The 288,358-nt window shown below is 42.5% G+C and overlaps 3 protein-coding genes, 1 long non-coding RNA gene and 1 pseudogene across 57 annotated transcripts; 2 read left to right on the top strand and 3 right to left on the bottom strand.

Moving 5' to 3' along the window:
* Positions 1–29,096: 29,096 nt before the first annotated feature.
* Positions 29,097–38,045, bottom strand: SLC35C1 (solute carrier family 35 member C1). Of its 5 annotated transcripts, none has more exons than XM_055281813.2 (3): positions 37,928–38,045; positions 35,746–36,272; positions 29,097–31,290 (listed from the first exon to the last, which is right to left on the bottom strand). In XM_055281813.2, exons 2-3 carry the CDS (start codon positions 36,239–36,241, stop codon positions 30,731–30,733), a joined length of 1,056 nt encoding a protein of 351 aa, XP_055137788.1. In that variant the 5' UTR covers positions 36,242–36,272; positions 37,928–38,045; the 3' UTR covers positions 29,097–30,730. The 5 variants fall into 5 exon arrangements, with proteins under 5 accessions (XP_055137788.1, XP_055137787.1, XP_055137785.1 ...); XM_055281812.2 differs by lacking the exon at positions 37,928–38,045 and adding an exon at positions 37,660–37,885; XM_055281810.2 differs by lacking the exon at positions 37,928–38,045 and adding an exon at positions 36,767–37,342 and having other exon boundaries at positions 35,746–36,500.
* A 31,132-nt stretch (positions 38,046–69,177) lies between these two features.
* LOC134736864 (uncharacterized) lies at positions 69,178–72,964 on the top strand. Its single transcript, XR_010121269.1, has 3 exons — positions 69,178–70,379; positions 71,710–71,764; positions 72,016–72,964. It is a non-coding gene; the product is annotated as an uncharacterized lncRNA (long non-coding RNA).
* Positions 72,965–81,325: 8,361 nt separating this feature from the next.
* Positions 81,326–82,247, bottom strand: LOC129484186 (DNA damage-regulated autophagy modulator protein 1-like; annotated as a pseudogene).
* Positions 82,248–85,298: 3,051 nt separating this feature from the next.
* LARGE2 (LARGE xylosyl- and glucuronyltransferase 2) lies at positions 85,299–91,152 on the top strand. 2 transcript variants are annotated; one of them, XM_055281803.2, is made up of 14 exons: positions 85,299–85,550; positions 85,644–85,756; positions 86,064–86,146; positions 86,417–86,540; positions 86,766–86,937; positions 87,045–87,149; positions 88,262–88,374; positions 88,445–88,570; positions 88,664–88,819; positions 88,930–89,090; positions 89,534–89,812; positions 90,138–90,287; positions 90,395–90,590; positions 90,848–91,152. In XM_055281803.2, the coding sequence occupies exons 1-14, from the start codon at positions 85,463–85,465 to the stop codon at positions 91,055–91,057; spliced, it is 2,076 nt and encodes a 691-aa protein (XP_055137778.1). In that variant the 5' UTR covers positions 85,299–85,462; the 3' UTR covers positions 91,058–91,152. The 2 variants fall into 2 exon arrangements, with proteins under 2 accessions (XP_055137778.1, XP_055137777.1); XM_055281802.2 differs by having other exon boundaries at positions 85,299–85,756.
* A 375-nt stretch (positions 91,153–91,527) lies between these two features.
* Positions 91,528–287,868, bottom strand: PHF21A (PHD finger protein 21A). 49 transcript variants are annotated; one of them, XM_063640870.1, is made up of 22 exons: positions 286,104–286,269; positions 285,106–285,164; positions 284,286–284,478; positions 283,492–283,554; positions 257,821–257,861; positions 256,079–256,190; positions 249,803–249,939; positions 244,501–244,533; positions 241,822–241,887; positions 141,970–142,176; positions 133,496–133,747; positions 132,195–132,284; positions 127,706–127,999; positions 115,597–115,695; positions 112,259–112,310; positions 111,451–111,530; positions 110,936–110,996; positions 107,906–108,069; positions 100,281–100,436; positions 98,625–98,700; positions 97,768–97,871; positions 91,528–96,359 (listed from the first exon to the last, which is right to left on the bottom strand). In XM_063640870.1, the coding sequence occupies exons 7-22, from the start codon at positions 249,854–249,856 to the stop codon at positions 96,102–96,104; spliced, it is 2,046 nt and encodes a 681-aa protein (XP_063496940.1). In that variant the 5' UTR covers positions 249,857–249,939; positions 256,079–256,190; positions 257,821–257,861; positions 283,492–283,554; positions 284,286–284,478; positions 285,106–285,164; positions 286,104–286,269; the 3' UTR covers positions 91,528–96,101. The 49 variants fall into 49 exon arrangements, with proteins under 49 accessions (XP_063496940.1, XP_063496942.1, XP_055137759.1 ...); XM_063640872.1 differs by lacking the exon at positions 256,079–256,190; XM_055281784.2 differs by lacking the exon at positions 283,492–283,554.
* Between the last annotated feature and the right edge of the window lie 490 nt (positions 287,869–288,358).

The following is a 288,358-nucleotide window of genomic DNA, read 5'->3' as shown; positions in this document are numbered from 1 at the left end:
GCCAAATACCTTACAAATCATGAACGATATATTCTATGACCCAGCGGTTTCACTCCTAGCATATACTTAACAGAAATCCATGCACATGTGCACCAAAAGACATGTGCAAGAATGTTCATAGCAGTATTATTAGTAATAATAATAAATCAGGGATAACTCAAATGTCCATTAGACAAAGAATAGCTAAAAAATTGTGCTGTATTCAAACTTAGGAATGCCATACAAAAAACCTACAGTTACAGGCAGCAGTAACATGGGTGATTCTCACAAACTTAATATCAGGTGAAAGAAGTCAGAAACCAAAGAAAATATTTATATAAGTGATATGGTTTGGCTCTGTGTCCCCACTCAAATCTCTTTTTTTTTTTTTTTTTTTTTTTGAGAGGGAGTCTTGCTCTGTCGCCCAGGCTGGAGTGCAGTGGCGCAATCTCGGCTCACTGCAAGCTCCGCCTCCCGGGTTCACACCATTCTCCTGCCTCAGCCTCTCCGAGTAGCTGGGACTACAGGCGCCCGCCACCACGCCCGGCTAATTTTTTGTATTTTTTTTTTTTTTTTTTTTTTTTAGTAGAGACAGGGTTTCACCGTGGTCTCGATCTCCTGACCTCGTGATCTGCCCGCCTCGGCCTCCCAAAGTGCTGGGATTACAAGCGTGAGCCACCGTACCTGGCCCCACTCAAGTCTCGTGTTGAATTATTATCTTCAGTGTTGGAGGGACCTGGTGGGAGGTGATTGGATCACGGGGGCGGATTTCCCCCTTGCGGTTCTCGTGATGGTGAGTTCTCACAAGATCTGGGTTTTTTTTTTTTTTTTTTTAACTGAGACGGAGTCTCGCTTTGCTGCCCAGGCTGGAGTGCAGTGGTGCAATCTCGGCTCACTGCAAGCTCCGCCTCCCAGGTTCACTCACGCCATCCTCCTGCCTCGGGACTATAGGTGCCCACCACCACGCCCACCTAATTTTTTGTGTTTTTAGTGGAAACGGGGTTTCACCGTGTTAACCAGGATGGTCTCGATCTCCTGACCTCGTGATCCACCCGCCTCAGCCTCCCAAAGTGCTGGTATTACAGGCGTGAGCCGCCGTGCCTGGCCCAAGATCTGGTTGTTTAAAAGTGTGTAGCACTTCCTCCTTCGTTCTCTCTCTCTCCTGCACCCAAGTGAAAATGTACTTGCTTCCCATCCGCCATGACTGTTAAGTTTCCTGAGGCTTCCCCAGCCCTGCCTCCTGTACAGCATGTGGAACTGTGAGTCAGTTAAACCTCTTTTCTTTATAAATTACCCACTCCCAGGCAGTTCTTTATAGTGGTGTTGAGGACAGACAAACACAATATGTATATATGCACTACATAAAGTTCGCAATCAGACAAAACTAATGTGTGAATAGCCAAAGAAGTAGAAACAACCCAAATGACTATCTTCTGATGAATGGGTAAATAAAATGTTGTCTCTCCATGCTATGGAATATCATTTGGCAATAAAAAGGGAGGGTTGGCCGAGCGTGGTGGCTCACGCCTGTAATCCCAGCACTTTGGGAGGCCGAGGTGGGCAGATCGCCAGGTCAGAATTTCGAGACCAGCCTGGCCAACATGGCGAAACCCAGCCTCTACTAAAAATACAAAACTTAGCCGGGCATGGTGGCGGGCGCCTGTAATCCCAGCTATTGGGGAGGCTGAGTCAGGAGAATTGCTTGAACCCAGGAGGTGGAGGCTGCAGTGAGCCGAGATTGTGCCATTATACTCCAGCCTGGGCAACAAAAGCAAGACCCTATCTCAAAAAAAAAAAAAAAAAGGGGGGGGTGGTGGTGTGTTGATACACATACCAACACTGATGAACCTTGAAAACATTATGTTAAGTGATAGAAGCCAGTTACAAAATACCACATATTGTATTATAGAATTCCATTTATATGAAATGTCCAGAATAGGCAAATCCATAGACAGAAATTGATTTTCTAGGGCTAGTAGGGCTGAGGGTGAGGAAAATGAGGAGTAAACACGAATGGGATGATGAAAATGTTCTAAAATTGATTGTGATGATGGTTGTACAACTCTGTGAACATACTAAAAACCACTGAAGTGTGCTTACTTTTAATAGGTGAATTGTATGTTATGCGAATTATTTTAACAAAGATATTATTTAAAAACGTATAGACTGTTATTAATATAAATAAAAAATAAAATAAGCCTCAGAACCAGAACAGGACTTTTATTATTATTATTATTATTTTTTTTTTTTTTTGAGACGGAGTCTCGCTGTCACCCAGGCTGGAGTGCAGTGGCGCAATCTCAGCTCACTGCAGGCTCCGCCCCCCGGGGTTCACGCCATTCTCCTGCCTCAGCCTTCCGAGTAGCTGGGACTACAGGCGCCCGCCACCTCGCCCGGCTAATTTTTTGTATTTTTAGTAGAGACGGGGTTTCACCGTGTTAACCAGGATGGTCTCGATCTCCTGACCTCGTGATCCGCCCGCCTCGGCCTCCCAAAGTGCTGAGATTAGAGGCGTGAGCCACCGCGCCCGGCCTTATTATTATTTTTTTAAGACAAGGTCTCAGGCCAGGTGCAGTGGCTCATGCCTGTAATCCCAGCACTTTGGGAGGCTGAGGCGGGTGGATCACCTGAGGTCAGGAGTTCGAGACCAGCCTGGCCAAAATGGTGAAACCCCCGTCTCTACAAAAAAACCAAAATTAGCCAGGCGTGATGGCTCATGCCTGTAGTCTTAGCTACTCAGGAGGCTGAGGCATGAGAATCACTTGCACCCAAGAGGCAGAGGTTGCAGTGAGCCAAGATCACACCACTGCACTCCAGCCTGGGCAACAAAGTGAGACTTGGTCTCAAAAACAAACAAATAAACTAAAAAAAGGCAAGGTCTTGCTCTGTCGCCCAGGCTGGAGTATACCTGTCATGGCTCACCACAGCCTCAACCTTCCACGCTCAAGCCATCCACCCTCCTCAGCCTCGCAAGTAGCTAGGCCTGCAGGCACGTACCACCACACCCTGCTAGTGTTTGCATTTTTTCATAGAGATGGGATTTCTCCATGCTGTCCAGGCTGTTCTCAAACTCCAGAGCTCAAGTGAAATGCCCACTTCGGCCTCTCAAAGTGCTAGGATTACAGGCATGAGCCACCATCTCAGCCAGGACTTTTAAAAGACAAGTATTCCACTCAGAAATTCTATTTTTTTTTATTATACTTTAAGTTCTGGGGTACATGTGCAGAACGTGCAGGTTTGTTACATAGGTATACATGTGCCATGGTGGTTTGCTGCACCCATCAACTTGTCATCTACATTAGGTATTTCTCCTAATGGTACCCCTCCCCTAGCCCCCACTCCCTGACAGGCCCTGGTTGTGATGTTCCCCTCCCCGTGTCCATGTGTTCTCATTGTTCAACTCCCACTTGTGAGTGAGAACATGTGGTGTTTGGTTTTCTGTTCTTGTGTTAGTTTGCTGAGAATGATGGTTTCCAGCTTCATCCATGTCCCTGCAAAGGACATGAACTCATCCTTTTTTATGGCTGCATTGTGTTCCTGGTGTATATGTGCCACATTTTTTTTATCCAGTCTATCTTTGATGGGCATTTGGGATGGTTCCAAGTCTTTGCTATTGTGAAAAATGCCGCAATAAACATATTCGTGCGTGTGTCTTTATAGTAGCATGGTTTATAATCCTTTGGGTATATACCCAGTAATGGGATGGCTGGGTCAAATGATATTTCTAGTTCTAGATCCTTGAGGAATCGCCACACTGTCTTCCACAACGGTTGAACTAATTTACACTCCCACCAACAGTGTAAAAGCGTTCCTATTTCTCCACATCCTCTCCAGCATCTGTTGCTTCCTTTTTAAAGATCGCCATTCTAACTGGCGTGAGATGGTGTCTCAATGTGGTTTTGATTTCCCTTTCTCTAATGACCAGTGATGATGAGCTTTTTTTTCATATGTTTGTTGGCTGCATAAATGTCTTTTTTTTTTTTGAGAAGTGTCTGTTCATATCCTTCACCCAATTTTTAATGGGGTTGTTTATTTTTTTTTTTGTAAATTTGTTTAAGCTCTTTGTAGCTTCTGGATATTAGCCCTTTGTCAGATAGATAGATTGCAAAAATTTTCTCCCATACTGTAGGTTGCCTGTTCACTCTGATGATAATTTATCGTGCTGTGCAGAAGCTCTTTAGTTTAATTAGATCCCATTTGTCTATTTTGGCTTTTGTTGCCATTGCTGTTGGTGTTTTGGTCATGAAGTCTTTGTCCATGCCTATGTCCTGAATGGTATTGCCTAGATTTTCTTCTAGGGTTTTTATAGTTTTATGTCTTACATTTAAGTCTTTAATCCATCTTGAGTTAATTTTTGTATAAGGAAGGGATCCAGTTTCAGCTTTCTGCATATGGCTAGCCAGTTTTCCCATTACCATTTATTAAATAGGGAATTCTTTCCCCATTGCTTGTTTTTGTCAGGTTTGTCAAAGATCAGATGGTTGTAGATGTGTGGTGTTATTTCTGAGGACTCTGTTCTGTTCAGTGGGTCCATATATCTGTTTTGGTACCAGTCCCATGCTGTTTTTTTTTACTATAGCCTTGTCGTATAGTTTGCAGTCAGGTAGCATGATGCCTCCAGCTTTGTTCTTTTTGTTTAGGATTGTCTTGGCTATGCAGGCTCTTTTTTGGTTCCATATGAAATTTAAAGTAGTTTTTTCCAATTCTGTGAAGAAAGTCAATGGAAGCTTGATGGGGATAGCATTGAATCTATAAATTGCTTTGGGCAGTATGGCCATTTTCACGATATTGATTCTTCCTATCCATGAGCATGGAATGTTTTTCCATTTGTTTGTGTCCTCTCTTATTTCCTTGAGCAGTGGTTTGTAGTTCTCCTTGAAGAGGTCCTTCACATCCCTTGTAAGTTGTAATCCTAGGTATTTTATTCTCTTTGTAGCAATTGTGAATGGGAGTTCACTCATGATTTGGCTCTCTGTTTGTTATTGGTATATAGGAATGCTTGTGATTTTTGCACATTGATTTTGTATCCTGAGACTTTGCTGAAGTTGCTTATCAGCTTCAGGAGATTCTGGGCTGAGATGATGGGGTTTTCTAAATATACAATCATGTCATCTGCAAACAGAGATAATTTTACTTCCTCTTTTCCTAATTGAATACCTTTTATTTCTTTCTCTTGCCTGATTGCCCTGGCCAGAACTTCCAATACTATGTTGAATAGGAGTGATGAGAGAGGGCATGCTTGCCTTGTGCCGGTTTTCAAAGGGAATGCTTCCAGTTTTTGCACATTCAGTATGATATTGGCTGTGGATTTGTCATAAATAGCGGTTATTATTTTGAGATACGTTCCATCAATACCTAGTTTATTGAGAGTTTTTAGCATGAAGGGCTGTTGAATTTTGTCAAAGGCCTTTTCTGCATCTATTGAGATAATCATGTGGTTTTTGTCATTGGTTCTGTTTATGATGGATTATCTTTATTGATTAGCCTATGTTGAACCAGCCTTGCAACCCAGGAATGAAGCTGACTTGATTGTAGTTGATAAGCATTTTGATGTGCTGCTGGATTCGGTTTGCCAGTATTTTTTTGAGGATAAATGTTCGCATCGATGTTTGTCAGGGATATTGGCCTGAAATTTTCTTTTTTTTTGTTATGTCTCTGCCAGGTTTTGGTATCAGGATGATGCTGGCCTCATAAAATGTCTTAGGGAGAATTCCCTCTTCTTCTACTGTTTGTAATAGTTTCAGAAGGAATGGTACCAGCTCCTCTTTGTACCTCTGGTAGAATTTGGCTATAAATCCATCCGGTCCTGGAGTTTTTTTGTTGGTAGGCTATTAATTACTGCCTCAATTTCAGAACTTGTTATTGGTCTATTCAGGGATTCAACTTCTTTCTGGTTTAGTCTTGGGAGGGTGTATGTGTCGAGGAATTTATCCATTTCTTCTAGATTTTCTAGTTTATTTGCGTAGAGGTGTTTATAGTATTCTCTAATGGTAGTTTGTATTTCTGTGGGATCGGTGGTGATATCCCCTTTATCATTTTCTATTGAGTCTACTTGATTCTTCTCTCTTTTCTTCTTTATTAGTCTGGCTAGTGGTCTATTTTGTTGATCTTTTCAAAAAACCAGCTACTGGATTCATTGATTTTTTGAAGGATTTGTTGTGTCTCTATTTCCTTCAGTTCTGCTCTGATCTTAGTTATTTCTTGTCTTCTGCTAGCTTTTGAATGTGTTTCCTCTTGCTTCTGTAGTTCTTTTAATTGTGATGTTAGGGTGTTGATTTTATATCTTTCCTGCTTTCTTTTGTGTGCATTTAGTGCTATGAATTTCCCTCTACACACTGCTTTAAATGTGTCCCAGAGATTCTTGTACGTTGTGTCTTTGTTCTCATTGGTTTCAAAGAACATCTTTGTTTCTTCCTTAATTTCGTTATCTACCCAGTAGTCATTTGGGAGCAGGTTGTTCAGTTTCCATGTAGTTGTATGGGTTTGTCTACTCAGAAATCCTAAAGTCTAAATATATCATTTACATCAACTTTGAATGAGGTTTTTCACTGATGTTATGGGGTCTTTTATTTACCTGAATTATGTACCTTGGTTTAGTGTGTACAATGTTTTAAATAAATTAACCTGGCCAGGCGGGGTGGCTCACGCCTCTAATCTTAGCACTTTGGGAGGCAGAGGTGGTCGGATCACCTGAGGTCAGCAGTTCGAGACCAGCCTGACCAACATGGCGAAACCCCGTCTCTACTAAAAATACAAAAATTAGCTGAGCATGGTGGTGCACACCTGTAATCCCAGATACTCAGGAGGCTGTGGCAGGAGAATCACTTGAAACTGCCAGGGGCGGAGGTTGCAGTGAGCAGCGTCGTGCCACTTCACTCCAGCCTGAGTGAAAGGGCGAAGCTCCGTTTCAAAAAAAAAATAAAATTTAGTCTATTGGTGTCCATATTTAAAATATTCTGAGCTCATAAATTAAAAACAGCAACAACAATCAATAAAAACTAATCTATGGTATTAGACATCGGACATCAGGATTGTGGTTACCATTGAATAGGAAGGATGGGATAGTGTGGAGGCTCCCAGGGGAGATTTTAGGGTGTTGATAATGTTCTGTGTGATGTGTTAATTTTATGGTAACCCACTGAGCTGTATTTTTTTTTTTTTTTTTTTGAGACAGAGTCTTGCTCTGTCGCCCAGGCTGGAGTCCAATGGTGCAATCTCGGCTCACCGCAACCTCTGCCTCCTGGGTTCAAGCCATTCTCCTGCCTCAGCCTCCCGAGTAGCTGGGATTACAGGCACCTGCCACCACGCCTGGCTAAATTTTTTTTTTTTTTTTTTTTTTTTAGTAGATACGGGGTTTCACTATTTTGGCCAGGCTGGTCTCAAACTCCTGACCTTGTGATCCACCCACCTTGGCCTCCCAAAGTGCTGGGATTACAGACATGAGCCACCGTGCCTGACCAGGCTGTATTCTTTTATAGTTCATTCTTTTGTTTGTATATATGCTACACTTTAATTTAGAAGTTTAAGAAGAAAAGGTGGTGGCTCTGGGTGGATCTGGCATGGTGAGCTCAGAATCCCCCCATTTGTTTCTGCCCTTTCTGGCTGTGTTAGCTCCAGAGAGTGGCCCCCAAGGGTTTCCCTGTAGTGCCCTGGTTTCTGCACAGAGACAGCCGCTGGCTACCCAGCTCCTGTGAAGAATAGTGGTTCTCTGGAGGTTGCCCTAGAAGCCTTCTGAGAATGTTCTGCTGGTTCTAGGAATTGAGGAAGCTGGACCTGTGGGACCTAAGCTCTTAAAGCCACACACAGGTTTTCGCTGGAGGCAGGAAGTAGTTAGTAGCATCCTTTTGTTAAGTCTTACTGGGGCTTGCACTATTTGTCCAACAGCACGGGAGGAGGAGACATTGAGTAAAGTTGGGCCTGGCCTCCTGCCTGGCAACCTGACCTGGTAACCTCAAACAAAGGGCCAAATAAATGGGCATGTGAGTGCTTTCTTATCTTCGCCACAGCTGACTGTGAGTAGATGGGATGTTTCTTTCCAGCTGTGGCCATCAGATCATGGAGTCAAGGGCTGGTGGGAGGGAACGGGAGGTGTGAAAGAAAAATATACTGGGCCCCCAAAATCACTGAGCAAAACTCCAGCTGGAAACCTGCCTCCCATTCTATTCAAAGTCACCCCTCTGCTCACTGAGATAGATGCATATCTGATTGTCCCCTTTGGAAAGGCTAATCAGAAACTCAAAAGAATGTAATAATTTGTGTGTCACCTATCTGTGACCTGGAAGCCCCCTCCCCTGCTTCAAGTCTTCCTGTCTTTCCAGACTGAACCCATGTACTTCTTACATATATTGATTGATGTCTCATGTCTCCCTAAAATGTATAAAACCAAGCTGTGCCCTGCCCACGTTGGGCATCTGTCGTCAAGACTTCCTGAGGCTGTGTCACGGGCATGTCTTCAATCTTGACAAAGTAAACTTTCCAAATTAACTGAGACCGGTCTCAGATTTTCTGGGTTCACAGGAGACTATGCTTAGATCACCTGGGACTGAGCCCTTACTCACTTCCACCATTCAGAAAAGCTGCCCTTAGTTTCTCCTTGAGAGACAAGGTGCCAGCCTACATAGTGGAGTCTATATTAATAAAGTACAAACAGGCTGGGTGTGGTGGCTTGTGCCTGTAATCCTGGCACTTTGGGAGGCTGAGGCGGGAGGATCACTTGAGGCCAGGAGTTTGAGGCTATAACGAGCTATGATGGTGCCACTGCACTCCAACCTGGGCGACAGAACAAGACTCTGTCTCAAATAAATAAATAAATAAATAAATAAATAAATAAATAAATAAAGCAAACACAAGAAAGCAAAACCAAGAGGAGGGTCTCCAACCAACAGAACAGGGGCATGTAACCTTGTTTAATTTCAAAACAGAAATTTCACAGGTTGTTGCTCAAGAAAACAGTAACCATTCTTAAAGCTCAAGGGGAGGAAGAGGGGTGTGTGTATGTTTGAGGGCCCCTTAGGGGCTTTTAATGGGATTTGGAGTCAGATAGACCTGGATTCAAATTCCAGCTCAGATATTTGCTGTGTGGCCGTGGACAAGTTACTTACCTTCTCTGAGCTGCAGTTTCCTTATCTATAAAATGGAAATAGTAATCTTACCTTCCTCTGAAGGCTGTTGCCAGGATTCTGATTCCTAAATTGTGTAATGCACACCGCACAGTGCCTTGCACATAGAAGGTTCTTGTTGAATGGCGGTCAGGATGATCACGTTATTATCGTTACTGGCTCAGGTATGTTTTTCTCAATCTTGTTATTTTGGACCAGATAGTCCTTTGCTGTGGCGGCTGTCCTGAGCACTGTAGGATGTTTAGCAGCATTCCTGGCCCCTACCCACCAGATTCCATAGCAACTCTCCAGCTGTAACAGCCACATGTCTCCAGAGAGTGCCAAATCGCCCCTAGTTGAGAACTACTGAGCTGGAGGTAAATGCCTCGGAGATTGAGGGAGCGATCATGTGGGTTGATCCAAAAAATCTAACCCAGACAGGAGGACCTGATGTGGTGGGGGATGGAAATGGAGGAACAGGATGGGCCAAGGGTTAAGGGGCCAAGTCAAACCAGCAGATCCCAAATGAGCAGACAGGGCGGGAGTAGGCTTTGAGCAGAAATGGACCCAAGAATCCCGAAAAGAGTAGGTCCAACAGTTTCATCTGGGTTTCTGTTTATTTGTGTAATGGAATTTGTTTTTCCAGTTGTAAAAGTAGTGTAAGTTCATTTTAAACAAGTGGGAAGTCTACAGAAAAGCCGATCACAAAATAAAAATCTTGGCTGGACGCAGTGGCTCATGCCTGTAATCCCAGCACTTTGGGAGGCCGAGGTGGACAGATCACCTGAGGTCAGGAGTTCCAGACTAGCCTGATCAACATGGTGAAACCCCGTCTCTACTAAAAATACAAAATTAGCTGGATGTGGTGGCGCATGCCTGTAATCCCAGCTGCTAGGGAGGCTGAGGCAAGAGAATCACTTGAACCCGGGAGGTGGAGGTTGCTGTGAGCTGAGATTGTGCCATTGCCCTCCAGCCTGGGCAACAAGAGTGAAACTCCGTCTCAAAATTAAATAATAATGATAGTAATAATTAAAAAAGAAAAATCTTAAGTAATCTCAGCACAATTACACAATAGAGTGAGATGTGCTCATTTGCTCTTTTTGTTCTTGTTGTTTAAGAAACAAACATTTCTTGGTGCTCACTGTGTGCAGGCCCTGCTGGATGCTGGGGTGTCTGTGTGGGGGGGGTGGGTGGGACTGTTCACATACTCTGGACAAGACAGCGTGGGGGACAGCCTTGACTGCAGGTAGGCACAGTAGGGGTGGTATGGTGGGGATGCTGCTGGTCATTTTTGTCCTCTTCTACTGTCCTCCTCATTTGAGGACCCATGCAGTGTCCTGGTCCTGGCTCCCTGATCTGGATCTTTTTGGAATCTGCCCATTCCTTTCCATCCATGCGGCCTTACATAAGCTGCCTCCATCCACCTTGTTAGTTTCCTCCTGCCGTGCTCCACTTTGCTTTCTGTGTGCATCAGCCACCCTGATGTTCTGCCCCTGCCTCACCTCCATCCTGTTTCATTTTCTTCAGTTTTTAAAAATTGTGGTAAAATACACACATAGCATAAAATTTACCATTTTAATCTTTTTTATTTTTGACAGGGTCTTGCTCTGTCACACAGGCTGGAGTACAGCAGTGTGATCATGGCTCACTGCAGCCTCAACTTCTTGGGCCCAAGCCATCCTCCTGCCTCAGCCTCCTGTTTTAAAAGTAGTGTAGCTGGGTCACAGCTGTGCAGCTGGGACCACAAGTGTGTGCCACCATGCCTGGCTAGTTTTTGTATTTTTTTTTCTTTTGGAGAGATGGGGCTTCACTGTGTTGCTCAGGCTGGTCTCAAACTCCTGGACTCAAGCAATCCTCCCATCTCAGCCTCCCGAAGTGTTGAGATTACAGCCACCGCACCTGGCCTGACCATTTTTAAGTATACAATGCAGAGGCATTAAGTACATTCAATGTTATGCAAAAATCACCACTATCCATTTCCAGAACTTGTACGTTATCCCAAATAGAAACTCTGTACCCATGAAACAATAACTCCCCATTCCCCCTGCCCCAAGATCTCAGTTACCTCTATTCTATTTTCGTCTTTATCAATTTTCCTATTCTGGGAACCTCATATAAGTGGAATCACACAATATCAATCCTTCTGTGTCTGGCCTCTTTCATTTTGGCCCATGTTTTCAAGGATCATCCGTGCTGTAGCCTTTATCAATACTTCATTCCACTGTATGCTGAATAATATTCCATTGTATGTCTACATCACGTTTCGTTTATCCATTCATCCATTGACAGATACTTGTTTCCACCTTTTGGCTGTTGTGAATAGGGCTGCTATGAACATCGGTATACTCTTCTTTTTAAACAGCTTTATTGAGATATCATTTACGTACCAAAAAAATGCATCCAGTTAAGTGTACAATTCAATGCTTTTTATTATAGTCACAGAGTTGTGCAACCACCACCACCATCTAATTTTAGAAGATTTTCCCTCACCTCCCACCCCCAGCTCTAGGCAGCCAGGGATCTATTTTCTGTCTATAGAGATTTGCCAATTCTGGACATTTCCTGTAAATGGAATCAGACAATATGTGGTCTTTTGAACCTGCCTTCTTCATTCAGCATAATACTTACAAGGTTCATCCATCATCACCTGTTTTATAAGAGAAATTGTATTAGAACACAGCCCTGCTCATTTGTTTACATCTCATCTAAGGCTTTGAGCTTCAAAGACAGAGTTGCGACTTATAAAGTTGCACAGCTCACAGAATCAAAAGCAGCTACTATCTACCCTTTCACAGAAAAAGTTTGCTGACTCCTGGTTTATGCCCTTCAAGTTGAGCTCTCTGGAGTCTAAACTGATAAAGGCACCAAAAGATAAAAAGTGAAAAGAGGCAAAACTGATGCCAAGAACCCCAGGCCTATAAAAGCTACCATTATTGGGCCCCCACCGTAGTGTAAGCATCCCAGGCAGCCAGGCAAAGAAACAGCAGAGGCCGAGCCCGCCCCACCTGGGAGGAGGAAGGACACCTGTTCGACACCAGAGACAACTTTTTCTAGCAGGCTCTGATCACTCAGGGCACCTTACAGAAAGTGCATTGGCCTTCCCCGGGAAGAGTGAGCGAAGATGCCATCAGAGGAAGGGGGTTCAGCAGGCTGGATGCATGGCCCATGGTGACTCTGGCAAGCTGGTTCAATGTACAGCAAAGCTTGGCAGATCCTGAGGTATCAAAGAATTCCCCAAGGCTCTCACCAAACTGTTGCGGGCTAAAATGGTTCTTACTCTTTTTTTTATTTTTTATTTTTATTTTTTTTGAGACAGAGTTTCACTCTTGTTGCCCTGGCTGGAGTGCAGTGGCACGACCTCAGGTTGCAGTAGCTCACTGCAACCTCTGCCTCCTGGGTTCAAGAGATTATCCCACCTCAGCCCTCCCGGGTAGCTGGGATTACAGGCGCCCGCCACCATGCCTGGCTAATTTTTGTATTTTTAGTAGAGATGGGTTTTCACCATGTTGGCCAGGCTGGTCTCGAACTCCTGACCTCAAGGGATCCACCGGCCTTGGCCTCCCAAAATGCCGGGATTACAGGCGTGAGCCACTGCCTCCAGCCTGTTGTTATTGTTATTAAGTATTATTATTATAACAGAAGGCTTGTTATTATAACTATTATTAACAGCAGTGGTAAAAGCAACCGTCACACAACTCCTCTAGTTCTCTCCTGCTTCTCTGCCTTGTTCATTAGCAACAACACAGCAGAGAAGGGCGGTAAAACCTTTCACACACTCAGAGAGCCTGCAAATGTTTTTTATTACGCTAATTGCTGCTGGAAAATCGTAGAAGCGGCCAGACCGATCCCCTATGGGAAGCTTCTCTTCTGTGGAGGTGGAAAAAGAAAGGCATTTGAACTGGGACAGAAAACAGGGACAATCCATTAGCTCTGGTTGGTAGAGATGCTGCCACCTTTGCCCTGTGGGTTCTGTGCCCTACTCGACCCCTCACTGATGTGATAAGCTTCCAAAGAATTTATCCTCTAAGAGGCTGTGAAATGATGGCCTGATGCTGAATTTGGTCCACATATGTGCCACACAGCCCACACGCACAGTCTTTTATAAATTTGAATCTTCTTTTAAACTCGGGAAATTGCATATAAACTTTCAGATTTCCGGCTTCTCTTGCAAAATTAGAAATTCCAGCCTTTGAGGCCCACATTCCCAAATGGCAAAAAATGATGAGAGCTGAGGAGTGGCTGCCCCATGCAGAACTGTCTAGTTTACCATCGTCTCCATCCAGCTTGCTTTCCTCCTTTATGTAACTAGTTGTCCCCATTGGGCTTTTCATTAGGAATTCACTCTTGTGATAGTAAGTTTCATCTTCCCTGAGACTGCAGCAGCAGGGCAGGAGCGGAGATCCATTTAGGGGATGAGGGCATCAGGGATGGATGCAGCACTAAGGTTCAGGCAACTCTAGTTCCTGCCAGCACAGCCCTCTCCCACCCAGCAGCCTAGAAGGCTGTTCTGGGAGGCCTCAGAGCTGAATCCATGAGCCCACATAGCAGAGGGGAAAAGGCCCTGCCATTCTTTCTCCTGGAAGCTTCCATCTAATAATCACACTTGCTGTTTGTGTGCCAATGTGCTAAGCAATACAACATGCATTATCTCATCCAATCATTGCACTGCCCTCTAGAATAGAAATTATTATGATCCTCACTCTACAGATGAGACAACCAAGCCTTAGAGACATCAAGTCATTTGCCTGTGGTCACACAGCTAGGAAGTGGCTGGGAAACTGAGGCTGTAGAGATGTTACCTTGCTCTTGCAAAGTCCCATAGCCAACAGATGGCAGAGCGGGGATTCCATTTCAGGGCCAACTGACTCCAAAGCCTAGAAGCCGAAAAACTGGAGGCCAGTGGGGCAAACTAGTTTAGCTGGTGGTATTTTTGAAAATTTGGACTTTTGGCGTTTTGCTGGTCTCACTGGTCCCCACTTTCTCACAGGTCCCACCAATACTGTTGCCTCACACCCTGGCTTCTTTCCCCATGCATGTTGCCTGCCTGGCCTCAGGAGGGGTGACACCCTTCACATCCTCTGCACGTTCTCTCACCTCCCAGAGTTCAACTCTGATGGGCTTGAGCTCTCAGTTCTAGGACAGAGATGACGGTCGGTGTTTTTCTCTGTTGATCCTACCCCAGTAGGTTTTGGGAGTTGGGAGCAGAGACAAATGGAATATAGTTTGGTTCATGTTCAGTTCCATGACTATGATGCCATTCCAGAGCCCAAGATTTAGAGGATCGATAGGGTTGGTTCCAGGACCCACTGATTCACTGGGGTGGTGGTCGAATTGATTGTATTGTTCTAAATCATTTCTCTCCCTTTGAGATTCCATCCAAAGTAAGTGTGCTTTAAATCAGGGCTTTTCAAATACATGTTGTTTCAGGTGTGGGTTGTGTGTCTCATTTACTTTTCTGGGAGGAGGTTAAGCAGGAAAACCAATGGGCAGGCATTATGGCAGGAGTTTGGGATCAGGCTGAATGGGGCTGAACTGTTACCCAGATTAACCAGAAGGTCCAAGGAATGGATGAAAGTCCAGGAGTGGAGCCTAGGTTGGTTCAAGGGGAAGCAGGGAAGCCATAGAACTGATGAAAGGCTGGGAATAGGTTGAGAAGCACAGTGTAGAGTAAAAGGAAAAGAAGAGGATTGGTTGGAGGTTGAGAACCCAGGCAGGTGCCCAGGAGCTTGCTCTGACAGGTGCTGTTGGGTGAATAGTTTCAATTCAAGCCCTGCTGGGCTGCATCATCCAATTGTTCTAGTCGTGGGTTCTTAAGGCTTAGAACAGGACCGTGTTAACCACACAACAGAAATGCCGAGCTAAGCCAGCTAAGACACTTTAGCAGCATGGGAGGGAAAACATATTAAAAGAAGCATAAATGGTGCCTAAATTGGTTAGTTCCAAAGTTCAGTGATGTCACCGAAGACTCGGGTGTCCTAAAGTGATTGCCCTCATGGTCCCAAATGGCTGCCACAGCTCCAGCCATCATGATGAACATACCTCCAGAGACCAGAGAGGGAACGTTCCTGTTTTGTGTCTCTTTTGAAGAGTTAGAAAACCTTTCCAGAAGCCACTAGTAGACTTCTCATGCCTCAATGGCCAATCCTGCTTAAACTAATAACTGACAAGGAGGCTGGGATGATCAGAATTCATTCTCATGAATCGAGATTTAGTGCCACCTCTTCCTTCTCCAAGTCTTCTCAGAACAGAAAGGAACAAAACTGTGGCTATGTCAGCAAGGATAAAAGATCAGAGATTGGTCCACAGGGACTTCTACCCACTCCCCTCACTGAAATCCCATGGCCAATGTGTGCAAGGCTCACCCCACCCCTGTTAGTCTAACTACGTCTAAAGCATATCTTCCAAGTGTGAAGGGACACACCCAAAGCTGCCCTGCTTGAAGCAGGAGTGAAGGCCAGGAGCCCACTTGGCTCCCCGAGCTTCCTGGAGGCACTGATCTTGTCCAGCATCTTTATTTTATTTATTTTGAGATGGAATCTCACTCTGTCGCCCAGGCTGGAGTGCAATGGCTCAATCTCGGCTCACTGCAATCTCAACACAGGAAACCTCACCCAGCCTGGACACGGACAGGATTGACAGATTGATAGCTTTCTCAATTCTGTGGGTGGTGCTGCATGGCCATTCTTTGTCTGGTTAATTCCGATAACAAACGAGACTTTGAAATGCTAACTAGTAGAGACGGGGTTTCACCATGTTGGCCAGGCTAGTCTCAAACTTCTGACCTCAAGTGATCCGCCCGCCTCAGCCTCCCAACATGCTGGGATTACAGGCGTGAGCCTCCGCGCCCAGCCCCTCCCTCTATTTTGTAGACATGGAAACGGAGGTATGGGGGAAGTTAAGTGACTTTGGATACACTGCTAAAAACCAGTGTATCTCAAATGCAGTGGAAACATGGCCTTGCCTCAGAGGGTTAGGACTAACTGAGGTGAAGGATGCAAAGAGGCTAGCTCAGGCCCAGCACATATTAGGCACTCAAGAAGGGCGGGTCCTCCCTCCTTCTGGCATAGGGGAATGAAAGATGAGGTGAGGCAGGGACCCAAGGTACAGTGACCTGGGGAGGCAGCAGGGCTGGACTCATTGGCTGGCTGGAAAATCAGATAACCCTTCTGTGGCTACAGAGCAAGGTGTGTGGGTGCCGGACCCCTGGCCTGGTAGAAATGACAGCTGGCCTTACCCCCAGCCCACAGGCACCCTCCACCTGCCTGAAAATCCTCTGAGAATGAATTCTGTCTTCCTCCCGAGCCAGCCTGTACCTGGACAGAAAGCTGATGGGCAGTAGAGGGTGTAGAAATAAACAATGACCAGGCGGGGTATGGTGGCTCACACCTGTAATTCCAGCACTTTGGGAGACCGAGGTGGGTGGATCACCTGGGGTCAGGAGTTCGAGACCAGCCTGGCCAACATGGTGAAACTCCGTCTCTGCTAAAAATACAAAAAAATTACCTGGGTGTGGTGGTGCATGCCTGTAATCCCAGCTACTTGGGAGGCTGAAGCAGGAGAATTACTTGAACCCAGGAGGCAGAGGTTACAGTGAGCTGAGATCATACCACTGCACTCCAGCCTGAGTGTCAGAGTAAGATTCTATCTCAAAAAAAAAAGAAAGACAAGAAATAAACAATGACCACACAAGTAAGACCACACAAAGGCTTTTTATTCAGAGCCATAGCAAGGGAGTCAGCCACCACTACATATATTTGGCAAAGACTCAGAGTCAGGCAGAGTGAGAAAGATTTGCAGTGAGAAAAAGGGAAGGCTTCAGGTGTGCCCTCACTGGAGGCTGTTGGCATGGGGGTGCTGGAGGCAGCTAACTAGAAGCCCGACATCCTACATGATTGATTGGTCCTGAGTTGGATGTGGTGGTTGTACTGGTGGGGATGGTGTCAGGGGACATAAGGAAACTGGCAGTCCCTGGCAATCATTGACCAAGTCCTGATCCTTCTGGGCCAATCGCTGCAGAGGTGGTGGTTTGGCTTCCAGGGGTGATCGTGATGGAGGCTGTAGGGCAGAGTTCTATTATCATATACGGTTTGGCCATTGTCTGTTTGTCTATTTGGTCTCTCGGTGTGCAGAGAGAGAGGCCTTTCTATGGGATTTGGGGCACGTTGCTAACTTCTCTGTGCCATGGTTTCCTTACCTGTAAATGGGATGTTAATAGTACCTGTTTCAGATGTGAATATATAACAAGGTCTTAGAACAGCAACTGGCATGTGGCGAGTACCCAACACAATATTAGTTATTATTTTAAAAATTATGAGTGTGCTTGGTGTGGTTCACACCTGTGTAATCCCAGCACTTTGGGAAGCTGAGATAGAAGGATTGCTTAAGGCCAGGAGTTCGAGACCAGCCCTGAGCAACACAGCAAGATCTCATCTCTTCAAAAGATAAAAAAATTAGCTGGGCATAATAGCAGGCACCTGTAGTCCCAGCAACTAAGGAAGCTGAGGCAGGAGGATTGCTTGAGCCCAGGAGTTCGAGGTTACAGTGAGCTATGATTGTGCCCCTGCACTCTAGCCTGGGTGGCAGAGCAAATTTTTGTTTTTTTTTTTTTTTTTTTTTTTGAGGTGGAGTCTCACACTATTGTCTGGGCTGGAATGCAGTGGTGTGATCTCGGCTCACTGCAACCTCCAGCTCCCGGGTTCAAGTGATTCTCCTGCCTCAGTCTCCCGAGTAGCTGGGATTATAGGCACCCACCACCATGCCCAGCTAATTTTATTTTGTATTTTTAGTAGAGACGGGGTTTCACTATGTTGGCCGGGCTGGTCTCAAACTTCTGACCTTGTGATCTGCCCGCCTCGGCCTCCCAAAGTGCTGGGATTCCAGGCATGAGCCACCGCACCGGGCTGACAGAGCAATTTTTAAAAAGTATTAGTGTTATTACACTCAGTGGAAAGGGCACTGGCCTGGGAGGAGGGCTCTGGGTAGCTCTGGTCCTGGTTCTGCCCCATCACACTGTGACCTCAGCCTTCTTGAGACTCCTCTGAGTCTCAGCCTTGTCAGCAGAGCAGGGGGCTGAGCTCTGACTTCCAAACTGGTTCCCAGCTCTAATGTTATCAGTTCCCCATTGGGCTAATCACCTCTCCTTCCCCCATACCCACACTCCATCTACGCTCCCAGCACACCTGGATGGGCAGCTGCAGCGCAGCAGGCTCTGCTGTCCTCATTTCAGCTGGTTTCAGGCCCTAAATTTAGTCCTTTCACAGAAGCCACGGTGTGTGGGAGGTCTGGTCCTGGGTAGGTCTGGTCCTGGTTCTGCCTGTCACACTGTGGGTGAGGGCTGTATGCAGTGGGGGCAGCTCTTCCACCCGTGTGGTGCGCTCTGAAGCGAATCAGGCAGGAGGCCAGGAGGGCTGAGCACTGCATTGCATTTTGTCTTCAATGCACTTGTTGCAGGACAATCAAAGACTGGAGAGACCGAAAAGAAGGTTCAGGAGAGTTTATTAAGATGATCACCGGCCCAGCCAGACATATGTCCAGAAAGTCTGAGCCCCAAATAAAGGGCTTTTCCTACTTTTAAACATCTTAAGGAGGGAACTATGTGAGGCGGGAAGCGAGTTACAGAAGCAAGAAACAAAGGCAGCATTACAACATTTCTTACATCTTGAGAGAAACATGTCTTGCAACCTAAACTTATCAGTCTTGTGACCCTGCAGCTGTGTAGGAACTCGCTGGGCCTGCAATAAACTTTGAGGAATGTGGAGTTGGGGAATATAGATAAGGTTCACTGTCCACAGAGAGAAGACAGGCTGTTAATATTCCCTTTAACTTGAATGTAAGGGAGAAGGGGTCACACTTTGCTGCAACTTTAAGAGGATTTTAAAATTCGATTACTACTACTATTAGGTTATAGTTGATTTCATTAATTTCTTCTTCACACTGGGCGAGTCCTTTGACCCTTTGGGGCCTCAATTTTCATCTGAAAACTAATTTTTTTTTTTTGAGATAGTCTTGCTCTGTCACCCAGGCTGGAGTGCAGTGGTACGATCTCGGCTCACTGCAACCTCCACCTCCCTGGTTCAAGTGATTCTCCTGCTTCAGCCTCCTAAGTAGCTGGGATTACAGGCACGCACCACCAGGCCCAGCTAATTTTTGTATTTTTTGTAGGGATGGGGTCTTGCCATGTTGCCCAGGCTGGTGTCTAACTCCTGACCTCAAGCGATCTGTCCACCTTGGTCTCCCAAAGTTGGGATTATAGGTGTGAGCAATTGCGTCAGGCCTGGCAATTAAATTTTATATATGTTGACACCTTAAGCCATCACGTTATCTTTTTTTGTTGTTGTTGTTTTTTTGAGACGAAGTCTCGCTTTGTTGCCAGGCTGGAGTGCAGTGATGTGATCTCAGCTCCCTGCAACCTCTGCCTCCCGGGTTCAAAGGATTCTCCTGCCTCAGCCTCCCGAGTAGCTGGGACTACAGCCATGTGCCACCACGCCCAGATAATTTTTGTATTTTTAGTAGAGATGGGGTTTCAGCAGGTTGGCCAGGATGGTCTCAATCTCTTGACCTTGTGATCTGCCCGCCTCGGACTCCCAAAGTGCTGGATTACAGGCGTGAGTCACCACGCCCGGCCCATGTTATCTTTTAAAGTGGAACAACTTTCCTTTCTTTCGGAGGAGGAAAAAAATCAGAGAGAGGTTAAGTGAGTTGGCTAAGCCCACACAGCTAGCACATGGCTTCCGTCTAGATCTTTAGACCCTAAGACCTAGTCTTTTTTTACCTTTAGATAATCTCACCTTTACTTCCATTATGGGATTATCATGATGATAACATGAAAATAATAAATATTATACTAGGGAAGCAACATGGTTTTACGGTTGAGAGCCAGACTGCCTAAGTTTGATTTCTAGTTCTGGTACTTATTAGCTATGTGACCTCAGATAAATTACTTAACCTCTCTGTGCCTCAGTTCTTATCTGTGAGATGGAAGATAATAATTGTACCCACATAGGGTTGTTATGAGGATTAAGTGAATTAATATTTGCGAAACACTTTCAACCATGCCTGACATCCAGTAAAGTTTATTTAAATGTTTGCTTAATTTAAAAAATAGCTCTCTTGCCAATCAGCATGTGACCTTAAGCAGGAAGAAAGTGTCTGCAATTAGGATCAGGAGACTCATGGTCTACTTTGGGCACAGCCACTACTTTGCTCTGTGGCCTCAGAAACTTTTTTTAACTTTTTTGTGCCTCAGTTTCCTCAGCTGCAAAGTAAGGAGCTTGGGCAAGTTCAGTGATGAACAGCATTTTATGAACAAAGATCAAGTCAGAAAAAAATTAAAACTTTTTTTGCCACATTAATTTTACCTATTAGAGTCGACTGCGAGGAATATTCCAGTGTAGTGGGTGCAGCCTTGACTATTGTCCCAGCATGCTGTGGGGCTCATCCATGGGCCCTCTAGCAACGCTCTGGGTGATCTATGTGTCCTTGCTTGGGGGTGAGGGTGTCTGACCCAATCACACCCTCCTCCCAGGAAGTGGAGAGTCGGATCTGAATGTTAGACTGGGATGCATCAACAGGTGCTCTGGCTGGAAGGCTGTAAACTCCTGCTGCTGATGACTACAGAATTCTGGTTCCTTCTCTTTTTGAGGTTTGGCTTTTCTGATCTTGAAATTCCATAAGAAACCCCAGTTTCCTTCAAACAACCCCCGCCCTATTTATTTAGGCTACTGTATCAGTTATTTATTGCTGTGTAATAAGTCACCCCAAAATTTAGAGGATTAAAATAACAATTTACTATTTCTCTAGAATCTGTGGGTGGACTGGGTGGTTCTTCTGCAGGTTTGACCTAGGGGCGCTTGTGTGGCTGTGTTCATCTGGTGGGGTTGAGAGCAGGGGCTGTTGACTGTGGTGCCTTGATTCTCTTCCAGGTGGCCTCTCCATACGGCTTGCTTGGGCTTCCTGATAGTATGGTGGTCTCAGGATTGACAGGGGAGAGGCACAAGCTCCCACTCCACTTAAGGCCTGGCCTCTGAAGCCCCAGCACATTACTTTTTCTGTTTTCTTTTCTTTTTTTTTTTTTTTTTGAGACGGAGTCTCATGCTGTTGCCCAGGCTGGAGTGCAGCAGCGCGATCTCAGCTCACTGCACGCTCCGCCTCCCAGGTTCATGCCATTCTCCTGCCTCAGCCTCCCCAGCAGCTGGGACTACAGGCGCCTGCCACCACGCCCGGCTAATTTTTGTATTTTTAGTAGAGACGGGGTTTCACCATGTCAGCCAGGATGGTCTCGATCTCCTGACCTTGTGATCCGCCCACCTTGGCCTCCCAAAGTGTTGGGATTACAGGCGTGAGCCACCGCGCCCGGCCTACTTTTTCTGTTTTCTGTTGGTTAGAGTAAGTTACACGATCAGCCCTGACTTAAAGATTCAACAGAATCCACCTCTTGATGGGAGATGAAGAATGCGCGTATGGGGCTGGAAGGAACGGAAAGTGACCAGGTGTGCATGCAACTACTGTGACTAGTTTCAGTTGATCTCTTAGTTGCAGGCAAAAGAAATTTAACTAGTTTATCCTATGACTTAGGAACTCCCACCTCCCATGCTGTGATCTCATCTCTTAGCATCTCTTGACCACCCTGGCCTTGCCTTTCCTTACGCAAGCTGGCCATACTCCCACCCCAGGGCCTTTGTACCTGCTGATCCCTCTTCCTGGCACGTTCTGACCCCAGATCTTCTCCTGACTGCTCCTTTGCCACATTTCAATCTTTACTCACATCTTTACACAGAGAGGTCTTTGATCCTCTGATCTAAAGTCATCCCTCAATACCATCAGTCCCTTAACTAGGCCTTATCTTCTTTGTGGCACTTGCTGTGTATTGTTTATATTCTGTCTTTTTGTTGACTGTTCTTCTTCTCTCGCTAACCTCCAAGAACGTAGGAACTGTGCTCTGTCTCAGTCTCTGAGGTATGCCTAGCATATGGTAAGTACTCAAAAAATATTTACTGAAAGAATGAATTTTAATGCTTTGTAGATACGATAATATTAATATTCAAAAAGTCCTGATTAGAGGCAGCTTAATGGAAGTCATAGATGATTCCATGAAAGGAGGCAGGCTCATATCTAGGCTGGATAATCTCAATGGTCCTGATCCTTTCTGATTCTGAGAGTCCATGACTCTAAGTGAGAAAGTGCTGGGAAAATTTAAAGGCACAGTATAAACCTCTAGCTATTACTACTGAGAGGGCACACTGGGAGTTCTGTGAAGAACCGGGCTTAAACTTTCATTATACTTCAGATCTAATGTGGCTCCTGGCTGAGCTACACAAAATAACACAGACATGTCCCATTTGTTTTTCCTACATATCATGGGCTACAGAGGGGCTGCTATCAATGCACAACCATAGAAAGATTATGCTATGGTCTGAATGCTTGTGTTCGCCTAAAATAAATATGTTGAAACCTAAGCCCCAGTGCAATAGCATCGAGAGATGGGACCTTTAGGAGGTGATTAAATCATGAGGGTGGCACCCCCATAAATAGGATTAGTGCCCTTATAAAAGAGGCCAGAGCCAGCTTGTTTGCCTCTTCTGGCATGTTAGGATACAGCAACTAGACACCGTCTATGAAACAGAGAATGAGCCCTACTAGACAATGAATCTGCTGGCATCTTGATCTTCGACTTCCCAGCCTCCAGAAATGTGAGCGATACATTTCTATTGTCTATAAATTACGCAGTATAAGGTATCTTGTTAGAGCAGCTCAAGTGGACTAAAACAGGCTGTGTGGTGGTCTTAATACATAGCCTCATTATCCTTTGAGCCTCCTCCCATGAGAGGTGGGGTTTCTGTCCTCTATTCTTGATTCTGGGCTGGCTTCTGATTGCTTCAACCAGTAGAGAAGGGCAGAAGTGAAACTATGTGACTCCAAAGTTGGGGCAGAAAAGTGCAGGTAGCTTCTACCTGTTCCTCTTGGGACACTCAGTCTGGGGGAAGCCAACAGCTTGTAAGAAGTCTGACCACTCTGAGCCTCCCATACTGAAAAGGCCACATGTAGATGCTCCAGTTGACAGCCCCAGCTAAGTTTCTAGCTGACATCAGTTGCCAGCCATGTGATGAGTGGTCTTGGACGTTTAGCCCAGTTGAGCTTTCAGACAACTGCAGCCCAGGCCAACCTCTGACTACAACCACATGACTTGAAGCAAGAACTGCTCAGCTGTGCCCTTCCCCAAATCATGAGCAAAATGAAATGGCTGTTTTCAGCTGCCAAATTTTGGGGTAATATGTCAGGCATCCATAGTACGTGGAATAGGCCATTTCTTTAGTGCTTTCTCCTTCACAAAGACCTCCATAGTCCTAACGTCTCAGAGTCGACTTGACGTCCCCACTGGATCATGTCCCATCCCAGCCTGCAGACATCTCAAGCTTAACATGTCCAAAAATAAACTCTTGGTCCCAGGCCTGTCTCTCACTGCTTAGTCTTCCCTGTCCAATAAATGGCACCTCCATTCCCAGTTGTGTAAGGCAGAAGTCTGGGCATTGTCCTTGAATTCTTTCTTCCCGTCAACCCCACAGGCAATCTCTCTGAAAGGTCTCTTGACTTTGCTTCTAAAATGCAGCTCAGGCCGGGTGCAGTGGCTCACACCTGTAATCCCAGCACTCTGGGAGACCGAGGCGGACGGATCACCTGAGGTCAGGAGTTCAAGACCAGCCTGGCCAACATCATGAAACCCCATCTCTATTAAAAAAAAAAAATTAGCTGGGCATGGTGGCACACGCCTGTAATCCCAGCTACTCAGGAGGTTGGAGCTAGACAATCACTTGAACCCGGGAGGCAGAGGTTGCAGTGAGCCAAGATCGCGCCACTCCAGCTTGGGCAACAAGAGCGAAACTCAGTGTCAAAAAATAAATAAATACACAAATAAAATAATAAAATGCATCTCAAAGCTGTTCTATCTCTGCAGCCACCACCCTAGTCTAAGCCACCATTGTTTCTCTCCTGGCCACACTGTAACCTCTTGACTGGTCACCCTACTTGTGCCCTTGCCACCCTTGCCTTTGTTGTCAATTCATTCTCCTCACAAGGGCCAGAGAGATCTTCGTAAATTATAAATCAAATCATGGCACTCCCAGTGGCTGCCCGTGGCACTGGGAATAAATCTAAACTCCTTGCTGTGGTGCTTAATTTGGTACTCCCTGCCTGCGCCCAGGCCTCTAACCCCTGTTTCCACTCTTCCCCATGGTGAGTGGAATCAAAAGGAAACGGCATTTTGAAGGAATGTCAGAAAGCTGCCAAATTTATCTCTACCTCCTTTCCTATTTCTGTAATTTGTCCTCCCCTGTGAGGTTGGACCCCAGTGGAGACAGCCAATCAGCTTCCTCAAGTCTGCTCCTGCCACCCTGGCCTTCTTTCTGGTCCTTGACCACCTTCAACTCTTTTCCTTTTGCAGGGCCTGTGCATGAGCTGTGACCTCTGCCTGGAATGCCCTTACTTCACTCCTCCTATGGCTGGCTCCCTCCCACCATTTGGGCCTGAGATTAAATGTTACGCTCAGAGAGGCCTGTGAATATTCCATCTGGAGAAGGTTCCCCCCGATCATCTACACTTTGCCTTTTTGTTTTGCATTTATTTGATTGTTTATTTGTTTTTAGTGTCTCGTCCACTGCTTCTTCGCTAGTGCTTGGGCATAGTTAGCACTCAATGAAGAGACTGTTTGTTGATGTGCACAGTAACCGTAGCTTGCTACAGTCCCGTACTATGCTGAGCACTCTACAGGCTTCATTCACAATCATTTTGTGTGGGAGGATGGGCAAGGATTATCCCCATATCTCAGGTAGGAAAAGTGAGGCCCAGAAAGGTTAGGGGACTTGCCTGAGACCATGTAGCTTCTAAGGAGTGGAACCTAGGTCTCCTGACCCCGATCAGGTGCTCTTCAAAAGCAGAAGTGAAAGGGCGACGCAGGAGAGGCGTGTGGTAGGTCACCGTTCCTAAATTCTCCATGTCTTTCGTTGTTTTTTGGTCTCTTTGTCACCCAGGCTGGAGTGCAGCGGTGTGATCTCGGCTCACTGCAACCTCGGCCTCCCGTGCTCAAGCGATTCTCGTGCCTCAGCCTCCCAAGTAGCTAGGATTACAGGTGGGAGCCACCACGCCCAGCTAATTTTTTGTAGTGACGGGGGTCTCACTGTTGTCCAGGCTGGTCTCAAACTCCTAGCTCAAGGGATCTGCCTACATCGGCCTCCCGAAGTGCTGGGATTATGGGCGTGAGCTACCGTATTTGGCCCACTATTTTTTTAAATTGGGCGGCTCAGTATCTACATTCCCGCCTTCTGAAAGGGACAAGAGAGAAGGGGAGACAGTCTGGGCTCTGGCCAGGGGTGGGTGGGGGAAGTGCCACTCTTCTTTCTTGCCAGAGAAACATCATTCCTGGTGGTGGTCTTGGCCCCTTTAAATATCGCAGAGATGAGCTGCGGGGCAGTGCTGACAGTGGAACCTGGCTGGGATGCTGGCCAGCTGGCTCAGGCTATCCCTGGGCTTCATTTGCATGAGAATTGGGGTCTGTGGCACTGTGTGGATCCAAACCCATCTACCTACACTGTGTTTCTTTGTATGTGTGTGTGGAGTCCTGCACAGTGGGTGAGGGCTGTTCAATTGTGTCCTAAGAGTTGGGCCCTCTCTCAACTACTTTAACTCATGGATTTGTTTATATTTGAGAAGCCCGAAGCCATGCATCCTTTTGTCTGCATTTAAGCATTGTTGGTAAAAAGTTGAAATTTGGGTCTCTCTTTCTCTCTTTTTTTACTTTTAGTTTTTTTTAGAGACAGGGTCTGTTCTGTCACCCAGGCTGGGGTGTAGTGATGCAATCAACTGCAACCTCCACCTCCTGGGCTCAAGTGATCCTCCTGTTTTAGCCTCCCTAGTAGCTGGGACTACAGGCAGACACCACCATGCCCAGTTGATTTTTAAATTTTTTGTAGCAGCAGAGTCCTGCTTTGTTGCCCAGACTAGTTTTGAACTCCTGGGCTCAAGCAATCCTCCTGCCTGGGCCTCCCAAAGCGCTGGTATTACAGGCATGAGCCATCACACCCAGCTTAGATTTATCTCAAAAAAGTGCAAATAGCATTAAGAAAATAGCCCCAATTTTCTGAGTGTACAAAGGGTGCAGAAATGATCATGTCCATTCTGTTTTAGGGACCTGGCAATGGCATAGCTATCAATCCGATCATGTCGATTGACCACTGCATTCAAGGCCTTCACCCCACATCCCACCCTGCCTTTCTGGTTTCCTCTCCAGCTCCAACCGCCAAACCTCTCACCACTCCCACTTGTGCTATTTCCTGAGCTTAACCTTCTCCCTGTTCTTCTCCAATTCTCCTCTTGGAGGCCTCTGCTCACTCAGTAAGCCTGTTCAAATATCCCGGCCCTTGTGAGGACCTGGCTGACTCCAGACTTGGTCTGTCCACCTTCTGCTTGCTCATGGCAATATGTTCAGATCTCCAATGTGGCTTCTGTTATGGGGCCGGCATGCATGTTTATGTGCGATTCCCTGGAAGCAGATCCGGGTCTTCATATTAATACAACTGCTATAGTGTGGATGTTTATTACCAAACCTCATGTTGAAATTTGATCTCAATGTTGGAGGTGGGGGCCTAATGGGAGGGTCACAGGGGCAGACGCCACATGAATAATCTATATTATTCATGAATTAATAATATATCAATTATTATATAATTAATGATACTATATCAATTATATATTATCAATATATCAATCACAATCATTAATATTAATTATCATGGTATTAATACATTAACTATTGTGTATTAATATACTAGTATATATTACTAATATATTAACTATTATATATTATTACTAATAATATATTAATCATACAATATTAACAATATTAAATATTAATATAGATTAATAATTACTTGTTAATATTCTTTTTTTTTTTGAGACAGAGTCTCGCTCTGTTTCCCCGGGCTGGAGTGCAGTGGCACGATCTTGGCTCACTGCAAGCTCTGCCTCCTGGGTTCATGCCGTTCTCCTTCCTCAGCTTCCTGAGCAGCTGGGACCACAGGTGCCCACCACCACACCCAGCTAATTTTTTGTATTTTTAGTAAAGACGAGGTTTCACCGTGGTAGCCAGGACAGTCTCGATCTCCTGACTGCGTGATCCGCCTGCCTTGGCCTCCCAAAGTGCTGGGATTACAGGCGTGAGCCACCACGCCCAGCCTGTTAATATTCTTAATATAAATTTATTATTATTATTATAATATAGGTTATTTCTTAATTATTAAGATTATAATATAGATTATTCTTAATTAATCTATAGTAATATCCTCCCTGAGTGGGTGCTGAGTTCTTGCTCTGTTAGTCTCATGAGAACTAGTTGTTAAAAAGAGCCTGGCGGCCAGCGTGGTAGCTCACGCCTGAAATCTCAGCACTTTGGGAGGCTGAGGTAGGAGGATCGCTGGAGACCAGGAGTTCAAAGCCAGCCTGGGCAACATAAAGAGACCCTGTCTTTACCAAAAATACAAACAAAAAAATCCACCAGGGCATAGTGTGCACGTCTGTAGTCCTGGCTACTTGGAGGCTGAAGTGGGAGGACTGCCAATTGTGCCACTGCACTCCAGCCTGGGTGACAGAGTGAGACCCTGCCTTTAAAAAAAAGAGCCGGGGCATCTCCCCTTTCCTGTGTCTTGCTTCACCCCCTCAACACATGATCCCTGCACAGCTGGCTCTCCCAGAGTGAAAGCAGCCTGAGGCCTTCAGCAGATGCCCAACCTTGAACTTTTCCCGACATCAGAATCATCAGCCAAATAAGCCTTTTTTTTTTTGAGACTGAGTCTCACTTTGTCACCCAGGCTGGAGTGCAATGGCACGATCTTGACTCACTGCAACCTCCGCCTCCCAGGTTCAAGCGATTCTCCTGCCTCAGCCTCCTGAGTAGCTGGGACTACAGGTGCGTGCCACCACGCCTGGCTGATTTTTGTATTTTTCATAGAGATGGGGTCTCACTATGTTGGCCAGGCTGGTCTCAAACTCCTAACCTCGTGATCCTTCTGCCTTGGCCTCCCAAAGTGCTGGGATTAGAGGCTAGAGCCACCGTGCCCGACCAATAAGTCTTTTTTAATTTATCAATTACCCAGCCACAGATATTCCCTTATAGCAACACTAAGGGGACCAAGACAACCTACCACAGTGCCTGGCATATAACAGGTGCTCAGAAAAGTGCTGGGTAGGCCAGGTATGGTGGCTCATGCCTGTAATCCCAGCACTTTGGGAGGCTGAGGTGGGTGGATCATCTGAGGTCGGGAGTTTGAGACCAGCCTGGTCCACATGGCAAAACCCCGTCTCTACTAAAAATACGAAAAATTAGCCAGGTGTGTTGGCAGGCACCTGTAATCCCAGCTAATTGGGAGAGTGAGGCAGGAGAATCGCTTGAACTCGGGAGATGGAGGTTGCAGTGAGCCAAGACCGCACCATTGCACTCCAGCCTGAGTGACACAGCAAGACTCTGTTTAAAAAAAAAAAAAAGGGCTGGGTATTGGACTCAGAATGCTGGGGTAGAGTTAAGTACCAAGCTCTGAAGGCACAGAACTCTGAATCCTCCTCCTGCCTCTTCCTTCCTGGGGCCCTCTCTGAGCCTGAGTGTCCTCGTGTAAAAAAAGGAGACCAGTGACGGCTCCCACCTAAGGGGCACGGGGAGTTGTGAAGATGAACTTCACAACTTCTCAACTTAACAAGGGTGGATGTACAACACTCAGCACAGCCTATGGCCCCCAGTAGGCATCCAGTAAATGGCAATTACAACTAATAGGAAACTTTGGTCACCTACCTTCCAGGAAGGAGCCTGGTATCCTTAGAAAGAACCAGCTCCTAGAAAGGCTGCCTGCTGGTGGGTGGGCTTGGTGACAGCAGGGATGAGCCCTCCTTCCTGACAGGTCCCCAGCTCCCCTCCACCCCAGGGCCCTGTTCACAAACCTTCTCCAGCCCTGCTGCCTCTTCCCTCAGGCCACACACACAGGATCTTACGGATTCTTTATTGAATCACCAACAACTCAGAGCGTCAGGCCCCAGCAACTGCATTAGAACCCATCTGGGATTGTGAGGGGACTGGAGAGGGTGGGGGGAGAAGACCTACTCTCCCCAGCTTTTCACTATAGAGAGTAAAAACATCAGAAATCACCCCAAGAGAAAGGACGTACCAAATGCCCACCAGAAGGGCCGGGGAGTGCAAGTCACCCTGAGCACAGGAGGGTGCGGTGAAGGGTGCTATGGCCCCGACATTTGTGTGTCCCCCCTCCCCCTGCAAATTCACATTGGAATTCTCACCCCCAAGGTGACAGTATTAGGTGGTGGGGCCTTTGGAGCTGATTGGGTCACGGGGGAGGAGCCCTCATGAACGAGGTTGGAGTCCTTATGAAAGACGCAGGAAGGAGCTTGCTTGTTTGTGCTTCTACCATTGAGGATACAGCGAGAAGGCACCATCTATGGATCGGGAAACAGCCCTCAGCGGAGTCCGAATCTGCCCGCCTCTTGATCTTGGACGTCCCAGCCCCCCAGGGCTGTGAGCAATACGTTTCTGTTGTTTGTAAGCCACCCGGCCTACGGCATTTTGATATAGGAGCTCGCTGGACTAAGAGTGGGGCCAAGCAGACTCTGTCAGCCACAACCTCAGGGAAGAATGTAAAGGTTGGTGTCTCACCATCACAAGGCAAGCGTCTCAGAACCAGCTATAACACCTCCTTTGCACAGATCTAGGGGCGCCAGATACAGCTGGGGTGGAAGGCTCTTAGTCTGGACCCTTGCTCCATCAGCCCCACCTGGGGAGGAAGGCTTTTGGGGAGGTAGAACTGGGAGAAGAGAGAAGCAGCTCCCTGGCTCTGCTTTCAGAAGGCTGTTACCTGGCCAGGTGCCGGGAGACCAGAGGGACAGGTGCCACTCGGGGCCAGAGGAGCCACGCAGGACAATGTGGTGTTAGGGACTGGGGGAGGATGTTAATGACCCTGCTTAACCTCTAAGAGAAGCATGGTTCCCTCGTGTTCGAAAGCTGGACATACAGGGTATAGATGGTGGGCACTTTCTCACAATCACCCCATTCCCAGGCCACTGTCCAGCAGCCCCTCGGGATCTGCTGGTGTCAGAGGGAACTCGCTCATTTCCTCCCTCAGTCCAGCCCACACTTTCCTCCAAAGGAAGGCTGGTCTGTGGGCCAGGGTGAGGCTGCCTGCCCACCGCAGACGGAAGGTTTCCCAACCCTCTCCAGGTGGCTGTGGTAGGGCCATCTCCCCTGAGTACAGTGAAGCCATCGTGGCTTTGCCATTGCTGTCCCTTCGAGGTTGTTGCCTGTCCCTGTCCTCAGTGATGTGGAGGCAGACAGGCTCTGGAGGCGGAAGGAAGGGGTTCAACTCTCACTACGGTGCTCCCTTGGGTAGGACAAAAACTCAGAAATACGAGAGGATAGAGACGGGTTTGGCAACTTTCTGATATTACTTGTAAACACTGGTTCCTTCTTAACCACCGTATTCTGACTGGGTCTGTAAGTAGCACCCAGTCCACACCACAGCACCCTCTGGGGTCTGGGAGACCACCTTCACTGCTGTGCTGGCCCCGCCTGCGTACGGGCTCCGGGGCCGGGCCATCCAGGGTGCCTGTGGCGCTCACACCCCCATGGCGCTCTTCTCGCCCTCTTTGGGGCTGGGCTCCTCCTGAGTCTTCTTCATCTCCCAGCCCCTGACCCAGGTGTAGGCGGAGGAGCCGCCCAGCACCATCATGTTGCTCGTCCACCAGAGGAAGCTCTTGGTCTCCTCGTAGTAGAGCACGGCCAGCACTGTCTGGGCACAGGCCTTGGCCGTGCCCGACACATTGTGGGTCAGGGGACTGGTGAACTTGATCTGCAGTCCTGTCACGTAGCCGATGGCGAAGCCAAACAGGCCGCCCAGCGTCATCATCCCCCAGAAGTGGGCACTGCCCAGCTGGGCAAAGTCATGCAGGGCCTGCAGCTCCCCAAGTAGCAGGAGCAGGGGCAGGAAGAGGACGCAGGCATTGACGTTGTTGTAGAAGGTCAGGCGCCAGATGCTGCCGTCCACCGCCGGGAGCACCTTCTTGGTGTAGATGGCGTTGAGCGAGACACAGAGGCTGGCCAGCACGCCGAAGACAGTGCCCAGCCACGACAGGGTGCCTTCTGCCCCCTCCTGGTCCACACCAAGCCAGAAGCCCCCTGCAGTGGGGAGAGGAGGAGTGGGGGAAGGGCGGGGAAGAGGGATGAGGACGAGGAGGAAGAAGGACAGAGGATCAGACACCAAATTTCACAGGCTGAGTATTACGGCCCTCCCCATTCCTCCCCAGGCCTCCCTCCAATAAGCACAGCCAGTCTCCACCGCAGGCAAAGCACTCTACGTGACCTACGGGAGCGGCCCAGGGCAAGAACACTTCCTCTGGCAGCTTATCTGCTAGCAGAGGAGAAAGACATTAAAACAAATCTTCCCAGTTACTCCTTTAATTACAATTGTAAGAATTGTAATGAGGTCCATAAAGTAGTACAAGGTGCCGTGAGAGCCTGTAAGTGGGCGACTGTGCTGGCCTGGGGCATCTGAAAATAACATTTGAACTGAGTTCTGAAGAATGAGTGCCACTTAGTGGTTAATGTGATTTAAGGTGACCCTGAGTAAATGACTCCCAGTGTCTAAGCCTTGGCTGCTTCTTGCAATGGAATGGGAGCTCATGATGTCATCATGGGGTGCGTTAAGTTAGAATCTCTTGTGTCATTTGGGGCAGTGACTCTGAGACTCTCATCTTGTGTCACCTCCTGCTCAAAGAGCTTCCGTGGCTCCCCACTTCTGCCATCAGGACTATACTCCTTGGCGTGGCAGGCGGGGGTGCCTGCACCCTTGCCAGCCCTTCCTCTGTCCTATGGTCGCCCCAGCCTCCCTGCTCCTCACCCTGGGCCTCAGTGTCCTTGTTCATGTCCTGTGCCAGAAACACCCTCCTCCTTTCTGGGGGATTCTACTCATCTGTCAAGGTCCAAGTTGGCGTGTCCTGGGGAATCCTTTCCTGACAGCCCCACGACCTGGACTCTTACTGCCTCGCTTTCCTTCAAAGCCCCTTGCCTGTTCTGGGCTGCTGGGCCCCTGCCCAGGTGACAGTCTGGTCTTTTTAGCCAGATCCCATGCTCCCAGAAGGCAGGGGCTGAACAATGCACGTTATACTTCCTGCCACAGCATCCGGCAACACGGGGCAGTGGGGAAAGCTTTGGGGTCAGAGGGATTTAGCCTCCAATCAGGCTCTGCAATTTAGAAGCTGAGTGGCCTGGGAGAAGTTACTTAACCACTCTGAGCTCTCTGGGTCACCTCCCTGTCCTCCACTCCAGCCAATCTACTCTCCACCTTGCAACCGGAATGATCATCCTGAAGTCCAGATCAGTCCAGGCTGTGCCCTGGTGTGAAGCCTCTCTGTGGCTCTCTGCTGCCTTCAGGAGAAATTCCACTCACTCACCACAGCTCTTAGGACCTGCACCACATGGAGTCGGCCTGACTGGGCAGCCTCGTGTCTGGTGAGTCTCGCTGTGGCCCAGCCATGAAGAAGTGCACGTGCTCTTCCTTCTGTCTAGAATGTTCTGTCCCTACTTCTTCCTCTAAACCCAGTTTCTAAACTTCCCCCAGAGGGCCTGCTTAGACTGCCCTGCCCGCGGGTCCCCTCCCTTGCCCAGAGCTCCCACAGCCCCTTTTATGCATGCCCCATCGCAGCCCTTACTATGCTAGCATAACTGTCACCACCATGCCCTCCAGGAGTGTAGGAGCTGAGGTTACCTTTTCCAAATTTGTATCCCCAAAGCCTGGCATGGTGCTTGACATGTGTTTAGCCACCAATTACTAGTTGTGGAATGAATGAATGAAAGTTGTTATGGAGGTGGTTGTGAGTATTAAAGGAGACAGGATACCTCCTACGTCATAGGCACTCAACACATAGCACTCTTCTCTTTTTCTCTTTGTTTTTTGAGACAGAGTCTCGCTGTGTCACCCTGGCTGGAGTACAGTGGTGCGATCTTGGCTCACTGCAACCTCCGCCTCCTGGGTTCAAGTGGTTCTCGTGCCTCAGCCTCTTGAGTAGCTGGGATTACAGGGACACGCCACTATGCCTGGCTAATTTTTGTATTTTTAGTAGAGAGGGGGCTTCACCATGTTGGTCAGGCTGGTCTCGAACTCCTGACCTCAGGTGATCCGCCCGCCTCGGCCTCCCCAAGTGCTGGGATTACAGGCATGAGCCACCATGCCCAGCCCAACCACAGAGCCCGACCCTCCTCTTTCTTGACAGAACCTTTGCACAAGGGGTACCCACAGACCTGCTGGGGGCAGGATGAGGGGGGCAGAGGGCTGTACCACCCACTCACCTGCTTGGCTAGAGCACCCCCAGCCCTCCCGGTGGTTACCTTCTGAGTCCAGAAGCAACTGCAACATCAATGTTCTAGAGTGACTCTTGCCCAGAAGGAACATTTTTTTTTTTTTTTTTTTTTTTGAGACTGTGTCTTGCTCTGTTGCCCAGGCTGGAATGCAGTGGTGCGATCTTGGCTCAATGCAACTTCTGCCTCCCGGGTTCAAGCAATTATCCTGCCTCAGCTTCCCGAGTAGCTGGGATTACAGGCACATGCCACCACGCCCAGCTGATTTTTTGTATTTTTAGTAGAGACAGGGTTTCACCATGTTGGCCAGGCTGGTCTCGAACTCTTGATCTTAGGTGATCCACCTGCCTCAGCCTCCCAAAGTGCTGGGATTACAGGCATGAGCCACTGTGTCTGGCCCAGAAGGAGCTTTGAAAGGTACTGTGTGACATGGGGGGCTAGGAGGGGAGGCCTAGAATAGTTGCCTGAGACTCGTCTTCCCCCACAAGGAGGAAGAAAGAGGAAACACTGCAGAAAGGGGGCCAGGTCCTGGGCCGGCAGAGAGCGCCCAACTCCCTGGCCCCTGGCCCAGTCAGGCAGGCTGGTGAATGCACCATTCTCAGAACCTCACCATTGGTTACTTGGATTACCTTTGGGATTTGGGCCCAGTTACCCTAGTGTCTTCACCTTCCTGCAAGCAAATTCTCCAACTAGGAGCCTCTACCCCTGAGGCCATTCCTGGCAGGGTCAGCAGGAATGAAGTAGAGAGCCCTGGGGCATCTGAGGAGGACAGGGAGGAGGGGAGGTACACCTGTTCCCCTGAGAGGGAAATGGAAGCAGGCTGGGAGAGTTCTGGCAGGGGGGGTCTTGCAGCTTCTCCTACTCTAACCATGACCTTCTCCCCTCTCCCCTCTTGGACTTAGACCCAGCAGCCCTAGATCCAGCACTTGCTCAACAAGGGGAAACATTTTCTAGGACAGGTGGCATGGGATGGGTCCCTTCCCCCACCAACCGGTGCATCTAGCCTGGGACTCTGAGCCATCAGCAAAGAATATGATATGTAGGCCAAATAAGATAAACTTTATAGCACCAGGAAAAACCTGCATAGGTTCAAATGAAGATCTCATTCCTCGATGACGCAGCCCTGGGAAGGCTCGGAGGGAACGGGATGCTGAAGGCCCTCTAACACAGCATGGGGCCCAGTAAAATATGGGCCCATCTAACCTGTGCTGTCCCATACCATAGCCCTCAGCCACATATGGCTATTGAGCCCTTGAAACGTGGCTAGAAAATCAGGTTAACGTCTGCAAATGAGGAAGTGAATGTTTAACATTTTGCTTAATTTTAACTAATTTAAATAAGTGGCCAATGGCTACTGTATTGAATACTGCAGTTCTAACCTCCAAGACGAGCAGAGGGGATAGAAGCACAGGCCTGGGAGTCCGGCCAATCTGGGTTTGCATCCCAGCCTGGCTGCTTGCTAGCTGTGTGGCCGTAGGCAAGTAACGTAACATCTCTGAGCCTCAGTTTCCTTGTTTGTATAGAGATGACCGCTGGTAGTGATGTCACAACCCAGGGGATCTCTGGGAGAACAAAGGAGAAGCTGTATGTGAAATAATTAGCATAATTTCCCCATCAATAATTATTATTTTCTGAGGGTCAAGTCCAGGAAGACAGCTGAGGCCTCTCAAAGCATATTGCTTGCTACTGTCTCAGGTGCTATCCTGGGCTGGCAGAGTGATGGTATATTTATTAAAAGATGCATTGTCCTACTAAGAGCACTCGATGGGAAATCAAGACACCTGAGCTCTTGAGAAACTAAATAAAATACAGTGGTTGGGCATATGGACTGTGAAGCCAGATTGCTTGAGTTCAGATTCCAGCTATGCCACTTATTAGCTGAGTGATCTTGGACAAGTTACTTAACTTCTCTGTGCCTTGGTTTTTCCCTCTGTAAAATGTGGATTATAATCCCATCTTATTATGAAGATTAGCTGAGTTAATATGGCTTAAGATCTATGTGCCTGGCACATTTTAATCACTCAACAAATGTCAGTTGCTTTTGCTGCTGTTGTTACTATTATTATTACTATTGTTCTTGCCCTGGCTGGGCTCCTAACTTGCTGGGTGACCTTTAGTAAGTTACTTGCTCTCTCTGTGCCCCCAGGCTCTTTCTCCTATGACTGCTGCACCAAAGGAGCTGGGACAGATGAAGTCCCAGGATGCCTAGAAGGGTTGTTCTTCATGGTTTCAGTCCCCATGACCACTCTATCCCCCGTGGCCCCAGCTGCCACTCACCGATGATGATGCCGCAGGTGAGCAGGGCATAGAAGGAGGTGGTCTGCTTGAGCAGCAGGTAGGACAGCAGCACGTTGAAGACGGTGGTGAGCGAGCGGCCCACATTGTAGAAGGCCACACCGACGTACTTGAGGCAGAGGTTATTGAAGGTGATCATGCCTATGAAGACCACCGACAGGGGCAGGACGCTGCGGGCCACCCTGAGGTCCAGGCGCAAGCTGGGGAAGTCCACAGCACCAGGGCAGCAGGCGGCCAGAGCGCTGAGGCCTTTGCACAGCAGCGTGGTCACCAGGCACTGGTAGAAGGTGACGAAGATGGGGGTGTCCAGCCGCAGGGAGGGGCTGTCCAGCAGGTACTTATTAAGGAACACCATGGAGATGGAGGTGACCCAGTAGAGGGAGACCACCAGCGCGATCTGCAATGCCCGCAGCAGAAAGGGCTTCTCCCCATTGGCCTCTGCCTCTGCAGAGGGGTCTGAGGCCCCGGTCAGCGCCATGTGCAGGATCCTGGATCGCTTCAGAGGGGCCCTATTCATGGTAGCAGAGGAGCTGGGTCACCCCGCGGCCAGAACTCTGATTCCCTGGAGTCCAGGGCAGTGAGCTCACTTGTGCTCTCCGCAAGCAAGCCGCAGCCCTCGATTGTCACATGTGCGCTGGCCTAAAGGCCTCCCCAGTGTCCTCATGGATAGAGAAGTTCTGCTGTGGGGTGAGCCCAGCTGTGCTGCTCCACAACCTGCTCCCACCCCGAGGGGGCTCCTGAGACAAGACACAGGGCAAGGGGGAGGAATAGGATAAGGCAGTGAGGCCAGGACAGAGAAGACCTGTGAGGGGAGAAGAGGCTGGGGCCTAACAGGGAGGGCTCGCAGAGAGAAGGGAGGGGAGAGGAATGGCCGAGCGGGGCAGGAGTAGGTACGTGGGGCGAAGGTGCAGGAAAAGGACGCGTGGCAGAGTGGGAAGAGGTGCCGAGAGGGCGGCATGGGCGGCTGCGGGAGGGAGGGGTGGGCAGGGGGAGGGAGGCGTACAGGGAGCTGCCGGAGGCCGGGCGCGGCTGGACGGAGGGCTGCGGAAGGGTCAGAGGGGCTCGGGGCTTGGGGCTGAAGGACGCGGGAGGAGGCTGGGCCAGCGCCCACGTCTCGCTGCCTTCCCGGGCTCTGTCGCCGGCTCAGCCCAGGAGCCTCCGGACATCCGAGGCCGACTCCCCGCGAGGCGGGCCCGGGACTCACTTCCTGACACGCCCCCACGTGGTCTTAAAGGGCCCGCACGCCCCGCCTTGCCCTTAAAGCGACAGCCCCAGAGAGGCGGCGTTCGCCAGTCCCCAGCCCCGCCCCTGCGCTCCGCTGCCCGCTGCTGGCGGGAGACCTCTGCAGCCACAGGTTTTTCTGGGTGCTTGAGCCTCGCCCTGCTTCCTGGAAGGGCTCCATCACTCTCGCCTGCCCACCCTCAGCTCCGTCCGCCCCGGAGCCTCCGTCCCCCGACTTGGTTAGGCTTGGCTCGCAGGTCCACCTCCCGGAACCCCGACCCGGGACCCGGGCGGCGCTCCATCAGCCTGGACCCCTCCACCTCCAGAGACTCGCGTTGCAGCCCCGCGTCCGTCTGCCAACCCGAGCTCACTCTTCCATAACAATGTTGTGGTCCCCTCCTTTCCCCCCATTTTCACCGCCCCCAGGCCCTCTCCCAAGCCCGAGACCCCAGGCAGCGCTCCCCGAGGCCGGAGGCCACGCCGCCTCTCTCGGACCTCAGTCTGTCCTCCCTGTGCTCCTATCGAGGTCCTCTGGGCGGCCCGGATCCGAGATTCCAAAGGCTCAAGGCAGCATCTCTTACTCCCAGAAAATACTGTTTCCCCGCCCGGTCCAGCCGCATCAGCTCCCGCGCCCTGGCCTGTGTCCCCGGGCCGCGAAGGCGACCTGGCGCTCACCTCCTCCGGTGCACTGGGCGCCCGCCCCGCCACCCCGTGCTGCACCTGCAGCGCCGCACCCTGGGCCGCGCCCGCGGGGTCGACTTCCTGCTTTCCGCCCGGGGTCCGGGCACCCTGCCAGCCTCGCCGGCCTGTTCGCGGCATGGGGCCTGGGGGTGCCGGCGGAGAGGCGGCGATCCCGACGGTCGTGGGAGGAGGCCCTCTCCTCTTTCCAAGGCTACTCCTGTCCCTGGTACCCCCCGCCCGCCCGGGACCCGGCTTCAGTTACCGCAGCTGGCACGTCCGGGACCTGTCTGTATCCCTGGCCCGCCGCGCTCCCGGCTTGCACTTCCAGAAATGCGTGCGGGGACCGCCCGGATTCTTCCAGCCGGCAGTGAGGGGAGCGTTCCCCGCCCCTTCCAGGGCCGGGGCCTGGGAAGTCTAGCCTGTGGTCTGCCACTCACCAGGCAGCCGGGGAGACCCGGAGGATCGACTTCTCTGGTTCGCGCTCTAGCACCTGCGTTGGGCAGGCCACTTTCTCCGACGGCCTGAGTTATCTTCATGGTAAAACTAAGATGCTAAGCTTGACCTGTGGGTCCCAACCTTCTTGCCCAGATCTCTAGGTGGTATGTTCGAACATAGATGTTTGTAATATTTCAAGCACCATTTAATTAGTGCCATTTAATTAACGGGTAAGATGATGTCATGGCTGGGATTTGTTTTAAAATACTAAGAATACTTACCAAAAATTTATTTTTATTTTTATTTATTTATTCTTTTTGGGACGGAGTCTCGCTCTGTCGCCCAGGCTGGAGTGCAGTGGTGCTATTTCAGCTCACTGCAACCTCTGTCTCCCGGGTTCAAGCGATTCTCCTGCCTCAGCCTCCCGAATAGCTGGAATTACAGGCGTCCACCACCACGCCTGGTTATTTTTTGTATTTTTAGTAGAGACGGGGTTTCGCCGTGTTGGCCAGGCTGTTCGCTAACTCCTGACCTCAGGTGATCCGCCGGCCTCGGCCTCCCAAAGTGCTGGGATTACAAGCGTGAGCCACTGCGCCTGACCTCAAAAAGATTTTTTTTAAAAGGTTGATAGATTAAATAAGATAAGCCATTGATAGTTGTTGTAGCTAGGCATAGATACACAGGGATCCATTATAAGAGTTTCCTTCCTTTTGTGTACATTTGCAAATTTCAAGAATAAAAAGGTAAAATCTATATAGTACGTTTAAACTCTCAGATCCTAACTGCACAAACCTTCACTGGAGCTGAGCGCAGCCCTGGGTGGGCTGTAGGGAAATGGGAGGGCTGCAGGCTGCAGTGAAGTAAACAGCTGCCCCAGAACGAGCCGGGCCCACACCCTACCCTCTTCCACCAGCCCCAGGTACTAGCACTCCCCCTTCCTCCTCAAGGAATGAGACTCTGCTTCCTCATTATGGGCTGTTCTCCACCTGGAGGATACCATCTGGTTACCTTGTCACTTTTGGAACTAAAATATCCCTTTGGGGAAGGAAAGGCTTAAGAGGGACCGAGCTGGTCTCCTGAACCCCACCTGGAGAGTCTACCTGTGGGATTTTCCTTTGAAGGTGTGGGTTTTGGTTTATTAAGGGCAATGCATATCTGTTCCAGTCTCTCTTATGCCTGAGAGTTCACCATGACAAATAATTTAGTGACAGACAAGGCAAACTTGTCTCTGAGAGGCCCTGGTGACCTGGAAGGGCCTTCTCCTTAGCACATTAGCAGGAACTTGTCTGATGACTGCTGCCACCTTGAACTGGAGTGAAGAGATATATCTTGTATATAGGCCAGATGCACTTCGCTGAGAGAAACCCAGGGGCAGTCAGTGCTGTGTGTGTGGGGGACAGTGTGGGCTCTCTATGGAGGCCAAAGTACACCCCTGTCTCCAATCTCTCACCTTACATCATACCCAAAATTCTGTCATTAGTGTCAATCCCTTGTATTAAGGTTGTAACAGGCCAGTACAGCAAGTTTCCTGGATTCTAATCCTTTTTATCCCTTATGAGGGAAAGGAGAGGTGGGGATGTTTCTTAGGGGGTCTAAGGCCCCCGGGAATTGTGTACCTTGCATAAACAGTTTGTTTTTGAATTTTCTTTAAGGAATGTTAATTGTTTAAACCATTCACAAAGGGTGAAATTTTAGGTCTTGCCAAGAGTGATTATCCAGGGTGTGAATTTGGTGTGAGGTGGAGCATAAGATCATCAACGTGGCAGCTGAAGGGCTGTAATAGTCCCTTTATGGGTGTAGTCTCGTTTTCTTGCCTTGGCTGGGAGCCACTAATAATGTCAGCAGGAAATTATTTCTGCCAGTCGCAGTGAACAGAACTAACTTCCTAGGTTCAGGGGTCAGTGGATCTATACTTATGTGGCTTGAGAACTTCTGGGAACACACAGATGTCGACTGTCTCACTCTTTGAGTTCAACAAGGACTCATGAGCCTACCCTATGTGATAGACACTCCTAGTTGTCTCCCAAAATTCACTCCCCCATTCATCCAAAATAATTGGATTGTAGCTAGTCTCATGGTTGCCCAGCCAAAGACTACATTTCCCAGCCTTCCTTCTAAGTAGATGAACCACGTGACTTAGTGGATGGTGAAGGGAAGTGTCTTGGTGAGTTCAGCCTGCTATAACAAAAATACCATAGATTGAGTGACTTAAACAGTTAAGTATTATTTCTCACAGTCTGGAGGCTGGGAGGTCCAAGATCAAGGCCCAGGTGGATCTGGTGTCTGGCAAGCGGCTGCTTCCTGCTTGTAGAAGGCTGCTTTCTCCTTCTGTTTTCACCTGGCACATAGATGGGGGTGGAGTGGGGGGAGGATCTCATGTCTTTTATTCTGAGAGCACTAATCCCACCATGAGGGTTCCACTCGCATGACCTAATTACCTTCCAAAGACCCATCCCCAAATACCATCATATTGGGGCTTAGGGGTCCATTTGAGTGTATAAATTTTGGAGGGATACCTCCAGTGTATAGCAACAGGTGAGGTATGCTACTTTCTAGGTCTTTAAAACTTTAGGAGTGTGTTCCTGCATGCTTTTTCTTCCTCTTCCCATAACCTGGAAACCAAACACATCTATAACCCAGTCTTGACCATGAGGACAAGGACGTCTTAGAGGCTGTGGAGGAATGTGATGGAAAAGCCAAGGTCCCTGATTCTGTGGATCAGAGACACCTGCCATTGTGGACTGCAGGAAATCAACTTATGTCCCTGAATACCTACACAGTTCTAAAGGGGTCTCTGCTACAGCAACAAGGCCTTTACCCACATGCCTACTGGAATGGCACTTCCTCCTCACACACATATTTTCTAGGCAAAATTGAGAAGTCATGAAATTGGTTAGTCTAATTTCTCTGTTCCTGTCTCTCTCTTTTGCTTTCTCTCTCAGTTTCCCATCCATCCATCCATCCATCCATCCGTCCGTCCGTCCATCCATCCGTCTGTCCATCCTGTCCTTATCCAGGACCTAGCACAATGCCTGCCACAGTAGGTGCCTAGTGCCTCATTGTGGAATGAATGGAAGTCAGACCATGGGTAGGAATGCCTGGAAATCAGGGCCAATTTAAGAACTGTATTGACCCTAATCCCTGAAGTTTATAAGGCTTCTCATTCATCCCACATGTAATTCAAAGTAAAAATTAACACTAAACTACAAAATACATGTAAGCAGAGCAAAAATCTTTTTTTTTTCTCATTATTACTGGAATGCTCATTTGAAAATAATAAGCTATTTCCAGAAAAAAATTATGTCTTCCTTTTCTAGTACTTGTGGCAGATGCTACAATCATCTGTTTCAGGAGTTGGCAACTTTTTTTTGTAAAAGGCCAGAGAGTAAATGTTTCAGATTCTGTGGGCCACATAGTCTCTGTCGAAACTACTCAACCCTGCTATTGTAGTATTGTAAACAAATGGTTGCAGCTGCATTTCAATAAAACTTTATTTATAAAAATGGAGGAATGGAGAGAAGTTGGTTAATGGGTACAAAAATACAGTTTTAGATAGAAGGACTAAGTTCTAGTATTCGATAGTACAGTAGAAGAATTATAGTTAACAATAATTTATTGTATATTTCAAAATAGCTAGAAGAGAAGAACTGTAACGCTCCTAACACAAAAGATAAATGTTTGAGGTAGTGAGTATCCCAGTTACTCTGATTTAATCATTACACATTATATACATGTATCAAAATATCGCGTGTACTCAAAAAATACAATGATGATAGATCAATATTATTTTTTAAACGTTAAACAAGTAGTGGGCCAGATTTGGTTCACTGGTTGTAGTTTGCAGATCTCTGGTTTACTCTATATTAAATTATTCTTCGTGGCCGGGCATGGTGGCTCACGCCTGTAATCCCAGCACTTTGGGAGGCTGAGGTGGGCAGATCACTTGAGGCCAGGAGTTTGAGACCAGCCTGGCCAACATGGTGAAATCCAGTCTCTATTAAAAATACAAAAATTAGCTCAGCGTGGTGGTGCACGTCTGTACTCCCAGCTACTCGGGGCTGAGATATGAGAATTACTTGAGCCTAGGAGGCAGAGGTTGTAGTGAGCTGAGATTGTGCCACTGTACTCCAGCTTGGGCAACAGAGTGAGACTGTCTCAAAATACATAAATAAATAAATAAATTCTTCTTTCTTACTAACATTACCCATATTTTGTTTGTAAGTCAACATGTCAACATGTTTCACCTCAAACTGGTTACTTGCAGCTAGAGGTGACCATGTGACATAATTTTGGCCAATGAGTAGTAAGCTGAGGATTTCTGGGAAAGTTTTTGCTTTTGCCATAGGTATAGACTTATTTGCTTTTTTTTTTCCCCCTCCTTTGTTCTGCCTATAATGAGGGACTGATGTCTGGAAAGGTGGCAGCCATCTTGTGGCCATGAGGCAAAAACTATGAAAAGGAAAACTAAGGGTGGCAGAACTAAGGATGGCAGGACAGCTTGGAGCTGTCCTGAGTCCTTTAGAGCTTGGCTAAGCTGCCCTCTCAGCTCTGGGCTGCCTAAGCCTTATTGTAGGAGATGAATAACCCCTATCAGTTTAAACCTCTCCAGGATGGTATTCTGGTTTTGGCTGTAGAGGAAAGTCCTAATGTAAACAGTGCTCTGTTGAGCAATTCAGTGTTGCTAGAACTCATGTTGAAGGTTCCAGGAAGGCTCAGGACTGGGTGGTTTCTGGGTCTGGGGCAGCAATGTGAAGGATTCACTTGTCAGGGAGTGAAGCCATGCTGACAAGCTGAAGGTGGGGTGGAGAATTCCAAAGGCAGGGCCCACCTGCCAGACAAGGATTGGGAGTGGGAGAGCCAGAATGAGGGCAAACAAATCCCAAAGCATGAGATGTGTGGCCACAAATGGGGGGAGGGGATTCTTCAGGCAAGAACGGGAAATAGGCAGGGGATGGGCACAGACCTGGCTCCCCTTTCACAATGACACTTACGAGGGACCACCTTGCATTCCTGGTCTGGCTCCTGGGCAGTGGCGGACTTTGGATGGTGTTGGCCTTTTTGGTTATGTTGAGATGTAGAGTAGTGATATGGTTTGGCTCTGTGTCCCCACCCAAATCCTGTGTTGAATTGTAATCCCCAGTGTTGGAGGTGGGGCCCGGAGGGAGGTGATTGGATCACAGGGATGGTTTCAGATGGTTTAGCATTATCCCCCTAGTGCTGTCTCATGACAGAGTTCTCCCAAGATCTGGTTGTTTAAAAGTGCGTAGCACCTCCTGCTTTGCTCTCTTCTTCCCTCTCCGGCCACGTGAGACATGACTGATTTCTCTTTACCTTCTGCCATGATTGTAAATTTCCTGAGGCCTCCCTAGCCATGCTTCTGGTACAGCCTGCAGAACTGTGAGTCAGTTAAACCTCTATTTTAAATAAATTACCCAGTCTCAGGTAGTTCTTTGTAGAAGTGTGAGAATGGACTAATACAAGTAGTAAAAGGCATTGCTTCACAAAACTCCTGAAATATGCATCTGATTAATCTCTGAGCAGGAGTGATGTTTCCCCAATCCTAATCCATTGGGAGTAATGGTGTCTGCCCCTCTTGGTGGAGGGTTTGTTACCAGAAGCTAACATTTACTGGAGATTGGCTTCATACCAGGTGTTTTATATACAACATGTTAGTCCTCACAACAATGCTGTGAGGTAGAGTCCACCATCACATTCTGATTTTCCAGAGGGGGAAATTGAGACACAGAGATGTTAAGTCTTTGGTTCAAGGCCACCCAGTGAGGAGGTAAGAGCTGGATTTGAACCCGGGCTAGTTTGACTTCTGAGCAGAAGTTTATCCTGTTGCATGAGCTCACCTCACTCCCAGAGAGTTTTCCAATTGGTCTTCTAGGTCCTTGGGCCTATAGAGTGACCCTGGCCTTGCTGCTCTCCGTTCTGCTGTTGAAGGGCAGATATGTGCCTAGGGTTGGATTGCACCAGTCCCAGGGTTCTCCCCACGCTAGTACTTGAGAACCCTCTGACTGATCCATTATCTGGTCTTTGTCTGTAGCTTTTCCACCCATTAGTCTTATCTCCCACCTAACTGTAAGCTCCATGGTAGTAGAGAGGATGTCTAGGGATCATGATGGCTAATAGTTATTGGGCACTTGCTGTGTGCTCTGCCCTGGCCTCAACACTGTGTGGATTAATTCCTCTAATCCCCATGATACCTCTGTGAATTGGGCATTCTTATTCTGTTTTACAGAAGAGGAAACTGAGGTCTGGAGAGGTAAAGTTAACTTGCCTAAGGTCATAGGGGCTGATAAGTGGCAGAGCTGGGATTTGAACCCTAGGCTGACTGATTTACTCCCTTAACTATTCATGTTATTCTGCCTCTCCTTGTGTATATAGCACTTTGTGGTTTACAAAGCATTTTCACCCACATTAAAAAAGGCTTTCAGAACATCAGAGCTTCAAAATACCTTAGAGATTGCCCACTCCTCCTCATGGTACAGAGAATGAATAGGTCAAGAGAGGAATGAGTTGCTCAGGGTCACACAGTTTATGAAAGGGTGAGACAGAACTGGAACCCCACTCTCCTAACTGTTCATAGATAGCCCTGCCAGACCCCAGGCTCCTTCCCTGCCCTGTGAGCTCTCTAAGCACTGGGCCTGTGTCATAGGCATCCTTAGGCCTCTGGCCCCTAGCACAGTGCCTTGCACTCAATAGGTGCTCAGGAAGTGTGCATCGAATGGATGTGAGCCCAGAGCTCATGTCATTGTTAGACACACCACTCCATTCCAGTACATCTTTGGTATGTCTCAGGGCATGGGGCTCGGTGGCCGGCATATAGTCGGTGTACTGGGTTGAATAGTATCCCCCCCAAATTCATACCCAGAACTCCAGAATACATGACCTCACTTGGAAATAGGATTATTGCAGCTGTATTGAGTTAAAATGGGTTCATACTGGATTAAGGTGGGCCCTCAGTCCTATGACTTGTGTCCTTGCAAGGAGAGGGAGATTTGGTGACACAGAGACGCAGAGTGGGCACACATGGCTGAAAGGCCTTGTTAAGATGGAGGCAGAAGGTAGAAATAGGACTGGTGCAGCGCCAGGCCGAGAATCTCCAAGGATTGTTGGCAAGCTCCTGAAACTTGGGGAGAGGCACAGAACAGATTCCTCCAGGAGGAACCAGCGCAACTGACACCTGCTGATTTCTGCCTTCTGACCTCCTGAACTGTGAGAGAAGACATTTTTGTTGTTTTTGGCTACAAGTCTGTGTTAATTTGTTACAGCAGGTCTAGGAAACTAATGCAGTAGGTCTGTGAAAAACAAAACCAGAAACTGTTGCTTCACTGATAAATCCCAGGGGGACCACAAAAGCAACAGCTTTTGGCCAGGCACAGTGGCTCACTCTCTGTCACATTGGGAGGCCAAGGCAGGCAGATCACCTGAGGTCAGGAGTTCGAGACCAGCCTGGCCAACATGGTGAAACCCCATCTCTACTAAATATACAAAAATTAGCCGGGCGTAGTGGTGAGCACCTGTAATCCCAGCTACTCGGGAGGCTGATGCAGGAGTATCACTTGAATCTGGGAGGTGGAGGTTGCAGTGAGCCAAGATTGTGTCATTGCACTCCAGCCTGGGCGACAAAGAAAACTCCATCTCAAAAAAAAAAAAAAAGCAACATCTTTGTCTCAGTCTTGGCTGGGGATGAGGGGAGAGAGGGTTCAGCAGCTGAATTAACCCTTCACTCTATGAGTCCGTGGCGCAGATCCACCTGGAGAGACATCGAGGCATGGCGGAAACCTCCCCAGACTTTTAGTTCTTGGCCTGGTGGCTACAATCTTGAGATATTTAGATAATTTCTCCATCACTCTAGACCTCAGTTTTCCCATCAGTAAGATGGAAGAGGAGCCAGGCTTTTTTTTTTTTTTTTTTTTGAGATGGAGTCTCTCACTCTGTCGCCCAGGCTGGAATGCAGTGGCACGATCTCAGCTCACTGCAAGCTCTGCCTCCTGGTTCACGCCATTCTCCTGCTTCAGCCTCCTGAGTAGCTGGGACTACAGGTGCCCACCACCACACCTGGCTAATTTTTTGTATTTTTAGTAGAGACGGGGTTTCACCATGTTGGCCAGGATGGTCTCGATCTCCTGACCTCGTGATCCGCCCACCTCGGCCTCCCAAGGTGCTGGGATTACAGGCGTGAGCCACTGCACCCAGCCCAGGGAGCCAGGCTTAATAGCTTCTAAGGTAAAAGATTCTGATTCTCATCCCAGTTGTAGGGAAGTAAGTGGGTTGTAGGGAAGGGCCTGTTGAAGCCAAGTGGAACTTATTGGCTCATGTCACTGGGAAGTCTCAGAGATCTACTAGCTTTAGGTGCAGCTTGACCCAGTTATTACAGATCCTGGTCTAGGCTCTTATCTAAGTATTGGTTTTGTTCTGAGGCTCCATGTGATGGCAAAATGGCTTCAACCATTCCACACCTCACACCATCTGGTTGAAGTCCAGTGGGGAAAAAATCACTGTTCTTCCAAAGTCTTGAGGTACACTCTGATTAGTCTGGCTCAGGTCACATGACCACCCTGACCAATCACAGTGGCCAAGCAGATAAGATCAGCGCTCTGGTTTAAGCCCTGTGTCACAAGCTCCACTCCCTGGGAACTGGGGGTTCCTAGCCAAAGGGCCAGACAAGGCGGGCTGAGAGTTGGGGAGGGCTCTGCAAGTGAATTTTGGGAGGTGTTATCACAAGGGGATGAATGCTGGATGGCAAGCTACCAGGGTCCACACGAGGAGCCTGCCTTGGAAGCGGGGAAGGCAATCTGGAAGGTTCCCACTTTGTTCAGTGCTCTCCCACACTCATCCCTACGCCCGGCTAATGTAGCTTTCAGGGCTCAGTGCAGAGGTCCCGTTCTTGGGGAGGCCTTCCCATTAGATTCGGTCTTCTCAAAGGCCACTCTGAGCTGCTCGTATCCATTCCTTTTGTGATGAGATGTGAAGGAGGTATGCGCAGGAGGCATCTAGTAAGAACGTCCTTTTTTTTTTTTTTGAGATGGAGTCTCTCTCTGTCACCCAGGCTGGAGTGCATTGGCGTGATCTTGGCTCATTGCAACCTCTGCCTCCCAGGTTCAAGCGATTCTCCTACTTCAGCCTTCCGAGTAGTTGGGATTGCAGGCAGATGCCACCATGCCTAGCTCATTTTATTTTTATTTTTTATTTTCAGTAGAGACGGGGTTTCGCCATGTTGGCCAGGCTGGTCTCGAACTCCTGACCTCAAGTGATCCGCCTATCTCGTCCTCCCAAAGTGCTGGGATTACAGATGTGAGCCACTGCGCCCGGGCCCCATTTCTTGTTGGTAGTGTCCCACCTCAGCTGTTTTAGTATTCTGGGGCCATCAACCAAGACACCTGCTCTCCTCTAGCCAAAGGGCATGACCTAGCCAAAGGTACATAACCCAGGCAAGGCTAATAAGCCAATTATTTACTTTTTCTCTCTCTGAAATGGAATCCAGAGCAGATGCAACAACAATAAAGCCTGAAATTGGTTATAGCTGATTCACAGTTGCAGAAGCATCCAGAGAGACCATTCATGGTTCCTGCAACTAAGATTTCCAGAGCTGCCCTGCTTGTGGTTTCATCCCCGCCTGATTCTTCAGTTTTTTCCTCAGTTCTGTGAGCTTCCCTGGACTCTTTCATTAACCATTTCTTTGCATAACTTGGCTGGAGTCTGTATCTGTTGCTTGCAATCAGAGAACCCTAGAAAACATTGTGGGCATTTATCCCTGTCCAAGGAGAGAGGTTAGGGCAGGAACTGACCAGTGCCAGGGAGTGTGTCTGGACATCACAGCCCCACCTTCTTCTCAAGTGGTGGGGTTCCAACAGTAGGGGCAGGGAGAAAGGAAAAGAGCAGCACAGCAGGAAGTGCAGATCAGGATGTATACATACTGCTGTGTTTGCAGAAGGGCTGCCAGCAGGTGGGTGCAGGTTAAGGTTGGCTTCTTTCTCTCAGTCCCTGCTGTAAACCTAGCAGGTGCAATGAGGTGGTGGTGAGGTGGGCTGCTGTGGATATCTGGGAATTTGAACTCAGTTTAATTTAACAAACATCTTCCGAATGCTCTTTCTGTTTTCCCCATCCCTAGGTTTACTGTTCAGTTCAGATGATTTAGGGACACCTCACCCTGGCATGCTGATAGCACTTTTAACCTTTCATGGGTTTTGAATGGTCTGAAATGAACATCAAGAACCCAGGTTTAACATACAGATTATATAAATGAATGAATGATGACATAAATCAACTGAGTTAAGCAATTTCAATTTTGGAGCCACAGAATCCACAATAAGAATCCTGTCACTAATTTTTTTTTCTTTTTTCCCATCTCTTGTGGTACAGCAGAGCAATGGAAACCTTACTTTTTAAAATGACATGGATCTAGGTTCAAGTCTTGGGTTCACTACTTTATAAGCTAAGCTGTATTTGTTTGTTTGTTTGTTTGCTTGTTTGTTTTGAGACAGGGTTTTTGCTGTTACCCAGGCAGTACAGTGAGGCGATCATGGTTCACTGCAGCCTCCACCTCCTGGGCTCAAGAGATCCTCTCACCTCAGCCTCCCAAGTAGCTGGGACTACAGGTATGTGGCTAATTTTTTTAAATTTTTTTTTTGTAGAGACGAGGTTTCACTATGTTGCCCAAGCTTCTCTTCAACTCCTGGGCTTAAGGGATCTGCCCACCTGGGCCTCTCAAAGGATTACAGGCCTACTGCACCCGGCCTGAAAGCTGTATTTGTAGACAGAGTTTCCCTGTCACCCAGGCTGGAGTGCAATGGCATGATCTTGGCACACTGCAACCTCTGCCTCCCGGGTTTAAGTGATTCTTGTGCCTCAGCCTCCTTAGTAGGTGGGATTACAGGCATATGCCACCATGCACTACTAAATTTTGCATCATCATTAGAGACGGGGTTTTTCCTTTTTGGCCAGGCTGGTCTTGAACTTGAAAGCTGTATGTTTTTCTTTTTGTTTTTTGAGAGGGAGTCTCTCTTTTTTACCCAGGCTGGAGTGCAGTGGTGTGATAGCTCACTGCAGCCTCCGCCTCCCGGCTTGAAGCAATTCTCCTGCCTCAGCCTCCTGAGTAGCTGGGATTACAGGCACCTGCCACCATGTTCGGCTAATTTTTATATTTTTAGTAGAGACGGGGTTTCACCATGTTGTTCAGGCTGGTCTCAAACTCCTCACCTCAGGTGATCTGCCCATCTCAGCCTCCCAAAGTGCTAGGATTACAGGTGAGAGCCACCGCTCCCAGCTGAATGCTGTATTTTAAAATAGGGAATGGTGATAATTTATTACTTAGCATAGTGTCTGTCATTTAGTTACCTATTATTAGTTTTCCTTGTGTTTTTTTTTTCCCTGTGCTGGGTTTTCAACAGTTCCTAAGAATCCTCTTGGCACCGGGCACATTCTTTATCACTGCACTAACACTCTATCAGTTAGCTATTGCTGTGTAACAAGGCTTTTCAAAATTTAGCTCATGAATCTATGGGTGAATTGGGCAGTTCTGCTGATCTTGGCTGGGCTGACATGTTTGGTGGTCAGCTGGCTATAGATTGGTCTAGGATCATCTCAGTTGGGATAACTGGGCTCCCCTTCATGGGGTCTTTCATCCTTCAAGAGGCTAGCCTGGGATTGTTCTTTATTATTCTTATTTTTTGAGATGGAGTCTCGCTCCGTTGCCCATGCTAGAGTGCAGTGGCACGATCTTGGCTCACTGCAACCTCCACCTCCTGGGTTCAAGTAATTCTCCTGTCTCAGCCTCCTGAGTAGCTGGGACTACAGGCACGTGCCACCATTCATGGCTAATTTATATCTATATATATCTCTATATATGTATATATATATATATATATATATATTTTTTTTTTAGTAGAGATGGGGTTTCACCATGTTGGCCAGGCTGTTCTCGAACTCCTGACCTCAGGTGATCTGCCTGCCTTGGCCTCCCAAAGTGCTGGGATTACAGGCATGAGCCGCTGCACCCGGCCGGCTTGTTCTTATGGTGATCAGAGATCTGAGAGAGAGCAAAAGCGGCAGGGCCTCTTGAAACTTACGCTCAGAATTGGTACAACATCACTTCTGCCTTATCTATTCTGCTGGCCAAAGCACACCCCTAGGCAGAGCAGAGTCAGCGTGTGAGGAAGGTACAAAGTTGCAGGACAGCATATTTACCGGTATTGAATACAGGTAGGACAGTTGTTGGGACTATTAATGCATTGAAATCTATCTGACACACTATAGTCTACTAATCGTTTACTTCTCTCTCTCCAGCCAGACTCTGTTTTTCCTTACTGCTGGATTCTTTGTGCCTAGCACCAAGCTTGGCACATAGTAGGTGTTCAATGAACATTTGTTGACTGAGTCAATGAAGAGCTGGACTGTGGAGCTGTCCCCGGCTGGGGAGCTAGTTGCCTGATCACTCCTAATCTAGATGAGAACCATTGTGAGTCAGTAGGCATTGAAGTTCGGTTTCAGCCTTCCAACTCAGCCAAATTCTTCTATTTCACCTGGATTTTGGCCTTTGGAAGGTGAATAATTGAATGCTTATTTTGGTGTCATTCTGACATCTCTGAAATTTTGCAAATCAATGTTCTTGTGATTGAGAAAGGAACATAATATTTAACCAGTGTAATTACATCAGGAATACAAAAAAGGCAGGTCATTTGGGTTTATCATTAATATCTGGACATTCATTTTCAGACATAGGTAAATATTTTAAAAGTCACTTGAACTGAAAAATCTCCTTTCGTGCTTTATATGTTGAAATTATTTCTATCAGTTGGTGAATATACATATATTATTCCAGGATAAAATAGTACAATAATTAATGATAATTGAAAGATGTGAATTTTATTTGCAAACGTAATTGTTAAGTTTCAAATATTTAAATAAATAGAAAATAAACTGATAGTTCATATTAATATTAAAAGAGTGTGTTAGCTAGATAACTTTAGGAAGAACATTTTATTCTTTAGGAGCCAACAAATGTTTATACAAATTTAAATAAGAATACCTAGGCAGAATAATGGAGATTCAATTATCTTTTATAATTCCAATCTTTATAGAATTATTTGGCAGAATAGCAGTTTAAACATTAAATCAAATAATTTTTAAGAATTATATTTAACTTGTTATTTAATTCGACTTAGACCATTAATCTCTTAAGAAAATGCCTACTTGAGAATTAGTCGTATCTTGTGGGATCAATTAAAAGTAAAATGTCTGTTTTGCTACTTTAAAATTTTATAAGGAAGAAAAATTCTGATATCAAGTGCAAGATCCATGATAGATTAACTTCCATCCAAATTCATTCAAATATGATAAAGAATATAAAAAATATGAAAGAAAAAGGAAAGTGGTTAAAAATAAAGAAGTATCTCCCTTTTTTTTTTTTTTTTTTTTAAAAGTACAAAGATCTTGTTTTGGGCCAGGCACGGTGGCTCACGTCTGTAATCCTAGCACTTTGAGAGGCCAGGCAGGCAGATCGCCTGAGGTCAGGAGTTCGAGACCACCCTGGCCGTCTCTACTAAAACTACAAAAACTAGCCAGGCATCGTGGCAGTCCCCTCTAATTCCAGCTACTTGGGAGGCTGAGGCAGGAGAATCACTTGAACCCAAGAGATGGAGGTTGCAGTGAGCTGAGATCGTGCCACTGCACTCCAGCCTGGGTGACAGAGTGAGACTCTATCTCAAAAACAAGTAAACAAAACATCTTGTTTTTTTCACTAACTTCAGTTGAAAATGAGAGACTACTTAGTATGACAAATGTGCAGTGTGTGATTTTGAGAGCAATGGAATCTTTTAAGGTACAGAGAAGGTAGCATTCATTTTTTTTTTTGAGACAGAGTCTTGCTCTGTCTCCCAGGCTGGAGTGCAGTGGCGCTATCTCGGCTCACTGCAACCTCCACCTCCTGGGTTCAAGCGATTCTCCTGCCTCAGCCTCCTGAGTAGCTGAGATTACAGGCACACGCCACCACACCCAGCTACTTTTTGTATTTTTAGTAGAGACAGGGTTTCATCATGTTGCCCAGGCTGGTCTCGAATTCCTGATCTCAAGTGATCCACCCACCTCGGCCTCCCAAAGTGCTGGGATTACAGTTGTGAGCCACCGTGCCTTGCTGAAACTAACATTCCTGCATGTAATTTCAAATTTCTTTAAAGTTAGGTTTATTGAGTTTTGTGTTACATACAGGAAAATTTATCATTCTTAGGGTGTGCAGTTTTATGAGTTTTAACAAATGTCTACTTGGGTAATCACCATAAAATCAAGATAAGGAATAGTTCTATCACCCTTAAAAGTTCCCTCTGGTCATCAGGAAACTCATTTCCCTACCTAGTTTTGGCTTTTCCATAATGTCATACAAATGGAATCATATATAGCCTTTAGTGTCTGACTTCTTTCACTTAACATGGTGCTTTTAAGGTTCATCCATGTTGTTGCATGTGTCAGTCATTTGTTCCTTTTATCATGTACCACAGTATGTTTGTCCAGTCACCAGTTGATGGACTGTTATAACAAAATACCACAGACTGGGTGGCTTAAACAACATACATTCATTTCTCAAAGTTCTAGAGGCTGGGAAGTCCAAGATCAAGGTGACTTCAAAGTAAGTTTCATTCTTTTTTTTTTTTTTTTGAGACAGAGTCTTGCTTTGTCGCCCAGGCTGAAGTAAAGTGGCGTGATCCTGGCTCACTGCAACCTCTGCCTCCCAGGTTCAAGCGATTCTCCTGCCTCAGCCTCCTGAGTAGCTGGGATTACAGGCACGTGCCACCATGCCACACTATTTTTTGTATTTTTAGTAGAGACACCTTCACCATGTTGGCCAGGCTGGTCTCGAACTCCTGACCTCAGATGATCTGCCCGCCTTGGCCTCCCAAAGTGCTAGGATTACAGGCATGAGCCACTGTGCCCAGTCCAAAGTTGGTTTCTAAGGCTTTTTCTCTTGGCTTGTAGGCAGTTGCCATCTCACTGTGTACTTACACGACCACTTCTTTGTGCATGTGCAGAGAGAGAGAGAGAGAGAAAGAGAGAGAGAGAGAGGGAGATCACTGTTGGGTTTCTCTTCTTATAAGTATGTTGATCCCGCTGGATCAGGGCTCCACCTTTATGACATCACTTAACCTTAATTACTTCCTTAGAGGTCCTGTCTCCTAATACAGCCATAATAGGTGTTAGGACTTCAACATACAAATCTTGGGAAGACACAAACATTCAGTTTGTACATAGGTCCTACAACAATTGCTGGAGACTGCAATATCCAGCTTTCAATAATGAACAGAGCAACTAGAACAACAATATATATAAACTAGACATAACTGACTTATATAGAACACTCCAAGTCCAGGCGCGGTGGCTCGCAGTTGTAATCTCAGCACTTTGGGAGGCTGAGGTGGGTGGATTGCTTGAGGCCAGGAGTTCGAGACCAGCCTGGACAGCTTGGCAAAATCTGGTCTATATTAAAAATACAACAATTAGCCCAGCATGGTGGTGCATGCCTGTAATCCCAGCTATTCAGGAGGCTGAGGCAAGAGAATTGCTTGAACTCAGGAAGTGGAGGTTGCAATGAGCCGAGACTGTGCTACTGGTCTCCAGCCTGGGCAATGGAACCATACTCTGTCTCAAAAAACAAACAAACAAACAAACAAAACCAACAAAAAAACCCCAACATCAAAATGCCCTCCTCCCCCAACAAAAAAGCAGTGGCTTTAGATCCCAAATTTGTACTACCCATTGTGATTTTTTTTCTTTTAAAAAAAAATTATGAAGAAAAAGAACACTCCATCCAGCAACCACAGAATACATAGTCTACTCAAGTGCACATGGAACATTTTCCTGGATAGACCGTATGTTAGGCCACAAAACAAGTCTCAATAAAATTTAGAACAGGAAGGGGAACATCACACACTGGGGCCTGTTGTGGGGTGGGGAGAGGTGGGAGGGATAGCATTAGGAGATATACCTAATGTTAAATGACGAGTTGATGGGTGCAGCACACCAACATGGCACATGTATACATATGTAACTAACCTGCATGTTGTGCACATGTACCCTAAAACTTAAAGTATAATAAAAAAAAGAAATTGTACAAAGTATCTTTTCCAATCAACGTGAAATAAAACTAGAAAGCAATAACAGAAAAAAACCTGGAAAATTCACAAATATGTGGAAATGAAGCAATATATTCTTCTTTTTCTTTTTTTTTTGAAATGGAGTCTCACTCTGTTGCCCAGGCTGGAGTAGAGTGGCACAATCTTGGCTCACTGCAACCTCCGCCTCCCAGGTTCAAGAGATTCTCCTGCCTCAGCCTCCTGAATAGCTGGGATTACAGGAGCATGCCACCATGCCCAGCTAATTTTTGTATTTTTAGTAGAGACGGGGCTTCGCCATGTTGGCCAGGCTGGTCTCGAACTCCTGCCCTTGTGATCCACCCACCTTGGCCTCTCAAAGTGCTAGGATTACAGGCATGAGTCACCACACCTGGCCTAAGCAATATATTCTTAAATAACCAGTGGGCCAGAGAAGAAATTACAAGTGAAATAAAAAAACACTCTGAGATGAATGAAAATGAAATAACAACATACCACAACTTATAGGATGCAGCAAAAGCAGTGCTCAGAGGGAAAGTCATAGTTATAAATGCCTACTTTAAAAAAGAAGAAAGATCTCAAATAAATAACCTAACTTTACAATGTATGTCAGAGTCCCCAATCCTTGGGCCGTGGACTGGTACTGGTCTGTGGCCTGTTAGGAACTGGGCCACACAGCAGGAGGTGAGCAGAGGGTGAAGCTTCATCTGTATTTACAACTGTTCCCCACTGCTTGCATTACCACCTGAGCTCTGCCTCCTGTCACATCAGTGGTGGTATTGGATTCTCATAGGAGCACAAACCCTATTGTGAACTGTGCATTCAAGAAATCTAGGTTGTGTGCTCCTTAAGAGACTCTAATGCTTGATGAGCTGTTATTGTCTCCTATCACTTCCAGGTGGGACTGTCTAGTTGCAGGGAACAAGCTCAGGACTCCCACTGATTCTTTGTTATGGTGAGTTCATTATATATTACAATGTAATAATAATAGGAACAAAGTGCACAATAAATGTATTGTGCTTGAATCATCCTGAAACCATCCTCTCTCCAACAGTCTGTGGAAAAATTGTCTTCCACAAAACTGGTCCCTGGTGCTAAAAGGGTAGGGGACTGCTGCCTTAAGCTACTAGAAAAAGAATACAATTTAAACCCAAAGTTAGCAGAGGGAAGAAAACAATAAAGATTATAGTGGAAAAAGTAGAGAATAGAAAAACAGTAGAGAAAATCAAGGAAACCAAAAGTTGGTTATTGATCTTAAAAGATCATCAAACTTGGCAAACCATTAGCTAGACTGACAAAGAGAAAAGGGAGAAGATTCAAATTCCTAACATCAGAAGTGAAAGTGGGGATATTACAAAAGAGTTTACAGAAAAAAAAAAAGAAATTGTAACAGAATACTATGAACAATTGAAAGTTAACAAACTAGATAGTCTAGATGAAATAGACAAATTCCTAGAAACACAAACTACCAAAACTGACTCAAGAGGAACTAGAAATCTGAACAGCCCATTAGTAAATAAAGAGAATGAATAAGTAATCAAAAACCTCCCAATAAAAACACGCTCACAACCAGATGGCTTCACTGGTGAATTTTACCAAACATCTGACGAAGAATTAACACTGATCTTTATCAGACTCATTCAAAAAATGGAAAGGGAGAATATTTCTTACCCCATTCTAGGAATTCAGCATTACTTTGATATCAAAGACAGATAAAGACATCACAAGAAAAGAAAACCACAGACGAATATCCCTTATGAATGTAGACGCAAAAATCTTCAACAATATACTAGCAAACCAAATCCATCAACATGTTAAGAGGATTATACATCATTACCAAGTGGGAGTCATCCCAGGAATGCAATGTTGGTTCAACATAAAAATTAATCAGTGTAATATACTGCCTTAATGGGATGAAGAAAAATCCCCATATGAGCATTCCAAATTGATGCAGAAAAAATATTTAACAAAATCCAACACCTTTCGAGATTAAAAGTCTCAGAAAACTAGGAATGGAAAAGAACTTCCTCACCATGATAAAGGACATTTATGAAAAACTCAACGGTGAAAGTGTGAAATCTTTCCCCTAAGATCAGGAATAAGATAAGGATGCCTACTTTTGCCACTGCTATTCAACATTGTACTGGAAGTTCTAGCCAGAGCAATTAAGCAACAAAAAGAAATGAAACATCCAAGTTAGAAAGGAAGAAGTAAAATTATATTTATTCACAGATGACATAATTTATATTTAAGAAATTGTAACAAATCTCTATCAGAGCCAACTATCAAATTTAGAAAAATGACAGGATACAAAATCAACACACAAAAACTAGTGGCATTTCTATACAGGAGTAATGAACAACACAGAAAGGAAGTGAAGAAAACAATTCCATTTACAATAGCATCAAAAAGAATAAAACACTTAGGAATAAATTTAACTAAGGAGGTACATGATTTGTACACTGAAAACTACAAAACATTACTGAACAAAATTAAAGAAGACCTAAATACCTTGAAAGAAATCCTGTACAAGAATGGCAGTATACCCCAAAACAACCTACAGATTCAAGGCAATCCTTATCAAAATCCCAAAAGCCTTTTTGTGGAAATGAAAAAATTGATTCTAAAGTTCATATGTACCTTCAAGGGACTCAGAATAGCCAAAACAACCTTGAAAAAGAACAAATTTGGGGGACTCACACTTCCCAATTTCAAAACTTCTTATAAGGCTACAGTGACTAAAACAGTATATAAGGATAGACATGTAGATCAATAGAATGGAACAGAGAGTCCTGAAAAACATCATCAATGTAGATGTCAGTGGTTATTTGATTTTCAAAAGGAGTGCCAAGACTACTCAATGAGGAAAGAGTAGTTTCTTCAACAAATGATGCTTGGACAAATGGATATCTACATTCAAAAGAATGAAGTTGGAGCCTTATCTCACATCATCTATAAAAATTAACTCAAAATGTATCAAAGACCAGAAAAAAAAAGTGTCAAAGACCTAAAAATGAGTTAAAACTGTAAAAATTTGGCCGGGCGCGGTGGCTTATGCCTGTAATCTGTAATCCCAGTACTTTGGGAGGCTGAGGATGGTGGACCACCTGAGGTCAGGAGTTCGAGACCAGCCTGGCCAACATGGTGAAACCCCATCTCTACTAAAAATACAAAATTAGCCATTTATGGTGGTGCGTGCTTGTAATCCCAGCTACTTGGGAGGCTGAGGCAGGGGAATCGCTTGAACCTGGGAGGCAGAGGTTGCAGTGAGCTGAGATCACGCCACTGCACTCCAGCCTGAGCAACAGAGCAAGACTTCATCTCAAAAATAAACAAACAAACAAAAAACTACCAAACATTGAAGAAACAAAGACTTAAATAAATCAAAAGATACGTGATGTTCATGGATCAAAAGACTTTAAATTGTTAAGACGTCAATGCTCCCTAGATTGTATTGTATTATAATAATACAATTGACTGTTTTTCCATAAGTTCTGTTAATTTTGCTTCATATATTTTGGGGTTATGTTGCATGGTGGATATACATTTATAATTGTCATATCTTCACATCCATAAAGACCCTAACTACAATACAGTCAAAATGGCAGGGGATGTTAGGGCTTCAACATATGAATTTGTTGGCAGACAGCAGGGATGCAAGTCAGCCCATAGCACTGAATAATATTCCACTGTATGGATATCCTACACTTTATCCATTTGCCTATTTTTTTTTTTTTTTTGAGACAGAGTCTCGCTCTATTGCCCAGGCTGGAGTGCAGTGGCACAATCTCAGCTCACTGCAAGCTCCACCTCCCAAGTTCAAGTGATTCTCTCACCTCAGTCTCCCAAGTAGCTGGGATTACAGGCGTCTGCCACCATGCCCAGGTAACTTTTGTATTTTTAGTAGAGATCAGGTTTCACCGTATTGGCCAGGCTGGTCTCAAATTCCCACTCTCAGGTGATCTGCCTGCCTCAGCCTCCCAAAGTGCAGGGATTGCAGGCATGAGCCACCGTGCCTGGCCCTGTTCGCCTTTTGAAGAACATCTTGGTTACTTACTTCCAGGTTTTGTCAGTTATGAATAAAGCTGCTATAAACACTTGTGTGCAAGTTTTTCTGTGGATATGTTTTCAACTCATTTGGGTAAATAACAATGCAATTGCTGAATCGTGTAGTATGACTATACTTGGCTTTGGAAGAAGCTGCCAAACTGTCTTCCAAAGTGGCTGTACCGCTTTGCATTGCCACCGGCATGTATGAGAATTTCTGTTGCTCCACATCCTCAACAGCATTGGTTACTGTTGGTTTTTTGGGCGTAGCCATTCAAATAGGTGTGTAGTGGTTATCTAATTGCGGTTTTAATTGACAGTTGCCTAATGACATGTGATGGTGAGCATCTTTTCATTAGCTTCTTTCCTATCTGTGTGTCTTCTTTGGTGGAGTGTCTGTTCAGATGTTTTGCCCACTTTTAGTTCGTTTATTTTCTTAATAGTGAGTTTTAAGAGTTATTTGTATAGTTTGGATAACAGTCCTTTATCAGACATGTGTTTTGAAAATATTTTCTCCTAGTCTGTGGCTTGCTTTTTTTTTATTCTAATAACAGTCTCTTTTGCAGAGCAGAAGTTTTTATTTTTTATTTTATTTTTTTTGAGACAAGGGCTCACTCTGTCACCCAGGTTGGTGTGCATTGGTCCAGTCAAGGCTCACTGCAGCCTCCACCTCCTGGGCTCAGGTGATCCTCCCACCTCAGCCTCTCTAGTACCTGGGACTCTGGTGCGTGCCACCACACGTGGCTAATTTTTGTATTTTTTTTGTAGAGACAGGGTTTTGCCATGTTGTCCAGGCTGGTCTCTAACTCGCACTCAAGCGATGCTCTCGCCTTGGCCTTCCAAAGTGCTGGGATTATAGGCATGAGCCACTGTGCCCGGCTGAAGTTTTTAATTTTAATTAAGTCCAAATTATCAATTTCTTTCATAGATTATGTTTTTGGTGTTTTGATCTTAGTGGGCTGGATTATTGTCCACATTTGATTGTTGGAAAAGCAGGTCTGAAGTGAACTGCTCAGGGTCAACCAGTTCCTGTGCAGAGGTTCAACCTCATTGAGGGTGTTCTTCACCACATGGGGAGCAGCAGGAGGGGCCCAGGTGTATGCGTGTGTTTGTGTGTATGCACACAGACACATTTTTGTGCATGAATGCAAATAGGTAGGGCATACACATTTGGTGTTGAGAAGCCAGCAGATTGTTGCATAAAAAGCAACGTGGTTGGCTGGGCGCTGTGGCTCACGCCTGTAATCCCAGCACTTTGGGAGGCCGAGGCAGGCGGATCATGAGGTCAAGAGATCAAGAACATCCTGGCCAACATAGTGAAACCCCGTCTCTACTAAAAATAGAAAAAAATTAGCTGGGCATGGTGTTGTGTGCCTATAGTCCCAGCTACTCGGAAGGCTGAGGCAGGAGAATTGCTTGAACCTGGGAGACAGAGGTTGCGGTGAGCTAAGATCGGGCCACTGCACTCCAGCCTGGGTGACAGAGTGAGACTCTGTCTAAAAAAAAAAAGCAATGTGGTTGAACAAAGAAATACAATTTCTTACCTCTTAGAATTAAAAAAGACATTAAAAGCTGTCATTTGTTTGTCAGAATGGGGAGCAGCTGGAATCCTCACATACTGCGGTGATGAAATAGTGGTGATAAAATGGTAAAGTCACTTTGGAAAACAGCTTGGCAGTTTTTTTGTTTTTGTTTTTTTTTTTTTCTGAGATGGAGTCTCACTCTGTTGCCCAGGCTGGAGTGCAGTGGTGCGATCTCGGCTCACTGCAAGCTCTGCCTCCCAGGTCCAAGCGATTCTCCTGCCTCAGCCTCCCGAGTAGCTGGGACTACAGGCACCCGCCACCACGTCCGGCTAATTTTTGTATTTTTGGTAGAGACGGGTTTCACCGTGTTAGCCAGGATGGTCTTGATTTCCTGACCTCATGATCTGCCCACCTTGGCCTGAGCCACTGCGCCCAGCTGGCAGTTTTTTATATAGTGACACATTTTCCATATGACCCTGCACTCTCATTGTTAGGTATTTACTCAAGAGAAATGAAAAGTTATGTTCACCTTAAAACCTATGCAAAAATCTTCATAGCAGTTTTATTCCTAATACCAAAAAATCAGAGAAAATCCAAACGTCCATCAACAGGTGAATGGATAAACACACTATGATATTTGCATACAGTGGAACACTACTTGATAAAATGGGTAGAATACTACTCAGGGAAATGAAAGAACTGCTTGATTGTAACAACAAAGTGTATGAATCTCGGCCGGGCACGGTGGCTCACACTTGTAATCCCAGCACTTTGAAAGGCTGAGGTGGGCAGGTCACTTGAGGACAGTTCTAGACCAGCCTGGCCAACATGGTGAAAACCCAGTCTCTACAAAAAGTACAAAAATTACCCAGGTGTGGCCGGGCGCGGTGGCTCACGCTTGTAATCCCAGCACTTTGGGAGGCCGAGGTGGTCGGATCACGAGGTCAGGAGATCGAGACCACGGTGAAACCCTGTCTCTACTAAAAAATACAAAAAAATTAGCCGGGCGTGGTGGCGGGCGCCTGTAGTCCCAGCTACTCGGAGAGGCTGAGGCAGGGGAATGGCGTGAACCCGGGAGGCGGAGCTTGCAGTGAGCCGAGATTGCGCCACTGCACTCCAGCCTGGGTGACAGAGCGAGACTCCGTCTCAAAAAAAAAAAAAAAAAAAAAAAAAAAAAAATTACCCAGGTGTGGTGGTGTGTATCTGTAGTCCCAGCTACTTGGGAGGCTGAGGCATAAGAATCGCTTGAACCGGGGAGGCAGAGGTTGCAGTGAGCTGAGATTGCACCACTGCACTCCAGCCTGGGTGACAGAGTAAAGACTGTCTCAAAATAAATAAATAAATACAATGTATGATTCTCAAAGACATTTTACTGAGTGAAGGAAGATAGACACAAAGGAGTATGTACTATATGAATCCATTTATATGAAATTCTAGAACAGACAAATATAAGATCTGGTTATAGAGAACTGATCATTGGTTGACTGGTGATGGGGTGGATTGATTACAAAGAGGCACAAGAAAACTTCCTGGGGTGATGGAAATGTTTAATATCTTGTCATTGTCAGTATCAGTCAGGCCAGGTGTGGTGGCTTATGCCTGTAATCCCAGCACTTTGGGAGGCTGAGGTAAGAAGATTGCTTGAGGCCAGGAGTTCAAGACCAGTGTGGGCCACACAGCGAGACCCTCTCTCTACAAGTTAAAAAAAATGAGCCCAGCGTGGTGGCACACGCCTGTAGTCCTAGATACTGGGAGGCTGAAGCAGGAGGATCGCTTGATGCCAGGAGTGCAAGTTTACAGTGAGCTATGATCACACCCATGCACTCCAGCCTGGGCAACAGAGTGAAACTTTGTCTCTAAAACAAACAAAAGCCGTCAATCAATATCTTGATTATATGGTTGTTATAACGCTACGCTTACAAATCTTTGCATTTTGTTGTATCTAGTTATGCTTCAATAAAACTGACACCAAAAAAAGTTGGTTGAAACAGTATTTCTGGCCCCTGTTTTATCAAGTATTATTAATTTTTATGTACAATGAGGATACCTTCTAAAGTGCATTTTAGCTCTATACGCCAACCCCAACTTCAGACTTCTGGGCTTTTAATTGCTAAATAATTTCCCAGCAATTATGCATTCATCTGATGAAGCTATTACAAATTTTAAAGCTTTTCTGGGTTCCAAGTGAATCAACGGAAAGAAATTCGGTTGGAAATGAATGTTTACAGCCATTAGTTCCTGTCTTGATAAGGTCATTGCACTCTGGGGAGATTTTGCAATTTTTGCATGCATTTTGAAAGCAATTTTGTCTTCTTTCTAGGTTGTTTCATTTAAAAAAATTCATTTTCAGTCATCCATGTCCACTTTACCTATTTGGCTATGTTTTCACAAATTCCATGAATATTTCTTTTTTTTTTTTTTTTTGAGACGGAGTCTCGCTCTGTCGCCCAGGCTGGAGTGCAGTGGCGCAATCTCGGCTCACTGCAAGCTGCGCCTCCCGGGTTCACGCCATTCTCCTGCCTCAGCCTCTCCGAGTAGCTGGGACTACAGGCGCCCGCCACCACGCCCGGCTAATTTTTTGTATTTTTAGTAGAGACGGGGTTTCACCGTGGTCTCGATCTCCTGACCTCGTGATCCGCCCGCCTCGGCCTCCCAAAGTGCTGGGATTACAAGCGTGAGCCACCGCGCCCGGCCGAATATTTCTAGTCTCTTAGAGAGGAAGACGAGATTGACAGTTCACAGAAACATTGCCACACAAACATGGCAGGCGTAATGAACTGAAAATAGATTAGGACATGAAATTAAAAAAAAAAAATGTCAAAGTCTGAAAGAGGACGACAAGAATGGAAAAATATTGTACACAATGGATAAAGAATGTTTTTATAAAGTCCCCAAATTCTGTTACCAGCTTGCTACCTGGGGCAAGTTTAACCTCTTTACGCCTCATTTCCAGGTCTGAAGGGTAGGGGCTAATGATGGAAGTCCCTTATGGATTTACTGTGAGGGTTAAATGAAGTCGTTCACATCAAAGCCTCAAGCCCAGTACCGGGCGGGCCACTGCACTCCAGCCTGGGCGACAGACTAAGACTCTGTCTCAAAAAATAAAATAAAATAAATGAAATAAAATGAATGTTTGCTGCTATTATTATTACCTCCATAGTGCATAATAATTACTAGTCACAATTTTTAAAAAACCCAGTGACTGGATGTACTGTCAACCTTTTGGGTCATTTCACCTGGGTCATATTGGGGGTATGACTGGCTGGCTGGTGGTTTAGAAGGTGCTTTGGTTACCGGACTGGTATAAGGAAAAGGAAGGATAGTTGCAGGGTTAAGGAGGCTAAGAGGCTTAACTTTGAGGGAGCGTTAGATCTTGGAATCCCCAAATTCTGAATTTATTGATTTAGTCACTCGACAAACATACCAATTCCTCGGCATCCATGAATAAGTCAGGGATATGGGGTGACGGCACCCAGGCTGGGGAGGGGTTAGCCTAAACGGCCTCTAAGCTCACATCCATCCTTCAGGGAGGAGACCCAGAGGCTGAAAGTGGCTTGACAGATATTTGAGCAAAGTCAGGGCTGGGACCTACTACGTGCCCTCCCTCCCACTGCTGAGCAATTCTCCTGGCACCTGTGATCACAGGCCAGGGTAGGAAGTGCTTGGGTCCTAACAGGGGGGTAGTCACTTGCATCTGGGAAATAACATGCAAGCCTGGCACTGACAGACTGGGGGCATTTGGACACCTGCGGAGAAAGGGCTGTCTAGGTGGTGGGCGCGATTCAGGAGAAAAAGAGGTGGATCTGGGAAACATCAGACACTGTTTCTTGTATCTTAGACTTTCCCTCCCAGTCCAGAAGGGCTTCCTGGAGGAAGAAGAATTTCAGGCTGACACTAGGACCTGGGTTTGATGAAACTGAGTATAGCAATTCTTCAGTATTATCAGGCAACATAAATCTCTACTCCCAGCTATCTGTCCTCTCCCCATGCACACTTATTGGCATCTGGCACCTTTCGTGACTCACATGATAAAGATTTTTAGAAATGTAACTCAAGGTAGGAAGGACATAGACACTCTTGTAGTATTATTGGATATGAAAATTATGCAGGTGGGTGATTTCCCCTAGGAGACGATTCTATGTGAGTTTTAGACACGTTGCCGGAAGCCAGGCCCTGATAAGGATCCCATCTCCTTTCCCCTGTCCTTATGATCAAAAGCCCCTGCTTCCCCATATTTTTTCTCATTCTAAAGCAGAGTCAGAAAGAGCCAGAAATGACTGAGTCTCCAGGTGGGAGGCTGGAGGCAAGCGGAAGAGGGGCTTGGGGGAGAGGGGAAGGGAGGTGGAGAGGGGAGGGAAGCGTGGGCCTGAGGTAGAGTCCTTTCTTTTATTTTTGTAGACTTAGGTTATTCACTGTACGGTCCTTTCTTTTTGCTTTGTTTTTTGAGAGAGATTCTTGCTCTGTCACCCAAGCTGGAGTGCAGTGTCACGATCTCGGGTCACTGCAACTTACACCTCCGGGGTTCAAGTGATTCTCCTGCCTCAGCCTCCCGAGTAGCTGGGACTACAAGTGCCTGCCACCATGCCCAGCTAATTTTTGTATTTTTAGTAGAGAGGGGCTTTTGCCATGTTGGCCAGGCTGGTCTTGAACTCCTGGCCTCAAGTGATCCACCTGCCTCGGCCTCTCAAAGTGCTGGGATTATAGGCCTGAGCCACTGTGCCCAGTGAGAATCCTGTTCTGACTGCATGGTTCGGCCCTGAGTGGACACTTGGAATTCAGGCTACAGGCCGGGAAAAGATTACCATCCTTGCACCTGCTGGGTGGGCGCCCATTCTGTCCGACCAGGAAACAGGTCCCAGCACCCAGGTGCTAGGGATACAGCGAGGATAGGCTGGGGGTCTCCTGCCCTCAGGACCACCTTGTCTGGTGGGAGACATGCATGTGTAGAAACATGGGAACCTTGCAGAAGAGGCAGGAATGGAGCTGGGAGCTTTGGACCTAGGGCAGGCATGGCCCAGCTAGGCCATTTCATTCTCTCCTCCTGAAGAATGGCCCCCTTCCTTCTGCTATTGTTCTGTGGAGTCCTTCTCCGGTGCTTGGGAGCCCAGCCAGCAGTAGTCTCAGTGACCCCCAGGGACAGGCACCCACAGCAGCAGAGGAGAGAGAGAGGGACCGGGGTGTTGGCAGCAAGGCTGGTGTGGAGATAGGGAGATGAATGTCTTAGCTGGAGGAGCTGGAGAAGTCCAGGCTGCCCATTTTTCAGAGGGGAAAGCTGAGGCCCTCGTAGAGCAACGGATTGTCCAGGGAAAGGAACGTGAGTACCGAGGAAGAAAAACCTGGGGGCAGAGGCCCAGAAGAGAAGGCAGATCCCTCTCCGCCCCACCCCAGGCAGGAAGCCCAGGCCCCAACCACCGCCTTTGGGCCAGGCACCTCTCCTGTCCTCTGAAGGGGCAAGGAGGACGAGTGTGGCTTCTGGCCGGCTGGACATGCTTGCAAGGCACATTTGCAGATTTGCTGCTGCAAGGGGAGGGGTGGGCTGGTGGGGAGGTGCCGGCCTGATGGGGCACCTGGAGGGTGGAGAGACCCCTAGGCGCCTGTTCACTCCCACTTAAGTCTCAGAGGCAGCCCAGAGGCAGAAGGAGACTTGATGGACACTTGCACAAAGTCAGGGCTGGACAGGGCAATTCCACATGCAGCTCCCCTGGCTGGTGAATTCTTGAATTAGTGGGAGGGCAGGTTCACTCTCCAAAGTTGGACCATACATTCTCCGAGGGGCAGGATCGCCTCACCCGGACACTGGCGCTCATACATCCCAGGGTTCCAGTAAATGTACGCCCCATCCAGCCGCTTTTCTAACTGCAACAAGAGCTGAGGAACATTTATTGGGCACTTAACTCTGTTCTAGGCACTATCACAGCAGGGACTGCTTTTCATTCTGGCACCAATTCTGGGAAGTAGATGCTATTATTATCCCCATTCGACAGAGGTGGAAACTGAGGCCTAGAGAGGTGAAGTGCCTCGCATAGAGAATTGCTCAAGGTCACATGCAAACAGGGCAGGAATCCCAGTGGGTTCAGAGCCTGCCCTGAATGCCCCACTTTTCCTCCTTCCTAGGGCCCCTGGCACTCTTTCTGGGACCAGGCTCAGGCCAAGCTGAAGGAGCCATTCTGGAAGCAATTCTGGGCAGACGAAGGCCAAGAAGCCAATTCACAGCGGTTGTGCTGACGAGTTTCTTGGCAATGTGGAAAGTCTGACGATCTTACAAATGTGTGAAACTGAGACTCAATTTTCCCTCATCCTACCTCCCCTTTCTACCCACCCTCCAACATGGATCTAAATATGGATCCTATATTGGGGGTGTAGCCCCCCTCTCTAGACTGCAAGAGAAGATGACATTGGGGCGGAGGTGGGGCCAGCCACACTGGGCAAGAGCAGCCTCGGATGATGCTGCCTCCAAAAAGGTCCCTGTGTAAGTATGAGGTGGGTGGCTGAAATTTCTGAAATCCACATCTGAGATGACTGGGTGGAGTCATACATTTCCATCCTTCTGGGGTTAAGGACACAGCAAGGAAGACCATTTAGGGTGAAGTCACCGTTTATGGGAGTCTAAACTGTGACTTTGGCAAGGTGCAACATAAAAATGCTAATACGTGTTTATGCACTAAGCTGGAAATAATGCCAAGCCCCTCAGTTAAAAAAAACTGTCAAGAATTGCAGTTTCCTCGAGTCGGAGGAACTAAGTGAGCTGTTAACTGAGGACTGTAAACCTGCCACATGGCGACGTTGCTTTGGTTATTAAATAGAAATACCTGCTTTCTGTATGCATGCACTGTTGTTTACATGCCACTGAATTTCTAATTTCTGCAGGAGATTCTGGTGACTAGTGTGCCGTTTTCTCAATGTTCACAGTTATTATAACTTTAAATATTTTACCCATATCCTGTAACAATGTCATCCAAGTGTTCTTTAAGTGGTGGTGCTGAAAAACGCACCTGAAAATCGATAACATTGGAAAGGAAGTGAGATGTGATAAAACGTTATGAAGAAGGCCAAGCCACCGGCAGGAAATGCTGCACTGTTAATTTAGCAGAGAGTGCGTTATGAAATATTAGCGATAATGCCGGGAAAATAAAAAGCAGCATTAAGGCAAAAATATGCCACAATTGGAGTAATTTATGCAACCCATCCTTTCTACTTTGCATTCATTTCTCTGGCAAAATTAGTCAGGAATTATGCACGCTTTGAATTATGCAAGGTGTTCAGGACCACATGCTTTGCATAAAACGCAACTGCCCTGAGGTTCTCGGTGGGTGGAAGAATGAGTGACCGTATTCTAGGGTTATCTTAGGCCAGGCAGTTGTACCCTCCTGTCCTAGGTGGGGATGCAGTGACCTCATCTGTAAAATGGGGCCGTTGGACTGGCTTGTCTTTCTTTCCGTATTAGACTATGTCAAGACAGGCACCATTATATTTCTGCCCCAAAGGTGTCTTTTTCTGGACGGATCCCGCAGCTGATACCAAACTTGTCTTTATTAACTGTGAGGCTGGCCATTCAAACACCAGGTGCCAGAGAGGGTCTCTCACTCATCGGAATCCAGGTGGGATGAATCCTCGGAGGCAAGGTCTCTCCACCTTCACCCTAGAGTCACACAGACTTGCCCTGGGGGCCGGTGACAGGTGGGTGGGAGAAGAAAAGGCCCCCCGGGAGCAGGAGAAAGCCAGGTGCCATGGGGACCCAGCGCCACTGGAGGGCAGCACCAGCACACGGCTGAGGCTGCCTCTCCCGGAGCCCGGAAGGAGCTGGGTTCCGGGCGCCAGCGGTGCCCGGGTGAGCAGTTCACCCTCACGTCCCTGCTCTTATGAAGTTCCCATTCTCCTGGAGGAGACAAAATAAACGTGAACAAATGAACAAGTGTGCATTGTCAGGCAGCAAGTGTTGGGACACACAAGATAGTGATGGGGGTGGGGACACCGTTAAATAGGGGCCAGGGAGGCCTAACCCGGGAGGGGACAGCTGAGATGTCACTTGAGTGGGGAAAACAGCCCGAGATCTGAAGGTGTTCATGGAGAGGGGAAGGGGCCCCTAGAGGAGTCGGGGAAGCCTGGGTCCGGGAAGACGAGAACACTGAGGAACAGAGAAGCCGCGTAACTTAACCAGGGTCACAGAGCCGGTGAGCTGGGGACAGCGCCTGACAACGCCCGAGAGCCTTCCACGGCCCTGGTTTCTCCGACCTTCCTCTCTAAACAGGACCGTGACAGTGACAGTTCTGCCCCACTCCCCATTTCTGACCGCAGTCCCCATAAGGAAACAGGGCAGGGATCACTGGCTGTGAGCCCAGCAAGTCCCCTCCCGTGGCTTTCTCAGTTATTAAATAGAAGGGTGGGTCCCCCCACAACGCCGAAGCTCCCCTCTCTAAGCGTCCGCGGGCCGGGAACGCCTGAATTCTGGCTCCCGAGCACCTTCTTGTGGACAGTTTTGGAATCACACGCTCAGCGAGAAAGGGTCGTGGGAAAATGGTCTGTGCCAATTTCGGAGAGGCCAGTGGATTGGAAGGTATCACTGAGGGTGGGTGCACGGGTGTGTGTGTGCGTGTGTGTGTGTGTGTGTGTGTGTGTGTGTGTGTGCGTGCTGCTGTCTCCGAGCGGAGGGGCGTCTCCCACCGCGCCCGCGCCCCTCCCGACTGCTGCGGCGGAGTGTCCGCTCCCGCCCGCCCCGGAGCCCGCGGGGCCCGGCCAATACCTGGTCGGGGGCGCGCCGGGAGCAGCTGCAGCGCCCAGCGCCGGCTCCATCCTCGGGTCTGGAGTCAGGGTCGCCCGGGGCCCGCGGGTGGCGGCGGCGGCAGCAGCGGCGGCGGCGGCATCCTCCGCCTCCCGCGCCCTCCTCCTCGGCCTCCCTCCTCCCTCCTCTTCCTCCGACTCCGCGCGCGCCTCACGGGCCCCTCTTCATGGCCCGGGGGCGCGAGCCCGGGGCGGCTCGAGCAGCTGAGTGCGTTCTCTCCGGCCGGACGCGGGACCCGGGGCCGGGGCTCAGGGACCCGAGAGACGCCGGGACAGGGGCCGGGACCCGGAGCGCCGCAGCCCCGGGCGCCGGAGGAGAGCAGCAGCCGCAGGCACCAGAGCCTCTCGGAGCGCCCGCCCGCGTCCCCGAGCCAAGAGCAGCGGCGGCAGCGGCGGCTACAGCGCCGAGCGAGCGGCAGGCGCTGCGGTCCCGGCTCCACCCCCGAGCCGCCCGCCCCTTCTCCTCCCCACCCCTTCGGCGCGCGCCTTCCCGCCCCCCGCGCCGCTCCAGCCGCGAGCGCCCCGGACACCCACTCCGCAGCCAGGCTCCGGAGCCCGCCCCCACCCACCCGCCGGGGGCAGCCACGCCCACCACCTGGGCTTCGGGCGGCCGGCGGGCAAGGGCACCGGCTGTCTCTGGCACCTCTCCGCGTAACCTCCCTTCCCCTTACCCCCGAGGGCGCTGCTGGCCGGGCCGCCGAAGCCTTTCGTCCCCGAGCGCCCCCCGTCGCGGAAGTCCGGTTGGAGTCCCAGCCTGGCCCGTGGCCCAGCTGTCCTTTACCTCTTCCCCAGCCAGCGGCACAGAGGGACTTCAGAACCCAGAACTGAAGCCAACCACCTCTGTGTGCAATACCCTGACACACACCCCTAGCCCTTCCTCCTTCCCCGCCCCTCTGCTTCTCAAGTGTGGGGATGAATCATTTGTCCCCGCTGCAGTTGTCCCTCTTGGGCAGGGTCAGGGGGTGTCTTAATGGGACCTTAGAGTGGGTTTGCTGGCTGACCGTCTTCTAGGCCGCTCCTCCACCCTGCCCACCTTCTTCCTACCAGACTGCCCTGGCTTTCTAGGCGGCATTCTGGAGCCACCACTGCTTTTATGGGTGAGGGATGGGGACAGAGCTGGCCAGCCGAGCACCTTGGTCCTTTATCCTCTGCACAAATATTGACTGAGCATCCTCCACAGGCCTGGCCTGCGTGGGCACCGGGGACTGGTTGGTGAACCTCTCAGAGTGGAGTGGAGGAGAAGCAGGGTGCACGAGCAGAGCAGTATCATGTGATCAGTGGCCCCTGGGCTGGAGAGGACGGCCAGGAATCCCAGCTCTGCCACCACATCTGACATAACTGAGGCTGCCCACCCCAGTGGCCTGTTTCCTCATCCAGAGACTGGGAAGGTGCTTCGTCTGGCTGAACCTCTGATGCTCCTCAGTTCTGACCAAATGGTTATTTCTGAAGCAGAGGAGCAGTCAGCCTCCCTCTCCACCCGGAATCTCTGATTCCCGACTATAGCTCTCCATCACTCCTGGACTGGGGGGCAGAGAGCAGTGGATGGCTTGAAAACTCCAGGCATTCTGGGAAAGCCTCGTCCCCGATGTATGGACAAGCAGCTGCTGCCTCCATCCCACACAGCAGAATGGTTAGCACAGCAGTTTCCTGGGTCAGAGGAACCTGCTGTGTGTTTGCTGGGTGACTTTGTGTGAGTGATTCAGCCTCTCTGCGGCTCAGTTTCCTCATCCAGAAGACAGAGGTACTGGTCCTCACCCTGTAGGGCTGCTGGGAACACTGGATGGTAACGTGTGTAGAGCACTCAGCAGTGTCTGGCACGGGGGTGAGTACTTAATAATTGCACATTGTTGCGTTCAGGGTAGCCAGGAACAAACATTCACTCACTCGCCAAGAGGAGAACATGACAGCTGCACTTCCCTGGAGGACTGGGGTCTCAGGTCATCAAGAAAGTCTCCCTCTCTCCACCCAGAGCAGATGGTATGAAGGCCCTTGCCCCAAGGGTCCCACTAGACCAAATGGTCATTTATCTTGGTCACAATTGCAAACTCATAACTATAAACTCCTCTCCCCCATATCCACCCCCATCAAGCTGGAGGGGCTAATAGCACCTTCCAGTGCGCATTCCTGTAGCCATAGCACCTGGGATGGCAGAGTCAGTCCTCAGTCCCGACTCCAAGGCTACCAAGTCTGTTTCTCCACCTGCCTTGCCCCTCCCCACCCCCGCCCAGGGAGTGGCAGCGTACTGGGATGCCTAACAAGAGTGGTGCTGACCTTCCAAAAGCTAAGACTTCATGTTTCCAAATCGCGACTGTCCCTCTATAAAAAACCAAGCTCTAATAGCCTTGGGCTGAGCCATCAGAACCTTCCTTTTCACCCAGAGCTAATCCCTCCCCAAGTTTTCGGGCTGACAAGAATAGTCAGGGTTTAGAGAAATCTTTCTCTATCTTGCACTACCAGATCCAGCGCCTCATTTTTCAAATTCTGTTGTATTTCGGGTAGAGAGGAGGGAAAGTACATCGGGCTGACATGAAAAGATTGGTGTGGTTGTAATGTAAAGACAGGGAATTTGGGAAGTTTTTGAAGAACATTTAAACTCTAAAAATAGACAAAAGACCCGCTCTCAGAAACACTAGGATTCTGTCTCCAGTTTCCTGGAATCCCCCACTTGACAAACATGGGTGTTTTAGGAGCACCTATGGTGTGGATTGCACTGTGACAGGTGCCGTGAGGAAAAGGGGGAGGGGGAAACAGAAGCAAAGGGCTTGTGCTCAGGGAGTTTGAATCCTACACAATGAAGCAGCAAAGAAAAGTCACTGCAAATATAATCAAATACAAAAAAAATTTAGCCTTGGAAGTCAGAGGGAGGTGGAGCCTTGGAGGGTCATTCAGGGAGGGCTTCCTGGAGGAGGAGGGAGTTGAACTGAGGCTTAAGAGATGGTTGGAATGTAAAAAGGCAGAAGAGCAGGATAGCCTGTGAAAGGAAACAGCAGCTGGGTGGGCTCATTTATGGGACAGGAGGGAGATTAATATTAGTGGCTAATGTTTGAGGTCTCAAGATGGGCCAGGCACTGTGCTGTTTGCTTTGTGTGGATTATTTTATTTAACTCTCAAAACAACCCCTTGAAGTAACCAATGTCATTCCCGTTTTACAGATGAGGAAACTGAGAGCCGAAAAGGTTAAGCAACTTTCCCAAATTTACAGAGCGGGTGAGCAACAGCGCGCCATAGCAGTCTGGCTCCACGTTCCTGGGCACTCTGCTCTGCCACTCTGGCCAGCCTGACTCTAGTGGGGGCACCTGCAGGGAGGAGCTGGAGGTCAGGCAGTCTAGGGAGGCCAATGGCAGGTGGCAGGGCCTTCAGAAGTCCTCAGACAGAGGCGTTTCCTGAAATGCAGCCCCCTGGCCTTCCTAGGGAACTCTAAAAAATGAGATATTCCCTCTTCTCTCGTCCGCATGCAGGTCCCTGAGGTATTTGGAAATTTGTTAAGGAATTTGGGGGCTCAAGATTCTGGTTTTTAAATATCTTTCGACTGTCCATGTGGCGGCGATCTGTGCCACCCACCTTGTTATTTCAGTCTGTTCTGGGAGATGGATGGCCCAGGCTCTGATTTAAGATCTGCCGCGGCAATCCTCAATTTCCCATGTCTCATGGGGGACAGTGACAAGGCAGCAAGCACACGGAAGACGGCTTAGCTGTGCCCAGACTCCAGGCCCAAGAGCCCACAGCACTTGCAGAAAAAGTTCCAACCAGAAAAACCTGGGCAAAAACAGACAGGCCCAGCAGACCTTTCCCGCAGGTGATGTGGAAACCCATTCATCATAGAGCCGGAGGGGCCCCAGAGGTGAGCTGAACCAACTCCCTCATCTCACAGCTGGGCACACTGAGGCCCAGAGAAGTTGCATGACTTACCCAAGGCCATGCAGAAGTGAACTGAGCCTCCAACTGCATCTCCTTTTTCAGGAAAAGCCCTCTTACTTGCCTCCTATCCCCCAGTTCTGCCCTGTTCTGGATGAATTCCTCTTCTGGATGAATCAACCTCTCTGTTGTTGAAATAAAACAAAAAGGTGGGGGCCTTGCTTCTGCCAGCCACTGTACATATGATCCCATTTCCTCCTCTTACCATCCCCGTGGGTCAATGGGTCCGAGGTTGCCAGGCTTTGCCAGCTCATGGATTCGGAACACCGCATCTCACTGAAACCCCTCTCCTGCCCCACCAGGTCCTCCAGCCAAAGCCCCTTGAAAAGCTACTTCACCTACAAGGGTTTCTATAAATCCCTCAAAGGGACATTAAGTTACTCCCAGACCAACCTGTCACCTGCATTCACCTCTAGCATGTTCTCTGCTCCTGCTCTAAGAAACTGCCAGAGGCAAAGCAGCTACTTGAAGGAGTGCCTCATCCTAGCCTCACCAGGCTTCCCTCGTTATGTCCCTTGTTGGGGAGCTAATGTCCAGGCCAAGGGACAAGCCCTGATGCTCCCATAGCTCCAGGCTGAGGCCACCAGAAGCAGGGAGAATGGCATCTTCCCCAACACAGAGGCCCTTGGGCACCAGGGCCCCCAAAACATTGCCACAGTGTCCCAAGGCGTCTCTGCAAACAGCCTATCTGGCTTTGGCTGCAACCTCTAACCCCGGCCTCAAATCCAGGCCGAGAGGCCAGGGAGAAGGGCACCCTTCCCTGTTTATTCTTGGAGCCACAGAAAGTGCTCCTCCTTTCCCAGTTACAGAACCAAATCCCCCAGATAAATTAGAGGATGCCAGCAAATCCCGGCGGGGGAAAACAGAAACTAAGGGCTTGGAAGTAGCCATGCCAGGATTTGAACCCCTATCTTGTGACCCCGCCCCCTGCACAATACACCTGCTGCCCAAACTGCCCCAGCCACCCCAGGGTTCTTGGCCCTCCTGGGACTGGGAGGTGGGAAGGCAGGGAGTGGTCTGTGCTGGGGGAGATTTGGTCCTCGGCCCTCCTGGGACTGGTAGGTGGGAAGGCAGTGCGTGGTCTGTGCTGGGGGAGATTTGATCCTGGGCTCATCAAAGGAGGCTCCACACTCTGGGAGTTTCGTCTTCCTTCCTTTGGCCTCATGGGTCCAGTCCAGAGCTTGCCAAGGTGAGTCTCTTCCAAGCCCAAAGGTCTCGGGAGGAAGAAAAGATCAGAGGAAGCCAGGTGCCCCTTCCTTCTGAAGAAGGAGCCTGCTCCAGCTAGCCTTTGAGGAAGGGATTCAGCTTAGGAAGGCCCCCACCTCCCACTGCCCACCCGAACACACCTGGCACCAGGCTACATCCTGAGACACCCAGCCACAGGGCCATGAGGAGACAGACTGACCAAAAGCAAACAAGGCCAAAGACAGGCCCCCGACCCTGAATCTGATCTAAAAATATGACACAGTGAATATCTCACAGGGCCTGGGGTTGGGGAGGTGATGGGAGTTGGGGGCGGACTGCAGAACAGGATCGTGGGCTGCAATTAAAATTCCCATCCTGGGTAATTCCCGGGCCTCCGTGGGGCTGTTTCTATGGCAAGGGAGGCTGGCCCAGGGAAGGCAGGCTCCGTGCAGGGCTGAGCTCCCTCCTCTGCCCCTGCCCACAAAAGCCTCAGCCCTGGACCGGGCAGTCCCAAGCCAGATCTGTGAGCCAGCTCAGAATGGGGCAAGGTGCAGGCAGAGGCCCAGGAGACGGCCCCTGCTCCCAAACTCTGTGGGCAGGTGCCCAAACTGGCAGGGAAGGAAAGGAGGGACAGTGTCTGTGCCCAGGGAGCCACTCCGTGACATGTCCTAAAACAGTATGAAGCCACTAGGGCCCTGGCCCTGGAGCAGCCAGGTAGCAGGAAGGAAAAGTCAGGAAGAAACCTTCCATCCTCAGGAAGCGTGCTCCTTGTCTGATAAACCCTTCCCACCACCAAGCCCTTCAGTACCCCCACTGGCCTCCAGGCAAGGCTCCCCCTATCCTGCCTCCCGCCCACTCACCTCTCACACACCGTCACCCCTAGTCCTCACTCCCTCTTGCCCACGCGGGCTCACCACCTGCTGGACCCCAAGGCAGCCCTTTCTGCAGCCCTGGCTACTGCCAAGAAGGCTGGAGGCCCTTCTGGCGTGTTCCCTGCTGGCAGGTGGGGATGAGCAGGGCAGAGTGGGCACACATCTCCACAGGCAAACATCGGAGGTGGTAAGGTCAAGAGAGAGATGCCAGGGCTGTCCCTGAGGCCTCACCTCTCAGGAATCCTGCAGAAGCTCAGTGGGCTGGACAGATAACGTGTGATACCAGTACACAGAACTCCCGCATCTGGAGAGTCTGGCCTGCAGAGGTCACCACAGGTCCTGCCTCCTGGGGAGTGGTTCTGGAGCCTGGGTTCCCTGGGAGGGGGGCCTGCTTCCAGGTGGTTCCCCTGCAGGCTGCTTCCATGGGGCCCTCGGGCTGCCCATACTCATTCATCCTAGGAGGGGAGAGAAGGGGAGATAAGTGCATCTGATTTCACTTCCTTTCTCTCACCTAGTCCCCATTCCTGCTCTGCCCCCAGCCTCTCTGCTCCAAGTGCACCATCTGCAGGCGGTCCCAGCCCCTGGCATTCAGGAGCCAGTGGACAGCTTGGAGAATGGGAGGTGTCCTCAGGCACCCTGCCCAGCCCCAGCCTCAACTGGTGCTCTTTCCCTCCTCCCTCTGTGGAAGGAGGGGGAGTGGGTGTCCCCGCCAGGTGTGGTCAGCCCTTGGTCAGGAGCCCATGGGCACCTCCCACTAGACAGCCCAGCCCTGGTCAATGCCACACGGGCGGCTCTGGGAACTCAGCCCAGGAACAATGGGGCCATTCACTCAGCCTGGGCTTCACACAATGGCCCTCTTGGTCAATCTCCGTGGCTAGACGGTGTGTGAGTGAGAGTGAGTGTGTGTGTGTGTGTGTGTGTGTGTGTGTGTAAGAGACAGAGGGGAACTGGAGGTAACTAGAGAGCCCAAACAGAGGCAGGAGAAAGAGTAGCAACCAGGGATTTCATGATATTCATGCAGGTATCTATCCTATGTGCCAGGCACTGTACTGGGTACTTGCATTATCCTCACAACAGCCCTGTGAGTCAGTCCCAATGGAAGCCCCATTTTCAAGCTAAGGAAACCGAGGTAGGGTCATAGAAGTCAGGATAATAGGAACATCTTGGCGGTGGTATCCTCTAGTTTTATTTGGGTGGTGGTCCCATGGGTGCATACTTATGCAAACGTTCATTGTGCTGTCCACTGAAGAGTTGTCCATTTTGTTGTCTGTAAATTGCATTTCAGTAAAAAATAAAATAAAAATGATGTTGTATCAATTGAATTAAATATTACCCAGCCCTGGTTAATGAGGAAGCTCTTTGTATGCTAATATGCATCTCCAAGATACACTATTTAATGAAAAAGAGCAATGTGCAAAACATTGTTTTGCAGGTAGTATGCAAACACATATTTTATTTATTTACTTATTTATTTATTTATTTATTTTGAGACAGGGTCTGTCTGTCACCCGGGCTGGAATGCAGTCGTGAGATCACGGCTCACTGAAGCCTCAACATCCCGGGATCAAGTTATTCAAGTTACTCCTCCCATTCCTCCCATTTCAGCCTCCCGAATAGCTGAGCTCTTTTGTTTGTTTGTTTTTCTTTTTTGTTTTTGGTGAGATGTGGCTTTGCCATGTTGCCCAGGCTGGTCTCAAACTCTTGAGCTCAAGCAATCCTCCCACCTCAGCCGCCCAAAATGCTGTGATTACAGGCATGAACCACCATGCCCAGCCCTGCAAACGCATATTTTAAAATACCGTCTATATATACCTGCTTGTGCATGTAGATTATCTCCAGACAGACACGGAGAAACCACGCTTCCTCTGGAAGAGCAGCCACTGGCTGAGACAGAGGCAGGAGGAAGACTTTCCACGATATACCCTTTTTCTTAACCCATGGGAGTGTATTACTTATTCAAAAATTAAGTGAAATTAAAACATACAATAAAACAGTGCCTGAGTTGCCGATTCCAAAGCCGTTATATCAATTGCTTCAATGCACTTAATTCCAAAGCAAATGGCCTCTCCACTCGTCCCACTCCTTTCCAGCCCATCTCCCTTCCTCAGACCCAACCAAACTGCACCTGGTTGTGGCTGTCCAGCTGGGAAAGTTCATGGCTGGTCTCCACCATGGACCCTCCAGAACCCACTGCTGTCTGAGAGCCAGGCGGCTGGGCCAGAGCTAGAGCCCTCAAGAAGCTGTTAACCTCGAGAGCCAAGTGCCCCACTGGCTCCTGAATGCAGTGAGTGCCACAGGGTGGCTGACAACTCACTGGGACCTTCCAGCTTAGGGTGACTCCCCGGGTCCCCATGCAGCCCAGTGGTCTCCACCTTACTGTCACTGCCTCCCAGGCTCCCTCCATGGGTCAGCAGCCAAACCCAGCCCAGGCCCTGTCGTGAGGAAGATCCCAGGTCCAGAGGCATACAGAAAGTCAACTGTCAGGCAGTGAGTGCAGCGAGAGGCAGCCTACTAGAGGAATCCAAGGCTTTAGCTGACCACAGCTGAGCCTGTGGCTTCTCAAAAAGAGCCAGCTTGGTTTACAGTCCTGGGTTCAAATCCCAGTTCTGCCATTTCCTGGCCACCAGACCTCAGACAAGTAACTTCGTCTCATTGTGCCTCCATTTTCTCATCTACAAAATGAAAACAGTGACACCCACCTGTTGGGATTATTGTGCCAGGGAATGAGATGCTGATGACCCTAAGTCCTGAGCCTGTAGCAGAGTAGGTGAATCTGAAAGAGAAACACTCACCACCACTAAGAACCATGATCTAAGCAGAGTTTTAGAGCAGTTTACAAAGTGCTGCTTGGGCACAGCCTTCCAGAAGGAGGTGATCGAGAGGAAGGCCCTGCCCCAGCTGGGGCCCCAGGTCCCTCCTGGGCTCCTCCCTGCCTGTGAGTTGTCAAGAAGGGTGTTGACAGGCCAAGGGGGGCCCAGGATGTTGAAGGATTTGGGAATTCTATTGCGGGTCTTAGGGCTGAGGGGCTGTAAAGCTCCTGGCGCCAAGGGGCCATCTCCAGGTATCCAAGAGTTACCATGAAAATAATAATAATAATAACGGGAGTTTGGGAGGGCCGGGGTTCAGTGCAGTGCATCACCATCACCTACCTGGCTTTCCTTATCACACCAGAATTCCCTGGGGTGAAACTGAGCTGCTTTGAGCAAATCACCGAACCTCTGAGCCGTATCTGTGCAGACCCTGTGGACATCCACGCCTGCACTCTCTGTGGACTCTGTGGTGGCAGCAGTACCTGCCTCCCTCGCTCCCGGGGGTGGTGTCTCATTGCCCTCTGCAGCCCCCGCTCGGCCAACATGAAGGGTCACCTCTGTGTCTGGGTCTCATGGTGGATGTGGGAGAGGTGACGATACACAAGCAGCTGCCCCTGCCATGAAGGAGCTCCCAGGCCAGTGCGATGGGGGTGGGCAGGGGTGGGGCAGACAGGCCAGAAAGTAAGGAACCAGGCCACACGACAAATGCCAGAACCAAGGAGGAACCAAATACCCGGAGACCTAGAGGAAGGGATTTGTTCTACTCACAAAGGGAATCCCCTGCAGACCCCAAGTCCCCTGGCACTGGTCCACTTTGAGTGTCACATCAACTGCTCCTGTCACCCACAGGGCAGTCAGGGAGGAGGCAGGGAGGTGAGATAGACAGTAACATCTCTGTTCTGCAGGTGAGCACACCGAGGCTCAGAGAAGGCAGCTGGCTCAGAGCTAGAATGGAAGCCCAGAGTCCCAATGCCTGGGACCGGCTGCTCTTCAGCAGTCCTTTGGCCACTTAATACGTCCCCACCCCACAGCACACCTTTCCAGGTCACTGGCTGCACCTGGCCAGGCCCAGCTCCTTTTGTTTAGGTAAGAAACTCCTCACCACCCAGGGTCCTTCCATGGCAGGTGCAAACTATAAACAGGCCCTTGTCTGGGATGACTAGAGTCTCCACATACCCTAAAATAGCCCTGTCCCTCACCCCTACCCATGCCCCCACTCAAATCTGAACCAGAAATGCTGCCTCCAAAACGCCCCTGTAATGACTCATCCATCCAACAAGCACCACTGAGTGCCCCACCTCTGCCAGGTTCTCACTGGACCTGAGCATCCTGCAGAGCCTGCGAAGAACATGAGGACTCTGGAAGGTTGGGGGACACCAAACAGCCCATCCCCTAGGCATTCCAGAAAAGTTTTCCCTGGGGGCGAGTTCTCTCTGCCTATCTCCAAAATCATTCAACTATTATTACTCAACTATTTTCCAAGCGGTCCCAGAACACATCTGTCCTACAGGGTCTCTTCACATTAATGATAAACTCTTTTTCACTCTCTAACAGAAAGACATCTTTTTAAAGGGCAAAGCCTTCCAACCGCAGCCTGAAGAGGCCTGGGCCAGGCTGTGGAAACAGCAAAGAGGCACATTCCAGGGTGGCTGGGTGCCTCACTGGCTTCCTGCCCCACTTCTCGGGCAATAGTGGTAAGGACAGTCAAAGAGTGGCGACTGCTGGCCGGCCGGCAAGTGAGGGTGGAGGGAGGGATGGAGAGCCCCTGGCCTGGGGTCTAGCTCCCGGGGCAGAGGGAGAATGTCAGGGGCCTAAGACCCAAAGGAAGAGTATTTAAATAAGAGAGATCTTTGTGTTGCAGACACCTTCTTCAACCCACTGAACAGGTGGGGACCTAAGTCAATGACCCAATAACAGAGAAAATGCTGCCCCCCACCCCACCCTCCACTGCCCAAGTTCAAGAGAGCAGGCATGACTGACATTCCCTCTAATCCAGGGATATGTTGGGGGTAGGAAGCTGTGATGGTTAATATTGAGTGTCAACTTGATTGGATTGAAGGATGCAAAGTATTGTTCCTGGGCGTGTCTGTGACGGTGTTGCCAAACACCCTTTAACATTTGAGTCACTGGGAGAGGCAGACACACCCTCAGTCCGGGTGGGCACAATCTAATCAGCTGCCAGCGAGGCTAGAATAAAAGCAGACAGAAGACCGTGGAAAGACTAGACTGGCTAAGTCTTCCGGCCTCCATCTTTCTCCTGTGCTGAATGCTTCCTGTCCTCAAACATTAGACTCCAAGCTCCTCAGCTCTTGCACTCTTGGACTTACACCAGCGCTTTGCCAGCGCCTCTCAGGCCTTCGACCACAGACTGAAGGCTGCACTATCGGCTTCCCTACTTTTGAGGGTTTGGGACTTGGACTGGCTTCCTTGCTCCTCAGCTTGCAGATGGCCTATTACGGGACTTCACCCTCTGATTGTGTGAGTCAACCCTCCTAATAAACTCCTCTTGATATATGCATCTGTCCTATTAGTTCTGTCCCTCTAGAGAACCCTAATACAGAAGGGTTTCAGTTAGACCACAGGAGCAACCTTCTGACTGTGACCTAGAGAAAGGTACCCAGTGCCTTCCGAAGGAGGAGCAGCTTTTACCCAAGGCCTGGGCCTGCTACATGGATTTCCAAGTCAATCTGGCTGGAGGCAGAGGGGCACCCTAGCTCACCTTTAGAGTCCCTCCCCTTGGGGAAGAGGAGCCCCTAACAAGGAAGAGGGAAGCAACTGGCTCTTCTCACCCCCGCTCTGGGCCTGGTTTAAATGGGGGTGATATGGGGGAGGTAATAGCACGTACTTCAGAGGAGCAAGGGAGATAAATGTGTAAATAAAGCCTCTAAGAAAGTAACACGCACGTGGCAGATACTAAATAAACACTAGCTATTATTTTATTTTGTTTTATTTATTTTTTAATTTTTTTAGACGGAGTTTTGCTCTGTTGCCCAGGCGAGAGTGCAATGGCACCATCTCGGCTCACTGCAACCTCCGCCTCCTGGGTTCAAGCGATTCTCCTTCCTCAGCCTCCTGAATAGCTGGGATTACAGGTGTATACCACCACACCCAGCTAACTTTTGTATTTTTAGTAAAGACAGGGTTTCACCATGTTGGCCAGGCTGGTCTCGAACTTCTGACCTCAAATGATCCACCCATCTTGGCCTCCCAAAGTGCTGGGATTACAGGCGTGAGCCACCGCACCCCACCACTAGCTATTATTTTATTATTATGGTTTCAAGATCACCTGTGAAGGGTCCCTCTGCCAGCTCCTGCCCCTGTTCCCACAATTATTGACTCCCTCTGCCAACCAGTGATACCTCTGCTCAAACTTGGAAAACAAAAAAAACAAAAAAGAAACAGAAAAATCCTGGGTTCCTGGAAGGGCACTCCAGGTCTTGCTTGGAGATGTGCAAAGCCTTTGGAGCCAGAGGTGGAGACTGGAGGACACTGGCGGAGAGAGGAGACTTTGGCCTCCAGGGAGAGCTGCAGGCAGCAGATGAGGGATAGGGTTGGCCTCAGCAGGAGTGAGCAGAGAGAGGGGGTGCTCAGACAGGCTGGAAAGAAATCAGAGGGCTCATCAAAGCCAGGGGTGGACACAAACACATCCTACAGCCCCACAAGTACAGGCCCTTGTTTCAAATGTGTCTGGGATGTGAGGAGCAGCCTGGCAGAGGCACTCCTCACTTCCCAGACGGGGCGGCCGGGGAGAGATGCTCCTCACTTCCTAGATGGGGCGGCCGGGCAGAGGAGCTCCTCACTTCCCAGACAGGGCGGCCGGGCAGAGACGCTCCTCACTTCCCAGACAGGGTGGCCGGGCAGAGACGCTCCTCACTTTCCAGACGGGGTGGCCAGGCAGAGGTGCTCCTCACTTTCCAGACGATGGGCGGCTGGGCCGGAAGGAAGGAAGGAAGGAAGGAAGACTATTAGGAACTCTTAACGAAATTCAAGTCCTGGATGTGCTGCAGATGCATCCCAATAATCAGGGTGGCCTCAAAACCCTGTCTGTCCTCTGTTGCACTTTTAGAAATGGCCTGCGACATTCACTGAGTGAGATGGAATTCTTCTTCAAATATCCTCATTGATTTCTGCGGATACCCTTTGGGTGACACTCTGGAAATCTTGGATGAAATTTTGGAAGTAGAAAATAAAACCGAAGGCCACTGTCCATTCACAGATCGCACTCACTAGGTGATACACACAATCCTTTTCTCTTGTATTCCACTCCAGCTTGGTTATGGAAATTCGTGAAGCACAGACAATCATGGGGATGACAGCTGCGCAAGAAACGGCAGCGATGAACATCCGTACGTGGCATGTCGAGAGACTGTTCCACTCGGGATATTACTTGTAAGATAGGATGGACTGTAGAAGCGTGTACACGACACCACAGACAAAGGCCAAAAGAGCGCCCGCGTCATGAACCACTGGCACAGCTAACTCCTCAAAATCGGCGGCAAGGCACATTCCGAAACATGCCACCAATCCAAGCACTAAAGACACCAAGTTAAAAACAGGAGTGCTGAAAGAGCAGGTTTGATTTTGCTTCCCTACTATTTTATATCTTGTGTACACCGTGGCTGCACCAAGAAATGCAGAGAAGTTTATCATCAATCCAAAAATACCACTCTCTGGAGGTGGTGTTCCTGTATCACGGATGTAGGGGAGGAAGGGGTTGACGTGCCCGGACAGCACGGCGACCATGTAGGAGATAATGAAGGCTGCTGACGACCAGGTCATCAAGAGGCAGGGGACGAAAGCCATTCCCCTCAGGAAGCACAGCATCGCGCCGCCGACGGAGTGCTGCGTCCAGCGGGGCCGGGCGCCGGGTTGCTCTGGGCTGCCTGGAGGCGGCGGCCGGGCACTGACGGTCACGGACGGTGGGAGGGGAGGCTGGCTGTCCAGCCAGATTTGAGATTCTGTCTCAAAAAAAAAAAAAAAAAAAGAAAGAAAGAAAGTTGTTAGAACAGTCCTGGATAAAAAGGATGCTGCCTTAGTCCATTCCTGCTGCTATAAACAAAATACTTTAGACCAGATAATTTGTAAATTACAGAAATGTATTTCTTGCAGTTCTGGAGGTCAAGGTGCCGGTAGATTTGGTGTCTGGTGAGGGCTTGCTCTCTCCTTCCAAGATGACACCTCGTTCCTATACCCTCCAGAGGGGATGCAAGCTATGTCTTCACATGGCAGAAGGATGAGAAGGGCCAGGCAGCTCTCTGAAGCCTCTTTTTTTGAGACGGAGTTTTGCTCATGTTGCCCAGGCTGGAGTGCAATGGCACGATCTAGGCTCACTGCAACCTCCGCGTCCTAGGTTCAAGTGATTCTCCTGCCTCAGCCTCCTGAGTAGCTAGGATTACAGGCGTGAGCCACCATGCCCAGCTAATTTTTGTATTTTGAGTAGAGACGGGGTTTCACCATGTTGGCCAGGCTGGTCTTGAACTCTTGACCTCATGTGATCCGCCCACCTCAGCCTCCCAAAGTGCCGAGATTTCAGGCGTGAGCCACCACACCCAGCCTCTGAAGCCTCTTTTACAAGACCATTAATCCCATTCCCAAGGGAAGAACCCTCAGGACTTAATCAGTTCCCAAAAGGCCCCACCTGTTAATACCACCACAATGGGGATTAAGTTTCAGCGTGAATTTGGAGGGACACAAACATTCAAGCCTTAACAGATAGGTATTCATCTAACTGTATACTTTCATGGATGTAGTTTGCTATTTGTAATTTATACCTCAATAAAGTCGGATTAAAACAAAAAATAAATGATGGGAATCTGAGCAAAGACTGTGAAGGTTGAGGACCAAAGGAGGGGAAGAAAGAACTACCCAGGTGCTGTGATCACTCAGCCCGTAAACTGTCACGGGATAACCCAGGCTCCACCGAGGAGCTGGGATCACTCAGCTCATAAACTGTCACGGGATAACCCAGGCTCCGCCGAGGAGCTGGGATCACTCGGTCTGTAAACTGTCACGGGATAACCCAGGCTCCGGCGCCTCAGAGTCAGCCAGGTCGTTGCATCGTCCCCTCACGAACGTGTCAGACTTCAGAGTTGGAAAGGGCCTTCAGAGAATACATCAGTGTCCCAACAGGAAACAGAACTCTCTCAAATAGTTCAACTGAAGAGACCTTACTGAGGAAGTACTATTTACAGAAGGCCGGATTAAAGAAACCAAGAAGAATATTGAGAAACCCAGAGACTGCAAACTGCTGTGTATTAGTGTGTTGTCGCATTGCTATAAAGAAATACCTGAGACTGGGTTATTTATAAAGAAAAGATGCCCTGGGCGTGGTGGTTTATGCCTGTAATCCCAGCACTTTGAGAGGCCGAGGCAGGCAGATCACTTGAGGTCAGGAGTTTGAGACCAGCCTGGCCAACATGGTGAAACCCCATCTCTACTAAAAATATAGATATAGACATAGATATCTATATATAGATAGAGATATAGATATATATAAATTAGCCAGGAATGGTGGCAAGTGCCTGTCTCACTCAACAGATGGAGACTCCATCTAAGAGAAAAAAAAAACAAACTCTTGCCTCGGCGCCTGGGTGGCTTGCCGCCCACAGGGGTCTAAGGCTGGGCTGCTTTCCACAGCTTCTTTTGAGTTTGCCTCACTTTTTGCAGCCAGAAGTTGGGCAAAGGACACAGCCTGAGCCGGCTTTCCAGGTCATGGGAGGGAAGATTCTCATTCCAATCCACTTTCAACAGGTATTGAGCACTTGGTTTGTGCAGGCCCTGGCTGGGCACTGGGAACTGGACAGACAAGGTTCCAGTCCGGTGAGCAGCTTACATTCTGGGAGGGAGACCGGCAATAAACAAGCAGACAACTTCAACTTTCCATGAGTGCTAGCCAGCCCTGGGAGGCTCTGCTGCCAGAAGGAACGTCAAGGGCAAGTCCTGGGGCGGGAGACCCTTCTGGAGGAGGAGCAAGAAATCTGCTTCTGCAGCGCAGAGCCTGGGGAACGGCGAGGAGTGGCGCCGCTTGAGACGGGAGGGGCCGGAGGGTGTTCTTAACAGGTCACTTAAACTCTCTGGGGGAGAATCAGCCCGCATCATGGGATTATTCGAGGGTGGTTCAACCCTTAGCGCAGGGCCTGGCACGCTGTTCCGGTTTAGGGTCCAGAGCGCCCCCCACCCCTTCCCTGGCCTGCTATGGGGTGCGCGGGGGAGAGGGAGGAAAGACGAGCTCCAGGCCTGGGCGCCCCGGCACAATCATGACGATCTGGACAAGAGTGGGGATCCCCGGCTCTGCCCAGGCGGCCTAGGCAGCCCGCGTCTGGGGCCCCTCGCCAGCCCCGGGGCGGGAGGCGGCCTTCACAAGGGCGCTTTGTCCTGGCGGCGCCGGCAGGGCCGGGTCGGGCCACCTGGACTGAGAGTGGGGGAGTTGGGCGAAGGCTTCAGGTGCTCCGCGGCTCTGGGGCAGGTGTCGGCCGGCTCCGCCCCTATCCCCGGAGCAGGTGTCCCAGACCCCTGCGGCCGGCATTCCGGCCCCCTCCCCCTCCCTCGTGTCGAACTCCGGCCGCGCCTTTGATCCCGGGCCCGGGGACACGGGCCCCTCCCCTTGGGGAGTGAGGGGAGGAGACGCGGCCCCAGAGCGGGGGCAGGGCAGGGGGTCAGGGCAGGTAGCGGGGCCTGGGCCTTCGCGGGTGGCTGCTCCCGCTCCCCCAGCCCTCCCCGCGTCCTGGTGGGAAACTCAGCCCAGGAGGGGGCTTCGGGGGCTCCTCGCGGGCTGGGGAACCGTCGGATGCCGGGGCAGGGGGAGGGGCCAGGACCCCGGGGGGGTCACCCCGCCCCTTCACGCTCAGCCCGGCTGAAGTGAAACCTGAGCCCAGGTCGGGGGCGGGACCGGCCCGCGCCTCTCACCGGATCCCCGCACCCTGGCCGGCGGCTGCGAGCGCAGGGCCCAGCCCAGGAGCCGCTGGAGCAGGTGAGGGAGGCGGCTCGGCGCGAGCCGCACAACCCGGCCGTCGGGCCCCGCCGCCCAGGGCTGAGTCTCCCGTCTCGCCCCTCGGTCCGCAGGGCCTGCGATGGAGCCTGCAGCCCCGGGTCGCGCCCCTCCCTGAGCGCCCCCGTCGGCGGCCATGTTGCCCCGAGGGCGCCCCCGGGCGCTGGGGGCCGCCGCGCTGTTGCTGCTGCTGCTGCTGCTGCTGCTCGGATTCCTCGTGTTCGGTGGGGACCTGGGGTGTGAGCGCCGCGAGCCTGGCGGGCGAGCGGGGGCCCCGGGATGCTTCCCCGGCCCGCTCATGCCACGTGTCCCCGCAGACGGGAGGCTGCGGAGAGCCGCCGCCCTCGACGGAGACCCGGGGGCCGGCCCCGGGGACCACAACCGCTCCGGCTGCGGCCCAAAGCCGCCGCCGCCGCCGCCCAAGTGCGAGGTAGGTGCGCCCGGCCCTGGCGGCGGGAGTCCCGGGGGCGCCGCCCCCGAGCCCGGCCTCTTGGACGTCTGCGGGAATCACAGCAATTGGCGTCTGTCCGGCACTGGCCAGCCGGCTGGGGCGCACCTCGAACATGCAGCTCCTCTGCTCCCGACCTCAGTTTCCCCATTTGAAATGAAGGGTTGGCTCCTGCTGCGCCCTCCGCACACGGTTCCGGGCTCTGCTGCGGGGTGGGGCAGCTCAACGTGGGTCCTTACCGCCTCGCGGAGAGGGGGGGCCTGCTGCCGACCTGGGCGTCCCTCCCCAGCTCTTGCATGTGGCCATCGTGTGTGCGGGGCATAACTCCAGCCGAGACGTCATCACCCTGGTGAAGTCCATGCTCTTCTACAGGTACAGCCAGGTGTCCGTGGAGGAGGGTCAGGAGTGGGGAAGGGACAAAGCCCGGGACAGGCTGCTGGTCTCACAGCTTCAGCTTCCTCATCTGTGACTCGGGGACAGTGTCTCCTTCCTTCCTTGAAGGGCAGTTGTAAGAACATCCTGAGCTGGGCGTGGAAAAGCTCTTTGCAGATGGCGCTTCCATCTCGGCGCCCCTCGGGGTGGGGGCTGTCCCGTGTTGCTCCTGCTGGGGCCTCTCAGGCTTCCTCTCTGCCCACCCAAAAGGAAAAATCCACTGCACCTCCACTTGGTGACTGACGCCGTGGCCAGAAACATCCTGGAGACGCTCTTCCACACATGGATGGTGCCTGCCGTCCGTGTCAGCTTTTACCATGCCGATGAGCTCAAGGCAGGGGCCCAGCCCTTCCCCCTTCCCCTCAGCTGTGTCCACCTCTCTCCTCTCTCCAGGACCTGGTGGGGTTGGAGAAGAGAATCCTCAGTCCCATCCACCTACTGAAGCGCAAACCCCTCTCTTTTGGGGGTTTACCCCCCTCCTCTGTGTCACTCCAAGCATGTGTTCTGGTGCTCACAGGCCCCTCTCTGCCATCTCATCCCCTGCCTTTCCCCCACACAGCCCCAGGTCTCCTGGATTCCCAACAAGCACTACTCCGGCCTCTATGGGCTAATGAAGCTGGTGCTGCCCAGTGCCTTGCCCGCTGAGCTGGCCCGCGTCATTGTCCTGGACACGGATGTCACCTTCGCCTCTGACATCTCGGAGCTCTGGGCACTCTTTGCTCACTTTTCTGGTGAGAGGCCAGGGAGCCTGCCTGGCCTGCCCAGGACCCCTGCGTCTAGCCCTGAGCCCAGGTCCTGTGGCAGCCTCAGACAGCTCCCTTATGCCCTCCCCTCCCAGACACGCAGGCGATCGGTCTCGTGGAGAACCAGAGTGACTGGTACCTGGGCAACCTCTGGAAGAACCACAGGCCCTGGCCTGCCTTGGGCCGGGGATTTAACACAGGTGGGGATAGTGGCGAGGGGAGGCAGGCAGGGTGGTCTGCTGGTCCTTGGGCCCCTGGGGCTGGGTGGGGCAAAAAGTGCTAGGAAGTCCCCCAGGAAGAACATTGCTGTGAAAAGAACCCTGGATGAAGAGACAGGCAGCAGTTCCAACAGTCCTGTGTGTGCTGGATGACTTTGGCCAGCTCTCGTGCTCCCTCTGAGCCTGTTTTCTCATCCATTAAATGGGGGATAATTTTAGCAGCCCTGGGATCACCAAGTGTGAGAAGGCCACATGTGCTCTGTAAACTGGACGGCGCCTCCTCTTCACCCCGAAGATTGACTATTGACAGAAGTAGTCTACCAGCAAGCTGGGTGCAGTGGCTCAGGCTTGTAATTCCCGCACTTTGGGAGGCTAAGGTGGGAGAATCGCTTGAGCCCAGGAGTTCGAGAACAGCCTTGGCAACATAGTGAGACTCTTGTCTCTACAAACATTAAAAAATTGGCCGGGCGCGGTGGCTCACGCCTGTAATCCCAGCACTTTGGGAGGCTGAGGCGGGCGGATTACTTGAGGTCAGGAGTTCGAGACCAACCTGGCCAACATGGTAAAACCCCGTCTACACTAAAAATACAAAACTTAGCCAGGGGTGGTATCACGTACCTGTGATCCCAGCTACTTGGGAGGCTGAGGAGGGAGAATCACTTGAACCCAGGAGGCGGAGGTTGCAGTGAGCCGAGTTCACACCACTGTACTCCAGCCTTGGCAATAGAGCGAGACTCTATCTCATACATAAATAAGTAAATAAATAAAAAGAATAGGTGTGGTGCCTGCAGTCCCAGCTACTCGGTGGGGGTTGTGGTGGGGTGCTGAGGTGGGAGGTTTGCTTGAGCCTGGGAAGTCGAGGCTGCAGTGAGCCATGATTGTGCCACTGCACCACTGGGTGACAGAGCAAGACCCTGTCTCTAAAAAAACAAAACAAAACAAACAACAACAACAAAAAGCAAGTAGTAGTCTATGATCGTGTCTGAACAGTCAGAAAATACCAGTAAGTCACAAAACAAAGGACCTGCGTGACCCCCATGTCCCCCAGGAGCTGGCCGTCCCAGGTGGGCATGACAGCATCTCTTCATCAGCAGGTGTGATCCTGCTGCGGCTGGACCGGCTCCGACAGGCTGGCTGGGAGCAGATGTGGAGGCTGACGGCCAGGCGGGAGCTCCTTACCCTGCCTGCCACCTCACTGGCTGACCAGGTCTGAGGAAGCCTTGCCGGGTGGGGTGTGGCAGGCTGGGGGCTGGGATGTGATGGGTGTCTCTGCTCAGGACATCTTCAACGCTGTGATCAAGGAGCACCCGGGGCTAGTGCAGCGTCTGCCTTGTGTCTGGAATGTGCAGCTGTCAGATCACACACTGGCCGAGCGCTGCTACTCTGAGGCGTCTGACCTCAAGGTGAGTGGGACACGAGGCTGCGTGGTGGTGCGGGGCCATGGATGGGGACTCCTGCTCCCTGCTGCCATGGCCCCAACACCCTCCCGGGTCCAGGTGATCCACTGGAACTCACCAAAGAAGCTTCGGGTGAAGAACAAGCACGTGGAATTCTTCCGCAATTTCTACCTGACCTTCCTGGGGTACGATGGGAACCTACTGCGGAGAGAGCTCTTTGTGTGCCCCAGCCAGCCCCCGCCTGGTGCTGAGCAGGTGAGGAGCCACCTTCCCCTGCCCCTGTCTGCTTTGGTGGGACCCAGCCTTGTCTGGGGGATGCGTCGTTCTGCCCTATCCCCAGTCCTTCTCACCCCTTGCCCCCTCAGTTGCAGCAGGCCCTGGCACAACTGGATGAGGAAGACCCTTGCTTTGAGTTCCGGCAGCAGCAGCTCACTGTGCACCGTGTGCACGTCACTTTCCTGCCCCATGAACCGCCACCCCCCCGGCCTCACGACGTCACCCTTGTGGCCCAGCTGTCCATGGACCGGTGAGGGTGCAGAGGGCAGCCCAGGGGGTATGGCATGGGCTGGGGTTGGACACTTCTGAGAGGAGGTTCCATCTGGCAGCCTGATGCTGTGGTAGTGAGCTGCCTGTCCCTCAGGGAGTTCCAGAAGTTGGAGACATTGGATATAGTGGAAGGAGCTTGGGCTCTGGAGTCATTCAGATGCCCGGAGCTGCCCCTCAGTCGCTGTGGGACCATGGGCAAGTCTTCATATCTCTGGCCCCTAGTTTTCTCTCTCAAATGAGAAAGTACCCGCCTGGTGGGGGTAGTTGTGAAGATTCAATCAGACTGGCTGTAAAAGTATTTGAAGGGTGCTCAGTAAGTCACTTGAGGAGATAGCAGCAGCAGCTAACTGGGGAGGTTTTCCAGGCCTCCCTGAGCTCCTGTGCAAGAGGGGCAGAGCTGTGCTGACCTCCCTCTCCCCACAGGCTGCAGATGTTGGAAGCCCTGTGCAGGCACTGGCCTGGCCCCATGAGCCTGGCCTTGTACCTGACCGACGCAGAAGCTCAGCAGTTCCTGCATTTCGTCGAGGCCTCCCCAGTGCTTGCTGCCCGGCAGGACGTGGCTTACCACGTGGTGTACCGTGAGGGGCCCCTATACCCTGTCAACCAGCTTCGCAACGTGGCCTTGGCCCAGGCCCTCACGCCTTACGTCTTCCTCAGTGACATTGACTTCCTGCCTGCCTATTCGCTCTACGACTACCTCAGGTGGACCTGAGGGCAGGGAGGGGAACCGTATATGGGGTGGATGTGGACGGGGCACGTGTGGGACCCCAGGCTTCCATGTCCCTGCTCCTTTCTGGGCCTCAGTGGCCTCTGTCAAGTGGGGTTTGTATTAGGCTGTTTCTCTGGGCTGTCAACAGGGAGGCCAGGCCTGCCTCAGCAGCAGCTCCACCTGTGGTTGTGTCCACCCGTCGCATCGGGCAAGATGGCCCATGGTGGTCTGGTCCTATGGCTGATGCCCTGATGAGGGTCACTGGCCCAGTCCTAGAGGCCCCGCTCTTCTCCCCTGCTCATGGGTGCTCCTCCTCAGGGCCTCCATTGAGCAGCTGGGGCTGGGCAGCTGGCGCAAGGCAGCGCTGGTGGTGCCGGCATTCGAGACCCTGCACTACCGCTTCAGCTTCCCCCATTCCAAGGTGGAGCTGCTGGCCTCGCTGGATGTGGGCGCCCTCTACACCTTCAGGTAGGAGAGGCTACTTCTCTGCCCACTCCACTCACTTGCCCACACCGGCCCCCACTACCCACGAGCTCCTAGCCTCAGCCTGGCTCCCACCCGACCCTGCTGCACAGGTACCACGAGTGGCCCCGGGGCCACGCACCCACAGACTATGCCCGCTGGCGGGGAGCCCAGGCCCCGTACCGTGTGCAGTGGGCGCCCGACTATGAACCCTACGTGGTGGTGCCACGAGACTGTCCCCGCTATGACCCTCGCTTTGTGGGCTTCGGCTGGAACAAGGTGGCCCACACTGTGGAGCTGGATGCCCAGGTGAGGAGGGCACCTCGCTGCCACCACCTTTGACTGGAGCACCTCCAGGTCCAGGGAACTCATGACACCTGCATGGGAGACCACACCACTAGGTGACACTGTTAGAAATGTCCCCCTTCTGTAGAATTAAAATCATCTGCCCTTTGGCCCTCGCTTTAGCTCTCAGGGGCTACAGGGTAAGCCTGTTCTCTGGAGCTGCACCTTCCCCGCAGGCCAGGCAAGCCAGGCAGCCACTGCTCCTCTGCCCCACCCTGCAGGAGTATGAGCTGCTGGTGCTGCCTGAGGCCTTCACCATCCATCTGCCCCACGCTCCAAGCCTGGACATCTCCCGCTTCCGCTCCAGCCCCGCCTATCGTGACTGCCTCCAGGCCCTCAAGGACGAATTCCACCAGGACTTGTCCCGCCACCATGGGGCTGCTGCCCTCAAATACCTCCCGGCCCTGCGGCAGCCCCAGAGCCCTGCCTGAGGCTGAGGCTGGGCCGGCGCTGCCCCTCGTCTTAGCATTGGGCAGACACCAGGGCAACCTGCCCTCCGCCATCCCTCCTATTTAAATTAAAGGTCTCTGGGAAGGGCTGGGGCGGAGCATCTGTGGGGTGGGGTCTTCCCCTTGCTGCTATTGTATGGCTGGGGACTGGTCTCCCTCTGCCCCAGCCAGTTTGGGGCTGGTTCCCCCATCTTGAATTGTTCATCCCTTTTTCATAATTAAAGTTTTAAAACATCTTTTTTGTGTTCCTGGTTTAGGGGAGCAAGGGCACTCCGGGGCTAGGCCGCCAGTACACAAAGGAGGTGCTACAACCAGCTGGGGTCACAGGAGGGCCTGGGCCCTTAAGGGCAAGCACCCCCCTGACCCCCAACCAGCCAGTCAGGGAGGCCAGAGGCTGGGACTGGAATGTGTCCTGCCCACCCTCCCCTGCCCCAAACCCAACACCATGAGGCTGAGAGGCTTTATTTGGCTTTATTTAGTAAAATGTTAAAATAAATAAATACAAATTGATCAGCTGCTCTGTATCCCCCCCACCCCCTCAAAACAAAAACCAAACAAACAAAAACAAAAACTTTGAAGCACAAAACTCCAAATACAAGTCTACCAAGACTGAAATCACAAAGGGCATGGACAAGAGACAGGGTTGGGGTCTGGCTGGCTCTTCTCTGCTAGGAGCTGGCTGACCTCTGGCCTGCCCGTCCCATCCCACCTGACTGCAGCTCACCCTGGGCTGACGACCCACGGACACCTGAGAGAGGTGAGGGTCCAAAGGCTGCTGGGGAGGGGGTAGGGGGCTGGGGTCCTCACGGGGGAAGGGCCTTGTGGGAGGGGGCGCCAAGTGGAACTGGGGAGCCCTGCTTCCGTTTAGAGGAGCTATTTTTCAGAGTTCCTACCCCGGCTTTCTGGAGGGCAGCCCCAGCTTCCTGCCCCTCACTTTGGCAAGGGGCCAGAAGACTGCCGAGGGCTGACCACTCCTGTCTTGGAGAGGAGCTGACTCAGAGGACAGTCTAAGTCAGGGTGAGGATGGGAGTCCTGCTTCCTGCCAGGGGTGCCCGGCAGAGGGACAGGGGCGAGGTTCACACAAAGTTGCCTCCACTCAACAGAAGCCACGGGATCTGGAGAACCTGGGCCCTGGAAATTGCACCTGGGCCACCATCCATTCATTACCCTAAGAGCCTTTTGCCCCTGGGTAAAAAGTCTCCTAAATTCAGCCCTTTAGATAAATAAGAAGGACCACGCCCTATAAGAGAATGAAGGGAGAAAACCACTGAAGAGTGTGTGTGAGCTGGGAGGTGACAGCCCAAGGGAGGCTCTGATGGCCCCAAGAGAGAAGTATCAGAGGTGGCTAGAGAGGCAGCGGTGCATGGGGAGGCGGAACACGGTCACCCTCACGGAAACAGCTGTATGCAACCACCCCCATGCACGCTGCCTGTTGGGCCTGAGCCAAGCAGCAGCAGGGACAGAGAGGCAGGTGTTGCAGGGAAACCAGGCACACGATGGTGCCAGCTGGAGGCTGCCAGGGCGGCCCCACCAGGGACTGCCCCTAACTGCCTCCCTATGTCAGGTACAACCAGCAGGCTTACCCCAAAGGGCCTGATAAGGAAGGCAGAAATCAAAACCCCAGATGAGCTCAGCACAGGTGAGACAAGACCCAGCAGGCTCCATGAAAGAAAAAGGACCCGCAGGCAGCAAGAATGCAGAGGTGGAGATGACAGCAACATGGCCTCAGTGTCACCAGGGTGCAGTGCCTGATCAGGAGCTGGCACGGGACTCCCAGTCAGGGCCCAGTGGGCAGCCGCTCCAGCTCTCTGAAGTGACTGCAAAGCCAGCTGGTCTCAAAAGTGGCTGTCAGAGCAGCTAAATTCTGGGCCATGGGGAAAGAGCAGTGGAGGGAAGGAGGAGGAAGCAAGTGGAGGTGGCTGGGGTGGGGCAGTGTCACGAACATATGTCTCAGGTGGTCACAGGTCCCCCCCCACAGGTCTGAGGGGACAGTGAAGGACAGGGAGATTGAGTATCAGGGGCCTCTTCTTTACAGTAAAACAGTGTTTTGGAACTTGAGTGCAGAATGTAGGTTTGGGGGCTGGGTTGCATCTCGTACTCCATACTAGCTGACTCCCAAAACAGCTCACATCTGAATGTCAGGAAGAATCCACAGCCCAGCTGCAGGCGAGGTCAGAATGTACCCGACACTGCTGAGGGCGGCAGGCAAAGCCCTGGTCAATTCCTAGCCCCGTCCCCCCACCCGAGACTCCTCAGGCAGCCCCTCTCTGAGCAAAGGCCTCTAGTGATGATGGCTTCCCAACTTCTTTCAGGAAATGGTAAGTTAGGTGTTGTGTGGCAACCCCCAGATGGGCCCAGACAAGTTGAAGGAAGAGCTCTAGACAGGGCAGACAGCCTGCTGCTGGTCTCTGATCCTCTGCCAGCGATTCCTCCAACTAGTCCAGGCATCTCCAAGACTCCCTGACTAGACACAGCACCTTGGTTTCTGAATGAGAACAGGGAACTCTTTCCCCCTCAGCCAGTCAAGCAGCCAGGGCCTAACTCTGAGGCCTGTTCGGCCAAACTTAATTCCTTCTTCTGAGGCCCTTGGGAAGATGAATGGCGATGGCTGATAGGGATGAGACACATTGTACTTTAAGAAGCGTCTCTTCTCTGTTGCATTTGCTTTCAGATCTGTCTTTGTCTCTCTGGGCCTAACTGGGTGGGAGAGAAGCTGACAGGATCGTTTCTACCTCTCCTAGACTCTGGCCTTTCCCAGGGCCTGGAGTGGGCTTGGGGGAGATGCTTCAGCAGGGCCAGGGTACAGAGCCTCCACCGCCCTCCCATCGGCCAGGGGCACGCAAGGGGCAAAGTTCTCCAGCGAGGGCACGCATCTGACACAATTTACTTCCGACAAGGCAAGATGAGAGAATGGTCTGAGCCTTTCACAACCCTGGTTTTCTCAAGAACGAGAGGCCACAACGGGCCAAGCCGAGGCAAGCGCAGCAATTCTAGCCCAGGGTCACCCAGGAGGCTTGTGGGTGGGTGGGGTGGAGTAAATTTCTGGTGCCTGGAGCCAACAGGCAGAGAAAGGAGTGGGAGCTTCAGACCTCCCCAAAGGCAAGACAGAGCGAAGGCCACACTGGGGCTCTGTCTCAGAGACGTACCCTCAAAACATGTCACTCCTCCTCTGTTCTTTCTCAGCACCAAGGGCTGATGCAGCCAGCCTGCACTCCCGCACCCTCCTGTCACGGCCAGGGTGCGTGCGCACCACTGAGCTCCGCTGGCCAGTTCCCTCGGAGGTGTCCCCCAGGCACTCATAATGCTGGTGGCTGAAAGACCAAAAGCAGCACCAAAGGAAGGGATCTTATTTAGGCACCAGCCTTTTGCTCTAGCAGAATCTGAGAAGACCACGGGTAGGGCCCTGATACCATCCACACTTCCATTTGGGCTTCACAACAGGAGACAAGATCCCTGCACCAAGAAGAGAGCACGGTCTTTTCTGAGGAGAGAAGGGTGGGGAGCTCTGCCTCTGTCCTTCAAGGAGACTGGCCCACCAGTCTAGGGACACACACACGGCAAAATGTCATCGTGATCAGCAGGGTCTGTGCTAAAAAATTATAACTACACGGCATTTTCTCCAGTTCTGACACCTTTTTAATAGAAATCACTGTTTTTAGGAAACAAATAGCACTTTTGTAATTTTTTTTTTTACAATGTTTCTTACCTTGATCTTAATTTAAGTAACACTAGGAAGACCTCAATATCTTTTATTTTCCTTTTTAATTTAAAAAAAAGTTTTTTTTTTTCCCCAGATACAAAGATTTTTGCCCTTGCATAAAAAAACAGTGCCCGAACGATGACACAAGGACTCACAAAGACTCACGGGACCTCACTGACACTAGGATTCCTACTCTACCATGCAAGGTCTCGGCTACCCTTAATTGGACTGTCAGCCTGAAAAACAGCTTTTCTATTCCTTACTTTAGTTTTTGTTACCAAGAAAGTAAAATGAACAGTAAAATAAAACTTTCCTTAAAGAAAAAAAGAACAAAAACAAAAATTAAAAAAAAGAGAAAAGAAACGTCTCCATTCAATTCACACACACCTGGGTCGCGTGCTGCTTCACTCAAGATCTTCTCTTCTTATAAATATAGAAAAGGGATGGAGCTTGTTTTCAAGTAAAATCACTGATCCACCTTTTTTTCCTTCCTGGACACACACATCCTTCTTCCCTGCCTTGGGCAAGGGCCAGCGGCCCGGGCTCTGCTTGTTCTTGGAGAGGAGACAGCGGGATAACCACGGAGATGCGCGATTCACCAAGCAGGGAAGGAAGGAGACTGGGCAGGCTTCAGGAGTGGTGGGGTTACCGCGCAGGGAGCAGAGCGCAGGGGACAAGAGCCTACTGGCTGTTCTTGGTGTCGGTCTCCCCTTGCACGCGGCCCCCGCCAGACGTGATTAAATACTGCTTATTTGATACACTGTCCCACCCCCTGCTCCCTCCAGCCACTCCCCTTCCCTCTTCTGGGCACTGGGGTTGGTTAAATCTCAATTCCTTTTTTTGGTTTTATAGTAGCGAAAGTTTAGAAACAGGAAAGCCCACACACTCTTTGGACTTGTCTTCTCTACCTAAACAAACGGCTCGGCAAGTAAGGATCTGAAACCTGCTCTCCTCCCTCCGCCCGTCCCTGCTCCCCACCCGAGAAAACAGAAACAAACCCATCGTGGCTGTGGAGGCTGCTGCAGGCACACACTGGTGTATAATAGAGAGAGTAAATATATTATTTCACTTGGCATGGTGCTGGCAAAGAACCTCCAGCTGGCACTATTTCATGTAACATGGTCCAATCTCTGCATGTACACACAGAATAAGAAGGATCAATTGGCAAACTCTGGTGCCACCTGGCACAAGCATCTTCTCTCTCTCTGGAACCAAAGAACCAAAAGAATTCTGCACTTCCCAGAAATCCGGCTTTGCTTTCTAGAGTCTTCAGTGTTCTGCTCTCCTTGCCGCCGGGATCCCGTAGCTTCTCCTAGAGGGGCTCTGTTATTTAGTCTCTTCCCCCTGGTTACAGTTCGCTGTGCAACTCTGGGAGGAGGGGGAAGGGGCCGGCGTGGAGGTGGCGGCATTGGCAGGGGGGGTGCAGTCTGGGCCGTTAGAGATGGCCCCCACAGTGGCCTCAGAGTCTACAGGTTTGGAGAGGTCAATGCCGTGGATGAGGCGAATCAGCTGTTTTACCTTCTCCAGGGAGCTGTGCATCTCCTTCTGCCGGGCCAGGATGGCGTTCTTCATGTCCATGCATTTCTGCAGCAAATGACAAGGGCAGTGGCACTGAGCCGCCTCGTTTCTAACAGGCCTGGCAGCCCCTGAGAGCAGAGCGCCTTCTCTCTGCCCAGGGAGAAGAAGCTCTGCTGGCTGCTGTGCAGCCCCTGGGCCTTGCTGTGCTCCTTCCTTAGTGGAGTGGGCGGCTACCACCTAAGGAACAGGGCGGGTGGAGTGGGTAGGCTGGGGGGGTCCAAGAGGCAACAGAGGGAGAAAGAGCATGCAGGCACCAACACACGGGAGTACTAACACTTAAAGATAAACCGGCAGAGCCGCCATCAGACTTCCAAACAAAGGCTGTTTTTTTAAAAAAAAAAAAGTTCCCACAGCTGCCCTGCAGCCTGTTTCGGCAGGTTTTGATACGCTTCTGTCATGCTAACTGGGGAGCTTCAGCACTGGACTGAGCTCTCCAGGGTGGAAAACACACAGTGCTATCTGGATTCCATCTGAGGGCAGCAGGAAGTGAGAGGACAGGCCAGCAGCATTGAGGAGGATGGAAGCCCCAGGGACAAAGGCCTGCAGCCAGTACACCTTCTGCTCAGCCGGGGACTTAGAGTCTTTTGCCCTTTGGCCCTCAGCTTCCCACACCTGCTGGCTTCTATTTTAGGCAGGGAAAGAGATGAAAGAGGTGTTAAATCTGCATGCCACGGGGAGGTATGGTGAGGAGGAGAAAGCAGGTAGGCAGGACAGTTCAACTGCCACCAAGTACAAGGCACCACCTGGTATCCGTGAGGGCTGAGGTCACTTCGCTCCAACAAGGGTGACCTACTCAATGGAAAAGAAGACTGGCTCCTTGCCTGGGAGGAGCCTCTGTCCCCCTGCTGCAAATACAACCCTCTTTCCCACTTGGACAGGCCGGGCTGGGCAGTACTTACTTCCAATACTTGTCTCTAGAAAGCCCGCTTCCTCACACTGGTCAGGAAAACCGGGAAATGCAATCAGCATGGTGTGGAAGAAAGAGCGAGGGAGGGCCGTGTGGAGGGGCCCACTCGCTCAGGTGACTAGGAAGAATCACACGAGGGGACCTGGTCTGTGTCTGCTCAGTGTCAGGTGAGGCGCTACGCTCCCCCCACACACTGTCAGGAATACGCAGGGCCGTGGCTACGCTGTTGTAGCTGTTACTTATTCAGCCTGAAGACTGAAAATCCTCTCTCTGATTAAAGCCAAGAGGATGTTACAGAGCTTGGGTAAGGCACCACCTACCAACTGGCCGCCTGTACCTGAGGTCTGAACTCTTAACTGGATGGCAAACTGCATTTGCCCAAGTTAATCACGTTGATAAACAGAAGGACCCAAAGCAGCCTGGGGCCCACACATACTGTTACGTATATGGAAAGGCCTAGGTCTCTGCACCTATGTATCGACTGCTGAAGGCATGAGGTTTACTTACACTTATGGAATTGCTGAGCTGTTTCACCTTTTGCTCTAGTTGTTCTCGTTCTTGTTTTAAATCTGAACTCCATTTAAGTAACTTCTGTTTCTCTTCTTCTTTTGCTAAAAAAAAAAAAAAAAAAAAAAGGAACAGTTTTTGACAATTAATTCTTTGAAAAGGCCACTGTGCTCAGAATGCCTGCCAAAGAAGGTATTTTCCCCAGAGCTCCCATGAGTCCTATAACCAGTGCAGAGAATCTGCCCACCTGGACTTCTCCTTTTTCTGTGTACAGTATGCTAAGAAAACTGTCGGTGGCTTGGGTCTGGCTTTACATAAATGAGATATCACATCTCATTTTTTTTCCCTAAGAAGTGCTACAGGCCAGGCATGGTGGCTCATGCCTGTACTCCTAGGACTTTGGGAGGCCAAGGCAGGTGAATCACTTGAGCCCAGGAATTTGAGACCAGCCTGGGTGACATGGCGAAACCTGTCTCCACCAAAAAATACTAAAGTTAGCTGGTTATGGTAGTACACACCTATAGCCTCAGCTATGTGGGAGGCTGAGGTAGGAGGATCGACTGGGCCCAGGAGGAGGAAGCTGCAGTGGGCTGTGATCACGCCACAACACCCGAGCCTGGGTGAGACAGTGAGACCTTGTCTCAAAAAATAAATGAATAATAATAATAAAAAATGCCACAGAAGTTTTCCACTTTATCCAGTAAAAGGTTTTCATTTGCTTTGTTTCCTCCAATAGTTAAGGGCAAAAGGTTTTCATTTTTAAATTTAAATTCCCTTTGGAGAATAAAACAAATACTACCAGGATTTTTTCAAACAAGGGGAAGCTTACAAAAAAGTGAGTATGGATAACCCCTTACCTGCTTTGTAGGCAATATAGGAATGAACAATTGCTAAAGTTCCAGGCCATGGAATTGCTTCTTCCTTCTTCAGCATCTGAAAAGATTTTTAGAATTTTACCTTGAGAAGGAGGTTTAAACACACATCCTCTATGTAACAGCTAGCAATGGTATCTGTGGCTACTGGCAGATAAAATCCAGGAAGGATTTATGATAGCAGTGTTGCAAAACTCTGGTCTATAGTTTCTGGACTAAAAAGTTCCAAATATCAGCTTAGGAGAATCAAGTTCAAGGCAGGAAGAGCCAGGACACTTGAGCCCAGGCTTAGAAGGAGCTGGGACTTGGCTGAGCATTCCTATCTTTTCACGCACGCCACATGACGCCCAACCACTCCCGACAGCTAGAACCACCAACACAAAAGCTGCACATCAGCATGATGGCAGCAGCCACTGGCAGTTCCGTCCTTGACCTGACATGGGCTGCCTATCTCAATTTTAGATTTCTATGTCCCTCAAAGACAGCCTGACCAAGGTAATTAAATATTAGTTCCAAATACTAAAGTATAATCTAGACCCTATGTCAAAAATCATCAGAAGGTCACAAAGCAGCATCAGGAGGAGGACAGTGAGAGAAGTGTTCCACTGAACCACAGGCTGCAGGATGAGGACACTATTACAAGGGAAAACCAGAATTTGTTCAAAGCAGGATTCCAAAGAACTGAGCAGAATCCCAGTACTTGCTGAGCTATTGGGCTTGCTTATTTATTATTTATACTTTGCCCACCTCTACAGAAGACTTGAGACAGCTTATAATAAAATCATAGAGACATAAATATACATGCATAGTTGAGAAAAGGTGACCAGAAACCAAAGAGAGAAGGATGGAGGCTAGGACAGTGACTAATATGTTTGCCTTTTAAGTCTATAAAATATCAACAGCACTTTACACTTAGTTCTCTGAGCCTGATGTAACAAAATAGGTTAAAAGTGAAATGGGTGTTGTTTTATTATTATTATTTTGAGACAGGGTCTTGCTCTGTCCCCCAGGCTGGAGTGCAGTGGTGTGACCTCCGCTCACTGCAACCTCCGCCTCCTGGGTTCAAGCGATTCTCCTGCCTCAGCTTCCCAAGTAGCTGGGATTACAGGCGCCCGCCACTACGCTCGGCTAATTTTTGTATTTTTAGTAGAGATGGGGTTTCGCCATGTTGGCCAGGCTGGTCTTGAACTCCTGACCTTAGGTGACCTGCCCGCCTTGGCCTCCCAAAGTGCTGAGATTACAGGCGTGAGTCACTGCACCTGGCCCAGGGTGTTATTTTAATTAATCAACTGGGCAATTTCTCTTAATTTTATTTCCAAAGAAGAGTTTTAAAACCATATACTTGGTCTGGACCATTCCTAGAGAATGAGGCACACTGGACTTTTAAGGGTCTTGACTTTTAAAGAGAAGATAAGTCATTTCAAATACAAGGAAGCGTCTATCCAGCTCAGTAATATGGCAGAGGGCTTCTGAGGGAATGAAGGCCGTGCGCCTGCGTGCTGTGTCATGAACAGGGAAGATGCAGCCTGGAGACGGACTGGGAGAGAGGAGAGACTGCCATTTCCCCGGGAAAGGAATTCCTCCTGATGGCCGTGTCTTTGTCCTCCTTGGCCCCTCCCCTGTTGGACCCACCCACAGTACCTGGTCCTGACATCTGGGACAGATCCACATGCCCTTGGGAATTGTTTTCAGAGGGGGGTCTAAGCAGTCCAAATGATATACACGGGAACACGTGTCGCACATCAGTAACTGGCCACTTTTTCTGCAAACGCTGCAAAAATCCTCATGAATATCACCCTATAAAGTTGAGAGGAAAGGTAAGAAAAAGGACAAAAAAGGTAAAATTTTAATGTTTAACACATTCTAGATGCATATAAATGTTTTAGGACAATCAGCTGCCTCGTTCCAGGAGTACTCAAGAGAAGTAGGAATCACCAATAGCACAGGCCCCTACTCACTCCGCACAGCTAAGGCTCCCTGGGTGGGGACAGTACAATAGTCCCCCCTTATCCATGGGGAATATGCTCCAGGACCCCTAGTGGATGCCTGAAATCTCCGTACTGAACCCTGTATACATGTTTTTCTATACATGCAGACCCACGATAAAGTTTAATTTATAAATTAGGCACAATAAGAGATTAACAACAGTGACTAAGAAAACAGAACAATTATAACGATACACTGTAATAAAAGATGTGAATGAGGTCTGTCTCTTTTCTTTCTCAAAACATCTTAATATTTTCAGACTGCAGTTGACTATGGGTAACTGAAACAGTAAGAAATGAAACCTCAGATATAAGGAGGGGACTAGTGTATTCTTTTTTTTTTTTTGAGACTGAGTCTCGCTCTGTCATCCAGGCTGGAGTGTAGTGGCGCAATCTCGGCTCACTGCAAGCTCCGCCTCCCAGGTTCACGCCATTCTCCTGCCTCAGCCTCCAGAGTAGCTGGGAATACAGGCGCCTGCCACCACGCCCGGCTAATTTTTTTGTATTTTTAGTAGAGACGGGGTTTCACGTATTAGCCAGGATGGTCTCAATCTCCTCACCTGGCGATCTGCCTGCCTCAGCCTCCCAAAGTGCTGGGATTACAGGCGTGAGCCACTGCGGCCGGCTGGGACTAACGTATTCTTAGAGTTTACAGGAGAGGTCTATAGTCGCCTAGGCCAAAATTAACATTATAGGCGATACCTAAGAGTTTCTTATGTTTTGGTAGAGGACAACCTACATATCATAAATCTTACAGGTACGGAAATCCATTCATCAAAGTGTTTCACAATATGATACAAACAATTCTCATCACCTATCGATTCTGGGGGGAGTTTAGAAGGACTGGGAGAGAAGACAGACAAAAATTGGAGTTTTCCTGAATTTGCTTGCTCAAGAAGAAAAAAATACAGTGAAAGTTCAAATGGGAAAATATTAAGTCAGAGACAAATTAAATTCATATGTGAGTTCTTTCTAAAATGAAGAATTTAAAAAGCCAAAGCAACAGCTGACAATGTTCTCCTAAAACCAGTATTTTGTGTTTGCTGTTCAATGGGCCATTCTATTCTGGGAGGCTTTATCCCTATAAAAACTTCACCAGCTGGAAAAAGACGAGCAGCCCCAGTCTGTTCTGCTGGTCCTGTCTCTCCACCACCCCCATCACAGTGATAGTTTTAGGACTCAGGTAAGTCTGCTGGAGCTTCTGAACAGAAGGCACCATCAGAATAAAGCAGATCTACTTAAAATTGGAAGAGGAGAACATAGCCAAAAAAAAAAAAAAAAAAAAGAGCTATTAAAGAGGTCTTTTCCAGCGAGTCAATCCCTAGCTCATTCTCTGGATGGGATTAAATCCACTGATAAGAACACCAGGGAAGGGAAGACTGAAGGGAAGTGCCAGAGGCGACCCAGCAAGTCAAGCCAATGTGCTGCTGTGGATTTCCTGGCTATTCTGCCAGAAGGTCTAATACAGAAATTGTGCACAGGAAGCAGTAATAGAGAGCAATGTGAGTCCCTCCTTTCTATGATGTAATCCCTCCACCACCACCAGTGAAGGAACGCATCGTCATGGACCTACAATTTCACTCCAAGGGAAACTTGCTCTGTAATCCACTAGGGTATCTGGCAGCCCAGAAAAGAGGCTGCAAAAGTTTTAAGATACATCATAGTGTGGATGGATTTTAATCTTTTTCTTTTTTTTTTTTTTAGACGGAGTCTCTTGCTCTGTTGCCCAGGCTGGAGTGCAGTGGAACGGTCTCGGCTCACTGCAACCTCTGCCTCCTGGATTCAAGCGATTCTCCTGCCTCAGACTCCTGAGTAGCTGGGATTAGAGGCATGAGCCACCACGCCTGGCTAACTTTTATATTTTTAGTAGAGACAGGGTTTCACCATGTTGGTCAGGCTGGTCTCGAACTCCTGACTTCATGATCTGCCCACCTCGGCCTCCCAAAGTGCTGGGATTACAGGCGTGAGCCACTGTGCCCGGCAGATTTTAATGTTTCTTAGTAGGAAAATGTGACCACTGGACAGTAAAAAAGATAACATATGTTCTAAAATATTACACGTGAATGTAGCCTAATAGTTTAACTTCTAGGCACCAAAAGAGGTAAGGTTTCATCCCTAGATTAACTATGATTTTCTTCCTTCATTATTAAAATCAGGCTGAGGGCTACTCTTCTCCTCTAGAGGGTCAGCCTTTCTTGAACCTTATCCCTAAGTGGTGAGTCTGCGTCTTTAGAAAGTTTATTTAAAATGTGTGATTTTAGAGACTGTTTTATGTGAACTACAGAAAAATTATCAGTGATGGAGTGAATGAGACAAACCGGGCATCTTATTCAGAGGGACTTGGGATAAACGAAGAGGTGCTCACTTTCCTTTACTCCTGAGCAAGGAGCACATCAAGAAACAGAAGGCAGAAAGGCAGAAAATAAAAATTAAACAATTTATTTAAGTTCCCAAAGGAAACTTCCTATCTTGTTTATATACCCTATAATTTTTGGTGTTAAGATCCCTTTTCATTTTTAAAGTTACTGAGGATCCCAGAGAGCTTTTATATGAGTTATAGCTATTAATATTTACTGTTAATAACAGTTAAAAAACAATTTTTTTTGAGACAGGGTCTGGCTCTGTCACCCAGGCTGGAGTGCAGTGCTGTGATCTTGGCTTACTGCAGCCTCGACCTCCCAGGCTCAGGTAATCCTCCCACCTCAGCCTCCCGAGTAGCTGGGACTACAAGCGCATACCACCATGCCCGGCTAATTTTTTTATTTTTTGTAGAGATGGGGGTCTCACTTTATTACCCAGGCTGGTAAAAACTTTCAATTCTGAATTACAGAACCATGAAAAATTACAAACAAAGTATATTAAAACATTTTTAAACTCCAAAACACAGAGGTACACATTCCATTAGCTGCCACAGTGACATCATCACACATCATGAAATATCTGCTAAACTCCACTGTTCGGTCTTGAGAGAATGAGAATGAAAATGGAAAATGACGGTTTAGTATCATTATGAAAATAGTTTTGATTTTATGACTCCCTGAAAGAGTCTTGGGGACTCCCAGACTACACTTTGAGAACTGCTGCCCATAGAAATGAATATAAAATGCCAAAACATTTTACACATACAGAACCGGTTCTTTGCCTTAAAAGAGCAGAGGAAGTCCTACGCACCATGCCAGGTCAAAATGCTTGGGCTCTGATGACTGACCAAATTATTACTATAAACCAGATGGCAGGTGAGTTGAAGGACAGCTGGCCCATGATGCTTTGCTAGGCGCTGAGGACGTATGTTTCTAGGAAGCACTCTGGCAATACCAACTGCAATTCCATCAGTGCTAAACAATTTTTATAATTATGTTAATATATCTTCCCTTCTTATAAAAATGATGATAGTGGCAACAAGGTACATCCAGAGGATTAGTGTCTGGTAGGTTTTGTATCACACCAAGTCCCTCAAAATGGTTATTGATCCCTAGAAATGCCTGCCTCTCAAGTGTTATTGTTTAATTAATGTTGTTGGAACTTATGCTACCCAGCAGCAAACATACAGAGACCTGTGTGTTGATTTTAATCACTGCCACTACTGGGATACTGTAAAAGGAGAAGTCAATTATCTTAAAAATACCTTCTGCTGAGTTTAACTTAAGGAGTTCTTTAGAAAAGCTTTCTTTTACCTTTAGATTTCTGAAAAGAAAAATGTTTCAATTTTAAGACAAAACCTGGCAGAAGCTCTTAGTTTGTGAGTTGATGAGTGGATCCTTTGGGTTCAATCTTTCAAAGAAAACCATAATCCCATTTGACCCAAAAAATACAACAAAAACAACACTGTTTAGGAGAGAGACTCACATGCAGAACCACAAAATCATCTGTCCCCTAGCATTTGTGTACCATCCTAGAGGGAGAGCTCTACCATGAAGCCAATGAGCTGGTGATCCTTTGGCAATACTTCAACTGAGAAGAAGTTGGGACAATCTTTGGCGCTAGCAAACAAGATTTCTGAGAGAGACCCTGCTGCTCATTAACAGGACAGTTAGAAAACCTGTGTCAATTATTAATGCCAAAAGTCAGGAAAGCTAGACAAAATGCTGAATCTTTAGAAAATGATGAATCTGTAACCACCAGCGACGTCTAAGGAAGGAAACAAGGAAACCTGTCAGAGAACAGAATTCTTCTATGACCCTAGTCCTCCAAAGATAACACTTTCTTTGTTGCCTCTGGAATTTTAACTCAGAATATTCATATGGTATTCTGCTGCTCCTTGGAAAGGGGTGTGCCACTAGTAGGTTCTGAGAATCTTCAAGTTCAAGGGATATTTTATCTTAGGATGGTCAATGACAAGCTCTGTAATTCACCAAATAACTGGGACATGTGTGAAATGAAACTCTTTATTTCCCTCCTCAGATCTGCTCCTCTCTTAATCTTTAGTAAACGGAAGCTTCATTTTTCTAGTCATTTAAGCCAAAAACTTTGGTTTTCTCCTTGACCATTCTTTTTCTCATAACCTATATTCAATCCTGATGGCTCTTCAAAATATACGCAGACGTGATCACTTTTCTCCATCTCTGCTTCTTCCAAGCTATCATCATCATCTTTCCTTCCTTTTTTTTTTTTTTTTTTTTGAGACAGGGTCTTGTTCTGTCACCCAGGCCAGAGTGCAGTGGCGCAATCATGGCTCACTGCAGCCTCAACCTCCCATGCTCAAGTGATCCTCCCACCTCAGCCTTGCAAGCAGCTGTGCCTAAAGGGGCACACCAGTATGCCCGGCTAATTTTTGTATCTTTAGTAGAGACGGGGTTTGAGTATGTTGCCATCACACCTGGCTAATTTTTTGTTTTCTAGAGATAGGGGTCTTGCCATGTTGTCCAGGCTGGTCTTGAACTCCTGGGCTCAAGCAATCCGCCCACCTCAGCCTCCCAAAGTGTTGGGATTTACAGGCGTGAGCCACCGTGCCTGCCCATCATCATCTCTTGCCTGGACAACTGCAAAAGCCTCCTAACTGGTCTTCCTGCTTCCATCCTATTTTCCCTATGGGCCCTTTCCTCCTGCATATTTTAGACACAGTGATCCTTTTTAAAATCCTAGTTGATTTTGCATACACCTTAAAAATAATAAATGCAAGCAAGAATCATTAAAGGATGCTAAAATCATTAGATAACAGTTTGTTGGGAAACTGGATATTTATACAGACTCAAAGCTATCTCCACCACAGGAAAAAGGCACATTTACAGGTGGAAAAATCTGATAGAAACTATCTTAGGAGATGAAAGTTAACATCACCAACAACAGAAGAGACTGACAACATGTGCCTCCTGCTGTGATGCCCTGATAACGACCCATCGTCACTTATTAGTGCTCCTGCAAAAATGCATACCCTGAATCTACTGCTGAGAAAAAAAATCAGACAATCCAAACAGAGAGGCATTCTACAGAAGAACTGGCTCTTTTTAAAAACATCAATGTTATGAAAGACAAAGACTGAGAAACTCTTCCAGAATAAAGGATTACCAAACAGACAATATCATGACAATAAATGTCAAGAGTAATCTTGAATTGGAACCTGGGAGCAGGAAAAACAAAGTGTCACAAAAGCCAGTAAGGGACAAATGGAGCAATCTGAATATGGACTGTATATTTTATATAGTAATATTTTATTAGTGTTAAATTTCCTCAATTTGATAAATGCATTGTACCTACATAAGAGAGTATCTTTGCTCTTAGGAGATGTATAGTGAAATATTTTAGGGTGAAGATTCATGAAGTCTGCAACTTCTTGTTACCTGGTTCCCCTAAAATAAGTGGGTATGGTAGGTGAGAAGCAGGGGCAAAATGTTAACAACCGGTGAATCAACGTGAAGGATATACATTGCTTCTTTGTACCATTATTGTAACTCTTCTGTAGGTTTGAACATTTTCAAAATAAATACTGAAAAATTATGTCACTCCTCTGCCCAAAACCCTCTAATGGTCTCCCATTTTACTGAGAACGAAAGCCACAAAGCCCTGCGCAACTGGCCCGGCCACTTCTGAGGCCTCATTTCCCACCACCCTGGCCAGCTTGCTCTCCCCCGCTATCCTGGCCCTCTTGCTTTTCTTTCAAGATGCCATGCACACTCCCACCGCAGGGCTTTGCACTGCTGTTCCCTCTGCCTGGCAGGCTCTTCCCCCAGATCCTCCCGAGGCTTCACCACTCTTCATAAACATCAGCCTCCTGCCAGTATGCTATATGCCCTTAATCCATTCCATTTCTGTTTTCTTTTTAGAGATGGGGTCTCACTCTTGTCACCCAGGCTGGAGTGCAGTGGCACAATCTCTGCTCACGCAACCTCCACCTCCTGGGTTCCAGGGATTCTCCTGCCTCAGCCTCCTGAGTAGCTGGGATTACAGAAGCGCGCTATGCCCGGCTAATTTTTGTGTTTCTGTAGAGACCGGGTTTCGCCATGTTGGCCAGGCTGGTCTTGAACTCCTGACTTCAGATGATCTGTCTGCCTCGGCCTTCCAAAGTGTTGGGATTACAGGCATAAGCCACCATGCCCGGCCCCATTTTTCTTCATAGCACTTATCATTACCTGACATTATATATTCACTTTCTTATTATCTGCCTCTTCAGATGAGCTCCTTGAGGACAGGGAGTTGGTTTTGTTCCCTGCTGTGTCCCCAGCCTCAAGAATAGCACTTGCTCAGCAGAGTAGCACTCAGTGAGTATCTGCTGAGTGAATTCGGAGCTTTGTTGAGGTTCATTTAAACATTTAGAGCACTAGTTCACATTCCTGCAGTTTGTGGGTGAAGGGCTACTAAGTATTTGACAGTTTTTCGGGAACCTGTTTCTGATCAACTCTGCTGAATACAGTTCCTCTAAAGAAAACTGTCCACTTTTGGAATTGTATTTGAAGCAGCAAACAAGGGCTGCTGGGGGACTGTATGTCTTCTTCATTTTCCCCACTCCCAAAACACTGATGATAGAAACTTGCACACCTCTCAATTGTATGAGCTGATCTCCCCACCCCATCTGTTTTCTGAGAACTCATTCACAGTAGATCAAATTCAGACTCGGAAGGCTGGCTGAGTTCCATGAGGTTATATTTAACATGTTTCTCAAGGACATGGAAGGCCTGGAAACTCAGAAGAAAGCTGCCTTACATGGCATAAAAAGCATTCTATAGTGTTTAATTGCTGTTCCAGGGTTAATTAAGAAGGTGCAAGTCGATAAGGAGACAACATATGATAACGCTTTTCCCAATTTCAGCTCTCAGAAAGACAGTGTGCTTTTCCCAGGTTACTTACGTCTGTGGAGGTGGGGCTGGGCAGGGACACAGGCTGAACAGGTGCAGGGAAAGTGAATGTGGTCTCTGTCTTTTCATTTTCAGGGGAGTCAGGATGACTGGATTGGGGGGATGTTGGGGTAAGGGCTCCAAACCCCAGCACTGCATTGTATTTTGGAGGACGACCTATATACCAAGAGAAGGGAACAAAAGGGAAAAAGGGGGAGGGAAAGAGAGGGGGAAAATGATCTTACATACCTTTGGCCAGTGTTCCTCATTGGCTAGCATGGAAAAGGAAGTGAGGTAGCAGACAGAAGGTTAATTCAACAGTCCCAAAGGAAGGAAGAGAAGCAAAGATTTAAATGTCATTAGAAACAACTACGACTCTCAAGAGAAGGGAGGATAAGAGAGCTCTGGAGAATGACAGAAGGTGCTGGCTTATGTACAAAGACCTCACCTTGGGCAGATTGTGGTGAAGTTCCTTGGACTACTGCAATTTGAGATTTCTAGTGCAAAAACCAAGATGTCAAAGCCCAGTGGGAGCCAGGGCCAGGAATGAGTTTATGTTATTTATTTTTTTTGAGACGGAATCTCGCTCTGTCACCCAGGCTAGAGTTCTGTGGCACCATCTCGGCTCACTGCAACCTCCGCCTCCCAGGTTCAAGCCATTCTCCTGACTCAGCCTCCCGCGTAGCTGGGACTACAGGCACGTGCCCAGCTAATCTTTTGTATTTTTAGCAGGGACGGGGTTTCATCGTGTTAGCCAGGATGGTCTCGATCTCCTGACCTCATGATCTGCCCATCTTGGCCTCCCAAAGTGCTGGGATTACAGGTGTGAGCCACCGTGCCCGGCCGAGTTTATTATTTTTTCATATCTTGCATACTGTTCTCTAAGGTTTCTCTGCAATCAGCATTCTCACAAGACTATTAATGATTCTCAGTTCCCACAAACTGATTTATTTAGGATTTCTGCTTTTCCTTTTCTCTTCTGTCTGCATTTTATGAGGGTGGAGACAGGCAAAGCAAGGTGGCAAAATTCAAGTTAACTATTCTTATCCCTTGCTGTTAGAGCTATTGAGAGGTATGTTCTGGGAGTAGCTGAAACCTAAGAGCTTAAAAGATGCTCTGGGCTTAGCAATTAATTTTTAAGTATTTCTGTCCCTGGATACCCTCCCCAGTTGACTGGCAGCTGTCTCCCCACTTTACATGACAAACATCCTGATAAACGACATCTCTAAAAATTGGGGCTGTTTAAAAGTCTCAGGAAAGGCCCTCCCATCAGCACTCCTGAGAGACCTGATTTGTGTAAGAGCATTTTGACTCAAACCTCAAGGCTACAAAGGAACTTAAATGAGCCCTGTGGGTACAGAAAGTCTAGGTCAGCCACTCTTGCCTTACCACCTATCTAAGTCAGGGTCCTTGTCTTCTAAGGGCCAAGGTCATTGCTTCTAAGCTATGAGTGATCAAAAGTATATGCCCAACACACCAAAGGAAAAAAAAGGGCCAGAGAGGTACGAAACTGCCTATAAGCATTGGTAAATGGTATGTAGGATCATGACTTTGCCAACAGTTATCATTTATATTAGGATTATGCACTAGAGTCATGATTCTGTCAGATGTTACAGAAATATTACCTCTCTGTGTTAAACTGGTGATGCCTGTAGTACAAAGACAGATCGTACTGGTTTGTCTCTTCTAGGGAGTTCAGTGCTGCTGGAAGGGGAAGAACAAGATGAATGCTCTCGTTTACCCACAAAAGGCATATCCTAGGCACTGTGGATGCAGGCTTTTATCCTCTGACCTTAGCAAGAGATGCCCAGGTCTTTCTGGCTCATTTAACCCCTGTCCTCTTAGCAGATACTGCCCACTATCAGGCCAATTATTGTGCATTCTGGCTGGGGGGCTCCTTTCCGAGAACTGCATTGGGGTCACTAAAAAAATCACCAAACACAAAACAAAACAAAAATAACTTAGAGTACTGGTTACTGTGGCCCAGGAATCAATAAAAAGCCATGACTTAGGGTTCCCCATCTAAATATTTTTGAGTACTTGAAGGACAGGACTGATGAAACATTAGAATGGGTTACTAAGGGTGGGTATGATATCTCTTTTGTGGAGAGGGAATGGTAATAGTGTAGTCCTGCCGAAGGCAGACAAAGGGTCAGGATGACCTCCTGAGCTTCCAGTGGCTCTGAGACTGTGTGTGCACATGCACAAATTAGTATGCTACTCCACTCACTCTGCAACCTTTCTAGCCTGGAACTAGAATTCAGGGACACATTACCATGTGGAGAAAAGGACCTTGGGATGTATTACTGACATCAAAGAACAATTTCAGTACCTTGTTTATGAGCTCAAACCTTGAGCTGTTAAGACCTATTTAGACCTGCATGGTGAGAGATGCTGCTGCTGCTGCTGCTGTTTTTTCTGCTCTGCCTAAGAGTAAGATTCTGGAATGTCCATGGGAAGGTCTGAAATACGGGATTGGAGCTCTTTAGGAATCTGTTCTTTAGGGAGCCTGTTTTGACAGTGACCTTTTCTTCCTTAGTTGGAGATGTCCTCTTCTCAAAGATTCTAAGTTCTCAAGTGTGGCTACCTCTTTCCTTCCTGGAAAGTCTGCAGCTCCAAGAAACTCAGCGTCACACTCTGGCCTTGATGGCAGCAGGACAACCAAGACACTCTTAGGAGCACCTTGGCAACGTCAGTGCTCTGTTCTGCTTAATGACGCTCAAATGCTTCCTTTTACATGGGGTTCTGTTCACTGTGCTATTCATGGATGGCCTGGCAGGCTTGGGGCAGAAGTGCTACATTAAGCCGTTCCCCTGAGTCAGCTTTGCCAGAATCCTGGTAAAGTCAGCTTTTGATTCAGTATACAGAACTCTAATAAGAAATCTCATTCTCTTTTCTCTCCCATTCTCAGAGAACAACAACAAAACTATTTTCAAAGGATAGAGGAGTTAGGTCCTATAATGATGGGAGGAGGGAAGGAGAAGAAACACACACAGAAAGCAAAAGCAACAGCAGCAAGGGAGAGATACAAAAAGGTCCTCACCTCTCTTCCGGGTCCCAGGGTGCATTGTGCTGTTTAGGTATGTGACTGCACTCTTCTTACGCTTTGAGGATTGAAGAAGGAAAGGTGACTGTTGAGTAGTGTGGTTATTACTAATACTGGCACAAGCTAAAGACCAAGCATGGCATGACTGTCAACATGCCGACTAGTTAGTGCTAATCATCCTAAGGTCTCAATGCTCAAGGGTTTTATTGTATGTACTTGGCTCTCAGAGACTATCTCAGAGAAGTCTGCCTCTGCTGCCGATGACAGTTGTACTGAAGTCAGGATGAATTAAAATTTTAAGGTAGGCATGTATCTGCTGAAACTTAGGAAAAAAACCTAAGGGGTAAGCAGTGACTAATAAAAATGATAAGTCAAAAAAAATCTACCACTTCACAGAACTGGCCAAGTACAATCAGGGTGCTGCTCTTCAGCAGGTTTTCAGAGGGGAGGCACTGAACAGCTCACAATAAAACTGGAACATGAGGGAAGGGCCAGGTGCTGGCCAGTAATACCTCTGGCTCAAAGACTGCTCCGCTGTAGACCGGATTTGCTGTTGTTCTTCTTTTTCGCTCCTGCCTCTTGCTTTGGATTTCTTGAGAGAAGAAAAGGTTTCGATTAGCAGAGAGGCATGGAGAACCTAAAAAACTTAACTTCATTGTTTTATCTATTGGTTTTCCCAGAAGAAATCAGAATCAGGGACAAGTCTCTGTTTCACTGAAGCCTCAGCAGAGGCAAGCACACTACTGGAAGCAAATATGTAGGACCATCTACTCTCACCTGCAAGACCACACTGTCCTACATGTGGTTCTCTGTTGAGAGTTTAACAATAGACAACACTTGTAAACAAGTTGTCCTGATTTTTAGACCGCTGTATATATAGGTCTGGATGAGCTTTATCCATAAGACTTAAACTGAGTAACCAAAGTTCATCATTCTTGAATTAAATAATCAGGACAGGTACAGCTTTGTAACTGTTCTCAACGTTCTGATAACCTGGAGTGACCAGAAAATACAAAGGCTTGTCAGAAGAGCACTTGCTACTTTGTGCTGTTCAGAAAAAGAAGAGCTCCCCTAAATGAACAGAAGTCACCTTAATTTAGGCAACTGGGGAGGTTTTCCCAGGACAGTAGTGTGGATAATGATAGGAACATTAGACAGAGGGAAGGCAATTTTCCCACTAAAGGAAATAAAGTCCACACTGGCTGAATCACACTCTATTTGTGTTCCAATGTTCTATTCTAGGAATTCAATCAAACATCATTTTCAGGAACAAAGCTGTGGGCCAGGAAAAAAGGCAGTGCCAAGAATATCTTCTCTTACCTTCTAGATGGTCATGTGTTACCAACCCTAGAGACACCATGAAGGCGAGTTTCTGTGCCAGAGAAACAAAAGAAGAATATACTTCAGTCTGGGTTCTCACAAAGCCAACTGCCAGCTCCTAGTAGGACATTAGGGAAAGCCGGCCCCATGGGCGGGTCTCATGAATGCACAAGAGCAGGCATTCGCTGAGGAGCCGTGGAGATCCTCTACAGCAGGGGTGTCCAAGCTCTTGGCTTCCTTCAGTGTGGGCCACATTGGAAGAAGAAGAATTGTCTCGAGCCACACATAAAATACACTAACACTAATGACAGCTGATGAGCTTCAAAAAAAAAAATCGCAAAAAAAACTCATGATGTTTTAAGGAAGTTTACAAATTTGTGTGGGGCCGCATTCAAAGCCATCCTGGGCCACAGGTTGGAAAGTTTGCTCTAGAGACTCTCTGGTCTAACAGGGCCAAGAGAGAAGGACAGGGGTCTACATCTTCTTTCTCAATGACAGAAATCAGTATCTTGTGTGATCTGACTTCCCAACCCCACAGAAAAATCCTCTTAAAAAGAAGAGGATTTTATACTCACAAAACATGCAGAGTTTTAAAAAGCCTCCCATTTAACAAGCTCCAAATCCTGTGCGTTTCACTTGTCACGACTAGGTCAGTTTCTCACATTTATACTGCCACAACACTAACTCACAGCTAAATGATTTTTAGGACAATGCTAACTCACAGCTAAATGATTTTCAGGAATGACAGCAGGTGTTTCTGCTGAATACTATGATTTTTCAATCACACATGAACCTAAAAATTATGGAGCAATTTCTCTCTGAAGACCACTCTTAGGGCTCCATCAGAAACTAAGCTGGTCAAAATACTGGGCTCCGAAGATGGAACGTTAAGACTCTTCAAGCCGGTGAGGGAAACAAATTGATTTCTATTCTTTTCTTTGCTTGCATGTGGTCTGAAAAGTGTGTCTTCATTTTCTGTTATACTACTGCATGCAGTTTCTAAATATGCCAAATAATACATTATCAATTTATTTCTCTGATGAATAAAGAACATCTTCAATTGTAAAAGACATACTCCTGTAGAGTTATTTATACCACAATTTGATCTTTAAAAGTCCTGACATCTTATCCTTGATATTATGCTACTTTGGCCTGAAGTGATAGGTTCAGCCTATTTGAAAATAAACTTCTTCAGCAAGCCACTTGAGAACATAGAAATGTCCTTTACTGGTAACTTCAGAGTCCTGAAGAAATGTTTTTATATTATTTCTTATTTCAAAAACCGAGATGGGCACCTATCCCCTTGACAGCCAGATTAGTCTGGTAAGAAAAAGCAGTCTTGGACTTTCCTGTTTTCTAAACTGTATGTTGAAATGACATACACTTTGTGGTTGCCAACTGACTACATTCCTAATTTTCACTATTCCTTAGAAATATAATCAAGATCAAGCGGCTTTCCCCTAACTGTTGTTCTTTTGATGAAGCAGTGTGTGGACTGATATTCAGATGCACCCTCTTTTTAGCAAGTAACAGCACCCTTCTTGGCCACTCACACCCAAATCATCTTTGCCAGTTTAGATCAAGCTCACAAAATAATTAAGTGAAAAAAAATTTCCTCTCTTGTGGAATAAATTTTTTTTTTTTTTGAGATGGAGTCTCACTCTGTCACCCAGGCTGCAGTGCAGTGACACGATCTCGGCTCACTGCGACCTCTGCCTCCCGGGTTCAAGCGATTCTCCAGCCTCAGCCTCCCGAGTACCTGGGACTATAGGTACGCGCCACCGCGTCCAGCTAATTTTTGTATTTTTAGTAGAGACAGAGTTTTGCCATGTTGGCCAGGCTGGTCTCAAACTCCTGACCTCAGGTGATCTGCCCACCTCAGCTTCCCAAAGTGCTGGGATTACAGGCGTGACCCACCGTGCCCAGCCTAAATTTTTGATATAGAATAAAAAGCTGTCAAGAACTTTTACCTCATATGTGTATCCCACATATGCCAAGAGCTAATTGACTTTGTTTATGGCAGTGATTCTGTCCAACTAGAAAGTGAACTATCTGCTACTACACATGATGGTACTTGCTTGCCCACACTGGGTCTCGCTCCATCACCCAGGCTGGAGTGCAGTGGCACCATCTCAGCTCGCTGCAGCCTAGACCTCCCAGGCTCAAGTGATCCTCCCACCTCAGCCTCCTGGGTAGCTGGGACTACAGATATGCGCTACCACACCTGGCTAATTTTGTTTATTCTTTGCAGAGACAAGGTCTCACTATGTTTGCCCAGGCAGGGTCCTTCAGTTTCCTTTGATAGAGAAATTTTGCTCAATTTTTCCTTCTCAGAGCATAATACTTGTCATTAATTCTGTGGATGGTTTCACAAGTTCCTCAGCAATTTCTGTGACTAGTACTTCTTTTTGGCTCAAGTTTTGGTCCTCAATTAAAAATTCATTTATTTCATATCAGAAAGAATTACATTTCGTACTTGTTTTAGGAAACCTGAACTGGCTCAATAAATCACTGCTTTAAAAAAATGGCATGAAGCTTTGATGGCTTTATGCCACTATTTCATATGGTTTCATTATGAAGAATGCACTAAGGATAGGGGCAAGTGAATTACTGGTCAAATGAAATCTAATTGTCAGATATACATCATCATATTACCTGTCTACATTTTCCGTTTATAGCTGCTTATGCAAAAACATCAAACTGAAAAAATTTGCTTGTCTAAGGACATACAGATTCACATTCTACATTTTTATCAGGGTCTTCTTTGCTATTTATGTTTATAACTCTATCCTAAATTGTAGTATAGATGTTACTATTTTCATCCCTACTTTTAGGCTTCAATGGATTACTTCTGAGCTACTGATTCATTTGGGGTTTGGGGTTCTAATGTAATACAATGGTTGTAACAAAAACGCACACTTAATAACTGCAATTGATAATATAAATACACATTAGCTGAGTGAACTGGTTGTCTTATAAATGTTGGCTGAGACAAACAGAACACAGTAATGATTAGGAATGTCACTAATGGGACAGCTGGGAAAATCATCGTTCATCTTAACATTTCGAATTTGTAACATGCATATGAAGAATAACATTTCAAAAAACTTTTCCTCTGATACAATCAAAATGCCTATGTACTAGTGCATGGACCCTCAAGACTACAGTCTAAGAATTCCACCAATCTGACTTGGCAGTAACATTGTTGAATCATAAAAGTGCATAAGAAAATGAACATCAAGTTCATTTCATCATTCAGAGAGCAGGTGCCCCTCCTGGTACATGAGAATAAACCACACACCATAGACTGACACCTGCCTTTGGAGACATAGGCCTACCTGAGGGTTCTCCTCCCGTTTTGGTTTGGGTGCAGCAGGTGGGGTGATGGTGCGGCTCTCTGTTTGTTTCTCATCTGTTTCTGTGTGAGATTTAACTGTCTAGGAGAGAAAAATTAAATAAAAATTCAGAATTCATTTTTTATTAAAAGGATGAAGCAATCAGAAGTTTAATGGTAGTAGTCAAGAAGAAAGAAGACAACATATTCAAACGTGGAACATATTAATAAAAAAGTTAGTATTACAGATTTCATTGGGAGAGGGGAAACTAAAATGTAAAGCCCCAGTTGAAGTTATTAAATTGCATGGCTAGAGTAAATATGAATCTATAAATACAAGTCTAAATAAGGTATATGAAAAGAAAAATATGGTTTAATTCCTAAGTATAAAAATATGGTACAGGTTGTCCTTTCCGATTTCCATGTATTTTAGGATGTGGGGGTAGTTGCCCAGAAGCAAGCCTGCTGTTGCTGTTGTTGTTGTTGTTGTTGTTGTTGTTTTGAGATGGAGTTTTGCTCTTGTTGCCCAGGCTGGAGTGCAATGGAACGATCTCAGTTCACTGCAACCTCCGCCTCCTGGGTTCAAGCAATTCTCCTGCCTCAGCCTCCCTAGTACCTGGGATTACAGGCACCCACTATCACACCCAGCTAGTTTTTGTATTTGTAGTAGAGACGGGGTTTCACCATGTTGGTCAGGCTGGTCTTGAACTCCCGACCTCAGGTGATCCACCCACCTCAGCCTCCCAAAGTGCTGGGATTACAGGCGTGAGCCACCATGCCCAGCCCACTGTTTTTATATTATAGGTCAAGCTCCAGCCCACAACCTGCTTAAGATTAGTATTAAATATTAATGATATTAAAAAATCTTACATACACAGTCTCCTATTTCGGAACAATTCCAGTCATAATCTCAGAGAGACTGCAGAACTACCCTTACATGGAATATTAAAAATCTGTCTATATAATCCATCAGAGGAGAGATGCAATTGCTAAGAGTAGGCCATCTTGCAAGAGGCTGACTTCCTAATTTTTCCAATCTTCTTCTTCCAGAAGCCTCTTCTCAAGCAGAAGAAACACCAGTTGATTACCATCTTCAAACACAAAAGGTAGCTAGCATACCGGTAGACTGGGCTTGCATTACTATTCTTACCATGACCAATGGCTAACTCATTTTATGAAGCTCTCCATAAATACTGAAATAATTTTAAAACAGAAAATATCAAACTGTAAACACAAACCTAATTTACTTTTTCAAAATTAGAAAAAATGTGGAAGTAATGCTCCTTTCGTATGGCAACAATAATAAGTGAGAATAAAACTGATTATTGATGGGCAGGGGCTACATGAGACTTTAGTCCTACAAACAAGACATCTAAAGCGCTCAAAAATCATTATGCTGGAAATACTTTACTAGATCTGAAAAACTAACACAAGCACAAAGATCTTTGATTTTCTTTCCTGGCCACTTCCATATTTTCCTTCTGCTTTTATATGATTACATAAAGAAAGCGTAAGCATCTGCCTTATCAATACTGTGGCAACCAGTGCTCTAGGGCACAAATGAGGCTTTGTATTTTTCCCCCACTGGTGTTCTCTCATATTTCCCCCTTTATACTAAACACTACGTAAGAGTGGAAATTGTTTTATGCACCTCTTGTTTTTGCACCCCTTTGCGCCTATTATGGTACTTCATGCAGAGCAGGTGTACAGTAAAGAGCTGATTGGTCTTCTGAGTGAAGAGTATGATCTAAGGGAGAATCACTCAAGTCTTTCTCTCTCTCTCCATCACACACACACACACACACAGTTTTTAATCAAAAAGGACACATTTCCTCCATAAAACAAACCACCAATGGGAAAGTAGTTTACAGTGACATTTTAAAAGTCCTGGATGCCCAGAAATCTTATTTTCATGTCTCTTTGCATAGGAGGGACAGAAGTATGATGGAGGAGGGAGAAAAGAAGGTCAACTATAAGGGTGTGCTGTTCCATTCCAAGGCTGTGTGAAGTCTCTTGGAGTCTCTTACTTCCATTTCTAAGGCCGAGTAAAGCAATTAGCAGCAGTGCTTTTAAGGAAGGGCAAATCATTCCTTTCCACTAAAAAATTACCCATGGTTCAAATTTCTCTCTCTCATGCAAGAAAAAGTACGATTATCTCAGTGTTACATAAATAATATCAAAAGGATCCAAAAAAATACAAATAAAACAATCAAAACATTGGTGGTGGTGAAGGGTGTCTTTCCTTCGTGGATCTCTTGCTCTGGGGGAAGCCAGCTGCCATGTTGTGAGCGGCACAATGGAGAGGCCCAGGTGTGAGGAACGGAACCTCCAGCCAACAGTGAAGAAGTGAGGTCTGCCAACAACCATGTGATGGGCTCAGATGTGAATTATTAAGCTGTAGCACAGCCTTAAAATTACTGCAGCTCCAGCCAACTAGTTTGACTGCAAACTTGTGAGGGACTATCAGCCAGAATTAAGTTGCAGACCAGAAGGAAATGGGTTAATATATTTAAAGTGCTGAGCAAAAAAACCCCTATCAACCAAGAATTCTGTATCCTGCAAAACTATTCTCCAAAAATGGAGAAATTAAGACATTCCCAGATAAACAAAACCAGAGGACATTCACTGCTAGTATACCAGTTCTAAAAGATATGTTAAAGGGAGTCCCTTCAGGATGAAATGAAAGGACACTAGACAGTAACTCGAAGCCATATAAAGAAATAAGAACTCCAATAAAGCTAACTAGATGAATAAATATAAAAGCCAGTGTTATTTTTTTTTATTTTTAACTTCTCTTTTTGTTTCCTATATGACTTAAAAGACAAATGCACAAAGTAATTATGTATCTATATTAGTGGGCACACAATGTATAAGATATAATTTGTGACAGTAACAACATAAAGGGGGGGCAGAGCTATATAGGAGCAGAGCTTCTTTTTCCTTTATTGTCACTGGCAAAGCTTTTATTATTTATTTATTATTTTTATTTTAGATTTGAGGGTACAGTGCAGGTTTGTTACATGGATATATTGCATGATGCTGAGATTGGGGCTTCAACTGAAACCATACAAGCAAGGCTTTAAAAATCTAAGCTGGGGTTAATTCAAACTAGATTGTTAAAAATGTATGAATGTTAACTGTAATCCCCATGGTAACCACTAAGAAAATAATTATATACAGAAACAGAAATGAGGAAAGCATGAAAATGACATACTAATAAAAAAAATCAAACAAAAAAGGCAGTATTAGAGGAAATGAAGAACAAAAAACGTAAGATATACAGAAAACAAATAGCGAAATGGCGTAAGTCCTTCCTTATCAGTAATCACTTAAATGTAACTGGATTAAACTCACCAATTAAAAGACAGACTGGCGGAATGAACAAAATACATGATCTAATGATACGCTGTAAGAGAGACTCATTTTAGAGAAAAAGACACAAAAAGGTTGAAAGTGAAAGGATGTTTATAATGAATGGCTATAGTACTATCAGACAAAAGTGACTTAAAGTCAACAACTGTTACAAGAGACAAAGAAGCTCATTATATACTGACAAAAGGGTCGATTCAAAAAGATGATATAACAGTTATAATCATATATGTACCAGACAACAGAGCCCCAAAATATATGAAGAAAATATTGAAAGAATTGAGGACAGAAATAAACAGTTCTACAATAATAAATGGAGACTTCAATATCCCTCTTTAAGTAATGGATAAAACTTGTGCAGAGATTAAAAAGGACATAGGGAACTTGAACAACACTATACACCAGTTAGACCTGTCAGGCATATGAAGAACACTCCACTCCACAAGAGCAGCATGCATATTTTTATCAAGTATACATGAAACATTCTCCAGGACAGATTATATGTTAGGCCACAAAACAAATATTAATAAATTTAGAAAGACTAGAATCACATAAAATATCTTCACCAACCACAATGGAAAAAAGCTAGAAATTAATGACAGCAGAAAAACTGGAAAAGTCACAAGTGTATGGAAATTAAACAACACATTCTTAAACAAACAATGAGTAAAAGAAGAAATCACTAGAGAAATTAGAAAATACTTTGAGAGAAATGAAAACAAGGCCACAACATACCAAAACTTATGCGATGCTGTGAAAGCAGTACTCAGAGGGAAACTTACAGCTGCTAACAGTCTATATTAAAAAAGAAGAAAGAGCTCAAATCAATAACCTAACTTTACACCTTAAGAAACAGAAAAAGAACTAAATTCAAAGCAAAAAAAAAAAAAAAAAACAAAAAACAAACAAGAAAAAAGAAAATAAAGACTAGGATGAAGATAAATGAAATAGAGAAGAACAACAGACTCAACAAAACCAAAAAGTGATTCTTCAAAAAGAATAACAAAATTGACAAACCTCTGGTTTAGACTAAGAAAATAAGAAGATACAAATAACTAAAACCAAAAATGAAACTGAGGACATTACATCTCACAGAATTCAAAAGGATTATAGGAGAATATACCGAAAAACTGTACACCAACAAACTAGACAACATAGGTGCAATGGAAAACTCCTAAAAACACACACATTACCAAAATGGACTCAAGATACAGACAATCTCAACAGACCTGTAACAACTAGAGATTGAAACAGTAACCAAAATTCACCCCCGAAAAGAAAAAGTACAGGATCAGATGGTTTTATTAGTGAATTCTACCAAACATTTAAAGAATTAGCACCAATCTGTCTCAAATTCCAGAAAATACACTCTTAAATCACTCTATGAGGCCAGCACTACTCTGATACCAAAGCCAAAGACACCAAAGAATAGAAAATGGGCTGGGCGTGGTGGCTCATGCCTGTAACCCCAGCACTTTGGGAGGCTAAGGCAGGCGGATAGCTTGAGCTCAGGTGTTCAACACCAGCCTGAGCAACATGACAAAACCTGGTCTCAAAAAAAAAAAAAAATATATATATATATATATATGTATACATATATATTAGCCAGGCATGGTGGTGAGCAACTGTAGTCCCAGCTACTTGGGAAGCTGAGGCGGGAGGATCACTTGAGCCGAAATCATGCCACTGTACTCCAGCCTGGGTGACAAAGGAAGATTCTGCCCTGTCTCCAAAAAATAAAGAAAAAAATTAAATTATAGATCAGGCTTGGTGCTCATGCCTTTAATCCCAACACTTTGGGAAGCCAAGGTCGGGGGATCACTTGAGTCCAGGAGTTTGAGACCAGCCTGGGCAAGAAAGTGAGACCCCATCTCTACAAAAAATTTAACAAAATTAGCCAGGGATGGTGGTGCATGCCTGTAGTCCTAGCTACTTGGGAGGCTGAAATGGGAGGGTCACTTGAGCCTGGGAGGTTCAGGCTGCAGTGAGCTGCAATTGCGCCACTACACTCCAGTCTGGGTAAAAGAGCGAGACCCTGCCTCCAAAAAAACAAAAACCAAAAGAATAGAAAATTACAGACCGGTATCTCTTATGAATATAGATGCAAAAACCCTCAACAACAAAAAAAATTCCTCAACAAAATACCAGCAAACTGAATCCAAGAGCATATTAAAAGGATGATACACTATGACAAAGCCAGATTTATCCCAAGAATGGAAGGGTGGTTCAACGTAAGAAAATCAATATAATATACCACATTAACAGAACCAAGGGGGAAAAAAAACATGGTATCTCAATTGGTGTAGAAAAGGCATTTGTCAAAATCTAGCACCCCACTACACACACAAAAAAGGTTAACTTTGTGAGGAGATAGATATGTTAATTAACTTGATTATAGTAATCATTTCACTACATATACGTATATCAAACCATCATATTGTATACCTTATACATATACAGTTTTTATTTTAAAAATTCCAGTTATCTATTTATAAAAACACTCAGAAAGCTTGGAATAAAAGAGAATTTCCTTGACTTTATAAAAAACATTTATGAAAACACAGCTAACATCATACTCAATGGTGAAAGCTTTCCACTTGAGATCAGCAACAAGACAAGAATGTTTGCTTTCACCATTGCTATTTGATATTCTACTGGAAGTTTAGGCCAGAGCAATTAGGCAAGAAAAAGAAAAGGCACCCAAATTGGAAAGGAAGATGCAAATCTGTATTTGCAGATGACATGACCCTACACAGAAAAAAACTCAAAGAATCTATAAAACAAATACTAGAGCTAATAAACAAATTCAGCAAAGTTGTAGGGTATCAAGACAAAAATCAGCTGTGTATCAAAGAACCGTATTAAGAAAGCAAAAAGGCAAACTACAGAATAGGAGAAAATATTTGCAAATCATGTAACTGGTAAGGGTCTAGTATCCAGATTATATAAAGAACTCTTACAACTCAACAACAGAAAAATAACCCAATTTAAAAATTGGCAAAGGATTTGAATAGACCTTTTTCCATGGATGTACAAATGGCCAACAAGCACATGAAAAGATGCTCAGCATCATTAGTCATTAGGGAAATGCACATCAACACTACTTCGCACCCACTGAAATGGCTATAAATAAAACAAAAAGGAAAGTAATAGGTGCGGTAAGGATGCGGAGACAATGGAATGCTCATGTACTGCTGCTGGGAATGAAAAATGACTCAGCTGCTGTGGAAAACAGTTTGGCAGTTCTTCAAATAGTTGAGCAGAATTACTGCATGACCCAGCAATTTCTACTCCTAGGTATATACCCCAAAGAACTGAAAACAAGTAGTCATACAAATGCTTGCACATGAATGTTCACAACAGAACTATGCACAATAGCCAAAAAGTGGAACAAACCAATGTCTTACGATTTCCTAGGTCTATCAAGAGATGGAATAAACACACTGTGGTATATACATGTCATGGAATATTATTCAGCCATTTAAAATAGAAGGGGGCACTGATACGTATTACCATATGGATGACTCTCAAAAACATGCTAAGTGAAAGCAGCCAGATGTAAGAGATCACATATTGTATGATTCTATGTATATGAAGTATCCAGAACAGGTAAATCTATAGAGACAGAAAGCAGATTGGTGATTGCCAGCGGCAGGGTGGAGGGCAAAAGTTAAATAATTGCTTAATGGATACTGGGTTTTATTTTGGGGTAATGAAAATGTTGTGGAACTTAATAGAAGTGGTGGTTGCACAATACTGTGAATATACTAAATGCCACTGAACTGTTATTTTAAAATGATTAATTTTATGTGATTTCACCTCAATTAAAAAAAACATTGGATTTAGAAAACAAAAAAGAATTCCTGGATTATCTCTTCGATGAATCTAAAGTTTGGTCTCTATCTGAGATTATAAACCATTATGCAGACTCGAAGTTGTCTTGCAGATGTTATTTTCTGCCTATATGGTGTTTAAACAGTTACCAGTATTTTAACAACTAGGCAACTTTTAAAAACATCTGGATTTCAGGCTTTTCTTGAAAAAGTCTCCATGTGATAAAAGTTTGTTATTGCCAAGAAGCAGCTGCTTCCTTGAGATGAAGCACATTACTGTGCAGTTTGCCACAGTTTCTTCCATTTTCTATTGTCAATTATTATCATGCTTGTCTTACTATTTTAAAGGGGAATTAAGAATAAAAGCGGGATATCTCTTATACTCATGTTCCCACTGAAAGTGGAAAAATAAATAAAAAGTCCGGTTGTTTACTCCTAGCCTGTTTCACTCACTTACATCTCCTCTTCGAACCCACAGTTGTTAGAATTTGCAACTCCTGTTCTTTTTGGTATAATAAAAGAATCCAAAAACTCTGCACAAACCTAGAATGAAGTTAATCAAGTATACTTTATATACTTGTCTGCATGAAAAATCAAAGTTAGGCAGGTGCAAGTAAATGTCCAAATAATTTCGTTAGTCAAGGTTAAATAGATTGGGACTGAAGGCAAAGCAAAATCCATGGTTTGGTCACTTGGAACTATTTTCTCTACTATAGCACCAGTATTAAAATGGGGTAAGGGGAGGCATCAGCTCGGGTTTACTAACAGGGAAAACAGAAATTTGAAGATAATACACTGGATAATATTATCTTGTAAGTACTCCTCTTTAAAAGATACTGTGCAGATTCCTATGAAAAATATTTATGGTAACGTGGCAATTTTTTTCCCCACAGAACCTTGGATTTTTTTCAGTAGCTCTGAATTGACGACATACATAGAAGTCTTTGTTGCAGGGTGTGCAGTGGGGTGGAGAAGAAAGAAACAATTCCTGAGAACTCCATCAGGCATAGTCTAATAAACATTAAATACCTTATTTCATTTCATCACCAACAGGTGTTAGCCCCACTTCAGAGCGCTGAAAAGGACAAGGACAGGGGAGGCGACGTGAAGGCTATATCGTAAGTCTTCTGGCTTCGTCTACTTTTCTGTCTAAAACGAGTCTTCAGCTTCAAAGATTTTTAAACCCTATCACTTGTTTTCTCCGAGACACAATGTAATGTAGTTTCTAATAAGGGAGAAGATCTCTTATCTGGGGTGGATAAGGAAGTTGGTTATGTCTGACAGGGGAAGGACACGTGAGACCACTGCTGTTATAACTGGCATTGCCTTCTCCCATTCCTGTGTCAATGTGGGAGGCCATGCTTCCTTCCCTGGAGACACAGCCTCAGCACCTGCTCCAAACACACTAGAAACTGAGTTCCGTGAGGGTACAGGCTTTAGTTTATCCACCTTATATATAGACGTCGCATGCAGCATAGCAACTGGCACTTAACACATTTTTATTAAATGAATGATGTTATCATCTAAAGGGAATAGCAGAAAGCAAAAGGGAACCTACTTAGCCTGGTCATAGAGAGAACGTTGGATACGAGTTTGGTAACTCTGTGAACACGTGTGAACAGGTTCTTCCATGGCTACATACATTACATTGTTTTACCTTTAGCTCTATAATCTATGAGATCTCTTACTGGCTATAAATGTGATACTGGAAATGAAAGATAAATAGAAAAGAAGGATAGTTGAAAGATATGAAGTAAGAGAATCCTGAGAATGCAATCTAGTCTAAAGAGAGTCTCTGCTGGTCGGGCTTGGTAACGTCTAAGACTATTATGCCAGGCTGCCCAGCAAACTAAGATAACAATGACTGAATTCCTTTATTAGAACAAAAAGAAGAGAGAACATCGGCCGGGCGCGGTGGCTCATGCCTGTAATCCCAGCACTTTGGGAGGCCGAGGCGGGAGGATCACGAGGTCAGGAGATCGAGACCATCCTGGCTAACACAGTGAAACCCTGTCTCTACTAAAAATACAAAAAATTAGGCCGGGCGCGGTGGCTCACGCTTGTAATCCCAGCACTTTGGGAGGCCGAGGCGGGTGGATCACGAGGTCAGGAGATTGAGACCACAGTGAAACCCCGTCTCCACTAAAAAAATACAAAAAATTAGCCGGGCGTGGTGGCGGGCGCCTGTAGTCCCAGCTACTCGGAGAGGCTGAGGCAGGAGAATGGCGTGAACCCGGGAGGCGGAGCTTGCAGTGAGCCGAGATTGCGCCACTGCACTCCAGCCTGGGCGACAGAGCAAGACTCCGCCTCAAAAAAAAAAAAAAAAAATTAGCCAGGCATGGTGGCAGGCGACTGTAGTCCCAGCTACTTGGGAGGCTGAGGCAGGAGAATGGCATGAACCCGGGAGGCGGAGCTTGCAGTGAGCCGAGATCGCACCACTGCACTCCAGCCTGGCCGACAGAGGAAGACTCTGTCTCAAAAAAAAAGAGAGAGAGAGAACATGAAATTTACTGCTACAAATCTTAAGAAATTATTTTAATTCTTAAGATTTCAAGGATATCTTTTTATAATATTATAATTAAAATAAAAAGCTCTATCAACATGGAGGCCACAACAGGAAAAGATGTTTAAGATCTATTAAAGTAGGGAAAAAAACAAATTACAAAATATACAGTTTGATTTTGGTTTTTGCTTTAAAAATGTTTTACACGTACATAGAAAATATCTGGGGGCCGGGTATGGTGGCTCACACCTGTAATCCCACCACTTTGGGAGGCCAAGGCAGGTGGGTCACCTGAGGTCAGGAGTTTGAGGCCAGCCTGGCCAACATGGTGAAACCCTGTCTCTACTAAAAATACAAAAATTACCGGGTGAGATGGCGGGCACCTGTAATCTCAGCTACTTGGGAGGCTGAGGCAGGAGAATTGTTTGAATCCGGGAGGTGGAGGTTGCAGTGAGCTGAGATCCCACCATTGCACTCCAGCCTGGGTGACAAGAGTAAAACTTTGTGTCAAAAACAGAAAAAAATATATCTGTAAGAATATAATCTAAACTGTTAATAGTAATTAACTCTTGGGGGTAAAATTATGATAAAAGTTAACTCCCTCTTTAAATTATGGGGAAAAGCACTTTCTACAATTTATATTTTTGTAATGTTTGAATCTGTTTTAAAAATGAACTTGTATTATCTTTGTAATCATAAATGTAAAAATAAAATGAAACCAAAACAATTTGTCTCCTAAAAATATCTTTATCAAAAAAAGAGGTAAAGAGAAATAATATTTAATAACCTAAAATAGTGTTGTGAAACCAGGTTCTGTGGAACACTGAGGCTCCTCAGAGGTTCTTTGAGAGCCAGCGCAAAACAACAGGTCCCCACCCAAACTCCTAAGCTTGAGCGTCTGACTCTCAGTAGTTTAATACCAAAGTTCTGCTGTCAATAAGTTTAAAATTTTCTGTTTTAAAATATGTGTAAATAATTTATTTCTGGGCTGGGCGTGGTGGCTCATGCCTATAATCCCACCACTTTGGGAGGCTGAGGCAGGCAGGTCACCTGAGGTTGGGAATTTGAGATCAGCTGACCAACATGGAGAAACCCTGTCTCTACTAAAAATACAAAATTAGCCAGGCGTGGTGGCTCACGCCTGTAATCCCAGCTACTCAGGAGGCTAAGGCAAGGAGAATCGCTTGAACTTGGGAGGCGGAGGTTGCGGTGAGCTGAGATCGTGCCATTGCACTCCAGTCTGGGCAACAAGAGTGAAACTCCATCTCAAAATACTACTACTACTACTACTACTACTACTACTACTACTAATAATAATAATAATAATTTATTTCTGAATGTTTCTCAAAGCACTTCCTGGGGTTTGAATAGGTTCCCCAGGAATTGAGATGTGTTCTTGTGTTTCCTAAGCACAGTTTGATACCTAGCTTCTTGAGTGCAAGGTCTGCCGCATTTGTGAGCTGCCTGGGTTTAAGGCCTAGTACCCTATGCATAGGTTCCTCTGCTCAAGAAGACTAAGGCAGCAGGCAGCATCTGAACAGCCTCTCTGAATCATGGTCCATCCAGAAGCAGAAGATTCAGGATCACCACAGACTATTTTCAGATAAATGAGAAGTCAAGACTGAATAATTAGAAATAGGTCGATGACTTTTTAAAGCAACTTTCTTGAGAGAGAATGCTTTTCTTTGCCAAATTCTTCTTTCTCATCACTAGTCGTTTTTCAAATAGGATACGGTGACTGCCTATAAATCCTTCTTGTTGTTTTCAGAGGTCTTTCTGCTACAGAACCTTCATGTATTTTTGCAGGTTACTTGTATGTCTCTAGCCTCGCTTTTTAAGATAAAATCTGACTTCAGGAAATATAAATGAAATGTTTCAATATTTGAGCTAAAATATCTGCATCCTCTAAAGTTAAAAGAATGCTTTTTGGAAATTTTAATTTTTTTTTGTTTGGCTCCCCATTATCTGTAGCAATCAAAGAAAAGTCTTTGAAATGAAATCCCTTTCCCTGTTTTGTTTATTCTTCCTGACTTTCACAGTCCTATCTTCACCTGGATTCTTACTGGGCCGAAACTAACATGGCGTTTTCTGTTTACTACCTCATCTGTGCTTACTGACGGAGGGCAGCACAGCCTGTCTGTGAATTTCCACATCAGAACCACCAGGGGGAGCTCACTCACACAGGAATCCCAGCCCATCTACGAGGGGATGGTGGGAAAAGCAAACCAATTTTCTTCAGTAAGAACGACCCTTCTGCACGTGGATGAATTATCGCACATAAGCGACAGCTTACTGACAATGGTGGTGAGATGAAGAGCCCTTGAGAAAATGTATTTAGAGAAAGCCCAGCAGCCATATGCCTCAATGGCAAGGCTACAGCCCAGAGCAGGTACATACTCTGCCTGTACCTGTTTTTCAAGACTTGGCTTGCTAAGCTGTACAGTTTGAGGTCCAGCGAGTCTGGTCCCTGGAGTAGCTATCACAATGCTGGTGAGCTGGGCCATGGGGAACGTTTTGGCTATGGTTGCAGTCTGCCCATTGACGACACGGACGGGGTGGATGGAATTCTGGGATGTGGGAAGGGTTGTGGGGGTGAACTTGGTCAGCATGACGGGCCTCTGGATAAGCTGAGGAGCTGCGAGCATGGGAGGTGGTGCTGGGGCAATAGGAATGTTATTCTGGGCCACAGGCTTGGGTCGAACCTATAGGGGAAAGAGAGAATAATTATTGTATTACTTAAGCTGCTCAAGTCCTATAAAAGCAAATCTTCCACACTCTATGTACGAAATGGTATTTAATACACTTATTAATGTTCATTTTGGTATATTAATTCTATAGACCTCAGGGCATATAATCTTATACAAGACTCATCAGCTCTTGAGGTCAAAACCTCACCCTAGAACATAGCTTTTGATTCTAAATCCTGAGCTCCCTCTTCTACACCATGCCACCTCTTCCAGCTGAGGTCAAAGGCCTAATCCAGAGACTGGTCCCACCCAGAACTTGTGCACAGTATAGTCATAATGTTGCCAATAGCCTTAACTCACATTTGAAATTTCTTCCTATCCACAGCTTCAGTGCACCCCCATTTCTGGCCCTCTAACTCCCTGTTCTTGGCCACTCCTCCTCTTAGTCTCCTTTGTGGGCTTACTCTTCCTCTGCCTCATCCTAAATGTGAGTATTTCTTAGGATTTTTTTCCCTGGCACCCCTTTTCTTCCCAATGTTCTCATTATTCTTAGGAGCTTTTGCCCATCTCATGGCTTCAATTACCATCTATGTACTGAAGACTTTCACACTTTTACCTCAGAACCTGAGACACTTCCTGAACTTCAGAGTTATATTCAACTTGAATATCTCAAAAGTTCAAAATCAACATGTCTAAGACTCATTAATTTCTTCTTCCAATCTTCTCTTCCTCCTATAATTGCCTCAGTAAGTGCCCTTTTCTTGACAAATTTTGGAATCACTCTTGATGATTCCTACCCCACCCTCTACTCTCTAAATACTTCTCAAATCTGTCTACTTCTATCCTCACTCCACTATCTACTATCCTAGCTTATGTTTGGCTCACTAAAAATAGTGAAAAAAAGTTACAGTTAAAAACATGAGGTCAGCCTTGCTTGGGTTCAAATCCTGGTTCTACCACTCACTGGCCGTGTAACCTGAGGTAACATACTTGATTTTTAATAGCCAGGTTTTTTTGTTTGTTTGTTTTTGTTGTTGTTGTTGTTTGAGATGGAGTCTTGCTCTGTTGCCAGGCTGGAGTGCAGTGGCGCGATCTCGGCTCACAGCAGCCTCCGCCTCCCAGGTTCAAGTGATTCTCCTGCCCCAGCCTCCCGAGTAGCTGGGGCTACAGGCACATGCCACCACGCCCAGCTAATTTTGTATTTTTAGTAGAGGCAGTTTCATCATGTTGGCCAGGATGGTATCAATCTTCTGACCTCAGGATCCACCCGCCTCGGCCTCCCAGTGTGCTGGGATTACAGGTGTGAGCCACCGCACCCAACCATAAGCCAGTATTTTTCAAACTTTTAAAACTGTGACCCTGTGGGCAAAACACTTTCCCCTTATGCATGAAGCTTGACCTTCAATTAACTCTTTAGCTCTGCTCTCCTGGAAATAAGAATGTCAACTATATTACCAGGCAACACTGCTTATGATAAAAATGACCCTTTACTAGCCGGGCACAGTGGCTCACACCTGTAATCCCAACACTTCGGGAGGCTGAGGCTGGTGGACCACTTGAGGCCAGGAGTTTGAGACCAGCCTGGCCAACATGGTGAAACCCTGTCTCTACTAAAAATACAAAAATTAGCCAGGTATGGTGGCACACACTTGTAATCCCAGCTACTTGAGAGCCTACATAAGGATTGCTTGAACCTGGGACGCGGAGGTTGCAGTGAGCTGAGATAGCGCCACTGCACTCCAGCCTGGGTGATAGAGTGAGGCCCTGTCTTAAAAAAAAAAAAATCCCTTACTGCTAAATCAAATCTGGATGGGCTTGAGGGGACCCCATGATTTGGGCTTCCCTAAGTGGGGTGACTCTCATAACTTGGGCACATCCATTGTGGGGACCTTGAAGCCATGCCTATGTAGTTTTTATAAGATACATTGGCTCCTGTGGGCATAAGGCTTCTATGCCAAGGTGGCTTTCCCACAGTCTTAGATAAGAAGCTTATTTCCTTACACCTGAGCTATCCTTGGACAGCTGTAGGGACTGCTGTATGGACTCACTGAAGACAAATGTCTGATGCTATCTTGCTCACAAGCTGTGGTTTCTGTCCTGTATCGTTCCAAGTAGACTGGTGCCAAGTGTGGCCCATGAAAGTCTTGTCGGTATGAATGTCTGACTGAACTTAAAACAACCCTATGGTGGGTGCTACTGACTAACAGTAAGAAATATATTTTACTCTGTAATCAGCATGCACCTATAGACATGTACCTCTAAAAACAAAAACTTTCTGAAATAGAGAAGACAGTATGTGCTATGTACTCTTAATAGTTCATATTCTATTCTATTCTATTCATTTTATTTAAACACTCTGGTTACAATCCACTAAATTGCTTTCACAACAAGTGGGCCATGATCCACTGTTTGAAAAACATGGACTAAACCTTAGATTCCTTACCCTAAAAAGAGTAATACCTATTTGCATAGGGTTGCTGTAACAATTAAAATGGATACTCCACGTAAAGTGCCTAGCATAGTACCTAATATGTAGCAAGACTCTCTAAACATTGGCTATTACCATTACTGACAATGTCTTAACTGTTCTTCCTGCCCACAGTCTTGACCGTCCCCAATTTATTCTCTGCACAGAGGCAAGAAGGAACTTTCTAAAACCTAAATCTGACCACATCAAGTGCTTGCTTGAAAATGCTTTAACGAATGCCTGCTGCTCCTAGGATAAGGCCCAGGTTCTTGCATAGCCTACAAGGTTCCACCAGCTCTGGCCCTAGTGGACTTCTCCAACCTCAACTCTAACTCACTCTAGCCTGCATGAGCCACATGGCCCTCTGTGCTCAGCCACAGCAAACCTCCTTTGGTTCTTTAAACTTAATGCATTTCTCCACCCTGGAACTACATACATGTTCTGTCCTCTGCCTGGGACATTTTTATTCTTCTTTCAAAGTTTTATCAGGCTAACTCAGCTAGGATTTTAGGTCAGACTGAATGTCAACTCATCAAAGAAAGCTTGAAGGAACCTTCTCTAATACTCTTAAAAATAGGCAGGTAGGCCAGGCGCAGTGGCTCAGGCCTGTAATCCCAGCACTTTGGGAGGCCGAGGCAGGTGGATCACCCTGAAGTCAGGAGTTTGAGACAGGCCTGACCAACATGACAAAACCCCGTCTCTACTAAAAATACAAAAATTAGCTGGGCGTGGTGGTGCATGCATGTAATCCCCAACTACTTGGAAGGCTGAGGAAGGAGAATCACTTGAACCCAGGAGGTGGAGATTGCAGTGAGCCTAGATTGTGCCACTGCACTCCAGCCTGTGCGATGGGAGTGAGACTCCATTGAAAAAAAAAAAAAAAAGGCTGGTATCCCTCCCATGTGCTCTCAGACTACCCTCTGAGGTATTTATTAAGGTATTTATTAAGGATTTATCTGATAAACAAGTGAAATCATCTTATCTCATATTAGCACTGCCCATCCTCTCCCCAGAGGCTATTTGGAAATCATTTACACTACTGACCACAAAACTCCTTCTTCTCCCTTTGTCTGAAAACTAGGGCCTCAGATAGGAACTCTCAGCCTTTCTACCAAGGAAGTCAACACTCCTCAAGGTCCAGAATGGGGAAATCTTGACATTTTGCATTGGGAATGGTGAAAGTTAGCCTAATTGCTGGAAGAACACTCTCAGGAGAATATGGTCATGCAGAGCTGCTCGGGCCTAGGGAGAAGGTCCTCTGTACAGACCCCTAGCCTAAGCCTTTAGAAGCAAGGCTTTGCCTTTAAGCATGATGATCAAAACCATCACTTTCCAGGGTAGAACTGAAGAATGGTTTCTACTAGTTGGTTTAGCTGTTGTTTCCTTCCCTACTCTTTCTGGCATGTAGGAAAGAAATAAGTGTTAATTGCATTCTTTCCCCACTGCCAGGCAGACTTTGGCTAAATTCTTCTAGTAAGTTTAAGGTTTATAATGGTTTTAATTATTTTAAATTTAGAAAATGTCCCTCTCCTTTACTACCCCCTGTTACTGCCTTTGGTCATTGCTAATAAACCATGATGACAAAATAAGCTTCTTCATGGTACAGAAATCAACAGTCAGAATGTTTAGCTAAGCGGGATAGACAGCTGGGCTGACAAGCCCCATTACAGGCTACTTAGAAAGAGCCCATGAGGATTTTTGTCCCATCTAACCTATCATTGAGCTTGTCATTGGTTTACTCACCTGTGGAAGAAAGTTTGGACGTGGAGTGAGTCTAGGAGGGGGGATAAACTGTGGTACTTTGATGGGCTGAGGAGGTGTTGCCTGAACCTGCTAAAAAATGAGGAAGATAAATAAACCAGAGAGAACAATTACTCTTCAATATCAAAGCTAGTATTTTTAGCATCACTATTCTTTGGATCAGACAATATTTTCTACAAGCTTTCATCGTAAGTTAATCATCTGAATTAACACTGCACTAGGAAACTTTTTAACTCTCCCACCTGCGTGCTTTACCCTATAAAATGAACCAACCACGCTTCTGTTTCCTCCTACACCTAATGGAGAACATAGCAGGCTCAGTAAATCTTAGACAATTCTCTTTGACACTCAAGAACTTTTGCATTAACATATTTTAAAAGTCAAGACTGGATCCAAAGTAAAATCAAACTTGCTGCTTAGCCAAGTAGGCTTTTTCCTGATATAAGCTTATAGTGAATGGCTTTATTCCTATAGAAAATTTTCTAACTCTCAGTATTTGGTTGAGTGACCTGGTTGCTTCTCTAAGGATTCCTGGGTAGGTGGTGAAGCTTCATTTTATTGCTCTCTAGTTTCACTCACCACTGGTATTATTCAAAAGCCACCAAGAGCTCTTAGGTGCCATTTTAAGGGAATTTTACATCAAAATTTAGATATATTTCTCCCAAGCTTCTGAGAATATCAGTTTTCTAAATGGCTCGATCCTAGAACTCTCATGAAAATTCTTGTTCAAGTACTTCCTCCTTAACGGGATTTTTTTTTTTTCCTGAACAAAACTTGGGCACTGACACGGTTAATTTGTGAGTTTCTTGAATATTTTTAAAGTGCCTCAACTAACTCCAGTACTTTCTGGGTACAATCAATTTTAAGAGCTATTAAAACTAAAAGAATCATCAGGGAGTTTTCACCAAGGCAGTAATACAGCACAAGAGAGTTTAAGCACTCAAGTTTCACAGGAAAACACTGTACAGAGAGGGAAGGGAGAGGCAGAGATAAATGAAACAGTGTGTATGCCTCTGTGAAGGAGACCTTTCCCCTAAAATCAAGTCATACTTGGACCTCAGCTAATGCACTGAATTTGGTCCTTGGTGTCAGGACGCTTCTGTAGTGATTTGAGCAGACAGCAGAAATGCCATATTCCCTTGTCGGCCCCAAAGGGGAATTTGGTATGCTAGAAGAATGATGGAAACTGAGAAGTCCAGCAGGAGCCGAGAAGGGATATACTATACAAATGCATAGCCTAACCTTCTCATGTGATCACACACGAGGAGCAGCTGCTGGCTTACCAGAGTGACTGTGTTTTTTGCCACAATTTGGACAGCCTCTGCCCCAGGCCCAGTGACCTTACTAGACGTCTGGAGGTTGACTGGTGTGTTCTGCACATCAGTGCTGAGCACAGCCTTCTGACTGTTGATGGCGGTCACCATAGCAATGGTAGGTCTCTGGCCCACCACAGAGGCAGGCATGGTCGCAGTTGCTGCTTTCAAGACGAGAGGTAGTGTCTTTGTGGTAATCATAGAAGCTGTAGTTACAGTCTTCTAGGAGACAGGGAAAACAGATATTAGGATACTAAATCTAAACTAAATAATAAACTAAATCCCACTAAACAATATGCTGCTAAACCTTGGAAGAAAACAAAATAATAATTCTCATAATCAAGTTTCTCTGTAGAACGACATTTCTTTTGTGTACATACAGCACACTCCTCACTACAGAGAAAGGCAATCTCTAGTTTTCAAGAGTTCTCATATTGGTGTCACTTGTAAATGGGTAAGTTCATAGTAATAACTGCAGACTAATTCAGGCACAGGGTTTTCAACAACAAATGGGGTAGGTGTACAGATACAGAATGTGAGTATACTTATTTCTTTTAGTTTTTCTAATTCTTTGCTTGCTGTCAATTAATTTAAACTTTGTACTAGTTGCAAATCAATGAGGTACATATCGTCTCTATCCTAACTGCTACAACCTCACCAATATGAAGAAAGCCACCATATAATTCTGGATATCTGCTTCCTGAGACACAAAGGCTGGGGTAAAAGGACAGTGTCTTTTTCTTTCTTTCTTTCTTTTTTATGGTGTCACCCTGGAGAGAAGGAAGGGAAACTCACATAAGGATTAGCATGTCGCCTCTGAGGCAGCTACCCTGGAGGCAATGAGTCCCAAGCTCCAGATAATGAAACATATTAGCCAACGAGTATATGGTAAATACCAGTTCTTGATACCAAAGGGATATTATGAGTTACTACCTATAATCTTTTCTCTGGAGAACTGCTGCAAAAGTGATCAAAGATGCAATGAAACATGACAAGGTGAAAACAAACATCTGAGTTTTAAAAGCCTGAGAGATCAGAAGATGAACTGAGGTGAGAGGACTCGACTGATGCTCCTTACGTGCTATTGCGGCATTGAAGCTGTACTTTTCTAGACTTTTTACTAGAATAATTAAAGGAATCAGTTACAAAACAAACAAAAAAATATAAACAAACTCATTACACGGCCTAAACATCCATCTGGAGATAGATCGACATTTCAGGAACATGGAAATTTATCTGGTCAAACTCATCGATTCTGATTTTGATACTACTTCACCTTTACTGCATATTTGCACTGTCTGATTTGGCAGCCAATAGCCACAAGTTGCTATTTAAAAGGAAATTAATTGGCCAGGCGCAGTGGCTCACACATGTAATCCCAGCACTTTGGGAAACCGAGGCGGGTGGATCACCTGAGGTCAGGAGTTCGAGACCAGCCTGGTCAACATGGCGAAACCCCATCTCTACTAAGAATATAAAAAGTAGACCAGGTGCGGTGGCTCATGCCTGTAATCCCAGCACTTTGGGAGGCCGATGCGGGCGGATCGCCTGAGGTCAGGAGTTCGAGACCAGACTGGCCAACATAGCGAAACCCCATCTCTACTAAAAATACAAAAATCAGCCAGGCCTGGTGGCAGGCACCTGTAATCCCAGCTACTCGGGAGGCTGAGGCAAGAGAATTGCTTGAACCTGGGAGGCGGAGGTTGCAGTGAGCAGAGATCGTGCCACTGCCCTCAGCCAGGTGAGAGAGTGAGTCTCTGTCTCAAAAAGAAAAAAAAAAAAATTAGACAGGTGTGGTGGCAGGCGCCTGTAATCCCAGCTACTCGGGAGGCTGAGGCAGGGGAATCACTTGAACCCGTGAGGCAGAGGCTGCAGTGAGCCGAGATCGCACCATTGCACTGCAGCCTGGGTGACAAGAGTGAGACTTCGTCTCAAAAAAAATAAATAAATAAAAATAAAAACTAAATTAATTAAATTAATTAAAACAAAAACAAAATTAAAACATCAGCTCCTCAGTTGCACTAGCAACATTTCAAATGTCAAAAGTCACATGTGGTTAGTAGTGACCGAACTGAACAGTGAAGATAGACAGCATTCCCAACATCACAGAAAGTTCTATCACTGTGCAAGACCAGTGACAAGTACCTCCATTCTCTCGGAAACACATCTGGACAACTTCTCTTATGAATTTCTATTTCAGTGTCTATGCTTTCCTACTTTGGGGTATTAAGTTGTTTGCTTCTGGGGAATTACTTATCTCTATTTTTCTGCCTTATGCGCATATACACATATTATCTAATCTTTTAAGATCACCATCCAAATCTTTGTTTCCTCTTCGCTAAGTGGCTTATTCTGTTTGCCATTGCCTCCTTAAATGTGAAATCAGGGGGAACATTGATATTTATTTTGGGGTACAGTGGATCATCATCTATCTTCGAATCAGTGATGAAAACCAAATAAAAGCCAAATGCTATTTATTATTAGAAATGGAATAACAGCAAGGACTGACTGCATTATCAGCAATTTGCAGCAAGCGTTTTTACCACAGTGTATTAGCCCTTGTTTTCCATTTAAAACATGTCGATTTAAAGAACTTCTGAAGTGGTGATCCAGTCACACCAGATGGCGTTCAATCCAGTGCTACCGTGGATTGTGGGAGTAAAGCTCTAGTCAGAACTCACTGACATGGATTTTAAAGACACGCATGTTGTTACTGCTTTAAGAGAAGTCAATGTACTTTTGTTTAAGTAAATCATCAATATTTTGAATAACTCTAAACTGATGATTCTACAAAATACTGACTAAAGCCTCAAACTCACCTGAATTATACACTTACCATTAATCCAACACTTTAAAAACACTGAAACCTAACAAGTTTGTTCACATCTTAGGTTAGAAGTTTTCTTTTATTTTACAACTACGGTTATGGCTGATTCCACTACATGATTTCTAGCATCTACATACCTGTTTGTCTAGTATACAGGCACAAGACCTAGTACTGTAAGCTTCAGTGAAAACTTTTTGAAGAATATATTTACTGTTTATTGACACCAAGACCCAGGTAGTGCTTAGATCTTTACCCCTAGTCTGGTGGTGCTTCTTTCCCAAGTATTAGGGAACACAAACCAAACTCCTGGGTTTAGATGACAAAAGGAATTTAGAACTTTGAAATCCAAGTCTAACGAAAATGTCTGAACTGTTCTGCAAGGAGGAAGAAGAGACATAGAGAAGAAAGGTGTCCAACAACAAATTCTTATTATTGTTGTTGTTTATTTATTTTTGAGACAGGGTCTCACTCTGTCACCCAGGCTAGAGTGCAGTGGCGCAATCACAGCTCACTGCAGCCTTGACCTCCTGGGCTCAAGTAATCCTCCCACCTCAGTCTCCTGAGTACCTTGGACTAAAGGCAGGTGCCACCACACCTGGCTAATTTTTTTTATTTTTAGTAGAGACGTGATCTTGCTATGTTGCCCGGGCTGGTCTAGAACTCCTGCCCTCATGTAATCCTCTCACATCGGCCTCCCAAAGTGTTGGGATTACAGGCGTGAGCCACTACACCCAACCAAGAGATTTATTTATATGAAAGCTGTGATTTGTTTTTAGCTAGTTAACAGTGTCTAAGTATGATCATCTTTAAGAGAAGGTAGCTATTTCTCCACAGTTTCATGAAAGGGGTCCTTTATTTTGACAAAACCCAAATTGCATGAGCTAGAAGTTAATGCAGAAATACATGGCATGGCAAATACTGCCAATAGCAAAATCCTTTTTATTTATTTATTTATTTATTTGCTAAGTTATTGTTGTTTGCCAAATATGAGTATTGATTTAAAACAGATGGACTCAGGCTGGACATAGTGGGTCGTACCTATAATCCCAGCACTTTGGGAGGCTAAGGTGGCGGATCACTTAAGCCTAGGAGTTTGAGACCAGCCTTGGCAACATAGTGAAACCCGGCCTCCACAAAAAATATAAAAATTAGTTGGGCATGGTGACACACCTGTAGTCCCAACTACTTGAGAGGCTGAGGTGGAAGGATCACCTAAGCCTGGGAGGTCAAGGCTGAGGTGAGCCATAATTGCACCATTGCACTCCAGCCTAGGTGATACAGTGAGAACCTGTCTCAAAGAAAAAAAATAAAATAAAACAGATGAACTCCAATATACAAATTAGAATTTAAGGGATTATTACTATGGGATCTAAGTAACCTCCATATCTATTTTATATTATTTTGCTGGTTTAATTTTGAATGCAGTCATGTTGTATACTCAAAACAACCACAAATAGAACCCTTTTCCCTTTTTTGTCTCCAAAGGTTTGTTTTCCATTTGGTTTTATTAACGGCTTTCTTCTTTACATTTGCATTATGCCATTAAAAATTAGAGGGCTGTGAATATAGGTTGGAGAGTACAACTGTATTTAACTGTTCTATTCTTTCACTTTTTCTGTAGATTGGAAAACTTTTAAAATATACATATAAGCATGAGTTGACGTTAACTAAGTAAAGCAAACTGTTCCCATTCCCTCTCCCAAAAAGAATTCCTCATTGCTTCCTCTATGCCTTGGTATATGCCAATCACCCGACTTAGAATAAAAAGCTTTCTCCTCTTAGCATCTCCTCCTGGCCCCTGATTGCTACTTAATATTTAATTCTTTCTGAAGTTGTGTATTTAATATATGCCATATATAACCTCCCATTTGTCCTCGCCCTCACGAACCTTTAGACTTCCCTATGACTGTTAAAAAACCCAGAAGTTTTGGCATGCTTTGGAGGGCTTGGCCTTATCTCCTGTCCATCGTTTCGTGGATGACACACTCCAACCACACCAGCCTACTTACGATTCCCAGGGCATGCATTTACTTTTTTGACTCCATCATTTTGTTCATACCACTCTCTATACCTGTGAAGCTCTTTCCCCTATGCTCTATCACTGAAATCCCATTCATCTGACAGGGCCCTGCTCAGATGCAACCCTCCTTGACAAGTACTTTCTGATCCCTCTAGTCAAAATTACTCTGTCCTCAAAATTTCTCTACATCTTAAATTTTTTAAATTCTGGAAAATAGAAACTCTCTGATTTGTGAATTTAGTCTCCACATTACCTAGAACAGTGCTAGCACACAGTAGGAACTCCACAAATATTTACAGAATGAATAAAAATTATTAATAACGATATACCAGACTTTTGGCAGGGACCATTGCTCTTTGTACACCAGAATCTACCACATAGATTGGTAGTACCAATAAATAGGTTAGTAGTGCCAAGCACAGCAGCTCATGTCTGTAATCCCAATACTGTGGGAGACCGAGGTGGGTGGATCACTTGAGCTCGGGAGTTTGAGACCAGCCTGGCAAACATGGTGAAACCCTGTTTCTACAAAAAAATACAAAAATTAGCTGGGCATGGTGGCCTGTGCCTGTAGTCCCAGCTACCCCGGAGGCTGAGGTGGGAGGATGGCTTGGGGCGGGGGTTTCAGTGAGCTGAGATTGTGCCACTGCACTCCAGCCTGGGTGAAAGAGCCAGATCTTGTCTCAAAAACAAACAAACAAAAACCAAAAACCAGATTTGTAGTTTACCTGTAAGCTCAAAAACCAAAAACTCGGAGGATCTTTTTGGTTTTTAACATTAAACATTTGCATTAAATAAAACAATATTTAAAAAAGGTTGGCCAAATCAATTAAACATATCAGGTGGGCTACCGGATGGAGAGGTGCTGTGCAACACTGTTTTGGAGGTAGCCCTGGGCCTCTTACCATCCACCATCCCAAAGCAACACAGACTACCAGGGAAAGGAAAAGCTATTATATTTTGGAAATGCTTCCTTTGATTTTTTTCTTTTTTTTTTTTTTGAGATAGAGTCTTGCTCTGTCGCCTAGCGTGGAGTGCAGTGGTATGATCTCGGCTCACTGGAACCTCTGTTGCCCGGGTTCAAGTGATTCTCATGCCTCAGCCTCCTGAGGAGCTGGGATTACAGGTATATGTTACCACGCGTGGCTAATTTTTGTATTTTTAGTAGAGATGGAGTTTTGCCATGTTGGCCAGGCTGGTCTCAAACTCCTGACCTCAAGTGATCCAACCACCTCAGCCTCCCAAAGTGTTGGGATTACAGGTATGTGCCACTGTGCCTAGCCTCCTTTGATTTTTATAACATAAAATGTTACTTGAACAGGATGTTTCCATGGGTTAAGACAGAAAACTCCTATGTAACAGGAAACAATGAATTCTACCACACTCCTTTCAGGTAAACATTTTCTGATCAACCTGTACTTTGGAAAGAGAACAACCTAATCCAATTCTGTTTAAAACTTAAACTTAAAATTATCCTCTAAACATTCTTTCAGAACTAATACAAGTGCTGGTAAGGAGATTTTTAAAGTCAGTTTTGAATGCCTAATTTCCAAATAGCCTTGGGGTGGTGATTAGGGTAAAATGTATGTAGGCTGTCCTAGCTATCTGATTGACAACAGGGATTTTTCTTTTTCCTTCTTTGGTTTTATATAGTATTAGCATTGCTTTTTTCTTTTTTTTCTTTTTTTTTTTTTTGTATTGAATGGCAGTACAGAAGAGTAGTTGAATGGACATATTTTTCAGCCAGAACATCTAGGTTCAAATCTTAGCTCCACCACATACCACCCTCCATGATCTTAGGTAAATTATGTAACCTCTCTGTGCCTTAGTTTTCTCTTCTAAAAAACAGAGATGGTGGGCAGGTTGCGGTGGCTCACGCCTGTAATCCCAGCACTTTGGGAGGCTGAGGCGGGCAGACCACAAGGTCAGGAGTTCGAGACCAGCCTGGCCAATATGGTAAAACCCTGTCTCTACTAAAAATACAAAAATTAGCCGGGCATGGTGGCATGCACCTGTAGTCCCAGCTACTTGGGAGGCTGAGGCAGAAGAATTGTTTGAACCCACGAGGGCGGAGGTTGCAGTGAGCCGAGACTGCGCCACTGCACTCCAGCCTGGGTGACACAGTGAGACTCCATCTCAAAACAACAACAACAACAACAAAAAACAAAAACAAACAGAGACGGTAATAATAATAACTTACTCTTAGGGTTAGGGTGAGGAGTATGTCCGTTACATAAAAACACTTAGGAGACTGCCAGTACACAGTAATCTCTATTAAATGTTAACTCATCTTTAGTGTTCTTATAAAAAATTCATTCTTTACTTGCAAAATGTTGCACATGAACCAGTCCAATGTCCATAAACAGTGAACAGCCAAGTGAACTATACTCTTTTTCTCTCTATATAAAGACACAGCAAAGACCTGGTGTTGGTTGTAAGAGGTATCCACACTTGGGTTTCAGAGGATCCCAAAGTCCTTGAAGTGTGCAAAAATGAGTGTATTAAGTGTGAATGTATATTCTTCTGGAGAGGGATCTATAGCCTTCAACAGAGTCATAAAGCGATCTGTGACCTTCAAGGATCCAAGTATCATTTGGAATATCATTTCCAAATACGCCCTTTTTGTGTATCTTGATTGCCTCACTATTCTTAAATTGTATGCTTGTTTAAATGCCCTTTTCAGTAAAAACATTTGTACAGCTACACCAAGTTAGAATTTTATTAAGCTCCCACTTCTTTAGTTTTGACCTGTGGCTTTCACTTCAGATTCCCATCAGTGTATTAGAACAAATTCATTTTCTCATAAATATGGGCTTAAAAATGAGTGTTTCTATGAATAGTGCAAATACAGCACTCTTCTTTTTTTTTTTGAGACGGAGTTTTGCTCTGTTGCCCAGGCTGGAGTGCAGTGGTGTGATCTCAGCCCACTGCAGCCTCTGCCTCCTGGGTTCAAGTGATTCTTCTGCCTCAGCCTGCCGAGTAGCTGAGATTACAGGTGCCTGCTACCAGGCCTGGCTAATTTTTTCGTATTTTTAGTAGAAATGAGGTTTCACCACGTTGGCCAGGCTGGTCTCAAACTACTGACCTCAAGTGATCTGCCCACCTCAGCCTCCCAAAGTGCTGGGATTACAGGCATGAGCTACTGAGCCCAGCCATAGCATCCTTCCAAATGCTTCTTTCTATCTGGTCCCAAGAGCACTGATCCTGGAATAGCTCTATGCCTAGTTGCTAAGAATTCCGGAAGAGGTCAAGTCACAAACTTTTAGAACAAGTATAAATAAATACCTCCAAAAATTCAAAATAAGATTTTAATTCTGCTGTAAAGCAGATAATTGATTTTTGTTATTGACTACCTTTCTCCCCTTCTTCAGACAGGTGGGAAACCATTTAATTTTTGCTTCTTAGTAATGTTATTTCCTTCTGCCAATGATTACAAAAGTGATACTTATCTGGGTTATACTGTAAAAAAGCAATCAAAATAACTTTTGTTTAGTCCTAGCTGAGCTTAGTATAGTCTGAGACAGGACCCAGTTCTATATGACCAATAACAAATCAGTCTACAATCTGCAGCCTGCAATGTTCCATCCACACGTTTACCTGTGAAGCAGTCAGGTTGGGAGAGGCTGCAGCTGACTGCTGGGCGTGGTGGTGGTGGTACTGCTGCTGCTGTTGTAGTTGCTGTAGTGGTTGCTGCTGTGCTGTTTGTAGTTTGTTTTCAGATTGTGGCAATGGCTGTATTTGGAACTTGTCCGGTTGTTCTTGCTTTACTATCAGGTTCTTCCGTAGCTGTTCAACTACTCTTTTCTACCAAATGAAGACAAAAGAAATAAAATATATTAGAATACTGCTCTATCAGCTGCATAGAAATATGCTGACATCTTTCCTATAAATAGCTTCATCTAAAACTTATTACATCTAAATTTACACAGGTTCTACATATGAAGAGCTTAAAGCATTTAATATACATTATTGGTAATATGAAACTGATGGTGTAAGAAATGTTTTATATATAAAGGGCAACTGAGGCACACAAATGAAAAATCTGAAGGAGATCACACAGCAGAGCTCAGATGTCCTATTATTAACTTAGCATGCTGAGGGCAGAGTATATAACACAGCCGTAAAAAGCAGGACTCTGGAACCATCCTACTTCAACTCCAATTTCAGTTTTGCTACTCACAGCTCTAAGATGTTGGGTAAGTTTATGAACCTACCTGTCTTGCTCTTTAAAATGAGGTGGTTAACAGTACCCTTGAGGTTCTTGTGAGCACCAAATGACTTGTTATATGGAAAGTACTCAGAACTGCGATTGGCACATTGTTGGTCATTATTATTATTATTAGAGACAGTGTCTGTCTATACTGCCCAGGTTGGAGTACAGTAGCTATTCATAGGTGTAGTCATAGTGAATGCACTACAGCCTTGAACTCCTGGCATCAAGCAATTTTCTCACTTCAGCATCCCAAGTAGCTGGAACTACAAGCACACACCACTGGGCCCAACTTATTATTTTTTTCATATGATAACAGATACCAGCCATAGTAATTTTTATTAAGCAAACATCATGTATCTGTCCCAGCTGAAAACATTAAACAGACTGTTAAACAAAGAAACCTTGATCCCAGTAATATGCCATATAAACAACAGACATTCTAAATTACTGAAATGTGTAACTCATGAGCAGGACTTCTTTGCTGGGACAGGTTCTGTGGAGGTACACACGTTTGTTTAGGCAGAGTAGGGATTTAACTGCGTGGAGTGAAAAATTAAAGTCAAAGTTCTTCAAACTTTCTAGGCCTTGCTCAAATCCAAGAGAAATGTGTTTCTGGATACCTTCATTATTATAATACATTTCAACAGCATGTAAGCCCCATGAGTGCAGGGGCTTATTTGGTTCACAACTATACTCTGCACTTAGAAATATATTGCTGGCCGGGCGCGGTGGCTCACGCCTGTAATCCCAGCACTTTAGGAGGCCAAGGTGAGTGGATCACTTGAGGTCAGGAGTTCAAGACCAGCCTGGCCAACATGGTGAAACCCCATCTCCACTAAAAATACAAAAATTAGCTGAGCATGGTGGCACACACCTGTAATCCCAGGTACTCAGCAGGCTGAGGCAGGAGAATTGCTTGAACCTAGGAGGTGGAGGTTGTAGTGAGCCGAGATCATGCCATTGTACTCTGCACTCCAGCCTGGGCGACAGAGTGAAACTCTATCTCAAAAAAAAAAAAAAAAAAAAAACTATATTGCTGAGTAAATGTCCTTGTTCTCTTTACATGATGTGTAAAGTGGTGGGACCAAAGACCAACAAATGGCTCATAAAGCATATAATAACTATTTGGGGCCATATTTGGGCTCTGACTCTCCTGCCCTAATGGCAAGAAGAAGGTATAAGCAGCATTCCTCTCATATCTCATACACTTTCAAGTTAGTTCATTAGTGGAGATGTGCTATTTCTGATAAAAATAGATTGTGATTTTCTAATATAGATTATCAATGAAGAAAAGGAAGTGAACGAAGAGCTTTAAATAGTTAGATGAAACCATAAGAGCCAGGTTAATTCTCAAATGCCTGCTTATGGCTCTAACCAACTTCATCCCCCATATTCTCTAAAGAATCCAAATCTGTGGATTACTAGTTTAACATATTTGAACATTAAAATATGTATAAAATGAATTTCTAAAACCTGTAAGTAAAAAAAAAATGTTTTCTTGAGAGTTGTTTTTATTTTTTGATTTTTTCTCTCTTTTTTTTTTTTGTTTTTTTTGAAACAGGGTCTGGCTCTGTCACCCAGGCTGGAGTGCTGTGGCACAATCTTGGCTCATTGCCACTTCCACGGCCCAGGCTCAAGCGATCCTCTCACCTCAACCTACTGAGTAGCTGGGACTACAAGAGCGTGCTACCATGCCCAGTTATTTTTTTTATTTTTTGTAGAGATAGGGTTTCACCATGTTGCCCAGGCTGGTCTCAAACTCCTGAGGTCATGCAATCTGCCCACCTTGGCCTCCCAAAGTGCTGGGATTATAGGCATAAGCCACCACGCTCGGCCAAGAGGTTTTTAGAAAAATATTTTTATTATTGATTCTTTTCAGACAACTAAAATATCACATAAAGGCCAATTTTGGGGGGAAAAAATTCTGCTATGCATTGTATTCTGCTAGCACTGCCTCTCTGAGTAAATATTTTTTTTTAAATGATGCAGAGTTTAAAGTCTTTGCAGAAACTATCTGTAGAATAATAAAAATGCAAATTAATAAAATATCAAATGCTTACAAAAATTAACTTTCAAGTCTTCAAAATTCTATTTCTCCAATATAAAAGGCAGAATAATTAAACTGCTGTAGTTTAGGAGAAGGCAAAGTAATAGCAGTGGTGCTGCAGATAATGCTGAGAATCTCATGTAAATTTTATTGCTTGGTGACTGCTAGAACATTTAGACATTTAAAAATTAAATAATTATTTAGAGTTGCTTTCAGTCCTCCTCCCCATCAGACATCAAACATATTAACGAACTAGCTAACGTGCAGCATCAGCAGCCAGAGAAAGGAACCCTAAGAGCTCTTTCAAAACAAAAACAATGAAAAACCCAAAACAGATCAAATCAGAGGAAGGAGATAAATCAGGAGGAAATAATACAATGTAAACATGACACCTGCCAAAAAATAAACTTTGGACAAAAACAGCACAGGAAACTAATTACTATACCAGTCACAAAAGGAAAGGGTGTTTTTTTCTCCTCTATAGCCATCCTTAGGAAACACAGTGTGCTCTCCTACTCACTGCCTAGCTAAAGTACACTAGAAGCAAGAAACAAAGCCCAGAACCCGTTTCCAATGTCATGTACAACAGAAGGGAACAGTAGGGAAAGCAGGAGCAAGGGATGCGGGCTAGAGTACTACTCTTCAGCCATATGGCTAGAGCAAGGTGACGACCAATCAGAACCAGAATCAGGAGCGTGGGAGTCAAGTGAGTCACACTGCATTCACAACTGCTCCTCCCCCAGGACCTGAAACAAAGCCGTGGAAGCTTGGGGTGGGGGCTGGTGGGGGGACACGATCAAAATACTTGCAAACTTACATCAGTCCTTGAGAGGAGGGAAAAAAAAAAGGAAAAAGAAAGAGAAAGAGCTCTGCATTACAGGTCAGATCATATGAGCTGGGTAAAGCTTTCTTTAAAAGATAGCTTTGGTATGTCAAACTGCCACTCAGAAATGAATTGTCCCTTACTCCTTGCTGTGTTCACCAGATTAGAATACCGCGTGTGTGGTTATACATGTCTGTCACTATCTGCGAAAAAAAAAATTTTTTTTAAATCAAGATTTGGAGGAAGCACTGATGCCCTCTGTCACTTAAATATAGATGACTGCACTTAGAAACCAGTAACTGAAAGCCAGGTGAGCTCTGCAGCAGAGGTGCTCTTAGGTGTGGAGGCCCTGCAGGCTCTTCCAAGGACTGGGAGTAAAGGAGAGTTGCTGTGCATATGAGCTGGCTTTTCTAAGTCTCACAATCCAGTCTCATTCTAGTTCAGTCTTGCAGCTCTGGCAAACAGCACTCAAATGACTTCAGAGGGACCCCGGATTTAGGTCAGTACCACTTCTGGGTGGCAGCAAGAGAATACGGTGAAAATATGTCAAAAATCCTAGCTGTGTGGTATCATCCAAGGTTCTCACTGCCCCCTATACAAAGGATATCCTCTCATCTCCACAGGAGATGAGCCTATATTTTTACTACTACGTGTTTTAAACGAAGAAGTCATGACTGCTGCTGGTCATTGATGAAGGTTATACTGGCACACATGATTTGATATTTTCAAAGGTATTCACATATAATGGAGATCTTTAAATGTTACTAACTTTATTGGAACATTATCCTGAAGCTTAAGAGAAAGGGCTAAATTTCACAAACTGGCCATTCATCATTCACTGATAAGTTAATGAGAGTTGAAAGAGAGGGAAAAAATCAGGGAAATGAAAAAAGAAAGCTGGAAAGAACAAAGGCGGAAGGGAGAGAGGGAGAAAAAATTAATAACTTATCATCTTTTCTTAATATATTTCTATGAACAATAAGCCAATGTGCCAGGCCTCCAGAACTGCTAGTACCGCCCCCTTCAATCCATCTGTCAAGAACTGCTCCATAAACCCAGCATGTAACACGGAGCCTTAGATTCCCTTGACATTTGCATCACTGGGTTTCATCAGGGCTTGTTCAGGCAGAAGAGTTCACAGAGCCTCTGACACTTCAAGTCACAGTTTCCAAGACAGGTAGTCACGGTGATCAATATTGTGACATTCAGCGATACTATCAACGTGTTCACATGACAGCAAGACAGGTCCTGAAGAAAAATACGGAATTTTATAGGTCTAATACAACAGAAAATCAGGTTAGTTTTTCCACCATTTAAGTCAATCGTTCCATGTTCCATGGCTTTTGTCAACAGAGAAGGGAGACAGAGAGATGGGGGGACTGCCCCCACCCCTCCAATCAACCCACCAGTTTATTCCTATCAAAAATTGCTCCCACAAATTTTAGAAAGCTTCTCTCAAAAGAAACTCCAAGACCTTGCCCTCCACAACTGGATGTCAGTGCTTCAGGTCTCTGCTTTTTCACACATTCAGTCACTCAACTGGTTTGTGCTCTACATGGCAGTTATCTGTTGCGTATCAATTATTAGAGGGCCACACCCACACAAGACATCTTCTTACACAGTATTGCCTTAAAGATGCATCCTTTTATTCCTTCCATGAATCAACATGCAATCTAAAAAATACAACCTTCACTCTTTACACCAGAGGCTGATAGACTTGTAACTTTTCACAAATCCAGAAAGTTATCAAATCTTACTCAAAATCTTTCTAGGTCTTCGGACACACCAATTGCTCAAAATGAAACCAAGGATACTAAATTTTACACGTATGGAAAAACTAACCTGGAGAAATGTTTATTTGTTGATGAGATCAGAACTTAAAGAGAAAAAAAAGACTTTCTACTGTCTAACTAAAACTCAGCCACTGCATTGATAAGTCATCAATATTCATCAACGCTGAGGATGCAGGAAGGAGACAGGGCAGTCTTCAGAATGTGCCACAAAATTATCCTCTAAAGAAGAGGGGATGTGTGACTGCCGTAACATTAGAGACAGAATTACAATCTAGAGTAAAAGGTATGTATTGTTTAATGGAAACAGAAACTAAGTGAAGATTTCACCATCTTATGAGCAAAAACACAGAATGCCATTTTATGGACAAACACACAGAAGAGAAACTCAAGATAAACTCCCTCCTTAATGCAAGTAAAATTCAATAAGAGAATCTGCACTCGAGTTATTGGAGGAGATAGTCCAGGGGAGACACAGGATAGAATTCTAACAGAGGACGACGGGGAGGAATACTGGTGGCAGAAGCTATAAAAATATACTTAGCTAAAATAATTGCACTTTCTTAATTTTGTAAGATACTAGCAAGTTTTCCCCAGACTCTCTGAGATTCACAAAGAATTAGACGAATAGTTTCTTTCCCTTTTTAACCTCTTTTAAAAAGTACATATCCTTTTAAAATACCACCTGTTTGACAGAAACAGCATCTACAACCTCATCTTACACAATGAACTGGATACAATGTCTACAAAAGAAGGTCTCTTTCCTAGTTTTGAGATTTGGGGACATAATTATTTTAGAGTTCTCAAGTTGTCATGGAATTTATATAGTACAAATAAATTAACAACAGCAGCAGTTGTAATTATCAGAGATTTTTTTCAGTAAGGCTTAAAATTCTCTGCATGGATGTTTAACAGATGGCAAAGAATGCATATATCATGGTATTGATTAGACTTCGGCTTACTTTTTTAATTAAAAAAATATTCTTTGGGGTTTATTCTTCCTTCAAAACACACACACGCACACACACACGCACACACACAGAGGTATTTACATCAATGGATTTTACATCCCATCTCCACAGGAGATGAGACCCTTTATTAGTATCATTAGGATTTACAGTCTGTCTGTCTAAAAATTTAGACCTTAGACCTTTTATTTGCTAGCCTGATTGAAATGCAGTTTCTTATTTAATTCACTCATGCTCTAATAGGTAAACTCAACCCCATCTTCCCCCTAACTTGATATGTATGACTATAAAAGACTAATATTGGTATAGTCAGACTTTGCCTAAATTTAGGGACCCTTCTAAAAACCTGGGACTGCCTTTAATTTGTGTCAAACAAGAGAGAGTGTGGCTGTTGTACTCAAGAGAGATGTGACCCCTAGAGAGTTACAGATTCTAATATGTAACATATGACGATGCTGTGGCGAAACAGTATAAACACATAAGCTGCAATAGAACAATGCATACTAGGAACGGTAGTTGTAATATATTTATGTGTGATAAAAGACCTAAAAGTCCAGACGGCTTACATTCAAGTTTTCTACATTTCTTTGAAGCACTAAACTATACCGTCCTCCCTCCTTCAGAAAAATATTGGGAATCAAATTAATTAATGGTGGGGAATGCTTAGGAAACTGTCAGGGGCGATGTGAAAAAAGGGATAGTAACCAATGAATAACACAATTTGTCTAGTATGAATTTTTAACTCAGAGCAACAGCTAATTAAATGTGACTTTCATTTCCAATGTCAATTATATTTCAATCACTTGATTTTTAACATCTAATCATTTTAATGCTAGTTCAAACTGTTTGGCTATTTTTTTTTTTTTTATGAGAACTGCCAAAAAGGAAGTACAGTATCAAAGCGAATGCTACCTGTTGCCTTTTAATCTCAGAAATCAAATATATTAGGGTATATATCCCTGTGGAAATCTAGGTACATCCCAGATTTCTTATACCTCTATGGCGGTTCAGGGCCATAATTATGAATGCATAAAATAGATGCCCAATTTAAATGTAACCTGGGCCAAGCACAGTGGCTCATGCCTGTAGTCCCAGCTACTTGGGAGGCTGAGACAGGAGGATCCCTTAAGCCCCGGAGTTTGAAGCTTCAGTGAGCTATAATCATGCCACTACACTCCAGCCTGGGCAACAGAGCGAGACTGTATCATAAATAAATGTATGTATGTATGTATGTATGTAACCTGTATGTATGTATGTAGGTAGGTAGGTATGTATGTAACCTGACCCATCAAAGACCCTAGACACAGTAATGAGGACTATAGGGAAAAAAAAGTAAGAACCATTTATAGTCTGCACAATTTAGCTGTTTGTTACCATAAAAAAGCACCTGAGGCTGGGCATGGTGACTCACGCCTGTAATCCCGGCACTTTGGGAGGCCGGGGCGGGCGAATCACGAGGTCAGGAGTTCGAGACCATCCTGGCAAACATGGTGAAACTCTGTCTCTACTAAAAATACAAAAAATTAGCCAGGCGTAGTGGTAGGCGCCTGTAATCCCAGCTACTCGGGAGGCTGAGGCAGGAGAATTGCTTTAACCCAGGAGGCGGAAGTTGCAGTGAGCCAAGATCGCGCCACCGTACTCCAGCCTGGGTGACAGAGCAAGACCCCGTCTCAAAAAAAAAAAAAAAAAAAAAAAAGCACCTGAATCATTGTGTTTGTACCACAATAAGATATATCATAGAGGCTATTAATTTGTAAATTAAGCTCCAATAGAGCAAAACGTCTGTCCCTCTCTGTCTGGTTACAGAACACCGCTGCACATACCATCAGCTTGTCATTCATCATTACATGGCTGTATCCCACAACCTAAAGGCAGCACTGCCTTGTTAATATCAGAATTGTCTTGGACACTACAGAAATTCTCCCATTCCTCTGCACTGAAGCTGCTGTGGTTTTCCTCACAAAAGAATGCTGACTGGAGATGGCTGCACAGTAGCTGTCCCTGACAAGTTGGATATGAAAATACAATTTAAGTACAGTGATGATGCTAAATTGGAGGAGGGGAAAGAGGAACAAAACCAAAGCCCCTATCATTTTACAGAACACTGCTCAGATAAAACAAATTGTTTTACCTACTCCAAGCCCTAGGTACCATTTGAGATAATGTAGGAAGTCACATTTTCACAGAAACTCAAGACAGAATCAGATGCTAGAAGAGGTAAATATAACAGATTATTTAACCAAATTCTATGCAGAATACATCCACTAAGAAATAGATCCATTATTTTCAAAGATGAGGATACCTTTTAAGAATCCTCAATTCTGTAAGTTTTCTTAAAGGACAGAAAAAGACAATAATATTGGAAAAATATATTGTAGCAGGCAGTATATATCATGTAGAAAATATTATATGATGAAATGTAATATTTGCCTTACATTTAAACAAAAGTAACGCTTGTAAATAACTAAACACTGGCATTTTTAATTGGGAAGTATTTTAACAAAAGTACATTCTTAATATCACACTCTTGATGCTTAAAATCATAATTTTAAAAATCATCTACAGTAATAGCACAGACACATAAATTTTAAAAGATTCTAAAGCTGCTAGGCCAGGCGTGGTGGCTCACCCCTGTAATCCCAGCACTTTGGGAGGCTGAGGCTGGAAGAACACGTGAGGCCAGGAGTTCGAGACCAGCCTGGCCAACATGGCAAAAATCCCGTCTCTACGGAAAATACAAAAATTAGCCAGGCATGGTGGTGGCACAATTGTAGTCCCTGCTACTCGGGAAGCTGAGGCATGAGAACTGCTTGAACTCAGGAGGTGGAGGTTGCAGAGAGCCATGATCCTGCCATTGTACTTCAGCCTGGGCGACAGAGCGAGACTCTGTCTTTAAAAAAAGAAAGAAAAGATTCTAAAGCTGCTGAATGTTACCCTCTTAATTTCACAAAGTATTCCTAATTTCAGTAGTTAAATTTACCATCAAATATTTGTTACAATCACTTAAAGAAAAAAATGAACAACGTCACAAATTTACTTTCTGACAAGACCCCCTCATCAAACAACAGAGAGGGTGCAAGTTCCTCACAAGTGTAGCCTGCCAAAATGATGGCTGATTAACTGCATGGGATTGGCTCTTCCAAGACATGTGACAAAGGATAATCTGCACTTTTCTGTATTTATCTGAGTTTACTTCATCAGAGACACAAGAAACCTGAACTCATCTTTCTGAATTTCAGAACACATTTGCTTTTGTTTGTTTTAAATCATTAGTACTAGAAATCTTATTAAAGAGAGACATTCAGCAATGTAGAAGAAAAGCATGAACGATCTCTTAATGAATAAAACGAATTTGGTTAAAAATGTAGCTGGGGTGGGCCAGGCGTGGTGGCTCACGTGTATAATCCCAGCACTTTGGGAGGCCGAAGCGGGCAGATCACGAGGTCAGGAGATCAAGACCATCCTGGCTAACACGGTGAAACCCCATCTCTACTAAAAAAAAAAAAAAAAGAAAAAAAAAAAATTAGCCAGGCGTGATGTGCGCCTGTAGTTCCAGCTACTTGGGAGGCTGACGCAGGAGCATCTCTTGGACCCAGGAGGTGGAGGTTGCAGGGAGCCGATATCGCGCCACTGCACTTCAGCCTGGGTGACAGAGTGAGACTCTGTCTCAAAATAAATAAATAAATAAAAATAAAAAAATAAAAAATTTAGCTGGGCACAGTGGCTCATGCCTACAATTCCAGCACTTTGGGAGGCCAATGCAGGAGGATTGCTTGGGTCCAGGAGTTCGAGACCAGCCTGGGCAACAAAGTGAGACCCTGTCTCTACAAAAAATACGAAAATTAGCCAGGCGTGGTGGCATACACTGGCAGTACCAGCTACTCAGGAGGCTGAGGCTGGCTTGAGCCCAGGAGGTTGAGGCTGCAGTGAGCCATGATCGTGCCACTGCACTTCAGCCTGGGCAACAGAGAGAGACCCTGACTCAAAAAATAAATAAATAAAATTAAAAGAAAAAGAATTTTTTAAATCTTAAGCATGAAGAAAAACATTTTTCACAGGTGATGAAAATTACAAAATCTAATCCACAAATTTCTACACAAATATTTACAGTCTTCACACCTGAACATACACATGTATGCACCCACAAACACAAACATACACACACCCCTCTCACATTTTAGAAAGGATGGAATGGCCACAGTAAAAATCATTTATAGCATTTTCATCTTCCTTTTTTTTTTTTTCCAGACAGGATCTCACTGTGTCGCCCAGGCTGGAGTGCAGTGGCATGATCAGGGCTCACTGCAGCCTTGACTTCCTGGCCTCAAGTGATCCTCCCACCTCAGCTCCCCAAGGAGCTGGGACTACACAAATGCGCCACCACGCCCGGCTAATTTTTTGTATTTTTAGTAGAGACATGGTTTCGCCATGTTGCCTAGGCTGGTCTCAAACTCCTGGACTCAAGTGATCAACCCACCTCAGCCTTCCAAAGTCCTGGGATTACGGGTGTGTGCCACTGCACCTAGCCCATTTTCATCTTCTTCCCGTATACTCCTAAGTACTGAAGCTGTGATTCATGCTTTTACTATATTGTTCTCCAGTTTCTACATACAGCAAAAGTATTGACATGCAGGGTCAAAAGAGGACACTACAATGAACATAAAGTCAGTCCCTTGATTTGTTTTTTTTTTTTTTTAAAGAAGACTTTATTTTTAGAGCAGTTTTAGGTTCAGAACAAAACTGAACAGAAAGTAGAGTTCCCACATACTCCTGGCCTCCCCACCCCACATCTCCCCACTATCAACAAGCTACACATAGCAGAACATTTGTTACAATCGAACCTACACTGACACCTCAATACTGTCGAAGTCCACAGTTTAAACTAGTGTTCACTCCTGATGCTGTACATTCCATGGATTTAGACAAACATATAATGACATACAGCCACCATTATACTATCACACAAAATAGTTTCACTGCCCTGAAATTCCTCTATGTCTGTCTACTCAGCACAACCTTCCCTCACCCCCTGGCAACCACTGGCAACCACTCCTCTTTTTACTGCCTCCATAGTTCTACCCTTTCCAGAATGTCACAGAGTTAGAATCATACAGTATGCAGCCTTCCCAAATTGGTTTCTTTCACTCAGTAATAAGCAGGTAAGGTTTCTATGTTTTTCATGGTTTGGATAGTTCATTTCTTTTTAGCTCTGAATAATATTGCATTATCTGAATGTATCACAGTAGTACCTTGATTTTTTCCATATGGTCTAATGTAGTAGCTGGTGAATTCTATAATTGTTACATAAAAACAAAGTAATAATATCAGATGGATATTACTTGCCAGGTAGAACAATGAGGCTCTGAGTAAGTAAGTGACTAAACCTAGGTCACAAATCAGGGATAGAATCAGACTTAAAGAGTTCCAACTCCTGATAACTAATTCCATATTCCCACCTCAAAGCCCCAACACCAGTATCTGGCTTGCTGGTAAGGATCTGGAACCCTCACACCTGTAATACAGCTGCAGTAAGCCACAAAAATATATAGTTAAAACCTTAAAATTATATATATATATACACACACACGCATGTGCGCACTTTCTCTCCTCCACTCTGCTTTTAGAAAAAATAAGTAGAGAGGCAGTATTGTGCTGTAAAAATAATACAGTGGGTCGAGAAACCTAGGTTCTGTCACTAAACAAGGTTTGTGACCTTTGGTCAGTTATCTACCCAATCTTGGTCTCAGCTTCTGCACTCAGTCTCTAAATTATCTTCTATTAGAATTCTATGAATCTCTGAACGGCAAAAATACAACTTCCTGATGTATATCTTTACCTCTATAGCACTGCACAGAGAAAAATGCTCACAAAGACGATCCTGACACACCCAAAGAAGCTAAATCATTAAAGAACAGTTTCATTCAGGGGTTGAAATCTCACTCACGTGAACATGTAAACTGATGATTACATTTTGCAAGAACATGTAATAGGATGATTACCTATTGCCAGGCAGGTAATATTAATACAAGAGAATGAAGCAGGCCAGGTGTAAGATACTAGGCATGATAGGGACTGACGTCAACTGGAGAGGTAGTGCCCTCATAACACTAATCAATGAACTGCTTTTAATATTGTGAGTCAAACAAAGTATCTTTGCTGATAGATAAAGCCCATGAGTTTTCAACCCTCAGACGGTAATTACACTCACTGAACTGTAACTACTAGGAAAGTGGAATTAGACATTACTTAGAAAATTTTTCAGCCGGGCACGGTGGCTCATGCCTGTAATCCTAGCACTTCGGGAGGCCGAGGCAGGCAGATCATGAGGTCAGGAGATCAAGACCATCCTGGCTAACATGGTGAAACCCTGTCTATACTAAAAATACAAAAAAAAAAAAAAAAATTAGCCAGGCGTGGTGGCGGGCACCTGTAATCCCAGCTACTCGGGAGGCTAGGCAGGAGAATGGCGTGAACCTGGGAGGCGGAGCTTGCAGTGAGCTGAGATCGCGCCACTGCACTCCAGCCTGGGCGCTGGGTGACAGAGCGAGACTCTGTCTCAAAAAAGAAAATTTTTCGACATCACAAGGTGAACCAAAAATGATTTTAGATAGCCAGAAAATTCAAATGGCCTTCTGACTCATCAAAATTTTATCATAATGAAAGAGCTGGGATATGACTTTAGTGGGAAAATGCACAGACAAAAGGCAAGTTATGAATGAGATCTGAGAATACGGTAAGATAAAATATCTGAAGACACAGGGAAACACACTATATACAAAATATAACAGTGGAAATGAAAATGGTAGTAATATGTTTCATAATGGTGCCTACTTTATCAAAACAGCTTAAAGTACCTTACATATAATTTAACCCCTGTCACATAAGACTGACACAAGGATAAACTGAAATCCGTTCCTCTACCACTGAACCGCAGCTACCTCAAGTGGTGGAGAAAGGAGTTGTTTAAAGAGCTGTAGAGTAGAGGTCAGAAAACTGAAAACTACCTTGCTGAAGCTATCTAGGGAATTACAGTAAGCAAAATGTAATACTCTCACTTGGAATCCAACCAGAACACTGAAACTAACATCTTTTACATTTAACTGGTTCTCATTTCTGAGTACTCTGATTTTTCAAAATCACTTAATTTACATGATTAAGAAAAAAGAATTCATGTTATAAACATATGACTATTTAATAATTTTTTAAGAACCTTACTTTCTGAGTAGACCCTAAATGAAAAATGATGGTACTATTTTCCACAAATATTTCCTAATGATGTGATTTTTCTGTGTGCTTGTGTAAGTACTCACATATTTACACAGCACTTTACGATTGTAAATTTTCAAACCCTCTTATCAAATAAGACTCTCAGAACTGTGCGGGGCTAATTATGTTAACTGTCACTGATTCAGATGGGGAGAGTGGGGCACATGGTGATGGGTAACCAATAAAAAGTTACACAGTTCTGTGATAGTAAACCTGGGACTAGAATATGGAATCCCTACCCTCTGGAAAACTAGTTTGAATGAAGCTCTGTTCACTAACAAAAAGCTGGAGCTCATTTTTCTGAGCCAACTTTTCTGGGGCTGACAGGAGGTTGGGTGGCATCCAAGCAGACTGACTGAATGCAGAGTACACTAGTATGGGGAGCTGGGCCAACAGGGAGAGATGTCCCTTTCTGGTCATAGTCTCTAGATACAGTCAACTGCCAGGAAAGAGAGTCAGGCTGTTGAGATCCAAGGAAGTAGAGTAACCTATACAATAAACTGAAAGGGCCAAGCAGGAGAGGAGCCAGTGGATGCAGTGATGCTGGGAAACGGGACAGTCAGGGATGAGGCTCAGGCAGCTGGAGAGATGGCTCTGGAGCCTGCTACACCGACAGTGCCTACCTGAGGTGAATTTCCTAGAAACTGCTCTAAGTACTTGGAAGGGCTGGGAACGTTCCTAAAGGGACTGGGCAGGGCTAGATAACTTGCTCCAAAGTGCCAGGGAGACTGTACTTCTGTCATCCAAGACAGTCTCTTTGGCAGGGCAGCTAAACAGGGATAAATGCTGGAGCCAACCCAACAAGAATGATATACTTCCTCGTCTACAGAGTACGATGGACAATTTTAAGATTCTGTTGCTAACCTTCCAGCCTCAAGCCAAAAACTTCAATTCTGGAATAATGACTTCAATTTTAAAAATGGAATGGACACTGGCAACATTTAGACTGGGTAAAGTGTTGGACTCTGGTGGGTTTTTAAAGAAGTAAATCATAGCAAACTTTACTTACCATCCACTAAAGCTGGATTTAAAAATTTGATTCACTAACAGATTTATCTTACTGCCATAAAAAGTATGTAGCTATTTGTCTTTTGAAATAGAGCTCAGGTAATCAAAACCCATATGCAAAGGGGCTGCAGAAATACCATTACAAACCACACAGAGAGGTTTTAAAACCAGCCTCCCTGCTTTCAGAGCTGCTACTAGGAATCCTGGCTGCCCCTCCTCCACCTACCAGGCAAGACCAGGGCTCAGTCAATAACACTGCTGTGTAAGTGACACAGCCATCACTTCTGCTTAGTCTTCACAGACCTAATGTATGTGATGCTGAATTTACTTATCTCAGTAGGCAGCACAGCCTCACCAAGAGTGGTTATGTTTTAGGCTTTGTAAGAACAAGATGTCAGGGGTTTTGCTGTTGCATCATTCTGCAACACCTTATTTCAACTCTGTGCTGAGCTGGCAAAAGCGCTAAATCAACCCGGCTCTGCAACCCAGCTCGCTTAGCTTACCCTTCAGATGTTCCAGTAGTAGGACGACTTTGCAATATTCACTGGCAACGTGACACACTAGTAACAGTTTGTCTAGTCATCACACGCTTTGAATGTCTCCCTGGTATTTCTCTGTCCTTGTCCCTCTGTGCTGCATTTTCCTTACTAAATATTTCTGATAATATTTTCAACCAAAGGACACAAGAATCTCACTCCATCTTGAGCCCACGGAAATGTGTATAATCTCTGTGCTATATGCAGACCTGGGAGAAAGACCTAATTGTCAGACTGTACCTAAGCATCCTAGAGTCTACTCTGCTTAGATGTTGAGAATGAGAAGAGACAATTATTTCCCTCCTCTTTATAAGAATACAGCTGATTTCAGGTTGGCAAGTGTGACAGGCTTGCTTGGAGAAAGCATGGATATTTGTTGTCTGGTGGGATACAGTGGAACGAACCCACTCATCGGCAGGCTATCAGCTTTTGCCACTAATCAGAGGGGAGAAAGCACTTTTAGGAAAAGAAAATGGAACAAATTGAGTGGAAAAGAAGAAGTGATGCAAAAATGCAACGTTTAACAAGCAGCTGCTCTTGGTGGCTGAAGGTGCTCCTGTCCGAACAGAGACTCCCCTAACAGGAAGGAATCATTCCTACACAGGGGTGCATACCTATACTTCACAGCGTGTTTGTTTGTGTGACAGTTATACTGTCATAATTTTAGATGGTTAAACCTCTACTCCAGGGTTTATAAAAGATCAGAGCACTTGTCACTCTTGGTGCAGGTAGAGTGAGATAGAGTGGTTGAGCAGTTCATTTTTCTTTATAATTACACTCCATTAACCTTCCACATGAGAGCTCCCCTGTGCTTTCAAACCAGCAGCACCAACTGGCTGCATTTGATAAGGCTCTACAGAGTCTGCAAGACCAGCACATGTAACAAAAGGAAGACTTTAATACTGCAGACTTAAGCAGAAGCTGAACGCAGCTCTGTTACTTATTGGCACACATATTCAGCTCAATTATACATGTGTAGACAAAAACAAACCAAAAACATAAAGCTGGAAACCAGCAAACAAATGATGGGAGCTTATTTAAATCAAAAGTGATTCAAAAACCTTCTGGTAATCTTCATAATATTCAAACCCCAAATTCATTATTATTTTCAGTGTGTGTCTTTTTAAAAAAAATAATTTTTATTTATTTATTTAGAGACAGGGTCTCCACTCTGTCACCCAGGCTGGAGTGCAGTGGTGTGATCATAGCTCACTATAACCTCAAACTCCCAGGCTCAAGTGATCCTCCCACCTCAGCCTCCCATGGAGCTAGAGCTATAGGCATACACCACCAAATCCAGCCAATTTTTAAGTTTTCTGTAGAGACGAGGTCTCACTGAATTGCCCAGGCTGGTCAGAAACCCCTGGCTTCAAGTCACCCTCCTGGCTTGGCCTCCCAAAGTGAGCCACCATGCCTAGCCATTGTTGTTTTTCTAACCTTTGATAATGTGGCATCCTATTAAAAACACAGGATCTCGTACTCAATGTACTAAAGCTTACAGGTTGACACATTATAGAGTGATCTATATTACAATTAGATCACATTGGTGCCTACAAGCTACATGTGGTAATTTACTTGTTAAAGCAGTTCTCTTTATGTATTGCTCAGTAACTCACTTAAAAAATACACTGGTTAAGAACTAGCACTAAGTCTGTCTCTATCATCCTTGACAGTGGCCACATAAATGATTTCCCTTTTTGAGAGGGAGAGAGACAGAGAGAGAGAAACGTATTCCATTAATAATGCATTCTCCTGGAGTTTTTAATGCAGTGCCAGGAATGCTACTTTCCATATGCACAAAGGTAGATTAGTGCTTTTTCTACCCTGAGCAAAGGCTAGGTATACATGCTTGAGCAGATAAAATGAAAGGCAATTTTGAAAGTAGGTGTTGGCACAATTAATCTTGAATAGGATCCCAATTATTTGGGAAACAAAAGGTAGCTATATTTATAACTCTGCCTTAACCAATGGCATTTACAGCCTTCACAGCATCTCAGAATAAAGTTTCTGTCATAGCAGTTTGTGTTTCTGAGTATATCCCTAACCACAGTAACCTAAAAAAGGTCAATAGTTATCCTAACAATACTGCTCACTACTAACTTACTTTCTTTGGGCACAAAGGTATCCATTGTAAATGTTAGTCTATGGTACAGTGAATGTGATAATCACAAAATTATAGGAACTCAAGTGGTACACCAATTTATTCACCAAATGCCATATTTAAAATACTTTTCTAGAGATATAAAACTATCACAAAATCTTGGTTTTGAAAATTAATAAGACGCTTAGTATTTCTGAAAGTGGCAGAGAAATGTTTGTTTACATTTACATTTTGAAGATGGATGATTAGATCTAGGAATTCTACTACACTCTTCCTTTTTCCTATGCTTGATGTATGAAACAGAGGGATTTTTTTCCATGAATGTTTTTCCTCTGCTTAATACCATTACAAACTTACATTGCTGTATGTTTTTATGACACTTATCACTAGTGTATCCTTTTTAAAAATGCTTTTCTTAACCCAAATATCAGATGTGTACTTGCAACTAACAGGACTATACTTCTTAAAATCCAAATATAAAGGACATCATTTTACTATTTTCTTGCTGCACATTACATGCTAGAGGATTCAGCAAAATGATGTTGAATAACTGTATGCCAAAAGACGAAGCCAGCCCATGCCTATGTGAAACAGCTCCCAAAAATGTTGGTTTGTCAATGTCTAGAACCAGTGACAATCAGATTTCTCCTCTGCCTAAAAACATTTTTCATTTCCCAATGAATAGAATTTCTTTCACTAAATGCTTGTTTTGCTGCCTTAAGAGTGGCAGACAAATTAAAATTCCACTCTATAACCACTTTAAGAATCAGACAAAAGCCAATCTACCTGTTCGGGATCTGTTGTTCTGACTCATCGTTGGGCCATCTGTTTATGTGTGCTGCTTGTCTCACGGTGCAAATCAACCTGCTGCTGGGCAGACCTGCCTCATGCTGCAAACTCATTCTGCAATTTCAACCCCCCTCACCAGCAATAGGTCCTCTTATCAGAACCTAAAACTACCACTTTCAATCAACTCGAGTCAGACCTTCTTCTACTGCTCTTGTATAAAAAAGTGATACACCACAGGCCCACGTGCAAACAGGTCACCTCTGAACACTGCGCTCATAAGGAAGATGGCAGCACAGTTTTGCTCCTATCAAAACATTTTAGTACCATCAGTACCAAGCAGCCTGCTACCCAGGAATATACATGTACCACTGTGGAGAGAGGCTAAAAAGATTACTGAATCCCAGAGGACAAGAATATGAACTACAAATACAAACCATTCTAGTCATCTTTGTTTTAAAGATTGGTAACTTATTCACAGCTAGGTTTCCATCTGTGTTATTAGCACATAAACTTAAAGCAGTTTAGAAAAGGTTCTCGGAACATCCTTTGAGTCATCCACAAATATCAATTTGCCTGCTGCTTTGCAAGCACTGTGCTAATCACTCTCTCATCTTAGATGTGAAAGGATGTTAGGGCCATGGATAGAGTGGTAGGCAATATAAGGTTTGAAGACAATATGAAATGAATATGCCTACTGAGTATATAGTATTATACTAGATGTAGTATATTAACAAGTTAAATTATTTAAGAAGTTTCTACATCTATTTTAGGAAACAGAAGATGTACATGCAAAATAACTCTAACGTTTCTTTTTCTTTTTTTTTTAAACGGAGTTTTGCTCTTGTTGCCCAGGCTGGAGTGCAATTGTGTGATCTTGGCTCAGCGCAATCTCCGCCTCCCAGGTTCAAGTGATTCTCCTGCCTCAGCCCCCCGAGTAGCTGGAATTACAGGTATGCGCCACCATGCCCAGCTAATTTTGTATTTTTAATAGACACAGGGTTTCTCTATGTTGGTCAGGCTGGTCTCGAACTTCGGACCTCAGGTGATCCGCCTGCCTCGGCTTCCCAAAGTGCTGGGATGCTGGGATTACAGGCGTGAGCCACCACACCCGGCCTTTTTTTTTTTTTTTTTTCTTTTTTTGAGACAGTCTCACTCTGTTGCCCAGGCTGGAGTGCACTGGTGTGATCTCAGCTCACTGCAGCCTCTGCCTCTTGGGTTCCAGCAATTCTCCTGCCTCAGCCTCCCGAATAGCTGGGATTACAGGCACCTGCCACCATGCCTGGCTAATTTTTGTATTTTTTGCAGAGACAGGGTTTCACCATGTTGGCCAGGCTGGTCTCAAACTCCTGAGCTCAAGTGATCTGCCCGCCTCGGCCTCCCAAAGTGCTGGGATTACAGGCGTGAACCACCACGCCTGGCCAGAACTCTACCATTTCTTACAGAGTATCAGCAAAGAAAATTAATAGAAAAATTTAAAAACTATGTAAACAGAGAAGAGAGCAGTAAATAGAGAAAACAGGACCACAAACAGAGGTCAAGATCAAACCTGGGAGAGTATATATTTCGTGCAATGCTAACTCAAGGAAACTTTTTTGAGATTAAAAATAAAACTTGGTCTATCAATAATAATTAAAAATTTTTACTTTGCAGAAATGGAGTAAGGCAAGTTTCCCTGCTAGTGGTTGATTATAGGTCTCTAAACAGATAAACTAATATGTACCCAGTGAAATGGCACATAGTATATATTTCCACTGGGTTCTATTCTTTACATTTAGAAGACTGTTCCTTGAGACTAGAAAGTAGAATTAATCTACCTTGTTTCTAACAAATGTACTTCAAAATGCAAGCTTATTTTGAGAAGCGAAATTTAAAAATATATCTGTAGAGGACAAAAAATATATAATTTAGGAGGAGCTGAATATTTAATGGATTAGTGGGTTAGAAGAGGAAGAACAATGTTGATAACATGCAGAAATACATCTAAAAACACAGATTTGAAAGAACCAAATATTATGTTACTTATTTAGCGATGACGAAGCATAGAGATGATAAGGGACTGATACCTACATAAGAATTTATGTATCTCAGTGGGTGAGAAATTCGTGTTTCATTTTGTTCAAGCACCTACTGTCTCCAGTGTATACAAACATCGTGACTTTTCTCTTGAGGATGAGGCATAGCAGTGGTGAACAGGAAGGCTTGTCTTATCCTCTGTGCTAAGAGAAAGTCGCAATATTCTGCAAGGCTGCAACATGACATTTACTAAACAACCAGCAACATCTCTAGTCTTTTTAAACAACATTGATAAATAAAAATAATGATCTAGGGGAGATTCTAATTTTTCGATTGACTAGAGAGCTGAGGACAGTACATTAGCCCTTTTAACTGCTTGATAGTTGTAAGCAAAATAAGACAACACAACAGTACCAGGCAAATTGTTAGTGAAGGCAGCAAACTATAGAGAAGAAACCAACATATTTAGCAAGAAGAAACTGCTACACTATTTCCCACACTATGCTATGCAAACAAATTATTCACTTCTACAATATGCCAAGGAATACAGTGTTATTTAGAAAATATATTCTCTCACCTCTAGCTGTAACAGCAGCTAAGCACTACCTCTTCTTCATACTCTACTGAGAGTTGCAGGATCTCTCTCATCAAGATATGATAGTACTCACAGCACTTCTGAACTCACTGCTGAAAACGACCATTAGCTGTGATATGGGACTAAAGACAAGTACACAATTACCAGGAACTAGGTAACAGTCAAATGGTGAATAATTTTAAATCGCTTTAAAGACTTTATAATGTTTTTCTTTTGAAAAGTTGTAAAGACACTTAAAATTGACCAATGATCTGTCAAATTCAATTGTCTAATGATTTTAATCCAACCCCTCTGAAACATTCCTATTAAGATATAAATTTATGGCTGGGCATGGTGTCTCACGTCTGTAATCCCAATACTTCGGGAGGCTGAGGCAGGCAGATCACCTGAGGTTTGGAGTTCGAGACCAGCCTGGTCAATAGCGTGAAACCCCATCTCTACTAAAAATACAAAAATTAGCCGGGCGTGGTGGCGGGTGCCTGTAATCCCAGCTACTTGGGAGGCTGAGGCAGGAGGATCGCTTGAACCCAGGAGATGGAGGTTGCAGTGAGCCGAGATCGCACCACCATTGCACTCCAGCCTGGGCAACAGAAGTGAAACTCCGTCTCAAAAAAAAAAAAAAAAAAAAAAAAAAAAGATACAAATTTATATGTCAGTTTTTCATTGTTTCATGTTCAGAGGTCACTGTGTCATCATCTATATTCAAAACCTATGTTAAAATAAGAATGTGACACTCTAAACTCTAAGTAATGCTACAGCAATAGCTCAACATATCTTAACCATAAAATCAGACATTTTGCTAACACAACTGAAATAATTCACTGGAACTTACTAACATAGCTGCTTCAGAAGCAGAAACATCACAGACGTCTAAGAAGAAAAACTTAAAGCCATGTATGGTTCTGGTAGAGAATCTGAAGGGAATGTGGAAACTGAAAAAACATCAAGTTTAAGTCAAAGGTTCTGTGACCACTAGAGGGGCTGGAAATGGGGCTCTAAGATGTTCTGTCACCAGGTCCAATGACAGCACACTAGATATCACCGTATCAACAAATTTCTATTCTGATAAAGTATTGCCATGTACTTAGCCAATGCGCCTGTAGATTATAATGAGATAAGCCCACATTGATACAACCTAGGAAATAAATCACAAGACTAACAATGGAAGCTCCAGTTGGTGTCTGGCTACATGCACCACAGCATCAACAGACCACCTAATAACACAGGGAGGAAAACAAAAACACTGCATTTTTGTATAAGAAAAGAACAGGAAAAGGATTAACTACATTCCTTCCCCCCATGCTTACATTTTTAAAATTCCATTAGTATCTTGCCAGATTTTCAAGAGAAAGGCTGTGTGCATCAGAGTTAACTGGTATGATAGGCCATGGGAGAATAAAACCAATAAGAAACCTTTCTGTTCTGCACTTCACAGGGCTGTCACTCGTACTAGAAAAACGTCACTTTGAAGCCCTGTTTGCATTCCATTTTTAACTAGAGGGAAGAGGATGGAGGTCTTTGGTTTCTATGACAACCCAGATGGGCCATAATACAAGATACTTACAAATGTTCAATTGCAGGGATGCCAAATCAAATTAAGGCAGAGTTAGCACTACTTCATAAAAACTAGATGGGGAGAAAACAAAATACTTATGGCAAGACGATGCCATTTCTAGAAGTGGTTCGGAAGGATTTCATGAGAAAATATAAAGAAAAGAGTGACTATTTTTAGTGAAAACAAAACAGTAAAACTAATATATAAAAATAAAGCTCCAATTTACATGAGTAAATGCTTTCATTAAAATTTGGACTACTGAAAAATTACTACTTCACTTAATGTTTTTAAACACTCCCTTTCAAATAACATGATATTCATTAGTGATTTAAATCATTACAATCTGGCACACTGGGCTTGGTTTTAATGGTGGGTTGAGCTCCTTTGGGCAACTTTTTCTTTTGCTCCATCCTCACCATTTGTTCCTATATTTGGCCTTTATAACTAGAATGCATAGTCCTCAAAATATTTGTGGAATAGCTAATGCTTCAGAAATAAACTAATTTGTAACTTGTACTTCACTACAACTTGTAAAATTTATTAACTTTCCAATAATAACCTACCATATCTCTTTCCATTTATAAATGATGATTTATTTGAGAACCACCCTCAGCAAATACTTCTAAGCTTTTGAAAGCACTATTTGTGGGAAAAAAAAGCGAATTCACACATGGCCTTTTTCATTTAAGGGCAGAAAATGCTGTATATTCAAACTTCATAAGGGAACTTATTTAAGTCACAGATATTACCATTAGACAAAGGGGATGTCATATACACCTTTAAGGGATATAATGAACTTTGGACTCTGTTCCCGTAAAATGTCCTATGTGTGCAAACGTATACAAAAATTTTGCACACATTTCAGGGAATTTAGAGGCACCCCCCTCAAACCCCTCCACAGAACTAGTTTTATCTTTATTCAAAAGTCCCTTCTTCCCCAAGGCCAAAATGTGTAATGAAAAAAAAAGTCTCTAGAACAAAGCAAAACAAAAAAACACCCAATGTATTTAACATTAAGTAGATCATTGGTACCTTTTTACTTAAAACACAGCTCAAATTAAATGAATTCAAATAAAATGAATTAATTGGATAAATATCTGCTACAGAAATTTTACTAAAGATTGAATACTATGATTTCTAACTGTTTTGGATTTGCAAAATCAGGTAAGTTTCTGTGACTTTCTCTTCTCCCCCAAATAGCATAAACCCATTTAAAATTATCTTGAGACATTCTGAGACTATAAAAACAGGAGTAAAATAATTTCCTCAATAGAATCTTTTTAAAGCTCAGATTATTTCTTGCTTTGAAAAGAAAATCTGTATATGAGAGTGCCACTAAAAAAAGTCCTAAAAACTTTGTACATATACTGTACGGAGGAAAGAGCTTGGGCTAAAGGCTAACACTTAAAAAAAAAATTGCTAAGTTTTCTTTTCACACCATCTATGTGTCTAGTCATCACTCAGCCTCTCTTTGGTGTTAATACTGTTACAAAATGAGGATAATACCTATCCTCTCCCTCACTGCTAAAAGAAAAAAAATATTTTATAAAACTAAAGAGTTATAAAATATTCAATATTCATAGTACTAATAATGACACTAAAACAAGAAATTGATAGCTTAAAAATGCTGATGAACTTGATTTTTAAAACACCATAAAGCTGCCCTGCTGCCCATAACGATGATGACATTTTCACGAAGGGCAGAGTGAGAAAACGCTACAATTCTCACCAGGATGATGACTAGTACTTATAGAAGATTAAAAATAAGAATGATATATTATGTAGAAGAGAAGTAAAGATGGAAGTATGAGTATGGCTCAGCACACTACAGAGCACATGAATTTTAATTTGAAAAGTACTGGCAAGGCCTTGCATGCAGGCCCACACAAGTGCTTTTAAAAGCTTCATTACACTCTGCAGACATTTGCCCTTCATCAATTGCTTCCTATGCCAGGATTTCCTTTTTGAGTGTTGCAACCTAATATTCTTCACCCAGGCAACCACAGCCTATTTTGGAAAGGTTCCCTATTTCAGAAGCCTCAGTGCTGTTTCCATTTGGAAATACATCTTTATGAAAATATGTATCATCCTCAGAACAAAAATGCTTCAATATATTAAGTTTCAGCTGTAAGTGATATTTTTAGAAAAGTGGTAATTTCAGAATCTCTGCTTCAAAATTACAGAGTTGGTTTTTTTAAATGGAGTCACAAAGTAGAAAATTAAAAAGATATACCAATGAATAAAATCCTGTCTCCCCTTTTTCTTATCCCATTTCATTTAAAAATGTTTAAATTTATTTTCCATAGATTCTTAAAATCATTGAATTATGCATACTGGTATGAAATTTCATCCAATATTCATCTTCATAAAAACCAAATAACTCAATGCAAAAGAGCTCTTAACAGTCAATTTTCTAAGAAATGGTCTGACATCACAGATGGTGTTTTCTATATAACAAAGTGAATCAATTTGAGATGTCTTGGACACTGCAAAAAACTTGTACTTTTGACCAAAGGAAATGGATTTCACTTTTAATAGATAAGAAATAAGAGACACTGGGGCGTGGGGAAGGGGTAGAGGAGAAAAGGAAGTCCTTGTTCTAAGATTATATTAAAAGCTACTTAAAACATGTAAGTGACAATATTCCATAAACTGAAATATTTTATGAGTAGCTATGATACAATATTCTCTATTATTTTCTTCAACATAAAAGTTTTAAAGAACTGTGCTCATTTGACCTCTTATCAAACAAAAACTCATTTTTCTTCATATTGGTTTGCACAGCACAGACTATTACTTTTTCATAGCACTTAAATTTTACTGTGGATGAGGGCTGTACCTGCCAGGCCTAGAATGCTTTCCATTGAATTGTCTCCTCAAGACTAAAGGACTCATCATCAAAAAGATGTCTTTGTAAAATACAGTTCATGCCTCCTGAAAATACCATCTCTCCCTCTCTTCCATTCACTACACACATACTTACATGTGTTCAAAATTTATTCCCCTTCTTTATCATGGCTACCCTCAAGAAAAAACACAGGGAAACAGATAAGCACTACACAACAACATTTACTTTTTCCCTTTACAATAATATTTGTCTCTTACTGCAATGTCTCTGAATATGGAAAATGAGATTATGCAGTTAAATTTTAACACATGCACGTATACACCCAACTAATACAGCAGTCCCCCCCAATCAGTAATTTCACTTTCTGCAGGCTCAGTTACCAAGAGCGACCGCAGTCCAAAAATTCAGGTTGGGCATCTTTAATCTGAAAAATCTGAAATCCAAAATGCTCCAAAATCCAAAACTTTCTGAGCACTGACGTGATGCCACAACTGGAAAATTTCACACCTGACCTCAAGTGATAGATCATAGTCAACATGCAGTCAAAACTTTCATGTACAAAATGATGTAAAATATTGTATAAAATTAATACAAATTTATGCTTGGGACCAGAAGTGTTTCAGATTTTGAGATTTTTCAGACTGTGGAATATTTGCACAATATATTTACGCCTTGTATATACCAAATAATCTTAGGCAGTTGCTTTTTCTGGTTGAAGGTTTCTAAGATAATAAGAAAAGCAAAATCCTCATTTGCAATATTAATTTAATGAATGGGCACCAAATGTTCAGACCTTCCTGTTCTGACTTATAAAACAGGTTATTTTGACTCCATTGGCAAATGCCCCTGATTATTCTCAGCTTTTTATTACATACTAGGTAAATGAAACGACCAACGATCTTTTTACTAAGAAATGTGAACTGCCTTATACTGGAATAGTTAAATAAACATTAGGGGAACCATCAGCACCAACTACTTACTCCCTATGAGCAATGAATAAAAGAATAATATTTGTAGCACAATTAAGCCTCCATAGCTCAAGATGGATCATCCCATCAATTCTGAAACAATTTACTCTAGCTGTATGAATCTGATCATAAAGAAAAAAGAAACAGTTCTAATGAAATGTGGAAACGCTTTTTTTGCATGTGAAACGTATTTATTTCTTTAAAAAACTTCAACTTCAGAACTCTTAAGAACAGTAGGAAAAATAAAACATATAATTTTAAAAGTTTAATTATTTGGGGCCTACAAATGCCTGTGGAAAAGCACAATTTTAAACTTTGAAAATGGGCTGGTCTAATACAAAACAGTCTTTGTAGATAATAAATAATTCAAATTCAGACAAGAGAGAATTAAAGAATTGGGATGTTCACTGTTATTTTACATTTACGATTAAAGAACCAGATTAACTGACAAGTAGACCACTGTTGACATAGTTCCTATAAATAAGAGCCAAATGATTTTAAAATTAAATGTTATAAGCTTCATGCTTTAAAAAATGTGTGCTCCCCATTTTCATTTGTTTTCCAACACTTCCAGAAGCCCAAACAAGAATTACTTTAATAGGGCAAAAAACCATGAGAAATCAGTAAATTCTTAATCTTTCAGTTGTATATACAATTAGGGCAAAGGCTAAGTCAAATCCAGAATTAATAAGCACCTAACGAAATACTGCAACTTGTTATAGTTCTTTAGTTTGAATAAATCTGCCCTCAGTGTTCTATCTTCCTAAACTTTCTGAATAACCTCCACAAATCATGCTATATAAATAACAAGGAGTCTAAAAGTTTACTGCCACACTCACTCTCTAAAGATACTAAAATCAGTTCATCTACACAGGCAGCTGTCTGCCTGAGCTAGAGGATGAAGTTATGCCTTAATGAATTAACGCCATCTAGTGGGATCAGTGAGATTTCAGCTGAAACTAGTTTACAACAGGTTACTACAATCTATTCAGCTGGTCAAATGTCTTATTTAAAAAGATACACTCGTATTAACTATTGAACTGTCTTAAATGCCTATTAGAATGTGATATACTTGCCTACAATAAAAATGGCACAAAAATATTTTAAGACCAACAAACCCTCCCTTGGAATAATATTTCTATTCTTTCCTTCAAAGGCACAAAATACAAATCAACAGGTACTAACAATACGTATTTCCAAAGATCTCAGAAAATGCGAAGTCAAAGTCAGAACAACAGTCAGTAAAATTTAAAGATAACAGTAACAAGAGCTATTATTTACTTATTAGGTGCCTAGCATATGCCACACACTTCACAGTTTTAATCTTTAGAGCTTTCCTGCAAGCTCGTTTGACAGGTGATTTCCCATTACAAAAACACTTAAATATAGAGTGACTAACTTAAAAAGTGATCTTTCTTCCCCCCAACCAACCATAACATGACGAGACATCTATCAACACTAGCTCACTGCATACCTACCACGTGTTCAAAAACATGCAAAGTGATAGTGAGGTTCTAAGAGATGAAAAGGGCCCCCTGACTTTTCAAGGAATCCAGGTAGTGCTGAAGCCAGGAATCTGTGGCATTTTACAGAAGATACTTCCATCTACCTTCCTTCTTCTTCTTCTTCTTCTTCTTTTTATTTTATTTTTTTGAGATGGAGTTTCACTCTTGTCGTCCAGGCTGGAGTGCAATAGTGTGATCTTGACTCACTGCAACCTCCACCTCCCAAGTTCAAGTGATTCTCCTGTCTCGGCCTCCTGAGTAGCTGGGTTTGCAAGTGCCCACCACCATGTCCAGCTTATTTTTGTATTTTTAGTAGAGATGGGGGTTTCACCCTGTTGGCCAGGCTGGTCTCGAACTCCTGACCTCAGGTGATTCGCCTGCTGTGGCCTCCCAAAGTGCTGGGATTACAGGTGTGAGCCACCGTGCCCGGCCCCATCTATCTTTTATGATAGTTTTACTGTTAATTTTATTCACATTAAAAATAAACTGCTGGCATGAATATTAAATCCATCATTTTAAAATTTATTTACATTAATTTAAATCAAAAAACGATGTGAAAGAAGTGAGATGTGTACCCTTTACATAACCTAACAATGGACATATTCTTCCTTTAATTTCCATTAATCTGACTTATTTTTATCATTTTCAAATTTTAGAACAAGGGACTTTTCCATCTTACTCCTCAGTGGAATGTCAGTCTTTAAAAAGGTACAGGATCTATCACAATAATCCGTGTTATTATGTTATTTTCATTTTTAATCGCACATCTGCTTCTTCTTTTTCTGTTTGTACTTGGGATTAACATGCTCCAGGTAAGAACAGAAGGGAACTAAAGTAAAATGTGTTTAACGTTGTTCTAGCCACCGATTGGTAGGTGAAAATTAACACGAAGTGAAGTTCAGAAAGCAACCTGCAAACTATCCCATTTTCCATTTGGGAATGTTAACTTTAACATTTCAGCACCTTCCCCTACAGTGTGTATTTGTTTACTCACATACGCCCATACACTCCATCATGTAAAATGCTAGACTAATCTATAAGGTTCAGATGATAACTCAATAAAATCTCAAAACATTTGTGAGGTCTTCAGTTGAAATTTTCCTCTGTGTGTGTCCTTATTAAAGAAAATACAGAGCAGAGTTCCACACTGTGAAGCATATCCAGGACACTATGGACCACATATGGCCTGGGTTCTGAAAAGATGAGCTAAACTTAATCAAAATTCCTCTCTTGCTTTCCTGAAGGACTCAGGAAATGGGCAGCATACATCTCATCTTGACCCAGATTTGCTTCAGTAGAGAAGTGCCAATGTCTTGAAAGCTACTCCATGGGTCAAAGGTAGAAGACGGGGAAAGAGTCTGCTTTGATTGGCTGTCAAATTTACCTGTATATCTAGCAAAGGAAAAGAAATGGCAAGATGTGGTGGAAATGTGACTCGGTTTGTGTATGAAAACCTGTTGCTGCTGGACAAGTCACACTCTCTGAGTTCCAGTATATTCATTTGTAAAATAAAATGAAAATAATAATATAATGTATGTTTACATATCTCATATAAATAAATCTGAATATAATTTTTGTTAGATTTAAGTAAATAAATGTAAATTCAACTGCAAAATGTCATGTTTGCAACTGTAAAATGTGAATACAACTACAAAATAATCTTGTCAACCCTATCCACTCCCATTCCATTACTTATTTGACCAGTGTTCACCCTCCATCTTAATCAGATCCTTCAATCAGACTGGACTCCTCCCTGCTCAGTGAACTCAACAAATTGGTCCATTTTTTTTGGAGATGGAGTCTCACTGTTGCTCAGGCTGGAGTGCAGTGGCATGATCCCGGCTCACTGCAACCTCCACCTCCTGGGTTCAAGCGATTCTCCTGCCTCAGCCTCCCGAGTAGCTGGGATTACAGGCGTGCACCACCATGCCCAGCTAATTTTCTGTATTTAGTAGAGACAGGGTTTCACCATGATAGTCAGGCTGATCTCCAACTCCTGACCTCAGGTAATCTGCCCGCCTCGGTCTCCCAAAGTGCTGGGATTACAGGGGTGAGCCACCACGCCCGGCCATTAGTTCACATTTCTAACCTTCTGTTGATGATGTTCCCTGGTCCTGGAGTACCTTTTTTCTTTCGCCCAATTCTGTTTATCCATCTACCTTTGAGGGTTCTGATACATTCCATTTCCTTTATAAAACTTTTCTTGACTCTACCTGCCTAGAATGATCTGTGAAAACCTATTATACCAAGTGTCTGAACCATACAATTTAACATCTAAACATGTAACGATAATAGCAGCTGCACACATTTTATTATAGTACTTACTATAAGGCAAGCACAGTTCTAAGCACGCTATGTATTACATAATTTAATCTCAAAGCAATCCTAGGACTTATGTACTATATAGTATGCTCTTTTACAGATGGAGAAACTAAAGCACAGAAAAGTAACTTTCCAACACTCCAAAAGTAACAAATAGCAGAGCCAGAGCAGACTTCCAACTTGGGCAGTTTGGCTACAGAGCCCATCCACTTAGCCACTGCACAATACAATTAATATAATTCTGCTCGTTCATTATGTTCTGCTTTGTCTTTTGGTCCAGAATGTGTGGTTACTCAGGATAACAGTCATTTCATCTGGTATAACTCTTTCATCACCTTGCATTTTTCTGGCTTACACAATTAGGCGCTCAGTGCTTCCTTGAAACAGATAAAGGGGCCCTCAGTCACCTAACAGTATTTTCATTAAATAAGTATCCTAATTTGTTCAGCTTCTAACAAAAGATTATTCCTGCTTCTATCCCAGAATCGAAAATTTTGGGGAAGTCTGAGGAACATTCATTTAGTCACTTAACAATATCACACTAGAAGAAAGGGGAGAAAAATATGCCAAGTTTGAGAGCCACTGCAGGAATGAGAACAATCATTTAAAGACAAAAACTAAAGCTCTCTCCTGATTTACACTCATGAAGCAGTCTCCTGGGCATTTCTAAAGAAAATTAGTAATGGAGATTTAATAATTCAATGATTAAGTCACTTGGGACCAGGAACAGTCCAAAATATACAACTATTTTTAAAATGTCAGCATTTTGTAAATATAACTGACATTACAGTTAACAAAGGCTTTTCTCTTAAATACATTATGTTACTTATACCTTGCAACAATCTTGTGAAGATACTTTACAGAAGAATCACATGAAACTCAAGGAGATTTAGTAATTTGTCTAAAATTATACAGGTAAGTGGCAAAGCCAGAAACCAAATCTTTGTTTCCTGATTCTAATGCCTGAATTTCTTTCTGCTTTACAACATTGTTTGGGAATACTGGTATGAGTAACTCAAAATTAAATTATATTTGGCACTGGAGTATATGCTTTTTGGGGTCTCATCTTTTGGTAATTCATAATACTGCAAGTCAACAATCACAAAACAAAACAATCTTGGCTGTGGAAGAAATAACAGGTTTTCTAAGCCAGTGTGCAAAGCCTTGACCCACAGAAGTTAGAGAAGAACAAGGAATCAAAATAAATGTATTTCTGTGCCTCTCTTTTCCCCTTATCTTGGAAATTCACTGTGTCTCTCCCTAACTAACTCTACACCCCTACCCGGTGGACTGAGGATAATAACGATCAGTTCATTCATAAGTCTGAATTGTTGGGGGCAATTAAAGTAACCAGGCAGTGAACAGCATCATACCAGCAACTTTCTCTCCTACTATAATAAATAAGCATGATCAAGTCTCCTCTGTATAAAAAACTTTCTCTTTCTCTCTCTCTCTCTCACACACACACACACACACACCCCTCTCAAAAAAGTGATCAATAGAGTGCCCAACAGAAAATAGGCATCTGCTCAATTATAGTTCCCTTTCCCCTTTATCACAAAACTTCTTAAAGAAGGTACTGGACTCTTTGATCTTGCCACTAGATTGTGGGCTCCTTGAGGGAAAGAATTAACTGTTTTAATTTGTAACTTCACTAAAAAGTGGAAAAAGCCTTTTTTCTTTTTAGCGAAAAAGCTTCGCTAAAAAGCCTGGCTAGTGGTAGGGTGTATAAAAGTGTTCAATGAGGTTGGGCATGGTGGCTCACACCTGTAACCCCAGCAGTTTGGGAGGCGGAGGAGGGCAGATCACCTGAGGTCAGGAGTTCAAGGCCAATCTGCCCAACATGGTGAAACCCTGTCTCTACTAAAAATACAAAAATTAGCTGGGTGTGGTGGTGCATGCCTGTAATCCCAGGTACTCAGGAGGCTGAGGCAGGAGAATCGTCTGAGCCTAGTAGGCAGCAGTGAGCGGAGATGGTGCCACTGCACTCCAGCCTGAGTGACAGTGCAAGACTCAGTCTCAAAAAAAAAAAAAAAAAAAAAAAAAAAAAGTGTTCAATGAACCAATTGTTGAAGTAAGAAGACTGGCAATTTCTAAGATACTTTCTCGCTCTGGAAATCTAGGATTTCAAGACATGTCCCACTTGGTGGTACTAAGCACTGCTTTTCATTTCTAAATTCAAGAAAGAGTTTTGGTTTAGGTCCTTTCTCTTTTCTGACTCCTGCAGAATACAGATGTTCTTTCAAGCAACGTTATTTAGCTAACAAAAGTTCCCTAAAGCAAAATAGTGGATGTCCATGAGCTTGGCAGGGGGGAATTTTAGAGTTTTTATTTACTGCTTGATTGCAAAGAGAAAAGAATCACTCTTCACTCTTACCTTCTTTTTATTCTGTCTATGCAACACAACAAAACAAAAAGAGCAAAAACTTCTTTAGTGTAACACTAATTTTAAAACATTATGCACAAAAATTAGAAGCAACCTGCACACTCTAGGTCCTTCACTCTATCTAGATTTCCAGATGACTATCACCTTCTTTACTTCCTGTCCATCCTGGGACCCACGATAAACCACTTCTACTATGTTCTCCCTCACACTAGACCCCTTTTCCTTTTGACCTTCATAATCCCTAGTCCTGAGCTGTTTGTTACTACTGCAAAGAATCCTTCAACCAGGCCAAAGGCTCTGCCTGAAGTTCATGCCATCTTTACCCTAACCTTCTAATCATCCATGTGTGATCATCTATCCATTTCCCTCAGAAAGTATTCAAATCTTTGTCTTTCCTGACCTCTTTGTGCAACTGCACTATTACTGACCATGCTCTTCTTGGGCCTCTCTGCTTTCCTGTCACCATCTGCTTAAATCTCTTTCTCTTGGCCCTGAATGCTCCTTCTTAGACCCTTTTATATTCAGATGCTTTTCAAGTTTCTGTCTAGGCCTTCTTTGTTTCCTCCCTATAGTCATTCCCTGGATAACAACATTCAGTCTCAATGAAGCAATTATCTCCTTCACAAACAGTGAAGGACCACACACCTTGGACAGAATTCTGGCCCTCATCACTAGCTATTTGGTCTTACGCAGGTTAACTCACAACAGTCTCTGTTTAGTCACCTCTTAAACAGAGATAAAAGTAGCTACCTCAAAGGGCTGTGAAGATTAAATGAGGTAACATATATCATTATAAAGTACCTAGCACAGTGCCTAGAACATAGTTGAGGTCAGTAAATCTGTATCTCTAGCGCTGGCCTCTCCTGCAACCCTACACTCACATTTCTAATTGTATGATAAACATTTCTATCTTAATATCCCACCACCAACTCAAATCTGGCCTGCTTAAGACCAAACTCATTGTCTTCCGTCTCTTGCAGTTTCTCATCTTAATGATACCCTAAGAGCTCATGCTGCGATTTCTAAGCATATTTACTTCATCACATGCCCCCAACTCTTTACATCTAATTAGTCTTTGCACTGTCTTGTATTTCAGTCCTCATAGGGGGGAAATTTACCGTCAGTCCCCCTTATTCTTGGGGGATATGTCCCAAGACCCCCAGTGGATGCTTGAAACCGCAGATAGTACTGAACCCTATATATACTATGTTTTTTCCTACATATTCACACCTATGATAAAGTTTAATCTGTAAGTTAAACTTATTTAAACCCGGTTAAACTGGGCATTAGTATATACCCAGTAATGGGATTGATGGGTAAGAGATTAACAATATCTTATAATAACACAATATTATATACTATAATAATGTGAGATGAGTGGCATAGGCACTGTGAATAGAAAATTCCAGAAAAAATAAACCATAAGGTTTAAACTGCATGCTTAGAGTAGCCTGATGAAATCTCTCCCTGTCCCACCCCTCCCCACCCAGATTGCCATTGGTCACTTAGTAGCTATCTTGGTTATCAGATCAACTGTGGCAGTATCAGTGCTGTGTTTCAAGTAACCCTTATTTTACTTAATAATGGCCCCAAATCGAAAGAGTAGTGATGTAGTATTTTTGGGCCTCAGTTGACCGTGAGTAACTGAAGCCACAGAAATGGAAACTGCAGGTAAGCGGGGGAGTACTGTGTAATGTCTTCCTAACTGATCTCTCCCCATCTAAAGTAGATACAGTCATGTGTTGCTTAATAACAGGGATACGTCCTGAGAAATGTATCCCTAGGTCATTTCATTGCTGTGTGAACATCATACAATGTACTTAAACAAACTTAGATGGTTCAGCCTACTACACACCACCTAGGCTATATGGTAATAGCCTATTGCTTATGGGCTAAACCTAGGAGCATGGTACTGTACTGAATACCATAGGTAACAATAGTATTTGTGTATCTAAATATATCTAAAAATGGAAACACTACAGTAAAAATACACTATGAAAGATGAAAAATGGTAAACCAGCTTGCAGGACTGGAAGTTGTACTGGGTGAGTCAGTGAGTGAGTGGTTAGTGAATGTGAAAGCCTAACACGTTACTATACACTACTCTAGACTTTATAATACTGTATACTTAGGCTACGCTAATTTTAATTTCTTTGAAAAACATTATAATTATATTTATTTATTTTAGATTCAGGGGGTATGTGTGCAGGTTTCTTATAACAGCATATTTCATAATGCTGAGGTTTGGGCTTCTATTGATCCTGTCACCCACATGGTGAACATAGTACCCAACAGGAAGTTTTTCAACCCTTGCTCCCATCCTTCCCTACTCACTTTTGGAGTCCCTAGTGTTTACTGTTCCCATCTTTATGTCCAAGTGTACCCAATGTTTAACTCCCACTTATAAGTGAGAACATATAATATTCAGTTTTCTGTTTCTGCATTAATTCCCTTAGGATAATGGCCTCCAGCTGCAGCCATGTTGCCACAAAGGATATTATTTTGTTCTTTTTCATGGCTGTGTAATATTCCAGTGTATATGTACCACATTTTCTTTATCCAATCCACTGTTGATGGAAACCTAGGTTGATTCCATGTCTTTGCTACTGTGAATAGCGTGGCAATGAACATACAAGTGCAAGTGTACTTTTTGGTAGAATGAGGTATTTTCCTTTGGGTATATATCCAGTAATGGGATTGTTGGATCAAGTGGTAGTTTTATCTTTAGTTCTTTCAGAAATCTCCAAATGGCTGAGGCTGAACTAATTTACATTCCCACCAACAGTATATGTGTTCCCTTTTCTCCATAGCCTCTCCAACATCTGTTATTTTTGACTTTTTAATAATAGTTATTCTGACTGGTGTAAAGTGGTATCATTGTGCTTTTGATTTGCATTTCTCTGATGATTAGTGATGTTCAGCATTTTTTCATGTGTTTTTTGGCTGCTTGTATGTCTCCCTTTAAAAGTGTCTGTTCGTGTTGTTTGCCCACTTTTATTAATGGGGTTATTTATTTTTTGTTGTTGTTGATTTAAGTTCCTTACAGATTCTGGATATTAATCTTTTGTTGGCTACATAGACTGCAAATATTTTCTCCCATTCTGTAGGTTCTCTGTTTGCTCTGTTGACAGTTTCTTTTGCTATACAGAAGCTCTTTAGTTTAATTAGGTCCCAAATGTCAATTTTTGTTTTTGTTACAATTACTTTTGAGGACTTAGCCATACATTCTTTGCCTAGGCCAATTTCCAGAAAAGTATTTCCAAGGTTTTCTTCTAGGATTCTTACAGTTTGAGATTTTAAAAATGTATTTCTTCATTAATAAATTAACCTTAGCTTAGTGTAATTTTTTTGCTTTTATAAAGTTTAATTTTTAAACTGACTCTTTGTAATAACAGCTTAAAACACATTGTACAGTTGTATAAAAATACTTTTTTTATCCTTATGTTTTAAGTTTTCTATTTTTAAATATTTAAACTTTTTGTAACTTTTTAAGCATTTTAATTAAAGACACAAACACACACATTAGCCTAGGCCTACACAGGGTCACAATCATCAATATTACTGTCTTTTACCTCTATACCTTATCCCACTGGAAGGTCTTCACGGACAACAACATCCACGGAGCTGTCATCTTCTATGGTAACAATGCCTTCGTCTGAAATACCACCTGAAGGACCTGCCCAAGGCTATTGCTGTTTTGCAGTCATCTATCTACCTATCTACCTACCTATCTATCTATCTATCTATCTATCTATCTATCTATCTATATATCTATGGAGAAGGAGTATATTCTAAAGTAATGATAAAAAGTAAATACATAAACCGGTAACATAGCCATTTATTATTATCAAATATGTACTGTACATAATTGTATGTGCTATAGTTTTACATGATTGGCAGCACAGTAGGTTTGTTTACAGCAGCATCACCACAAACATGAGTAATGTATTATGCTACCAAGTAGCTATGATGGCTACTAGGCAACAGAAAATTTTTAGCTCCACTATAACCTTATGGGACCACCATCATATATGTGGTCTGTTGTTGACCTAAATGTCTTTGTGTGACTGTAGATCCTTTTGCTAGTAGAACAATCTTTCTCAAAAAGGGATATCACCACATCATTCCTTGACTTAAAATTTCCCAGTCTTCTCCCTAAACTCTCAGGTAAGGCATCTAAGGCCCTTAACAACTATACTTCACCTCCCATTATATCCATTCCTTCAACCACTCTGAATTATCTGCTATTTCCAGAACTCAAAATGCTTTTTCCTGCCTCTGTACCTTTGCTTAAATTATTCCCTCTCTCATGCAACACCTTTCCTACCTATCCAAACCTTACCCATTCTAGAAGATCCAGATCAAACACCATTTCTTACATAAACCCTTCCCTAATCCCCTACTCAGGATTAATATCTCTCTTCTCTATATTCAAAGAGCACCTGTGTACAACTTTAAAATGGCACATGACAATCTATTTTACACTGCAATTTGTAGCTTATGTTTTTCTCCTCTACTATACTGCCAGCACCTCGAGAACGTGGGGAGACTAGGTCTTGCTGATTTTATAGCCCACCACCTGGAGCTTGGCAGCCCTCACAAATGTTTGTTAAACTGAACTGAATCATTATATGATTCTATCATCTAGAATGCAGACCTATAGCACTTAAAAAATTAAACAGACACGACCTCAACCAATGATCAAAATTTATATCAGCAATTCTGGGGCAAATCAACATGATGTGCCCTGATGTGATGAAGTCACAAGGTAGTGTTCTTACTAAAAATGTTTAACCTGGATTTTTTTTTTTTTTTAATTGAGATGGAGTCTCACTCCGTCGCCCAGGCTGGAGTGCACTGGCGTGATTTTGGCTCACTGAAACCTCTGCCTCCCAGGTTCCAGCGATTCTCCTGCCTCAGCCTCCCGAGTTGCTGGGATTACAGGCATGTGCCACCACATCCAGCTAATTTTTATATTTTTAGCAGAGACGGGGTTTCTCCATGTTGGTCAGTCTGGTCTCAAACTCCCGACCTCAGGTGATCCGCTCGCCTCAGCCTCCCAAAGTGCTGGGATTACAGGCGTGAGCCACCACGCCCGGCCTACATCTATTAATTTTTAAAGGGCATATTTGCTATCTTCTCATAGTTCTAGCAAAGGAATAAATGAGATTTGTTTTTTTAGCACTCAGAATGACTAAAGAAGTAGGAGATATTAAAGTACATTGAAGGCTAACAAGACTGTAAACTACTGTTTGCAAATAGTACTTGGATGCGTTCTTTTCTTGCTTTGGGTATGTGGACTGATAACTCTGTCTCTCTGTGGTGGTAGGAAGCTCTTTGGTAAGCTGAAACTCCTGACAAGGAAGAGCTCCATATTTGTAAGTAACAGTTCAGGATTTGCCCTTAAGGGGGAAAAAAAAAAAACACCTCCCCCATCTCCTCAAAAAAACCAAACTGGAAAAGAAATCATTATCTTTACTCACTATAATATTTTCTTCCAAATTTCTATAAAATTAACAAAGATTACATAAATCAAATGCAAATGATTTTGTCCCTAAAAACTGTTCTTTATAAATACGTACACTGACAGGAAAAACTAATCTTTCCCCTAGAAATAAACCAAGGTTCCACAGAAAAGGCTATCAAACAGCAAAGCACAGTGTAAACAGCTAACCAAATTGCTCTTATTACTTTGCCTTTTCAACTCTGTAATCTCAATTGGAACACAAAATGAAAATTTATTATTTTGGTTAAATTCATTACTCTAACTAGTTGTAGGGGTTAAAAAATGTGTCCTATGCTTCAAAAGCTTCCTTATAAAAGCATCAAAATGTACCTCCCCAGAATGCCCAATGATCTGTTAGCTGCACATCGTGAAGGTCTGGGCTCAAGCTCAGCACCATCTTCAGGAGAATGTACAGTATAGTATTAACACTTAGCCTTTGGTGTATTTGGCCAGTTGGGAAAAATCTATAGGGGAAAAACAAAAGAATCTCCTTAAAACTGAAAGAAATTTGTCTGAAGACTTCAACTCTCATCAATTCAGAGAAAACAGCTATCCTGAAATAGCCGTCTGTGCATAATTTATGTGTCCATTTAATTGCCTTTTAAATCCCACTAACCTATTTGACTCAATTTCATATGGAAGAGATTCCATACAGGTACGTATGTCACATGACTTGGCAAAAGATAATTTGGTAAACATGAACAAAATCCTGATATGGACAACACATTTTTTTTTTTAAAGTCAAGAAAACGGAGACAGCAATTGATAGCTGTAGAAAAAATGATGATGCTGTACCAAGAATAACTGTAGGTAGGAGCAGATGGTGATAACTCACTTAATGGCACTGCTTACTGCATACCATGACACGCTCTCACAGATGCATATCACCAATTTCTAAAATAACATCTCAGAGTAATGCAATCCAATGCAAGACTTTTTATGACAAAATCAATGTATCATACCGTAAGCAGCAAGAACACACACATCAGGTAAGAAGCTAAAACTGTGTTTAAAGACAAACTCATTTGGTCAAAATAAGGCAAGAAAAAGAAAGGGGGAAGAAAATAAGCCTTTCTCATTCTGGAAGTCTAATCTAATTTTTTTTTTTTTTTTAATTTGGAGACTTTGAAACTCACAGACTCCATTTGCAAACTTTTGTGGCTATTAATTTCTCAGTTATTGCTTTTTCGCTTTATCTTCTCTAAAGAGGAAAAGAAGAAACTGCTTTTTAATGCTTTCTAGAAGATAGGGGAAAAGAATGTCACTTTTAATGGTACTTTTTGATTAGCTTGGGATCTGAGTTCCAAATAAAGTCACATCAAAATTAAGTATCATGTCAAATGAATCATCTTAATTTTTTTCACTTGAGAACTAACCCAGACGCTAACTTTCATTGGTAAGCATGTACACCATGCCAAAAAATAAGATGGGCTTTTATAAACTAAGTGGGAATGAACCAGGTCCACACAGCCCTAACATATGGCCAATCCAGGCAAAGCTGGCTAAAAGCAGGGATCAGAGGAATTTAGTTAAACACACTGTACCATACTCCTGAACAAGTTCTGGAGCAGATATATGGAGTACTATGTTCTTTCTGATGCTATAAATTGCACTCTATTCACCTGTGACCAATTTGTCCAAGATCCAAATGCTTTACTTTTACATTACCTTAAGCAGTCAGATGGCATTCCAATCTTAGCAATGAAATTTAGTCCTATTAGTCTCCGGTTAGATTTAACTGGTTCCTTTGTTTTTATATTTCTGCTTGACAGTTAAACAGTAGCTCTGCTCTAAAAATGATAACACGACATTGCAACACAGAAGCAAGTAAGACATAATACATCTGTGAGTTACATCTCCTAGGTAGAAAAAGACCACACAACCATAAGAAGCAGGAAAGCCAAAAAGCTTAACTTTCAGGGCTCCTAGTAATCTTAATCATCATGTCATCTCATTTCAAATTGTGTTCTTTTAAGGGCATTTTGCTATTTTCTACATTTTGACTCTTTTTTTTTTTTTTTTAGCCATCATTATGAAGAGACCTGAATGATGGGAACTTAGGCCAGCTATGAAAAACAAAGATACTATCGTGAAGGCAGGTTTCTCACCACTCCATTTTATTTATCCTGGTTAATGACCACCAGTAAATGGGCAACTCTGCCACTCAAAAGTAATCAGGCTGGGAATATGATTACTTTTTCTTGGATTTGATCCCTACTTTGTGGCATCAGTGGTGTCATTTCCTAATGTCTTCTTTTGTTCCCTGTTGACATTCTCAGACATGGCATTTCATTCACACATCTGCAGAGTAAGATCCTATGACATGTTTGGGGACAACACTAGAATTCCCTGAAGTGGCTGCTAGTATCCTGCAGCAAACCAATTTTTCATTAGAACTGCCACCAAGGACCAGGAGCGCCTGCTCTGACACTGTTCGATGGGTCTTTGCGCAGCAGCAAGAGGGAAGCACCATGTACATATGCAGCGGGTGGAAGTGCTTACCAGGCTTGTGGATTACTGCTGTATCTTTTAAAGCAGGCCCTGGATACAACTAGCTCCCACTTTCACTTTTTCTGCTTCCCTTGCGTCTAACACCATCTCATGATCTGGAATATAAAATACTATCCTCTTCGGTCCTATTTAGCTCTGTAAGTTATGAAATTTCTCAAATATTAACATGACCCAGAGTTCTCTATATTTTATCTTTTGGGGACTGCACCAACTGTACCGACTCCAAATTCAAAAACAACCTGTTTTGAATGCTGATGTCCTATAAAGCCATGATAGCTATGGTTGAAAAACATTATTCTTAAACTAAGCATTTCAAATACAGACAGTCCCCAACTTACAATAGTTTGATTTACAGTGGTACCAAAGCAATATGCATTCAGTAAGCTTCTCAACTAACTTATGATGGCGTTATGTCCTGATAATTCCATCTGAAAAATCCACTGTAAACTGAAAATATTCTAAGTCGAAAGTGCATTTTCCACTTACGATAGTTTCAATGTTATGATGGGTTTCTTGGACCACAACTCCATCATACACTGAGGAGTATCTGAATATGGAAGGGACCATTAGATAGATTCTTTAAAAAAAAAAATGAGACAAGGTCTTGCTCTACCACTCAGGTGGGAGTGCAGTGGCAGGATCATAGCTCACTGTAGCCTTGACCTTCTGAGCTCAAGTGATCTTCCCATCTCAGCTTCCCGAGCAGCTAGAACTACAGGTGCAAGCCACCATGCCTGGCTAATTTTTTTTATTTTTTTATTTTTATTTTTATTTTTTTTGAGACGGAGTCTTGCTCTGTCGCCCAGGCTGGAGTGCAGTGGCGCAATCTCGGCTCACTGCAAGCTCCGCCTCCTGGGTTCACGCCATTCTCCTGCCTCAGCCTTCCGAGTAGCTGGGACTACAGGCGCCCACCACCACGCCTGGCTAATTTTTTTGTATTTTTAGTAGAGACGGGGTTTCACCGTGGTCTCGATCTCCTGACCTTGCGATCCGCCCGCCTTGGCCTCCCAAAGTGCTGGGATTACAAGCGTGAGCCACCGCGCCCGGCCAATTTTTTTTATTTTTTGTAGAGATGGGGGTCTCACTCTGTTGCCCAGGCTGGTCTTGAACTTGTGGTCTCAAGCGATCCTCCTGCCTTGGCCTTCCAAAGTGCTGGGATTACAGGGATGAGCCACCGTGCCTGGCCATTAGACAGACTTTTAAAATAACCTCACCACACTTTAAACTATTAACAAGTATACACCATACCTCCATCAGTATTGTCAATCTAGAAACAGTATTCATCCTGGGCCAAGCATCACCAAGGGTGCCACAGAAAGCAATCAAAGAGACCCTTAACGCACGCGTGCGTGCATGAATGCGTGTGTGCGTGTGTGTGTGTGTTCAGAGACAGGGTCTCACTCTGTCATCCAGTCTGGAGTGCAGTGGCATGATCATAGCTCACTGCCTTGAACTCTTGGGCTCAAGCGATCCTCCTGCCTCAGCCTCTCAAGTCGCTGGGACTAAAGGCACACACCACTATGCCCAGTTAATTTTTATGTTATTTTATTTTTTTGTAGAGACGAGGTCCCACTTTGTTGCCCAGGCTGGTCTTGAACTCCTGGCTTTAAGCGATTCTTCCACCTCAGCATCCCAAAGTGCTGGGATTATTATAGGCATGAGCCACCATGCCTGGCCACTTATCTTCTTTGAATTCACATTTCAAGAATTCCTGAGGAGGGGCAGAATAATTCACTTTGGAAAGGAAAAAACCACCACGGGAACAGAAAATACAGGTATCACACTAGCAGGAAAGGAAAAGATCTGTGTGTGTGTGCAGTGTTCTAGTGAAGCAGAGATAACTAAGCAATATTTTCTTTAAAGAGACATAAATGCTGTAAGGACAGGAACAAGAGAATGACGTAAAAGAACTAAAAGTTAATCATATGGTTATTTTTCTATTATAGAACAAAACCATGTACAGTTTGTTTCTTTCTTTTTTTATTTAAGAGACAGGAGCTGGTTGTGGTGGCTCATCCCTGTAATTCCAGCACTTCGGGAGGCCAGGGTGGGAGGATCACTTGAGATCATGAGTTCAAGACCAGTGTGGGCAACATAGTGAGACCCCCATCTCTACAAAAAAATTTAAAAATTAGCCAGGTATGGTGGCTCACACCTGTAGTCCCAGTTACTCGGGATGCTGAGGTAGGAGGATCACTTTAGCCCGGGAGATTGAGGCTGCAGTGAGCTGTGATCCCATCACTGCACTCCAGCCTGGGCAACAGAGTGAGACCCTGTCTGTTAAAAAAAAAAAAAAGAAAAAGAAACAAAAAGACAGGGTCTCCCTTTGTCACCTAGGCTAGGTTGCCGTGGCATGATCATGGCTAACTGCAGCCTCAAACTCCTGGGCTCAAGCAATCCTCCAGCCTCAGTCTCCCAAGCAGCTGGGACTACAGGCACATGCCACCATGCCAGTGTAGTTTAACATTTTTTTTTTAGAGATAAGGTCTCACTATGTTATCCAGGCTGCTCTCTAACCCCTGGGCTGAAGCGATTCTCCTGCCTCAGCCTCCCAAGTAGTTAAGCAGTTAGGATTACAGGCATGATCCACTGTGCCCGGCTCACATACTATTAGTTTCCTTTCTTTTTTTTGAGACGGAGTCTCGGTCTATCACCCAGGCTGGAGTGCAGTGGTGCGATCTTGGCTCACCGCAACCTCTGCCTCCTGAGTAGCTGCGATTACAAGTGTGTGCCACCACACTTGGGTAATTTTTATATTTTTAGTAGAGATACAAAAACCATCTTGGCCAGGCTGGTCTCGAACTCCTGATCTCAGGTGATCTGCCTGACTTGGCCTCCCAAAGCGCTGAGATTATGGGCATGAGCCACCGCGCCAGGCCTTGTTATTTTCTATTATAGTATATTTAGGCTAAGGTCTCAGACCTTGAGTGATACGTGGACAATCTGGAAAAGGAACAAAAATAATTAGAAAAAAAGAGGAAAAGTTAAAGGAATTTGTATTATTTGGTCTGTGAAAGAAGCCAGGGACTTATGAAAGGATGCAGTTTAAGTGTAAGCAATGGTTCCTCAGCCTTCTGTAAGGCAGGCCGGGGTCTGGCAGAGAGACAGCTGATGGCTAATTACTGAGGCCCCTTCTATTTTGAACATTTTGTGAGTCTGTCTTGCACAGGACTATTTTGCCCAGAGCAAGGAGTCATGAGCAGAAGGGATTTAGGTAACATTTCGGAACCAGACTAACATTTGGGAAGTGCCAAAACCCATTTCCAAAACCAGGTGAAGAAATTAAGAAAGAAGACTGCTCTCTTTCTAGAAAGGGTTAGGTCAGCATTCCTAAATTGTGTCATATGGAATACTGGTATCCCCTCAGATATGAAAAGGTGTGTTCCTGAAAAAGAGGTTAGTAAGTTTGCCAAATACCAAGTTAAATACACTTAAATAGAATTTTACTAAAGGATTCTTTATCTTCAGTTGCTAATGTGTGTTAAGAATCACTGAATGGAGGCCAGGCCAGGCGCAGTGGCTCACGCCTGTAATCCCAACACTTTTGGAGGCAGAGGTGGGCGGATCACCTGAGGTCAGGAGTTCGAGACCAGCCTGGCCAACATGGTGAAACCCTGTTTCTACTAAAAATACAAAAATTAGCCAGGTGTGGTAGTGGGTGCCTATGATCCCAGCTACTCAGGAGGCTGAGGCAGGAAAATTGCTTGAACCCAGGAGGCGGAGGTTACAGTGAGCCAAGATCGTGCCACTGCACTCCATCCTGGGCGACACGGCAAGACACCATCTCAAAAACAAACAAACAAACAAAAAGAATCACTGAATGGCACAGAGCATGTAGCAACCTATAACGTGGGAATACTGATGTTCTAAGGAACACAGTTTGGGAAATACTGGATTAGTTGCAATTGATGATGAAAGCAAGGAAAGGGCAAGGTGGTGTCTGCGGATATCTCCCAGCTTAATGATTTTATATATTGGGCTAACTGAGTTGCTGGTCCTCTTTCTTTCTCCTCCTTCCCATCACGACCTGATCCAGGCGTAAGTCTACCTTCCATTAAATTATTATCTTCTCTGACTTTCCTATTTCTCCCACTTCCACGTCTAGGCTATCAAAACTTTCCCTCCCTCTCTCCCTACATCTCTTTCTTCTGTCCTTCTCTTTTTCTTGTAGCCTCCTTTCTCCCATGAAAGTGCTTTCTGCTTGTTATTAAGCAACATCACTTTTCTTCCATTAAAACAATGCTTTTAATTGCTTTTCACATAATATTAAGTTTCTCTCTGATGTAGCCATCTAGTTTTGATTCTCTTCTATTTTTTCCTCTATACTTTAATTACTTGTTTAAGACTTAGGGACTTTTGGGCCTGGCATGGTGGCTCATGCCTGTAATTCCAGGACTTTGTGAGTCCGAGGCAGGTGGATCACTTGAGGTCAGGAGTTCAAGACTAGCCTGGCCAAAATGGTGAAACCCCATCTCTACTAAAAATACAAAAAATTAGCCAGGCGTGGTGGCAGACCCCTATAATCCCAGTTACTCAGGAGGCTGAGGCAGAATAGCTTGAACCCAGGAGGTGAAGGTTGCAGTGAGCCAAGATTGTGCCACTGCACTCCAGCCTGGGTGACCAAGTGAGACTCCATCTCAAAAAAAAAAAAAAAAAAAAGAAAGAAAGAAAGACTTAGGGACTTCTTTAAGAATAAACCTGCCATCCTGATGATCCCTTAATTTCCCTTTTCTCTACGATAGTGACTCCTAGTTCGAGACTAGTCTATAAAGCCATCATCCCTTATTGTTGAACATCCCTTCCAATAAATAATTTCTCACAGGAAGCTACTCAAGATCAGCATTATGCTATGCTGTTCCATCTTGCTTCTTAATCTTGTCATTAACACTATTAGCCAGCTGCGTAATGGTGTTCTAGAAACTTTACGAAAATAAACACACGCTGCCTATCCACAAGGAGCTTTCTCTGAAAGAGATAACAGTGACAGGAATATGTTGAAGGAAAATAATTTTCTCTGGGGCATATGTATACAGATTTAAAAAAAAAACAACTTTTCTCCATCTCCCAACAGAGTATGATTTTATATCACAGACACAAAGAGGTGGAGTCTTCTTCTGTCTTATCCCCGTTGAATTTCTTCTTTTCTCAAACTTACTATGTCCCTTTCACACAATATGACCAATAGGAAAGTGAACATTTCAGTTGGTTTTTAGGTCAAATTCAAATACTTTCTGATGAAGTAGATATCCCCTTTCTTCCTGTTTTAGCACCAATTCTAGACCTTCCATGATAATAGATTAGGTTAGCAAAGATGTCATCTTCCTGGTCTGATCATTTTCTTAATCATGTATAGTTCTGGACTACAAAAGAAAAATTCCTTTACCTGAGAAAAAAATGATTCTCTGGTATCCTAAGAAAATTCCAATTTCATTATGCTTTTTTTTTTTTTTGAGACAGAGTCTCGCTGTCGCCCAGGCTGGAGTGCAGTGGCGCGATCTCGGCTCACTGCAAGCTCCGCCCCCCGGGGTTCACGCCATTCTCCTGCCTCAGCCTCCCGAGTAGCTGGGACTACAGGCGCCCACCACCTCGCCCAGCTAATTTTTTTTTTTGTATTTTTAGTAGAGACGGGGTTTCACTGTGTTAGCCAGGATGGTCTCGATCTCCTGACCTCGTGATCCGCCCGCCTCGGCCTCCCAAAGTGCTGGGATTACAGGCGTGAGCCACCGCACCCGGCCTGATTATGCTCTTATAATCTCATTTAAAAAACTCACTTTGACTCAATTTCAGGGCTACAGAAAAGTTGTAATGGCACAGAAAATTTCTATATACCTTTCACCCAAATTCCCCCAAAATGTTATCTTTACCACATTTGTTTTATTCTCCTCTCTTGCTCTCTCTCCACAAACACATAATTTTTCTCTGGAATTATTTGCAAGTCGTAGGCATAATATGGCTTTTCATAAGACAGAGTCATGGGCAGATATGTGATGGAGCAAGTATAGGTGATGGGCTGTGACTGCTCACAGCCCACTGTAGAGGGTTTTCAACTTTTATTGTAGGTGAAAATATTTCAAAATAAAATGTTGAGGGGAAAAATCAGAAAATCAACACTGATACAATACTATTATCTCCAGACTTTATGCAGATTTTGACAATGTCCCAAGAATGTCCTTTAAGTGAAAGAAAGTCTCAGATCATGCCAAGTTATCTAAATATATCCTGGCATCAGAGGAAGTTGGCTTTCTGATTATTCGTACTTAGGTGAGAGACCTGGGCTAAGGTTAAACCAAAATAATAAAATATCGAAAACTTCGTTATATTTGGCTTTAAAATTTTCAGTCCTTTGGTGATAGATATATCTATAAAATTATGTTTTGACTAAGTTTTAAAATTAAAATTCCACCCCAGCTCAGTAGCATGGGATATGTTTTGTAGTAAAATGTGCCTCAGGGGGAAACTGCCCGAGGTGGAATACAGAGGTGCAGACAATCCGTGATGTAGATATCATGCACAAGGTACATGAAAGCTGACAATGCATAGGACTTAGAATATCATTCCAATGCTTTATGATCCTTTGCATAAACAGGTGTCAAGGTTATTTTTATTAATGTACCTTTTTTTGGCCCTTTAAAATAAACCTAAGGGAGAGCATTGAGGCTTTTTCCCTTGTGGAAAGCTTTAGCTACCTCTTCTCTACCCTGTTCGCCCCTCAAACAAGTTTATGTGGTAAACTGTTTCCATATTGAATGGCTGACTGCCTTTTATAATCTGAATTAGAAAATGCAAAAAAAAAAAAATCCTTTAAAGTCAAACAGTGGAATTAACATATGAGCAGAGCTCCTGTGGGCATTTAAATCCGTAATTAAAAAACCTGAGACACGTTGGCTTGGCAATCGTTATTGTCTAACGTGCACAGATAGCCAAAAGGTACTGAAATGCGACATTCTGTCCCACATGACTCACTCACTCAGCAGAGCCAGCATCACGAAGAATGCTGAGAAGGCCTTACATCTTTAAATGCCTGGCCCACCAAAGGTCTTCTCCCAGCATTGAAAAATGCCCAGAGGTCCACTGGAGAGACTGTTGAGTGTTTGGAACACAGAAAATCTGCTTTTGCTAGCATGCTCCATTTTTATGTAGGAAAAGGAATCCTTTTCTGAAAAATTAAAAGTCTGAGAGCAGGAACACACACACACACATGCACGCAAATCATCATTCCTATCTGATGTGTGAGAGCACAGCACACAGCATAGCAATCTAGCAACGAGCCTCCCAGATTATAAATAGGCTGCCAATCCAAGCAGCAGCTGTCTCACATCACTCTGCTTTTTCTCCCTGATTTTATTATATTTCAAAGATGATGCACTGATTTCTACAAGTTTTCTCCGTGCCAGCAGGTACAACATGCACAGGCCAAGGAAATTTGTTTTTAAGATTATTCACATCAAACAATATTCCATGCTAATCTGCCATTGTTTACCTTATTTATACATGTATAAGGGGTTTAACAGGTTTGCACTCCTGCATTTTTCTGTTATAAATTAAGTCCTCAGTATTATAATTCTGCACTCAATCGCAGTCAACCAAGAAATTGCCTTTATAAAGGCAACTGAGCACCCTGCCCTTTCTGGGCTGGGAAAACAGTACTACCTACACCTGAATGCAGATGCCTGCACAGGAAACACACAAAATACAATGCAATTTGATTAAGTCTTTAATGCACACAACTCTTTCAAGAATGAAGCAAGCCAATCAACAAAATGTACTGCTTAAGATCTTTAAAATACCCAAGTGCTAAAGACATTCTCCTCATTCACCTTCCATCACATGAGGACTAACAAACGGAGCTATGAAAAGACACCTATTGTTCCCATATGGAAAAGCTACTGTCCCAGGAATCAGTATTCAGGGGATACCTGTTAAAGAATGATTTATATCTTCTTTTTATCCTGTTTTCAGCATATAATTCACACTGGAAAAATACTTAAGCCAATATTTTACTTTATTTGTAGTAAGTACATAGAAAATTCTTATTTGAACATCTCAGAACTGTCACTCCCTATCCATGACATAGCCTATCTCATGCCAAAGGGAAGCAGCTGGCACCTACCATTTTATTTGTCAGAAAGGAATTCATTTCACTACAGCCTAATAATACAAACAGGGTAACATTTGCTACAGTTGAAATTTAATAGGCTGGTAGCTAATTCTCTAAATGCTTGAGTTGGAAATCTCTGGGGACAATTTTTTTTTTTGAAAGATGGGCTTGAGGGGATACAAAAAAAAGAATTGAAAAAGTTGTGCAAAAACTGCATTTGTATTCCTATCCCAAAATTTTCAACATTCCAAAGAGTTTGGTGTCAGGATGCAAAATTATTTCAATTTTCAAGTACATGTACTCAGGGCTGTCCCTGAACTTTTAAAGTCATGGTTCTTTTGAAACAATCTCATATTAATTTCTATAAAAATAATAATACTATACATCAAAATATTAATAGTTGAGTGTTAAGCTTACAGGCAATTCTCACTTTGCTGAACTGGCTGAAGGTTTTATGATCAAAACATATTACTTTCATAATTAGAATAATAATTATACAATCTACTGCATTTTGAGGGAAAAAAAGTTTTTCCCTCCTGAAACTCTAAGACTTCCTGATTCTGTTGTAATTCTCACTTTTAAGTTTATATGCTAAAATATTACTTTATACTTTAAAAACTAGCCTTTTTTTTTTTTTTTTGAGACAGAGTCTTGCTCTGTCGCCCAGGCTGGAGTGCAGTGGCATGATCTCGGCTCACTGCAACCTCTGCCTCCCAAGTTGAAGTGATTCTCCTTCCTCAGCCTCCCGAGTAGCTGGAATTACAGGCACCCGCCACCACGCCCAGCTAACTTCTGTATTTTTAGTAGAGACGAGGTTTCACCATGTTGGTCAGGCTAGTCTCAAACTCCTGACCTCGTCGTCCACCCGCCTCGGCCTCCCAAAGTGCTGGGATTACAGGCGTGAGCCACCACGCCTGGCAAAAGCTTGCCTTTTAAGGCATTTCTAATTTTTTATTTGCTTCAATGTGTATTACTATGCCCCAAAGGACTATATGAACACAAGTTGACTACGGACTGTTAGATCCTCTTTCATTCTTATTGGATCTACAAATTGTACCACAAGTCCAACATTGCTGTAATCATGGTTTATTAATCTGACCATTACCTTTTCAAAACAAAATGTAGCTTGCAAAAGAGTGGTATCTGTCACAATAAGCTAAACCTTGTGGAAATTAAGGGGTTAACTCAAGAAGTCAACGATAACTTCTTGTCTCATAATCTTTGGTCAATTTTTTGCATTTGATGTTGTGGAAATGCTCTTTCACTGATTAATTCTACTTGATACGACGTTCACAAAGTCTAATAATTACTTGTTGAATTTTTCCTCACATAATAGGTTCCCAAAACAATATTTTATTTTTTTCTAGAGGCCCAGCTAAATAACTGTTCTGAAAACAGACTTGTTTTTATTGTATATTCCCTTTGAGTTTAAGGGTTAAAAAATTCTTCACTGGCTGGGCGCAGTGGCTCATGCCTGTAATCCTAATACGCGGGGAGGCCAAGGCGGGCAGATCACTTGAGACCAGGAGTTCAAGACCAGCCTGGGCAACATGGTGAAACCCTGTCTCTACCAAAAATACAAAAATCAGCTGGGCATGGTAGTGCATGTCTGTAATCCCAGCTACTTGGGAGGCTGAGGCAGGAGAATCACTCGAACCCAGGAGGCAAAGGTTACGGTGAGCCAAGATCGCGCCACTGCACTACAGCCTCCGCCGCAAAAAAAAAAAAAAAAAAAAAAAAAAAAAAAAAAAAAAAAAAAAAAAAAAAAAAAAAAAAAACTGACTTCATAAACTATATTTTCTTAAATATGTACAACCTAAAAACCTAGCAATAAATTTCATGTCATTTCCAGTAGTGCACCTAGCTTAAAAATAACAAATGTCCATTAGAGTGCTTTTAGTTAAAAGTATTTCAACTTTACGCCACCTTACCTATCCTGCAGTTATACAGTAAAAATAATAACAAGGCATAGAAGAAGATAAGAATGTGAATCCCTAATTGGTAGGTAAAATAGTTTTATACTTATGAAAGTGTTTTAAAATTGAAGACATAATTTGGATAGTCTTTATAACTTGATTTGATAAATATTCTCCTCACTCAAATTTATTTTCAAAACTGAACTGTATTACGCTCTGTACAAGAAGAGAGCCCTGATACATACAACTAATACAGTAGGTTGTTATTCATTACAGTCTTTGGACAAAGAATCAACGCTAAACAATAGAGCAAACTGCTGACTCTATCTGGAGAATATCTTGCTAATACATTAAAAGCTACTGCAGGTCTAGAATCCCAGGCTCTGAAAAGAGCTTATCCAGAGAATAAGACCAAGGTACATTTTTAGTTTCTATTCTGATTTCTTTAAAAGGGTGTCAAGACAATATAAAATTATTATTTCTCTCCATAAGTTCTCTTGCTCCAATCAAGAATGCTTCTTTCATAACAAGACGATCCTGCACGATCTTGTATTCTTACCAAATTATTTGCCCAGGTTTTTATCATTTGTCTTCTAATACTATGATCAAGAGATTATTCTTTGAACCAATGGGGGCTAATATCAGATTTCAATACCAGCATTTTAAAAAGATCCAAAAAGAGACAACAAGGAAAGTATTCTTTTTCAGTCTCAAGTGGATAAATAAGCTACTTTTCATTAGCCTGTTCTCTGAATGTTACTAAAATTTAACTTTTATACCACCATGAACACAAAATTCAAAAAGATGCTTTAATCCTAAAACACATATTTGTATCTTTTAAACAACTGCATCATAAACATAATAAAACCAATTTTCACTAAATCTCAAATTTGCATTCAAATATTTTATGTTCCCAATCAACTATATTTACTTCAGTTTTTTTTTTAATTTGTAACTTTAAGAAGGTGAAGATCATTTCTTCTAAACCACATAGTGTGTGTGTGCGTGCATGTGTGTGTGTGTGTTTCCAGTAGCATTTTCTACTTTTTGGGGGAAGTGGAGGGGACTGACCAGAGAAATTGCTGATTTTAAAACAGTAGCATCTATCAATATTTGCTCACAAATAAATAAATGTCCTAAAATGCAAATAATGCAGAGCCATAAGGCGCTAGAGCCTATACCAGTGAGTGAACTTTTACAGGAAATTCATGTACGACAAGGGATCACGTAGTAAAGCTGTGTTCCAGTGCTATACATTTTTAGCCACCCAAGCTCAAAGCCTCAGTTACTTCTCATTCTTTCTTCCTCTACTTTGTGGCCCAGTTCGCAATAATGCCTAATCCTGTTAATTGTTCTGCAATAATGTCCCTTCCAACCTCTTCTCTCCATACCTTTTGTCCCTTACCAGTGTCAGAAATTGTTTCCTTAGCCTTAAGCCGCAATAATATAATTCTAACTATACTCCCACACCCCATTTCTTCCTTTCCATATAGCACTGCCAGATTAATAGCAAGAAAATGTAGCTCAGATTGATCATGTCACTTCCTTGGATAAACAACAACAAAGAATCACAGACTATTACTGTTGGAGGGGCCCAGGGTAGGAAGGGAAGGTAATGGGAGCTGGAGCCTGGAAACAGGAACCCAAAGATAGTACACAGGACCCATGAGGTGAAGGTCTGGCAGGATTTAACCTAATAGTTCATGCAGCCCGTACAAATTCATTCTTTTTCTTAAAAGTTGATACCAAACATGCATAATTAGGCAGTTATGTAATTTACATTGTTTAGTTAGTGGATTCTTTTCTCTTTAGATTAATAGGCACTCCGAGGCAGGTCAAATCAAAAAGGTTTGGCTGAGACTCTTTTTTCCTCTGGCTTTGTCTGTTAGGTCTAATAGTGTCTGGAAAAGAATGCAATAATTTTTTTCCAGAGACGTTACTAACACTATACTCAAAAGCTGGAAGAATCTGTAAGTACTCAGGGGTGACATTCACTCAAGAGACTATGGAAATGGGGTGAGACATAAATGCTTGATTAAAGTTAGCAGAAGCATTATCAGGTACAAGGAACTGGATTGGATTGGGTCACACAGTTACCCAATTTTCCCCAATGCACATCTTTTTGTTCTCTTCCATACTAACATGAAAACCATGGCTTTATTAGCTGATAACTTAAACCACAGTCAAAGCCCAACTTTTAAGTGCTGCTTTAAAAAGAAAACTGAATCCCTACAAATTTCTCAAAAGGAGATACACCAGAGTTTGATTTAGATAGTCTAGAGCAATGTCCTGTGTCCTTAGGATCACCCTGCTACACAAAATGATGCTAATCTCACAAAAAATGAAAATATCATTATCTTTTCCTATTTATAAATATAATTTCATTTAATTTTTTTCAAGAAATTAAAATATCATGTAATCCCTCTCAACCCCAGAAATAAGCTCCGTTATTTGTTTCTTTCTAATATTTTTCTGAGTTTATATAACAATCTGGGATCATATACTGCACAGTGTACTACCATGTCCTTCGTTTATTTAATAATATGTCATGAATACATTTCCATGTGAAAATCAGTATCATCTACTCCCTTTTCTTAACAAGTGTACTCACAAATACACCAAATGTTTTTTTCAATTCTCCACTATTATTAAAAAAAACTGTAATGAACATCCTTATAAATGTATCTTTATTCACTTATCTGAATCCTTCCTGAGAATAAATTCTTAGAAATCATGCTGCTGGGTTAAAGGGTAGCCTAATTTAAAATGTAGATTCCTATTCTAAAACTGTAGTCCAAAAAGGCTATATACTTGCATCAGTAGAGTAAGGACTGCCTGTTTGTCTATCTCTTACAAGTACACAGACTTGATACCCTTAAAATTTATCAGTTTCATGAGCAAAAAAATTTCATTATTGTTCTAACTTATAATTCCGATTAATGAAACTGAGCATCTCTTCATATTTATTGCCCATTAATGATTTTAATATGGTTAATGATTCATACAAGAGTATAAGTGCATGTGCGAATGTACATACGAATGTATAAGTATGTATACATACATGTACATATAATCTCTAATAAACAGGCTAGTTTTGGTATCTCTGAATCCCTAAAGGCCTCTCTCTAATTGCATCCCTCTCCTTCTGCCCAAAAGGTAGTTACTATTCTGAATTTTTTCTTTCTAACTTTACCACTTATATAATTATCCATATGTAATGTTTTATTAGTTTTTATGTATTCTGTGACTTGTATTTTTTCCCAAGTCTTATGAAATTCTCCATGTTGATACATATACCTGCAGTTCATTCATTTTTTAAAAACTATAGTATGGTATTCCACTGTAGGAGTGTCTCCTAATTTATTTATCCTATCACAGGATATTTGGACTGATTCCATTTTCTGTTGTTGTTAGTATTATTGTTGTTGTTGAGGCACAGTCTCACTCTGTTGCCCAGATTGGAGTGCAGTGGTGCAATCACGGCTCACTGCAGCCTCTGCCTCCTAGGCTCAAGAGACCCTTCCACCTCAGCCTCCCAAGCAGCTGGGACCACAGGTGTGCACCACCACATCTGGCTAATTTTTGTATTTTTGGTAGAGATGGGTTTTGCCATGTTGCCCAGGCTGGTCTTGAACTCCTGGGCTCAAGCAATCCACCAGCCTCAGCCTCCCCAAGTGTTGGGATTACAGGCGTGAGCCGCCGTGCTCAGCCCGTTTTCTGTTATTATTAACAAGGCTGCTACAAATATTCTCATGCAAGTCCTTCTGTATGTCTCTAAGAGTGTCTTTAAAGCTGCACTGTCCAATATGCTCTCTACCCACTAGCCACATATGGCTACTGAGCACTTGAAATATGGCCACCTCAAACTGAGATTGCTGCAAGCATAAAATATAAACACCGCATTTCAAAGACTTAAAATTGATTTCAACTCTGTTTACTTTTTTGTAGGTGGCTGCTAACAATCTTTTAATTACATATGTTTTCTCTGTTCTATTTCTATTGGACAGTGCTGCTCTAGAGTATGTATCTAGGAGGAGAACCGGTGGGTCATAAAGTATACACATCTTCAAATTTCCTAGAAAATCAAAAATTGTTTTCCAAAGTTGTTGAACAATTTTATGTTCCATTCAGCAGTGTATAAGGTTTCTTGCTGCTTTATCCTTGCCAATAATTGTTGTTGGATATTTTAATTTTTGCCAATCTGTCAGAAGTAAAATGATATCTCACTGTGGTTTTAAATCTCATTTTCCTCATTACTAATAAAACTAGTCATCTTTCACATATTTACTGTCCACTGATGTTTCTTTCTCTGTAACATATACTAGTATTTTTACTTCTTCTGTGAGTTGCCTTAATATTAGTGCCCCCACCCCCTATTGCATACTTTTCCCTTGGGAGGCTCATACTTTTCTTAGAGATTCATAAGAACTCTTTATATGTAAGACTAATAACCCTTTGTCACACGTGTTAAAAATATATTTCTTGAATTTTTTATTGCTGTTTTTGCAGTTTTGTTTTTACTGCCTTTGCCTTAAATAAGGTTTCTCTTCTTTCTTTTATCCTCTTATGTTATTAGGTCCTTTCCTGTATGGTTTCTGGTCTTCTTATCATACTAAGGAAGGTCTTCCACACTCCAAGATAAAAAGAACAAAAAAACTGTTTTCTTTTAGTATTTTTATAATGTTATATATTAAATCTCTAATCCACTTTAAATTTTTTTTTTTTTAGTATGATGTAAAACAGAGATAACAGCAGACAAAAATTACAGTGACTATCCAGCTCATGACAGGTCTCCCAGTGGCTATCTACGGCTGTGCTATTTGCCTCCTTTCCTGGGGAGGCTTTCTTTTCACATTCATCCTTCCCCAAATCCACACACTGAGACACACGCACCTGCAGAAACCAACATGTCATATGTGTAAGAAGTCTTACATGACCCAGTTTCCCGGGATGTAGTGATTGGTCTGAGCCCTACAAGGGGATCGTGGGCATGTGACCCTGGCCACACAAATCAAAGTACTTCCTCAAGTATTTTCAACATGCCAGAGAACACTTTTCTTCAAAAGGTGACAAAACCTGGAAGCTGCTAAAGGCTCCATTCTCTGCCACACAGAGTTAGCCCTACCGTAGGTAAAAATGAAGTGGAGAACATACGATATAAATGAAAGAGTAACTAGTCTACGAGGACTGAAGAGGCTTGCTGCTTCTTGCACTCCTGAGGGAATACTGTTCACCTATTCCCTCCTTTCTGTGACACCTTAACATCCTCCCAATATGTTCGCTCTCTTTTTGGCTTCACCTAGTTTGAGCTGAATGTGTAATTTGCAATCAAAACAGTCCTGACTAGGAGCCTCACTTGATATTTTTTCCTGAAGTGGACAGCCAATTGTTCTTATACCATTTCCTAAAAAAAAAATCCATCTTTCTCTACTGATCTGAACTATTATCTCTATTATATTAAATTCCAATTTATATGAATGTTTTATTTTTAAGTTGTTTTGCTCTGCTAATCTGTTTGTTCTTGCCAGCATCATACCGTTCACTGACTAAACCTTCTAGTACGTTTTGATTCTGTTGGTTACTTCATTCACTTAATGTACGTACTGAGTACACTATGTTGTGTTAGCCAGAGAATATTCCCTTGAATAAGCAGCTGGAGTCCTGACTCTCACTGAGTTTAAAACATAGAAGCAAAGAGAGACAAATCATTATGATAAAATACAATGAGTGTTAGGATAAAGGGAATAAGGTACACTAGGGTAAACATCCAACAGGTGGAGCTAACCTAATCTATAGGTCAGAGAAGGCTTCTAGGAAGAAGTAGTTTTACCCTGAGACTTAAGGATGTGTATGAGCTCACCAAGGTGGGGAGGAGAACAGTGTCTCAGAAGGGAGACCAGTAAGTTCAAAGACACAGAAAGACTAGGGTCCATTTAGTTGTGAGAGAAGTTCAAAAATGTCTAGAGTTTGAAGAAAGAGAGAGAGAAAAGAGCGGTTGGAGAAAGTAGGTATGTATCATACAAATTTGCGAGCCATGTTAAGATTTTGGACTTGGTCCTAAGAGCAAAGAGAAGACACAGAGAGGTTTTAAGCAACCATTTAAACTTGCATTTTTGAAGATTCACTCTAGCTACAGTAAAGAGAAGGGAAGAAGGCTGGAAGCAAGGAGATTCAAAAAGAAACTCTTTAAATAAGGCAGGCAAGAGATAATAATGGCATGGGCTAAAGTAGTACTTATGGAAAGAAGATAGATTTAAAAAGATATCTAAGAAGAAGACTGGCAGAACATGACGACTGAATTTCGGAGATGAGTGAAAGGGAAGAATCAAGGAAGGCTTTCAGAGTCAACAATGATGTTTAAGATTCTGGCTTTTTTATTGTAGTAGACTGTGGTAAAATTTACAGTCATAAGGAACATAACTGGAAACACTGGAGAGAAAATAATGAGTACAGTTCAGGACATCCTGAGTCTAAGATGCCAGTACGACACTGAAGTGAAGTTGTTCAGCGGGCAGCTGGGCTAGAAATCTAACATTCTCCTTAATGCTTTTTCAAAGTTTCCTTGGCTACATCTGGGTGAACTTTAGACTCAATCTGTCAAATTCCCCAAAATATTCACTGGAATTTTGAAGAGAATTATAGTAAATTTATAGATTTCAGGATAATATACTTCCTTAAAATGTTCAATCTCCCCACCTAGAAAGAAGGTATGAATGATCTTCATGTATTTAAACTCTTTTATGTCCCTAAGTAAAAGTAAAGGTACAGGTATAAATTTCTTGTGAAGTTTATTTCCAGCTTTTAAAAGGTTTCTTGCTTTTCTGACTAGACGATTTTTTCCACTTTTATTTCCTCACAGAGTACTGCTGACATAAAGGAAAGTTATTGGTTTTGATTTTACCTTGTATATGGACCCCTTACTATTATTATTTGTAATAAGAAAATTATTATTTTCCTGGTTTCTCTAGGTAGACAATCAGGTCATCTGCAAATAATGATGATCTACATCTGTTGTTCCAATAGCATTTTTTATGTTTAAAAAAATTTTTTTTTGTAGAGATGAGGGTCTTGTTATGTTGTCCAGGCTGATCTTGAACTCCTGGCCTCAGGCAATCCTCTCACCTCAGCTTCCCAAAGTGTTGGGATTATAGGCAAAAGCCACTGCACCTGGCCAGTATTTTTCATTTTCTTGCCCTATGTTATTGTACTAGCTAGAATATCCAGAATAATAATCTTTTTTCCCTTGGTCAGTATAGCTAATAGTTTATTTTGTTGATCTTCTCAAAGACTCATTTTTTTGGTTTTGTTTATTTTAGTGATTCTTTAAGTCTGACTAATTCGGTGCACATCCCTGCCAAAAAACTTTCAGAAAGGCTATGTTTGTAGTGTATTTTGTGAGTCCAAATGTATCTTTCTTTGCCTTTCCTAAGTATAAAATTCTAGTGTTACAATCCTGTACCCTCAGAATTCTATGAAATTCCATTATCTTCTAGCATTCAGACCTGTTGATAAAAAATGGAGTGCTCGGCCTGGCGCAGTGGCTCACGCCTGTGATCCCAGCACTTTGCGAGGCCAAGGCAGGCAGATCACCTGAGGTCGGGAGTTCGAGACCAGCCTGGTCAACATGGAGAAACCCCGTGTCTACTAAAAATACAAAATTAGCTGGGCGTGATGGCACATGCCTGCAATCCCACTACTTGGGAGGCTGAGGCAGGACAATCGCTTGAATCCGGGAGCAGCCACTGTTGCGGTGAGCCGAGATCGTGCCAGTGCACTCCAGCCTGGGCAACAAAAGCGAAACTCCGTCTCAAAAAAAAAAGAGTGCTTATCTGATTCTTATCCTTTTATAAGTAACTTTTTTGGTGGTTGCTGTTTATTATTGAGAAGTTTGTGGGATTTTTCTCTTTACTTGAGAACTTGAACAATACTTAAAAATTTTAGCAACAGGATGAATCTTTTTTTTCCTCCAAATTCTCTTGCTTGATGCTTAGTAAGAGCTTTATCTCTTACTAAGATCTGAGGCTTTTTCAGCTCAGAAATTTTTTCTTCTGAAATTCCTTTTAGGATCACTTTTCTTTTGAAGCTCCTATTATAAAATTTTAAATATCTTAAATCTAGTCTCCATGTTTATTTTCTCTACCAAATTTCCATCTCTTTGACACTTGCTTTATTATAGAATTTCTTAAGTTTCTTCTAATTTACTAATTCACCTTCTTGCAGAGCCCATTTTGTTATCCACCTCCCTCTATTGAGTTTACTTGTATACTCCTATTTCGCTCTTTTTTTTTTTTAATGGAGTTTTGCTTTTTTTTTGTCACTCAGGCTGGAGTGCAGTGGCACAATCTCAGCTCACTGCAACCTCTGCCTCCCAGTTTCAAGTGATTCTCCTGCCTCAGCCTCCCGAGTAGCTGAGATTATAGGCATGCGCCACCACACCCGGCTAATTTTTGTATTTTTAGTAGATACAGGGTTTCACCATGTTGGCCAGGCTGGTTTTGAACTCCTGACCTCAAGTGATCCGCCCTCCTCGGCCTCCCAAAGTGCTGGAATTACAGGCATGTGCCACTGCGCCCAGCCCATTTCATTCTTTCAATAACTATTTATTGAGCACCTCCATGTGCTACATACTATTCTAGGTTCTTGAAGGAGGTAAAGGAGTCAGTTGTGTGATTATCTTTATTAGTTTACTGTTGTTATGATATAATACCTGAAACTAGGTAATTTATAAAGAAAAGGAATTTATTTCTTACAGGTATGGAGGCTGAGAAGTCCAAGGTGGAAGGGCCATATCTGGTGAGAGCCTTTTTGCTCATGAGGACTCTCTGCAAAGTCCCAAGGCAGCATAGGGTATCACATGGCGAGGTGGCTAAGCATGCTAGCATATTTGCTCAGGTCTCTCTTCCTTTCCTTATAAAGCCACTAGTTCCACTCCCATGATAACCCATGAATCCGTGGATTGATTAATCCATTCCTGAGGAGACAGCCCTTATGATCCAATCACCTCTTAAAGGCTGCATCTTTCAATGCTGGGGATTAAGTTTCCAATGCATGAAACTTGGGGGACACATTCAAACCACAGCACTATCAAAGAGCTTTCCAAGCAGAGAAAACAGTGTTATAAAGACCTAAGGTGGGAGCAAGTTTGACATGAACAGAGAACAGCAAGGAGCCCAAAATTACTGGTGCAGAGTGAGTGGGCTGAATAAAAGTAGGGAAGAAGGATGGGTTGTGGGTCTGACAGACAACTCTGAAAACTTGACTTTTATTCTGAAGGTAATGAAAATAGCCTATTTTTGTTTTACAGATGAAATAATATGCTCTCAAATCTTACTGAGAATACTAATGAAACGTTTAAAAAGTTATCTCCTGTTTTCGTGCATTCGCTGTTTTAGTATAGGTAGGGTGGAGAATTTGTTTCGATTACTCAGCTTCATTCCCCACTTTCAATCTGCTGATTCTCTTCATAGAACTGGTAATTTTTTTCTTGTCTGCTTATAGTTACAAATAAAGGTTTAGCTAAATCAATATATGCGTGGCTGTAAAAAGTCCAAAAGTCTTTGTCCCAGGCATAGTGGATATATGGGGAAGCCTGAGAATAGTCAGGTTAAGTACAGGGCCCACCTTGAAGGAAGTAGCTCACCATGGTCTTTATAATAATATTAATTCTCAGGAAGCTTGCAGGTATCAGCACGGAGAATTCTATCTTAACCTAGAGTTCTATACCCTAACAGTCATATTCCTCCTATGAATCAATAATAACTTAAAAAGCCAGAGAGAAATAGGCTCAATTTTAGATCTACAAAGTCTGAATTAAGTTTGATATTGCACTCCACCCTTCTCAGTAGTAAAGACAAAAGGTCAATATTATAAAGAGCAAACTAAAATTACAGATCACTATCAGGATCTCAGTCAAAACTGCACAATCTGCAGCTTTCTAGAGTCCTTGACTAAAGTCAGAGGAAATAATTTTAAAATTTCCCTAAGATTAAAAATATCTGCATGAATGAAAAATACTGAGTACTTATCAATCTGTTTAGCTTTCTGCATCTTCCCAAGACTTCCAAGTAATACATCTATTTTTAAAAACCCTCAAATGAGTTTATTCTTATTTGATACAAACAGCATTTTTTGGGAAAAAGAGATTAGGCCTTTTATAAGCCTAAAGCACATGTAACTGAAAATGTTCCAGTAGAAGAATGCAACCTTCCAAGTCTTTCTGTGCTGGCTTCTGAGTATGAACTATGCCAGATATAACAGGGTTACTAGATGTGGTTTCTTCTGAACAACCTCTGGCAGTAATCCCAAGTGACTTTTCACTCTACTATTATACTTTAGTGGGCAGAACATAATACAAGTCACATAGGAAACAGAGTTTCATTAAACATAATGGTCCCACCTCAGTGGAAAATAGAGGAAGGATGGAGGCAGGGTGGGGAGGTGCTGGAAGAAATACCTGCACTACAGTGATGACACTACTGGTAGTTATAAACAAAGAAAAATACTATTTGGCACAGACAATAAAAGTTTTTTTAGCATTCTTTAATTCCAAAATAACTTAGCAATCTAATTATAAGTAGAAGAGAAAATGACTGAATAGTGATATTTAAAAAGTGGGGAAGGGTGACAGCTTGGGGCTCTGTAGCCCTTGTACAATGTAAAATGACTCTGAGAGTAAAATAGTGGATTACTCATTATTGCGGTACATTAGAAAATTAGGGTTTAGCAACTCATACAATCTAGTGCACTAAAAATAACAGTATGTGCTGAAGGACTGTATTAAAAGGTCTTGCTGGTAACAAACCCTTGGTCACAATTCCATCCTGAAGCATCTTACATGAAATTGCATACTATGTTGGAGAGCAGAGGATTCTGTATATGTTCATATTTAAATACCACTGCAATTTTTTCTTATAACACTGATTCTTTCTCATGAATTGATTATTTAAATAGCAAAAGCCCAAGAATAGCTCCCCCTTTCCTCTTTGGTTAAATATAAATCTATTTCACCCTTAGAACTACTCTGACAGGAAGACTACACACACACACACACACACACACACACACACACACGCACGCACAATTAAGGTTCTTGATCTAGCCAGAGTAAGAGTTTCCCAGGTTGGCCCCATCCTTTGTCAATGCACTAGATTTGAACATGCCTCTACAGTAAATAGGTCGCCCTCACTGACTTTTCATGGTGAATATAATAAGGCAAGCACTAGATGCATGGACTTCTTTCTCTTTTTTTAAACATGTATAAAAATCCACCTTCTTATTCTCTCTTTCCCCATAGCCCACCACTACAGTTTCAAATACAGAAGCAGAAATAGTCACCTTTTTTTGTAACTGACTTTTCTCAATACACACAAATGCTTTTTAGAATATATAGTAATATGTCGCTAGAAAAGATAAAAAGTAAGGAGGGTGGAAAAGATAAGTCATTAACAAATGAGATCTTATAAACATTTAGGATGTTCAAGGAAATTATTATGTCAACCATAATTTGGGCATTGTGCGTACTTCTTTCGAGCAATAACATTTTTTGTTGCACACTACTGAAGACAATGAAAACTGATTATTTTTTAGTCATCTGAGTCAAATGTATATTGGGAAACCAAGGGGTAATCTGAAAGTCAGAAGTCTCTTCATCTTGGTTTCAATTATAGCCAGGCCAAAATAACCTGCTTCTTTCTGGGGTAGTGTGATTTATTAAGTGATGTATGTATGTCAGGATTCCAAAGGTACAGGTCCTACCCAATTTGTTGCTTTATAAGCATACTCCATACATGAAGACCCAGATTTAAAATAAAGAAAACATTTATTTTTAAGGCTTTTTATTTTGTAAAATTTCAAACATACATAAAAGTTCATAGTATAGTGATCCCTTTGATAAATCAAATACCTATACACCCTTCCACGCTCCCTAAACTATCACACATCTTTCTTCTCCCATGAAACATCTGAAAGTACGCCAGATGACATTATTACATTTAACCCTTAAATACACTAGTAGCCATTTCTATTACAAAAGGATCCTGTGTCTTATAGTAAAGACAGAGCCCAGAATTCCTCAAAATTTTACACTATGAGATTCTGGGGACAGGATTCATCTCTTCTATTTTTAAAATCCTGTATGCCTGTTTAAGTGTTAAAAATGGCAATTTTCCTACTAAATATGATTTGAGATTCACAAAACATTTTCTGGAACACAACCATTGTCTATAGGAAGTTGAATAAATAATTCCCCAGAGGCACCAGTTCAATATTATCCTGGTTAATTTTTAGGGTGCCAGGCAACTTAATATAATAAATATTTTTTATAAAAAGCAAGCACATCTTGGGGCCTGTGGGAAAGCCACATGACAAAACATATTTGTCTCAATAAGGCATATTCCATATTTTTACGAATACTTGAACCAAACTTTAAGATTGCTGGACAGGTATTTTGCCATTTTAAACTGGGAGCTAGAATTTGACGGTAAACCAGAAAATCCTAGAAGCAGCCATATTAGTATGTGTGATAGTGCAACTCTGGAAAGTTCATCACCACTTGAGCTGGTCTACACTGAGGTACAGGATAGGCCAGGGACACGTTATGAGACTGGACTAAAATCACTGAATGGTTTTCATAAGTCCTAGAAAACTAAAGAAAGAGATTGGTGAAATGTATAGCACGTCTCCCAAACAAGCAACCTGAACTCTCTCAATCTCATCTATGTCTTATGACTAGGACATGGTGCTAGGATCTGAATGTTTGTGTCCACTCAAAATACGTATGTTGAAATCTAATCCCCAGTGCAACCGTATTAAGAGGTGAGGTCTTTAAGAGGCCATTAGGTCACGAGGGCCCTCCTTTATGAATGAGATTAGTGTCCTTATAAAAGAGGCCTATGAAAGCTTGTTTTTCCCCTTCTGCCATAGATAGCACCTTCTTGCTATGTCCTCACAGCAAGGAGGTGCTATCTATGAAGCAGACAGCAGGCCCTCACAAAATCTGCTGATGCCTTGAACATGGACATCCTAGCATCCAGAGTTGTAAGCAATAAATTCCTGTTATTTATAAATGATCCAGTCTATTTTGTTATAGCAGCCTGAATGAACTAATACATGTGGTAATCAGGATCTCCAGATCTCTCTCCATCTAGAATTCCTATTATTACTCTAACTCTCCTGCCTTTCTCATCCTACTGTCCTACCCCTCCTTTCCATAAAAGATACCTGAAATTTTAATTTTGTGAGGATAAAAAGATGGCATTCATGTTTAAATGCCATTTGGGTCCTTTAGAGGTAAGAAATTCAATCAATGTAAAGTATACTTTAAATAATAATTAAGCAGAAATAAATGATGTGGGAATAAGACTGACAACCTATCAATGATGCTATGCTATCCAGGGACTTCTTTCAAAAGTTATCATGTCCAAATAGAAAAATAAAACAGATTTATGCAATTGTGGAATTTGTTCAGAAACACCATGCATCTGAAGACACAGGTTACTTCTGTTTACTCACATCATCACCTTTATCAATACAAGGTTTTCCTCAAATTAATCCTTTCTGGTTAACATACTACATTCTATATCTAGAAAAGCAAACAGAATGGCAAGTAAAGCCCATATCACAGTCTATTAGTTATTAATATCTGCAATGCCTCTCCTTCCACTGGCCTAGTGAAGCTTTGGCCCCTGAAGTGATAAAGACGAGCTCTGCCAAACTGTTCTCCATCTCTAAGGCAGTATTAACACATTACGAAGTGCCAAAAGGGCCATTAAAAAAAAAACTGACCCACTTTTAGAAGTCAGCAGCTTTTTCCTTCTGGTGAAGTATGAATATTTAAATCAGGCAGACAAGTCAAGAAGCAAACATTCCATCCTGAATGCAATGTCTGCATCTCCCACTCAGAGATGAGAGGACCCGCTGTCATATACCCACATTGAAATGAATGCTCACTTTGGACTCCAGAAGGGCAGTTTTCTAATCATTTCACTGTTTTTCAGATTTGAAGTTCCACATTTGGATGTGAGTGCAGAAAACAGTAAAAGATGGATCGCAGCAACTGCTTTAAATTATATACTTAATGATTTATATCAAGCATAGTAGAATTTAATTTGTAAGTAAATCAAGCAAACTGAGGAAAGGTTAAGATTGTGGTTAATAGCTGTAAATTTGTTTTTACCTTCATAGAGTAACAATGCATTAGAGGAGTACTACATTTGAGAAGATGGTAAACTCATCATAATAAAATTGACTAGAATCAAGTTTCAACCTAAGCAGTACTGTTTAAATGAGATAAATAATAGCAACTATTAACACAAGATACAGGAAAACAAACTGGAAAATAAATCAAACTACTATTAAAAAGCTGTCCTATAGTACAGCTAGAGGTAACTTTTGGCTTTATTGAGAATACATTATTAAACCAAATGTACCTTAAATGAGCAGGAAAAAAAAAGAAAATTCATGCAAGGTAAAAGAAGTAATTCGAAATTTGAGGGTCAGCTGACCTACTCAAATCTATAATGAAAACTTACAACAGAAATTCCCAATCTTTACACTTCCAGTGACCCCGGTACTACTTTTTCCCCTCCCCTTTCCACCCCCATTTGGATATCATATCTTATTTTCCAAACAAGCAGCATTTCAAGTAACAACCTGTGTAACCTTCACACAGGAATATGCAGGACTTCTCTTACTCTTTCAGGCAACCCAGATTAGGAAGCAATGTTATAAATCCATTTTGCTTCTGCAACGGTTATCCAAACTCTTTTAAACGTTAAACCTGTGCTTTCACTCATAAACATTCTCATTTCTAAGCAAACAGGCCACAATTTCACAATTAGGAAATAAAATTCCTTTAAAGGAAAAAAAATCTGCTTTCTTAACTATATACCTGACTTCCTTCTACAAAATAAAGAACTGATTCAATTCTCTGATTATATTGCCTTAGCAAAACAAACATACACAAAAAGCAGACAGGCCAGTGAAACCTTATTTCCTCCAATATAAACTCATTTTACCCTTCAAATGCTAAAGTATTCCATTCAAAAGACAGGAACTGGTCAAAGCTTTCAAAGCAAGTCTAGTTCTAGGCAAAGATGGTATGGTCATTTAAGGCCTTCTAGTACCAGGTCCTGTCATAACAACTTACTCCTATTTTTGATTGTGGCCCAACACTTTTTATGAAAAGTGTTAAACATACAGCAAACTTCTTATCTTTATTTTGTGTTCATTCCTATATCCCTGCCTTAGCCTGTGTGATTCCCCTGACTTAGAATGCCTCCATTCTTTCTGTTTCTGGAGCAAAGTCCCAACTGGGTTCCCAAGCTGTTCTTGCTTTCTCTCTTCTCATTATCTATACCACATGCTAACTCTTCACTATGTACTGCCCTGGTCTACCATGTGTGTTTATTTCTTTTTCCCTATGAAAGATCATAAGCATTAGCACACATTATTATACCAGGTATTAAAACAAAGGAGAGGCTGAAAATATACTTCCTGGCTGATTAATTTCATATAAAAATACATAGTCAAAACTTGCTGAGGGGAGTTGGGAAAGGTAGAGAAAGAACAGAGAGGTTGTCTGATTCAGTGGCTGATATGTTTTTAGGACACTACTATTACTCCAATCTAATTACTTACTATATTTTACCCAAGTAAGCAAGCTAGGAATTGGAAAAAATTAATTTGGAGCTTCTAAAATTAGCATTTTATGTCCTAGTAAACAGAATCACAAGGACGCAAAGCACTACAACGTATTCAAAAAAAGAATGGTTAGAAATCAAGATTCTCTCTCTGAATATTTAGTTAAATGAAAAAGAGAAGGGGCCTAACTTCAAAGGAAATCACTATCTGTTCTCTAAAACACATAGGTTACTAGACTTTTTGGAAGCCCTACTCTTGCCTTCTGTGAGTTTCTTAATCTCTTTCTGCTCCAAGACCCCTTTATGAGACCATGACAGCCAGGTGTCTTAGTAAGACTCTGCTCATGGTTTACCTTGAGATGTGGTCACCAGAAAAATGAGGATAAACTCCTCACTGGGTTGGACTCAGTAAGTAGCCCAAGAGTTCACAATTGGCTCTGTTTTCTTGCTTACAGAGATAAAGTACCGTATTAAAACTCAATACATTTTGGGAAGAAAAGATAAAAACACAAAAACAGTCTGTCTTATCTTCAGAAATGCAATTCTCAGCTTTGTGAGCTCTGGCTAGCTGAAGGCTTTGCCCTGACTCCATCTTTTGCTATTTTCAGGGTTTGTTTTCATGAGTGTCCCTGAGCTTATGCACATGTGCTTCACTCAATTCACACACATCAGTGAACAGCAGCAGCAGAAATCCAGGTCCACAGCAGGAGGTTTAATTAACTGTACACAGGACAGTGCCAATAGCACTGGGGCTGTCCTCCTAGGGGCCGCACACCAACAAGGCTAATATGCAAGGGAAACCCACTTCTGGAGGCAAAAAAAGTATTTCTCCATCAAGCAAAATGAGAGATCAATATGGCAAAAGAGAAACCAAAAACCAAAACAAACCAAACGCAAACCAAAAAACCTTGCCATGACAGCCTCAACAAGAAACCAGAGCTTCTCTTCACACAGGGCAAGAGAAAAGCCAGGATTTAATGTTTCCCATTGTTTGGGTCAGGCTTCACTCTGCTTTTATAATGGTTATTAGAAGCCATTCTAATGCAATCTCACAGAGGCCTTTCTAATCATTTTGTGCATATATATCCCTCATATATCTTCTCTGTCAAAAGGGTTGGTAATGGTATTACGCCACAAGACAAAAATAATATTAAATGATGATGGCAGCGGTGAAGATCTAGGTGGTAATGCAGAAGGCAAAGGAGCTTTCCACATGTAAGCACACTATAAAACCCAACAACACAGAAGGAAGCCTGCCTTCACTCTGTGAAGAGTGTCTGGACAAATGAGGGTAGTTTCCAAACACTGATCAAGGATTTCTCCCATCCACACAGCAAGACACCAGTTGGCACTGCTCCCCATGATGAAAGTTCGAGTCAAAAGTGTATATTCAGAAGTTTGAGCTGTTTGCTAGTCTAGATTGAGGATGACATGGGCAGGTCAAAATAAACAGCTTTACTTCTGATAAAGTTTAAGCTAATTTAAAGTGATTCAGGAAGGCTATTCAAACATTTCTCTCATGTTTAACAAGTAACAAATTTTTAGAAAATAAATGTAGCTGACCATATAAATATCACTAGGGACAAATTAATGAGCAATTGGTACAGTATAGACCCAGCCTGAGATAAAGGCTTCAGGCAGGTTACTTTGCTCTAGCTCTTTTGAGACCAGTTCCCTATGTAACTCATAGGGATGTAGGGAGGATTAATTTGATAATGTCTGTAAAGTGCTTTGAACTCCTTAGTGAAAAGTGACATAAGTGGTTACTATTATACACTGCTAGAGTTGAAAACATGAAAGAAAGGGAAAAACAATACTCCTTGATGGTTTATTATGAAGCATTTTTATAGGCTGGTAAGGTATTTTACAATTTTTTTTTATTAGTTAGTCGTTATTATATGCCCAAGAGATAGGAAATATTCCTGGCTTGTTCTTCTGGGTAAAGAAAGCAAGACAAAAAGGTAAATGACTTTTAGTTAGGAAGCATTATTATCTCCATTTTTCAGGTAAGGAAGGTAAGACAGAGAAGGTGAATGACTTTTCTAGTCACATTCAAGAACTGAAAGGGTTAAAGCATAATTCAGAGTCTGGAAGATATTATTATTTCTTTGCAATGTTCTGACATTGTTCTGACAAGAAGGCAGTGAGTACAACCAGAAAGCCTGAGATTAAATACTTGCTCTACCATTTCTTGGTTGTGTAAGCTTAAGAGAAGTCACTTTTTCTTTGTGTCAATTTCATCTGCATGGTGAGGTCCAGTGGGGATCAAATTACATAAAGCATGTGAAAACTCTGGGTAAACAATGGCACACTATGCAAATAAGTTATTACCATTATTAGGCTGGTATTCTTATTGAAAATATGGGTTCTCCTAGCCAGTACAACTTTGAATTAAAGACAATTCAGTGCCCTGAGACCAAATGAAATATGTAATACTTTTTTAAAACAGATTTATTAAGATACAATTCATATATCACACAATTCATCTATCTGAAGTGTAGAATTCAATGGCTTTTAGCATATTCGCAGTTGCACAACCCCAGAATTAATTCCAGAACATTGCCATTGCCCCAAAAAGGAACTCTGTGACATTAGTAGTCACTCCCCATTCCCCAACCACCCACACATATCCACAATTCCCCCAGGCCTGGGCAACCATTAATTGACTGTCTCCAGGGAGGTGCATATGCTAAACATTTTTTATAAACAGAATCATACAGTATGAGGCCTTTTGTCATTGGCTTCTTTTACTTAGCATGTTTTCAAGATTCACCCATGTTGTAGCACGTATCATTCTACATGTAGTACTTCATTCCTTTTTATTGTTAAATAATATTCCACCGCATGGATATACCACACTTTATTTAACTATCCATCAGTTTATGGGTTGTTTCCACTTTTTAGGTACCATGAATAATGCTATGAACATCCATGTAGAAATTTTTGTTTGAGGGCTGGGAGTGGTGGCTCACACCTGTAATCCCAGCAATTTGGGAGGCTGAGGCAGGCGGGTCACCTGAGGTCAGGAGTTTGAGACCAGCCTGGCCAACATGGTGAAACCCCATCTCCACTAAAAATACAAAAATTAGCCAGGCATGGTGGTGTACACCTGTAATCCCAGCTACTCAGGAGGCTGAGGCAGGAGAATTGCTTGAACCCAGGAGGCAGAGGCTGCAGAGAGTCAAGATGGCGCCGTTGCACTCCAGCTTGGGCGACAGAGCAAGACTCCATCTCAAAAAAAAAATATCTTTTTTTGTTTGAACGTATGCTTTCATTTCTTTAAGATCTATACCTGGAAATATATATACCTAGGAATAACTGCTCAGTCACATGGTAAGTCTATGTTTAATATTTTGAGAAACTATCAGACTGTTTTTCAAGTGGCTGTACCATTTTACATTCCCACCAGCAATGTCTGAGGAATAGATAATTGAAGGTAGACCAAAAAAGGGAGACTATTAACTAGCTGTGTTAGGGAATAGCTAAACTAGCTCTGCAGAATGACAGCTTGTGTTACCGACAACAGGGATGACAATGCTTCACACCAAGTTTTAGAAAGGAGAGATTATCGTTGTTGGGGCATTTTCCTCCTTTTCTCCCCACTTGCCTAGGCCTGGTCCAGGCCAAGACAATATAAACAGCTTTTTACACACAAACTAATGTTGTTCCCATCTCTAAGGGAAAGTAATACAGAACTGTCAGAGCCAGGCTTTAAAAAGTCCTCTATCATTTCTCAAATCCTGATAGTAAGGCATGTTGTCCTTTTGAGTCTCTATAATTGCTGTGTAAAAGTTATGAAATTTCTTATGCCCTCACCATTCCTTTTGATCCATTAGGTTGAACCCGGCCCAAATACATACGTTCAGTAGGTCAAGCATAGGCTAGCGTCAACATAGTGTATTCCTGTATAGTGGCATCTGCAAGCCAAATAGAACGGGTAGAGGGAAACAGATGGCTTCTAAAAGGGGAAGAGAAGAAAAACAGAAGGTCAGGTAGAAGAGGGTGTGGCGGGGGAAGGAGGGATAGAAAGACGATAGGAGAAAGGAGAAGCATATTTCTGGTTTTGTTCTTCCCACCTGTCACAGCACTCTCCTTGCTGGTTGCCAGCATGCTCCCTTGCAAACACAGCTGCAAGTGACAAAGAGCAGCCACTGTCCTACTCAGGGGGTCCCCTCCACGTTCCATATTGTAAACTGTACTGAAATGCCAATTGCATACAAGAAAGGGAATTACACACCCATCAGAGTCACGAATAGCAAACTGCTGCCTATATCCAACAAATTAGCACTGAGAACCATAGGTTCCCTAAAAACAACGTAAGACTATCCAGCAAACAGTAAAAAGCAACAGAATCAAGAGATTAAGTACTAAAAAATGTGGCTTATTTTAATTTTGTATATTTGTCAGACCTGTGATTAACTCAGTCAAAGTAGGACCATATTCTCTCATATATTTCATGTAGTCAGCACATGTTCAATTTGCTGCAGGGCTCTGCTCTTATGCAATTAAAAGAAAATTAGCAAGTCTTTCCCCAGCAGAGTTAGCGATTGCCACGAGGGATTGCCACTGAAAGGAAATGCTTCACGCCAAGTTTTAGAAAGAAGAGATACTAGCTGTTGGGACATTTGCCTCCTCTTTTCCCCCTTAACTTGGCCTAGGCCAAAGCTACGGTAAAGGGAACATAAGCAGCTTTTTTATACACAGACTAATGTTGCCAGCAGCGTTCCAGTGGCCTTGCTCACGGCAGGAGAAGGCGTAGGGACTAATACCACTGGGTCTTGTTGAAGAAAAGTGGCCGGCTTACTTTGATCAACTGAGTGGTGTGCTGATCAGTGTGATTTCCCTGTTCTGCTGACCGTGAGCATGTTGGGGAGAGCAGGAGAGCTGGCTTCTGAGAGGCCCATGCAGGGAGGCAAATTCCATAGCTTCCGAATCACAGAAAGCAACAAGAAATAAAAGAGGGCTGAACTGGAAGCAGACACCTTAATTCTGCCAGCATGTTACTTACTGATATAAGCATCACTGGGAGGGGAATTAAGTAGGTACTTCTGTAATTGTAATTCATCAATTGCAGTACTATACATGAAACTATTGAGCACAATGTTCAAGAGCACAGTCCAAGCTCCTGAAACTATAACTTACAATTGTTAATTACTTCAATTTGATGGAGAAGAGAAAGAATGGGAATTAATAAGATTTTTAAAAATTAAAATTGAGGAAACAGGAACACATCAGCCTATGCGGCTCTTGGCATCGTTTGAGACAAAGGAAGTATGTCCAGCAACTGAGTGTGTGTGCAGGACTACAGCTATGGCTTACACCCCTCTCCACTATTTGCCAGAGAGGCAGCTGCTGGATTAACATGAGTTAATCTGCTTGTATGCTACACAGATTTTTTTCTAGTAAATTGCAAAAATTTACCTAAAGATAAATATAGCAGTCTCCGAGTTCTCTGTCCCATTCAGCTGCTGCTGAGAAACACTTCTGTTATCTTAAATTTCATCAGCAGATTGTACTCCTTCCTGGGAAACCAGCAAAAAGTAGCTTTCTAAAAGCATAGTTAGTCTCTCTGAGGTAAAATACACCACATTTAAATGGCTTCTTCCAAAAAGGATAACTTTCCACCTTTCAAGTTTTAATTCTTGATAAATAAAGTATGTGGTTTCTTACACTAGATCTAATCATCGCTGCTTTAAAGAGTAAATAGTCAACTGCAAATTGAGCAAATTGCTTTGGCTATCCTAGTACCAGAAATGAAATGGATTAGGTCAGCAGGTGGCATGTCATTTCAGTGCTGCCTGGGGGCCCAAAATACAGTTAGGTCATTTTTATTCTTGTGACAGCCGGAATGAAAACCAGAGCATTTAGCATTACCTCCCACCTCCATTCTCATACCATCTTGGGCACAAAAGAGTTTACTAGGCCTTCATTTCCGTGTCCAGACTCCTTCTGGGGCCTCAAGAGATAAATGGGTTGAAGTTGCCTAAGGAAACCTGAAACAGAGTACTCTAACTCTGGTCTTCAGAAACACAAAGCTTCTTGTCTACACAAGGAAAACTGAGTTCTCATTAACCAGCTGTTTTTAAGCATGCCAATGTGCAATTCCATTCCGTAGTACTTTCCTTGAAGGAAGAGAATGGTCATCATGCCTCAACTCAAGGGGGTGAGGACACTGGTCTCTGCTACCATGAAGGAAGATATTAGAGGAAGACGAAGGATTGGATGAAGGAATGGACTTAAGCTAAGAAGCAGAAACAAAGACGATGGGGGTGGGGAAACATGCAGAAGAAGAAAAGGTAAACTGGGACAAAAATTCTTCTGTACAGAAACCAGGAGCCTCTTGCAATGGTTGAAACATTTAAAATATCCAAAAATAGCTTTTCTATCAAGCCTCCTTTCCCCCATATGTGTTTCAAACTACTAGTAGAATTCCAAATACAAGATAGCCTCCCAAAGTTTACTCCTATGAAAACAGTCAATGGAATAGTCAATAGTCAATAGTCAAGGTTGAGATGATCCAGGAGTAGCATATGACCCAGGCCTAAACAATGAGGGGACTCCAGTTCCCCGGCCACAAAAGGATGACTGATTCGAGAATGGACCTAAAAATCGTGCCCATGCTCTATGCTGGTACTTCCAGGAAAAAAACAAACAAACAAATAAAAAAAACTTTCCCTCTTCAATGGAGTTGATTAAATGGCAGGTTGTAAACCTAGAGCTGCCAGAGGCAACCTCTGCCAGTACAGGACAGCCTGCAAGCAAATGAAGCCAAAAGAGGGAGAAAGTGTCCTAAAGCTCCTAAATCCATCCATGCCTGAAAGCAGCTATATCCCTGAATACTACTTATATATACCAATAAATCTCTTTTCCTTCAACAACATTGAATTGAGTTTCTATCACTGGAAAGCAGAAGAGTCTTCACTCATATACCTACCAAATACCGATGCACTAGCCACTCAACCTCACTGCCTATCAGTTTTCTGAACTCTGAGAAGAAAGAAAAAAGACCATGTTTACTTTACAGAATTGAAAACTGCTAAGTACTACACAGGAGCTAACAATATTTTAACTAAAACAGAAGGTAGGGATAGAAGAAGAAAGATCTTCATGGAGCTAAATTACTCCTAGCTGCTAGTGCTGATAAGAAAACATTCTATTTCTACCAGTTTTTCACCATGTGCCCTGGTGGAGCCTCTGAAATCTTTATCAAAGCAGTTAATCACCTAGTAAGTCTTTAAATATTTTCCCTTTTACTTCCAGTTAACAAAGCTTTTCCACCTTCTTGGACATCTCTGACCAAGCCATCTTACCAGGCTTACCATGATGTATAAGCAAAGGCATCACAGAATGGGAAAATTAACAGTTCCATCTTCAAGGGGCATGTGTGTGTGTGAGTGCCCATGCAGATACACATGTGCTACAAGATGAAGTAGAAGAATAATTCTCACATGAAGGCAAATCAGGGATGAAAAGAAGCTACCACTACACAACAAGGTGAAAATCTAAGGGCCTCGAGTAATGTGCCCCTCCCAAAGCATTATTATTCTAAAGGCAGAACTGAACTATTAGGATTACATTTTCAATTCAAAATTCATAATTAAATGTAATGTGTATTTTGGAAGTTGATTTAGTGTCCTGATAAATGTTTGGTTTCACAGAACACTAGATCACATCTCTCATGGATAGCAAACACTTTTTATAATATATGTAACTGATTTACAAAATATCAATATGAAAGAATTATTAGTGAAACAAATACCTAAAAGTAAAGGGTACTAACTTCTAGCCCTCTTTTGATATAACTGTATAAATAAAAGCAAGAAATGCACAACTAATATTTTGCAAGAGCTAGGAAGAAAAATCATAAATGTGCTATACTTTCAACCTCCAAAGTTGCTGGGCCCAAAGATTAAGTATAAATGAAATCATTCTTAAGAGGATATTTTATTTTAAGATGTTATCAACATCTTTGACATCAATTAGTCTTTCTTCATTATATATATACTTAGATGTATACCATGACTGGTAAAAAGAACCCCATGGCTCAGCGTGGGGTCCTAACCTTAATCAGTGTTTCATACAGGCTGAACATTAATTTTTTTTGTTTCCCATCTTATTCAATAACTCATACAAAATATTCCAGATAAATGAGCTTCAATCCTCATCTTCCTCCAGTTCTTCTTGCTGGTTAATTTGGAAGTAACATAATTTGTAACTCCCTTTGCTGTTAGCAACTATGTGCAATCAATCACATAAATTATTCTTCTTCAAGTATTTTTTTGTGCTATATTTCAAAAACCTTTTGGAAACAGGCACCTCAAAAGTTACTGTGACCTTGCTCTGCTGCATGTGATGATTATAACCCCTCCAATGAGATTCCAAACTTTCCATTCACTTTCTCTTGGAGAACCTACTAAAAATTGGCAGCATCCACGATTCCATTTGGACCTTGCTTCTTTTGCCCCCACTTCGCCACTATCTTTTTCACAAGCATCATCATGACAGTGGAGGAAGAAAGTTGAACATTAATATTTTAAGTAAATAAAATATGTGATGCTTTTCTTGAGGCTTCTGAACCACTAAAATGTTTCTGAAAACTAAAATACACTGGTAAAAGTTGTATTCCTCTAACTGTAGTCAAAGAAGAATTTCAATCAACTCATTTTAAAAATTTTTCTAAAAGGAAAAGCTGAAAGTCAGAGTATTAATATCATAGTAACCCTCGAAAATTATATCACATAAAGTTTCTTCTCTAGCAAGATTCAAACAAATCATTAACTCTGACAAACTAACAACATACAGATTTGTCCCCAGATGATTCAGGAATAAAAATGCTATGTCAAATTGGCTTGGGGTTATCCAATTTAGTTTGGGCAATATCAAACAACTTTAACTAAAATCCACTTACCTACTCCTACACATCTTTTTATGCCTGGGCGCCATTCTCGAAGATCCTGATTCAACTGGTCTAAGGTGCAGCCCTGTATGCAGGATTTTTCAAAAGCTTTTCATTTTATTAGGATACAAGCTAGGGTTGAGAACCAGCAGTTTACAAGTAGATGTGGCACTGGCCTTCAAATCAAAGACTAGATCTTACTACTCTACAACTGTTGAGAAAAATCATTACTATTCAAATCACTATACTCTCACTAATATGCCACTAGAAGGTAAGTTCCTTAAGAAGAGAAGCTTTTTCAGCCTTGTTCATCATTGAGGCTGAGTGGAATGCCTCCAAATAATAGATACTCCATAAATATTTGTGAAAGAATGAATTAAATGCTGAAAGATTACCTTTCAGCTCTATACCTTGAAGCAATGCAGTAGAAGCTCTCTTAACCAGTAACGATTAGGACCAGCAGTTGATCAGATAAGGAAAAAAAGTCATACAAAGCAGGAAATCATGAAAATTTGATAAGCACACCTAACCATTTTATTTTCGTTTAAATGAACCTTCACTTGCTAATCTTGTAATATAGGACCAGGCTTTCTGTTTATATGGATCTACAGGTTAGAGCACCAAAATGTCTTTCTTTCATAAACCATAACTACAATGCATCCTCTACTATTTCCATTTTGGACTTTTAAATTATGACGAGAACTTAAGATACTTTGAAGCAATCTGAATGTAGAATCCTTCTGGACATTAATAATTTACCCCATTCTGTTATAGATCTCTTACTCAAATATAACTAAGCAGCAAATTTTTAGTAATTTTTTTATCATTTCCAAAGCATTACATTGTGGATTTCATGAAAACAACTTGGTTTTTTAAAACTCATTGGTTTAATAATAGTTAATTAAATTACTATAACAAGAACAAATGGCAGAATCGAGTTTGGAAACAAACACAACTCACTCTTGATAACTGTTCTACAGCTGATGGGAAAAGTGTAGAGTACACAGTAACCCACTAGAACTGGCATTCAGCATGAGGAGTGACAACTAAACCAGTGAGTCAGTTGAGACTTTGCTCTCCACAGAGCTTTTACTGTTATACAAATGCTAGCCACAGGTTTCTTTCCATTGACCTTTCCAATTCCCTAGAGCAGTCAATTCATCCCTTTACTAGTAGGTCATCTGAACTGAGATCCAACAAAATTACCAAGTCTATACATTACATCATCAAAGGACTGTCAGGCACAGAGGCAGCAGGAGTCATGGAATCTCTTAATATAAACGCCCCAACAATTTACATCCAGACTCCCTGATTTACCTTTAAGGCATTTATAAGTTACATAGCAGGTGATTCATTGAAAATATAATACGATCTAAGCCTAAAATCAGAATTTTTAAACACCCAACACATTATTTTACTTGGAGTTAAAAGGATATGGCAAATTGAATAGTTTTGTTTTACTAATTCAGAATCAGTTCCCATTTGGCAGGTGTCTCAAATGAGGACACTGGCGACAAAGAACTGCTGCCACCAGGAGGTTCTTTAATGCACCTTTTATTGAAAGTCTTGAAATTTAAAATATTTTTGCTTCTTTATAGCTCATGCAATACTTTCTCAATGACAAGTTTTCCATGTAACCTGTTTTTTTTAAATAAAGTTATTGCTTCTCTGTTTCCTATCTTAAAGTAACAAAATACACTTTATGTAATTTAATGCTTCCAGTTTTGAATTTCATCTTATAAGGAGAAAACAGAACTATTTAAATTTTTTTAAGTTAGGTAGCAATTTAGCAATTTTGTTTTCATTAAGTCTTTCTCAAGAGAGTCAATAACTCCAATCTTATTCCATGGGACACCTGGCAGGGGATTCAGAGAGCAAAACAGACTTTGCATTTTCACTGGCTTGGGCTGTGTGGGTCAGTTTCTATGACAAAGATAACTCCAATTATGTCTGGGTTAAATATGGAGGTGATGACAAAAGGAAAACTTTTACTTTAAGAACCTGTAAACCCCGATAGTTCTCAAATTAGTATGAGCTAATATCACAGTCAAGACTTTAAAACTAGAAATTGGACTTTTAAAAAATAGGCCCTTGTAAACGTCTTTCTAAAAGGAGGAGAATGGAGACAGGAGAAATTAACAGCTTCTGTTAATATCAAGAAATCTAAACTCGTTCAAGATACACAATGTCATTTTTATTACTCATGAAACACTGTTTCACTTGTACCTTTACTTCACCAATAATGGCTCTCCCAATCAATGAATCAGGATTTAGTTGCAGAAATACAACGTAGATTTATTTCACATTTGCTGCTGCTTAAAAGACCCTTAGAGAGGGAAACTTTAAGATTAGCTATAGAATCCTTGTGCTTCCTGAAAACCCTGACACTTTTAGTCAACAATCCTTATGCTGTCCTCCTCCCCAGGACTCAGTTCCATAAAACAATTACATTATTTACAAGCACAGTGGGCTGAGGTGCTTTTTGCTTATCTATTTAAAAACCTAATCAAGTACCTCAGCTTAAAGATAACTGATTTTATTTACTTTAAATATAGTAAAAAAAAGTCAAGATGGTTATAGTAAGTGCTGAAAAAGTTAAAATGTTAGCACACAAAAAATATTATTGACATTAATCTGTTTTGGTTTATATAAAAACAATTGAGAGTTTTTTTTTCCCTAAGTTCATTTTGTGCCTAAGGAAACTAAGAGCAGAACAGTTTTTACTGGGTCATGTCCAGTGGGCTAGTAATGCTTAAGACTTTTTTATTTTCCATCTTGGAACTACATAAGCAGTTACCCTATCAATGTACACTCAACTCAGCTATAATCTTTGCATGTCCATAAGTTTTATGGGAGAGGGTTTCTCATCAGCCTTCGTCAGCCAGGATTCCTCATTTAAACCAAAAACACAAATATTTCGGTGACTATTTTCTCAATTATCAATCTAGATGCACAGGAGTGTTAATTCAATACATATAACAGATGCCAAGAGCGTTAGGGCTTAATTTTCCCAATGAACCCAGGCTGGTTTAGAAACTACAAAACAGAATGAAATGTCTTGACTTATAAAGCGAAAAACTGTACTTTCTGTTCTCCACGTTTTGCTTTTCAAATAGAGGAAAAAAGAAAGAGAACTGGTATGTCTTTTAAAATGTCATCTATAATATGACTCAAGCTGAAATAAGTAAAATCACCTAAAACCCTAACTCCAGCAGCAAGAGGTCTCACAAGTGCAAAAGGCACTAAGCTGTTCTAGAACTTACCCTAGCTCACTTGAAGGAAGACCTATGAAACTGAGATCGGGTCCCATGAGAAGGCACTCCACACTAACCTTGGCATAAATGCATCATAAATTTTCTAGATGAGAGCCGACTCAGAGGTGCCAAGTGTAAAAATATGGTGCTTAAGGGAATTTTCCTCTAAGACTCCAGTCTCACACAGACTATTTTCAACTTTGTCACTGGGTGACTTTAACTACTAACCTGACTGACAGGCACAAATCAAGAAAAAAAGTCTAATTTGTTTCTGGTGGAAATTCAAAACATACCTGTTTTCCTACTTTGCAAAGATTTTTCTGTCAGTTAAGTTTCCAACCTGGAGAACTCTAGTCCCCTAACATCTCACCTTTAACAAAGCCTTGTTAAATGTGAAGGATCTCACTTAAACCTGCAGAAAACAGAAACCAGAAAGTCATGGCCTGAACACCTCCCTACACACTCTACTGCTGCCTTACCATGGGGGTAAGCGAAGGAGAAAGGTTAAACTGCTATTATTCTTAGATGTCAAGTATTACAACCTCACAACTTCCAATCATTTACTTAGAAAAAATGAATGGTGTCCAACAGAGGAAACATTATAAGTTTCCTTTTTACACTAGGCTTAACTGTGTCATACTGTTGGTAAAATGAAATCTGATTAAGACTTTGAAAGGATATTTTGAAGGGCAGTTCAAAGGAAACTCACCTTCTAACAGCTGACTAAAAAGAGCAGGCAGGAACTTAGTCTTGTAGGACTGATAGATTCTCAGCATCTAGAAAGGTACCTGGCACATAGGAAGTGCCTGATAATTATTTGCCAAATGAATTGAGGTTTAAAACTTTTCATTAGATTAAAGGTAGGAATTCCATCTAGCATGTTAAATAATTCTCCTTTAACAAAATGACTGACTCTAAACATGGACAGTCTTTCTAGAGAGCAATTAGGTAACATAAAAGGCTTCAGAAACTATTTAGGCTATCTGCCTACCTCAGAACTCTTTTCTCTGAGAGGGGCTCTCTGATCTAGCCATGTCTGTATTAGTAATATGGTCCCCTGGCTCAAAGCAGGCTTATTACATTCTCTTTCCAAAATCTGGAATGAGAACAAGCCAGTGAGTCTAGGACAGTATCTAGAATGGAGAAGATACAAACATGGGAACTTCACAGGGACCAGAGCCTTTTGCCTGCTACGAGTACAGGAGAAGCTGAGAAAGTCAATCTCTAGACAGGGGAAATGAAGCAGATGCAAAGAAAGACGAAGAGACACAAGAGACAGAAACTCCAGTTCCAGCCCTAAAACTGCCCCAGGGTCACCCAAGATGCCCTAATACAGTTCCAATAATTCCCCTTCATGATTAAGCTAGTTGGAGTTAGATTCTACTATACATACCAAAGAAGTCCTCACAAAGATATGTAGAAGCATCTATTTATGTATTCCTTATCTGATTTTTTTTTACTTCTAGGAAATAAAATTACATACAAATATTTATGTCCAAGGATGTACACTGTAGAGCTAGGCATACAACAGTAAAAAACTGGGAATAATTTAACTGTCTAAAAATAGTGAACTGATTAAATAAACCCTGTATGATATAATACCCTCCTCAAATGATAGGATACTATCAAGCCACTAAAAACTATTATTCCTGAAGAATAATTAAGAACGTAAAGAAATGCTCAAGATATAGACAAAATAAGCATTTCCAAAATAATAAGTACAATACCAATCTCAATTTTATTTATTTATTTATTTTTAAAAGACAGGGTCCCACTGCTGCCCAGACAGGAGTGCAGTGCTATGATCATAGCTCACTATAACCTTGAATTCCTGGGTTCAAGCAATCCTCCTGACTCAGCTTCCCAAGTAGCTGGGACTACACATATGCCACCACACCTGGCTAACTTTTTTTATTTTGTGTAGAGACGGGATGTTGCCATGGTGCCTAGGTTGGTCTCAAACTGGCCTCAAAGGATCCTTCTGCCTCAGCCTCCCAAAGTGCTAGGATGACAGGCATAAGCCATTGTACCTGGCCTCCATTTTAGTATTTATTTATTTGAGACAGAGTCTCGCTCTGTCACCCCGGCTGGAGTGCAGTGGCTCAATCTCGGCTCACTGCAACTTCTAACTCCCAGATTCAAGCAAATTCTCCTGCCTCAGCCTCCTAAGTAGCTGGGATTACAGGCGCCCACCACCACGCCCAGCTAATTTTATTTATTTATTTCTTTATTGGGATTTTTAGTAGAGATAGGGTTTCACCCATGTTGGCCAGCCTGGTTTCAAACTCCTGACCTCAGGTGATCTACCCGCCTCGGCCTCCCAAAGTGCTGGGATTAAAGGTGTGAGCCACTGCACCCAGCCCATTTTATTTTTTAATATAAATTTATGGAACAGAAAAAAAAGACTCAAAGGATCTAAAACATGGAAGTAGGATCACAGCTAAATTTGATTTCTCTCTTTGCTGAATTTGTCAAATAAACATGCATGACTTTTTAAAAACATGGATGGGGTCTTGCTCGTTGGCCTGGCTGGTCTCAAACTCCTGGCCTCAAGCAATCCTCCCATCTCAGCCTACCAAAATGCTGAGATTACAGGCATAAGCCACTACACCCCGACCATGAATTACTTTAATAAACTTTTGAAAAACAAATGTTTAAAGAAATGATGGATTTAAACTCCTAATGCCAATATTCTAGTCTCCTCTTACAGCTCTAAGAAAGAAAAAAAGACAAGAAACAAGTTGTAATCTTAGCACATACTCATATAAAATTGTTATACTATATAAAATAATATTTTTTACTTAAGAATTCATTGATATTAAAAGAGACTATTTCTAAGTAGATGGAACCACTCATTGTGGTTCTTATGTGCATTTCTCTAAAGATCAGTGATGTTGAGCTTTTCTGCATATGATTGTTGGCCACATGTGTGTCTTCTTTTGAAAAGTGTCTGTTCATGTCCTTTGCCCACTTTGTAATGGGACTGTTTTTTTCTTGTAAATTTGTTTAAGTTCCATATAGATGCTGGATATTAGACCTTTGTCAGATGCACAGTTTGCAAACATTTTCTCCCATTCTGTAGGCTGTTTACTCTGTTGATAGTTTCTTTTGCTGTGCAGAAGCTCTTTAGTTTATTTGGAACCCATTTGTCAATTTTTGCTCAATTGCTTTTGGCACCTTCATCGTGCAATCTGTGCCCATGCTTATGTCTTGAATGGTATTGCTGAGGTTATCTACCAGGGTTTTTATAGTTTTGGGTTTTACATTTAAGTCTAATCCAACTTGAGTTCATTTTTGTATATGGTGTAAGGAAGGGCTACAGTTTTAATTTTCTGCATATGGCTAGCCAGTTATCTCAGCACCACTTATTGAATAGGGAATCCCTTCCCCATTGCTTGTTTTTGTCAGGTTTGTCAAAGATCAGGTAGCTGTAGGTGTGTGGTCTTATTTCTGGGTTCTGTATTCTGTTCTATTAGTCTATGCTGTTTTTGTACCAGTACCATGCCATTTTGGTCACTGTGACCCTGTAGTATAGTTTGAGGTCGGTTAGCATAATGCCTCCACCAGCTTTGTTCTTTTTGCTTAGAATTGCCTTGGCTATTCAGGCTCTGTTTTGATCCCATATGAATCTTAAAATAGTTTTCTCTAGTTCTGTGAAGAACCTCAATGGTCGTTTAATAGGAATAGCATTGAATCTGTAAATTGCTTTGGACACTATGGCCATTTTAATGATTAAACCCATATTTAAGGCTTGTATTATTATATAAATAACATTAATTAATTGGTGAGACAACTATACTTCTTGTACAACATTTTGCTATTCCTGGAACTTAAAATTGACTTGCTTTGTCATTTGCTTGGTTTTCTATATTCCTACAATTAATTTTTTCCCATACTTTCCAAAGAAACTATAAAATGTCTCTCGATAATGGCTCAAAACACATTGTATGATATAATGGTCCACTTTCTTAGCTTTGTTTCTCCTAAGTCCTCCATCCTCCTGTCCAGCCTAAACTGGCTGTTTTCTAAACCTGTTGTACAACAATTATCTAAGTTTTTCCCTTCATCAAATGGGATTTTCTTTGATACTGGATTCCCTGTTTTCGGAACCAATGCCTTCATCTTTATTGGTTCACTTTCTCATTTGATGGAGAACCTCCTCCAATAGCTTCCTCAAAAAAGATGTATGGGAGGTAAGTTTTGTGACCTTGCATGTCTTAAGGTCTCTGTTCTATCCCCTGACTTGATCAAGAGATGGGTTGGGTATAGAATTCTACACTGGAAATCACTGCTTTTCAGAATTTGTAAAGCATCATTCCAATGACTGCTAGCTTTCTTTGTTGCTGCTGAGAAGTCAGATGACATCTGATTCCCAATCCCTGCTTGCAACTGTTTCCCCACCCCCCCCCCCAAGGAAGCTTCTAGGATCTTTTATTCTTGTTTTGCTAAAGTTTCACCATGCTGTGCCTTGGTATGAGGGTGTGGGGTTTTTTTCATTCATAGTTTTAGGCACTCAGTGGATTCTATTAATCTGGAATTATATGCCCTTCGGTTGTGGGACATTTCCTTATATTAGTTATTGGATGGTTTTCTCTTCTCCATTTTCTCTGTTCCCTTGTCTCAGAACTTTTATTAGCCAGGCATGAGACTTTCTGGGTGACCCTCTTAAAATTTTTCTCTGTTCTACTGTCTATCCCCCTTTGTCTCTTCCAGATATTTACTGAGAAACAGCTCCAATTTTGTTTTCCAACCTTTTTTTTTTTAAATCAAGAATTGCTTTTGTTTTCTAATTGTTCCTTTATTTCTAGCATTCTCTCCTCGTTTCACTAATGCAATATCTTCTTTTACTGATCTAGGGATCTAAATTTATAGTTATTTTGAATGGTCCCTTGCAATTCTCTTGGCCTGTTCTGACTTGCACATTAGCAGATTCCCTTAAATATCTAGTGATTCTTGGCTATGTTCATATTTAAGATTGAAGCACTAAGAATGTGGAGCAGCTAGAACTCTCATACACTACTGAAAGGAATGTAAAATAGTACAACCACTTTGGAAAACATTTTGGCAGTTTCTTAAAAAGTTAAAAACATACCTACTATACAACTCAGACATACTAAGGCATTTACTGAAGAGAAATGAAAGCAGATCTCCACACAAAGACTTGGACATGAATGTTCAAATTAATGTTATTTGTAACAGCTAAAAACTGGGTTACAAAAAGCAGACCAGTTTTTGCCTGGGGACTGGATTGACAGAAGGATGAGTGAGACGACCAAGAACACTTCAGAGGTGATGCATATGCTCATCTTGATCGTGATGATGGTTTCACACCATCAAAAATGAGACCCTTTCAAGGTGTATCATTTATTTTACATTAATTACGCCTCAATAAACCTATAAGAGAGAGGTGGGGAGAGGAATAGAGACAAAGAGAATCAAAAATAAAAGTGGCTAAAAAAAATGAGGTGTTCAAAATGAATTGAATTCTCTGGGGGGGCTGGCATGTTTATAAGAGAAGGGGCTCTTACTATTCTGTATACACCATATACCCTGTTTTCAGTGTACATATAGTCTATATACAGTGTAGCACTCACTCCTGCCCAAGGCTGTTACATGGTGCCTAATATCTCTGAGTTGAATGCCTCTCTGGTTAAATTTCTCTAGAGTAAGATTGGCAAACTTTCTAAAAATAACCAGATAGTAACTACTGTAAGGCTGTATATACTGTCTTTGTCATGACTACTTAACTCTGCCATTGTGGCACAAAAGCAGTCAGTCATAGAGAATATGTAAATGTAAAGAGTGTGGTTGTGTTCTAACAACTTTACAAAAACAGGTGGCAGGACAGATTTGGCCCAGGTTCAAGCCATAGTTTTACCAATCCCTGCCCTAGAGAATCATACTAGTCTTTCCATTTTTGGAGAACTAATCAATTTCTCTTCAGAAGGATACCCTGAAGTAATGGCTAAAACCACTTTACCCATAAAGTATATAATTAAGCAAGTAAGAGCTAGGGGAAGGGGGCCAGGCGCGGTGGCTCACGCTTGTAATCCCAGCACTTTGGGAGGCCGAGGTGGGCGGATCACGAGGTCAGGAGATCGAGACCACGGTGAAACCCCGTCTCTACCAAAAATACAAAAAATTAGCCGGGCGTGGTGGCGGGCGCCTGTAGTCCCAGCTACTCGGAGAGGCTGAGGCAGGAGAATGGCGTGAACCCGGGAGGCGGAGCTTGCAGTGAGCCGAGATTGCGCCACTGCACTCCAGCCTGGGCGATAGAGCGAGACTCCGTCTCAAAAAAAAAAGAGCTAGGGGAAGGGAAGCTGTAAAAAGGAATACTAGAAATTTAAAGAGTTATATATAATTTTATCAGCTATTAGCAGGAGCTGATGAGGCTTAGGGGCAGCACTTTTGATAACCTACAAATACTGTTTCATCTGATGAACCCACATCATAGGATAAGCAGAAATCAGTTTTTATGACAGATGTTTATAAATGTTACAATTAAAAGGCACTGGTGGATTAACTCAAAATCTTATGTGAATTTGTCTCAAATTCAAGACAAACTTCTAGAATCTCTAATAAATAAAATCACATACTCAGAAAAACAAATTTCAAGTTCTGTCGATTAACACACTCCCCCAATTTCACTTGATTATTTTCCTTCAGGTAACAGAACTTTTCAGGGTAAGTTCATTTGTGCTTCTTGACTCCACAGGAAAGGAGTTGTTAATTTTTTCCCCAATTCCTATATTAGATGACTGAAGCACTAGATAAAACCAGATGAGTAATAATCATTCACTGTTCATAGGGAAAATTAAGTTCAGAACTGATCTCTATCTTTAGTATTCTTCTTGGTCAAAATGATATAATTTGTTTAGGCAAAGTGGGAGAGGTTTTTTAAAAGGCCACGGAGGTGGGAGCAGGAGAAAAGGTGACAACTGAACACATTAGTTGAAAATTTGTAGGGCCTCATTTCTCAGAGCAAAGGAATGTTTGGTGCTTCACTGAGAGAAACTAAGAATCCCTCTCTCCTTTTCAGATAGAGCTAGGATGAGAGAGGTTAGCCAAACCCTGCTGATTCACACAAACACTTGCTTCCTAAACTTGGAGTAAATCAACTTTGGGAAACATATCTTCTGAAAACATAATTTTGCAGGACAGCCTCCCATCTAACCAGTTACCATAAAAAGATACTAGTTAAAGAGTAAACTTCTTTTTCCTTTCTGGTTCTTACACCCTAATCTGTTGGGGAAAAAAAGAAGTGAAGGAATATATGATTTGGCCTGTCATTTAACATATTCAACATTTTAAAAAGGAGAAATCCAAAACACCATATTAATATCAACGATAATGATAGTTTATAGACAATTTTTAAATACCAAAAAATTAAAAAATAATTTATAATTCACATTTGAAATAAATTACATTATTTTCTGTAATAGATTTACCCTTCTAATAATGTATTGCTTTGGCAAAGAGTAAAATTATTTTTGTACTCCTTGCCCTAAAGCAGGCTGCTAGCTAGGGTGGCAAAGGGAGACTTTTCTAAAATAATCCACAGAGCCAGTAACGAGCACTAATGATATATTATAACTTCATGGTATTTCAGCATGCATATACCTTTAGATATACATTATCCTTAATTTACATTAGTAGAGGAAAGTGTTATAGAGACAGACATTGTTAACTTTCTTGAATATCCATTCTTCTCCACCCTTTCTCTTCCCTGATAACAAAAAACAATTTTGTTTAGGTATCTAGCTTCCAAATGCTCAAGGAGAAAATCTCCAGCTCCAGGACATAAATCAGTCTTGGACTCCTCCTTCTTGCCAGGAACTAGGCATTGGCATATGACAGAACTGTGGTCAATGAGATGCAAAGTCTGTTCAAAGGCTTATAATTAAAGTTTTCCATAATCATAAAAAGAGATATTTAATAAGAAATGGTCCTTTTTTGCCCCAGGATGTTGATGTGTGAAGATGTAAAGCCTGGCGCCACAGCAGCCATCCCATGACAACAGCAGTGGTTGCCGACATGCTGAGCAGGCAGTGCTGAAAGATGACCAGAATATGGGTCCTGATAGTGTTGCTGAGCTGCTGAACTGAGCAATTCTAGCAAATTCTCCTTATTTGAATCAATAAATTCACTTACTATCTTAGCCACTTTTAGTTGGGCTTTCTAACTACAACTAAACTATAGCTAAAAGCATCTGTACTGATAGAATTATAATGTCTATATTACAGTTGAGGAAACCAGCTCAGAGAAATTCAATGGACACAAAGCCTGTCAGTGAGTAGCACAGCCAGGACTAGAATTTACTCCTTTTCTTTAACAAAAGTTGTTTAAGCGCCACTGTGTGTGAAGCACTAGGGTATAAAGCGGGTGTATAAGGGTGAAGGGATCACAGTTCACAGAGGCTTACAATCTAGAGAGGAAGAAATGACACACAAACAAATAGTTAAGGATATGTGGTAAGCGCTACACAAAAGTCACAGAGCAAGGAGCTACTGGCTCACAGAAGAGAAACCACCTGACTATGCCATGAGATGTTAGGGTGCGCACATCCGAGAGATGACAAACTTTTTTTCTTTAGTGATTTAAAATTTCAAAAGACAACATCCTGTGAATCTGTAATTATTTCCAAGTAAAAAGTTTTTTACTACTTCAAAAGAAAGGGATGTAGTCTCATAAACATGTTGAACAAAATAAGCCAGACAGAAAAAAGTAGGCTCTATTTTATTTGATACACAGGCAAAATTAGTCTATGCTGTTAGAGGTAACAAAGGTAGTTTCTCTGGTAGAAGAGGTAGTGAACTGGGGAAGGACAAAGGGATTTATGTTGTGATAGTGATATTCTGATTACTGATATAGGTATTAGTTACCTAGTGGTTTCAGTGTGTAATAATATATTTGAGCCATATGTACATAAATATAAATTAGATATTTATCTGTAAGTTATACCTCAACAGTTTTAAAAAATTAATATGTGTTCCTTATAAAAAATAAATTCAGCCAGCCATTGTGGCTTGAACCTATAATCCCAGTTACTTGGAAGGCTGAGTCAGAAGGATCACTTGCCAGGAATTCAAGACCAGCCTGGGCAACAAAATGAGAACCTGTTTCTAAAAAAATAAAAATAAATTAGCCAGGCGTGACAGTGCATGCCTGTAGCCCCAGCCACATGGGAGGCTCAGGTGGTAGGATTACTTGAGCCCAGGAGGTCAAGACTCCAGCGAGCTATGATTGTACCACTGCGCACCAGCTTGGGCGACAGAGCAAGACCTTGCCTCTAAAAATAATAAACAAACAAAATAAAAATAAATAAATTTAAATAATAAAAGCATATATAAAGTTAAAAGTGCCAGCTTTCTTGACCACCTCTCTTGAACCTCACTTCTTAGAGGCAATCACTGTGAATGGTTCTGTGTAAATAATTCTAGGTAATCTAGACCTTTTCCCATGCATTTTCAAGTATAAATGACCATGAATGTGTACATACAAACACAGTTTTTTAGTATTTTGTATTTTAAACTAATATTGAATTATACTGTATGTCTGTTTTACAATTTGCTTTTTTTTTTTTTTGTGAACAGGAAGAAATAACCAGTTATATTTTGCTGAATTTTGTATCAGGATTTTTTTTATCTAAATCCACTTTCATGCATGTATTATTCACAAGATTCTTTTTCGCTTATATTGTTTGGGGCTTGCTTTTTAAATATAACCTGATCATTTTTCAGTATGATTAATAATTCTTCTGTAATATTTCCTTTAATAGCTGCTGTGTAATTTTAATACATGGACACTCCATCAATTATGGATGCCGTTATTCACTAGTATGCATTTAGGTTGTTACCAGCTTTTTACTATTAGATACAATGCTGAAATGAATATCTTGATGTATAAATCTTTGTGTACATGCATGAATAATTCTTTTTTTTTTTTTAGGGTACATGTGCACAATGTGCAGGTTTATTACATATGTATCCATGTGCCATGTTGGTGTGCTGCACCCATTAACTCGTCATTTAGCATTAGGTATATCTCCTAATGCTGTCCCTCCCCCCTCCCCCCACCCCACAACAGTCCCTGGAATGTGATGTTCCCCTTCCTGTGTCCAAGTGTTCTCATTGTTCAATTCCCACCTATGAGTGAGAACATGCGGTGTTTGGTTTTTTGTCCTTGTGATAGTTTACTGAGAATGATGGTTTCCAGTTTCATCCATGTCCCTACAAAGGACATGAACTCATCATTTTTTATGGCTGCATAGTATTCCATGGTGTATATGTGCCACATTTTCTTAATCCAGTCTATCATTGTTGGACATTTGGGTTGGTTCCAAGTCTTTGCTATTGTGAATAGTGCTGCAATAAACATACGTGTGCATGTGTCTTTATAGCAGCATGATTTATAGTCCTTTGGGTATATACCCAGTAATGGGACGGCTGAGTCAAATGGTATTTCTAGTTCTAGATCCCTGAGGAATCGCCACACAGACTTCCACAATGGCTGAACTAGTTTACAGTCCCACCAACAGTGTAAAAGTGTTCCTATTTCTCCACATCCTCTCCAGCACCTGTTGTTTCCTGACTTTCTAATGATGGCCATTCTAACTAGTGTGAGATAGTATCTCATTGTGGTTTTGATTTGCATTTCTCTGATGGCCAGTGATGATGAGCATTTTTTCATGTGTTTTTTGGCTGCATAAATGTCTTCTTTTGAGAAGTGTCTGTTCATGTCCTTTGCCCACTTTTTGATGGGTTTGTTTGTTTGTTTTTTTCTTGTAAATTTGTTTGAGTTCATTGTAGATTCTGGATATTAGCCCTTTGTCAGATGAGTAGGTTGCAAAAATTTTCTCCCATTTTGTAGGTTGCCTGTTCACTCTGATGATAGTTTCTTTTGCTGTGCAGAAGCTCTTTAGTTTAATTAGATCCCATTTGTCAATTTTGGCTTTTGTTACCATTGCTTTTGGTGTTTTGGACATGAAGTCCTTGCCCCGGGACGTATCTCAAAATCATAAGAGCTATCTATGACAAACCCACAGCCAATAGCATACTGAATGGGCAAAAACTGGAAGCATTCCCTTTGAAAACTGGCACAAGACAGGGATGCCCTCTCTCACCACTCCTATTCAACATAGTGCTGTAAGTTCTGGCCAGGGCAATCAGGCAGGAGAAGGAAATAAAGGGTATTCAATTAGGAAAAGAGGAAGTCAAATTGTCCCTGTTTGCAGATGATATGATTGTATATCTAGAAAACCCCATTGTCTCAGCCCAAAATCTCCTTAAGCTGATAAGCAACTTCAGCAAAGTCTCAGGATACAAAATCAATGTACAAAAATCACAAGCATTCTTGTACACCAATCACAGACAAACAGAGAGCCAAATCATGAGTGAGCTCCCATTCACAATTGCTTTAAAGAGAATAAAATATCTAGGAATCCAACTTACAAGAGATGTGAAGGACCTCTTCAAGGAGAACTACAAACCACTGCTCAATGAAATAAAAGAGGATACAAACAAATGGAAGAACATTCCATGCTCATGGGTTGGAAGAATCAATATCGTGAAAATGGCCATACTGCCCAAGGTAATTTATAGATTCAATGCCATCCCCATCAAGCTACCAATTACTTTCTTCACAGAATTGGAAAAAACTACTTTAAAGTTCATATGGAATCAAAAAAGAGCCCGCATCGCCAAGTCAATCCTAAGCCAAAAGAACAAAGCTGGAGGCATCATGCTACCTGACTTCAAACTATACTACAAGGCTACAGTAACCCAAACAGCATGGTACTGGTACCACAACAGAGACATAGATCAATGCATCAGAACAGAGCCCTCAGAAATAATGCCGCATATCTACAACTATCTGATCTTTGACAAACCTGACAAAAACAAGCAATGGGGAAAGGATTCCCTATTTAATAAATGGTGCTGGGAAAACTGGATAGCCATATGTAGAAAGCTGAAACTGGATTCCTTCCTTACACCTTATACAAAAATTAATTCAAGATGGATTAAAGACTTACATGTTAGGCCTAAAACCATAAAAACTCGAGAAGAAAACCTAGGCAATACAATTTGCTTTTTTAACTTTCTATTCATCTTTCCATTCAGTTAAGCACCTCATTGTTTTTTAACAGCTACATGTTATTCCATAATATGCATATATAGCTAATGTATTCTCTACTAATGCACCTTATATACTACTTACTTATGTGTTACTTACTAATGCACCTTGACTCAATCACATCTGTTTTCCAATTTTCTTTTGTGGTGATTTCTGTACTATGTTGTCCTGTAAGTGGGTCTGCCGGAAGAAAGGTATAAGGTGACCCTAGTTTTGCACTATGCAAAGAAGACAGGTAAAAACATCCCAGGTTGAAGAAACGACACAGCATAACAAGTATCTGAAAAGTCTAGAGGGTAAGGTATGTATGAGTTCAATGGGGAGGCGGGCATGGGTGAGAAAACGAAGGGTTTTCTGAGGTAAGTGATGTAGCAACATTGCAGAAGAGACTTGTTTCTAGATGTATGAAGTTTGCAAACCGGTGGCCCCAGACTCATTTACTAGTTTATACAGCTTCACTTAATAAAAACTGTCCTTTTCTGAAACTAAGATAAAGTTGCTCTAAATTGGAATAGAGTTAATAATGGCACTGACCTCTCCTAAAACACTGAAGTAGGAAATAATAATAAGAATATTCCACCCCCAACAAAAAAAAAAAACTGAATTGAACCATTTAAATGGGAATTTTCTTTTGATGGGGAACCCTTGGTAGGGACATCCTTGGCCACCTTACCAGCTTTCTGAGGGCATAATAAATTAATAACATTCAAAAACACTTGCTGCTCATCTACCATTCTAGACTTGGGGGTACAAATGTGAGCAAGACACAGTCCTTGCCTGTGAGGATCTTACAAATAATTACAATACAACTTGATGAGTGAAAATAAGTACCACAATGAGTGCCAAATAAAGTAGGCACAAGTACCAAGTACCATGAGTACACAGAAGAGAAGTGTCTAACTCTGCTCGGAAGGTAGAAAGAAGTCAAGAAAAGCTTATAGAAGACCTTGCTTAAGCTGAGTCTTCAAAGGATACGTAGGAATTAACCAGGTAAAAAGGTAAGAAAATTCCAGGTGTAGAGAAGAGGACGTGTGAAGAAGGCACAGTCTTGAGAGAGCCCGGGGAGTGAAGGCGACAGCGGGGAATTTATGGGGTATGTATGAGAATGAGTTGTTAAAGGTATCAATGCTAATGAGCTTGAATGCCTTGTAGGTCATAACCAGTCACATGGAAGTAACACTGCAAGATTTTCATTCTCTGCATCCTCCATGGGCCTAGTATCATGCCTTTCACCAGAGTAAACTCTCAATAAATATATGTGGAATAAAACAGATGAATCAGACTCTGAATGATAAAGAAGTCTGAAAAGCACAGATCCCAGAGAAAAGGGAATAAATAGGGGGAATGGATTTTTTGAAAGCATATATACATATATATATATAAATATATGCACATTATTTGAAAGCACATGATATAGTAGAGAGGTGGTGTCAGTTACATTGGCTCCTAAAAAGCATTCGTTATTCACACTGCCTATCACTCAAAAATTAACGTTCTCCAAAGAGTGGAAGAGTCCCTAAACATTCTGAAATACAGATATGTTCTATGCAAAAGAAAAAAAAAAAGACAGATAGCACAGGCTTGAAAAGCATTCCACAAACTTGGCCTTTGATTTGATATCCATAGCTTGAAGCAACTGCTCTCAGCTAAGCAATAGATGAGCAAAGCGGAAAAAAAAAAATACAGTAGATTCCAGTCAGTAGATTCTAGTAGCCCAGTGTCAAGATATATAACACCTGATGACAAGGGCTAAGAAATTCAATTTGAATTTTAAAAGTCATTCCATTTGCCAGTACCAAAAATAAGTTATTAGGATAAACTCACAAGAAGATTGCTCTGCCTTAACTTAGCAAACTGATGCATCTGGTACAAGTCACCAACTGACTTGATTTCCTCTGCCATACTCAGGTAAAATGCCCTATAATAATGTGGCACGTTATTAAACTATAAGTTACTCAATCAAGCATCTCTTTCTCAAAGAGATAGTCAAATCTTTGACCACTTAGGTACAACTAGCAGCAACAGACACAATCACACTCCAAGAAGACAGGTAAAAAGGAGAGCAGATAATACAGCACTGGGAACCACAGTCACACTACATATATACAACCTCTCGATCTTCAGAACTTTCATACTTGTAGCCAGTTATTTCTGAGCCTTTCCTTCATCTCATCTTGGCTGAATATAAGCCAATAGGATTTCACCAGGAGAAATTTGAAATATGACATTTCCTGTATTTGATGAAAACGAGGAGCTGATGTCCTTTGATGTACACAAGTGGCAGTAAACTCAACAAACAATTGGACCAATGGCTTCACATAAATATTACACACGAGGGATGAACTAGACTAAATCTTAGGAAATTCCTAAGCTCTGGATAAAGTCAGGTTTCCATCACAATGAAAAGATTTCTAAGACAACAATTTTAAATTCCAATGTGATGTGCCAATCACACTAGTTTGGCTGTGAACCACAGAGGGTAACGTTTTATGGTAACTGGTATTAGAGGCTGGATATAGTCATGTATCAGGTAACCAACACAAGGACCATAGGATCGAACTTACTTATTTGACTCCAAGGTAATGAGGCCTAAAGGCAATGTGATTATTTTGCCTAATGTCCTACTTCAAAAAATATTTGACAGATAAAAGCTCTACAGAGTTACTAAATAAAACTGAATGAAGAGTACAGCAATCTGAATTCTAGTATTGAATCTGATACTGATAAATTATATAATAATGGTTAAGTCACAAAGTCCACGTCTCAGTTTATGTATCACAATGACGCACTTGTGATTGAGTTAAATGTGAAATGTTCTAAGCTTCTTAGAAAAGTAGTACTTTACACGTAAGATGAAAGTGTTACATATGAGATGAAGTTAACCACCATGACTACAGCCAACAATTTCCTTTTAAACAGAACTCACCTACAAAAGAACTCCATGCACTCAATGCATACACGTGCATTAACTCGTCAATGCATAATCCAAACATTCCACAAATATGGAAAAAGACATATTAAGTTATTCAATAATGAAAATCTATCAACAAGTCTATTAGAGAGTCAGGAATAGAATCAAACTTCTGGTTCTCCCATCCCTACCCAGTCCTTTGTTTCAGTTACCTAATTAGCTTAAATTATGTTGTCCTATAGATCAGAAACATAACTAGTTATAGGAGGGAGAGAAACTTCTTTCCCAAAAGCTTCAGAATCTTGTATTAAAATATATTCAAATTTAAAATTGAGAATGATTCCATAAATGGCAAGATAAACTTACTAAACCCAGAAAAGTATTTCATCTAATATTATGTTGAAGAGATCTGTAAAAAATGGTGACTATAATTTTTTTTTTTTTTTGAGATGAGTCTCGCTCTGTTGCCCAGGCTGGAGTGCAGTGGCACCATCTTGGCTCCCTGCAGCCTCTGCCTCCAGGGTTCAAGCAATTCTCCTGCCTCAGCCTCCTAAGCAGCTGGGACTACAGGTGCCCGCCACCACACCCAGCTAATTTTTGTATTTTTAGTAGAGACGGGGTTTCACCATGTTGGCCAGGCTGGTCTTGAACTCCTGACCTCAGGTGATCTGCCTACCTCGGCCTCCCAAAATGCTGGGATTACAGCCGTGAGCCACCACACCCAGCCTGGTGACTATAATTTTTAAACAGAGTCAGAGAAGGAAACTTGTAGAAAAGATCAAAGACTACAGAAGGGTCTACCTCTCTAAAAAGGAGTAAAAAGAAATAGAAGAGGGTGTGAAAGAATAACAAAATTTAAAACCAAAAGATAATTCTATGGAATATTACAATAGATTTGTGCCATGGACAAATGGCAAATTCTTTGAAAAATATACTTCCTGATAAGCATCAAATACATATCAATACATCTTCCAAATTAGCAGAGTGCTTTTTTCCCCTGTGACAGGGTATCTCCTGGGGAAAATCACTTATTATCAATATACGCTATCAATGTGATATAACCTTTTCTGGAGGTTATTTGGAGATACATGGTTAAAAATTTTTTTTTTTGATGTAGCAAAAGTTTTTTTTATACCTTTAGACTAAGTGCGGTAGATGAATTATTGTTTTCAATTTCCATATCCTCTCTGTTTTAAAATTATACATTCACACCCTTTGTCATATAACTTTGCAAGGCTTGGCCACGTGGCTTCTTTTGGCTAATGAGATGTTAACAAACCTGATGCCAGCAGAGTCTTAAAATGTATTTTAGTAGTTTGGCCTCTGCTTCTTGTGCTCTTAGGTAAACTACAAAATGAATACGCCCCAGGTAGCTGCTGTCCCTTCATGCAAGGCCTCAGAATAAACACATTTAGAGTAGACCTAATCAAACCTGCAGCCTGAAGGCAAGTTCAGCCAGCCCACAAACTGAAGCAGAGGTGCCTGGCCAAGTACAGCCTAGATCAGGAGAACCCCAGATGACCTACAGACCCAGTGTGAAAATAAACACTCAGGTAAAATGCCCTATAATAATATGGCACATTATTAAAGTGTAAGTTACTTCATCGAGCTTATTTTTCTTAAAGAGATAATCAAATCTTTGACCAGTTATGTAAGTACTGGTAGTGTTGAAAGCCACTCAATAAAACACTAGTTTCTGATGCAGAATTGTTAGGGTAACAGGTGACCAACACATCCAGTCATCACACATCTAGGAATTTCTCCTAAGACAATCAGAGAGAAACACGCATTCATATAGAAGGGTATATCTATCAAAGCAATATTGATAATAGCAAAAAAAACTGGAAACACCCTATCATCAAGAGAAGAATAGTTTTAAAAAATCATGATATAGCCAATTACACTAATATTTAAAGCTGTTAAAAATCATGTTCTCAAAGAACACTCAAAAATCTAAGAAGATTTTCATAACAAGTTAGGTTTAAAAACCATAAAAAGCAAGACACACCATTCTATAAAAAAATTACAATATAAGCAGAGCAAAAGATCGAGTGGATAAAATAATTCATTTAAAGAATATAAGTGCGCCTTCTGTGTTAATATTCTATGTTAAATATCATACTAAATATTATACTAGGAATAAAAAAGCAAATAAAACAAACATGTTCCCTGCCTTCCTGAAACTAACAATCTAATGAGGAAGACAGATATTTAAAAATTAGTAATCCTACAGATACAGATATGCTACTGTAATAGAAAATGCTAATTATTCCCAGTATTTATTTCCCAATTCTTACTCAGTAATAGTCCTTAAATTTTATCTGGCCATGACTACCAGCAATAAACTACCTACATTTTCCAGACTTTCTTGCTCCTAGCGGGGGCCATATGACTAAGTTCAGGCCCATGGGATCTAACTGGAAGTGGTGCATGCAACTTCTAGTAAACATCCTTAAAAAATAAAAAAGGGCTTGCTCTTTGTTGCTTCTCCCCCTTCTTACCAGATGGAGCAGCTATTTTGGACTATGATGTGAAAGCTGCATGCTGAGAATGGCAGAGCAACAGAATAGGAGGAACCTGGGTTCCCTAACACCGTGGAACCACTCTCCGCAGCCCTAGCCCTAGGGGGACCTATAGAACTTTTAGATGAGAGAGAAATTAAGTTTTCCCTGTTTACATCACTTTCATTTTGGGTTTTCAGTCATTCACAACTGAATGTCTAAATGGAATAACTATGAAGGAAAAGTATGGTTCAATGAGAGATAATAATAGAAACAGCTGATTTTGACTAGAGGAAGGAGTGTCAGGGATAGCTCCTCTGAGGAAGTGACATTCAAGCTATGACATGAAACCTCACCAGGAGGCCACCAGGTAAAGGGAGATAAGGCAGCAAACTGCTCAGGCTAGGGAAACCAAAGCTGCAACCATGATAGCTTAACCCTGAAGCACCACAGTAACAAGCAACAAACTTTGGGATATTAAGATTGCCTCTACAAGAAAGCAAAATGAAAGCAGAGAACTAGAGCAACTAAGTGCTTTGGCTCCATATCAGAATATCTCCATAAAAGACCACATATGCCTATCAAAAAATCAGGGTGTGGGGAGTAAGAATGAGAGTGAATCCTGTTAAAGAAATTAATAGTTGCTTCCACACTTGAGCATTACATCACGCCTGTAATCCCAGCACTTTGGGAGGCTGAGGCGGGTGGATCACAACAAGGTCAGGAGATCTAGACCATCCTGGCTAACACGGTGAAACCCCGTCTCTACTAAAAATACAAAAAATTGGCCAGGCATGGTGGCGGGCGCCTGTAGTCCCAGCTACTTGGGAGGCTGAGGTGGAAGAATGGCATGAACCCGGGAGGCGGAGCTTGCAGTGAGCCAAGACGGCACCACTGCACTCCAGCCTGGGCAACAGAGCGAGACCCCGTCTCAGAAAAAAAAAAAAAGTTGGATTCTCTGATTAGAGTGGTTCATATATTTAATACCATGAGAAGAATGTCATTAGATTTTTAAATGTGAACTATGCCTGAAACAGACAAGAGCTTGATGTTAAAAAAAATTTTTAAATCATATTTCTTGTCTATTTCTGATTCTAAAAGCAAAACATATTTATTGTGGAGCATTTAGAAAATATACATAAGAGTATACAGAAAAAATAAACCACCTGTAAACTTAACCACCTTCCAATATTTTATACTGACACTGTTTTTGCATACATTTACACGCCCACATACATAGATACACAAAATAAACATAAAAATGGGACTGTAATGCACATAAAGTTGTGTATACTCTCTCACTTATTATTTCAGAGCACATTCCTGTATCATTAAAATACTTTCCAAAACCATGATCTTAATGGCTATATAACATATAATTTATTTAGCCAATCAAGTCAGGGATTTTCTGAGTTAAAACTGTCAGCCACAAATTGAAGCCCTGCAGGTCAAGAGGCTGACTTTGAAATCTGCCACAGTTTCTTTCAGAAATCTCAAGTTACAGTTTAAAAGCACTAGAACCTTCCAAGCAAGAATTCAGTGAAATTCACTGAGTTTTAGACATGAAGGATGCTCACCAAAGGTTCTATTTTCCCAAATGGAGCATACGATTACATAGTTTTAAGGGAGAAACTGAGTATCAAAGATTGAAGTGGCAACAGTGAATAAGAACTAGTGTCCGCTGCAAGAAATAGTGACTATCTGCAATGGTTTTGTCAGACGCAAAAAAAAAAAAAAGTTGTCAGATGCAACTTTTTTTAATAAAACAAAAGAAGAGAATATATGAGTCCATTATTTGTATAATTAAAGTTTTCTAATAAATATTGAAAAAATGATTACAGAAAAATGCACAAAGAAAAAGAATGGAAGCAAATATGACAAAGGGTTAAGTGTGAAATATGCCATTATTCTTCAAACTTTTCTGTATTTTAAATTTTTCTAACAAAAAATAAATGTTAACTTAAAATATCAGTCATATGGATAAGGTAATTCAGATTTTAGTTATTAAAGTGGAAGGAAAATTGGTTAGGTTCTGCCAGAGGATAAGTGGCTCTTTTGAGGGGGGGGGGGAAAAAAAGGCATATAGCATTAGGAAACTGTTCTAAAATAAAACTATTTTATTTTTTTGAGACAGAGTCTTGCTCTGTCACCCAGGCTGGAGTGCAGTGGCATGGTCTTGGTTCACTGCAACCTCCACCTCCTGGGTTCAAGCAATTCTCCTGCCTCAGCCTCCCAAGTAGCTGGGACTACTGGCATGTGCCACTACACCCGGTTAATTTTTGTATTTTTAGTAGAGACGGGGTTTTGCCACGTTGGCCAGGCTAGTCTCGAACCCCTGACCTCAGGTGACCCGCCCACCTTGGCCTCCCAAAGTGCTGGGATTACAGGCATGAGCCACCGCGCCTGGCCAATAAAACTATTCTAAACTAAATTTAGAGTAATATCACACGTTGAAAATAAGTCTGAGGAGGGATGAGCTTTCGAACTTTACAGCTGTGCTTCCTTCAAGTATTAGCCTACCTAAAAATGATATTTTTCTGTTCCATCAAGAAGGTTGTTTTAACAGTTAAGGAAATATAAAAATTGCAGGACTGGATTTCAGTTTCTAACTCTAGTTTTGTTTACTTTGTATACCTAAAGTTTTCCTGATGTTAGACATTTTTTAAAATTCCAGTTTCTGAAATGCAAACTTAGTTCAGAGAACAATTAGAGCTTGCCACTTGATGAAATGTCTTAACATAGATAGTTGCAATTTTCTATTCAGTAAGGTCCCTAACAGAAAAAAGATTAAAGAATAAAAAGTTACAGAATAAACCAAATCTATGTTAGTTCTCACAAACAAAAATTCCGAGTAGATGTAAATTTCTAAAAATTGTCCCACTTTCCCCAAATGTAGTCTTAAGTTACCTTAACTTTGCAAAAGCATCCCCCAACCCCTACTCCACTAATCAGTTCTCACCTTCTTTCCCTGCTGGAACACGTAAATTTTTCAGCAAATGTGACTCACTCATTGGCGTCTTGTCAAACTAACCCTGAAACTATAAGGAGGCTCAGCACTAACAGAATTCTAAAGCTAGAACACTTTCACTAACACACATCATGTTGACTTTAGAGAACTGAATCACATTCAGAGCCAAATACATACTAACCAACTCTGTTTATATTTTTTCTTACAAATTGTTCTCCACCATCCCACCTCCTCCCAATTTTAGTTTGGCAATTCCCTAATCTAAAATACCTCCTGTCTGTGGAGAAGACAAGATGGGGACGCATAAGAATAGGAGGGAAGAATATAAAGCAGTTGTTCACTCAGCTTGGAAGATGATTCTATTCTGAAACATTAATGATTCATATCTCTTCCACATAATTCTCAAAGTTTATTTCTCCCCTCAGTTAAATGAAAACACAATAGAAACACAATAAAAAATCTCCAGAAATAAATTATTCTCATTTTTATTATTTCACTAAATAACATTAAATAACAACATAAAAATCAGTTATTGAGAACTATTTAGTCAAAAATCTTCCATAAAATGTCACTCGCATGAAGTATCAATTGCAAATCACCTTATTCTTTTGATTAATACATTCACCTACTCCAAGACAGAAAACCACCCTTTCTAACCAGAGGGAGAGTGGTGGGGAAGAAACAAGAAAACAAATGCTTTGTGGGATTACCATAAACATTTACTTATAGCTCTATCAATTGCCACACTCCACCTGGTGGCAGGCACTGCCTCAATTGGTAAAGTAGAGGTCATCATACAAAAAATTCCAAAGAATATTTTCCAGGTGTCCTTGGGAAAAAGCAAGATGTTCTTCTCCTGTCCTATATAGAATAAGCCTGATAAGGTTTCATCGAAGTTTTTTCACATAATAGTAGGTCAATATCTAATAGAGATTAACATAAAGGCATGACCATACTTAGAATGGGAGACCTACATTTAGAGCAATCTACTTACAAGATTCTCCTCACAGTAAGTTTAATGTCAGCTCAAGGCTTTAAGACAGGTAACAAGGTACACGCAGCATTCTCTATCACCTATTCTTACTAACTGCCTTTACCCCATCCCCTATGGGTAAACTATAGAGTTTAATTAACACAGTTAACGGCAGCCTGCCACATTGCTTTTAGGTATTTGCCAGTAACATATACCCATGGGATACTCTAGAGACTGATTTCAACCAAAAATAAAAATAGATAAACAGAGCTCAAACAAAATTAAAACCAAGTCTGGCTGCCCACACTTATTTTCACACATGAGGAAAAATAGCAGTTCTCTTAGAAGCCTGGAGCAGACATATCTTTAGAACACAACGTTAAAAATATGCCCCCCTCCCCTTTTCCCCTACCTGTTTCTCACTCAAAGCTGTGATTTTGGCTTGGAGTTCATGAAGCTGTTTCTTTAAGTCAGCATTCTGATTGGAAAGAAAAAATATCTGTGAGAAAGATATTTCATTTGTTAACAGAATAGTAGCAGGAAGACTATGCATACTGTATTACAAATGATGAAGCAACCCGAAGCATTTAGCCAATCAAATCTGTCATGCATTACACTGTGGCCATAATACCATCACCTAATGCACAGATCCTAAATATAGGCTCCTCGCACCAAAACAGGAGCAGCTCCTCTGCACTTGTTTTAAATTACATGAAGTTTTACATTTGAGCATCTTATACGGTAAGAGTACCTGTCCACTAAAATATTCTTATTCTTTATAGAAAGTATCCATTGACAGAAAACCCAAAGCTCCACTAATCACACAAAAGTAGGAAAATGGAGGTTATAAGTACGCACACACTACATGCTTTACAGCATCATCAACAAAGATAAGAGGTTTTTCTCCACTTGCCCTCTCCCTTATTTAGCAAAGTACATTTGTTATTTTAGCCTAGATCTGAAAAGCTGTCAGTACTGCAACTGCCTTAACACTACATCATTCAAATTAACACACTGACTACCAGGGCATTTTCTCAGTTCTAAAATTCTAGGAATCAAAAAAAGAATACTATTTTAGATGAGATACACAGAGCATGATTGCCTTTTACTAAAGTAGGCAAAAAATTCCAAAATTAAAGTTTTCAAATGCTTAATGTAGCAGGACAGCCTACTAGCAGACTGAACACCACCCTAATGAGAGACTGCTTTTACTTGATTTGTCTCACATACAATTCTTTCAATTTACCCTGCTTGGTCTTCTGTCAGGGTTAGGGAACACATCCTCCCCGTCTATTGAATTTGGTTTACTCCATGTGGACTTTTTTATTAGTGTATTTGACATAAGGCTTCTCCAATGAGATCACCCACACCTGCTGTCCAACAAGTTCCTGCCCTGCCCACCTCAGATTCTTCAGGTTAAGACAATTCTGTTACATGATCACCAACTATAACAGAAATGATAGTTTCTAGTAACATTTCACAGTTGCTGATAGTTTACCACATTAAATAGGAAAGGACTTGTTAATCTAAAGTCTACCACCTCTTGGCTCCCTAAATCCAATTTATTATTTATTTATTTATTTTGAGATGCAGTCTCGCTCTGTCGCCCGGGCTGGAGTGCAGTGACAAGATCTTGGCTCACTGCAACCTCTGCCTCCCAGGTTCAAGTGATTCTCCTGCCTCAGCCTCCTGAGTAGCTGGCTTTACAGGCACCCATCACCATGCCTGGCTAATTTTTGTATCTAAATCCAATTGAAATTGTGAATATACCAAAAAACTGAAGAAAAAAAGGAGAAGTTTCTTACGGAAGTGGGATCATTCAACAGGAATAAGTATGGGCTACCAATGCCAGCTCTCAACGTCAAAACACAATAGTTAGACCTGAGTTCTCAATTTGTAGAGATAAGTGTTATTTTTTTACTTCCAAAAATCAATGTGCCTCAGTACCATTCTTCAATCAAAAACTTGATTTTACTTTACAGTGAAGCCTGTATAGACTGTTTATCAACCCAGATATAAATATAGATATAGACATAGATATAGATATATAGATATACTTTGATAAACACTCTCCATACTTATGACCTAGTATCTAATGGTTACAAAAGAGACACTGCCCAATAATAAATATAATTATCAGAAGACAAGGTAAGTTTTTAGGAAAACATCTCTTCAGAAATAGAGAATAAAATGCCTAAGTGAAAAATGCCTATGAGAATTTAAAGAAAAGTTAACATTCTCTGTTAACTTTTCTGTTAGAAAGTAACATAAGGTACTTTTTAACCCTCCTTTAAGGGTTCTTTCAAAAATAAAATTTTCTAAAATGCTTCTTTTAAAAATTACTCTAGGCCGGGCGCGGTGGCTCACGCTTGTAATCCCAGCACTTTGGGAGGCCGAGGCAGGCGGATCACAAGGTCAGGAGATCGAGACCATGGTGAAACCCCGTCTCTACTAAAAATACAAAAAATTAGCCGGGCGTGGTGGCGGGCGCCTGTAGTCCCAGCTACTCGGAGAGGCTGAGGCAGGAGAATGGCGTGAACCCGGGAGGCGGAGCTTGCAGTGAGCCGAGATTGCGCCACCGCACTCCAGCCTGGGCGACAGAGAGAGACTCCATCTCCAAAAAAAAAAAAAAATACTCTAAAATTCTTACCCTGAACATAGAGAATTCAGTACTATTCAAATGTTCTATAATATAAACTCCAAGTAAATAAAAATGGTTTGGGGTCTCTTTTCATAATATTGGGATGACAGAAAGCCTCTAAAAACTCTGATTTTGAATAAGTGGGTTTATGGAAATGAATTTAAGCTATATGACAAGTATTAACTCAATATTTTTCTCCAAAATACTCAAACCAATTAATATAAAACCAAAATAATAGTAACAAAGATGAAATAATAGCTATATTAAAATAGAATGACTGAATATTTCTAAACCCTTATAACCAGAAGATCCATGTATTAAAAATAATTGCTATTAGAAATGAAATAATTCTTAAAAGTTAAGTACCATCTATATTTAAGTATTTTATGGTGATTTTATTTTAAATTATTTTTAACTTTAACAATTAAATGAATAACAATAGTAGTTTACCTGTGGATCCTGCTTCATTTGAGCAACCAGTTTCTGGTAATAAAGAGAGAAAAAGAGCCATCAGTCTTACATATTAACTCCCTACGGCTAATCAGGTTTGGATAAAAAAATCTACGATTTTAAGTTAACACAAAAAAAAGAGCAACACCACAATCAGAACAGACTAAAACCTTCTGTGATCCATGTAATAGGCTCAGGAGACACTTCCTTTAATAAAAAAATCAAACCACCACTTTACATTTGAAATGAAAAAGTGCCTGATTTTTAAATCTGGACAGAGATGGGTGACAGTGGCTTCCGAAGGGAATTTAACTGGATGCTCCAAAAGCCAAACATCCCTTTCAAATGTTGTCAATGTCTAGAGTCCCAAACAAGGCCTGGAAAGAAGCTGGCCCCACACAAAACCAGCCTGTTTATATACAGAGCAAAGTACAGATTTGGCAGGTCTATTGGTTTGGTTCTTACCACAGAAGGAGCTTAGTGTCCCATGTGACTTTGCCACTGTCTTCTCTCAAGAAGGAGTTGGGTGCAGGGGAGGATAAGTTCAGTGGGGCAGTGATGCTCAGTTTTTGAGAATAAGGAAGCGCAGGAACAATACAAAACTCTATCTAACTCGATTCCTCTGGGAAAGAGAGTGCTACCCAATATTGAATGGAAAAGATCTTTCTTTACTAGGGAAAACAGAAGCCCAAACAAATGGAAAGGAAAGAGGAAAGGAAAGGAACAGAAGGGAAGAAAAATGAATGTCTTTTGATCTAACCCAACTTCTAAAAACATCGCTGCCCAAAGTTAACAATAACCATAGACAGAAGAATATGAAGGATAAAGGAGCATCAGAAGTCCTAAAGTATCTGGGAATAAGCTATTACCCAAGTCAATTTTTCATGTAATGGAAAAATTTGTCACTCTCTTTTGGTGACAAGGCACTTTTAAATTGTTTAGTTGTAAGATAAAACCTTTCTAAAATATACTATATATTTATCTAACTACTACTTTTTTTTTTTTTGAGGGTCTTGCTCTGTCACCTAGGCTGGAGTACAGTGGTGTGATCATGGCTCGCTGCAGCCTTAACCTCCTGGGCTGAAGTGATCCTTCCACCTCAGCCTCCTGAGTGGCTAGAACCCCAGGTGCACACCAGCACACCTGGTTAATTTTTTAATTTTTTGTAGAGACAGGGTCTTGTTATGTTGCCCAGGCTGGTCTTGAACTCCTAGGCTCAAGGAATCCTCCCGCCTCAGCCTCCCAAAGTGCTGAGATTAAGGTGTGAGCCACCCGCCCTAACTTCTTAAAAAGAAGAAAAAAAATTTAAAAATCAAGCTTTTATCGATACTTAGAGGAATGATTATGTTAATATACTAAACTATAAACAATAGGTTCCTTACAAAAAAAAGGTCCCAAACTACTATGTTTTAAAGTTCTTAAATCCACATTGTAGTTTTCCAGTCCACTCCTTAACGTCAAGTAGTCAGCCAGCACATTTTGCTACTATTCCTTATTTGTTTTTTGTTTTTTAAAGATGGGGTCTTATTCTGTCACCCAGGCTGGAGTGCAGTGGCACAATCATAGCTCACTGCAGCCTCCAACTCCTGGGCTTCAGCAATCTTCCCACCTTAGCCTCCTAAGTAGTTGGGACTACAGGTGCACACCACCATATCCAGCTTTTTTTTTTTTTTTTAATATTTTTAAGAGATGAGGTCTCGCTATGTTATCCAGGCTGATCTCGAAATCCTGACCTCAAGCAATCCTCCCACCTCAGCCTCCAGAGTAGCTGAGATTACAGGCGTAAGCCACCATGCCCAGCTCTTGCTACTATTCTAACAACCCTGAAACCCAGCTCAAATTTGCTGTTTCAGACCTGCTGTGTGTTACACTCACTGGACTAATTTAAAAAGATGAGTGAATAGGTTGTAATAATCTAAGAAATCCTCCTTTAGTAAAATGTATAATCTTTGGTGTATCACTTCAGACATTTATTCTAATTGATCAAAAGTCTTTCTCCCTGATGCTAAGACACATTTTAGATAACTGAAGTTGCCAACCATGGGACCTCCAAATACACAAGGTATGTGTCACTATATGACTTCATATTTAATGGTAGTAGCTCTTCTATATCCTAGTCTTCACCTACAAAATAGAAACAATACATATTCTAAGAGGTTAAGGAGATTGAAACACAAGGTTTTATACACATACATGTTTACATTAATGCTAGCCACAGTCTTCAATGAAAAAAGCTCTTGATTTTCCTTTTTGATTTGGTTACCAGAGGGTTGGCTACTACGCTGTTACCTTTTAGAAGCTGAAAAAGGTTTTCTTCCAGACACTGGAATTTAAAAATTCACTGATAACCACATGAAGTCTTCACCTCTAGAGGAAATAAATAAGCCAATTTTTCTATCTATAAGCAGTTAAACTGCATTTTAGACAATCAGGGGTAGGACAGGACGAGCTAGGCAACTTACTGGACCATCCAAATCCCTAGTAACTTTAAGCTGAGATTGTGTTAACAAAGTTAGGTTACTTTCCGCCAGAATGCGGCAATATTTCTTGAGGATATACTTCACGCCAAAGGTAAGCAAAACAACCCATAGGCCAAATCTGGCCCACCAGCTGCTTTTGCAAATAAAGTTTTATGGAAAAGAGCCATACTCATTCATTTATATATTGTCCGTGGCTGTTTTGTCTGTGCAACAGCAGGGCAGAGTAGTTGTGACAGAAACCATAAATTACCCGCAAAGCCAGAAATATTTTACTGTGTCCCTTTACAAAAAAATTTGCTAACCTCTGCTTTTTTTTTTGAGATGGAGTCTCGCTCTGCCACCCAGGCTGGAGTGCAGTGGCGCAATCTCGGCTCACTGCAAGCTCCGCCTCCCGGATTCACACCATTCTCCTGCCTCAGCCTCTCCGAGTAGCTGGGACTACAGGCGCCCGCCACCACGCCCGGCTAATTTTTTGTATTTTTAGTAGAGACGGGGTTTCACCGTGGTCTCGATCTCCTGACCTCGTGATCCGCCCGCCTCGGCCTCCCAAAGTGCTGGGATTACAAGTGTGAGCCACCGCGCCCGGCCTAACCTCTGCTTTATACTATTCTCCATTCCATATGGAGTAAATACCCTGAAAATTTAAATGTGACTTCCATCAAATCTAAATAAGATCAAAAAAGGGAGGAGGAAAAAAGGCAATTTCCCCAAAAAGATGAGATGTCCATCACAGGACATTATTATTTAAGTATTTACTGAACACCAACTATGTGTACATCGCTACTTTCATAACTATCTCCCCATTCATAAAGAAAACACAAAGAACAAAAATATGCTTTCACTACACAATACCAGATAGTTTCAGAACACATTTTCTATCCAGTAAGCTCAATTTCAGCCCTAATCTCATTCCCTAACTGGAAATGCAACAAAGGATGGCTTTTGTCCCACTATTTAGTCAAATGTATGTTCTGGCTTTGGTCTCAGCCTAGTAACCAACGCCCCTACCTTGATGTCATTTCTGGCATGCCTCAATTTGTCATGATCAATGATTGTGTAGGTGACACCATATAAATTATTTTTTCAAAAATAGTAAAGTATTACCGATATAACTGGAGTGAAATATATGCTTTCTCTGTTAAAATATTATTGACATATAAATAAATGTTTATTATCACACAAACAAAATGTTGTATAAATAAAGGATGAATATAAAAGCTATTAATTTTATGCTCAAAGCTGACAGGTAATATGAATAGTAAGAGAGTGTTTAGAATAACTTTAAGAACTATATCCCTTTTGAGTCAACAAATGTAAATTTAAAATTTTAATTAGATTTAAAACAGAATAATAAATATTAAGTATTTTCATAATTGTGATGTTTATAAAATTGGTATGCTTGAATTCAGAATATGAAACAAAATATTTAGTAATTAACTTCAATTAATTTAGGTCATAAGCCTTTCAAGAAAGGATTATTTGGGACTTGCTCATATCTTGTGAAGAGGAGCTAAAGCAGAATGTTAACTTTGCCATCTCAATACTTCTTCAGAGGAAGAAAAACTCCAAAAATCACACGCAACATCATAAAATTATCCTTGATCCACACAAATTTCAGATTGATTACTGTACTCCCAGAATTCATTCTATGATGATGTCATCTTTGAATAAAATGTGAATTTAATTTTTATCACTTGCCATTCAGCCAAACTGGGTATTCAACACACCTCTATGTTAAACTAATTTCACTCAGAAAAAGATGAGCTTGTTTTTGTAACAAATTTCTGCTCTCCTCAATTAGTACCAGAAGCAAAGTTAAAAAAAAAAAAAAGTACACAGCTTATTACCTACTTAAAGAAGCCCACGTGCACAGGGCCAACTCTGCAGCGGAACAAGAGTTTAACGAGATCCGGAGCAGCAGCAGGGATTTCTGAACAGGTGCTTTTGAAGCTTCCTTTAAGTTCTCGCCCACACTAACTCTGAGCAATGTGCAGATCTAGTAGTTACCAAAGGCCCAAGATATTCTCCCAACGATTTCAAAAGTTAATGTTACCTTAGACTACTCAGATAAACAAAGGAAACTACACCTAAGAACAAACATCTTTAGAAAGTAGTTTTACTTATCCTTCTCTCCGCTCCCATATCCCCAATTGTTACAAATTCAAAAGTAGTCAATGCATCATCCCTTCTCACTTTTGAGTACCAAGGATTAGATACATGCATGTGTATGTGTGTCTTCGGCCTGATGTCCAGCTAAAGTCTAGAAAGATATAAAACAGTGGTACTCTGTTTACATAACAAATTTTAATTATGTAATTATATAAAGATAGCTTTTTGTAAAATATAAGAATTGTGAAATCTGAAATTTAAACATCTGTGAAGATAATCACATTTTCTTTAAGAAAGATTGGAATCAACGCATAAAGCTGAGTCATATGATCTGTAAAAACTTTAGTACATATGGTAGTTGAGTTAGACATGTTGTTATTTAAAACATGCAAGTTAAATCACATGAATAAAGTCCTTCAGATGAACCAAAAAGCAGAAAAAAGATTTCTTTCTTTTTGGTTAACACCTTTGGTATATGAAAAAAATCTTTTCAGTTCTTTTCTCTAGAAAGGAAGTCAGGAATACTTTCTTTAAGTTCTTAAAAGCAGAATCTATGACTTTGTCGAGTAGTGATAAAAGGCAAACGACATGACTCTTGGACAAAATTGTCTTAAAGATTATTAAAAACTATACTAAACACCAGAGATGGGCTTGTTTACTAATCTTAGCCATTACTTAACAACAATGTGGGAGAAGCCAATAATACAACGTACCTGGTGAACCTGAATTTCCACTTTAAGAGCCTCCTGTAGAGTCTGCAACTCCATCCTCTACCTTCTCCACTTTCTCTGCTAATTCTACAGTTTCTTCAGCCTCTGTTTAAAGTAACAAACTCCTCTTCTCACTGCAGCTGTAAAGATCATAAAATGTTTTGGATCATTACATTTGGAATAAATATAATATTTATGCCAAATAAATTATGTTAGTAAAAAAATATCTGATTCTCTAATGCAGGGCAAGAAATTTCCCAAAGAGATTTTTTTCCCCCAAAACAATTCTTCAAGTATTCCTCTAAAGAACACTTCAAATAACTAAGAAATGAAAAACCAAAAAAAGGGTTTAATCTGGTCATGGAAACATCTAAGCACCCACTACATGCTCAGCACTGTGTTAATCACTACATACTGAGGATACAGAGCTGAGTAAGACCACTTCTGCCTTCAATGAGACTATAACCATCCAGGACACATTGTCCTCAGAAAGAGACATATAACAACAGAATCATACTTTTTTTTTTTTTTTTGAGACGGAGTCTCGCTCTGTCGCCCAGACTGGAGTGCAGTGGTGCGATCTCAGCTCACTGCAAGCTCTGCCTCCCAGGTTCACGCCATTCTCCTGCCTCAGCCTCCCAAGTAGCTGGGACTACAGGTGCCTGCCACTACGCCCGGCTCATTTTTTTATATTTGTAATAGAGACGGGGTGTCACCGTGTTAGCCAGGATGGTCTTGATCTCATGACCTTGTGATCCGCCCATCTCAGCCTCCCAAAGTGCTGGGATGACAGGCGTGAGCCACCGTGCCGAGCCAAAATCATACATTTTTAAACTTCACACAGAGTGGACTGGAGAGTTCAGGGTTTCTCGGAGGTTAATGAATGCCAGGGTAGTTTTATTTGGATGGGTTCTTACTCTATATAAAAAATAGAGAAACTCAAAATGGGGAAATTCTAGTATAACTTAAACATTTACATTTAACAAATTAATACTGAAAATAGACAAATACAATGCAACATAACTGTGCTATCCACAAAGTTATGACGTGGATATTTTAAAATGTATCTACCGTGTGTACTATGAGGTGGTCTAGTAATGGAACACATGTCCAGCTTTACAATGAAAATCATCTTCTTTCAAGCTTGCCAGTCATCTCTTTGACTATACATATAATGGCATGTGGAGATAATGTCAAAAGTCTAAATCTGTTAATGTGACACCCAGCTTGACCTTCCTATCTCCGGTAATCATCACTACTCTAATTTAAATTATTTCGATGGCTAATTTATCCTTTATTGTTTTTTTCTTTTCTTGAATGTGGCCTTAGACATGATTTTAGGTACTCTGTCAAACCAAAAGTCTGTTTTTACCTAAATAAATTTAAATTTTACTTCAAATTTCTTTTATTCTTTGCACCTATAAAGCTTGTAGCTAGAGTAGCTTTTTAGCATTCATATAAATTGGGGAAGGGAACAATCAGAAAGTTAGAGGAACCACTACTCCTTAAACCAATACAATAAGATTCATGATCTTCATATTTCTAAATATTATTTACCTACGGGTAAAGTCTATATTCAACCTAAGTTTTCTAAGAGTCCTTTGAAAACTGGTTTAACAGAGTTATAATGGAATCATTAACTAGGGAATATATTCTTGTGAATATGAGTTTTCAATATATTTGCTTATTCTCATTAGGCAGAAAACATCAGCAGAAATCTCTCTCTTAGGGCTTATATACTAGATTATATAACATCAAAATACTCAAACCTAAAAAAGAATAAATTCCAAAAGTGCAAAATTCCTTTAAATTCACATTTGCAAATGATAGGAAAAGTTTACTGTATAATGATAATGTTAGCCAAAACATTTTAAAAGGCAGTATATTTAAGGGAGATATTAACAATTTAGAAAGGGAGACATACTATGGTGAACAAATCTGGGTAGTTTTAGCTACTATCTTTTAAAATATTTGGAATGATAACCAATCAATCAATAAATAGCAGAATCATTAAGTCACTAAGACCAAGATTTTTGTTATCATGTAAGCTTACTCTACCTGCAATACTAAAGTTAAAACTACACAGCCACTTTAATTTTAAATAATAAAATAATCTCCCTACTCAAATTCCTGACTTATGTATTACAGTTCTTCTTGAAAACAACACTTGGTTTTCAATTTTTACAAGGCTCTACCAGAAAATGTGTCCAAAATGATTCCTTATAATTTTTGTCAAGAATCACTTTGAAGTTGAAGGGGTATTTTTCAAATATTCATACTTCATTCTACTGACAGTAACATAAAACCATAGTTCAACTCAATTCACATAAACTCTGGAAATGAACAGCAGGTTAAAACACAAAGAACTTACATTATACATGACAAAGGGCTAATACAGTTTATATATTTAGGGCCCTCAAAAATTGATAACAAAAATCTATGAAAAAACAATTTACAGAAGAAATAAGAGTGACCAACAAATATGAAAAACTTCCATCTTCAATTAAGACACAGAAATATAACTAAGACTATATGCTTTGTCTATCAAACTGAAGACCTACAAAACAATAATACTCTGAGCTGTCTAGAATTTGTGTCAGGTGCCACTTCGCAATTTGCTGATGGTTATCTCTAGGTAGTAGCACTGTCAGTTATTTACTTTCTTCTTTTTGGGGTATTGATATTTTCAAAATTTTCCATAAAAAATACGCACATCTTTTTAAACAAGAAGACATTAACCAAGGATTTGTAGATAAAGCATCAGAAAATGTTATGCTATCAAACAAAATGCTCAGGAAAAGAAGAAGTTAAAACCAGGGTTTAACCTGAAGACTGTAAATGTCAAAGAGTGCCTCGCACAATAATAAGCCTGCAACTCAAGTTAATGAGGAGCTGATGGCTTTTACTTTCTCCATCAGATTGTTGTCTGCTTCTCAGAGATACACAAAGGCATGAAGTTTTATTCAGCAAGGACTCTAAATGCCAATTACTCATTTTATTTCAAAATGAAACTGAAAGGGTTTAAAAAGTTAGGACTAGTTGTAGAAAAACATATGAAGGATTAGAAGATTCATTTGAAATTCTTTTTCTTTTCTTCAGAAAGATCTCTTTCTGGATAGTAATTTTAAGAGACTGGTCTGTGCGGAAAGAAACAAATTATAGACATGTATTTATAATTTACAAAAACAAGGCAGGTACATGTTGAATCTTGTTTTTTTAATTTTATTTTTTCTTGTAGAGAATGGGTCTCATATGTTGCCCAGGCTGGTCACGAATATATGCTGAATGTTTTGAAAAAATTTTTTTTCCTGAGACAGGGTCTCACTGTGTCACTCAGGCTAAAGTGCAGTGGTGCGATCACGGCTCACTGCAGCCTCAACTTGCTGGGCTCAAGTGATCCTCCTGCCTCAGCCTCTTGAGTAGCTGTGACTACAGGTGTGCCCCACCACATCCAGCTAATTTTTGTATTTTTTTGTAGTGACAGGGTTTCGCCATGTTGCCCGGGCCGGTCTTGAGCTCCTGGGCTAAAGTGACCCATCCACCTTCAGCCTCCCAAAGTGTGGGATTACAGGTGTGAGCCACTGCACCCAGCTGAAAAAATATTTTGAGGTCTTGGACATCTCATGCAGTCATCATCTGAATACCACTGGGAGGCAGTTTATAGCATCAAAAGAATTACTTGCCACATTTGTAAAAGATGATTTAACATATTTTGACCAATTTTAACAAGTTATAAATAACAAATCAGTTGCTGCAAGGTGAATACCATCAGACTCACAAGACGGTAACACACTGCATTCCACCATAATGAATGACTCTCGCCATCCAACAGCTCTACAAGTCACTATCAGCAAGGCCACTTGCCCCTAGCCCAAAATATTAGCATTTGCAATCTTCCAAACTGTACACATCAAACCACTCTGACACCTAATGGCCTCTAACTTTCCAATAACAACAACAACAACAAAACATAAAAACCAAACACACAAACCAAACAAACAAAAACAATAATCAAATCCCACTAAAAAGGTCAGCCATGGTATCTGGAAAGCACACTCACCATCCCAAAAAACAAAAAACGCTAATTCTACTTACTCACTGTGTGACTACTCTCATCCTCAGGGTTTGTTTGTTTGCTTGTAAATCAGGAAAATGGAAACAATATCACCTACTTCATAAGACTGTTGTGGTTTAAATAAGGCAAAATTATAGGAAAAGCCCTTTGCAAACTGTAAAGTTTTATGATAGTTTTAATACACTTAATTCTTTTCTCTATACATACTTTTTAATAGAACTTCTCTACATAGTATATATCTAGAAGACTGTAGGCTTTTCTGTTCTCAAATTCTCTATGGATGTTCTTCTAACTATTTCTCTGGGTATACTTCTGCTTGAAGATATGTGACCTGCAGGTCTTTCATTATGATTCTAATAACTTGTAGGATAGCTATAACTCCAATTTTACTGCTAAGAAATATTTTGCTGTTACTGAGTTGACAGAAACCTTTTTCCAATCAAAACTTGACTCATCAGCCAACATTTCTCTTTTTTTTTTTTTGAGACGGAGTCTCGCTCTGTTGCCCAGGCTGGAGTGCAGTGGCGCGATCTCGGCTCACTGCAAGCTCCGCCTCCTGGGTTCACGCCATTCTCCTGCCTCAGCCTCTCTGAGTAGCTGGGACTACAGGCGCCTGCTACCACACCCGGCTAATTTTTTTTGTATTTTTAGTAGAGACGGGGTTTCACCGTGGTCTCGATCTCCTGACCTCGTGATCCGCCCGCCTCGGCCTCCCAAAGTGCTGGGATTACAAGCGTGAGCCACCGCGCCCGGCCCAGCCAACATTTCTTTAACGATAAGTCCATGACACAGCGTGCCCCCAAACTGTCCCTAAAAAGGACAACTCCATGTTCTCTATACCATGCATTTATTTGGTGTGAAACTCCTCTGCTTTTTATCTATATTCTCAGACACAATGTTTAAAGTAGGTTTAACTCATTTTTTTAAGTAGGAAAAAGTAGGTCTTGACAGTCATCTACGTATCTTTACTTCTTGTCCCATGCTTAATATTTGAATATCAGGTTTCAATTTGTACAAAATACTTCCTACTATGTATCTAACATGTAGGGAGATAAAATGATATCTTTACTAGTGGTAGTGCTAAAATTACCATGAATGCTAAAAATAATAAAATTATTTTAATACTATTTATTAAAAACTTTAACATTTATTAACATGAATCAATACAAATGACAACATTAAAAAACATAATGTAATGTCTATTTTCTTATCATTTAGCAAATTTTCAACACATCTTGATTTATTTTCATCACAGTGTTTCTTTTATGACACTCCACAGGTGAACAGAAAATACTACTGCACAAAGAGCTTGGCAACCCTGATTTTAGAGGCAAAACCCTCTGAATCTGGTAAGGTTACTATGTTCAAATTCTGGTGTGATAGCTGTTGACCTCCTTAGCTAGTTGGATGTTTCTATACTATCAAATTATATTTAATAATGTTGTTTCCTATTAAATCAAAAAATATATATGCATACATATCATTACATTTATGATACCTAAATGTCTGAATGTATGTGAGTATAAAATATCTTTCTAATCTCTATTTGTTTTGGAGGGGGTGGGGGGCGGGTCCTCATTTTTTAAAAAAGGAATCTCTACGCAGGTCATACCTCCACTGCAATGTGCAGGCTATTATGGTGCTTTGGGCCAGGCCGGGGTTCCCCATAGCACCCTCCTTCACAAGTCTGTGTAGTGTCCTGGACCCCTCCCTACCATCATCAGTGCTCAGCCCAATACACAGTTTCTACCTCTGCTTCCTGGGGTCCAGGCTGTCTGCATACACACATTCTTCTGTTTCCTAACTTTCTTTACAAAAATCAAGCATGTCTACTAAATTATCCCAACCACATCCAACGAAAGGAAAACTGAGTAAATTTTAAAATAAACAGAAATTGAAAATGGAGGAGGTTGGGGAGCAGGGTATGAGAGCATAGTGACAATGAGGCCAAGGTTTTAGAACTAGTCACATTTACCAGAATGTTACTAATATTTAGTGACTATTTAAAAAAAAACTGTCCAGACAAGCCTGGCCAGAATCTTACAAATATATACCACACAAAGGATAACGCAAGTGGGTGTGGTAGTCTCAGCATAACCAATAAATACTTAATAGAAGTGGAAGTTATGGGAGACAGATTTCAGATCAATATAAGGAAAAGGAAGAACTAAGGATAAGAGTCATACAAAAAAGGAATGGGTTACCTTATGAGGTAGTGGGCTCCCTGTCATTAGAAGTATTCAAGAATGCTGCATATCATATCCCCCTCTTGGAGATTCACAATGCACATTAGCATATTAAAGGTTCTGAGAAGTCCTGCAGTAAAGAAACCTGTTTAACTTTGTTTAATGCAGCATTTCCCAAATTACTTGACCACAGAACCCTTCTCCCACCCCCACCCCACCTCAATAATACTTATTTTTGTGGAAGTAGAATTCCTCAGAATACATTATAGAAAATGAGCTACATTTTTTTAAAATGTGGTATTCAATATGTACCTGAATAACAGCCTGTCAGGGATCTAGAAGAAACTGCCACACAACATAAAATATTGGAGGAGAAGGCCCTTAACCCATTTATACCTAGTGTTCCATTATTGGAACACTAAGCCTGTGGGAGTTATTTATATCCTACTACTCGAGTTCATTGCCAAGGTCTGATTTTTCACAAAAAAAATTTGCAACCTCTGGTATAAATGGGTTAAGGTCCCTTCTCTAAGATTCTATCCCATGTCAAAGTAAAGAGCTATAGGATCTTGATTATTTATTTTAAAAGGTTTAATGAGAGAAAGGCAAGTAGAATAAAAAGGTAGTAAATGCAAGGATTAACTAGTTCAAGTGCCTCCATGAAACATGTTCAAATCCCAGTTCCCAAAAGGAAGAGAGACACCACAAGCACCATAAACTATCAAAAGGAAACCTTGGCCAAATATCTACTAGATCTACTCCACCCACCAAGTTAATTACTATTTGAGAGAGGATTTAAAATTTTTTTTTAAAAGGAGTAGTCTTGCACTAGGCGACTACCCTATTCCAGCTATCTTATTTGAGTGTAATTTTTTTCATAACACACACTCTCCTAATAAAGTTAATATTTGTTTGATGGCTAGCCACTAGATTGCCCTGTGCATTCAAAGAAATGTTTAAGAGTGATGAAGAGCCATTAAAAAAATCTATCAAAGTAGATATTAGGAAAAAATGTTTGCCTGTATGCCCCACAATTACATTTCTCTCTCTCTCTTTCTCTCTTGTTCCTTTTGAAGAATTATATAAAACAACACACGCTAAAAATTTACTATCAAACATGAGGCTAACTAATCCAATATTAAGTTTAAGAATGTAAATAAACACGAGTCTCAAATTTCAAAGTCAAGTTTCCACAGTTAAATTAACCTAAGCCATTTTGCACATATACTAAGGCCATCAAATATAACAGCATATTAAGTAACACAAAACACTACAGGAATCTTCATCTTCTTTTTTTAAGAGATGAGGGTCTTGTTTTGTTGCCTGCTTCAAGCTGGACGACTTGAATTGGCTCAAGCCATCCTCCTGCCTCAGCTTCCTGAGTAACTGGAGCTATAGGCACACACCACTGGGCCTAGCTGGGAATCTGAACTTTTGAATTTCTTGACTTTTGAATTCTCAACCCGAACCATTGCATTGAGGACATTTTTGGAAAACGAGACTTTTACATTTTAACAGGTTATCGAATGGTGGAACATGCAGGCCTAGCTGTATTAGCAGAAACACAAATGCGTTTGAAGTATAGCTACGTGAAATTAGACAATTCATTTCCACTCAGTGCAAATAGCAAAGCCCCATTTCTGAGAGACAGCCTATTTGCAAAAAAAAAAAAAAAAAAAAAAAAAAATCACAATATTTGAATAATTATCCAGCTAGCATCAGGATCAGGCATACTATGTCTACCTAGTGAAAGTACTTACCAATTCTGGGGAAACTGGCTCTCCTTCAGCTCTCTAGCCCCCTATAACAGAAGAACGGGAAAATGGAATTAGACAACACACACATATTTATGACATGTCATTAAAAGCTGAAGACTCAAAGATTTCTGATTTTAAGAAGAAAAAACAAAACACACAAAAGTTTCCGAAGTTTTAAAACCCAAAAGAAAAAAAGAAGCAATAGGTAATTTTTACAGCAAAGAAAAGAACTCAAGAGCAGTTAAATCACTACTTTTCCACAGTTCTTCAAGACAAGGAAAAGTAAGTAGTTGATAATTTTCCTTTCCTAAGAGACACATAGAAATGAAATGCACCTCATTTAAATAACATACAACTACTCCTTCATCCCCAACAAGTGACCTCTACTGTCAGTTGTTTTACATTAACAAATTAAGCTAACATCACTAGTTCTTAGTTTGGTCCTCATAAAAGGCATTTTTTTCAATTAATCTTGAAATGTATTTGCCTTATATGAGGCTTTAAAATCACAGCATTTTATAATAATGTATAGTCAGAATTTTAATTAAACTTTTTTCACATTCTTAGATGTGTCTCACCTTTTTTTTTTTTTGAGACAGAGTCTCACTCTGTTGTCCAGGCTCAAGTGCAGTAGCACAATCACAGCTCACTGCAGCCTCAACCTCCCAGGCTCAAGCAATCCTCCCACTTCAGCCTCCTGAATAGCTAGGACTTCAAGTATGCCACCATGCCTGGCTATTACTTTATTTTTTTGTAGAGTCAGGCCTCACTGTGTTGCCCAAGCTCGTATCAAACCCCTGGGCTCAAGCAATCCTCCCCGCCTCAACCTCCCAAAGTGCTGGGATTACAGGTGTGAGCCACTGTGCCTGGCCACATCTTACCACTTTAGATTGTAAACCACATACACAAAAGCTATTTGTTTCTATTCCATATATCTAATCAGTGATGAAGCCAGAAAGAAAATTTAGGTTTTGGGATCCCAACCCAATATTAGGAAACAAAAATTAAAACTTCTCCCTTAATATTTTAGTATTAAATTATTTAAACTCCACTATGCTATGCTCTAAAACTACATGTCTTCCTTTTGCCTTAAATATGGTGTTTGCTGACTGATATTACTCCAATAGTGTCTCATTGCCTCAGGGAATATTTCAAAAGAGCTTCATGTCTCCCAGATTGTAAATCTTTGTTTAATCATGTACAGTAATACCAAACATACGATAAAATTATTTAAAAGGGCCCCAGTTCATGCAGTTAGCACTCATTTCCGAAGAAAGTCAATGTGCTATTCTATTCTGCCTTTTCTTTAGCAGCTGTCCTTTTTAAAGTTCTCAGGCCCCTGCAAATAACAATTTTAATCACCAAGGTTAGGATGACTCCCAACCAAAAGAGAAATCACGCAACAATCTGTAGAACAATGCAGTTATTAAAAAGTGGATTCTTAACACTACTGATATCTATAGGACTCTGTGCCACTCAAAAGGTTGCCTCAAACAGTACCAGGCACATAGTAAATGCTCAATAAATGTTTGTTAAGTCAATGAATTGACTAAACAGACACTTAAGCTGTCTGTTGAGGGCTTATCTTCCCTATTAGGGCTTTCATGTTAGCTCTTTTAGGCTAGGGATAATTTCTTACGCATCGATTTCCAGCAGCATTATTTGTTAAATGAATGACTTTCTGGAACTGTTTTCTTTTTTTTTTTTTTTTTTTTTTTTTTTGCATATACCAGTTTATTTTAATTGAAAATTCAAATAATACCAATACTCATAAAAAAATCCATTCAATTATATTCAGTAAACAGTCTTCCTCTTCTTGCCGGTAGATATCTGTAACTCTTTCCACAGGTTCCTTTTTTTTTTTTTTTTTTTTTTATTATACTTTAGGGTTTTAGGGTACATGTGCACAATGTGCAGGTTTGTTACATATGTATCCATGTGCCATGTTGATTTCCTGCACCCATTAACTCGTCATTTAGCATTAGGTGTATCTCCTAATGCTGTCCCTCCCCCCTCTGGAACTGTTTTCATCCAAGTTGTTGATTAGGAAGTAAAATATTACCATTTTAAAATATAGTAAAAAGGAAAAGACTGATAAATTGGACAAAATTAAAATTAAGAACTTCTGTTCATCAAAAAAACACCATTAAGAAAGTGAAAAGGTAAACCACAGAATTGGAGGTGATAATTATAGTATGTATAATCAACACAGGCTTATACCCAGAATATATAAAATACGTTGAAATTCAAAGTGATGAGGATGGGACTGGGATTTTAACTTATACAGCATTTGAGAAAGTATTAATAAATGCTGCTGAAAAGTCATCTTCAACAAAAGGCAGCACAATCTACATATACTTTATCTCCAAGGCATTTTCTCCAAAAATGAGTAGCAGGGCCAATCCTAAACTGATAAAGAATTTTGCCACGATATCCTGAAATCATGATGTCATGAAACTGCTCATAAGACTATTTGTAGGGACTGCAGAAATCGCATAGAAAATCAAAGCCAGAGAAGTTAAGTGATTTCCCCAAGGTCACTCAGCTAGCTGACAGTGAAGCTGGAGAAGAACTCACGGGCCCGAGATTCCTTGGCTGAGCTCATTTTCCACTAAACCTCACTTTCTCTTAACCCGCTGCAGGAGTTACTCTTCTAAAAAACAAACTACAATAAACACTAGCAAAATATTTTTGGAAAAGTCTGCACATACAGTTTTAAAGAAAAATCACATAAGTAAGCCATCTTAAAACATGAAATCCTGGCCGGGCACAGTGGAACATGCCTGCAATCCCAGCACTTTGGGAGGCCGAAGCGGGTGGATCACGAGGTCAGGAGATCGAGATCATCCTGGCCAACATGGTGAATAGTAATTATTTAGTAGAAGTCTCTACTAAAAATACAAAAAAAAATTAGCTGGGTATGGTGGTGTGACCTGTAATCTCAGCTACTCGGGACGCTGTGGCAGGAGAATCACTTGAACTCGGGAGGCAGAGATTGCAGTGAACTGAGATCGCGCCACTACACTCCAGCCTGGCGACAGAGTGAATCTCCGTCCCAAAAAAAAAACAAATCATGAAATCCTTTAAACCTAAGGGATCCCCATGAATGGGCTTCAGAGGGGTCTGTCAACTCCTTCCTACTATATGCTAAATTCTTACATACCAGCATAGGTACACCTTTCTTGGAAGAGGGTCCCCGGCTTTAATTGGTTTCATAATGAGGTTCACATACCCAAAAAGAGGAAATTATTTTTAGACTAATGATTCTTAAACACTGTGCACATCAGAAATCCCAAAGTGTTTCCTCTGAAGATTGAATATTAATTGACTACCATTTGGAAATTGAAAAAAAAAAGAAAAGCAAATATTTTATTTCTATAATCTAAGAAAACTGAGCAGCAAAAAGCAAGATCTATACACACATTTGTGCTTTTTACACTATCCATGTGTAAAACATATTTAAGTCTGAAATGCAAGTTTGATTTCTTCATGTTAAGCTAGTTAAAAGCCGCTTAGTTTGTTTCTCACATACATTTCACACTTCTAACTAAGGTACTTCAAAATTTTAACCATATTTGCCTAAACTTTTAAAAGATAGATTTGTTCTTGAAAAATATATCCAAAACACCTAAGTTAGAGTAAATGAAATTAGTTTTGCTTTTAGAGGTGTTATACTATCTTGCTAATACAATGTCATACAATTTTTTGCAAACTGAAGATTGTTCACCTCTCCAGAACTTCACAGGTAACTGCTCTAATTAGAGCTGGTAAAGAAACAAATCATCCTGATTTCTGATATGGTTATAATATTTTAAATATTATAAATAAATCTAAAGCGATTAACAATTATTTAAATACCTTTTGTAAAATATCTGAAACCCTTGCAACATGAAGAATCTGTATTAAACAAAACTTGCAGAGAAAAAGTTTAATACTAGATCATGTCTTAAATTAGGCTAAAATTTAATTCACCCTACTACAAATTTCAAATGATTAAGTTTATAGCCTGTGCTCAATCATAAATTTTGATAAGGGACTAGAATAGCACAGATAATTGTCATTCAAAGACACTTTAAAATGTCACCTTACCCAGAAGATTCAATCTCTTCTCTTCCCCTACTACACTAAGCTGATAGAGGCCCCAAAACTGAGCTTTATACACCACTGGCTTTACTGCTTTTTATGTACCCTTCCTAACTTCAAACAGAAAGCAAGTAAGTTGAAATAAATTTAAATGCAGATAAGTGGTTAGAAGAAAAAGCAGAATCCCACTTGATAGGTTTAGTCCTTGGGGCCCCAACGTCTTAATAACCATCCCTCTTGTACCCACCTCTCTTACCCTCTCCTGGACATTCCTCTAGCTCTTTTCCTTTCACTCTCATGGAGCATCAACTTTCCCCTCATCATTACTGGATCATTTTGTTCCTTCTATCTTAAAAAATAATAATTAAAAAAAAAAGCCCTCTTGACTCCATATCCTTCTCTAGTCATTGTCCCTGTCTAGGCTCACATTTATAGCAAAACCCCCTGAAAGAGGTAACCATACTCCCTCTCTCTAATTCCTCTCCTCCCATTCTCTGTTGAACACAACCCATTAGGGCCTTTGCCTCCCTCCATTCTTGTGAAGATCACCAATGATTTAACAGTTGTTAAATCCAACAGAAAATAGTCTTCACTTCCTTGACCAGTATCTTTTGACCCACTGCTCATTTCTTCCTCCTCGAAATTTTTTTCTCTTGACTTCCAAGAGACCATCCTCTCTTGATTTTCTTCCTCAACTCTCTGGCTACTCTCCTTGGTTTCTTTTGCTGGTTTCTCCTTGCCTCCAACACCTCAAAATGTGGAACTGTCCCAGGACTCAGTTCTTGGAACTCTTCCCCTTAGGTGATCTCACAGTCTCATGGCTATAGAAGGATCTACACACTGGCAATTCCCAATGTTTATCTCCAGCACATATCCTTTCCCTGAATTCCAAACTCATATACCCAACTGCCCACTCAACACTGGTCAAATAGGTATCTCAAGCTCAACACATCCAAAACTAAACTCCTGACTACCTCTCTCCTAACTTCCTCCTCAGAGTCATTCCCATCTCAGTAAATGGTAACTCCACCCCCTCAGAAGAAAAAATCCTAAAAGTCATCTTAAGACTTCTTTTTCCACACTCCACATCTACTCCAACAGCCAACCATGTGCCTCTACCTTCAAAATATGTCCACCATGACCCCTTGTCTCAACTCTCCTACCCTGCCACCTCCCTGGTCCGAGTCACCTTCACCTTTCTCCTAGATAATTGCAACAGCCTCCTAACTGGCCTCCCCAATTCTACCCTAGCCCCGCTAAGGTATATTCTCTCGCAAGCCAGAGTAAGCTTTTCAGAATCCAAGACAGATCTTGTTACTCCTCTGCTCAAAACCCTCCAGTGGCTTCCCATCATACTCCGAGAAAAGATGAAGTTCCTTTCAATGGCCCACAGGCACTAAATGATTTGGGCCTCTGCCACTCAAGCCGTCCCATCTCCCTATTGCTCAATCCGTTCCAGCAACACTGGCCTCTTTTCCGTACTTCAGACCCTCCAGGAAGTTCCCTTCTTGGGGCCCTGGAACACTCTTTTCCTCCAAATATCTTCATGGCTCACTCCCTCAAATTATTGAGGAAATCTACAGCAGTTTCAAGAGCAAAAGAATACTAAAATAAAGACTAAAACTATCATCAGAATTGTTCCGCTCCCCAACTTTTACTTATGCTCTTCCTTATAACAAGAATAATAATACCTTTTTACCCTCTCTCTAACTATCCAAATCTCACCCACACACTAGGGTCCAGACAAAGACTCGCTGATTAACAGAGATCTGCTCAAACCATCCTAATTCCCAATTCTTCCTTTGTTTAAACTCCTAAAGTGTTTATCCTCTTTCTCATTCATTTTCAAATTTAACCACACACTGCCTCACATTTTAATCTAACCTATATGACATCTCCCTAACTAGAACACACACATACACATACACAAAAGAATAGAATACCTTGTACAAGTAGTTCTCAATCCTAGATTAGGATAACACATACAACTTCAAAAAATAGAGGTTCACAGGCCCTACCCTTAAAGATATTGAATATATTATGTCTTATTTAGAACCCATAGATCTGTATTTAAGTTCCCCCAAAAGATTCTAATAGGGAGCCAGGATTAGAAACTACTGCCTGCCTTACAGTACTCTGCTTCCTTCAGTACCTAGGAAAGTAGGCCTTCAAACAGCCTAAAACTAGAATGGACACCTCAGAGGGCAGATCATACCTTCATTTCACAGAGGAACAGAGGTCCAAGAAGTCCAGATGACTAGCTAAAATCTACAAAGATAATGATAGGCAAAGCTCAGCCTAAAACCCAGATTCATTGCTCTCAATCTAGGAATCTTTCCATTAGACTGTACATAAATAAATGAAAGTAATAAAAATCCACAATTCACAGATGGGTGTAGTAAACACTGATTATCTATTACTTGACCAGTGGTTGTAGTGTCTAAGTTCTAAAACAGTGCATATTAACTTCTATATGCTTGAAATGTGAGCCACACTAGCTAATAAAAGACTTTGAGGCCAGAGGGTAATTACAGAAAGGCTTTTAAGTAAAATAAAAAACAAAAAAATTTTTCTAAGTCTTCTTACAATATATACACAAAAACTGTTAGAACCATTTTTTATGGTTGAGAATAGCAGAAATAAATAGAAGAAAGCTTGCTTCCTCACTCTATAAAGTACAAAAATTCTTATTCACAAGCTTCCATAGCTCTCACAAAGCTGTTTGACTCTAATCATCACAACGAAAACTTCTTAATTATAGATCAGACTTAGTAAATCGCTCCATATCCCAAGACAACTCAAACTCTATCTTAATAATCAGTTAACCTCAGGACTAAAACTCTTGTCATTAACAACAAAAAACAATTCAGGTATCTATAAGGCATTATAAAAGAGTTTGAGCTTATTTTGGTGTACAGGGATTTAAGGAAGTGCCTCCTATTAACACTAATGGGAGTTCTGGGTGTAAACCGTTAAGCACCAAGGAGGAGGATCAACGCCCAGCACTGCATCTGTGAGAACCCTTTCTATTGCACTAACTGTAACTACTGGGAGTTGTTTGCTCAGAAAAGGGATAATAGACCCAAATTCCTATGTCTCTAAAGCACAAAGATAATTCAAATAAAAGTCACTAAGAAAGGTCAATGCTAGATACCAGATTTTAAAAATAAACAAGAAAAAGCAAAACTAAAAGAACAATTAACACACTAAGAAAATTTTATAAAATAGCATCAACATACACAGAAGAAATTAGTGAATTGCTAGAAAAAAATATCTCACACAAAAATAAACTCAACAAGATTAAAACAACCAAATTTTAAAAAATTAAAGCACAGTAAACCCAACTATAGCCAGAAGCTTACCCAGAGAAACACATACACACAAACCAAAACTCAACTCCTCCCTGATAGAGCCCTCAGTATACTATAGTCCTTGCTTTAAACACAGAAGAAAACTCCTGCTGCATTGACAGCCAAGAATAATCAGAGTACTTCCAGATAAATGGACAGTGATCACAAGCTGCCGAGGACGAGCAAAACTAACTAAATAAAAATTATAGCACCTTATTGTGTTCCATCCTGCCTCACTTCTCAATATAGCACTGCTGTACTCACTAGGCTGGAAAATGAGCAGGTGCCTTTCAGGCTATAGAAAAATTAGAGAGACACACACACACACGCACACACACACACGCACGCACACACACGCACACACCCTAAACACAAACACAAACACAAAGGGAATGATACTCTTTCACTTGAAGGGGCTTTAAAAAAATGCAAGGCTTTGCTGCAGGCCTAGAAAACTCAGAGTAGGCCTTACCGAAGAAGTGAGAAAAAAGCCAAGGTTTATTCCAAATCCACATTTCAAGCACTAAGAGAATTAACATTTATTTCAGTTAAAAGGTTTTGGCAACAATCCATTTTTTAAAAAGGAAAGAGAAATGAAGATTTTCCCTGTTTCCAGCCTGAAAGAAAATTAGAATCTCTTCTCTCTGACTATACGGGTTTAGCTCCACAACACAAATAAAAAAGAACCCTGACTTTAGGCCTAAAAACTAAAAATGGTTCCATACAATTTACATTTTTTAAAAAATCTTCGTAGTCCAACATATTGATCCTTTCTCACCACTGCTATCCTTAATGAACATTTATCTTTTTATCAGTACTTTGAAATGTCAATGAGAAGCGGAAACAGCTACAAAACACTGGGAATTTTAACTTTTGAAACAAAAACCACAAAGAAACAGGAGTCTGAAACATGCCTCAATCACGCTGATAAGTAAGTAGTCCTAAAACTTGAAAGTGAAAGCAATACAGACCTCAAAAAGAAGTTGTTTGCTTGATATTAATGCTAGCCTTTAAGACCAAAAATATGTTCTGTTACAGAAGACTGAAATCAGGGCTTCCATTAACCTTGTTAAAAAAAAAAAAAAAAATCCCATGAGCATAGATTTTTTTCCTAAGTCTCTTCATCAGAGCAGCATGGGGTCCCATTAGGCACCCTATTTTACTTCCACCTTATAAATAACGTTAGCTATTCGCTATTTCCATGGAAACCAAGTAGAGAGAAACCCACTTAAATGAATACCGGTTAAAAGAATAAGTTTTATTTTAGAAAGGTTTTGCTGCTATAGATGAACTCTTCTGGGGAATACTACAAAGTCTTCTTAAGTATAATTTTTAAAAATATATCTTTGGTGTAGAAGGAACTTATTAAAGGTCCTGTTAAATAAGTGCACTCCTTGCACTAAATGATAGATGCCAAATAACATCGTAACAGGAAAGACACATTTTCAATGCACAGGGGTTTAGATGCACAACTTCCACTGACTATGCCTCCCCATGCATTGGGGTGGAATAATTACACCTATGGGTCTAATTTAAACTAATGCAACCAAATAAATTCAGAAATAAGGCTACCATTACCTTGTAGTGACTCCTAATGAACACGCCCCACAACTGCAGGCATATGTACAACTTACAGTGCAAAGAAGAGCAAACAAGAGAGCACGCAACAAGCTTCTAACCACTGTTACCACGTCTAAAGATAGCAGGTAGTCAAAAGTCCCTCCTCAACAAACCATTTTATAAGTGAAACAAGCATTCCTTAACCAATACATACATTCGGGTTAAATAGAAATAGAATATGCACAAGAAGGAAGTGTGGAACAAGACTTGTGACCTGCAACTTTAAGCTGACTTATATATTGTCCTGCTTATGCGAAGAAATGGTGGTCCACAGAAACGCCACAGATAGGAAAGTGTACATAAAAGAAAATGCAACTCCTAAGAACACAGGCTCAAAACTAATAATCTCAGAACTTCTACAAGCAGAAGGAGTAAGAAAAGCTAAAATCTTTCCAGCAGGCATCGTTCTTCATCAAGTTAGTGGTGGCTCACACATCTTCAGTAAGTTAAAAGACAAATGAAAATATTATCCTAAAAGGGATTACCAGTATTAAACTAACAATGTATGAAAAGAACATTCTCATACACATTTTTCCTTTGAGTATACCAATGTATCTAACTGTAGTGCATGTTTTGAAAACACAAAGTTACTTTACTGTTATGTTTTACACACTATAAAGACTGGCAAAATGCTGGTAATTGTTAGTTAGGGAATAGGTACGTGGGGTTATATTATTCACTCTATTTTTATAAATGTTTTTAAATTTCCATAATAAGAAGTTATTTAAAATCCTATAAAGGCTCTTGTCTCAAATGTTTTTCTCTATGTGTAATTAAATAATAGATGAAATGCCTGGTATAGATCTTAGAAGCTACTGAACTGATTGACTGATTGAGACAGTGTCTCGCTCTGTTGCCCAGGCTGGAGTGCAGTGGCATGGCACAATCACAGCCTCGCGGCCTCGACCTATCAGGCTCAATCAATCCACCCAGCTCAGCCTCCCTAATAGCTGGGACCACAGGCACATGCCACAACACTCGGCTAATTTTTGTATTTTTTGTAGAGACAGGGTTTCGTCATGTTGCCTGTGCTGGTCTCTCTCTCTTTGTTTTTTTTTTTTTTTTTAATACGGAGTCTCGCTCTGTCGCCAGGCTGGAAGCAGTGGTGCGATCTCGGCTCACTACAACCTCTGACTGCTGTGTTCAAGCGATTCTCCTGCCTCAGTCAGCCTCCTGAGTAGCTGGGATTACAGGCATGTGCCACCATGCCCAGCTAATTTTTGTATTTTTAGTAGAGACAGGGTTTCATCATGTTGGCCAGGATGGTCTCAAACTCCTGACCTTGTTGTGATCCACCGCCTCGGCCTCCCAAAGTGCTGGGATTACAGGCGCGAGCCACCATGCCCATCCCTGTGCTGGTCTCAAACTCCTGAGCTCAAGTGATACACCAGCCTCAGCCTCCGAAAGTGCTGGGATTACAGGCATGAGCCACTACACCCGACCAGAAGCTACTGATTTTAAATCCAGCACAGACATTAACTCAACATATAACCATAATTAATTTCCAAGTTTTATTTTTCCTACCAAACAATTACGTTAACAATTTAAAACCACTAGGAGAAATCTAAAAAGGAAAGGGTCTGCTACTTTGCAACTATCAACCAATGACACGTAAAAGATCAATATATAATAAGGCATCAGTCGTATTCTGTATTTACAAATCAAGGAAAGAGAGCCTAGTCTTCTCAATTAATAAATCAAAATATTTTAGCAATTCACAACACCAAAATTTCCATTTTTTTATTCTCCAATTAGGTCCATGAGACTAGAGAGCAATCTAATAAATTAATGCTTATTTTAGTTAAGTAACATGCCTGCCTCTTCCTCAACTTTGCCTCTATCTCACCCCCAACCAGAAAATACAGCAATTTCTGAGGTAAAAAGGTATTTTTCTATTCTCTCCCTTAGTCCAAATATAAAGTATTTTACAAATATTCAGTTACTGTGCAAGTGATTTTAAGCTATCTATTCTCCAAATTCCAGCTGAGGGCCCAAAGTAGGGGGTATCCCCACAAACTGTTAAAGCTTAAGGTTTTGATAATAGCTCAGTATCCCCATTTAAAAACTAATAATTACAACGATGTTTTGTTTTTAAGAGAAATAGAAATAAAACAGTGGTGGCTTGAAGGGAAGGATGAACAACAGGCAGGGGACGACGGAAAGAGACCATCGAGAGAGTAAGCAGAGACGCAGGAGAGGAAAGGCAACAGAGGGAGTCTGGGCAATCACCGGCGGCATCTCTACACAGGAGCACCACTGGCTGACAGGGTCCTGCAGAGCTGAAATGGGACTGCACCCCCGTCACATACAGCACCACTTTTTACAAATTAAGCAGGGACAAACTGATTTTCAAAATTGTATAATTCTTTAACTCAACCCCCAAACGCTTGTAGAATCTCTTTCTAACACATATTTATCAAAATGAAATACACTTCTAAACTTTCCACAATTTCATTCAACCAACTGAAACAACTTTTACAGATTCTGCAAAGAGCTAAAGTAAAGAAAACTTAATACTATACATTTACTATGCTAATTTTAAAATTATAATGCTTTACTTACTGGTCACTCTATTGCAAAGTAAGATTACAATTATTTAATTGAAAGATAACTATACAACCCACCATAAAATTGCTTAGTTTTAAAAGTATTTGTCGAGCCAAAGTACAACACTTTATTTTTTAAAAAACTCATTGGAATTTCTCCTCAGAAACCAGATACAATGTTTTAGGAACAGAGACAAAATAAAATATACACCAATTTACCTATAGTAAATACACCTATTCACCTACTAGACCTTCATCAAATGGTACAGCTGGGTTAGTGAGAACAAAAAGTTAATAGGAGCCATTATGCTACTTTAACTTAAATTCTTGCTAAGGGTAACATGTACCATATTCAGAATGTTTTGGTAAGCTATTACAAATACATTTGTTGAATCACAGAAAAAAACATATCAAGGATAAAAGACCAAAAATGTTCAGATCCTGATCAGTAGTGAATGAACAAAGTTAATTATATTTTACACTTAATGATCTTTCCCCTTACCTCATTTACTGGTTTCACTTATAAGATAGAGAGATACGTAAGACAGATACATACATACATTCTAATGGATGTATTAACTCAATTATTTACCCCAAAACCCCTCAAATCTGAGGAGATCATTGTACCTTTTCTCATAATCAACTTGTTCTCAGGCTCAGTTTCTAGGCTCAATATAGGTAGCTTATGACAATTAAATATAGAAAGAAAATAACAATTACCATGAGAAAACATCAGGCACCAAATGAGAGGAAATTTCACAAAAGGCAAAATGCCCAAAATCAGAAAGCAAATAAACTGTGCCCATCATTATTAGAAAGCATTTGTATGCCACTTTTATATCTCTGGGGTTCTCCAATTGTTTCCATTAGTTGTTACACCCAAGCATGAGTTCTCAAGGGTTAAATACACCCAATGTGTCAGACCCAATGGACTGACCAGCTGTTGAGTATTTAAGACTTGAGAGTTATAATGCCTAGTCTACTACTGACTTGACTCTAAGAGACCTACTATAAACTGCTTCAGTATCTTGGTGCTGGTCTCACCAGCGGTTGAGAAAAAAAAAGAAAAGCTTATATCACTATGGGTTTTAATAAACATTAAATCCCCTAAAATATTTAGCAGGCTCTGTTAAAACTGACATATTCTCATGTATCTTCTATTTTTCCCAGAGGTATTCACAAATAAGAACTCATTAGATAACACTTTTATCATCTATACTCTTTCTCACCATGCATGTCAAGGGAGGAAAAACCTCTCCAGCTAAATTGTTCCATATTTACTCTTTTCCCATAAACTTTTAGTGGGACTGTAATAATAACAATAATAATGATAAGAGCAGCTATCACGATTGAGTGTCTCAAGATTTCCTCATTTTATTGTCACATGAACCCTAGGAGGCTGGTATTACCATCTCTGTATCACAGATGAAGAAACTGAAGTCCCAGTGACCAGCACAGTGGTATGCAGCATGTATGTGATATATCTGTATTGGAGTGAGCTTAAATAATTAGTCCAAGGTCACATATTAAACTTTAAGTGGTTATACTGAGATTCAAATACTGGAGTCAGACGCCAAAGCTCAGGCTCTTATCCTAATACTTGTCTCAATCCTTGAGAAGAGAAGAAAGGAGCAGAAAACTAGGCTTAAGTACCATTTATTTAGTACTTACTATGTGTCAGGCACTTCTACTAGTTTATACATTAACTCACTTATTCCTCATAACCACTTCATTTTATTCAAATTTTACAGGTAAAGAAACTGAGGCAGAGGCAGAGCAGGAAGTCATTTGGCCACAGTCAGAGCTAATACATGGCAAAGCTAGGATTTGGGCCCATGCAAAGTGGCTCCTGTACCAACATTCTTAACCTCTGTGTTCTACACAGAGCTATAAACTCCCCTTCACTCGAATTACATGAAAACAAAACTTTTAACTTTTTTACCAAATTACTAAATTGTAAGCTTCACTGAGAGAAAACTAGTAGTGCTTTCCAAGCATGTGCGCCAGACGTCTTTACAGGCACACAGGATATGCCCCTGATGATTAGATCATTGCACGACTCAGGAAGTAGCACACTGTAAATCTGGTTAAGAGCCCCCAGCCCACCTTTCTCCACACTCAGACCCACACTAACCAGGAACTGCAAGAAATGGGCAATTCAGAGACGTCCCTGTGCAATCTTCTATAAAATGAATGTCACTCTGAAAATATCCCAGTGTGTACAGTACCCTTCCATCACCCCTTCTTCTTCCCAAACACCATGAAAAAAAACACAAAAGGAATGAATGAGTCTAAGCTACTTAAAAATCATAACAAATGTCCAATGATAACTACAAATTTAAATGAGAAAAAAGCAAAATTCTCATAATTTTGTAACTTGTCCAAATTTTACATTTAAAAAGCACTAGGCCTCTTTGAAAGACTCAATTCTTAGACTACCTTCTTATCATAAATGGGCCTTGAAGGATGCAGAGAATTTTTGCTTCAGATTCTGAATATCTTGATAGGTGTATTTAAAACAAAAAACATGACTGTTGCAGTATAAGTTATTGGGCTTTTTATACTAACATCGAGTAGCATGACAATGTATTTAATTACACAAATAAAAGCATTAGGCACGGATTTAATATTTGTATGTTAACATGTAATATACAGAAAATAAATATAAGGAACAGGACTGGACCTAAAGGTACTGAGAACCTGACACAATGAAAACAGGAACTATTGCAGCTCCCTCCATTGACATCGTAAAGTTGCCACATTTTCTGGGCTCTCTTTTGAATTAATGTGGCATCTGTTCCAAGTACAGCATGCTAACATTTTACTAAAAGATATTTTCATTCTACATTTGTATCTGATTTGCTTTTTATTTGAACTCCTGTTTTATTTCAATGGTCATTATTTCTTTATATCAAGTTGTCAGTTTGGCATTCCTAATCTATCTCCCCTGAGCACAGAAGGGTGGGGGGGAACCATCAGCTTAAAACTCTCTAACAGCAATAATTACAATATGTTTTGCATATAGATTAAATAAAGAAAATAAACAGCACAAAGATTTTTGTAGGCTTTTTAGTATCAAGTCCTGATAAGTTAACGGCATCTGTTCCTTTCAGAAAAAGAATTCTGCTCTGAGGTGTTGGGGGTTGGGGGAAGTAAACAAATACTAAATAGAATAATTCCAGTTACAAAGTTTGGTCTTCAAGATATGATGATTTCAATAATTTGCACATATCCAACTACATCCACTGATAATTGCTTTTTAAGACATCTTCAAAAATGCTGCAGCAACAAGCCAAATACAACCACTTGTACTTAACATGCATGCTGCATACTCCACAATGTTACGTCACATCAGGCACAGAGAAGACGCTTACCAAGCTATCCTGCGTTCTATAAACTGCCTAACAACAGAAAAAGGCACTGCCATCTCAATGGGAGTAGAAGCTATGAGGGCAGGCAGCCCTTTCCCTTCTGGTCAACTCTGAGGAAAACAAATAAGGTTTATATTTCTGTCTTTTAAAGCTCATCTCTCTCCAGGCCTATACTGTCCATCTTTCAGCCTTTCACAGAAAGAAAGGCTGTTTCTTTAAAATTAAAAAGCTGCAAAAGATCACTCCAACTTAAAAGTCCCACACCTTTTACCAACTGTCCTCCAGCTGTCCCCACGGCTGCCTCTTCTGCAGGAAGAATGGCCTATCTTGAGCACTCGTCTCCAAGTGGGTGTGGGTACCCTGAGGAAGGGAGCCACTGGGAAGAAATTATTACAACTTGTATTTTAAAATCTCATCCTTTTAAAAATTTCAACTTTCCTATACGTTTGATAACATGCATAAAACACTAGTTTAGACTATCATACATTTAACTGGTAACCATAATTCTTAAAAGTGTAGTGAGTACTGGTCAAGATGACTGAGTCCAGAATAAAAAAGGAAAACTAGGCTCTACCACTAACTTAGTCAAATTCTTGTCTCTCAGTTTCACCATCCATAACATTAATTGAGCCCTCTGTACACTATTAGACTAGAATGAACAAGAATAAAATACTCTGTAGGACATGGTCTGAGCCACTCAAAAGGAAAAGCACATTTATGAACGCTACCAATGAGAAAAACTAAACTTGGCTTGTAAAAAACGTTGACTACTCTATAGTTTAAATAAACTGCTACATTCTACCAGGTCCGATTCTTAGCATTTTAAGGCAAGGCTTCAGCACTTCGTGGATCTAAAGAAGCATAAAGCACCTTAGATGCAAGGAGTGTATTCTAGGATTAGAAAGGCTTTTTTAAAAACTTCTATAATGAAAACTTTTTATTACCTGTGTAATAAAATTTTTTAATTTAAAAATTACAAAGGTGAATTATGACTAATAATCTTAGCAACAAGTTAAAACTCTCAAAGCTGGAATCAAAAGAGTTCTATTTAATGTAGATTATAAGGCCTTTAGCATGTCTTTCTAAATATAATGCCAGAAAAAATGAACAGCACTCAAATAACTTACTTTTTTTAACTGCGTTAAAAAATACTGAGTTATCAGCATAGCATTTGGTAGTGGCTGAGTAGGGATAGGTGATGGGGATAAGGTCAGCCCACACTACTCACATGAAGTTGTGAAGACCAGGACTAATTCCTATGCAGGCTACCTTTATGCTGATTACGCAGCACTAGTTTGAGTTTCTATTAATTAAAATACTACATGTATTAGCTTGGTTTTAAAATCCTACTTTACTTTTTTTATTTTTTATTTTTTACAGGTTTGCCCCAATTCTTGCCTACTTTACTTTGTAAATGTGAAATAAATGTGTCCTAACAACCAAGAGGAGAGAGCACCAGTTTTTTTAAATGTTATCTGAAAACACAATTGCTCTCTTTATAAGTAGCTACCAGAATAAACTAGAATCATTTAATTCAGAAATGGTGCCTCCTAAATCACTTATATAGGACAGAAAACAATGTTGTCATTTTAAATTGTTTTTTTTTAAGTTTTAAAAATAACAATGACCATTTCCTAAAGCATGAAGTACAATCAATCTAGGGCATTAGGTTTGGAATCTTAATGTATAAATCTTACCCGCCTCTCTTCCTCCAACCTTACTCCCACTTCCCACATGAGCCCTATTTTCAAAAATAAACAAGTTTTTTAAATAGTCACCTGGAAAAAAGTAAACTTTGAGAGTACTATGGTATAATTAAACTTCTTTAAAAATGTGTGTGTGTGTGTGTGTGTGTATATATATATATATAAAATACATACGTAAATGCACAGGAAAAGTTTAAAAGTAGGATGGGAACGGAATGACTAATTTTCTACTTTATACATATCTATATTGCTAGAATGACTTTCTAACTTAGATGCACAGCTTTTGTAATATTTCTTGAAAGGACACTTATCTAAAACTCTAAAACGTTGATAATTACATAAGGACTGACTGAAATAGTGAATGTAAACCGTTTGCACCTACTAAAAAAATGTATTAAACTAACTTACACTGTGCTTCATAAAGTGCCCAACTTCCAAACTTTAAGAAATAGCTATTAGACCCCACCCCATGCTATGCACTATGCTTGGCAATGGATATAGAAGGATAAACAAAGCAGGCACTGTCCCAAATGTCTTCATTTCCATCCCATTCCAATGTTTACTATTTTCAAACTATTCAACCTAACCAAACCAAAATCAACATGAAACAGCCTCAAAATGATACACTGTAGCTGTGGCCATTTCAGTAAATTGAAAACTTCTTTAGTAATTCATTTCTAGGTTTCTATGGGAATTACACAGTTTAGTATAGCATTTTGGACATTTAAGAGCAAGGGCTCAGGAATCAAACCTGGGCTTGAATCCAGGTTGTATCACTTGTTACCTATGTGATCCGAGGGAAACCTCTACTTCCTCATTTGTAAAATGGAGGTAGGATAATAATAGTAAATTCTCAGAATATTGCTGTGAGGATTAAAACTAAATGAGATTCTACGTGTAAAAAGGCTCAGCACTATACATAATAAACACTCCTTAGTATTAATGACAACAGATAAACCTAAGGTACAAAAACCGTTCACAACTTGTCAAACATTTAAAATCTATGTAATTTCTCCAAAATGTGTGTATGTCAACTCTCCAAACAAATATATATATTTATGTAAGTTTGTATATTAACACATAAAAATAAAATTTGTATAGTTAATAAAATAAAATTTTTAAAACATAAAAGCTCATAATTAAAATTTTTCATTCCCATGACAACACACCAGTACATTTATATTTATAATATACACACAAATGTATCAATGTGTATATTGTTAAGAACTACACCATAAACACACATGTAAACACACGTCAAGAATTTGTCTATTGGGCCAGGCGCGGTGGTTTAGGCCTGTAATCCCAGCACTTTGGGAAGCTGAGGCAGGTGGATCACTTGAGATCAGGAGTTAGAGACCAGTCTAGCCAACATGGTGAAACCCTGTCTCTACTGAAAATACAAAAATTAGCCGGGTGTGGTAGCACACGCCTGTAGTCCCAACTATTTGGGAAGGCTGAGGAAGGAGAATCACTTGAACCTAGGAGGCAATGGTTGCAGTGAGCGGAGATGGCCCCCCTGCACTCCAGCCTGGGCAACAGGGCAAGACTCCGTGTCAAAAAAAAAAAAAAAAAAGTACTGGTGTATTGGGAGCAGGGTGGATCACTAATTTTTTGGTTCTAACTCATTATTTAAAATTGTATAATATTAATATTATTAACATGATACAGACAAGTATCTTAAAACCCAGCCCCTTATTGCTGATTAAAAATTCAATTTACATACACAACTTTAGTAATATAAAGTACATTAATGAGTATTATCTTATCTAATCCTTTTTTTTTTTTTTTTTTTTTTGAGACGGAGTCTCGCTCTGTCGCCCAGGCTGGAGTGCGGTGGCGCAATCTCGGCTCACTGCAAGCTCCGCCTCCCGGGTTCACGTCATTCTCCTGCCTCAGCCTCCCGAGTAGCTGGGACTACAGGCGCCCGCCACCACGCCCGGCTGATTTTTTTGTATTTTTAGTAGAGATGGGGTTTCAGCGTGTTAGCCAGGATGATCTCAATCTCCTGACCTCGTGATCCGCCTGCCTCGGCCTCCCAAAGTGCTGGGATTACAGGCGTGAGCCACCGCACCCGGCTATCTAATCCTTTTAATATCATAGTGAAGCAGGCCCTTATTGTTATCCCCATTTTACCACTGGGTAAACTACAGCCCAGCAAGGATGACCTTCCCAAGAGTGTACAGCTACATGACAGGAGTACACTTAAGACCAAGTCTTCTGACATCATCACAACTGTTTCCTTTATACTGGCCTGGGACATTTCATTAAAAAAGAAAATTGTGTTCAATAATTTAGGTGTGTCAAAGGTCTCTACACTGAATCTACATGGCTGCCCAGTTTTACTCTCCTTATTTCCTCTCCTGATTTCCAACTTTAGTATTTCAGTAATCACATGGGTACATACAATGATAAAAACATGGAATGAGAATTCCTCCAAACCTGGTATTTTCTATATTGGCCCATTAACACCAGGGACTATTTTTCTCCTTATATTTAGCCCTTTGTATTAACTCCTTTGTAACTGCTGAATTTATTTCATTTTAATATTAGGTCTTGAAAAGACAAATTGATATAAATAAAACAGCTTATAAAATAGAAGCATATCAGACCAGATTCCATACATTTTGGACACATCTAAGGAATCTATTTAATGTCTAATCTACATATTAACAATGTTTTTTTTTGAGACAGAGTCTTGCTCTGTGTCCCAGGCTGGAGTGCAATGGCACAACCTCAGCTCACTGCAACCTCCGCCTTCCAGGTTCAAGCGATTCTCCTGCCTCAGCCTCCCGAGTAGCTGGGATTACAGGCACCTGCTACCACGCCCACCTAATTTTCTGTTTTTAGTAGAGATGAGGTTTTGCCATGTTGGCCAGTCTGGTCTCGAACTCTTGACCTCAGGTAATCCACCCACCTCAGCCTACCAAAGAGCTGGGATTACAGGCGTGAGCCACCGCGCCTGGCCATATTAACAAATTTTAAATCACAACGATGTAGGGGGGGAGGCTAGTATTATTACAGCGGATTGGTTTGCTATATAAACAAGTACTTTAAAAAATATTTCTTGGGCTGGGCGTGGTGGCTCACGCCTATAATCCCAGCATTTTGGGAGGCCGAGGTGAGCAGATCACTTGAGGCCAAGAGTTAGAAACCAGCCTGGCCAACATGGTGAAATCCCATCTCTACTAAAAATACAACAATTAGCCTGGCATGGAGGTGCATGCCTGTAATTCCAGCTGCTCGAGAGGCTGAAGCATGAGAACTGCTAGATCCTGGGAGGCGGAGGTTGCAGTGAGCCGGTATCGCGCCACTGCACTCCATATCCAGCCTGGGCAACAGAGCAAGACTCCGTCTCAAATAAATAAATAAATAAATAAATAAATAAATAAATAAAACTAAAGGCAGAGTTTTCTTAAATAAACATGGTAGCCCTCAGCAACAATATTGTAAGAACTCCTCACAAGAGAAAAAGCTGGAATAAGATACTGGCTAAGCAAGTAAGAAAGTCACTGCCCTGCTTCTGCATACATTCAAACTAAGACATACACATTGCAGCTTACGCTTACATTTTCCAATATCTCCAGGCATCCCTTTCCCTTCTCAAACAGCCAAAAGGGACCAGCCATGCAAATAAAAATACAAGTTCAAGAACCTAAAAGAAGTCAGTGTCCTAAAAGAGAAAATTAATGCAAAGACTGAAGAGTTTTTGAAACTACACTTTCTTTCTGGGGCTGCTTACTGGCCTCCAATACATCAATCCTGTAACACTGTGAACTACAGTGATAGATTGGTACATGCTTCTAAATACAACAGAATTTTTCCAAGGTTACATACACTGTAACAAAAGGGGCATTTTGCAGCATCTTATTTTCCTTAATCAACTAGTTTGGATATTCTACCAGTGCAAACATTGTAAACAATAAATTTTCATTATCTTTTGAACTTTCTGAAGTCAACCAAAGGCTTTTGATATAGATGCAATGAGTACTAGACAGGCAGAGCTGAATACTAGTCAAAATATTCAGCTACTGCTGTGATAGTCCTTTTGGGGGCATGTATCACTTAGGGAGAAACTGAGGTGCAAGGACATTTCACGCACAGCAAAAACATTCTCAGGAATTTGTCACATCATTACCATAAGCCAAAAATCTCAAGGTCTTAGAACAGCCTGAGCTTCTGATCAAATTATATTGTAAAAAGAGAGGGAAAAAATGTGAAGCGTGCTATTTTTTAAAATAACAGTAACTACTACTACTGCTGCTGCTAATTCTAAACGTTTACTGAGCCCTTATTATGTGCCAAGCACTGTGCTAGGCACTGTCATAGATTTCAACAATCCCTGCAACAACCCTCTGATATTAGTTAATAAAATTAAAGTAGAATCCTCACGAAAAAATTTAAACTTTCCAAATAAAAATATAAATAAATTATTAAAGACGTCTCACCTCTCTCTCTGCCTCAGACTACATTTTCAAGTATTAAATTTACACTAAAACCACATTTATTTTCAGGAATTCCAGTTAAAGCGTACTGATATGCAAGATGTTGACAATTATTACAGAAGAATCACAGAACTCTGAAATTAAATACTGGCACAGAAAACCTTCCATCCAACCTTACAGAATAACTATCCCCATTTAAAAAAAAAAAAAGGAACAGCATATATGTCAGGCTTGATAATAAGAGGTTTCTCATGCCCACACTAGCAATCAATGATGCCATAATTATAAAGAGACCTGTATCACCACATGCATAAAAATAATTTACATCTGCTAAGTCAAGTTTTCAATATATTATTTTGTGTGTAAACCTTATAGTAGTTGATAAAAAATACAATAAATTAATCTAAGGTAAACTAAAACACTAGGTTGTTTCTGAAGACTCGCTTTAGAATTTAAGCAGTATAATAATCATAATATTAGTAATCAAACTACTTAGCAGAAAGTTCTTAGAGGCCTGGGAAGCTGTGTATAAAATGGAGTAGACAAGAGGGAAGGGTTTTCCGTACTATTTAAATCAACTACAGGTCCCAGCATGCAGTGCTCTAATCTGAAGTTAAGCAAAAACTGCAATGCATACTGGGACTTGTAGTAAGTAAACCACGTTATCACAGCAAGTTTCAAGAAAGTCTGAAATATCTAGCACAATTTGACTATATCTTATTATCAGAGTCTAATCAAATTTAGATCAAATTTGTATGTTCTCTGCTGTGGCACATAGTTTCTCTAGTACATACAGGAAAAAGTATCAATATTTAGATCAACATTTTCACATTAGAAAAATCTTACATAGGAGAAGCACAGAAAAAAATGCTTAAAAAGCAAAAAGACTTGATGTAATAAAAAATATAATTTTTGAAATAGTTTTTTAAAGTTTGAATGGATCCATTTCAACATTCTCTAATCCTCCCCCACAAAAAAGTTTAATTGTTTTGGCCAGGCGCGGTGGCTCACGCCTGTAATCCCAACACTTTAGGAGGCCGAGGCGGGTGGATTACAAGATCAAGGGATCGAGACCATCCTGGCCAACATGGTGAAACTGTCTCTACTAAAAATACAAAAATTAGCTGGGCGTGGTGGCACGTGCCTGTAGTCCCAGCTACTCGGGAGGCTGAGACAGGAGAATTGCTTGAACCTGGGAGGTGGAGGTTGCAGTGAGCTAAGATCGCACCACGGCACTCCAGCCTGGTGACAGTGAGAGATTCGTTCTCAAAAAAAAAAAAAAAAAAAAAAAATTTAATTGTTTTAACAGGTTGCTTTTTAACAATTATTCAAGATGTATTTTATAAATAATTTTTCTTGAAGAAAATTCTCAGAAGCAAACATTCCCCATATTCTAATATTGCCCACCAGGAAATAATTTTTATAGTAACACGCACACCCCATCACAAAAACAAACAAAAAATACTGAAGTTCTGCTTTTGTCAAGTCCTTACTCAGTATTTATGCCCTCCATTCCTCACCTCTAATTCCCTACACACACACACACACACACACACACGCTTCTAGAAAGAACACTTAGAAAAATAGTATTCCAACTACAGGCCCACTTCTCCCATCCACTGACCTCTTCTGAAAACACAAAAGATTTTGTAAGCTATCAGTAACATGTCCAAACACAAGCTGATAAGTTTGAGCTAGAATTTATATATATACAGTTGCTACACACCCTCCTGTTTTCTGCAAGTCTGTTGGAAGGAGGCTGGGAAAGAACTAAGTGCAATCTGCATCAGGAGGCCTAACACAGGTGGTGGGTTATTTTCAGGCAACAGCACCTTCACAAACATGTTTTGGAATATAGTCCAAGAAATTCCTAACAAGGAAAGATAAGCTGGCACACAAATTTAACGCAATCCAGCTAAAAATCATCTGCAACACATGCTACTACATTTCACCATAAAAGTGACGGGCTACTATAAAGGATTTGAAGCTTCATCAATACAACATACTGTCCATAAGGCCAGAGATAGCAGTTGCCATGGTTACTATCACCCACTTTTATCAGGAAATTATTGTCATTACCCCAAAGTTTTGGGTACTTATTTAAAATTTAAAAAAACACACACACAATTTAGGGTTCTGACTGTTAACTGAGTGAAAGAATCAACTACTGTTTGATTTGTAAGTATGTCACTTTGGAGATGCACATGGTTAACAATACTTGGATCTGCAGCAGAAAAAAAATCAATTCCTTTCTGCTGCTCCTTCTCCTCAAGTACTGACAGTTTGTATTCTCAATGCAGCCAAAACAATAAAACAAAACCCATCTTTTTGGCTTCTGTGTTTAAGTTATTTTTTCCCCTAGGCCCACAAACAGAGTCAAAATAAAGCCTAGATCATCAACCTGTTAGGCCTCATCCCCTTCCTATCCCCTCCATACTGGTTCACTTTCTTGACTACTTAGAAAAGCAGAAAACATTTCTGTAACTGATTCCAAAGTATAGAAAAGAATAGTTGCCTTCAACTGAGATATTTTCACCAAAGTCTTTTTTATTCATTTATTTTTAAGGCAGGGAGAGGGGACAGACTTGCAGGGTACTAAAAGGGAGAAGTGGAGGAGTATTCAAATTGCCACACAAGTCTAGTGTAACAAAGTTGCTTTAGAAGAGTCCAAAGGATGGCTGAACCTCACATATAATTTCCAAAAGGGAAGAGTTCACCATAATTTTAAGACTGAATTGAGGGACAAGTAATAGAAAAGTTATTCATAAAAGTCTACTTCAACATTTTCACAAAAGATAACTATTCAAAAATTTAACACACATATAAGAATTATACGAAAGCCTACAAAATAGTATGGGCACATATACACACAAATATACGAAGTAGAAAACATATGCTGTAAGAAATAATTATCTACAATAAATTCAATGCAATGTTAACATATTATCTCTTTTTTTAAAAAAATCGCAAAGCAGCAAAAATATACACCTGAGAAAATTAATGTGATCAAAACGTTAAAGAATTCTTAGGCCTACAAAAAAAGCCCATGTACAAAAGCTCCTAAGAAGTCAACATAAATCATTAACGTTTCCCAGCACAAAATAATATGAAAATTCAAACATGTTTCAAGAAATCAGTTCTAGATACAGATATAAAAGAATTGCATCAAAGGTCAGAGACCTAAAACTTTAATTCCTTCCCTTCTCTCTTTGAATAGTAATTAAATACAAAAGCCTTCAGCAATAAAATACTAAGGATACAAAATTTAAAAGCACATTAATATAAGCTTAACTTCAGTATGTCTTCACAGAAAGCTTTACTATTCACTGTCTGTAGGATGAAAAAGTTAATAACACCCTGAGAGGTTTCATTTTTATCTAAACAGTTAAGTGTTTTTCTCACCCTTCACAGAAGCAAGTTTCTATATTTACTTTCCAAAGGGGGCAATTTCAAAAGAACAGTCACTTCTAAAATTTAAGATATTATACCTTTTGATAGGCTCATAAACACAGGGTTCCTAATTATCTATATTTTACTTTAAAATGTTTCTATTCCAAATTTGTGAGCAGAGTTTATAAGAAAGCTGAAACTCAAGGCTTTAAACTTTTGGGTTATTTTTACACAAAAATATTTCAGTGCACTCCTCTAGATTTGAGTAGTCATTTCCTTGTGCATCCTTCTAAAATAGAAAAACAAAAATGATATATCCACATATACCTAATACTAACACATACAGATATACATCTTTTTCACTGTGAAACAAGCTTGAAAGCTTTAGGCAGTAAGAATTTTTCAGAAAGTTAGCAGAGTCAGTCAAAACATTCAAAACTTTAACCATGACATCTGTTACTCTGTGTTAATAAGAGTCTATAGAAGAATCAGGGAACTTACATACTCACTAAAATCAACTACTATCACATCATATCAATGGAGAAATGAAGAAAAACTGTAATAGGGGACATACAATTCACAGGATCTTCAAAAGGGAAAATGACCTTTTTTTTTTTAATTATGAGAAACTGACTAGGCAGCATTTTTTCAAAAGCAGCTTCAAAACTATAACAAAGACATTTTTGGTAACCAAGCAGTATTTAAAAAACAAAAATTTAGGCTGGGCGCGGTGGCTCACGCCTCTAATCCCAGCACTTTGGGAGGCCGAGGCAGGTGGATCACCTGAGGTCAGGAGTTCAAGACCAGCCTGGCCAACATGGTGATACCCCGTCTCTACTCAAAATACAAAACTTAGCCGGGCGTAGTGGTGGACACCTGTAATCACAGCTAGTCAGGAGGCTGAGAGGCAGGAGAATCGCTTGCACCTGGGAGGCAGAGGTGCAGTGAGCCAAGATCATCGCACTGCACTCCAGCCTGGGCAACAGAGCGAGACTCCGTCTCAAAAAATAAAAAAATAAAAAAACTATAGAGTCCAGGGTGCACTTTAAATGTATTACTTTCTCAATTGATATGGAAAAAGTTAGCATTTTAAGACAGAAGCTTCTGTCCATGTATTAATCAGTTACCTATCTCAACAACTTAACATCTGCATGCTTTCTTACCATTTATGAAGAACTTTTATATGTATTATCTCATTTGGTCTTACTGAGAAAGCAGTATTTTGCCTACAAAACAGACAAAATTCAAAGCAGATTTATCAAACTTTCTAGCATCCCCAAATGTTTAAAACTTTGACACAAAACTTTACAAGCAACCACAGTGGCATGATATTTCCAGTGATAATCAATTCACCTAACACTAACAGAGTTTCAAAGGACCATGTGCTGTAAATGCTATGAAACTGTTAAAGTAGCTATATTCATCTTTATGCAGTTACTATTATATCAGCAATGACCTACCACTGATAGAACCTGACTTACAGTTCAAGAATCTCAGTCTTTGCAGGCTAACTTAAGTACATCAACCACATGTATTTATAAAGCTGAGTGCCTAAAAATTTATCTATATTAGAATCATAGTCTGTAAATCTGAGGGGAAAAAACTACAAAAAGTCTAAAATTTTTTCCACACACTATCCCCCTTTCCAAAATCTCAACTACTCTATATCCTATTTGTATTAATATTATAGGGATGATAACAAGGCTTAAAGCCCTAAATCATACCAACTACTTTTGTTTATAACAATTACAAATAATTTTTTAAAATACGTGCTGAACACCCCACTCATCAACACAAGACTAATTCCCCTTCCAAATAAAATAATTCTAAACAGTGCTCTGTACCAAGGCCCAGAATCCTTAAGCTATCCGCAATCACACATCTACTTTGTATAGTCAAAGACTTCAGTTTCAAGTAGCAAACAAAATTTATGAATGGAATTTTTAAATGGACTTACTCAAAATCTTTCTGGAACTTTAAGGTGTTAATCCTGTTGCTTAGCTGAAGCTAAGTAGAGCTGTAATAAGTAGCAAGACCCTCAAAATTCAAAAATTTCCTTTTTCTGGCTGTAGCACCTCCTGCTGGATAGCATTTAGAGATCTCCATGTAAGCAGAAGAAAAGTATTTCAGAGGCAGCTCCTTCCAGACAACTGAATAGGAAAAAGGATGGACCCTTCAAAGCTAAAAGAAATAGGCCCCATCCATCACTTACACCTTCTAAAAATACAATTTAGCCCAGGTAGGTGTCTTTCTCATCTATTACTACTCCAGTTCCACAAAGACTTGCCTCAGTCCAAAATACAACATGCTTAAACAAAGCCTGCAAAATTGTCTAAAAACTAAGTTAAAAAGCCTTCAATAGCACCCAAGCAAAAAACTTTATTATGGGCAGCCAAGCAATGTCAGTCAAACTGCAAATACTATTATGTTACCAAAAGCAAAAGTCTGATGTAAAAAAAAAAAAAAAAAAAGCCCCTGGAATATTCGTAACATGTTAGCCAGATGTTTGTGTTTTGAGAACTTTGTGCACTATTACTATGCTCTTCACTTAAGGATAGTTGTAGATCTACAAACGTTTTAAGTACAGAAATTTTTTTATAAACATTAGCATAACTGCACACAAAATTTCCTTTTTGCCATGAAAAGATAGGTCCTGGGATTTGAAAACGTATTTTTCAGACATTTTTAATGACCCCCTAAAATAAACTAGTTTTAAGCCCACAACACCGATTCCATAAACAAGTGAAGACAGAAGAAGAGAATAAGAAGGAACTTACCAAAACTAAAATGAATAATAGTATTTCCAGTAAAAATGTAGTAACAGTTTCCAACAATGCTGTAAACCAAATAAATTGTGAAACTTAAAAAAGGAAGGAGGGGGCCAGTCTTCAAAGACCAAAAGCAAAGCTGACCTATTTATTTCTATTGCTTAAATTAGAGTGAACACCAGATGTAAACAAATACCATAAACACTGAAAAGTATGCTTACATGGTTTAGCCTCAATTTCAGTATCCTTACCAGGCCCTCAATAAAGCTACAGATGTTGGTGAGAACTCACCAAAAAGGAGATAATTCCAACCCCTCGCCTTAAAGAATCCCTATCAAATGAACCTGGGAAAAGACTTCCTTCCCAGAGTGCACAACTGCTTAAAAAAACAAAAACAAAAACAAAAACTTTCATCAGCCCAAATTAATCTAATTCTAATATTCAACTATCCATTATTTATATATAAATGTTCTTCCCTCTCTAACTTCCCCAGCTCGAGCATCTACATTCCTGACACCGACTATCAGCAAAAATGCACAACTCCTTCCCCAGCTATGGGGCAAATCTTTGAAATCCGAAACACAGCCACAAAGTTCACTGTCAAGGCCAGGCGATGAGGCCCACACACGCCCGGACCTTCACTCAGATTTGAAATTCTAGAAATCCATACTCCCAGAGACATCATTTTAAAAACAACACAATGTGGACGTGCAGAGTGAGATCCTCTACTTCCAGACCTAAACAAAGAATATTTCAACATATGACCGGAATATGATGACACCAGATTCACCAATGAAAACAAAACCTGCCGACCATTAGCAGTCGTACCCTCATCACAACAACTCAACTACTTAGAAATCACTCTCGGCACATCTGCACCCCACAACCGGCCTGTGGCCTTCTCCGGGGGTGCAAGCCACAGACAAAGTTGAAAGAAGGCGTTCTCCCCCGGTGCCCAATCTCGATACCAACCCCTCCCCTACAAGGGCCACCTTGCTGCTACCCACCATCGCGAACGTGGTCAGGGGAAAAAAAAAAAAAGAAATCCTAACAGCACCGCTCAGCAGAATAAAGAGACCAAAGAGAGGATGACGAGAAGTGTTGGGAACTGCGTGCACGACGGGGCTGGACCAAACGGAAAGAGTCCCACTCCGCGCGCCCCTCCCCCCGGCGGGGGCGCGGGCGGGGGAGGGGCGGCCGCGGCCCCTCTCGGAGCGGCCTGTCCGCCCCGGCCCGCTCGGGGTCCCGGGGGCGCCCCGTGGCCGGCGGCCGCGGGGGCGAATGCGGGAGGGCCGGCCCCGGGGTGAGGGGTGCAGGCAGACTCTTCGGAATAACAAGTTGCAGAAGAAGAAGAATAAGCGGAATTTCCCCAACGCTGCTCCGGCCACCCAAGACAAATGCACCAACACACTCACACTCACACACACACATACACAAACACACACACTCGCGCCCGACAGCGTCAGCAGCCGCAGCTTTTTTTTTTTTTTTTAAACCAGATCCCTCAGTCACCAAATAAGATGGTTTTCCAAAAAAAAATTTTTTTTAATTAAATAAATAATCATAATAAAAACTTCCCCCCGACAGCATCCCGGGGTGGGGTGGTGGGATGGAGGAGCCCCAGCTACCCTCCCCGGGCCTAGGGACAGCCGAGGGGAGCGGGCGAGGCTCCGTGCCCCCCGCCCCCGCCCGCAGCCCCCGGCCGGCCCCCCGCCGGGACAATGTGACGCCCCCTCCCCGCCGCCCCCGGCACGCCGCCTCTGTCACCCGCTCCGGCCCTGCACTCTGCGCCCAGGCTCCCGAGGCTGCTCATAAACTTACTTCCAATTTATCCTGGGGAGGGGTGGAGGGCAGAGGGGAGGAGGGGGGGAGCCAAGGTTTTCCCATTGTCTTTTTTTTCGGGGGGGCAGGTATGGGAAGGGCACGCAGGGGGGCGCCCCGAAGGGGAAGTTATTGCTCAAATCTCAAGTTGACTGAGGGGTCCTGACGAGAACACCCCCCTTTCCCTCCTCCCTCCCACACACCCCTCCCCTCCCCCTACCTCCCCCCACAACAAACTCCAAGCAGGCAGCCCCTGATCCTCCCAGAGACAAACACCAGCGACAAGACAGAGGGAGAGAGGAGACAGGCAGAGGGGGAAGGGGGAGGGAGGGGAAATAGAGCTACTCCAGAAAAAAAGAGAGAGGAGAGTGAGGAGAAGAGAGAATGGAAAAGCTGGGATACTGCACCCTCCTGCTGCTGGCTGGCTGTCCCCCCTGGCAGCTGGAGGCAGGAACTCTGAGCAGGAGAAGCAGGAGGAGGAGGAGGAGGGAACTCTTCTTCATGGGGAGGGAGGGAAGAAGCTGGAGCTGCTGCTGCTGCTTCTGCTGCTGCTCTGGGCCTCTCGCACTTTTTAGATATTAGTGTGTTAAGATGGTAGGTTGTTCCCTTCTCCCTCCTCCTCCTCCTCCTCTCCTCTCCTCTCTCACTCACTCTCTCTCTCTCTCTGGGCTGTTTCTTTCCTCCTCTTCCCCAGGCAAGGGGGGGTGGGGAGGAGGGGGTGGGGGGAGGAACTGGATCCTCCTCCTCCTCCAGGAGGGACACACACAGGCCCCGGGCCGGAATCGGGAGGGGGGAATCAGAGCAGCAGGAGAGAAACTGTGGGAGACAAACAAGCCCAACTCTTCATCCTCCTCCTCCTCCTCTCAGCAGCAGCAGCGAGCACCACCAGCCCATTCACCACCCGGCCCCGGGCCGCAGCACCTCCGCCGCCTCAGCCCGGGGATCCCTCCGCCCAGGCCCAGACACACTCGCCCGCGCGGGAGCCCGCCGCGCGGCCCCGCCGGCCCGCCGCCGCCGCCGCCGTGCGCGCCCCCGCCGCTCCCGAGAGCCGGGCGAGAGGAACTGGGGCTGGGAAAGCGGGGACGAGGGCGAGGGGAGAGGAGGCGCCGGGGGAGAGCGGGCCGCGGCGGGGAGGGAGGGGGCCGCCGGGCGGAGTGGTACGGCGGCCGGCCCGGGCCCCCGCGCCTCGGCCCGCGGCTCCCGGGACGCTCGGGTCCCCCCACCGGGGGCGGTGGGGCGGCGGCGGGGGTGGCGATGGGGGCCCGCGGCGGCGCTCGGGCGGGCGGACTACTTGACGTGTCGGTGCGGCGAATTTATTTCACTTTGCCTAAGGAACGGGGTGTGCTGCGGCGCCCATTGCCTAGGGAAAAAACCCGGATGTAAAGTGAGTGAAACTAAACTAGAGTGAAGTAGGGCAGCGGCAGCCAAACTCCAGTGCAGC

Source organism: Symphalangus syndactylus, chromosome 6, assembly GCF_028878055.3.
Source record: "Symphalangus syndactylus isolate Jambi chromosome 6, NHGRI_mSymSyn1-v2.1_pri, whole genome shotgun sequence".
NCBI classification, from domain to species: Eukaryota; Metazoa; Chordata; class Mammalia; order Primates; family Hylobatidae; genus Symphalangus; species Symphalangus syndactylus.
Note: the sequence above shows the minus strand (reverse complement) of the source record. Positions and strands in the feature narration are given on the sequence as shown.

Excerpts from the sequence above, each read along its gene's own strand:
- SLC35C1 (XM_063640962.1), bottom strand. The coding sequence starts at position 36,280 with ATGAATAGGGCCCCTCTGAAGCGATCCAGGATCCTGCACATGGCGCTG. Across the intron at positions 31,291-35,745 it reads CACCTGCGGCATCATCATCG|GGGGCTTCTGGCTTGGTGTG; the intron begins GTGAGTGGCAGC and ends TCCCCACTGCAG.
- LARGE2 (XM_055281802.2), top strand. The coding sequence starts at position 85,463 with ATGTTGCCCCGAGGGCGCCCCCGGGCGCTGGGGGCCGCCGCGCTGTTG. Across the intron at positions 86,147-86,416 it reads AAGTCCATGCTCTTCTACAG|GAAAAATCCACTGCACCTCC; the intron begins GTACAGCCAGGT and ends CCCACCCAAAAG. Across the intron at positions 86,938-87,044 it reads ACTCTTTGCTCACTTTTCTG|ACACGCAGGCGATCGGTCTC; the intron begins GTGAGAGGCCAG and ends CTCCCCTCCCAG.
- PHF21A (XM_055281781.2), bottom strand. The coding sequence starts at position 249,856 with ATGGAGTTGCAGACTCTACAGGAGGCTCTTAAAGTGGAAATTCAGGTT. Across the intron at positions 98,701-100,280 it reads GTCCCAGATGTCAGGACCAG|ATGCTGAAGAAGGAAGAAGC; the intron begins GTACTGTGGGTG and ends AAATCTTTTCAG. Across the intron at positions 96,360-97,767 it reads AGCTCAGCAATTCCATAAGT|AAATGCATGGACATGAAGAA; the intron begins GTAAGTAAACCT and ends CATTTGCTGCAG.